We start from the raw sequence: 224,759 nt of genomic DNA, 5'->3' as shown, positions 1-224,759 counted from the left end.
TGTCACCACCAGGCCTGCCTTACAAGAGACCCTGAAGGAAGCACTAAACATGGAAAGGAACAACCGGTACCAGCCATTGCAAAAACATGCCAAAACGTAAAGACCATCGAGGCTAGGAAGAAACTGCATCAACTAATGAGCAAAATAACCAGTTAATATCATAATGGCAGGATCAAGTTCACACATAACAGTATTAACCTTACATGTAAATGGACTAAATGCTCCAATTAAAAGACACAGACTGGCAAACTGGATAAAGAGTCAAGACCCATCAGTTTGCTGTATTCAGGAGACCCATCTCACATGCAGAGACATATATAGACTCAAAATAAAGGGATGGAGGAAGGTCTACCAAGCAAATGGAGAACAAAAAAAAGCAGGGGTTGCAATACTAGTCTCTGATAAAACAGACTTTAAACCATCAAAGATCAAAAGAGACAAAGAAGGCCATTACATAATGGTAAAGGGATCAATTCAACAGGAAGAGCTAACTATCCTAAATATATATGCACCCAATACAGGAGCACCCAGATTCATAAAGCAAGTCCTTAAAGACTTACAAAGAGACTTAGACTCCCATACAATAATAATGGGAGACTTCAACATGCCACTGTCAACATTAGACAGATCAACGAGACAGAAAGTTAACAAGGATATCCAGGAATTGAACTCATCTCTGCAGCAAGCAGACCTAATAGACATCTACAGAACTCTCCACCCCAAATCAACAGAATATACATTCTACTCAGCACCACATCACACTTATTCCAAAATTGACCACATAATTGGAAGTAAAGCACTCCTCAGCAAATGTACAAGAACAGAAATTATAACAAACTGTCTCTCAGACCACAGTGCAATCAAACTAGAACTAGGACTAAGAAACTCAATCAAAACCACTCAACTACATGGAAACTTAATAACCTGCTCCTGAATGACTACTGGGTACATAAAGAAATGAAGGCAGAAATAAAGATGTTCTTTGAAACCAATGAGAACAAAGATACAACATACCAGAATCTCTGGGACACATTTAAAGCAGTGTGTAGAGGGAAATTTATAGCACTAAAGGCACACAAGAGAAAGCTGGAAAGATCTAAAATTGACACTCTAACATCACAATTAAAAGAACTAGAGAAGCAAGAACAAACACATTCAAAAGCTAGCAGAAGGCAAGAAATAACTAAGATCAAAGCAGAACTGAAGGAGATAGAGACACAAAAAACCCTCCAAAAAATCAATGAACCCAGGAGTTGGTTTTTGAAAAGATCAACAAAATTGATAGACCGCTAGCAAGACTAATAAAGAAGAAAAGAGAGAAGAATCAAATAGACGCAATAAAACATGATAAAGGGGATATCACCACTGACCCCACAGAAATACAAACTACCATCAGAGAATACTATAAACACCTCTACGCAAATAAACTAGAAAATCTAGAAGAAATGGATAATTTCCTGGACACTTACACCCTCCCAAGACTAAACCAGGAAGAAGCTGAATTCCTGAATAGACCAATAGCAGGCTCTGAAATTGAGGCAATAATTAATAGCCTACCAATGAAAAAAAGTCCAGGACCAGATGGATTCACAGCTGAATTCTACCAGAGGTACAAGGAGGAGCTGGTACCATTCTTTCTGAAACTATTCCAATCAATAGAAAAAGAGGAAATCCTCCCTAACTCATTTTATGAGGCCAACATCATCCTGATACCAAAGCCTGGCAGAGACACAACAAAAAAAGAGAATTTTAGACCAATATCCCTGATGAACATCGATGCAAAAATCCTCAATAAAATACTGGCAAACCGGATCCAGCAGCACATCAAAAAGCTTATCCACCATGATCAAGTGGGCTTCATCCCTGGGATGCAAGGCTGGTTCAACATACACAAGTCAATAAATGTAATCCAGCATATAAACAGAACCAAAGACAAAAACCACATGATTATCTCAATAGATGCAGAAAAGGCCTTTGACAAAATTCAACAGCCCTTCATGCTAAAAACGCTCAATAAATTCGGTATTGATGGAACGTATCTCAAAATAATAAGAGCTATTTATGACAAACCCACAGCCAATATCATACTGAATGGGCAAAAACTGGAAAAATTCCCTTTGAAAACTGGCACAAGACAGGGATGCCCTCTCTCACCACTTCTGTTCAACATAGTGTTGGAAGTTCTGGCTAGGGCAATCAGGCAAGAGAAAGAAATAAAGGGTATTCAGATAGGAAAACAAGAAGTCAAATTGTCCCTGTTTGCAGATGACATGATTGTGTATTTAGAAAACCCCATTGTCTCAGCCCAAAATCTCCTTAAGCTGATAAGAAACTTCAGCAAAGTCTCAGGATACAAAATTAATGTGCAAAAATCACAAGCATTCTTATACACCAGTAACAGACAAACAGAGAGCCAAATCATGAATGAACTTCCATTCACAATTGCTTCAAAGAGAATGAAATACCTAGGAATCCAACTTACTAGGGATGTAAAGGACCTCTTCAAGGAGAACTACAAACCACTGCTCAGTGAAATCAAAGAGGACACAAACAAATGGAAGAACATACCATGCTCATGGATAGAAAGAATCAATATCGTGAAAATGGCCATACTGCCCAAGGTTATTTATAGATTCAATGCCATCCCCATCAAGCTACCAATGAGACTCTTCACAGAATTGGAAAAAACTGCTTTAAAGTTCATATGGAACCAAAAAAGAGCCCACATTGCCAAGATAATCCTAAGTCAAAAGAACAAAGCTGGAGGCATCACGCTACCTGACTTCAAACTATACTACAAGGCTACAGTAACCAAAACAGCATGGTACTGGTACCAAAACAGAGATATAGACCAATGGAACAGAACAGAGTCCTCAGAAATAATACCACACATCTACAGCCATCTGATCTTTGACAAACCTCAGAAAAACAAGAAATGGGGAAAGGATTCCCTATTTAATAAATGGTGCTGGGAAAATTGGCTAGCCATAAGTAGAAAGCTGAAACTGGATCCTTTCCTTACTCCTTATACGAAAATTAATTCAAGATGGATTAGAGACTTAAATGTTAGACCTAATACCATAAAAACCCTAGAAGAAAACCTAGGTAATACCATTCAGGAGATAGGCATGGGCAAGGACTTCATGTCTAAAACACCAAAAGCAACAGCAACAAAAGCCAAAATTGACAAATGGGATCTAATTAAACTAAAGAGCTTCTGCACAGCAAAAGAAACTACCATCAGAGTGAACAGGCAACCTACAGAATGGGAGAAAATTTTTGCAATCTACTCATCTGACAAAGGGCTAATATCCAGAACCCACAAAGAACTCAAACAAATTTACAAGAAAAAAACAAACAACCCCATCGAAAAGTGGGCAAAGGATATGAACAGACAGTTCTCAAAAGAAGACATTCATACAGCCAACAGACACATGAAAAAATGCTCATCATCACTGGCCATCAGAGAAATGCAAATCAAAACCACAATGAGATACCATCTCACACCAGTTAGAATGGCAATCATTAAAAAGTCAGGAAACAACAGATGCTGGAGAGGATATGGAGAAATAGGAACACTTTTACACTGTTGGTGGGACTGTAAACTAGTTCAACCATTATGGAAAACAGTATGGCGATTCCTCAAGGATTTAGAACTAGAAGTACCATATGACCCAGACATCCCATTACTGGGTATATACCCAAAGGATTATAAATCATGCTGCTATAAAGACACATGCACACGTATGTTTATTGCGGCACTATTCACAATAGCAAAGACTTGGAATCAACCCAAATGTCCATCAGTGACAGACTGGATTAAGAAAACGTGGCACATATACACCATGGAATACTATGTAGCCATAAAAAAGGATGAGTTTGTGTCCTTTGTAGGGATATGGAGGCAGCTGGAAACCATCATTCTCAGCAAACTATCGCAAGAACAGAAAACCAAACACCGCATGCTTTCACTCATAGGTGGGAACTGAACAATGAGATCACTTGGACTCAGGAAGGGGAACATCACACACTGGGGCCTATCACGGGGAGGGGGGAGGGGGGAGGGATTGCATTGGGAGTTATACCTGATGTAAATGACGAGTTGATGGGTGCTGACGAGTTGATGGGTGCAGCACGCCAACATGGCACAAGTATACATATGTAACAAACCTGCACGTTATCCACATGTACCCTAGAACTTAAAGTATAATAAAAAAAAAGAATACTTTCTGAAAGTGTTTATTCATACAAATAAAGACTTGAACCATGAGGTAGGAACACAAATGGGCCACGGAATCACTCGTTCCACAGTATATACCAAGTGCCCTTGAAGTACTGGGCACGGCTCTAGGATCAGGGGCGTATTGGTGAAAGAGAAGCAAGCTGCCTGCTCAGATGGCAGGGAATGGGGGAAAACAGGGAGATAATTTCCTGTCGAGTAGTGTATTTACTGGAAATAGACATTCGACTTGCATGTCCCTTTTCGGAAATGTGCCTGTGTCCCGGGCTGGGTTGGGGCCCCACTGAACTTTGGCTCTGACACAGCTGTTGCCACACTCAGTGGAACTGAAGCCATGCTTGCCTTCACCTGGCATCCCTCACCCCAACTCTCCCCACCACAACACACTTCCCATGCCAGCCTGGGGACTCTCAAAGGTGGCTTCATCATTAGGTTTGTGGCGGGGTCGCACTGAAGTAAGTCTTGGCACTCAGAGGGATGGGAATTGAATGAAGACGTGAGATTACTGGCAGGAGCCCTCTCCATGGAAATCTGTGGGCTCACACGTTTACTAATGTTGCTGCAGCCCTGCACCCACCTTGGCCTTGGGCAGCCATACTCTAGGGCTTTTGTAACCTCTCCATGTCAGGAACTCAAATTAGACCTGGGTTTGGAGGCAGTACCCTCAGCTGGCCTTTGGCGGAAGGTTTTTGTGCAAGGCATTTCCCAAGTGCTGGCAGGATTGTGTCACAGACACAAAGCAAACTTTTGCTGGGCTCCAGGTGACCGCCCACAGTTTATTATAAAGGTGACTGCACACCCTGCAGCCACCAGCACTGCCTGGCTCCAGGTACCTCCTGATCTCAGTATGGCTCTGTCCTGGGTTCTTACAGTCCTGAGCCTCCTACCTCTGCTGGAAGCCCAGATTCCATTGTGTGCCAACCTAGTACCGGTGCCCATCACCAACGCCACCCTGGACCGGGTGAGTGCCCGGGCTAGCCCTGCCCTGAGCACATGGGCAGCTACCTCCCTTCTCTGGGCTTCCCTTTCCCTGCTGGTTGTGGTCTGCCCCCCGCTCCTGGCTCTGCCCTTTTCTCTTCTGGGTCCCTGGGTGAAATTCTCACCAGCCCAGGGGACTCTGGAGGCACCCCCTGACTGCTTCCAAACTCAGAAGCCTCACTGCAGAGTCCTTCACAGAGTACGGTTCTGTGCTGGGGCTGGAGGGGCTGCCTGGGGGACAATGACTGATCTTCGGGGAGAGCTCCTGCATGTCCACTGCCCATCAGGGGCCTCATCTCCCCATTTGCAAAATCAGGGAGAGATCTGCCTGAGTCTCTTCCCGGCTGACAGTCAAAGATTCAGCATCAAGCCGCCATCACCAGCTTCCACCTTGTCCCCAGATCTCTGGCAAGTGGTTTTATATTGCATCGGCCTTTCGAAACGAGGAGTACAATAAGTCGATTCACGAGATCCAAGCAACCTTCTTTTACTTTACCCCCAACAAGACAGAGGACACGATCTTTCTCAGAGAGTACCAGACCCGGTGAGAGCCCCCATTCCAACACACCCCCATCTCAGCTTCTGGCTGGAAGACCCTCTTCCTGGCCTTGGCCTTCCCATGGGTGGAACCGGGAGGGCTGGCTTTAATCTCCACCGGACTCTTGCCCCTGGACTGTGATGGGCGATTGGCCACTTCTCAATAATCTTCCTGTTTTCCTCCTGCCTTCTGTTTGGCTTTAGACAGAACCAGTGCATCTATAATACCAGCTACCTGAATGTCCAGCGGGAAAATGGGACCATCTCCAAATACGGTGAGGGCCAGTCCTCAGGCGGGAGGGTTCACCATGGGAACAGGGCAGGCCAGCATAAGGTGGGGGCTGGATATAGAGCCCTGGAGGCTTTGGGCACAGAGAAATAACCACTAACATTTTTTGAGCTCTTACAACGTCCTCAGAAACAACTCTAACAGGACAGTACGAGAATCAGATGAGGAAACAGAAGAACAGAGACCTCAAATAGTTTCCCGGAGGTCACACAGCTTATAATTAGAACTAGAATTGGAACTCCAGGCTGGCTTCAGACCTGCCTCTCTCTCATGCCCTCTTTAAGATCCTTTGGAAACCAAGGGTGGAAGCCTGTATGTTGGAGAGGTGGTGCCTTCAACTATGTCCCCCATCACCCCAGAGATGGCGCATAGCAGGGAGCTGGTGGAGCTGAACTGACACCATTTAGCAGCCCAAGCCTCCTCTCTGGGCCTCATTTTCCTCATCTGTAAAATGGGGAGAAAGGCCCTGACAGCCATGGTCTGTGTGAGGCTCCTGAGATCCCATGTACAAAACGTGCTTGGCGTGGAGCCGGGCATGCAGCATGGACTGGGCACACGGTGGTCCAAAGAAGCCCCGGGCCTTCACTGATGGGCTGTGTGGTCCTGGACACACCTAGGTACCTCACCTGTAGGACAGGCACCATGTTCTCACCCAGAGGCTCTTTTTCCCTTCCAGAGGGAGGCCAAGAGCATTTCGCTCACCTGCTGATCCTCAGGGACATGAAGACCTTCATGCTGGCTTTCGAAGTGAACGATGAGAAGAATTGGGGGGTGTCTGTCTATGGTAGGCATGCTTCGCAGTCCCAAGCTCATGCCCCACTCAGGCCTCACGCCCCATTCACCCACCCCTGGGGCTCGGCCCCCAGAACCCCAGCCCTCCCTGGCCTCTCGCCCAGACCCCATCATATCCCCAGTCAGTCTCCTTGCTCCCCCTGCAGCTGACAAGCCAGAGACGACCGAGGAGCAACTGGGTGAGTTCTACGAAGCTCTCGACTGCTTGCGCATTCCCAGGTCAGACGTCGTGTACACCGATCAGAAAAAGGTAAACGCAAGGGATTGGGCAGTGCCCGCCTTGTCCATGGCCCAACTTGGGCAGCCCCAGAGGCCCAGAGCGGGAGAGCTGCCAGGCAAGGCTGCACAGCTACGCAGCTCTTCTGCCTTTAGGCAGCTGCCTCACTGTAGGGACAGCTAAGCTCTACCGAGGCCCAGGGGTGGTGGATGAGAGTCCTGGAGGGAGAAGTCCCTGTGAAACCAGGGTGGACCTCAAAGCTAACAGGAGGGAACAGCGTGAGCCAAGGAGTTGGGGGATTGACAACTGGAGAGGATGCAGTGCGGGGAGTTACCACCTACAAAAGCCTCCCAAACCCCAGGCTTTCATCTCACCTCCACTCCCTGCTCATTTTTAATACCCGTGCAGTGGGGAATTGATACCATGGTTTTCAATGTCACCCACACTGCAGCACGGCCACAGTCACCATCCCGATTTTTGCTCCAAATGAGAATTACTGTATCGTGAGCTCCTTAACACTTTTCTTTAAACCTGTTTTCGGAAGACTTGTCTTGGAGTGGCCCGTGCCCTAATATCTGTGAAGTCACAGCGCCGATGAGCTCGTTCCCATTTTTAAAATACATACATGCAGCATTTTCATGACTATTCAAAGAAAAACAATTCCATCCATTTGCCACCAGAAATGACCACCAGTGGTGTGAACTAGTGCCCCAGCCCCAGCCCCAGCCCCAGGATCCTGGGAGAGGGCATATGAACAGAACCACTGCAGTCAGCTCACCTGATGCACAGCCTGGTTCCCGCACTGTCCGGCTAGGGAGCCTCGAATGGGTCCCACGGCCATCCTGAGCCTCAGTTACATCATCTGCATAGTAGTGGCGGTGGTGAGGAATTCAGAAGCTGCAGCATAAGGGCCCGGCAGGTCCTAAGTGCTCAGTAAACGTCTGTGGTTCTTAAGGGTCTGAGCTCCCATTTCAGAGGCAAATAAGCTGAGGCTCAGAGACAGAAACGACCTGCCAAAGATCACCCAGCTTGGAAGTGGCAGTGCCAGGGTTGGAGCCCTGGTTGAACTGGTTCCACAGGCCAGAGCGCATTCTGCCCTCTCCCTGGAAGGCCTCCCATCCTTTCCCTGTCCCTCTGCTTCCCCCTCACCCCAACTGCCCGCTGCCTTCTAGGATAAGTGTGAGCCACTGGAGAGGCAGCACGAGAAGGAGAAGAAACAGGAGGAGGGGGAGAGGCAGCACGAGGAGGAGAAGAAACAGGAGGAGGGGGAATCCTAGAAGGACACAGCCTTGGATCAGGACAGAGACTTGGGGGCCATCCTGCCCCTCCAACCTGACATATGTACCTCAGCTTTTTCCCTCATTTGCATCAATAAAGCTTCTGTGTTTGGAACAGCTAGGTTGTTAGTCACTTCTTCATTCATTCATTCTGAAGCCTGCCCTGAGTTGAACCCTGGCCGGGCACTGGATAAGACACTGTCCCTGGTGGGAAGAGCCTCACATGTGCCAGGATGGATGATGACAGGCACCGAGTGCTGTGGGAACCCGGCACTGTGGGAAGACGCTGGCTTCTGCAGACGTCTGGGAAGGCCTCCTGGAAGGGGCACATGAACCAGTCGAGAAAGGTGAGGAGCATAACACAACCTGCTGCTCCTGTGTACAATGTGTGATGATCAAATCAGGGTCATGAACATTTCATTTCCACCACCTCAAATGTTTACCATTTCTTTGTGTTGGGAACATTCAATATCACACCGTTCCCCATAAATACGTACATTATGTGTCCACTTAAAATAATACAAGCAAACAAATGTGAATTTCTAAACTGAGACTAGGGTAAGGCCTTCCTCCTACTAGCAAGATTGTAATAAAACTTCAACTACTCATTAAAAAAAAAAAAAAAGAAACCCTTTCTGTTTCTGCTGCAAGCAAGGAAATGAGAGGATGCATTCGAGTAACCTTGAGGCACAAGACTCGGAACAGGAGTGGAGGTGTGAAATGGTTTGGCTCTGTGTCCCCACCCCAAATCTCACATGGAATTTTCAGCCCCATGTGTTGGAGGTGGGTCCTGGTGGGAGGTGATTACATCATGGGAGTGGCTTCTAATGGTTTAGCCCCATCCCCTGAGTGCTGTTTCTCAGGAGATCTGGTTGTTGAAAAGTGTGTAGCACCTCCCCCTTCGCTCTCTCTCTCCTGCTGTCTTGTGAAAAAGGGACTTGCTTCCTCTTTGCCTTCCACCATGATTGTAAGTTTCCTGAGGCCTCCCAGCCATGCTTCCTGTTAAGCCTGCAGAACTGTGAGTCAATTAAGCCTCTTTTTAAAATAAACTACCAAGTCTCAGGTATTTCTTTATAGCAATGTGAGAACAGACTAATACAAGGTGGATCAGGTGGGGAGAGTTCAGGCATGTGGTGCCCATCACAAGGACCTTATTCCAGTATTACCATGGCCATGTGGGGAGGCATGTTGGGGGTCAAGGCTGCAGGCAGGAAGGCCTGAGTGAAGGCTGCTGTGGGCATCCATGCAAGAGGTAGTTGCCTGGGCCAGGGAAGGGCTGGGGTGATGCAGAGGGCTTGGGGCCCAGGCCAGAGGGGCTGGGTGTCTCCATGGACATGTCCTCAGGGTGCTCACCTGGGAGACACAGAAGAAGGAGACAACACATAAGGGTGAGGCTGGTCCCTGAAAATCAGCTGACATGTTGCAAATATGGAGCCATGAGGTGGAGCCAAGCTGGAGGCATGGCTCACTCAGTGGTACAAGCCTCGAAGGGCCGGTCTCACCCAGACCTGGGTGATCGTGATTGACAGCCTCTTGTTACATGAGGGAAGCAGCACCCCTCCTGTGGCAGAAAAATTGGGCCTGAGTTGTTTGAGTAATTCCATGTGTGCAGCTGTCTACACCATCCCAGGTGACAGGACCATGAGCCTGAGTCCCTGATGCCCCGGGGTCTAGTCCTGTGTCCTCAGGCACCACTCCCCTTTGTACCTCCTATCCTAACAGCCAAGCTCCACAGGGCCAAGACTATGGCACCCTTTGCTCAGCACTCAAACCACTGCTGTGCCCACAGCACGGAGGCTGGGGACACCGACCTGATGTCCTCAGAGGGCAAGGGGACAGAACAGCCTCCGGGGCCCCACAATGGCCTGGAACTGAAGGCTCAACACCTACAAGAAGTTTTTCCATTTCAGTTTTACTATTAGTGAGACACCATTTTAAACCCTACTGAGGAGGATCTGCTGAAAATTAAAACAGAAATGAGTCGTGGTGGGCAGGGCAGGGAGAAGCAAGGGAGACGAGAAGTGGGGAAGGTAGAAGAAAAAGCCACATGAAGAAGAAACAGGAGGTCAAGAGAAAAAGAATCATGGAGGTACAGGAAGCAAAAAACACACAACAAAGAATGTGGACTTTGGAGTCAAACTAATGAGTTCAAACACAGGCTCTCTCCCAAACCAGTTTGGGCAGATGGCCCAGTGGAACCTCACTCTCATCAGTAAAAGCGGGGCAGAGTGAGGGTCTGGAGGGTTAGCGCATGGACTGTGTGAAGCAGGACATGCCCAGGGCTTAGCACAGGGATCAGGGTCCAGCAGCTGCTCCCTAAATGGCAGCTGCTGTTCGCTATTGAAAGGAGCACTGGAAGTCCGGGCACCGCGGCTCACGCCTGTAATCCCAGCACTTTGGGAGGCTGAGGTGGGCAGATGACCTGAGGTTGGGAGTTCAAGATCAGCCTGACCAACATGGAGAAACCCTGTCTCTACTAAAAATACAAAATTAGCCGGACGTGGTGGTGCATGCCTGTAATCCCAGCTACTCAGGAAGCTGAGGCAAGAGAATCGCTTGAACCCAGGAGGCAGAGGTTGCAGTGAGCTGAGATTCCGCCACTGTACGCCAGCCTGGGCAACCAGAGTGAAACTCCGTCTCAAAAAAATAAAAAAAAAATTAAAAAAAAGAAAGAGAGAGAGAAAGGAGCACTGGAGTGTCCAGGTGCATGCTCTTGTAGACAGCAACTTGCTGTGTGCCTCGCTTACATCTCCGGCCTCAGTCAAAAGGGACTTGGTTAGGTAGCCCCACGTCAAAGCCCTCTGCAGTTGAAAGATTTGTGGTTCTGAGATAGGCAAAGGGGGAAAACTGGAGAAACAGAAGCCACCAGAGGGAGGCAGGCAGAGCACCCAACAGCTCCCCTGGGAAAGGGCTTGTCTGGGCTTCAAATTTTCCACCCCATAAACTTGACTTTAGAAGGCAAAAGTTTAATGACACACAGCAGAGACATGGATGGCTTTGGGTATTTTTTTTTTTTTGTCTTCTTTTCTTTTTTTAAGATCAATATTCATTCTTCATTTGCCCTTGTAACGAAAATAGATTTTTAAATGCCTCAAATATACAAACATCATTGATGCACACACATTCCAGAAATGCAGAGGTATGCGCTGCCACGGGGTGGGGGTGCGGGAGGCGGCCTGGCCTCGTGGCCACAGACCGTGCCCCAGCCCGGGCCTGGCAGGTAGCTGGCCACTGATAAATGCCACTGGGATCCTAGGAGAAGCTGGGGACCATGTGTGAGGTACTGAAGGGGACCGCGGTGGATGGCATCCTGGGCACTTTGTAGCTTGTCTCCACCCCAGCAGGTCTGTGGGAAAGGCCTCTGCTGCCATAGAGAAGCTGGACACGTGTCACCCTGGGGCCCTGACATCCTAAAATGCCCCGCTGACTGCCAGTCACTAGGAGAAAGGTCTCCGGCTGTGCCCTTCCCAGAGATGCTTGCCCCAGAGTGACTGGTCGCAGGTGGGGGACAGGGTTGCTCCAGAAACCGTAGGCCTTTCCTTTCTTGTCTGGCCCCCTAAGGAGGAACCAAGATCAGGAAAACTCCCCTGTTTAAAAAAATATCTGTCCATCTGTATACAAAATACCTATTATTAGCGGGAGGTGGACACATGCAGGACCAGGAGAGACTGCCCGAGGCTCCGCCTGGGCCGAAGGAGGCCTCGCTCACAGCACCTCTGTGAGGGGACTGGTGCTCCTGGGAAGTCGCTTCTCTTGGTGACCGAACTGACACCCCCTCCACTTGGAAAGCACAGGGACTGAGCAGGTGGGGCCCGTGCTGGAGGGAGACCCTCCTGGTGAGGAACCATGCGGGCTTTCTGGGCCTCAGCAGCTCCAGCCCACTCCTGGCCTGGCAGGCCACCTGCTCACCCGCCCACTCATCTGTCTCTGGGCCCCCAGTGAAGTCAGAAGAGGCAGGAGCCCCGCAGGCTGTGAGCCTGGCGCAGGTCGGCCGATAGTGAGCTTCTCATCTGCCTGGTGGTGGAGCGGACGCTCTCAGCAGCCTGCACGGCCCGGCTCAGGGCCTTGTTGAGCTCCTCTAGGTCACCCAGGTCGAGCTGGATGGAGTGCCGGTGTCTCCGGGCTGGTGGGGGAGAGGCTGTGGGGGGCCACTCGGCGGCTGGTTGGGCTGAGGTAGGTCCTGCGGGCGCATAGTACCTGAGGAGAGAAGTGAGTGGGCTCGTTACACACAGGGAGGGCTGGGGACAAGCCAAGGAGCACCGCGTGTGGGGTTAACCCCCTGCTAAATCCCAGCTGGGCCACTGGCTCCGACTCTCTGGGTCTCAATTTCTTTACCTCTAAAATGAGAGTAATGAGCACACATCCAGGGATTTCTTAGAAAGATGAAGGAAGATAACAACACGAGTGTCTGACCCAGAACAGGTGTTCAAGGACAGGAAGTTCAATCTACCTGTTCATGTGATTTACTGCCCATCTAGTACATGCCAGCCAGTGTGCCAGGCTCTGGAGTTACAGTGGGACAAGAAAACATGGACTCCTGCAACTTTCTTGGAGCTGGATGTTGGGAAGGCCAGAATCACTCCAGGCCTGACAGCAAAACCCCCTCATTGGAGAATATCTGGGGGTTCCATTTGCCAAGCATGGGGTGCTGGATAAAGGCAATAATTAATAACAATAATAATAATAGGGATTCTGCAGGAGTGGGAGGGTCTGGCCCCATGTCCTGGGAAGTGGGTAGAAGGGCATCCTTCCTAGCCCAGTCCTACAGGAATGTGAGGTGCTGTTTAAAAGTGCTGCGGGAATGGGCTGAGAAGCCCATTGAGATGAAGCACGGATTTCCCTAAGAGGTGACAATGGCATCCATCAGGGCCACTAAGTTTAGGGTTCAAGGAAACCAGCAGTGGCCAAGAGGGGGGTGTGGCCTCAGCACTGTTGAATAAAGGGTATGTGTGGTAGAGGAGGGAGATAAAGAAGCATGGGCCTAAATCAGGAATAAGTTTAGGAGGATGTAGCAGAGTCATTCATTGGCATCTTGTTTGGCACACTGGAAACTCTGGCTTTATTCCTGAGCCCCCACTTTCTAACTTGCATTATTATACAGTGTGTAAAAACAGATGATCCAAACAGACATCTCTCCAAAGGAGATACTCAAGTGGACAATACATACATGAAAAGATGCACATCCTTAGCCATCAGGAAATGCAAAGTGAAACCACTGTGCACCCCCTAAGCTAGCTAACATCAAAAAGGACAGATAGCAACAAGTGTTGACAAGGATGTGGAGAAAATGGAACCCTCAGCACTGCTGGTGGGAATGCAAACAGTGGTGCCACTGTGGAAAACAGTCTGGCAGTTCCTCCAACAGTTAAACCCAGTGCCTAGCCCAGGGCTGGCATCCTCATCTTTGGTACCCATGTACCAGTTGGTGCCTTTATCTTTATTTTACAGATGAGCAAAGTGGAGCTCAGAGAAGCTAAGTGATGCAGGAGGCAGTAGAATGAGCTGGCCTTAGCAGCTCAGGCCCTGGAGTCCTGCCCCAAATCCCGGTCATTCTGTTGTGCTAGCCATGGGACTCTCTGGACAAGCTAAGTCACTTTGCAAGGCCTCTGTTTTCCCACCTAAAACAACCACAGTTAGCAACCTCTCAGCTTAGAGCCAATGGAAAATTCAGGTAAAAAGCCTGGCACTGCCTAAGTCACTTTGCAAGGCCTCTGTTTTCCCACCTAAAACGACCACAGTTAGCAACCTCTCAGCTTACAGCTGATGGAAAATCCGGGTAAAAAGCCTGGCACTGCCTGGCTCCGGTAAGTGCTCCATGAACGTGAGCTCCTAAGACCCAGGGCCAGACAGCTGGAAGGGGCAGCCATGGGTTCACACCTAGGCCCGACTCTCCTCACGTATCTAATGTGTGCTAACTGGCAAGCAGCAGATGCTGATAAAATAATCTGAACTGAATGAACGGGCTTCTTGGATCCCATAAACAGCAGCCTGCCCTCCCTCCTCTAGGGACTGTCTGGTGTAAGTAACTACAGAGGCTCCTCAAATTACGATGGGGGTATGCCCCTATAAACCCGCTGTAACGTCGAAAAATCATAAATCGAACCATTGTAAAAGTAGGGACTGTCTGGGCTGGGTTTTCACACACCCCACCTCCTGTTAATTTGATGACCAACTTGGCCTGAAAGTTACCCAAAACTCTCCCTAGGGCCAACGCTGAAAAAGTCCCTCTGGGCTGCAAAGCCTCGGCTGCAGGGGCTATGGGGCGGCTGCCCAGCAGGGGGCAGCACAGGCCCACTCCACTTTCCAAACTACACTGGTCTCAACCACCGGCCGTTCAGTCCTGCTGACTAGCAAGCAGCTGAAGAAACTTCAGGGTGTCACCAGCGCAAATTCTAGCAGCATTAGAAGCACCATCATTATTGGCCAACTTCTATGTACTATGGGCTCTCCATGCATTACTTCATTCAATCCTCACCGTAACAACCCATTTCGCGGAGAAGGAAACTGAGGCATAGGTATAACCCACCCATCCTGACTTGGAAACAGCAACCTAGTGAGTTCTGCCCACAGGCCTGAGCCTGGAAGAACGTGGAACGGGGCCTCAGGAGAAGTAAAGACTCCATGGCTACCGTGGGGTCACCAAATTCCGGGCAAAACCTTTCCCGACTAATGAGTTGAAACACTAGCAGGCGCTTTCACCGTGTCTGCTGGAGGTCTCAGCATGCAACATTGGTTCTCATCTTTGCTGGAGCGGAAGATTCCTTAACGACTTGCACAGACTCAGCTGAGAGGGCAGCAAGAAAGCAAATTTACAGACCGGGCGCGGTGGCTCACACTTGTAATGCCAGTGCTTTGGGAGGCCAAGGCGGGCAGATCACCTGAGGCCAGGAGGTCAAGATCAGCCGGCCAACATGGTGAAAACCAGTCTCTACCAAAAATACCAAAAAAATTAGCCGGGTGTGGTGGCGCACTCCTGTAGTCCCAGCTACTTGAGAGGGGGAGGCATGAGAATAGCTTGAATCTCGGAGGTGGGGGTTGTAGTGAGCCGAGATGGCGCCACTGCACTCCAGCCTGGTTGACAAAGCCAGACCCTTCCTCAGAAAATACATACAAATAAAGAATTTTTTAAAGCACACTTATAGGCCTGGTTCCCGAATAGAGGACCAGGGTTGGATGGTGCCTTGCACCCCTGCTCCACCGAACACCAGCCCTCACAGCGACTCAGGCCCTCACTGCCCACACACCCAGGCTTCTGGCAACACAGCCACTGAAGATACCCAGTCCCAATCGACTCATTTCACAGCAGGGGAAGCAGGCAGAGAAGTAGCTGCTGACAGCTGAGACGAGACAGGTTTCCTACTTCTGGGGACTGGGCTTTTGTGCCCTGCACACTCCTATCATGTTGAACTCACTTTTACTCCTTTTTCTTCCTACTAGTGACAACACTGAGCAACAGCAACATTCTCTGTGATGGCGAAGCTACTGTTTGCTCAGCAGTGAGCACGTGCCCACACGGCACCATAAACTCCACATACATCTCATTGGGTTCCTGCCATGTGCCACACTTTATCCTCACGCACAGGATTAAGTACGTGGTTGAGACTCTTCCCCCATTTAACAGATGAGGAAGCTGAGGCTCTGAGAGGAAGTTCGTTTGCCAAGGCCACAGTACTACTAGGGGGTAGATGGGACTCCACCGTAGCTCTGGCCAACTCCAAACCCACGGCACTTCTGTCTTAGCTGCCCTGCCTCTCCTGGCTTGACTGATGTTATACCCAGAATCTGTGCAAAAAGTCCTATAATATATCCGATCAGGACTCCTCAAAGAAGTCCAGGTCATCAAAAACAAGAACGTCTGAGAAACTGTCACAGCTGAGGGGAGCCTAAGGAGGCATGACAATCGCACACCGTGTGGGATCATGGATGGGATTCAGGAATAGAGAAAGGACTTTGGAGGAAAACGGCCTGAAGAAACTATGGACCTCAGTTACCAACAATGTGTGGACATTGCTTCACTGATGTGGCCAGTGTGCCAGATTAACGTAAGATATTCATAATAGGGGAAACTGTGTGCGGGAGTGAGGAGGATCGTGGGAATCTCTCTCGACTATCTGCTCTATTTCCCTATAAATCTAAAACTGTCCTAAAAAATAAAGTCTATATTTTTAAGAACCCCAGTGCTCATCACTTACTTGCTGAGAAAACCCATAAGGAAAATGGAAGATGGTGAGGATTCTCAGTCTCCACAAAGTTATAAGCTCCCAGAGGGCAGGGCCCTCTTGCTAGCCCCCTTCACTGCTGGGTCCCAGGGCCGAGCACTCTCCTTGGTACGTGGGTTTGTTGAGTGACTATTTGAGTGTTGGCTTTGTTGAGTGACTACATGAGTGCTGGGCTCCTACTGAAAGTTATCCACGCAGGGATAAAACACAGGAGGAGTACACTGCATCTCAGCTGCCCCACACAGGTCTGAATGCTAACATATTCAGTGATCTACACAAAGAGGCTGGGAAAGTCAGAATGAAAGGCTCTTACACAGCGGCAGGTGGATAAGGCATGATGGGAACCGAGGAGATGTAGGCAAAGGCCGGAGGGGCTGGTGCTGGGGGCGCTGTCGCCAGATACCACAGTCCGGGGGGCGGGCGTGGCGACGACCCCGCCTGCTTGCTCCTCTGCTTGGGGCTGGGAGTTGAAGGTGCTTTTCTCCTCTTGGTGGCCTTCTCTGCCCCTATCAGGGAGGGAACAGCACAGAGACAGAGTCTGACCACTTGGGCAGATCCAGCCATGGATGGAGGGTCCACCCAGCCCTTCCCCTATGAGAGCTGGACAGGCCCTACCCTGTAAGACTCCATGCTGGGCAGGTCTCTCTTTGGGAAACAAATCCTCTGCCCCGGTTGCTCTGTCCCAGACTGGGAGAACAGCTGCCCCAGTTAAACTCACGCAGGTCTAATAACCCTGGTCAAGGAGAGCTGAGGGCCTGGCTAAGACAAGAAGTAGTGTTTGTCCCTACCAGAGGTGGCTGAGCCTGGACCATCTGCCTCTGGGGGAGAACCAACTCGACCACACAGGGGACACTGAAGGGTATCAGCGGGAGGCGGTCCCAGTGGGTCCCCTGTGGCAGCACCACCTAGAAGAGGAGGAAGAGATGTCAGGGGAGGATTACGTCTAAATCATCAGATCGGGAGCCCCCACACGGGCCTTCTGCAGCACTGAGCTCTCCTCGGGACCCACTGCAGAGGAGACAAGCCGCCTCCGTCTGGGTGATGACACTGACAACAACCATGACAGTGAGAGCAAGCATTTAATGAGCCAGGCCCTCTGCTAAGAGCCTTCTTGCATTATTTTATCAAATCCAACAAGCCACTGGGCTAGCCACTGTCCTCACTCCCCCACTTTACAGATGGGGAAATTAAGGCTCCAAGACGTCAAATAATTGGCCAAGGCCTCAGAGCTGGGAAGCAGTGGTCCTTGGATCCTAAGCCCGGGCTCTCCCAAATGCAGCCCACCCCCCATCCCCCACCCCCAGTGAAACAGACCCATTCTCCACGAGAGAGTGACCCAGAACAGTCCCCCAGGGAATCAGGGGGGTCAGTAGAGGCAAAAGGGAGCAGGCGGAGAGAGGGAGCCATTGTTCTCTTCCCACTCAGATCCCCAATGCCACACCTGGGTGAGTTCCAAGGCTGATGTGTTTCTCTTTCAGGCCTCGGCTAAAACCACCACTCCCTCTGGGAAGCCCTCCCACCCACCCAGGCAGAGTCAGGCAGCCCCCAGCCCCACTCGTGCTCCCTTACCCCAGCTCTGGTCACTCTGCTTTGTCATGTGTTCCTTGGGGACAGGGCCCAGGGCCACATAAGGGTAAGTGATGTGTGAATGAATGAATGAATGCATGAACGGAGAGGCCTGTCAGGACTCTAACACTAGCATAGGCAGAGCATAGCAGTGAAGAGGTGGGACTCTGGAGTCACAAAGACCTGGGTTCAAATCCTGTTTCTACCACTTGTAAGCTGTGTGCCCTTGGGCAAGTTACTTAACCTCTCTGCGCCTTGGTGTCCTTGCCTATAAAATAGATGTAACAGTACTGCAGTACTTAGTTCATAGAACTGCGAGGATTAATGTATGCAAAACCCTTAACATGATACCCTCTATACAGAGGGACTTAATAAATAGCTCATTATCATCAGTTATTATCATCACAATTGCTTGAAAAGTCCTAGAGACCATCTTTTCCAATCCTTTGATTATAGATGTGGTGATTGAGGCACAGAGAAGTCAAGGAACTGGCCTAAAGTCACACAGCAAGTAAGTGGCAGAACTGGGACTGGAACCCATTGCCTGGATTCTCGGACTGCTGCTCTCTCTGCCACTCCTCCCTGTGGGTTTGGGGGAAAGTATGAGGGGTGAAGGGAGGATGGAGGGAAGAATAAGATATAATCACTGATGCCAGGCCCCCTGCTGCCTGGAGCCCACCTATCAGGACCCTTCGGGAACTTCTTAAATCAAGGAGGGTGGCCTCAGGCAGCAGCACCTGGAGCAACAGATGTGATGGCAGGACACCCAGAAAAATCCTGGGTGCTGCTGGTCTGTCCCTATAACCCACTGCTAAGTTCAGGGCAGGCCAGATCTTGTCAAGTACACACTCCCCTGAGGGCAAGACGCTGCAGCCACGGCTGCCTGGGCCAGTTTTCCAGGTACCATTCCTTACCCACATCCTGGGTCCTAATGGGCCGGCAGTGGGGACAGGAGACTGTGCCATTGCCTTTTGGGACCGCCTTAGGGGACTGAACATGGTATTCGTGGCCTGGGGAAAGAAACCAGAACTGTCAGTATCAGCCCTCTGGATGGACGCAAAATTGAGGGGGATTCTGGAATAACGATCTCCTCTTCCTCCAGATGGTTTTAATAGTCTCTGTCTCTCTCTCTCACGTGTGCATACGTTGAGTGTGCACACACACGTGTAAAATATGTACATATGTAAGTATGACACACATACACACATATACATCATCATACATTTTTGTGTCTGTTTACTGTAAGCTTTTTCCAGACTCCTACTCTGTTTCATCTCAGATCCTAGAACCAGCTGACATCCAGTAGCAACCAACACACCCAGGCTAAGTCAGGATTTGAAAGCAGGCCAGGAAGAAATGATAAGCAAAGCAACAATAAGAAATGAACAAGTGATGCTATTCCCTACACCCCGACTTGCTGGTTTGGATCTGAATGTCTCAGGCACCGGGTCAGTGGCATTTTCTCCTCATGCTCTGAGTGGCTGTAACATGGGGATAAACATAGCGCCCATTTCACAGGCTTGTTGGGAGGACTGAATGGGGCCATATCCGTGTCGTGCTCCGCCCAGTGCCTGGCAGCTGTAAAGCACTTGATGTTATTAGAAATCTGGATGGACTGTGGCTTCCTCACTCATCCCTGAATTTCTTCTGGATGACACCTGAAGCCACTGTGGAGAGGTCTCATCATCTCATTTCCCTCCTGTGCTGTTCTGGCTTTGTGTATGTGGCACTGAGGTGATTGCTCTTATTTTCCCAATGCAACAGATGAGGAATCTGAGGGTCAGAGAGGCTCAGAGCCATTTTCTGAGAGACTGACTTCACAGTCTTTGATCTTGACTTCTACACTCTCTTCCTCTCATTGTGTTGGAAGCATTTCTCCAGGTTGAGCTCACTTTTAAGGGTTGAGATTACTTTTAAAGGCTGCACAAAACCTCATCCAATGATATCATCTCTTTCCTTTTGCTAGGAAGTCCACAGAGATTGGGCAGTGAGCTTGGAGGTGCTCCTGCTACTCTCACTTCTAACTCCTTGGCCTCTGTCGACTCCCTCATTACGCTCCATGGAGCAGACATGTGCCTCTGGCCTCTTGCCTTGTCCCCAGAATCTGAGGTCAGCAGCCCTCCCTCCTCTGCAAGGTGTCTGTGAGAGACACTGCCTTTACTATAATTACCTACTGGTTATCATCTTCTCTCCTACACAGTCAGATTCATGAAGGTGAGAACCATATATATATATATTTCAGATGGAGTCTCACTGTCACCCAGGCTGGAGTGCAGTGGCACAATCTCAGCTCACTGCAACCTCTGCCTCCTGGGTTCAAGCGATTCTTGTGCCTCAGCCTCCCAAATAGCTGGGATTACTGGCACGTGCCACCACGCCAGCTAATTTTTTTGTATTTTTAGTAGAAACGGGGTTTCGTCACATTGGCCAGGCTGGTCTTGAACTACTGATCTCAGGTGGTCCTCCCACCTTGGCCTTCCAAAGTGCTGGGATTAGAGGTGCGAGCCACCACGCCCGATCCATATTTTTTTGTTAATGTTAAGCACTTGAAATGCTACCATGTGTCATCTCAAGTCTTTACTCTGTGCCAGGTCCTACTTCCTGAGACACAGGGGCCCTGTGGAAATGAGAACCTGAAGGAAGCCAGGTGCAAATGGCACATCCAATTCAGTGTCCACCCTATACGTTCGGAGCCGGAAAAGAGCAGGTGATCAGAATCTCTAGGATTGACCAGCTGAACAGGCTTCCCAGAACCCAGCATGGGCCCTGGCAAAGGGGAGACATCAGAAAGTGTTTGCTGAATGAATGGATGAATGAATGAATGAACAAGTGCACCGAGATTCATGGAGGCAATGCTTCCCGGTTTTCATCTCACGGAACAAATAGAAAATGATATGTGAATGGCCCACTGGGTATATGGAAAAGGCTTCTCATAACAGAGGAGACCCCCCTGACGCCAGGGGCTGCACCTATCCCGGCCCTCCCTCCTGACCTACCTGTGTACTGGCCCCGGAAGGTGACCCTGTCTGGCCATCCAGCACTGCCCACCCCTCTCTTTCCATCCCGAGCTGCCTGTGGACTGTCCTTGGTGGTCTTGCTCTTCTCAGAGAACAGTGGCGGGGAGGGCAGCTCAGATTCTGAACCTGAGGTGGAAAAAGTGGGACATCAGAGGGGGCAAGGCGGGGGGGGTCACACAGCTCAAGGAGTGTGTATACCATGAGTTTAGGCTCTGGGGCAAATGCCTGGGTTTTAATCCCCAATCTCCCCCTTAGGAGTAACAGCTGGCATTTCCGGAACCCTGCTCCCGTGCCAAGCGCTACTCTGGACGCTGTGTGTGTGCCGTGTTGGGCATCTTCACAGCAATCCCACGAGGTGGACATTGTTATAACTACATGGTGAGCTGTCCCTTTAACTGCTCAGAGCAGGTAAACAACTCGGCCAAGGACAAGTGGAGGGGAGCTCGGTTGATCCCGGCTACTGACTCCAGAGCCCTGATCCTTTAGCACGTCCCCTGCGCTCACTGGGCTTCGGCGCCCTTATCTGTGAAATGTGGATAATATGACCATCTTGCAGTGGAGGTTAAGCAAGATGGCAGCTACAAAGTCCTTACAGACACCCTACACACAGTAGGTGTGCAGGACATTAGAAGTGCACTGTGCTGCATAGCACCGTAATATCCTAAAACAGATGCACAAAAACCCTTCTCCAAGTTTCCTTGAATGCTGTTGCTGTGGTCTCTGACCACTGAGCCAATATACTCAGACTGTGGCCTCCAGAAATCAGCCTTGGCAGGTGGTCACTTACTCAGGGACAGTCGGGGCACCTCCCGAGGCACTGAGGAAGATCGGGCTCGCTGCCTTCCTGCAGGGACAATCTGCTCTTCACCTCTAGGCTCACCAGGCAATCTCTCTGTGGATTTACTAGCAAAAGGAAAGAGAGATGATGTCACTGGATGCGGTTTTGTGCGGCCTTTAAAGGTGATTTGTGAGAAGCTCAACCTGGAGAAATGCTTCTAACACGATGGAAGGAAGAGAGTAAAGAAGTCTGAAGTCAGTTTCACAGAAAATGGCTCTGAGCCTCTCTGACTCTCAGTTTCCTCATCTGTCAAGTGGGGATAATAAGAGCAATTACCTCAGAGGGTTATAAAAAGATAAATGAGAAAATGTTCAGATAAAACCCTTCATCAAGTGCCCTCCCATAGAAACACTCAAAAGAAGCCAGCTGATTTTATGTCATTGTCATAAATGAACCAACACCGAATTAGTAGGTGAGAGGGTAGGCATCCTGGCAATGTGTTCTAACTCTTTGATTGGGTGGTGGGTCCAGGGATATTCATTGTATTATTCTTTAGTATTATTATTATTATTTTGAGACAGTCTCTTTCTGTTGCCTAGGCTGCAGTGAGGTGGCACGATCTCAGCTCACTGCAACCTCCGCCTCCCAGGTTCAAGTAATTCTCCTACCTCAGCCTCCTGAGTAGCTGGGGTTATGGGCACGCACCACCACGCCCGGCTAATTTTTGTATTTTTAGTAGAGATGGGGTTTCACCATGTTGGTCAGGCTGGTCTCGAACTCCTGAACTTGTGATCTGCCCGCCTCGGCCTCCCAAAGTGCTGGGATTACAGGCGTGAGCCACTGCGCCCGGCCTATTCTTTATTATTAACATAAAGGTTTATATTCTTTTGTGCATCAAATACTGCACAGTGAACAAATTCTACAGTGAATGAATGAATGAGTGAGTGAGAGAGGGATGTGGCAGTGCCTGAGTCCATATGTCTGGGGAGAGCCAGAGGCCAGCCAAGACTATCCTCTGTAGCTGCCACCAGGACAGAGGTGAGAGTTTTGAGGTCACCCACCTGCCATAATGGGAGCCCCAGGTGGCTGGGGAGTCCGCTGGTCGGCCGCGGGTCCGGGCGGGGCGGTCAAAGACAGACGCTGGGCATGCTGGGCTGCCCTGGGGTGGCCGGTGCAGGCTGTCCTCCAGCCGCAGACGGAGCCGGGACACCTCTTCTTGCAGCTCACGGATGGCCTGGCTGGGGTTGAAGTGGAGACAGAAACAAAGAACAGAGGCATGAGGAACAGACCTGCAGCCACCCCAGAGTATGCCAGGATGTGGCAGCCTTTGTCCCTTCCCAGCAGGCACACGGTCTAGCTCTGCTGTCAAATGATTCTAGAACTTTCCTGTGCAACACTTTTCTTGCTACACAACTTGACACCTTTCTGAGTTCATGTCCCTGTGCATTCAGTGAACAAAACAGAACCTTTCTTTGAAGTTTTCCCTTCCTAACACACGGAGTCTGAGTAGCTGCTCAAAACACCAGTGACAAATTCTCAAGATGGAGATGAGGATGCAGCATAGAGAGGGCCTTAGCTACAGTTCCGCCATAAAATACCAACCTTCACTCTCTGTCCAGGCCCAGCTCCTCTCCCTACCACCGGGCAAGCCCATCTCTCCAGACCTGGCAGAAGATGCTTGTCCACCGTCTCCCCATACAGACATTGAGCTGCCAGCAGACAAGAAGGAAGCGGGCTTCCTGTCTTATAACCCCTGAGGCCCTGCACCTCGTGGGCACTCAGGAAACAGTACTGCGGTGGATCTGGGCTTTGAGACAGAGCAGAATAAAGCGCTCTGTGTGGAGAGCGGACAGGGTGACACCTTGATGCTTCCTAGCACCACCTGAACCAAGAGGGCTGACTGAGGCAGCTGGAAGCTGTCTGCAAGGCTGTCTGCAAGGCTGAAGTAAATCCTGGTGAAACCCCCGATGTAGTCCAACCTCCAGCCACCAGCATTGAGAGAGTAAATCCTGTTTGCGTTTCTCTGCAATCAGTCCCTGCATCTCCAGGGTCTCGTTTTGTGGGCATTGCTGGCACTGCAGCAGACAATTCCACCCAGACACCCCTCCCCACAAGACCCCCTCAACCACAGAGCAGCGTTAGAGCCTGGGCTCAGCAAGGCCACCCTCCAGGCTGATGCAGCCTCAACATCTATTCCTTGGTCTGGCTTCCGGGGTGGGAATTCCCATCGGGGCCATTCTTGCCTGGTGGCCCCTAGACTTGTGGGTGAGTGTCTCCTGGTGCTGCCTCCAGCAGACATGAGCGCTCAGACGAGTGTGTCAGAAGCAGTGGAGGCCTCTTCCTGGCTGTGCCCCAGCGCGGAGTGTGTGTGTCTGAGGGCAGCAGGTTCCCTTGGTAATCCCCAGGGAGACGCTTGCTGGTGTTTCTGAGGCAAAGCCATGAGGGCAAGGGTGGGCGGTGGCTACAGGAGAGTGACATCTCCCCTCCCCCAGTTAACTCCTGAAAGGGAGAGCTCTGGCTCCCAGTCAGAAGGCACTAAATACTTACAAGGCCAGGGGCGTGAGTCAACCACTTGGGTATCTCAGTCTCCCTGATGGAACGCTTTAGTTTCTTACTGGCACTTAACATTCATCTTTCTCTGCAAAGTTACTCCCCTGCCTCTGCACATGGCATCAGCATCCACCTGACTGGCCAGACAGAAATCTGAGTCACTCTAGACCCTCTCCTTCCCTGAACACCCCTGAAGTTACTCAGTTACCAAGTCTCGTGGGCCCAACTTCCAAAATACCTCTTTCCAAATGAATCCCTTCTTCCCCTCTGTAGGGGCCCTCCCCGAGAACCCAGGTCCCATCATCTCCTCCTGGATGAGGCAGCCTTCTCAGCAGTCTCTTGGCCTCTGTTCTCACCCTGCTGGTGGCCAGAGAACCCTAAAACATAAACCTGCCTAGGCTACGTCCCTGCTTGAAATCCCCTTCCCTGTCCTCTCAGCCTTTGTGCACTCACGGAACATGCAGTGAACGTCTCCCCTTATCCACGGCCTTCAGGCCCTGTAGGATCTCCCATAGGTCTCTCCTATCTACCCCTCTCTTCCTTTACTGCTCAACACCCCACCCCCTCACACTAGAGGATCTGGCCGACTGTTTAGCAACTCCAAGGTGATGGGCACTCTCTCACCTCTAGGCCTTTGCACATGCCATTCCCTCCGCCGAAGATACTCTTCTATCTCTCTTCCTTCTGATGTCTGCTGAGATACCACTTCCTCCCGGAAGCCCTCTCTGAAGCCTCTAACTGGACTAGATGCTCCTTCCCTATGCTCCCACGGTCCTTTAGTCCTCTGCCATCACCATACTTATCACAATGGGGGGGCACCACTGCCTGTTTCTTTGTATGTTCATCTTACAAGATGGTAAGCCTTACGAGGCCTAGGATAGAGTCTAGTCCACTATTGTATTCCCAAGTCCTGGCATACCCTACAGAAACAAGCCTCTAATTCCTCCACTGATGTCAGAGGAGTCTGCAGGGGTAGACTTACTAAACTCAGACAAGGAAGCCAAACGCCAGCAGCTGGATACAACTTTGCATGTAGGCAACATGACAGCCTCATGACTGTTCGAGCCAAAGAAGCCTTGGCTGGGCCACCGCCGAGCAGTCTCCCCAGCGCATCCCGGGACAGACACCCCCTCCAGCAAGGGCATGTGAGGGATCATTGGCCAAAAGCAACTAAGGGGAGATGTGAGAGAACTGACCAAGCGATTTTACCATTTCTGTTCAGCCAAGGAAGTGGAACGTTCTTAGTAGAAAAATGCACACGAACCAGAAAAAAAAAAAAAGAAAAGAAAAACTCAGAAGGCAGTAGCTTCTTGGTCCATACAATCAATGGGCAAATTGCAGAAAAGATACCCCTGGAAAGGACAGGCTTGTCTTGGAAGGGAGATGATAGGGAGAGAGGGGAGAAGTTGCAGCACCAGAAAGGTGAATCCTTAGGTCATTTTCCACTGGCTGGAGAAGTGTCCTCGATGTCTGGATCAATGAGGTCCCACAGAAACGCTGGGAGCTGGGAGCCTGGTCCCACCACCACTACCTGTGTGAGCTGGGCAGGTCTCCACCTCCACCCCCTAACACATCGCATCATGCTCCCATCCGTATGATGAGCTTGAATTCCCAGGATCCAAGTGTCTAACTTACTCTCGCCCTGCCCTGGTGAGCAGGAAGTTGGGGATGGTCTCTGTTGGTCCACGGGGCAGAGGGGCAGTGGCAGTGGCGGGGGTTGGGGGCGGGCTGATTGTCTTGCTGGGAAGGAGCTGTTCAGAAATCCGTTTGTGCCCCTCAAACTCTGAGCCAGGAACCGCTAGGGAGGCAGAGAGAGAACCCAAAGTGAGTTTAAGCAGAGAGAACTTCCAAGCTCACACCTGTGCAGGTGGAATGATGGAAGTGAAGAGACGGTGCCCAGTTCAAGGTCACAAAGGAAGCTCCTGATGAGGCCAGTGACCCACACTGACCTCCAAACCAGATCTAGATTTTGCTGGGAGTGTGGGGTGCTGAGTTAGGCCTGCCCCGCTGTTTCTAACCAGAACCCCTCCTCCCACCCACCATGACACCATCCAAGTCTTCAGGAACTTCCTCTGCAAAGAATTAACCGCTTCTTCACCTGGTTCGCCCAAGACTTGATCACCTTCTCACCGTGTTGTTGTGGGGCTGGCTTCAGAGCCTCCTCTGAAATTACAGTCACCTCTTTCCATGTATGCATGTTTCTGGGGAGAGCATTAATAACTTTTAATGAATCTCCCGAAGGGATGGGTGGCCAAAGGTTAAAAACCACTAATCCAGCCCCTGCATTAAAAGCAATGAATGGCCAGACATGGTGGCTCATGCCTGTAATCCCAGCACTCTAGGAGGCTGAGATGGGAGGATTGCTTGAGCCCAGAAGTTCGAGTCTAGCCTAGGTAATACAGAAAGACCCCATCTTTGCAAAAAAAATTTATATATATAAAAAAATTAGCTGGATGTGGAGGTACATCCCCTTGGACCCAGCTACCTGGGAAGCTGAAGCAGGAGGATCGCTTGAGCCGGGGAGGTCAAGGCTGCAGCGAGCCATGATGGGGCCACTGCACTGCAGCCTGGGTGACAGAGCAAGACCCTGTCTCAAAAACAATAAATAAATAAATAAATAATAAAAGCACTGAAACCCTTGGAATACTACTCAGCAATATATAAAGGAGCTAAATATTAATACACAAAATAATCTAGATAAATCTCCAGAGAATTATGCCGAGTAAAAAGCCAATCCCAAAAGGTTACATAGTATATGATTCTATTTATAGAATATTCTTGAAATGATAAAATTATAGAAATGGAGAACAGATTAGTGCTTACCAGGGGTTAAGGACAGGCTGGGGGCAGGAGGGAAGTGAGTATGCCTATGAAAGGGCAGCATGAGGCTCTTTGTGGTGACGGAACGTTCTGTATCTTGACTGCATCAGTGTCAACATCTGGCTGTGACACTGTACTTTGCAAGATATTATCACTGGGGGAAACTGAGTAAAGGCACATGGGATCTCTGTGTATTATTTCTTATAACTGCATGTGAATCTGCAATTATCTCCAAATAAAAAGTTTAATTAAAGGCCGGGCGTGGTGGTTCACACCTATAATTCTAGCACTTTGGGAGGCTGAGGTGGGCGGATCACTTGAGGTCAGGAGTTCGAGACCAGCCTGGCCAACATGGTGAAACCCTGTCTCTACTAAAAATACAAAAATTAGCTGGACGTGGTGGCACACACCTGTAGTCCCAGCTACTCAGGAGGCTGAGGCTGGAGAATCACTCGAATCTGAGAGGAGGAGGTTGCAGTGAGCTGAGATTGCACCACTACACACCAGCCTGGGGAACATAGTAAGACTCCGTCTCAAAAAAAAAAAAAAAAGTTTAATTAAAAATGTTTTTAAAATAATGAACCAGCTGGGCGTGGTTGCTCATGCCTGTAATCCCAACACTTTGGGAGGCCGAGGCGGGCAGATCACAAAGTCAGGAGTTCAAGACCGGCCTAACACGATGAAACCGCATCTCCACTAAAAATACAAAAATTAGCCAGGCGTGGTGGTGCACACCTGTAATCCCAGCTTCTCAGGACGCTGAGGCAGGAGAATCCCTTGAACCCAGGAGGTGGACGTTGCAGTGAGCAGAGATTGCACCACTGCACTCTAGCCTGGACAACAGAGTGAGACTCTGTCTCAAAAAAAAAAAAAAAAAAAAAAAAAAGATGAACCTTTTAGGTAAAGCTAATCTGAGGTGTCAGGAGTCAGAACAGTGGTTATGTTTGGGGAGCAGGTGGTGACTGAAGGGGCCTTCAGTGGGGTTCTGGGGTTCAGATCATGTTGAGTTTCTTGGTCTCTGTTCACCTTGTAAAACCTCATCAATTTAAGTTCTTTTCAGTGTTTTTTAATTTCAGTAAATAATTCATGTGTATTTCTAAAAGTCAAAAACTGAATCACATACAGATTTTATAGACATGGAAAGTGTTCATAACACAATTTAGTGAAAAAAGGAGGTTGCCAAATATTCACATATAAAATTATCTCATTTTTTTGTTTTTTTGGTGTGTTTTTGGAGACAGAGTTTCACTCTTCTGCTCAGGCTGAAGTGAAGTGGCACAATCTCAGCTCACTGCAACCTTCACCCCTGGGTTCACGCCATTGTCCTGCCTCAGCCTCCTGAGTAGCTGGGATTATAGGTGCCCGCCACCACGCCTGGCTAATTTTTGTTTTAGTGGAGATGGGGTTTTGCCATGTTGGCCAGGCTGGTCTCAAACTCCTGACCTCAGGTGATTCACCCGCCTCAGCCTCCCAAAGTGTTAGGATTACAGGCATGAGCCACCGTGCCTGGCCTCGTTTCTGATTTAAGTATAGTCATGCATCACTTAATGTTGGGTATAAGTTCAGAGAAACACATTTCTAGTCCGTTTCGCCATGTCACAAACATCATAGATTACCCACACCTACTACGTATGTGGGGTAAATGGAATAGCCCATTACTTCCAGGCTACAAACCTCTACAACATTGCCTGCTGAATACTGTAGGTAACTGTAATACAATGGTATTTGTGTATCTAAACATAGAAAAGAGACCATAAAAATATGGTATAAAAGACTTTTTAAATGCTGCATCTGTAAAGGGTCCTTACCATGAATGGAGATCACAGGACTGGAAGCTGTTCTGGGTGAGTCAGTGAGTGAGTGGGGAGTGAATGTGAAGGCCTAGGGCATTACTGTACCCTGCTGTAGATTTTACAAACACCATATTCTTAGGCTAAATTTACATTTATAAAAAAGTTTTTCTTCAATAATTAATGAAGTTTAACTTACAGTAACATTTTTACTTTATAAGTTTTTGAATGGTTTTTAATCTTTTGACTATTTCATAATAACATTTAACTTAAAAATACATTGTAAAGTACAAAAATATTTTCTTGATATCCTTATAAGCTTTTTTCTATTTTTAACTTTTTTTAAAAAAACTTTTCTGTTAGAAACTAAGACACACACATACACACACACACACACGTACTAGCCTAGGCCTACACCGGGGCAGGGTCATCAATATCCCTGTCTTCTACCTCCACGTCTTGTTCTTCAGGGGCAATAATAGCACCGTCATGTGTGATAACAATGCCTTCTTCTGGAATACCTCCCGAAGGACTACCTGAGGCTGTTTAATAGTTAACATTTTTAAAATAAGTAGAAGAAATACACTCTAAAATAATGATAAAAAGTATAGTAAATACATAATCCAATAACAGAGTCATTAGTTATCAAGTATTATGTACTGTACATAATGGTAGGTTTTGTACTGTACTTTTTTTTTTTTTTAAGGCAGAGTCTTGCTCTGTCACCCAGGCTGGTGTGCTGTGGTGGTGCGATCTCGGCTCACTGAAACCTCTGCCTCGGCCTCCCAGGTTCAAGCGATTCCCATGCCTCAGCCTCCTGAGTAGCTGGGATTACAGGTGTTAAGCCACCACACTTGGCTAATTTTTGTATTTTTAATAGAGACAGGGTTTCATCATGTTGGCCACAGGTCACCCTGGCCTTAAGTGATCCTCCCACCTTGGCCTCCCCAAGTGCTGAGATTAAGGCATGAGCCACCATGCCCGGCCTGTACTGTACTTTTTTTTTTGAGACAGAGTCTCACTCTGTTGCCCAGGCTGGAGTGCAATGGTTTGATCTCAGCTCACTGCAACCTCCACCTCCTGGGTTCAAGCAATTCTCCTGCCTCAGCCTCCCGAGTTGCTGGGATTACAGGCATCCACCACCACGCCTGGCTAACTTTTTGTATTTTTAGTAGAGATGGGGTTTCACCATGTTGGCCAGGCTGGTCTCAAACTCCGGACCTCAGGTGATCCGCCCGCCTCGGCCTCCCAAAGTGCTGGGATTACAGGCAGGAGCCGCCGCGCCTGGCCGGTACTGTACTTTGATATGACCAGCAGTGCGGTAGGTTTGTTTCCACCAGCATCGCCGCAAACGTGTGTGAAGCGTTGCCCTGCAATGACTGCAACATCACTACCAAAGGAATTTTTCAGCTCCATGAAAATCTTATGGGACCACTGCCATGCATGCTGTCTGTCACTGAACAAAACGTGTAAATAACACACATTTACGTCGGCACAGAGAACAGCTCACAGGTTCTACACCAAAACATCAGCGCTGATGGTTTCCAGAGTATTTTTTTTCTTTTGTTCCCTTTTGTCCACCTTACCTGTAATTTCAAATTTCAGTACAATGAACCTGGCTAATATGTCATATCCTAAAGGGTTCTGCAAGTTTTTCTAATTGATTTTTCAATCCATGCAGTTCTGTCCAAGCCAGACTCCTGCACTCACCCATCTCAGCTGCCAATGTCCGCTCCAGGCTGAAGTTGGGTGCCCTCTGCCGGAGAGGCCCACTTGGGCTGGAGAGGTGCCTCTGTGCTCGGCTCCGGGGTGTGCTGGGCTCTGTGGCTCTTCTGGGGATCAGAGAACCCCTGGCCTTGGGGTAGGAAGCTCCCTCCCTGGGCACAGATGCAGCGAAGGGCTGGGCTAATGTTCCTGCTGTGCTGGGGGACCGTGGAGGAAGGGACACACGGAGGTCACACAGAGTGAGACACTCAGGCGGCGGCATCTGAGGCTTTCCACATGCTAACCCAATAAGCTCCCACCCTCTGCGACTTTGCATCTCAGGTGGTACAATATTTCCAAGGACACACACACATTGGATGTCCACTTCTTTATAAACTGTACACTGGCCAACCCAATATGCAAAATAATAAATCTCAATTTCTATGCAGAATACATAAAGAGAAATAGGATTTCTAATCCTTCCTTTGCATGCACCCTTGGGTTGCCATGTGGGCCTCCTGAAGGGCCTGCACCCAGCTTTGGAGGCTCCATCCCTCCAACCTTCAACCCTGTCTCCTCCGCCTTCTCCCTTCCCTTTGGGTTCCATGTAGCCACCCTGAGTGCCCTTTGTCCTTGTCTTCTGTTCACCTCACAGTGCCCTCCCTGTAGTTTTTATTCATTCACCCATTCATTTGCTCAACAAAAATGAATTTCCCAGTCTGTCGCTAATTAGTTGTATGAGGATGGACTAGTCACTCCCCTCTCTGAAGCTCTGTTTCCTCTGTCAATAACATAGGAACAAGAAATTGGGGATGAAATGAGTCCCTATGAATGGACAGACCATCCTTTCTTATTCTGGGCCATCACGGGCACTGCGATTCCCAGGCAGTCCCAGGAATGTGGCACTGACAGGACAATGGCGGGATCCCAGGATACCTGATGTGGGAGAGCCGGTGCTCTGGAGTCTGGGTGAGGGGTGAAACTCTGCTTGTTTCTGAGCCAACAAAGCCACTGTCTGTCTCCGGGGATGCCATCCAGGGCTCCTGAAAGAGGCAGTATCCCTTTATGTCTGAGGAATGTGACCAAGGCACACTGGGAAGCCCTTCCCAAATCCTAGCCTGGGCCTCACCTCCCAGAGGCTCACACCCCAGGGATGCTGGCCTGGCTCCCAACAGCCAGGCCGAGGAGTGAGGGCTCTCAGGCCCTCAGGCCTCAGCACAAGAATCTGGCTACCAGCAGGGACTCTGCACCCCAGGAGGACCCTGAGCAAGTCCTGCCTCCCTGAGGAGTGGCAGCCAGAGCCCTTGGGAGAGACACGGCCGTGGACAAGGACTAGCAAGGGGAGAGGGAGAAAGTCATATTTCCAGTGTCTCCTGGCTCAGGCCTGGAATACTATGGTCTTATCTGAGTGGAAATGCTCAGGCCCAAGGCATTGGAAAAACGAAATCATCAAATATGTACATACAGGTCCTACCCACTGGGTTTAACACATGGCACAAAGAACACAGAGCAACACAGGTGCCTGCCCTCGCTGAGTTCATGTCTAGTGCAGAGAATCCTGACCATGGGCTCATTAGGACTAGAGAAGCGTGTGTGTGTGTGTGTGTGTGTGTGTGTGTGTGTGTGTTTGCACGCAAGTGCACAGGCATGCATATATATGCATTATTCTCTGACAGTCACACTTCCACAGTGGTCTGTGACCTTGCAGCAGTGATGTCTGCTCTAAAGGGCATAGAACTAGACTCTTCAGCTGTGATGGGCAGGCTCAGAGAAGTATAAGCAATGGGTTCCAAGCTCTCAGAGGAGGAACAAGAGCTCTGGAAGAGGGACAGGTTTGGGGGGTGACACTGGGCATAAGTCCTGCATGTCAGGTGGGATTTTGGCTGGCAGGGACAGGAGCAGCAGGTATTCCAAGAAGGAATAGCACAAGGAAAGATCCAGAAGCAGAAAGTTGAGAAGACCCAGCAATGACCCTGAGGTTCTAGGCCCATTCCCCCATGCGGAGACTTACCTCCAGGTGGGGCCCACAACCTTGGTGCAAAGGCTTCTGTGGAAGGCGCTCAGAGATGCCGCTTCCCTCCAGGCTGGTCATACTACTTTGGTGGGACGCTGCGGACTTGGTGCCTGGAGGGTGGGGTGGCATGCCAGGGCCTGGAGGGGCTGCCTTAGCCTTGCCCAGGCCTGACATGTGCCCGTCTCTAGCCAGGGATGTCTGGAAACCTGGTGGCTTCACAGATAGCATCTGCTCCGTGGCCTCCCTGGCATGGGAAGAGAAGACCTTCCTTGAGCTCTGCCGGGCAGCCCTGACACAGGGGTTGGCCTGTCCTGGGAGCCAAGCAGCCCAGGGCACAGGCTCTGGAGTCAGACATCCCTGGCTGTCCAGCCTGGTTCTGCCACCTTCTAGCTGTACGACCTAGGGCAAGGCACTTCCCCTCTCTCAACCTCACTTTTCAACTGGAAAATGTGGATGCCAACAAAACCCACCCAACACACCAAAGAGGAAATGCTAAAGCAGCAATTCCCAGACTTAAGGAGTTCGCATACCACCTTCCCTATTTCAGGCATTTCCATAAACTTCCATCTACTCCAAAGATTTTAGATCACTATTCAAAACAGAAGATGTGACAAACAGAAACTAACTTTGAGGATAAATACAAGAAACCTGAATGTTATCATATACTAGATAGATCCATTTGCCTGCCAAAGGCTCTAGGCCTGAGGCCTGCTTATGCGCTCTCACGCTCGCTCTCTCTCTCTCTCTCTCTTTTTCCACAGAAGTTCAAGAGAGGCATTAAAGACACCACAGCACTAACTGAGACTTTCTCCTTGGCATCATTAGAAGGTCAGAGAGAAAAAGAGAATGATATTCTTTTTTCTTGTTTATTTTATTTTATTTTTTGAGACAGGATCTTGCACTGTCACCCAGGCTGGAGTGCAGTGGCCCGATCTCAGCTCACTGCAATCTCCGCCTCCTGGGCTCAAGAGATCCACCTGCTTCAGCCTCCCAAATAGCTAGGGATATAGGCGTGTACCGACATGTCTGGCTAATTTTTGTATTTTTTGTAGAGATGGGGCTTTGCCATTTTGCTCAGTCTAGCCTTGAACTCCTGGGCTCAAGTGATCCACCTGCCTTGGCCTCCCTCAATGCTGCGATTAAAGGCATGAACCACTGTGCCCAGCTGAGAATAATATTCTTTAATACTGCATGTGCCCTACTGAAAATCATGTCCCACACTACCCAAAATCACTTCAAGGGCTATCAGTGGTATACATTGCACACTTGAAGAGGCAGGACAGGCAAGCCATGTCTAAACTGTGAAGTGCTGTCTTATGCACTCTGACAGTGATCACCCCTGTGGTTTTAGGGTGGAACCAAACATTCTGCAGGAAAGGCTCAGTGACTTACTCCAGGGGAGCCCCATGACTTTTCTCAGCCTGCACCAGGTGCTGCTTTGGGAGGACCCTGGTGGCCTCTGCTTTCCCTGGAGCTGCAGCCACCCCATCAACTTCTAGGGAGTCACCTCCCCTCTCCTCCTCCTCCTCCTCCTCTCCTTCTTTCTCCTCCTCCATTCTCATGGCTTCCGGGAGAGATTTCACACTGAGGTACCTGCAAGAGAACACACAGAGGGGCATGATCTCTGCCCAGTGGGGGACAGCCTAGATCCAGCTGCTAGCCAGACACCCCGGTCAGGTCCAGGTGGCACTCACCGCTCCATGAGGCCATGGTACACTTGTTCCATCTGCAGCTCCTTGTGCCTGAGTCGGGCCAGGGGGTCCTGTGGCCTGTCCTCCACCTTACTGTTGCCAGAGCTCACCTCCACATTTATGTGCAATGGGCGGGGGCCAGCGCTGGCGGCGGCAGTGGTGGTAGCAGGCTGGGGTCAGAAAGATGAAAGGACAGAGATTCAGCAGATACTTAAATACCACTTTTAAGCACCTGCCTCCTGCCAGGCTCGCGCTGGGGGCTGAGGGGTAAGAAGCACATTAGACTCACTAAGCCCACCACCCTTTTATGCATGTGTAAACTACAGAGACTGGGCTGTGTGGTCTTCGATACTGGCTGCCATGAATAGAGCACCTACTGTGTGCCAGGCACCATACAGATATCAGGTCACAACAATCCCACCAGTACCTGAGATTATTACAAACCATTTTACAGACAGGTAGCTAAAGCTCAAATGATTTGCCCAAAGTCAACAGAAACCAGAAGCAGAGTTGAGATTTGAATCTAGATTTCCTGCCAGAGTTAACTCTTCTGACCCCCATCCATGCCAGTAGGGCCACCCCAGCCCCCTGCAATACCTTCACTGCAGGAACGCAAGGGTCCTTCAAGATAATGTACTCAGGTTTTCTCCCCATTCTTGTATGTAGTGGCACCTGGTAGAGTTTTCCTACCCTCTAGGCCAGAGCACAGCATAAGATTTTCCCCAAACCATGGGGCCAGCATGACTTCAGCTGTCAGGGATGTCCTACCAGCGTCCCACCCTACCCAGCATGCCAGGCCCTCTTTCCTGCTCCCATCCTCAACAGACAAGTCTTTGCAACACAGGCAACAGGAGTTGGGAGGCATAGAGACCCCACCACTGTCATCTGTGTGAATGCACTATACTCAATTTGCTCATCTGCAAAACGGAGACAGTGATTGCCTCTCAAGGGGTCATGGTGTGGGCCAGAGAGCCTTCTACAAAGCCCCTTTCGTGTAGGGCTCTTGTCTAGGCTTCACCCCATCATCCGTGCAGTACTACAGGCTAGAAACCTGGAGCCATCCGTGTCTTCCTTCCCTCTCACGGCCACTCCAAGTCCACTCAAACATACCTTCCCAACCTCTCTCAAGTCCACACATGCTTCCCCATTTGCCCTGCCACCTCCCCATCCTCAGACTGGCCTACCCACAAGTCATCTTATGTCATCCCCTGCCACAAAATCCAGCAGAGTTGAAGGCCATGCTCTCTATGTGACCCACAAGCCCCTATGTCATGGGGCTCCTGCCTGCCTCTCCAGCCACATCTCAGACTATTTTTCCCTTCTCTTCCCATACTCCAGCCACAGGGCCTTTGTACAGGCTGTTTCCCCCACTGGATAGGTTTTCTCTTTGTCTCTAGTAATTCCTACTTAGCCTCAGGTCTCATTTAAACATGACCTCTTCAGGGAAAGTTTCTCTGACGTCCTCCTCAAACTCAGTCATGTTACTCCTCCTACTCTCACAGAACCCCATAATTCTCCTTCAGTGCACTGATCAAAATTACAACTAAATCACTGGAACCAGTTCAACTCTACAGAAAACTCTGTGAAGGCAGAGGCCACCTTCCCTGCCACCTCCCATCCCACTGAATCCCTACCATGTGTCATGGGTCCTGGCATATGGCACACACTTCATAAATAAGAAATATGTACTGAAGAAATGAATTAATGAAGAAATGAATGCACAAGGGAACAGCCCAATATGGTTGAGCCAAGAGGTACCTCAGGGCAGGAGGTCTTGATGGCTGGCATGGGGGCTTGTCTGGAAGGAGCAGGCAGGTGCGTTGGCTGGTGGAGGCTGGGCAGGGCTGGGGTACTGTCCAGAGCTGAGTCTGACCCGGGCGGCTCAGGCTCTTGCTGGGTCTGGTCTATGTGTTCCTTCAGCTCTTCCAGGCAACTTCCCAGACGGTATATCTCTGCCTCCAGCTCCCTGGAATGCAGAAACATCAGCACCAGGAGCCCAAGATGGTAGCCACATCAGGCAGGTCCAGGAGCAGAGTGTCAGAGCAGAGACTCCAGGGGATGCCCCCTTAGGGTCCATTTAATATCAGCCTTTAGATGATGGTGAGAACTCAAAATAAGCAAGATGAAAGAAGGTTCCACTGGGAATCAGGAGGCCTCAGCCCAAGTTCCCTCTGCCTTCCACAGGCTGTGGGACTTTACAGAAATCCCACCCCCATCTAGCCTCAGTTTCCCCATTAACCAATAAGTGTTTCAAGGCATCTTCTCAGCAAGTGGGTTCAAAGGGACTCAAATCTCAGCTTTTCATCGTGCCACCATTTGGATGTGTATATTAATTAGGATAAGATTTCTCTCTATTCTCTTGTGTACAAATTATAAGGACAAAGTGCCTTCCTCCTGGAGGTGAGGGACCCCAGGGGCCCGTCCCATCTGTCCTTCCAGGCCTTCCACCCCAGCAGGTACCTGCCAGGATCAAATCTTCCAGGTGTCCCCTTGGAGCCAGCAAGCGGCTGGGCAGGGTGTTGCTCCCGGCAGGCCTTCAGGTACTCCTCCTCTAGGGCCGCGTGGGCAGCCTTCAGCCGCTGGAAGCCCTGAAACCAGACCAGGCCAGGAAGACTTCAATGCTCAGCCCCTGTGGGGCCTGTCCCTGCAGACACAGTGGATGAGACAGTTTGCGGGAGGCCATGGGATGCACCTGGGCCCTTGGGTTCATGCAAGATACAGGCTGAGGTTGAGATCTCTGGAGGCTGCCTGCCCTGGAGAGCGGCCGTGGTCCAGCTCTCTGCCATCAGGCTGGCACAACAGAGACACAACTTAGAGCCTTGGCACCAGCTTCAGAGGGCACCAGCCCTTCCTGCATAGACTTACAAGGACCCCAATGTATCACAAACTGTCATAGCTGTCACAGTGTCAAATATACTCTCACCGTATCTCCATAAGGACCCTCTACTTGAGAGACTCTGGATCCTCATTCTTGATTTGCAAAACTGTGGGTTTCAGAAAATTAGCCACTCTTTTCCCAAATCCTTATAGGCTATCAACACAGATAGTGTTATCATCACCATTACATTATTGAGAATATTTACTGAGCATTGAGACTCTGGGCTAAAGCACTTTGCATTTATTTAATCTTCAATATAATCATAATGAGGGGTGATTTATCATCTTCATTTAAAAAGGATGAAACTGAGGCACAGGGATGTCATTTAAGTTGGTGAAGGTCATGGAGTGAGTGAGTTGTAGAGACAGGATGTGGGCCCAGGCCCTCTGGCCCCAGAGCCCATGGTCCTAGCAATTCTGTTAGGCTCCCATAGTAAACATAATCACGGGCAATACATGGCTAAAGCTGCGGCAACTGGGGTTGGTATCACTGTCTTACTACCTTCTGCATCCCACTCAACTCTGAGGACAGACTGAGGCCAAGGACAACCTAGAACCCATTCCCTGGTCACATCTAACCTTCCGACAGCTCTCAACTTCCCTGCGTATGGGGGAATTAGAACAGAGAGCAAAAAAATGAATGGTTTTAGTTTACAAGGTCCTTGGTCATCCACTGCATGATATTACATGATACACATCACGTATTTTGTGATTGGAAAGTGTACGTGACATCTATGTAACCACACAGGAAAATACTCCCGCCATAACATTTTTTTAGAAACTAGGTGTGTTGCATTTGCCTCTCCAGACCTTCTCTCAGCTCCTCTCCCACCCTGCTCTGTGCTTTGAGCATCAGGGCTGTCTACCTGCTGGCTTCTGATTGGGTCTGTCTAGTGGGAGGGACCTATCAGAGATCACAGGGTGGGAAGAGAGAGACTTGAGAGTGGGTACAGCTCCCGGCTAATGCTACTACCTGGGGATTCCCCAGTCTTTGCTGGGTCCCCTGATGCTGTCCACACCTTTGCTGACAGTTCTTTCCTCTGATGCCTACACTCCCAGACTTGAGAGCTGCACCTGTTCCTTACTGGGACCCTGGCTGATGCAGCAAGAATCTAAATTGTATTTATCACTGCAGTTATCTAAAACTCCAAATTCCAAAGGAAATACACCAATAAGGAATCTATAAAGGGTCTCTCCCCCAGCCCCCACTTTTTTTTTAACCTAGTTTCCAAACGTTTGGCAACCATTTTGTAATTTTTTTTAAAGGCAATAAAAAAGAAAAGGCCTTTTTCTGCTTGCTGAGAGGCAGGGTAATTTGTGGAAGGTAGTGCAGGGCAGTGATTATGACCCTGGATTTGAAAGGGAGACAGACCTGGCTCCAGGCTCTGCTACCTACTAGCTGTGTGGTCTTTGAGTAACCCCTCTGAGCTTCAGTTCCATCCTGGTTAAATGATGGTGATAACTGTAACTGCTTCACTGGGTTTTGATGATGATAAAATAAAATAACATACTCTAGGGTTTACCACAGTCCCTGGCACACAACCATCCTTGCTTAATAAGCAGTAACTATTGTGATATAATGATCGTTATCATGGGAAGCTACTCAAGAGCTGTTTGCTCTGAAAGAGACACTGTGTCTGGGATTCTCTTTTCTGTCTTGTAGCAAAGGAGGCTTCAGAGACAGAGCCATGGGAGACAGTGGTTGTCTGGCAGTTCCACGGGTGGCTCCTGAATTGGGCAGTACCTTGAGTTGGTCCTGGGGCATGAGACGTCCTGCCTGTATCAGTCTTTCAAAGGACTCCACCTGGACATTAGGAGGGGAAGGAAATACGCTCCATTAATCCAGTCCTGCAGACTCCCACACCCAGCCACATCCATGCTTTGGTAAGAGGAGCTGGGTCCGTCCTCAGGATGTGGGGTTTCTGCCAAGCATGGAGAGGTGGGTGCTGGGAACAGCTTCTACCACCAGCCCCAGGCATAGCAGCCTTGAGAAAAAATCAAAGTGGAACCTGCAGGAATTTACTGACAACAAAGCAAGTCACTCGTGTGAATCAAGACTAATGCAGGATATTTACTGCAGCATGAACAGTAGGGCGGGGACAAGAAATAGCTTAAATGCCTGTCGGTGGAATAGTATGCAGCCATCAATAAGAGGAAGGTACATGTGTATGTTCTGAGCTATTAATACCTCCAAGACCTATTTTTCAGTGTCAAATCAAGGTACAGGGCAATGTTTATAGTATGCTACCATCTGTATAAAATATGTGACGAATAAAAAGGAAAACGATAAATACATTGCTTATATATGATATACTATCTCTAGAGGAATTCAAGAAACTAAAATATAAATTGCTTCTGGGAAGGAGAACTGGGTGGCTGGAAGACAGGAATGAGAAGTAGATTTTTCTACTACACGTCCTTTGCATCCTTTGAAATTTGAACAATGTGAATTCGTTGCCTACCCAAAAATAAATATTCAAATTTAGGACTTCAAAAAGTCAAGGTACAGTAGCTTATGCAACCATTTCTATAAATGCAAGTGTGTGCACTGAACGTTTTTGCATGGGTTGGAGAAAATATTTATTTTTTGCTCAATATGCCCCCTGTACTGTGCAAAGGTCCTTATCATGGGTGTCTGTTACCTGCTCAAAAAAAGTTTCATTACAAAAAAAGGCAAGGGATGATATATTCAGTTTTAAGAAAGTTCTAGATCAGTGTGAAATATAATATAGAAATGTATATCATGTAATCATATATTGTATAATTTTATAATATATAAAATAGAAATATAGTGTGAGCTACACATTTGAAATTTTCTCATAGCCACATTGAGAATGTAAAAAGAAACAGGTAAAATTAATTTTTATATTTTATTTAGCCCCAAATATCATTTCAACATGTAACCAATACTAAAAAAATAGGGAGATACTTTGTATTTCTAAGTCTCTGAAATCCAGTATGTGTTTTATACATACCACAGCATGTCTCAATTCAGAGCAGCCCATGTCTCAACAGCCACATGTGGCCAGCAGCTTCTGAATTGGATCGTGCAGCACTAGATATGAGGGGTCAGCTAAGGCCCCAGCTCCTGCTCAGTGTGATGATTTGACATTGCTTTATTTTGTGGACAACACATAGGACGAAGAAGAAATGTGTCTCCGGCTACGGAACCAAGAATGGTGGTGGCAAAAGGAAATGAAGCCTGGAATCCCAGCACTTTGGGAGGCTGAGGCGGGCGGATCACCTGAGGTCAGGAGCTTGAGACCAGCCTGGCCAACATGGTGAAATCCCGTCTCTACTAAAAATACAAAAATTAGCCGGGCGTGGTGGCGGGTGCCTGTGATCTTAGCTTCTAGGGAGGCTTGAGGCAGAAGAATTGCTTGGACCAGGGAAGCGGAGGTTGCAGTAAGCCAAGATTGCACCACTGCACTCCAGCCTGGGCGAAAGAGCAAGACACTGTCTCAAAAAAAAAAAAAAAAAGAAAAGAAAAAGAAATGAAGTCCTTGTATGTGCTACTCCAACAAGGATTAACTTTGAAAACATCATGGTAAGTGACAGATGTCAGACACAGGACAAATATTGCATGAATATATTGCTATGAGACGTCCACAATAGGTGAGCCTATAAAAATAGGAGGCAGATGAGCAGCTGCCACAGGCTGGGGGAAGAGGGAACGGGGAGTGGGAGTGACCGCCTAATACAGATGAGGTTTCTTAGTGGCTCATGAAAATGTCTAAAATTGACTGTGGTGACAGTGGCAGAACTGTGAATATACTAAAAACCACTGAAGCATGCATACATTTTAAATGAGTCAACTGTGTGGTATGTGAATTATATTTCAATAAAGCAGGGGAGAGAAGGGGAGATGGGAAGGGAGAGAAGAGGAGGGGAGAGGAGGAGAGAAGAGGAGAGGAGAGGGGAAGGGAGAAGAGGGGAGGGGAAGGGAGAGGAGAGGAGGGAAGGGAAGGGAAGGGAAGGGAAGGGAAGGGAAGAATACAATGGTGGTGCTTCTCTGAAAGAATTTGTTTTATGGGCAGGGTGGTGCATATAACTATTGCATTTCTCTTTTGGCACTGGCAACTAGGAAGCTCAAAGCTAAATGTGTGACTCTAATGTGCTTAGGGTCCAACAGAACATTTTATTTACTCACTTCACATACTTTACTTTTTTCTACCCTTACTTCCTCTCTGCCCCTGTTTCCTCGCTTCTGTTTTCAGAATGTGGCTAAAATGTATGTATTTTCATAAGGTACTTTAAGCCACTTCTGGAGTAAAGCCAATGTACAGTTATAAACAGACCTGCAAACAATTCATGGTTACTTGGACTGCTGGATGAAGATACAAAGACCCTTGAGAAGTAACTGGGAAGTGATTTATTTAATAAAATGAACTAAGAAAATGAGGCAACTTATCCTGAAGAGGAAAAGGTAGAGTAGAGATTGTATTACTCTTCCAGAATCCTGAAAGAGCTCAGAGTTGCCCGGGAGCCAGCCTAGAGACACTTCGAAGCACAACTGGAGGGATTTTGATGAGATGCATTGCCAAAAAGGAGGGTGAAACCTAGCACTGGTGACAAGGAGGAGGCTGGAGCTGTGTGGCCTCTAAAACCAGGGAGGGGCTCATGTTTTGGGGATGGCTGAGTTAACTTGGTGCAGAGGCAGGGGAATGACAAGTGAGACTCCCAGAGCGCTTCTCACCCAAGCAGGCAGAGGTTCTGCGTTCTCCAGGTGAGTTAAGTCTCTCAGGGGCAAAGCTGGGAGTCCACTCACCTTGGCCAGGAACTGCTTGGCCTGAGAAGCCAGTGCCTGGGTCTGCTCTGCTGAGGACTGGTCCTCGGAGATGCCCCGGTTCTCTGGAAGCCACCCCAGGGTGGGCATGCTGGTGAGCGAGGAGGGGCTCAGGTCTCCTCGAGCTGATGGCCACCCTGGAATACACAATTGCTGAAAGCTGGAGCCAAGAACAGTCCTTCCAGGAGCTGAAGGACTGAGGCTGAACGTCAAAGCCACCACCTCCATCATCAAGTTACAGCTCAGTCACCATGTGCTATCTTCACATCAGCCCCAGGAAGTGGGCTGGGTAAAGCATTGTCCCCCATTTACCGGGGAGGACAAGGTGCAGATCTGCCCCAGGTCACACGGCTGGCTGCAGCAGAGCTGTGCTAGGCTTCCGGGTTCCCAGTCAACAGCGTGGCCTCTCACACAGGCCACGCTGTTCCAATCCAGTTCCAATCCAGACGCTTCCCCTCAACAGCTGTATGAACTCAGCCTGTCCTCACCTCTCCAAGCCTTGATCCCCTTGGCTGTCATGGGTGTGACAACAGTGCACACCTCAGCGGGTTATTGTGGGGATGAACTGAGGTCACATGTGTCAAGGCTCAGTGCAGGGCCTGGCTGAGATATGGGCTCCCCAGGGACAATACTCTATGTCTTCAACTCACCCAGGGTCACCAAGATGCCAAGTGGCAGGGCCAGGGCTGCCCCCAGGCTGCTGTGGATCAAAGCAGGACACTTTCCACATCTCTGACCCTTTTGCGTCAAAGTACCCAGGGTGGGGCCTTGCCTCCCTCCTTCCCCTGGCCTGAGGCCAGTGCCATCCCCAGGGTGAACCAAGTCAGCCCCACAGAGCAGAATCCCAGACAGAAGGAGCCTCCAGCCGCGGCTCTTCTCCCGGACTTACCTGAGGCCGCAGAGGCCTGGGGGTCCTCGGCCGGGCCCAGCCACCACTCTGCAGAGCGGGGCTGTGGGATGGTGAAGGACAAGACCTTGGTCCCTTGGGGCACCATTCCTGTGTGGATGCTGTGGCTGGGCTGGGGTGGGTCAGAGAACAGGTTCACCTGTGGAAGCGGGGAGGCACAGCAGAGCCAAGTCAGGGTAGGGGCAAATCCACCTGAAATACCTCATCTTCATTCAGGAGCTCAACACACATGCCCTGTAGTAATAAATACCATCTTTCAGTGCAGCCCCTGGCTGGGCCAAACATAGGTGAAGAACTACGTGCCCTTTCATTTACTCTTAATGGTGGTCCTGAAAGGAAGACAGGGTGGGGACCCCAACAGCCCATTATATAGAAGGAAAAACTGAGACACAGAGAGGTTATTAAGTCACTTACTCAAGATCCCCAGCTGATAAGTCCTTGGATGAGGATTACAACACTGCTCTATCTGACCCCAATACCTACGGTTCTACTATTAACAGTAATTTTTTATTAATAATGTATGTTATAATTATATCATAATATACCATATAATTATTTCTTAACAAATATAAGCATTTCCAATAATTATGTTGATAATAATAGCAACCAATAGCTGTTTGAATAAATGAGTGAACCAGCAAGTGAACAAACTAATCTGCCATTGGTAGCGGATCTCTATCATTTGAGGACAGATTTAAAACATGGCAGCCAGCCCAGCTGGTGAGGGAGCAGTCTGGAGTCAGGCAGGTGACCAAGGAAGACCTCTTGAAGCTCGAAAGCAGAGGGAAACCACGGGCTGTTCAAGAGCTTAGAGCAGAGTTGAGAGGACTATGTTCTGTTTGTGTAAAGAAGGTTTTATTGAACACAGCCATGCCTGTTTGTTTATGTGTTGTCTATGGCTGCTTTCACACTCTGGTGGCAGAGTTGAGTAGTTGTGACAGAGACTATATGCTCCACAAAGCTAAACATTTTCACAATCTGGCCCTTTACAGAGAAAGTTTGCCAACTCTAGCTTAGCATGTGGGCTCTGCAGTCAGAGCCCAGGTTCCCGCCCAGGCTCTACCACAGCACACCTCTGAGTCCTAGTTGGCTTAATAACTTTTCTGCACATGATATAAGTGCTCAATAAATAGCGGCCACCACCCTGACATTCATCACCATCATCATCACCACCACCGTCATCACCACTACCACCACCACCATCACCATCGTCATCACCACCACTGTCATTACCACCACCATCATCACCATCAGCATCATTATAACAATCATCATTATTAGCATCACCATCATTCACCATCACCATCACTATCACCATTATCACCAACACCATCACAATCATCACCACCACCATCACCATTTTTACCATTATCGTCATCATAACTATGACCATTACTACCATCACCATGATCGTCATCGCCATCATCATCTGCACAGCCACCATGGAGACAGGCCCATGGAAAAGCAACACCCCTTAGTGGCACCTGCTCATCATGATGTTGGGGGGTTATCTTAACTGCCCCTGCTGCACCAAGGTCAGGAATGAGCAGTTTAGGGTGGGCCCAGTGGAAGGGGATCCCTGGCCCCCAGGCCAGCAGCCTCTCTTGCTTAAGCTGTATAGGTCCTGGCTGTGGCTGAAAAATCAACTCCAAGTGTGGCATGGTTCCCCCTCCGCCGCCTCCCCCTCTTTCAGGCCCAGCCTCCCCAGATGAGAACAAAGCTGGATTTTAATAATCCCCTCAGCCATCTGCTCAGACTCCCCTGTGGGGGCTTTCCTATCAGCACCCCCCTCCTGAGGTGACCCAAATCCCAGGGGAGGCCCAGCCCTCTGACGTGTTTCCCTCCCCAGACCCCTTTCTCAGCCTCAGGCCCCACCTGGGGAGTGACAGGGAACGGGGATAGGCCAGGGAAACCAGCAGGCCCCTTTGTTTCAGGGACCAAAAAGGAGTTTGAAGCAGAGAAGCCCAAAACCTGAGCAGATGCCCAGGCAGAGCCATGAGGTGGGGAGTGGCGGTGCGGGTGGCAGCTTCAGCTGCTCGGGCCTGGCCCTCCCAGGGCCCATCTCCCTGGACACAGCCAGGTGTCCCGGGTGCTCCCCAAGGCCGGATTCACTCCCTCGGGGGATTCTGTAAAAGGTGAATCAGAATTCTGTGAAGGGAGGACCCGTAAATTTGGGAAACATTGGGTTAAACAAATGAATATTCTCTGCACAGATGGATTTCTCTCAGCCTTTAAAATGCTAATGGGCTTTATGAATAGGGCGGGAGGGGAGGAGGAAGAGAGAGGAAGATGTTTCCCCAACTCATCTGCATACAGAAACCTCCCCTTCCCCCCATCCCCACCCAGGGGGTTCTGGGCCAACTTGTGGCCATCAGAACACACTGAAAAAGGGTGGTTTTACATTATCTCCGTAATTCCTTCTAGGGTAATTTCTGGTCACCTCAGCTCTTCCAGATCTCTCTTCAGCTGAGATGGAGGAACAGGGGCTGGGGGGAGGTGGCAACATGGCAGCAAATGCAGTGAGATCACCATAAACCCTGGCCAGAGGCCAGTGTAGAGAACAGAGCCAACCAGTGACTCCTGACCAGTCCTGGCTCCCTGCCCCACAGCTGGGCTCCCTGGTCCTGCCCCAACCCCAAGGCTCCAGACCCATCCGTGTTCCTGGGCCAGGCCTCCCCGGCTACAGATCCCACAACTACCGAGTCTAGTTCTGCTAGAGCGTGGTGTCACTCGTGGGCTTCAGAGCCAGGCTGCCGAGTTCCAACTCCTGCTCTGGCACCTACTTGTTGAGTGATCTTGGTCAAGTTACTTAACATCTCTGTGCCTCAGCTTCCCCAACTGCAAATTATTTAGGACAGTGGTCCATAAACATCACCTATGACCATTCTTATTTCTATAACGGTCATCAATCCGCCTCATCCCTATGCCTCTCTCCACACCCAGTGCCAGGGCCTGGGTGCCAGGGCTTACCCAGACTTGAGGAAAAGAACATCTGTTCTGGAATCAGGCAGATGTAGGTTTCAATCCCAGCTTTGCCTCTTGCACCAGCTATGGGATGTTGAGCAAACCATTCCACCTGACTGAACCTCAGTGTGTGTGTGGAGGGGCTCAAATAAGATGACCCTGAACCTAGGGTGGGATACCTGTTGCTGCTCAGTGAATGTCAATCTCCTTCCTATGGGTCCCCACCCACTGCTGTCCACCTACCCACCATGCCTAGATGGGGTGTCCAGTGCAACATCCCCAGCGCGGCTCCCTCCCAGGTGGGTCCAGCCCTCCGCCGTGGGTTCTGAGCAGAGTGAAGTGGCTCGGTGGGTCCTTGGGAGGTCTGAGAACTGCCTCTGAACTCGTGGGCTCTGAGCAAAAGGCTGTCCTGGGGTCTCTCCAGCCTTCGGGGTAGAGTGCACAGAGGTCCAGACGGAGTGAGGAAGGCTGGCCAGCTGGAATCTCAGCTCTCCTCAAGCCCCATGGACCCTGAGTGAATCCCCTCCCTGCTCTGGGGCTCTGTTCTCTTCTGCACATTGGAGCTGCAAGCCTGCCTTGTACTACTCCCCCAGGGCAGCTGTGAGATGGGGTTGGGCGGGAGGTGATAGTATCATCCTGCTTCCTTCCGGCAGAGCCCCGAAAGGTGCTCATACTTTGTGAGGCTGAGAGAGGGGTTGGGGGAGGGAGCAGAGCCCTCAGGCCAAGCAATAGCAATCATTTTTCCAGAAAGTGGGAGTGAGTGAGCTGACACAGAACCATTTCCGGCCTCTCCTCCTGTGACACCCTCACACACATGAGCCAGGGGTCTGGGTGCCAGCCAGGACAGGGTGACCACACTTGGGGGGGACCCTGAGTCCCACAGGGTCAAGGGAGCACCCACAAGAGGAGGCACCCCAGCTGCACTACACTGTGTCCACCCCACCTGTGTCACTGTGGCTGACATACAAGAGGCCTAGCAGTAAACATCTTTATAATAATAATATTCCCTAACTCTTACGAAGTGCCTGCCTAGTGCCAGGTAAATGCTTTCTGTATACTGACTCATGCCCTTAAATGAGCGCAGGAGGAAGGGAGGAGGGAGGGTGGAGACGCTCCACGCCTTCAGTTCCCACCACTCCATGACCGTCAGCGGCCCCTACCCCAACGGGAGCCCCAGTTTCCCAATCTGTCAAATGGGGAAGCCGAGTGTTTGGGTCTGATGACCAGTCCCTTTCTCCCCGGACCTGCTTGGAGTCTGCAGCCATGAGAATGCGGTTTCCCCAGAGAGGATGACCTAACAAACCCCCTCCACTCCCTTTCCCGACTGCCCCGTCTCTTCCAACCCTAGATCTGGCTCAGCAGTTCAAAAAGCTGGAAGGAGACTACTTGGCTCCCAGGAGGAAGTCTGATTAGCCCTCTTTTACAGATGTGCCCGATGAGGCCAAGAGGGAAGGGGCCTGCCTGTGCCAGGCAGCAGGTGTGGGGATGCAGGGGGACTCCTGGTCCTAGAACAGGCCCCCTTCCGTTTCCTCACCACAGTGGCCTCCTCCCACCCACCCCGGAAGTGCCTCTCAGCATTGAGAGCAGCAGCTGTGGCGGGGGCGGGGTCCTGGAGCATGACGGGGGTGGGGGGAGGCATTGGGGCATCTGCATCTCTGCACCTCAGCTCTCACCCCTCCTCCACTGCTGCCTGATGAGGCAAGAGGAGGGCACAGCAAAAGCAGGAAGCCACGAGGGGCCACACAGGTCCCACTTCCTGCCTCACTCAGGAAAGAGGAAGGTGGAGAATTCACAGCCTCCTCCTAAGACGGGGTGGGGGCTGGGGTGGTGGGTTTCCCCTCTGCTCTCCTCCTGCCCCATACTCTGCCAGGTGAGGTTGTGGGGAGGGAGAAAGGCAAAGGTGTGATCCAGGAAGATTCAGGCCCAAAGAACAAGCACCAGGGGCTGAGCAGAAATTCCGTGTTACTCTTTTGAGGCTCACAGAGCCCAAGTAACTTCCTCAAGGTCACACAGCTGGTTAGCAATGGAGCCAGGAGTCGAACCCAGGTGGCCTTACTCCCAAGCCCATCTAGAAGGAGAGAGAGTCTCATGAAATTCCTGGGCTCATGGTAGCTCAGGCCTGTAATCCCAGGAGCACTTTGGGAGGCTGAAGCAGAAGGATCACTTGAGCCCAGGAGTTCGAGACCAGCTTGGGCAACAAAGAAAGACCCCGTCTCTACAAAACATAAAAAAAAAAAAAAAATTAGCAGGGCACAGTGATGCATGCCTGTATTCCCAGCTACCAGGGAGGCTGAAGCGAGAGGATCCCTTGAGCCCAGGAGGTTGATATTGCAGTGAGTTATGACCATGCCACTGCACTCCAGCCTGGGTGACAGAGCAAGACCCTGACTCAAAAAAAAAAAAAAAAAAAGAAAGCCCAGGGAGGGCAAGGTCACTGCCCAAGGTCACAGAGGGACCTTGGGGTAGAAGCAAACTGGCGTTCCACTAACTTCAGGGCCTCAGTAGATGGAGGAGGCAGTGGCCTTTCTCTAGAGCTATGGAAAAGTGTCATCTCCTCGGGGACTTGGGCCCATGCCTCCACCCCATCCCAGCCTGGTACCTTGGCCCCGAGGCGTAGCTGGTCGATGGTGTTCTCGGCCTCAGCGTACTTGGTGAGAAGCCTGTGGTAGTCTTCCTGCAGAAAAGGGGGAGCAACACGGTCATATGCCCAGGCACACAATGCACCCCTCCTTGCTGGGAGACCCTGATAGCAAACCATTCAATGGTGGGATCCAAGCTGAGCAATCTTCAGGCTTGTGTACAACACAGACCCACCATGTTCAAGTTCTGGAGCATGAGAGGGCAGTGGGACAACTTTTCTACCTCCGTGACAACGAGTCCAGACTGGGGGCCTCTGGCTGGTTTACCTTGACACATGACCCACATCGCAGATGGCTGCCACGATTCTATTTATCCAAATGCCCTGCCCATCGGTTGGCTCTGTGGGGTGAGGCCCATATCTGTCTTTCCCCTGCTGCGCTGTCGGTGTTTAAGCAGCATGTGCTTAAGAAGTACTTTCTTCAATGGCTAATTGAATGAATCATCCAAGAGTCCCGTGGCAGAAAAACAGAAGGCTTGAAAATCACTGTTCCACCTACTCAGTCACTTGCCTTAAACAAACCCAAAGAGCTTTATAAAAACAAGTCATTGCAGGAAAAAAGGAAAAGCATGTCACCTTTGAAGGATGTGAGGAACTGACTCCTTCTGAAAACGGGTCAGTAACTAAGTAACGAAGGACCATTATGGGTCAGTAACGGTAACAGTAAAAGGACAGAACAGAGCATCTCGCTGACTTTTCCCGTACAAGCAAGAACTTGGTAACCAAGTAGTTGATGAGGGACACTTTTACTTTCTAGCATATTTCCAGCAATTAATGTAGGAGTGAGAGCATTAGCATACTACCACTTTGTCACCCCAAATGAAAGACTAGACCAAGACAATGACCATCAGAGGCTGTCAAAATCACAAACAAGAGACCAGCAGGCATCCTGTGCTTGCTGAAGGAGGCACACAGGCCACCTATGATATGCTCTTGCCAAAACTCCCCACACCCGTGGAGCTCGCGGTCTGGAGGGGAAACATGACTATTTCCCTTGAAACATGATCACTTCAACAGATCATCCTTGAAACATGAGTACAATCACTGGTCTTTTTGAGCAAAGGGCTTAGGTCTATCTCAGGGCTCCAGGTATACCCTCCCTGCACCAGCATGGAGTTCCTAGCCCAGAGCCCAGGCCTCCCTACCCCAGCCAGCCTCTACCCCAGGGCCTCCCCACCCCAGCCAGCCTCCACCTCAGGCCTCTCCACCCCAGCCAGCCTCTACCCCAGGGCTTCCCACCCAAGCCAGCCTCCACCCCAGGCCTCCCCACCCCACCAGCCTCTATCCCAGGACTCCCCACCCCAGCCAGCCTCCACCCCAGCCCTCCCCACCCCACTAGCCTCCATCCCAGGGCTTCCCACCCCAGCCAGGCTCTACCCCAGGCCTCTCCACCCCAGCCAGCCTCTACTCGAGGCCTCCCCACCCCAATTAGCCTCCACCCTAAGCCAACAGGGGCCTTGGTGACACATCCACAGCCATAAGTCCCACTAACCTGGAGCTGATGGACCAGTTCAGTGGCTTGCTCAGGCGTCTGAAATTCTTGGGGTACCCTGGTGATGGGGTGGGCAGGAGGCGTGTCCTTTGCCAAGGCTGCTTCTCCACTGCTCAACAGCACCTCCTGCACAATCTCAGCTGGTGACTTGAAGATGAGGGGCCTGGCAGGGGCCTGAGGCTTCCTGTTGTGGCTTCTGGACTTGGGGGGACGGTAGCTCTCATCTTTGGGGAATCTCACCCGGGGCCCTACCTTGGAGAAGTCAGGGAGTGGGTAGTTCAACTGCCCCCGGCCATACTTGGGGGCATTAGAAGAGGAGCGGCCAGCCAGAGTGGCTCCCTGTTTGGGCAGCGGCCTGCCCTGCCGTGTTGACCTGGGCTGAGGATTCAGGGGGCTGATGGAGCCAATGAATCGGGAAGGGAGTGGCTTAGGTGACGTCTTTGTCTGCTTCCAGATGTGTTCCTTGGGCTGAGGGCAGGAGAATCTGGTCGTTTCTCTCCTCCATCTATCTGTGGCAGGCTGCGGACTCTGGGCTCGGGGAGCTGAGGAGTCCTGGAATTCCATGGGGGTTGCCAGAGCAACGCTGCCTCCAGTTCTGTCATCTGGGTTTAGGAGGTGGTGGCTGGGGCCCTCTAGTAAGGTTTCTGCCAGGGCAGTGGGCTGGGGGCCACCGGTCTCTCCTTCCCAGGTAGAATCAAGGCTGTCACTAGGGTGGTTGAGGCTCACTGTCCCACTGCTCCAGGACCTTGCTGGGCTGAGCTCAACGGATGGGTTGACCTCGGAATGTTCAGAAAGTTTGTCCCCACTGGCTTGTTCGCTAGAAGCCACCCAGCCCCTGGCCTGACCATGCCCAAGAGCCACGGGGCTGGTGTTTCCACGGCCCTCCAAGCTGAGACCAGCCTCATACCCCAACCTTGGGGAGCTCTCTCCAGCCTCCTCAACCTCCAGACTTCTAAGGGTCCCATCTGGCTCCTCTTCAGTCATGTCCAGCTGACGGCCCTGCTGGGGGAGCCAGGCGAGAGGCTCGTGGGAACTTGCTGGGCTGTCCACATCCTCTGCTTCAGCCTCTGGAAAGACAGGCCATTCACTTCTTAGCATATACCAGGTCTGTATCCACCATGTAACTTACCCTGTCACTTCAACTCTCTGGCTTCCATTTCCTCATCACATGGGGATGGAAAGAATCCCAAGGAGCCCCCGACAGAGCCAAGTGCTTGTCTGATACCTGATCTGGTTGTCTCAGAGGTCCTTCAAACTCAAACCCAAACCCGGTCCCTCCAGCGTCTCCCATCTCAGCAGATGGCAACACCATCCCCTCCAGGTGTACAGGCCAGCAGCCTGGGAGGCGTCTTTGCCGTCTCTCTCCTTCTAACCCCCTGAATCCAATCTGTCACCTGGTCCTGCCCCATTACCTCCTATAAAAATCGCAAACTCATCTATGACTCTGAAGTCTACCACCACTACCTTGGCTCGTGTCCCATCCTCTCTTGTCTGGCTAACTGCAGTCAGTAGCCACCTAACCATCTCCTCCGTCCTCACCCACATCCCCCATCTGAAAACTCATCCATGTCTTCCTGTGGAAGAAAAGCAGAACCTTCACTATGGTCCTAAGGTCGCTGCCACCCCGGCCCCATTAGCTCTCCTGATCCATCTCTCTCCATGGCCCCTCAGGCTCCCCCTGCTCCTGCTACGTGCACACCACGCTCCTCCCACCATGGGGGCTACGCATGTGCGCATCCCTCTGCTGGGGGATTCTCTCTCCTCCTTGGCCTAGTTAACTCCTATCTGTCCTTCAGGCTCAACCTCTGCCTCCTCAAGGAAGACTTAGATCTCCCTGACTAGGTCAAGTTCTCCCTTTTACAGGCCCTCACAGGACTGGTTACCTCTATTTTGTAACACTTATCATAGCAGCTGCTTTCCATTTATTTGTGTGGTTGTTTCACTGACATGTGTGTCACCCCCTACACTGCAAGCTCTATGAAGCCAAGGATGCTCTCTGTTTTGTTCACGATTGGATTTGCAGTGCTGGTACCTGACACTATTTGTTGACCGAACAGAAGGAAGGAGAAAAGGAAGGCGAGTGAGGAAGGGAGGGAAGGAAGGAAGGAGGGAGGAAGATAAGGTATATAAAGCTCCCAAGAAGTAGACAGTTACTGTAATTATTACATAGTGAGTACTCAATAAATATATATCCATCCACCCACCCAGCCATCTATCCCACCATGCTTCCTCCCAATATCCATCCATCTACCCACCCATTCACCCATCCATCACCCACCCGTCCATTCTTCCATGCATCTAACCACCATCCATGCAGTCATTGTTTACGGAGCACCCACTCTGCTCTAGACCCCGTGTTGACTTCTGCAATAGGTCCAAAGTTTCATGAGACACAGTTTGGGTACCACCAGGCATAGACTGTCTGTTCAGGCAGATGCACCTTTGTGTCACTCTCTACTCCCCCATGCTCTTTCCCCTACCCTTGACGCCTCTACATCTCTTAACCACTTAACATCTCCTTCCGCAAGTTACTCTTGCTTACAGCAACATACTTGAAACCCAGGGAGGTTACGTAAGTTGCCAAAGATCACCCAGTGGTTCCCTGGACCTGGGACCCAGGCCCCAGTCATGCAGGTGAGTCTGCTTCCACCACTAGGGGTCACGCACTAGGGGTGAAGAGGCCTGGGCTTTGGAGCTAGGGAGCCCTGGGTTCAATCCTGGCTCCTGTGACCCCTCACTGGGGCCACGGGCAAGCTGCTGACCTCTCTGGCAATCCACAGTCAAACTTGAGGCTAGTTCCTCCTACCTGACAGAGGGTGGTGAGGAGGGAACAAGAGAGGGCCAGACCCTGCCCAGCCCTGTGCCTGGCACATAGTAAAGGCACAGGACAGGGTAGCAGCTATTACATCATAGCAGGGGGTTACCATGTGACCCCAGGAAGAGATGCCTCTGCCCTGTCCACCCGGTGCATCTCAGTTGCCATCCCTTGCTGGAAAGAGTGCTCAGAAATGGCTCCTCAGTGGGCAGCAGTGGGCAGTGCTCACTTTGAGCAGATCAGGTGTGTGAAACTTTGAGTAATGGCACAATCCGCTACCAGAGGAGGCTTCTCTACCAACCGCAACAGCCTGCGAGAGTCACAGGACCCTAAAACAGGGGCATCTCGCTCGTAATCTAAGCGCAATCACTACCATGTATCCAGCTCTGACTATTCTCTACGATATGATTCCTCTCATTTTATAGATGGAAAAAGCAAGATTCAGGCAGAAGGAACTTGCTAAGCAAAGCGAGGAATTTAGTCTAAGTTCGTCTGGATGCAACCAGAACATAGTTATTGTAGAAAACAAGAAATGCCAACATTCTCATTGCTAATTGGAATTTTTAAAAACCTTAAAAATACCCAGGCATGACGGCTCCCATCTATAATCCCAGCATTTTGGGAGGCCAAGGTGAGAGGCTCGCATCAGGCCAGGAGTTTGAGACCAGCCTGGCCAACACTGTGAGACTCTGTCTCTACAAAAAATATAAAAATTAGCTGGGTGTGGTGGCATGCACCTGTAGTCCCAGCTCCTCGGGAGGCTGAGTTCTGAGGACTGATTGGGCCCGAAAGGTCGAGCCTGCAGTGAGCCATGATCATGCCACTGCACTCCAGCCTGGGCAACAGAGCAAGACCCTGCTTCAATAAATAAATAAATAAATAAAATAAAATAAAAATTGGACACAACCCCAAGACTAAGTAATTCAAATTACCAGAGCTATGAGCAAATCAAGTGTGCAAAGATACATTAATGACATTCATCACTGCATTATTTATAACAGCAAAATCTAGAAACTACTAAAATGCCCAGCAGTAGGATACTGGCCGATTAACCACGGATACCCATGGAAGTCTAGGAATGACTTGTGGGAGAGGATTTGATGAACTAGGAAAATGTTCATATCTATTAAGTTAACCAAAAAGCAGGTTATAATGAAGTATGTAGAATACTGTTCCATATTCACATTACATTTGCATAATTCCACATATGGAAAACAGTGGTTATCTGGGGATGGAGTGGGACAATGAGTAATTTTAAATTTTACTTAATTTTGCGCCTTATATTTTCTGGTTGTTCTGCAATGAATGGTATTACTTATACAATTTAAGTTTTTAAAATTTTTAAATTATAGACTTTGTAGAATTTAATTGAAAATGTTGAAGCAACCTCCACTCCCTTCCCGCCTGCTAGAACATGTGATGTGGGGGACGGGACACCACCGTAGGGGGAGGGATGTCAGTCTCACCTTCTCCTGAAGTCTCTCCTGACTCACAATCCGGATGCCCATTGGGCTGCAGATGCGGGTCCCACTCCAGAGGCGGCAGGTGCTGCTGGGCCAGGCGGAAGTCCTCCAGGAGCTCGGGGCTGGTGGCATTGGGAAAGAGTCCCTCTTCTCCCCAGCTTTGTGAACCACTATCCACATCCCTCTTGTCCTCAGCCCAGGCCCAGTGCCGCCGCCGGGGACCCTTCCCCAGGCCAGGCTCAACCCAGCAGATCTCAGTCTCCGAGCTGGCCATCGGGGTTGGCCTGAGCTTCACCTGGGCCACTTCATCTTCAGGAGACAGAGCTGCTGCCAGGGGCCCCAGAGTCACCGCTGGCTCCTGTCGGCATCGGCCATCCTGCCTGTGCCCTGTCAGGAACACATTCAAGAAATATCATTAATTCTCCTGATTCCCTCTTTTATTTGGAACAAGAAGTTACCAGCAGAACTCTGGAATTAGCCCCGGTTCAACTCCTGGCTGCGTCCTCCCAAAGCTGTGTGACCTTGGGCAAGTCACTCTGCTTTCATTTTCTTCATCAATAAAGCTGGGATAATAATTCCTTTCTCCCTCCAGGGTTGTTTTTTTGTCTGCTTGTTTTTTTTGAGACAGAGTCTTACTCTGTTGCCCAGGCTGGAGTGCACTGGCACGATCTCAGCTCACTACAACCTTCATCTCCCGGGTTCAAGTGATTCTCCTGCCTCAGCCTCCTGAGTAGCTGGGACTACAAGCGTGCGCCACCACACCCAGCTAATTTTTGTATTTTTTAGTTTCACCATATGGGCCAGGCTGGTCTCGAACTCCTGACCTCGTGATCCACCCGCCTCGGCCTCCTAAAGTGCTGGGATTACAGGCGTGAGCCACCATGCCCGGCCCCCTCCAGGGTTTTATAAACTAGATGAGACACACGATGAGGAGCCCAGCGGCCAGTGCACCGACCAACAGGTGTTGAATGCATCCTAGCTAGTGTTACTGAGTACTGGCTCTTCGTGTGGGCATGGGGCACAGGCCCTGCTCACTGGAGAACTGACGGCCCAGGAGGAAGCAGACGATCACCAGGCAACTACAAATCCAGGTGAGATGTGCCGGAGGAGGCACGGGGGCTGCCCTGACACAGGCCAGGGTAGTCTGGGGATCCCAGGTTAGAAGCTAGTTCCTCTGAGAATCTTCTCTGACCTCACTCGGGTAAGAATTCAGATTGAGAGGTGGGGGAGGATGATGAAAAAAGCATTCCAGGCCAGGTATGATGGCTCACGCCTACAATCCCAGCACTTTGGGAGGCTGAGGTGAGCGGATCACTTGAGTCTAGGAGTTCGAGACCAGCCTGGGCAACATGGCAAAACCTTGTCTCTACAAAAAATTAGCCAGGTGTGATTGTGCACACCTGTAGTCACAAGCTACTCGAGAGGCTGAGGTGGGAGGATCACTTGAGCCCGGGAGGTTGAGGCTGCAGTGAGCCATGACAGCACCACTGCACTCCAGCCTGGGCAACAAAGTGAGATCCTGTCTCAAAAGGAAAAAAAAAAAAAAAAAAAAAAGGTAGCATTCCACTAACCAACATAATTGAAAACAGGTGCTCAAACGAAAAGACATGAAGTCCCAGCACATGCTACAGTATAGATGAACCTCAGAAACATTATGCTAAATGAAAGATGCCAGACACAAAGGCCACATATAGTGTGATTCTATGGATAGGAAATATCCAGGCAAGGTACCTCCTTGGAGAGTGAAAGCAGACGGTATTTGCCAGGGGCTGGGGGAGAGGAGAGTGGGCACTGCTTGCTGGGTATGGGATTTCCTTCGGAAGTGAGAAAAATGCTTTGCAAATAGATGGAGGTGGCAGTTACACAACACTGTGAATATACTAAATGTCACTGAACTGTTCATCTAAAAATGGTTAGTTTTATGTTACGTGAATTTCACCTCAATTTAAAGAAAAAGCCTTCCTAGTGAGGCCACCTGGGGACGGGGAGCAAGCCTACCGGGGCTTTCCTGGACCTGGGAGTGGTTTTCCCCGATGGCTGGGGTATTGAACACAGGGAAAGCCCATCAGAGGTGTGGTTTAAAAGTTCCCCTCGGGCTGCTCTGGGAAAATGAACCAGGGAGGCTGGCCACACAGGGACCTGTCAGGCGGCTGCTGCAGGAACAGGGTAGCCAGAGAAGGGCTCCTCCGCTGCCTTCCCTCAACCCTCTCCTTCTTTCCCTCTTTCCTTCTCCCTCTCGTCTCCTTTTGCCTCTTCCTTCCCACGCTCCCGCTATTTCCCTAAGCGCTTCCTCTATGCCAGCACTGAGCCAGGTCCAGGAAATGCAAAGCTGACCCAGAGTGGGCACGGTCCCCCAGGGAGCTCCCTGCCATGGAGGGTTCAGAGAACTGCCGCCCATCAGCGCAGCGGCCCCCAGGGCGGCTCACACAAAGGCCTTCTTCCACAGATGGGGAAACTGGGGTCCAGAGAGGGGGAGAGGCCTTACCCAAAGCCACACATGGGTCAGGACAAGGCAGGGGCGAAAGTCAGCCTCCTGGCCCACAGTCTGGGCTTTCTCCCCTGCATGCTGTGTCGAAGGGAGTATGACTCCAGGCCTCCCAGGATAGAAGGTCTGTGTTTGTCCCTTTATCCTCGTGAGCACTTGGATCCTGCTTGATTTGTATGGCTGAGAAAAGTCAGCAGGCAACTATTTGTGGACACAAAGTTCCCCAGGGAACAGTTCAGCCCGGGAAAGGCTGACTTCTCAAGGGCTGGAGGAGGGAGGGACAGGGAATACCATTCTTCCCTCCTTGGCTGCAGCTCCTGCTCTGTGGATGGGTGTTCGGGGCTTCTCTCCTCTGTCCCCGCCCAGTCTTCCTCTCTACCCCCAAATGCAGAGCCCCACAATTTCCTCCAGATCACCCTGCGTGTTGTCTTCCAGCCCCACAGTCCCTGCCACATGTGAAGAGCCCACTCGGCGCCAGCCTGGCTAGAAGCTTTACTTTTAAGTTCTCAATCTGCCCTCCCTACAAACATGAGGGTAGAACTTGGCTAAGATCACCCGGCTACTTCCTGCCAGAGCAAGATCTGCAGTTGTCAGTTTCGGCCTAGTGGCCCCCAATATGTTTTTAATCACACAGCCCATCCGTAAAAATAAATGTGCTCGAACACATCATGCTAATATATTACATGTATTAGAAAGAATACTTTCAAAAGTGATTTTCTAAAAAGATGCAATTGAAAATTGGCCAGGCACAGTGGCTCACACCTGTAATCCCAGCACTTTGGGAGGCCGAGGTGGACAGATCACTTGAGCTCAGGAGTTCAAGACCAGCTTGGGCAACACGGCAAAAGCCCATCTCTACTAAAAATAAAAAGGAGGCTGGGTGTGGTGGCTCACGCCTGTAATCCCAGCACTTTGGGAGGCCGAGGCGGGCAGATCACCTGGAGGTCAGGAGTTCGAGACCAGCCTTAACATGGAGAAATCCCATTTCTACTAAAAATACAAAATTAGCCGGGCATGGTGGTGCATGCTTGCAATCCCAGCTACTCGGCAGGCTGAGGCAGGAGAATTGCTTGAACCTGGGAGGCGGAGGTTTCGGTGAGCCGAGATCGTGCCATTGCATTCCAGCCTGGGCAACAAGAGCGAAACTCCATCTCGAAATAAATAAATAAATGAAAATACAAAAGAAAAATAAACACAGGTGACCCTTAATGACACAGTTTGAACTGCACAGTTTGAACTCTACTTACATGTGAATTTTCTTCTGCCTCTGCCACCCCTAAGACAGTGGATCAATCCCCCCTCATTCTTCCTCCTCAACATGAAGATGACAGGATGAAGGCCTTTGTGATGATCCATTTCCACTTAATGAAAGTAAGTAGATTTTCTCTTCCTTAAGATTTTCTTAATAGCATTTTCTTTTCTCTGGCTTACTTTATTGTAAGAAAACAGTACGTAATACATATAACGCAGAAAATATGCATTAATCAACTTTATGTTATCAGCAAAGCTTCTAGTCAACAGCAGGCTATTGATAAAGTTTTGGGGGAGTTAAAAGTTATAAGCAGATTTTTGACTGCATGAGGCACTCCTAACTCCTGTGTTGTTCAAGGATCAACTGTATTTTATTTTATTGAGACAGGGTCTCACTGTTACCCAGGCTGGAGTACAGTGGCGATCAGAGCTCACTGCAGCCTTGACCTCCTGGGCTCAATCGATCCTCCCACCTCAGCCTCCTGAGTAGCTAAGACCACAGGTACGTACCGCCATGCCTGGCTAATTTTTAAATTTTTTTTGTAGAGATGGGGTTTTGCCATGTTGCCTAGGCTGGTTTTGAACTCCTGGGTTTAAGTGATCCTCCTGCCTCAGCCTCCCTATGTCCTGGGATTACAGGCATGAGCCACCCACCCAGCTGGTCAACTATATTTTAAATAGAAGCTCTAATTCTTGCTTCTCATACCTTCTGCAGGGCCTGTACCCTTCTTGGAAATCACTGCCAGGGATCTTAAGCTTCAGTGTGCTTAAGAATCCTCTAAGCAGGCAGTTTCCTGAAACAACCTGCAGAGAGCCTGACTCAGTGGCCCTGGGATAGGGCCCAGGAATCTGCATTTTAAACCAGGGCCTCAGGCAGGGCCTGCCCTTTGAAGTTCACTAGGCCTCCTCGCTTCTGCTGTTATGGCAGGTGGAGGAGGGGCTACAGTTTAGCTGTTGCTTTTCTGGTTCTGAAGCCTCTGCTGAGGAAGGGGCCGGGGGAGGCATGTGGTTTTTGGACTTTTTGAAGGGCTTTTTTTTCTAGCTCTGCCACAGAGCAGCCTGCCCAATCACAGAGGCCTCTGGGTGCACAAAGAGGAACATCCTGTCTTCTGGGATGACTCAGTCATGGCAGAAATCTCACTGTAACCAGGTCAGAGGCGGCTGCAGTGACTGGCTAGAGTTTCACACTTGCCCCCAGCGCCTAAACCAGTGAGCCTTTCCTGAGCGAGGCCTCTGTCTTCCATGTGAGCCATGGCCCTCCGCACCACAAAGCCCCAGAAATGGCCATTCAGCTAGTCAGTCAACAAACACACATTAGTGCCAACTACCTGCCAACTTCAGGTTGGGATGATGCTGTGGTAGAGAAGCAGGCTGGGCATCAGGAGATGGGTGCTAGTCCCGGCTGCTGTTACTCACTGTGTATAGCTGGGCTTGCATTTTCTTCACCGTAAAACAGAGGAAGTACCACCTGCTCTTGCTACTGCAAGGGGATATCACCCTGCTAGGGTGGGTTGGGAGGCAGGGGATGAGACGCAAAGAGCTTTGAATTTGAAGTCCCTGGTTGACTCAGCTCCTGAGGGCAATAGCCTCAGAACTGCTAACTTCTCTCTTCCTCCCTGAGATCACATTTCAAAGTACAAAGATACATACCGAGCACCCTGTGGGTGCAAATTAACTTTTTAAAAAAGCCCTACGACTTCCTACTATATACCAGGGACTACATAAGATGCAAAGAATGTAGAAAAGAGTAAAAGCATTCCAAAATTTTAAACAGTTGGGGGTAGTACAATACAGAAGCGTTATCAAAGGAAGCTTTAAGGTGGGCTTGAGGAACAGTGAGGATTTGGGGGAGAAGATTGGGGAGGGCATTCCAGGCAGAGGGAGCAGCATAGGCAAAGGCACGGAGGTCTGAAAGTATGGCCTGACTTTGAAGGAGAGCTATGGACAGGGGTGCCTGAATGCCAGGTAAAGGCAGAGTTGTTCCAGCCAGCCTTCGTTAGGGCAGCAGGGCTGCTCCTAAAAGGCAGTGAGTGGGGTTTGGTGAAGACCCCAGCCGTGTGAGCTGGGGAGGGCTGTGGAGTTCAGGGTCCCCGCCATCCCTGGAGAAACTGGCCCCACAAGGAAGTAGCAGCCACTGCACCCTCCTTCTGTACATCTTCTTACTCGCAAGCCGCCACTGCCCCTGCTCTCTCAGGGGTCTAATAGACCCCCGAGGTGTCTATCTTCAGTTTCTGGGTGGGATGGTCTCCTCTTCCCCACCACCCACACAGGGCTTCTCCGCCTGCTCAGTCATTCCACAGCCAGGGACCCTTCCCTTTATGGCTCAGTCCCTCAGAACTGCCCAGACTCCCAGGTTCTCCTTTGCCAGCCCAGCCACGCAGCCCGCACTGCCTCCCTCTGCCCTCTGCAACCCCTTCCCATCCAGCCAGGGCTGTCCAGGGTGCCCCCGTGCTTCTACCCCCACCACCACCCTGATACCTCCCAGATGAGGAAACTGAGGCACAGAGGTGTGGCAGGCTTTCAGAAGACCTCATAGTCAGGAACCGCAGAGGATTCAAAGCTGGGGTGTGCAACTCTGAAACCAAGGCTGTAAGATGTGTCAGGGAGATGGGGAAGGAAGACCCCCCCAAATCAGTAACCAGACCTTCCAAAAAGGCTGTGTTGTTGGGCTCAACCATCCCCCCCACCCACCGGTTGGCAGGGCACAGACCTGCTGTTCTCAAGGGCTTCCCACCGGCTATGTGGACACTAGTCCCACAAGGAAGCACCAGCCACTCCCCCTCTGTGTGTCCTCTCCCCACCCCCAGCCCGCTCCAGCAGCACAGGCCGAGGAGAAAGAGAAACGTGCCCTGGCTGTTGACAGCTCTGGTCTTGCCATCCTCGAGAGCTGAGCTGGGTCTGCTGGTCTTCGGACAGTCCTTGGCTCCTCTCCTTGCCCTTACACAGCTGGCATAAGGGGCCACTCCTTCGATTGGGACCACCTCCCTACGCCGTCACTGCCTCCTGGCCTGCTCCCCATCCCTGCATCGTCTCTGAGACCCCTTAGCAACCAAGGACACTAACTCTCCAGGTGCAGACGAGGACACCCCAGGCACAGAGATGGCCTCGCCTGTCCAAGTTCACAAGAGATCAGAATCAGAGCTGGGACTGGAATCTAGCATCCTGAGGCTTGACGAAATCCTCCTTAAAACCACCCTTGCCCTGGAGGCCGGGCTCCCCTGAGCCAAGAGAAAAGCGGTGCAGCTCCAGCAGCTGCAACTTCCTGGCTGGGCTGGTCCGGCTGCCTGGACTGTCCCAGAGAGTCTGTGACTGGCCCGTCCAGAAGGAAGGCGGCCTCCTGGGCCCTCCTCCGTTCCGATCTCTTACCTCTCTCGGGCTCCACCACCGTCCTGCCGACCCAGTTTCAGGGGACCTGTCTGTGAAGTCTTTGTTCCAAACCCAGGGAGCCCCCTGTCTCCATTGCGCCCTGGCCCGCCTCCAGGCCGTTCTGCCAGCCCAAGCTGCTGCTCACAGACCAGCATCGCTCCCCACCTCTCCCCGCCCCTGCGGCGGCTGAGGCCGCCTCGCCTCGGCAGGAAGCGCCCAGCCTGATTTCCTACAAGTGTTTGTCAGAAGGAGGGGGTTTGTCTGCGTGCAGAGCAAGAGCCGGAGGAGCTTAACCCCTTGCAAACCCTCTGCAGTCTGCGCTGCCCAGGAAAGGACTCAGGGAACGAACTCCTGACGTCCTGGGCTTGGGATCATCTCAGCCCAGGCCCTGCAGGTACAGATGGGGAGACTAAAGTACAGAGAAGGTCAGAGGCTTGGCCAAGGTCACACAGCATGCTGTAGCTCCTACCTCCTAGGCCCTCTTCAACCATGGCCTGACCTTAGCCGAGGCTCCTTCTGTCACTAGGCCTCAGGGCCCATCTGCATGGTGAGAGCTCAGACTCAACATTACTCCTGCCCTTCCAGCTATGACTCTAGCAATGTGCAACCTGAATCTCAGGGAGGCCTTGGCGATTCCTGCCATCTCAACCCACTGTCCTGACCCCGAGGTAGTCCTGCAGCCAGAGTGGGATGTTCTGGGCAGCATGGAGGTGTGAAACTGGCAGATCAGGTAAACTTTCCCTGTTGTAAGAACCCTCCAAGGGTTCACCAGATGTTGGGAACAGATCGATCCTGATGGTCAGTCAAGCTGTCTTTTCTCAAGCCCCAGCATCCCATTCCTTCATTCATAGGTACTCACTGAGCTCCTACTGTGTGGCGGGTGCTTTTAAAGGTGCTGGGAATATGGCAGGACCCAAGACAGGCCAGTCCCCTGCTCTCTACTCTAGCAGAGACATGGACAATAAGCAAGCACATGTATAATTTCAAGGAGAGAGCTGTGAACAATGAGACCGAGTGATGATCCGTGTCCTGGGCCAGGTGGCACTGAAGCCTGGGACTCACCCTGGGCCAACAGAGTCGGTCTCTGGGCATCAGAGATTTTAAGTGTCCCAGGTGACTGGCCCTGGTAGAGAACCCATGGGTCCAAGAGTAATGGGTTGGAGGAGAAGGGTTATAGGATCGTCAGGAAAGTCTCTATGAGGAGGTGACATTCAAACAAGGCACTGGAAGGAAGAGGGGGGCAAGAGCAAGCCACAAGAAGGGCTGGGGCAGTGTTCTGGGAGGGCAAATGGAAAGGCCAAGGTGGGGGAGTCAGTGGGCTTTCCCTGAGAACAGCAAGCCCTGTGTACCCGGGACAGAGCGAGTCAAGCAAGAGAGGCAGGATCTTCACAGAAGAGGGGGCACAGGAGCACAAGAGGCTCCCAACACTGGCCCCACCCAGGACCCAGAGACTCAGAGTCAGAAAACAAAAAGAAAAAGGAAAAAAATCAGGCCTCTGTATTGTCCAAAAAGCCCTCCAGGTAATTCTGATAAGCAGTCAGATTTGGGAACCAGCCATGTAGGAGAGAAAAAAATCTTAGAGTCACTGTGGACCTGGGTTCAAATCCCAGCCTCATCTCTTGCTGGCTCTGACCTTTGAAACTTCACCTCTCTAAGCCTCAGTTTCTTCATCTGTAAAAAGGGATAAGAAGAGTAGCCACCCCACCGGGGCTGCTATAAAGATTCACTGAGGAGATGCCTACCAAGGGTACAGCAGGGGACCCAGAACACAGTCATGTATGAGCTTTTTTATTATTGTTACTACAACTATTGCTGTACTTAGGTATAAGTCTCCAGTCTCCTCTAAAGGCTAGATCTTAATACCTTTCCTGAAGCCTGGCACACTGTTTATGGCTGATGAATGCATTCCATGAATGAATGAATGAATGAATGAATGAGTGGACTTTCCCAAGGTCAGCTGGTGAATATCTAGCGTAGCCAGGGCTAGAACCAGGAGCCCTCATCCTAGTAATCGCCCACCCCTCTATCCCCTTCCCTGCCTTTTCCCACATCTGGGTGGCAGGGCTCTCCTTGCAGCCCCCAGCCCCACATGGAGCAGAGCCAAACCCTAATGAGGCCCCTCCCTACCAGCCCTGGCAGCCATGTGTGCCATTGTGTGAGGGGCGGGTTCCCCTGACACCCTGTCACTCACTCACCCTCCCTCCCTGGTCATTAACCCAGGCAGCACTGCTATCAATGCCAGGTGGCTGCCATTGCTGGGCATGGCCTGTGGCCCCTGGATAACCCCAAACCCATCTTAGGCGCAGCCACCTAACACCAAGGAGAACCACCTGCAGTGCAGTCTGTTCCATTTCCTTGCACCCCCAAGCACGACCAACCCTCCTCCCTGCCTTTGCTCATGCACCGCCCCCTCTTAGATCACTGTCCCCACCCACAGGCCAAATTCTAGCAGACCGAAGCAGCATGTCCAAGACTGAGCTCCTACTATTGCCACCCTCCAAACCCACCCCTAGTCAGTTTGACCCATCTTTCACCCAGGTACATACTGAGAATCAGCTGTGACCCTGGATGCTTCCCTTTCCCTTACATCCCGTAACCAATCCATCATCAACTCCCAGTTATTTCATTTCCTAAATTTCACCAGAATCTGTCCCTGTTTCTGCATCCCCATGTGGGTCCCTGGATCGGCCTTACCTGGAAAGCTCTAGGGTCCACTAATCTGTTCCCCGCCCTGCACCGATGCCATCTTCCAAGATAGAAGCTTCCAAACAAGACCGCTCCATGCTTCAGACGCACAGCTAGCTACCATGGCTCTGAGAAAGAAGATGAAACTCCATAGGCTGGCCATTGCTCCAGCCTCTTCTCCTGCCACCCTCTCTGCCCTTGGTCAGCGTGCTCCTGCCACCCAGGCCTCCTTGCTCTTCCTGGGACAGATGTGCCCTGCTCCTCCCCTCATCCAGTCCCACTTCTTTTCCCTGTTAACTTCTAGGCAACCTCCAGATCTCAGCTCCAGCATGCCCTCCTTGGGGACTCCCCATTTGGAACTATATTTTGTATGTGATTATTTGACTAACATCTGTTTCTTGACTCAACTGGGAGCTCTGTGAGGCTCTCATCATCATATCCCCAGGACCCAGCACACAGAACCTGATATATAATAGAAATACAATAAATATATCCTGGATGATCCACCCGACCTAGCTACTTGCCCAAGCCTGACTCATAGCCCTCATAACAACCCAATGAGGCTGATGTGACAACCCCATTTCACAGCTGAGTAAACAGAGGCCCCTAGAGCCCAAGCAGCTTGCCCAAGGTCACAAAGCTGATGAGCTGCAGTAGAGTTTCAAACACACAAAGACCCGGCTTCTAATAACCGAGCTTGGTGCTCACAGCATTGCAGCCCGCAGAGATAATTAATACCTGTGCACAATAAAATCGAGAGTGGAGCTTATTACCAACGAATTGCAATTCACAAAGCCAATGTTCCGATTTTATAGTGAGGCCCTGGTTCCACACAGAGCCTTTTGGTTTCCCAAAATGCTTTCTTCTTTATAGCACTAGATGTTCAAGAACAGAACGTCAAAGTGGGAAGAAAAGGATTATTCCATTGTATAGGTGAGGACACTGAGGCCCAGAGAAGAGAAGAGATTAGTTCCTGGTCACCCAGAAAAGAAACAACAACAAAAACCTCTGACTCCTGGCCGGGCACAGTGGCTCACACCTGTAATCTCAGCACTTTGGGAGGCTGAGGTGGGCGGATCACCTGAGGTCAGGAGCTCAAGACCAGCCTGAGCAACATGGTGAAACCCTGTCTCTACTAAAAATACAAAAATTAGCTGGGCGTGGTGGCAGGTGCCTGTAATCCCAGCTACTTGGGAGGCTGAGGCAGGAGAATTGCTTGAACCTGGGAGGCAAAGGTTGCAGTGAGTCGAGGTTGCACCATTGCACTCCAGCCTGGGCGACAGAGCAAGACTCTGTCTCCAAAACAAAAACAACAAAAAACCTCTGACTCCTACTGCCAGGGCTTGATGACTTTCATCCTTTTACCAGCAACAGGCATGTGCGTGGCTGTGTCTGCAGAACCCTGCCAGCCCTTCCCACGAGCCTGAGGCACAAGAATCACTTGAACCTGGGAGGCGGAGGTTGCAGTGAACCGAGATCATGTCACTGTGCTCCAGCCTGGGCAACAGAGTAAGACTCTGTCAAAAAAAAAAAAAAAAAAAAAAAAAAAAATCCACAGGGAGTCTGAGGGAGAGAGGAGGCAGGTGAGGATTTCCGGAGTGAACCAAGAAGAAATGATGAAATATTCTCTACTTCTAGGAAAGTAGAGACCCAAGTTCCAGCCTGAGTGACCAGGAACAAGCACCTTCCTTTCTCTGAGCTTTGGAACCTGGGGCTTAATGAGATTGTCTCTGAGGTTATCAGAGATTATCTTCTAACACTAAACCTCCTGGATTCTTTATTCCATTTGCCCACTCAGGCAGAAATGCCATGCTGACAGGAGGCTGCAGGGCACAAGTGTTAAGGCACACGGGCTTTGTGGGCAAACAGAGAACTCCATGTTCTCCCTTGGAAGCTGTGTGGCCTTGGGCAAGCTGCTTAACCTCTCTGAATCCCAGATTCCACCTCTGTAACATGGGCCCATAATTATTTTACAGGGTTCTTGGGATGACCAATGAGACTATGTGCCTGCAGTTCTTGGCCCCGGTGCCCAGCTGGCACAGAGTAACTGTTCACAAATAAATGGCCTTGCCTTTTCCGTGAAACGCCCTATGACCTGCTCCCTGCAGGACTGAGTTTAATTTTCCTCATCCACAGCTTCCACAATTATCAACCCCAGCTCTAGTGATGAGTCCTGGACACAAAAAGGGAGAGGCAGTTTTCCCAACTGGAGGGAGGTGCTGACATTTCCCTGTAACCCTATTCCCTGCAACCCTTAAACCAGTTCCAGGGCTCACTGACCCAGCTAGAAACTCCGTCCCCACTCTGAGTAGTTAAGGAGCAGAGCAAACAGGCCCTTCTCAGCCAACTGAGATATGGGTTATGAGGAGGGTGTGGCCATATTGAGGAAAACACATAAATACATTCAAACACATGCTCTTTTCAAAGAGTCAAACAGAAAAAACGTGCATGTGCCAGGAAGGGACTGCTAACAGCAAAACTTTACTGAACACCTATTATGTGTCAAACACCTTATAAAAGCCTTTCCATGGATTCAGATCTCATTATTTAATCATCATACTAATCCAAAGAGGGAGAAATTATGATGCCCATTTTATTTTATAGGTGAGGAAGCTGGTTTGAACCAAGTTGTTTGAATCTGGACTCTGTGTGTGTGTGTGTGTGTGTGTGTGTGTGTGTGTGTGTGTATATATATATATATATTTTTTTTTTTTGAGATGGAGTCTCGCTGTTGCCCAGGCTGGAGTGCAGTGGCGTGATCTCGGCTCATTGCAAGCTCCACCTCCCGGGTCCACGCCATTCTCCTACCTCAGCCTCCCAAGTAGCTGGGACTACAGGGCCTGCCACCATGCCCGGCTAATTTTTTTTTTTTTTTTTTTTGTATTTTTAGTAGAGACAGGGTTTCACCATGTTAACCAGGATGCTCTCGATCTCCTGACCTCGTGTCCGCCTGCCTTGGCCTCCCAAAGTGCTGGGATTACAGGCATGAGCCACTGCGCCCGGCCCCATACAATATAACCTCAATCACTTTGCAACTGAAACTTGCAATAGGTAAAATAGTTGGAAACAATCACAGTGTCCAGTAACAGGTGACCATTGAAAGAAATTGTGATAGTTCCGCTCAAAGGAATAAGCAGCTGTTAACAGTCATGCTAATGAAGAATATCAGATAATGTAAAAATTTTGTTATGTTAAGTGGACAAGCCAGTTATAAAATAACATATATCTAGTTGGAGTCCATTTAAAACAGTAAAATATGGAGGAAGAGGAGGAGGAGGAAAGGAAGGAGACAGGATAGGAAAAAAGGGAGAGAAAGCGAAAGAAAGAGAAGGACATGCTTTAAGATGTTTACAGCAGGCCATGTGCCGTGGCTCATGCCTGTAATCCCAGCACTTTGGGAGGCCGAGGTGGGAGGATCACCTGAGGTCAGGAGTTCGAGACCAGCCTGGCCAACATGGTGAAACCCCGTCTCTACTAAAAATACAAAAATTAGCTGGGTGTGGTGACGTGCACCTGTAATCCCAGCTACTCGGGAGGTTGAGGCAGGAGAATCGCCTGAACCTGGGAGGCAGAGGTTGCAGCGAGCCAAGATCGTGCCACCACACTCCAGCCTGGGAGATAAGAGTGAAACTCTGTCTCAATAAAAAAGAAAAAACAAGTTTACAAAAATTATTACTAGGTTGTAGAATTATAGGCAAGTTTTTTTGATAGGCAACTTTACCATTTTTCCTTTTGTGTATTTTCTAAAAATAACAGTTGCTTTAAAAATAAGAATGAAATGAACATGTACTATTCTTAAAAACAAAACAAATGAATACCACCTCACATCTGTGTGGTGCTTCCTTCTGACCTTGGGCTCCTCCGTCCTCAGTTTCCCCTTCTGTGAAAGGTGAAATGTATGGTTGGGCTCTTTGAGGCCCTTTACATCCTATAACATTCTGTAACCCCCACACCTTCTCCTCCTCTGTTTAAACTCTAATACAGTATGTTGTTTTCTGTAATACAGTCATTATGCAACATGTGGGAACACGTGAAAATCACTAAAAGGAAAAGATGCAATCAGCGCCCAGCCTCAGCCACTTTTTGCATTTGGAGGCATGGCATGTGTTGCTGGATTGGATCCTCATAAATAGGCATTTAACAGATGAAGAAAGGCTCAGAGAGGTTACACAACTTGCCCAAAGTCACACAGCACGTTAAGGCACAGTTGGGTCTGTAACCACAAATAAAGCATTATCCTCCAGACGAATCCTTCGTGGGGGACTGAGTGTGCCTCCTAGACCCCGAGACCTCCCCTCCTCAGTCCTGGTCCTTGGCTGTGGTCCCAAGACCCAGAGGAGACTGACAGCTGGACATCCCACTCTGGCCTTGATCCCAGGCTCCTTCCCCAGAATAAGCTGAGCTGGCTGGGGTGGTTGGGGGGACTTGGGGGGAGAATGCTGGCAAGGACCTAGGGGTTGGTATGGGAGTGGCACTGGGCGCAGAAGGTCTCACTTGGCAATGGAGCTGGAGTTCGCCTGACATTTGGCGAGGAAGCCCAGAGCCAAGACGGAACTGCAAGCTGGGGTGCAGGAGGGAGGAGCGAGTGAGAATGTGAGACTTTGGGGGCAGGAAGCCTGGGTCAACTCTGGTAGATGAGCCTTTGCTGTTTTGTTTCAGAACTTCTTTAATATCCTCAGCTACAGACAAGAGGCTTCTCCTTCCCTCAGGCATGCATGTGTAAATAACAAAATAACATGTTTGTGCACAGGACATGCTCAGAAAATGAAGGGCTTCTGTTAGCCTCCTCCTGGTTCCCCTGGCCAACTGCAGCGCCTCTTCCCTACACCCACCCTGACTTACCCACTAATCCCTTGGCACAACGATAAGTCTTCTTAGGGCACCATCCTGTCAGGTTTTTCCCCTGCTTAATGACCATCCATGGCTCCTGTCACTTTCAGGTTAAAGGCCAGACATTTTGGCCTGGAATTCAGGCTCAAACCCACCTGTTTGCAAGTCAAGGCTGCTGCACTGCATAACTCACACCGTATACTACAAAAGCCATCCCATTAAGGTTTTCTTCCCAAATCCCATACTTCAGGAGAGCTGCAGTGGGGGGCAGGTGGCCTGGCTCCACTGGGCTCTGCCAAAAAGCCCCCACATCCAGGCTGCCAAGCAGAAGCAAGGCTGGCCTTCCATACCCCAACATACTTCACCTGCAGCTCTCTTAAAAACAAAAACAGTAAGAAAAAGCCCTGATTTGTGGTGGTTACTAATTTTGATGGTGTTAAATCCCCTTACTGAAATTGGCCATGCCAATTTCAAGCTGTTGATATCACTGAATGAAGCACTGGGAAGAGACGGACACAATCCGCTCTCCTGAGCTGACACCAGCACACCCTGCACACCCCAAAGTAAGGATGCGCTAACACCACTGAGAAGCTGTGTGACTCTTGTCAAGTGGCTTAACCTCTCTGAACCTCAGGCTTTCTATCTGTACAAGAGGGACAACAATAACGCCCACTTCAACAACATCATGTAACTGATATAATCTAGATGACCAACAACAATGTTTTGAGCACCTACTCTGTGTAGCGCTCTGTACTAGGTAGGCATTAGGGAATAACAAGGGTGACAAAACAGATAAGAGCTCCTGCCCTCCCAAACCACACTTGTTGCAGTAAAACCCCTGGCACAGTGGCTAGAATGTAGCACTCAATAAATATTAGCTATAATATTAGCTAATAATACCAATGGTATTATTGTTATCATTATTCCTTCCTTTCTTTGAGCCTCAGTTTCCTCATTTACTTAGAATGTGGACTGAGCAAAAGCTTTCTATGACGCCACCTCACTCGAGCCTTAAAATGGTGGTAAAGTAGCCGGGCGCGGCGGCTCACGGCTGTAATCCCAGCACTTTGGGAGGCTGAGGTGGGCAGATCACGAGGTCAGGAGATCCAGACCATCTTGGCCAACATGGTGAAACCCTGTCTCTACTAAAAATACAAAAATTAGCCGGGTGTAGTGGCACATGCCTGTAATCGCAGCTACTCGGCAGGCTGACGCAGGAGAATCGCTTGAACCCGGGAGGCAGAGGTTCCCGGGAGCCGAGATCGCACCACTGCACTCCAGCTTGGAGACAGAGCTAGACTCCGTCTTAAAAAAAAAAAAAAAAAAAAAAAATGGTGGTAAAGTGGGCATTACCAACCTCATTTTATGGAAGGGAAAACTGAGGCACTCAGAACTGAAGCCAGGCTGGGGATCTAAACCCAGGTCTTCTTACTTCTGGTCTCCACATCATTCCCACCTTCCAGGACTGAGGAAACATAAAAAGGATCAGGAATGCGACTGGGGATGTGAATGCTTTAAAAATACTCTTCCTTCTCCACGCCCCCACAGGGGGAAACTGAAGTGTCCATGTCGTGCACCAATTTCCAAAACACCCTCTCAGCCTGACGGCCATCAGCTGGGGCCATTCCCGGTCTCTCTGGAAACCCCGATCCCAGCGCCTCTGGCAGAGTCTGCAGGACGGTGGGAGCTGATGAAATCCCCTTGCAAGAAGCAGCCCCAATCACATGTTTTAAATGCAAACCGGCTGGACCTTAGGAGGCAACCGCCCCACATGGGCATCATCTCCCTCCTGCAGAACTGTGAGACGACTGCCCCAAGGAATAAACCCAGAGTACCAAAACACCATAGGTTCCACTCCCCTGTTAGTAAGTAAACCAGACTTAGGCCCCTTCTAATAGATGGGCAGTCATTGTTTTACTAACAAAACAGCCCCCAAATAAAACCCACCAATTCCAAGGAGGCACCTGGAAGTCTTTCGGGAAGTCCCTGTATCTGTCTAACTTTAGTCTTTCATGCTTCAGTTCCAGCCCATTTCTTCTTCTGTTCTAGAGGACAGGAACAATGTCTCTTTTCACTGCAGCCTGTCTCAGCTTCTCTCTGCTCCAACATAGCCCACGTTTGTGATCCCTTCCGACGATCTTAGAAGCAGGTTTTTAAACATAGGTAATGATGGACTCCAATCCGTCATTTCTTTTAACAAAAGCCCGGGAAAGGAGCTTTGGAAGTGTCGTCTAAGGTCACGCAGCAAGCAGATTCTGGCTCTGCCTGTGCCAGCCCCATCACACTGGGGAGAGCCCAGCTCTGCGCCTCCCTGCTGTGCACCCTTGGACCAGTGGCGCCCCGTCTCTGGACCTCATTCTCCTCCGCAGGCGTACCAAGAGGGAACTGGACTTATTTTTGCAGCCCGTTCAGTTCCTACCATTGTCAAGGCTGCCTACCCGACCCTAGCCCTTGCTCTACCTTCCCCCACTGACAAAAAGAGGAAAAGAAACTTGCGTTAGGCGTCCGGGAAGGGCGCGCGGCTCCGAGGGCCGCCAGGCTGCGGCGATTGTTGCTGGGTGAACGAATCTCACACAAATCCCAGATAGAAAAGCCTCACCTCCCCAGTAACCACAGCAACCCGGGCCACGCCTCCAGCCCAAACACAGCCCGAGGCCCCGCCAAGGCCCAGCCCCAAGCTCCCCCGGGACCCCTCCCCTCCCTGCCACCAGCCCCAGCTGGAAAGAGAAAAAGCCAACGCCCCCATTGTGCGGAGGTGGAGACTGAGGCCGGAGGGTGGAGGCTGCGGAACCCCGCGACCGGCAGGGTTTGGACTGGGGCCCGCATCGCCAGTCCAGGGCTACCTCCCATTCCCGGAGCGGTGATGCGTCTCCTTCCCTATGCGCGTGGGGTTTCCACGTGGAAAAGACCGAAAGCAGCACCGTCCCAGTGGAACGGAGCCCACCGGCGCTGTCCACTCTCCCTCCCCATTCTCCTGACGGAAAAACTGAGTCCCAGCGAGGGGCAGGGACCACCCCGGACGACCCGCGAGTCCCTCCCCGCGTCTCACCTGCTGGCGGCCGCCGCGCGCGGGTGGTTTCCTGGAGTTGAGCGGCAAACAAAGGCCTCCAATCCGGGCGCGGGGCGGGGCGGCGGCTCCTTTGCATAATCCCGGAGGCCCGCCCGGGACGGCAGGGGGCGGCCCCGGGGGCGGGGCCTCGGGGAGCGCACCAATCACCGAAAGGAGGCCGCCGCGACCCGCCCCCAGGGACTCAGGCACGGGGAGCGCAAACCCTGCTGCAGGATGAAAATCTCAGACGTGGGAGGCTGCGTGTCCCTGCTGCAATCAGCCCCACCGCAGATCCGGAGATCGAGGCCCGGTCTGCGGACGGTAAGGCATTTATGCAAGATCGCACAGAGTGGCACACACCTGTAATCCCCAGCACTATGGGAGGCCGGGCAGATCACCTGAGGTGAGGAGTTAGACAGCCTGGCCAACATGGTGAGCGCCTCCCCACCCCCAGTCTCTACTAAAAATACAAAAATTAGCTGGGCGTGGTGGCGCACATCTGTAATCCCAGCTATTTGGGAGGCTGAGGCACGAGAATCCCTTGAACTTGGGAGGCGGAGGTTGCAGTGAGCCAAGATTGCATCACTGCACTCCAGCCTGGGCGACAGAGAAAGACTCCATCTAAAAAAAAAAAAAAAGGAAAAACAGATTGCACAGAGCCACAGTGAGGAGGAAATCACAAACTTCCATGGCTGAAGTGGACTGCTTAGTAACGGTAACAAAAAACTTTTCTCGATCACTAATTATGGGCCAGACCTGTTGGAAACTCTTCTGCTGTTCAGTTGTCTCCTATGAGGTACGCAGGTATTATCACCCCCCGGGTATATTCTCTTCCAACCTTCCATCAGGCAAGCATGCAAACCTAGCCCGAAGACGGACAAGAAGTTTTCCAAGGTCCCGCAGTGAGTGCAGCACAGACATCATCCCTTGTCCACCACACACACACCTTGAAGGATGCACGGTGTCCAACTCACCTGGGCTCATTGCCCCAGCTCTGCCACCTGCTGCCAGTGAGCCTCAGGCAAATGGGATTCATACCCACACCTTATGCAGTTGTTGAGAGTAAATAAATAATAATGGCAGGCCCGTAAGAAATAAATCAGTGGTACTAATTTAAACAGCACCTTGACTGATCCTATTAACACAAGAGGCTTAGTAAGTCCTGATGCAAGAAGAGACTTGTTCAAGGTCCCTCCTCCAGCTGCATCCAAAGTTGAATGCTTTGGAGTTTTTCCTCCTGGTAGAAAGCACTTGCCAGTTCCCCAGGTTGCCTGCTACTCCCTAGACACATATTTGGTAGCAAGTTTAGCAGCAGCTTCTACTCACTAAGGGCCTGCTCTGTGCCAGGGGCAAACATTTTAGCTAATCCTTCTGGGCTCTGGCCCTGGAATGTCAGTGTTGCAAGGGCCCAAGGTGTTTTTCCACACAGGTCATGGAAGTGAAGTGTATTCCTGGGTTTGAGCAGCATGGCGGTCCTGACTCTTGAACAGAAGGGGAAACTGAGGCTTGGTGCATTGTGTAACCTGGCCAGCATTCTCCAGCAAGGGAGAAGCAGACCCTGAGACTCCAGTCGTTCCCTCCACCCCCCACTTTGGCATCATGAGTAAAGATGTCAGGGTCACAGGTACATGTGGCCAGGGTGGACCTCTGACAACCCTCTCCCCAGTCTTCCTGTACTTGAAGCCACCTTAGCCCACGACACTGGGTCCTTCAAAAGACACCAGAACAGGTGCAGGAAAGAGCAGACCCAGGCTTCAGGCAGCTGTGGGTCCAAACTTGTCCTTCTTAGCTGTGTGACTTTGGACAACCATCCACTTGCAAAGGAAAGTTTTTAGGTTAAAAGTTCTACTGGGAGGGAAACCCACACAACCAATGGGCTGCAGCCTCAGAGTCAGGCCCAGGAATTCCAGAAGCAACAAGTCCAGAAACCTCATTCTTGTCCTACTCCTTCCAAGTACAGACATGGGGCTGTGAGTAGCAGCTGCTGGGGGTGGCAGTCCCATTGTGTTAGTTTCCTATGGCTACTGTGACAAATTAAAACGGCACAAATTCCTTCTTGTACAGAGGGCAGAAGTCTGAAATGAGTCTCTCTGGGCTCAGGTCCTTCTGGAGGCTTCCTTCTGGAGGCTTTGAGGGGAGAATCCACTGCCTTGCCTTTCTCTGCTTCTAGTGGCTGCCTATATTCCTCAGGTCGTAGTCCCTTCCTTCATCGTCAAAGTACATCTCACTGCAACAACCCGTGCTTCCGTCATCACACCTTGTCCTCTTCTGTTACATCTTTCTCTGCTTCCCATTTATAAGAGTCCGGTGATTACACTGGGCCCACCCCATGTCAAGATGTTAACTTAATCATGTCTGCAAAGTCCCTTTTGCCATATAAAGTAACATTCCAAAGTTCCAGGGATTTGAATCTGGGTATCTTTGGGGGCCATTATTTAGCCTACCAAACCCATTTTACAGATGGGGAACTTGAGGCTCAGAGAGGTAAAATTACTTGCCCATGACCACACAAGCTTTGGAGTTGAATGGCAGGAGATCTGAGGCCTAACAAAGCCCTCCTGCTGCTAGGTGGGGGGTCATTCTCTGCAGAGGGTCCACAGCACCCTGTGGGGGGATGGCAGGGGTGCCTTCTGAAACACCAGCTGCCTCAGGGGAATCCATGGCTCAGGTCTCAGGTCGTCTGCCCAGGCTGGAAAGAGAACAAGGACAGCTAAGAACAGGATCTGGGACAAGAGCATGGAACCAACTGTCCCTAACCCACCTCTGACGGAACTCTGGACATAGGCCTGGACAAAGCAAGATTTCTCAAACTCTTCCATCTTCCAGACAAATACTGAGGACAGAAGGAATGAGTGCTGGGGCCGGGACTGAGGCCATACAGTAGACCATGTCTGCTACCTTTTCCTCCGAGCCCATCCCATATGTTTTGCTCTGACACCCGCTGCCCTTGGCTACTGAAACAGCTCGGCTCACATAGGTAGAGAGCAGGAAGTGATTGGGAATTTATGGCCTCTCCCTGTAGGCTTTGTCCAAAGTCTGACAGGCATGAAAGTCCGGCCCTCTGGCCTTGAGTGGAGACAACTCTAGGCCTAGTGTACGCCCTGGGATCCTCCTGGGATCAGGCTGAAGCTGCCCTCTGCAGACTTTGCTTGAAATCTCACCCTCCCTTGGCTTCCTCCCCTTCCCTGTCCTGCTTCCTGACGTCCTTGCTGGTCCCCCCTGAGGGCACTTCTTGATGATTGCTTGTGTACAAATCCTTATCTCTCAGGCAGCTTCTGGCAGCATCTGGGATTTAAAACATTCATGCACATTGTGCATTCTGCCTCATAATATACTTGTGGGTTTTAATCTAAAAATATTATCTGTAAATACTCAAGTTTTGCCCTCAAGCCTTCAAGTAAGAGGCTCCAAGATGTGAGTGTGGCTCAAGCACCCCTGCACACCCCACCGTGTATCCCAAATGGAGCCATGGGGGCAGGCAGGGTGGTGGTCTGTGGTGCTCTGACTGACCCCACCTGTCCTGTCCACTCCTCTCCCCACATGGAAACCCCAGCCACACAGGTAGACCACACAGCACGCTGGCCTCTAACCTTGTTCAGATTTCTTTATTGAAAAATTAAAGTCATAAGCTCTGTATATAAATACAATGACACTGCTGGTCACCTGCAAGGCCTCTGGGATAGGCTGGGGGTGCAGAGGGAAGCTGGGGCCTTGGGGTCCCCAGGGGCATGGGGAGGGAAATAAATAATAAATACCACGGGGGATAAGGAGCCAGGAGGAATGGGGGTGTGAATGGGGAGGTGCTCGATGCTTATTTGTGGCACTAAAGGTCCTGCAAGACTCCCCCTGGTTGGGGGCCGTGTCCACGAACTCTCAAGTGACTTCACTTTGGACAAAGGCTCAGGCATCTGGGGATGGGCTGGGTCCTAACTGGAGGGGGGACAGTAGTGCCCCCAACCCAACCTGGAGAAACCAGCGCTCTGCCCTTCCTTTTCCTTTCTTCCTGTCTTGCAACCCACTTGTCTTGGGCGCCTACTGTGTACCCAGTACAGCACCAGTTCCTGACCTGACCTTCTATTTGCCTTGCCCTGCTCTCTTCCTCTCCCAGTTCTGGTCCAGTGGGCTGGGATGGAGGGGGGATGTCTTCCTGCTACCCTGGCCGTGCAGCCCCAACCCGGCAAGGAGCTTGATGAAGCCAACGGTGGGAAGGGACTGGAACCAGGGGCTGGGTAGTGGTGGGAGGCCCTCAGGCCTTGGCCTCTAGAGCATCACATTGAACTCAGTGACCAGAAAGTCGATGTAGTCACGGTCCTTGGTCTTGAAGGCCTCGGCGATAATGCGGGCGGCCTCCCGGTGCTCCTTGCCCCGAAGCGTCAGCCCATTCACTTCCAGGATCACGTGGCCCACCTTGAGCTGCCCACAGTTGTGAGCTGAGCCGCCTCTCTGCAGGGAGGAGACACAGGGCATGGGGTGCCCAAGGGTTAGACAGGCCTGGCTTTGACCACCCACTGGGTCAGTCCTAACACTGCCAAGCAGGCAGCTACAATCTGGGTGTCCACTGCTCAGATTAGGAAAATTGAGGCCCAGAAGATCAAAGGTGACATAAGCCTAGGAGTGCTGTGTTACCCATGGGAGTCGCAAAACCCTGGAGATGCTGAGAAAGGGCCTTTCGTGGTTAGGGAGAGATGGCAAGTGGGGCCCCGGGGACATACCTGAATAGTGACAATCCTAGGCAGGGGCTGGCGGGTGTTGGCGCCACCCTCGATGGCAATGCCCAGGGTGGCCGCACTTTTCTTCACACGGACCAGAGTGGACGTGGGCTCCAGGAGTCCAGGCTGTGGGTGTGAGGAAAGACACCACTGAGGCCTTCGCAGTTGGCAGGCCTGGCCAGGGGGCTGGGGTGGGCCGGGCCATGACACCTCCCTGGGTCAGCAGAGCTCCGGCTCCAGCCCTGTGTCGGGAGCCCAGGCATGCCACACGCCAAGCCAAGCACTTGTGTTCTCGGCTCTTTAATCTTCACCAAAATCCCTGAGGCTCGGGAGGTTAAGGAGCTTGCCTAAGGCTGCCTGGTGGCGGCATCAGGACTTTAATCCGGGCCTGACTCTGAAGACTGTCTCAGCCACCTGGCCATGTCAAAACTGAGGGGAGATTAAAGATTCCCAAGACCGGCCGGGCATGGTGGCTCACGCCTGTAATCCCAGCACTTTGGGAGGCCGAGGCGGGCGGATCACGAGGTCAGGAGATCGAGACCATCCTGGCTAACACGGTGAAACCCCGTCTCTACTAAAAATACAAAAAATTAGCGGGGCATGGTGGCGGGCGCCTGTAGTCCCAGCTACTCGGGAGGCTGAGGCAGGAGAATGGCGTGAACCCGGGAGGCGGAGCTTGCAGTGAGTTGAGATGGTGCCACTGTACTCCAGCCTGGGTGACAGAGCGAGACTCCATCTCAAAAGAAAAAAGAAAAAAAAGATTCCCAAGACCAACCTCAGCCTCAGCCCCTAGTGTCAGTGCAAAGACAGAGCTGAAACTGGGCCTCCAGATTCCTAATCCAGTGCTCCACTGGGACATCCAAATCCCTTCAGTGATGGGGAGCTCACTACCTCCCCTTGTGGTCACTTGCCAAGCTGAGGCCAGGTCCCGGGACCTCCCATTCTGTACCTGGGGCCCATGTTCCTCTCGGCCCTCTGCATCCTCCTCCTCCTGGCTCACCGGTTTGTTGGCCCCGTCTGTGGACCTCTCGTTCCGAGGCAGCTCCCTGCTACTCCTGCTCTTGGTGGACGCCGACTGCCTGCCTCGGCCTGGGGCACTGGCCTCTGCCTCGCCAGCATCCACACCACTGTCCTCGCTTAGAGTCTGCCCGCTGTCTGAAAGCTGGGAGAGCGTAGAGGCTGCTGGAGAGGGGAAAAGGAAGACAGAAGCAGCTTATATAGCTGGGGTCAGGGAGGGCTGCCTGGAGGCAGTGATGGAGATGGAGGCTGGAAGGCTTTGGGAATTCCCCAGGTAAAGATGGGGGAAGGAAGGAAGAGATCATGGCGCTGGAGGGCAGGTCCACTCCCTGCCACCCTCTCCACCTACTCAGGACCTGTCCTTTCAACCAGACCTGGCCCGAAGGCTGTGACTTCCAGGACATCTGCCTGGATCTCCCAGTTCTCAGCCACTGGCGTAACGATTAAAACAGAGGTCAGGAGGCAAACCCAGCACACGGATGTGGGTGTTATCTTTGTTTTAAAACTCACATAATGCTATCAATTTTTAATGATGAACCAACACATTCAAATGAGAAGATTTCATGTAAGTAATTTCTAGCTTCCCAAGAATAAAAGAGAAATTCTGCCACACCTGGCCCGTACGCCTGCGCGACCCCTGCCTGAGCCGAGTGGCGGGCACATGCCTTCCAGCCACCAGTCAGCTTCACTATGTGTGTAACAGCCCGGCCCCTGAGTGTGAGACCCTACGTTAAGAACACACACTCTGGAGTCTGGCAGGTCAGCTTTGAATTCCCACTGACCAGCTGTGCACGCCTGGGCAAGTAACAGAGCCTCTCTAAGCCTCCTATGTTCTCCTTCTAATACAGAAATGATGGTGCCTAACCACTGGGGTGACTGTAAAAACTCATAGATCTGATGTATAGAATGGAGCAGTCAAGGGAATAGACTTGTGCTAGCCTGCCTGGCTCCAGGCTGTGGGTTCTTGATCTAGGGTTTCAAACTCAGGGCCCGGCTGTGATACACACAGTGAAGCAGCGTGCGTTGATTGCCCACCACTCGGCTCAGGCAGCGGCCGTGCAGGGGTTCAGGCCAGGGGTGGCGGAATTTCTCTTTTTTTCTTGGTAAGCTAGAAATTACTACTTTCTCTCTCTCTCTCTTTTTTTTTTTTTTTTTTTGTTGTTGTTGTTGAGACAGCTTCTCACTCTGTCGCCCAGGCTGGAGTCCAGGGGTGCAATCTTGGCTTACTGCGACCTCCACCTCCCAGGTTCCAGCGATCCTCCCACCTCAGTCTTCTGAGTAGCTGGGACTATAGGTGCTCACCACCACACCTGGCTAATTATTGTATCTTTAGTAGAAATGGGGCTTTCACCAAGTTGCCCAGGCTCCTGAGGTCGAACTCCTGACCTCAAATGACCTGCCTGTCTCGGCCTCCCAAAGTGCTGGGATTACAGGCATGAGCCACTGCACCCAGCCAGAAATGACTAATTTCTATGTCTCAGTTTGTTCATTCGTAAAATGGGGATAATAATAGTACCAACCTCATAGGGCTACTGGGAGGATTCAATGAGTTAATACCATAGGCAAAGCCCTTTGAACGCTGGCACATACAAAGTGCTTATTGTTAGTGCGGCTGTCAGCTCTTACTATCCCTGTGTGTCCAGCTCAGTGCCAGCTCTAGAGGCAGCAGTGATCCATCGGTGACAGCCCTGGGTCTTCTCACCTTGTCTGCCTGCTCTCCCTCAGCTGCCTGCCCTCACTAAGCCGTGAGCGCCAGGGCCCTGCATTTTGCATCTTGGTCTGTGCAGGCACTCAGGGAACGTCCTATGGGTCCCATGTACCACTGTAGCCACAAGATGGCAGCAAAATCCAACAAAATGCTCCAAACTCACAGGAGGGCCGGCCACAGCTTTCAGGGTGGGGAAGAAGGCTCTGCCCTTCCCTCTACGCCCCAGCCCATGTCCTCTAGCAAACCGGGGCACAGCATCATCTGGTCTCCCCAAGATTCTTCCTGCACCCTGACCCTAGACCTGTCAGGGATCCAGAGACTGCCACTTCAGTTTCCACCTTTCATTTCACCCCAGCATCTACTCCCGGCCAGGCCGCGGGGGACAGGAAGAGAAGCCACCTCTGCCCTCCACGAGTTCAGTCTTCCTGGTGAACGCAGGGTGGCCAGGGTAGGGGGAGCTAGAGAAGGCGCCCCAACCCTCGCAGCAACCTGGCAGGATTGTCACTGTTATCTCCATTTTATGATGCGGAAAGCAAGGTGTAGATGGCAGCTTGTCCACAGTCACACAGCTAGTCAGTGGCAGAGCCGGGATTCAAACTGGCGTCTCCAACTCCCTTCACCACTCTGGCCCTGAGCCCCCTCAACAAGTAGCTGGTCCCACCCTTCACTGTGTCATCAGGTAGACTGACCCGGAGAGGACAGGGACCCCCCAAGGACCACAGAGCTTGGCCTTGCTGTACTCACTGCGCGTCTGCGGCAGTGCCCTCACTTCATTGACGTCTGGCTCGCTGTCGGGGCGGTGGACCTCCACCATGACAAAGTGCTGGTTTGTGCCTGTCTGGTCCGGGTGGCCAGAGGGCGATGGCGGTGGAAGGCAGTCCCCAGCCACTGTGGCCTCTGCAGAGGGGCTTTTCAGGTGCGGGGGTGACTGGACCCGCGGGAAGGGGCCGATGGGGTGTTGGTTGACCAGGGCCAGATGGGCATCCAGCAGCCTCTTGGAGCTGGGGTTGGCAGGGGAAACGGAGGCATAGACGGGGGAGGAGGGCGAGTCCTGGGCAGAGGAGGTCCCTGGGGTGAGTGCGGTGCCCGCCGGCGGGCTACGGTTCTGTGGAGCTGAGAAGACAGTGCCAGAGCAGGAAGGCGTGGAGGAAGGCAGCTGGAGGTCCTCTCTCCCCAGCTTCCCTGGCTGGCCTAGTGGGCGGTCGTTGCCTTGGGCCAGAGGTGGTGGGGGAGGCAGTGGCTTGAAGCTTGACAGCCCCTCGGAGGTGGATCTGACATCATCCTGCCAAAAGACCCAACAGGTAGAGAAGGAGTCAGAACCCATCACGCCTAGAAGAGGGGAGGCCGAGCAGCTGAGTGGTGCCAGGCCCGACTGGAATTCTGTCCCCACTCTAACTGCTCTTGGCCACGCTGCTCTGAATAATGCAACACCTGAGTGGAAAACTTCTCCCCTGCATCTCGGCAGCTGATGAGCGTTGGGATCCTGGCGGGTGTCTCTGGGGACGGCATCATTACCTTTGGGAACTGAAGTTCTTGGCATCAGCCAGAGCTTCTCACAGGGAGCAAGACTTTATTAGAGACAGTATGAAGAGGATGGAAATACAAAGAATGCATTTATTTGGCTTTTCTTTTTAGGAGGTGATCTTGAGTACCAGAGGCAAGAGGTGTGAAAGGACTGTAGAGAGAATGGACAGGAGGAGATGGATACACGGGCTGGGGTGCTGTGTGGCCTCAGGCAAGACACAACACCTCTCTGAGTGCACCTCTGGGAAATGGGGAAAAGCACACCTACCCAGCAGAGGTGGTGTGGTGATGTCAAAAGCCATGTGGATACTGTTAGCACAGTGCCCGTGCCACAGCAAGTGCACGGTGAGGGGCAGCTACGGACACTGTGACTACCATTCCCCTCTGCCTAGGTCAACACCGGACACCTGCACAGCTCCAACAGCCTTTCCGGCACCGTCCTAAAGGCTTTCATTAATTTACTCCAAGCCACATACTTATGGGGTAGGTATGCTATGATCATCATCCACACTTTACCGATTGGGAAACTGAGGCACAGAGCAGCTAACAAACTTGGTCAAAGTCATACTGTGGCCAGTCAGCCTGACGGCCCTGCCTGAAGTCACCAGAGGCAAGCAATCCTGGTGCCTGCTAGAGATGCTAGAACGGTGCGCTCGTGCACAGACCTGTAGCTGGGTGTGAGAGCTCATGGCAGAGGCCTCTGTCTCCTTTGCCACCCTGTGTCCTTTCTCTGTGGCTGTCATGGAGAGGAGAGAGCCTCCAGGGCCTGAGCACACCAGAGAGAGCAGAACCAAAGGGCCAGCCAGGGCCTTACCACGGACACGTCTGGGAGGGCATTGACACTGCTCTGGACAGCCTCGCCGGTTTCCTCCAGGTCCAGAGTGTTCTAGAAACGGACAAGAAAGCAAAGTGAGGAAACCGAAGCTGAGAAGGGAAAACTGGTTTGTTCTCCAGCACACCAAAATCGAGGAAGTCTTAGGACACCTCCATGTGGTTCATGTGAGCCCTGACATACCTCACTTCATTGAAATTCACTTTACCCATTAAAATGAAGGTCAATTTCATTGCTGCTGGTCACTTTGAAGTTAAATTTTCTTTGGGACTTTCTGATCACTTTCAGGCATCCCCTGAACTGCCAGAGATGCTGGGGTGTCTCCAGCCTGGGCTGGGAATTCCTGGATTTGGCCATGAGTGCTGTGCTCCACACAGTCATGCCTCCAAAACCCAAGGCCTCTCTCCACCACTTGCTGATGAATCCCAGGAAGGTGTGAAAATGGCAAGAGAGAAGTGGGTGGGGACAGTCTCTCCCTTTTCTAAATTCTAATGGTTTTCATCCCAAGGTGGTGGTTTAAGGTTTAAACGGACCTTATTTTGCAAAAAACATCTTTTTCTTTCCTCCCTTCCCAATTCACAAGAAGAAACCCAATGGCCCCTTAAGTGACACTGGGCTGCCAAAAGGCCATTTGTGGGCCATCTATGGGGGGCCCATCGGAGCTCCTCTCTGAGCTGGGCTCTCTTGAGGGCTAAGGGAGCCAGTTCTCTCTGTCCCAGAGCCCAGAATGGAGAAGAGCTTCCGCCACTGTGATGATTAGCTTTGCATGTCAACTTGACTGGGCTAAGGGATGCCGAGATAGCTGGTAAAACATTATTTCTGGGTGTGTCTGTGAAGGTGTTTCCAGGAGAGATCAGCATCTGAATGGGTGGACTGGGCAAAACTCACCCTCCCCAATGTGGGTGGGCCTCATCCAATCCACTACGGGCCTGAACAGAACAGAAAGGCAGAGGAAGGGCAAATTTGCGTGCTCTTCTAGAGCTGAGACATCCATCTCCTCCTCCCTCAGACACCGGAGTTCACGGTTACTGGGTCTTTGGACTTGGATTAAAACAAAACCACCAGCTTTCCCAGGCCTCCAACTTGCAGATGGCAGACCCTGGGACTTCTCAACCTCCATCACTGTGTGGGCCAATCCCACACAATAGAGTGTATCTGATTGCCTCTCTTTCTCTGGAGAACGCTGATGGCTACATCAACACTTGGCTGAGGTCTCAACTGCAGTGTTCATCAGTACTGAGCAGTCTCTGAAGCTCCAGGCTGATAAGGGGCTGGGGACACAGAGGAGGTGAGACACCACCCCTGCCACTGGTAGCTCAGAGACAATGGAGGTAAGTCGACAAGCAAACAAACAACAGGGCGACTGCAGAGAGAGCATTCAGTGGGCAAACACAGGCATATAACGCAATCAGGGAAGGGGTTATCAAGGAAGGCTTCCTGGAGGACGGGGCACAACTCAAAGCTAGGTCTTATGAGTAAGCAGAGCAAAGAAGGGAATGATAGGTGTTTCAGACAGAGGAAAGGGTGTAAAGCAGGAATGGAGACAAGAGGTTTGAGAATCCCCGAGCAGCTCCACAGAAGTCAAGCATGGAGCTCTTGGACTTAAGCCTGAGGGCAGTGGGTTGCCATGGAGATGTGGTCAAGTTTGCCTTCTACAAAGATCCCCTTTGCTCCCCAGCCAGGCTGGAACACCATGGACATGTCAGCCTTCACACTGGCTGTTGTCTCTGCCTGCAACTCTTCTGCTTGGCTATCCATCCACGAGCCATGCTGTTGCTCACCTCCTTCAAGACCTAATGCACTTGTCACCTCCTCGATGAGGTGTACCCTTACCACCCCGACTACAATCACAACCTTCCCCTCACCCCACCCCACCTTTCTTTATTTTTCTCCTTCTCATTGAGCACCATCTCCACCCAGCAGCCAGGGAGTCATCCCGGAAACATATGTCAGGTCTCTGCAGCTCAGGACCCCCAAGGCCTCTTCATCTCAGTTGAAGGAAGTTCCAAACCCCACACTCACTGTGCCTACATGACTGGGCCCTTTCCTGCTACTCCTTTGACATCGAGGACTCAATCCTGCCCCAGGGCCTTTGCACCTGCTGCTCTCTCTCTGCACCACACAGTGGTTCATTCCCTCACTTTGTTTAGTTCCTTGGCGAGGGCGGAGCCCTGTCTAAAACAGCACTGCCCCACTGTCTATCCCCTGCTCCTGCTTTGGTTTTCTGTGTAACGCCTATCACCATCTGACTTTATACTCTTTGCATACGGTCTGTCTCTCCCAATAGGATATAAACTCTAAGAAGGGAGGATGTGCAACTACTTGGTCCTCACTCTCTCCTCAGTGTTCAGAACAGTGGCTGCTGGATAAATATTTACTAAGCAAACTGATGAATCCATGAATGAATGGCAGGATGAATGAATCAATCAATCACTCTAGCCATCATTGGAGGAGGCCAGAGCAGGCAGGGAATTGAGGGGGGTGGTGCAGCAGGTCACTGCGGTGAGCAGTAATGAATGTTTGAGTGAGTGTGAAGGCAGCAGGTGGGGACAGAAAGCACTCCTGACGCCACACCCCTAAGACAGAGAGAAGCCAGTCATGCCGCACAGATCCCTATCTCAACCCGCGGGATGCTGGCTTGGGCCTTCCGGGTAGGAGCCCTGCAAACTCAGAGCTCCTCATCTGGTCTCATGATGCCTCAGGGGCAGAGTCAGGCAGGGGCAACTGCCCCCATCTCCCCACAAAGTTGAGGCTTACATGCAAACCTTGGTCCTGACCTGTTAACTGCAGACTGCCCCACAGCAAGCTGCTGCTGACAGTCCCTGTGATGCAAGCATGGTGCGTGGTGGTTGGGGGGATTCTTTCAAAAGGGGGAGGGTGATCAGGCTGCTCTCTCACTCACTGATTAGTGACACTGGTTCTGGCTCTGCTACCTCTGAGGCTTCTTTGAGCTCACACCCAGTTCTGCTGCTTGCAGCTGAGTGATGGCGGGTAAATCCTTCCTCTGTAAAACAGGTTAACAGCAATACCTGCCTTATGCAGCAGATACGTTAACACTTACAAAGCACTCAGAATAGGGCCTGGCACAGTGTACGAGGCAGGTGACTGTTACATGCATCGGGAGATTGGGAGGCCTTGCAATCTGCCCCAGCAAGAGAATGAACTGCGAGACGTGTCCTGGCCCACATGACAACTAGGATGGAAAGGAACAGCAGCCGTCTCACACCACCTCCCTCCTCCAAGACCATAATGAGTCCAATGCTCCCTGGAAGGAGTCCAGCCAGGCGCGTTAAGGTGAACAGTGAGGCAGTGATTGCCATGCAATCACTTCCTCAGGCTCAACATTCATGGCCCTGGCATCAGCAGGAGGCACAGAGAGGGGTCAGAGCCTCAGAGGTATCTACAGCAAAGACAAGGGGAGCCTCTGCCGCCACACTCAGGTGGAGCCACTGCCCCCTGCCCCAGGAATTTGACCTGCAGCTGATCCTGGGGGAAGCCGGGGTTGGGCTCAGATGACAGTCCGTGGTGGGACCAATGCTGTCGGATTCTGCCCTGCTCTGGCGCATCAGGGACTTTGCACATTCAGCTGCGCAGGAAGCTCTTATCAGGCAGCCATGACTTTCCAGGGAAGCTCAGGGAGGGTATGACTTTTTCCCGGAAAGGGTATTAGAGAACTACAAAGGACCTGCTGTGTGCCAGGCCCCGTGCTGGGTGTTTTACTTGTATTACCTCGTTTGATCCTCCCAACGACCTTGTGAGGCAGGTACTAGGATTGTCCCTTGTCACATCAATTACTCCTAAAGTTCAGAGAGGGAAGTGACTTGTCCAAGGTCATCTGACCATTCTACAGAAGGTCTAACCTGGGTCTGGGTCACCCAAAGCCCATGCTGCACTATCCCAACCCCAGAAATGGACAGGACCCTGATGTCATAGGAACCTGAGGCCCCCACGAGCAACCCTCTTGGAAATGAGAGAGAAGCCAGCCATAGCTGGCCCTGGCCTCAGCCTCATTCCCTGCTACTAACTGCATCCTGGGGGCATGGCAGGTGGAGATGGAGGGTTGGGAGAGTGAGGGGTAGACGAGGGATGAATATCCAGCCCTGTTGGGGAGGCCTGAAGTGGAGCAAATGGCAGACGGGCTGGAGCCCAGCCCTCGGAGCCTAGCCCTGCCAGACTCCATCTGCTGAATCCAGACGCTCAGGAGTCCCGAGTCCCCGAGCCATGTTCCTTACGCATCTGAAATAGCTGCAGACAGCCGGCTAAGAACCCAGGGGATGCGTCAGCAGAAACGCCTGCGGAACGGGCTTCCAGAGGAGGCTCAAGGTCAGAGCTCATGCAGGAGCTGGGCCTGTTTACTTTCGCCACCACCCACACACAATCACAGCCACCTGGGCCCCCTCCCCCCGCATCCACTGAGGCCAGAGCCTCAATGAGGGCCTAGACCTGGTGGCTCCATTAATCCTGCCAGATGCGACCCTTCACCCAGTCTACAGCTGAGGTGACTGAAGATCAGAGAGGAAAGGTCACCTGTGCAAGGTCACACAGTAAGGATGGGGCAGAAAGCTGAACTCTATTAAAAAGGCCTGACTCCATATCCCCGACAAAAACCTGCTTCCCATAAGAGCCAAGATGACCTGCTGCCATTGTTCTTCCACCTCCTTCCTCAAACCTGTGGCAGTTCAGGAAATTCCCTTTTTTTCAGAGAAAAGAACCCCTTATTTCCTGAGCTGGCCCAATCAGGGCCCAGATATCACAGACGTGTGGTCTGGGGGAACTGTAAGGGGATGAAATGAGCAGAGGCAACCTTTGCAGTGTGGACTCGGGCCAGTAAGGCTCCCCTGCATGACGTCAAAGCCTGAGGCCACCTGGGCACCCCGGGGCCACCTCAGCAAAATGCAGCATCTCCCTCTCAGCCCTTCTCCTCCCCTCAGCCCAATTCCGGGCTTCTAGGCCTCCTTCCCCTCATTACGATGGGAGGGCTCTTACATAAAGGTGCTATTTCCAGTTCGTTATTCATCATGCCTCTGCACTCTGATGTCAAGCCAACAGGCTCCCCCAACCTCCACCCCAAAATGCATCAGAGACCTGAGGCTGAGTGGTTCTTTCTTCATTCCATATGTAGGGAAACTGAGGCACTGAGTCACAAAGACCTCTGGATGGTCACCAGTGGGGGCCTAGATTTTGCCTGAAGGCGTCGCTGACAGGAAGGGAGATAAAGGCAGAGGGAGAAAGAACTCAGAGGGATAATAACAGAAAAGAGAGAAAACAGAAGATTCAGCAGAAAAGGCAGAGGCGGAGAGCAACGGAGAGAAACTGAGGAAGCAAAGAAAAGAGCAAGGCAAGGCCGGCGGCACGGCTGGAGCTGGGCTGGGAAGAGGAGCTTGTGACCCCAGGAAAGCCTACGGGGGTAGGGAGATGGAAGGATGGGGATGTGAGCCAGGGAGAGCCAGGAAGTCCTGGCATTGCTGGGGGGCAGCGGGGCTCCCCAGAGTGAAGGGGCAGGGGCCAGGGAGCCAGAGATTTGTGGGACAAGACCCTGGAAATGTCAGTCATGCAGGTGGTGACGGGGATCATTGGACCTGCAATCTCTCCAAGCACAGGGTAAGGGTGTAAGTCTGGGGGCTGAAGGGAAAGGTCAGAGGTGCAGAATGGGAGAGAAATGATCCTGAAAGCAGCTAACTGGGCCCCACACTGGCTGGTGTGGCTGAGATCACGGGAACAGCCTCAACACTGGGCCAGCCCTGTGCTTTTCTACCAGCCTGTCTGTTCTGGCTATCATATTTGATCACCGAATCACAACAGTAGGGAGCTCTTTGGGAAGCTTCTGCATGAAGCCCTCCTGAGATGGGGCAGGAGTCACTGCCTCCTTGCAACGAGGCCTGTGCCCTGCTGAACAGACCAGGCTTCCTCCTGCTAAGCTGAAACCTGCTCCGCACCTCCCTCCCTGTGGTCTTAGGAAAAGGACGTCAGTGGAAAGAGAAAGTGACCCAGAATCTCTAGAAGGTTAAGGCAAGCAGAGCCCTCAGGATAAGGCTGGAAACCAGGGCTCGCGGGAGGGAATGCAGGCACCTGAGAACTTGGCTTGGGGAACCATTACATCTTCATTTCCATTAACCTCTAACTGAAAGGCCCTGTTTCCTTTCATTGCTAACAGAGGAAGCAAAGCCTCAGAGGAACTGGCCATGGTCACCCACAGAGAGCACCGTTCTTTCACGTCACATTCCAGCTGCTGCAGATGTCGCAAATTCCCATTTATGCACCTCTTGGCTTCACAGTTACAGCAGTTACTGACCCACTGCTCGACCCTGTTATTGCTGTCCTAAAGTAGCACGTTTTACGATGTGTTTCATATTCTGAAAATTGTATCAGGTATTTCCTCATATAATTTGTCATCCTATGTACTGTATTTTATTTTAAACATTTAAAGCTCTATTCTAAGAAGGGATCCCAGGAAGTCACCAGCCTGCCAGAGGGGTCTATGGCACAGAAATGAGGAAGACCCCAGTCCTAAGTCAGTGCTTTGTCCAAGTCCCCCTTTGATAGCTTGGAAAGTCCTCACTCAGAGGACAGCAGGGGCCAGCCCATGTTCAAACAGGCTCTGACCTCCACGGGCTTGGCTCTGTTCAGTGGAAAGAGCTTTCAGCAACCCCAAGTTGCCACAGGGGAAGGCAGGTGTTCCATAAACCGCTATAGAGACAGCAAAGCACTGGCTGGGAGGAATGGTCCTATTCAGGATCCAGGTAAAGCTGTGGCCAGCCCCAGAGGCTTTAATGCCTCTGGGCAAACTGATGATTCTGGAAGATGCAGGGGGCACATGCTGAGGCCTCCCTGGGATGGAGTGGGCTCTTCTACTCAAGGAGAAGACACCCACTATCCTCGCTGTGCCCTCTCTGGGCACTCAGCAGCTTCCTGGGGTGGGGGATAGGAGGTCATCTGGACAGGAGCAACAGCTTCTCCTGGTCACCTGAATCCACCCTGCACCTCTGGGCTCTCTCCATACAGAGGAGGCAGCTTTAAGAATGCAAACAGATGGCTGGGTGTGGTGGCTCACGCCTGTAATCCTAGCACTTTGAGAGGCCAAGACGGGAGGATCCCTTGAGGTCAGAGGCTCGAGACCAGCTTGGGCAACATAGTGAAACCCTCATCTCTACAAAAAAACGTAAAAATAAGCTGTGCATGGGAACATGTGCACCTGTAGCCTCAGCTACTCAGGAGGCTGAGATGGGAGGACCACTTAAGCCCAGGAGTTCAAGGCTGTAGTGAACTACCCCAACAGAGACCCTATCTCCTTAAAAAAAAAAAAAAATGCAAACAGGATCACATCACATCCTTACTAAAGGTTCTCCACAGTGTCCCATGGTTTTAGGGTTAAACACAAACGCCTCCTGCTCCTGACCCTTGCCCCTCTACCCCTCACTCCTGACACTCCAGCCCTACTGGTCTCCTACCATTCTTCTGAGTGGCCACGTGCCTACCTGCTCAGGGCCCTCCGACATGCCCGGCCAGCTCCTCAGCTGTCTCACCTCATCTATTGCCTGGCTGTAGCCAGCAACTTCAGATCTTAGCTTCAACCTCTCTCCCCCAGTACCCCAGACTGGTTGGGGCCCATGTATGTTCTCACACCACCCTTCAGCCCACTTTATCAGAGCGTGAGTTATGGAGATGATTTGAGTTGAGGTGGCCTCCTCCACTGGACCTGCTCAGCTTCAAGAGGGCAGGCTCAGCACCTGGCAGGCAGGAGATGCTCCACAAAGGCTGCTGCATAGATGAAGGAGTGGCTGAATGCATGAGTGAAGGGATAAATGGAGTTCCTCTCTCATTCCGCTCATGGATGGAGGAGGATTCTCTAAACCATCCAGGTTGGTACCAAGGTCAGGATGCACGAGGAGAAATAAGGCCCTTTGACAATTTTCTACTTGTTTCTGAAAACAAGCTGGCTTGACAGTGAGGGGGTCCCTGTAGCTGCAGGGGCCTGAGACAGGCCTGAGCTTCTCCCAGCTCACTGTGCTGCAGACAAGGAGGGAGGCACAGAGGCCACAGAAGGAGGCCAATGCAGTGAAGTGCTGACAGCAAAACCCACTGCCCCCATTCGCCTTCTTTTGGGGGGACAAGAGAAGGGAAGAAGGACAGTAAGGCCTTCAGGGGCAGGGATCCTGTCCCCAGCATCCTTGGGCAGGTGCTTGGAGCCTCCTTCCAGGCATATAACAGGGCTGGAGCAAAAACTCAAATCCAGGTGGAAAAAGCCTGAGGTCAAGTCCGGGGCAAATCCCAGCTGCTGCCTCCTGACCTCAAGGGCATTTGCTCCATGAGTACAAGGCTGGCCTTTACTTCTCCAATCCCCCTTTCTCTATAATGCTCTGCAGTGCCTGAAATGGTTTGGCTCTATATCCTCACCCAAATCTCATGTTGAATTGTAATCCCCAGTGTTGGGGGAGGAACCTGGTGGGAGGTGATTGGATCATGGGGGCGGATTTCCCTTTTGCTGTTCTCGTGATAGCGAGTGAGATCTCATGTGATCTGGTTGCTTAAAAGTGTGTAGGACTTCCCCCTTCTCTTCCTCCTCCTCCAGCCACGTTAGATGTGCCTGCTTCCCCTTCACTTTCCACCACGATTATAAGTTTCCCAAGGCCTCCTCAGCCATGCTTCCTGTACAGCCTATAGAACTGTGAGTCAATTAAACCCCTTTTCTTCATGAATTTCCCAGTCTCAGGTAGTTCTTACAGCACTGTGAGAACAGATTAATACAGGGCCCCTTTCCAACATTTGGAGTAGAAATAGAATGGGCTGTCCACACTCCACACCCGCATATCCACTCCTGATCTCACTGAATCTTCACAACAACCCACAGACAGCTGGTCTTACCAGCCCACTGTACAGATGCAGAAGCGGAGGCCCCGAAGACACAGGTCACCTGCCCAAGGTGACAAAGCTACTAGTCTGGAGAGCAGAACCCACTAGTGGGATCCCAAAATCTGTGCAATTAAGCCCCTCTGCCACAGGCATGCTGGCACTAGATGAAGAATTCAAGAAATAACAGGCAGGCCTTTCTTCTTTCACTCTGCTCTCCCGGCCAACATCTTTATGGGGGGAAATGATATTGTGTGAAGGCAGCAAAAAATGCTCAGGGCTGGCTCTCTATTAGACAAATGGAAAATCAACACAGTTTGTGAATGGGGGAAAGCTGGATCTGATTTCCTTTGATTGACTGTGTCTGCTTTGAGGGGAAGTGGCTGCAGAATGAGCCACATTTAACCTGGGTTCAATAATCACACAGCATGATCCGAGGAATTCAGGCTACATGGAAACTGGCTCCATTTGGGGCCAGTGTCTGGGGCATATCGGTCATCGATAGCCAGCCAGCTGATGTCACTTTGCCCATGTGAACACTAGAACAAACAACATTTTCCTACAATGTGGGAGGCGAATGTTTAGAAGGCCGCATGGTAGAAGATAATCCTGCAGGCGGCCGGGGAGTGTCTGGGTTCCTTCCAATTTCTGCTCCACACTTACTGGGCCTCCATTTTGCACCAGCTCTCCCTGTTTACCGGGCAAGGGAAACCCATGAAGAGGTTAAAGCAATGTGACAAGTGATTTAGCGGAGGTATGAGAAGTGTGTGAGCTCCATGCAGGAAGGGATTTTGGCCATGTTATGTTTGGATTGTTGTCCACATTTGGGGGTTATTACTCAGCATTACTGCAGCAAAAGCTTACTCATTTGTGGTGTTGCAGACCACAGAGTGGCATTTAGGGGTGAATAAAGATGATTCTTTCAAGCTCTTTCTCTCTCTTGAGGAATGCTGCAGTCCTTGTTCAAATACACACAGAAGACGTGGGAACACAGAGCTGCCATTCCCTGCTGTGCCTCCCCCAAATATTTTCCAGCACCTCCTGATGCGGAGAAGACTCTCAGAATTGGAGGAGCCACGGGGGTCTGCCGTGGTTGTACGGATGGGGAGACTGAGGCCACGAGTGAGTGAGGGCCTTTCTTGAGAGCACACTGCCTGGGAGAGAGACAGTGGAGTACAGGTGTGGGGGTCCAGACTCCTAGGATGGGTTCCAGTGCCCTGTGCGCTCTGCAGGAGGGCTTCCAGGTGGAGGAAGTTTCTGTCCTGTGGCCACATATGTAGCCAACATGGGTGTGCATGGTTAAGGGACTCCCACAGTCCCCACAGGCAGGAAGGGTGGTACCTCCATTGGGTCTGTAAACCACAGCAGCCACTCCTGAGGAGGAAAGGTGAACACAAGGCAGGGCCTCCAATCTGAGGCCTGCTGTGTGTGGGAGTGGGGAGAAGAGGGGTTCCCAGGAGACAACAGGGCAGGGGCTGACCCGGCCACAGGAGGAGTTGGTGCCTCCAGAACCCGTCATCACATCTTTAGCAACTCAGGCTGCATGACCTTCCCAGGCCCTTCTTGGCCCACAGACCTCTGGGTGTGGCTGGTTCCTGGGAATGAACCAGTTCACCTTGGTACAAAACCCGCTCTTACTTATTCTCAATAATCAGGGAGATCCTGTTAAATCGAAGTCAGACCACATCAGTTTCCTGCTCTTACCTGCCAAGGGCTCCCATCTCACCCAGAGTCAAAGTCAAAGCCCTCAGCACATCTGCCCCTGTACTCCCTCTGCTCTGGCCTTATTGGCCGCCTGGAATTCTCTGACACTCCAGGCATACTCTTACCTCAGGGCCTTTGCACGTGCAGCTGCTTCTGTTGGAAATGCTCTTCTCCCAGATGTGGGCACGGCTCTCTCCCTCACCACCTCCACGTCTTGACTCAAGGGTCACTCCTTAACCACCCCACCCCTCTCCAGTCCCCCTTACCTGCTTTATTTTTCTCCCTAGCACTTGTCATCATTTAGCTTACTGTGTATTTCAGTTATCTATATCCTTTGTATTGCCTGGCATTCCGGCTCTCTGCTAAACTCCATCGTGGAAAGGATTTCTTTGGTGTTCACCACTGTAACCCCAGCACCTCAAACTGTACATAGCACACAGCAAGTGCTCAATATTTGTTAACAGAAAGGAAGGACAAGGAGGAGGAAAGGAGGAGAGAGGCAGACAGATGACGAGATGATGCTTAACAGGGAGCTGGTGAGATCCTTCAGGGAAGAATCAGAGCCAGATGGCAGGGATAACAACAGAGCTCAGAGTCGAGCAGGCCTGGGTTCAAATTCAGGCTCCATCACTCACTAGCTGTGCAACCTTGGGCAAGTTGCTTCTCCTCTCTGAGCTTTGGTTTTCTTTGTAAAATGGGGATCACAGCAGTACTCACAACTCCTAGCTCCTGGGATAGTCAAAGAAGATATGAATGGAAAGAACTACCACAGTACCATAAAGAACACCCAACAAATCTCAGCTACTATTGTTATTAATAAAGGCCCAAACTATGGGCTCGGGTCTGTGTGAGTACTAGGGATAGGGACTCAATGGTAACCGCACATGCGGTTGCTGCCCTTAAGAGTCAGCAGTCACAGTGGGTAACTGGGAAACCTGTACAGGTTTTTATTTGTTTGTTTGTTTGTTTTTCTGAGACGGAGTCTTGCTCAGTTGCCCAGGCTGGAGTGTAGTGGCGCGATCTCCACTCACTGCAAGCTCCGCCTCCCAGCTTCACGCCATTCTCCTGCCTCAGCCTCCCGAGTAGCTGGGACTACAGTCGCCCGCCACCACGCCCGGCTAACTTTTTTTTGTATTTTTAGTAGAGACGGGGTTTCACCATGTTAGCCAGGATAGTCTTGATCTCCTGACCTCGTGATCCGCCCACCTCAGCCTCCCAAAGGGCTGGTATTACAGGCATGAGCCACCGTACCCGGCCCTGTACAGGCTTTTATAATAGGACATAATGAGGCAAGAGCTGTGACCAAAGGAAGCCCCGGGGCAAGAGGAGTCTTGGCCTGAAAGTCGCTCCCCTTGGGAGGATCAGGGAAGTCTTCTTGGAAGAGGTAGCTTCTGAGCTGAGGGCTGAAGCACACATAGGAGACAGTCAGGTCATATGAAGTGGGGAGAAGAACATTCCAGACAGAAAGAATGTGGCATATGCAAAGGCCAAGGGGTCTCTCAATATCACGGCACAGAAATTACCATCCTCATTTTACAGATCCTAAAACTGAGCTCAGAGAGGTGGAACCACTTCCTGAGGTCTCACAGCAAGAAAGTGGCAGGGCTGGGATTTGAATGGAGGGGATTCTCACTCCAGAGCCCAGGAAACCTGATGAATTGGTGACCTGGAAATACAGTCAGCACCAATAAGAACCCCTGGTCCCCACCAGGACTGGGTGCAGACATACGGGGGTGGCAGAAAAGGCCACAGCCCCCTACCCCGGCCCCTGGCTAAGGGACTCCCACAGTCCCCACTGGCAGGAAGGACGGTACCTCCATCAGGTCTATAAGCCACAGCAGCCGCTCCTGGGGAGGAAGGATGAGCAAAAGGCAAAAAGAAAAGATACATCAAATAAATATTAGGGAATGGGTGGGTGCAGCAACAACAACAACCCCTTCCCCAAACACACACGTGCACACACACATGCAAAATCCACACATTCTCCAAACCCCTTTTCTATTTACCTTGAATGCTTTGGAGAGGAATACAGGAGAGAGGGGAGGGAAAGACCCTGCCGCCATGACCAGCACCCCTTCATTCTGCCTGCCTCCTTGAAGGAAACAGGGGAGACCCCACTGTTCTGAAGAAATGACATTTGTCCCTGCTGAAGGGCCTTCAGGAGACAGTCATTTACTTTGGGGCGGGGCTGGGATCCCTATTCCCAGATAGAAAGACAAGCTCAGAGAAGGGAAGTGAATTGTGTGAGGTCACACCTGCTAACAAAAGGCGGAGCTTCAAGGAGGGCCCCGTTTGGAAGCCTCTGTTGGAGAAGGCCTGGACTTCAGGGAGGCCCAAGCCCTGTGACATCAGAGAAGCTGAATCTGTGGAAGGTAGCTCTGGGTTGTGCATGTGGAGGGCACCTGGGTGGGATGAAGGTCAGAGGGGCAGTGGCAGTCCCTCAGCCTCGCTCGCACCTTCCAGAGCCTCCAACGGGTCCCCAAGGCCCTGGGTACCATCTCCAGGTAGTTTTCCCCAGCCAGGTGGGGCTGGGTCGGAAAGAACCGAGGCTGCACCTGCCCTCGGGGTGTGGCCAGCACTTCTGGGATGCTGGTGCTAGCAGGTTACTCACCCTGGACCCATGGGCATCCTCTCATTTAATCCTCCCAACAAGCTGGGGGAAGTAGTATCACTGCCCCTCTGCAAAAGAGGAAACCAAGGCACCGCGAGCTCAAGTGCCCTTTCCACGCTGCCTTTCCTGCTTGCACAGTTTTCTCTTCGAATCACCTCCAGGAGCTCATCCTGGTCTAGGTGAGTCCTGATCCTGACATGCATGTGCCACGTGGTGGGCCATGGACTTTCACAGTCACAAATTCTGAGTCGCTCCCACCTCAGAAACTTGGGGAAAACCTTCAGGACCACCCTTTTCATCTGTCCCGAAAAACTCTCTGTATAAAACCATCCTATGGCCTTTCTGAGGTCTGCCTTCCCCAGGATGCCCCAACTTGCAGTGAGAGCCCCCCTGGCAGAGCAGGGCCAACTTCCACAGCTGGGATCTGGACTGGCCCCAGATGGTGCTTCTCAGGTAGGGGAGAGCCCCCAGAGCTGGGACAAGGTCGCTGTGGGCCAGTGCCGAGCTGGGGGCTCCTGACCCCTGCCTAGAGCCCTTGCCAGGCAAGAGAGTCACCCGACTCCTGGCACTCCAGCCAGATTTGCCCTCAGGGCTCCGGGCTGCTGTAGACAGAACCAGCAAGGACCCCAGGCCATTTTATCCATGCAGACACTGAAGACCAGAGAGGCTGGGGCTCAAACCTAGACCTCTTGCCTCCCAGACCGAAACACATCCCACCCCACTCACTGGATATTTCATCTCTGATTCTAAACGGACCATTGCAGAAGCACAGTCTGCAGTTTCCCAGGTTTCAGAGCAGTGGCTCATGGCTGCTGAGGCCTGAACATTATCAAGGCCAATCTCAGTGAAGCCCATCTTAGACAGAAACAGTCATCAGGCCAAGGACCTGCACCCTTAAACCAGATCCTCACCCAAATGCCATATCAAAGTATGTGCTCAGAGCCTGGGGTGAAGGACAGCCTCTTCCCTGCCCCAGAAGTGATCTGCTTGTCCCAGAACATGAAACTGCCTCTGCTGCAGCCATGTCCAGCCCTAGAGGAATGCAGGGCAACTTGTGGGGATATCCCAGGAAGGAAATGAGCACCCTTGGAAATGATGGCAACTCAGGATGGGAAGGATAGAGGTAAAAGAGTATAAAAGAATCACCTTCAGAAACCTAGAACCCCAGGGCTAAAGAAAAGTCACACTAGGAGTTCGAGTTTGCAAAAGAGAGGGGTGCATGCTCCCAGGCCATTTCCTGGTGGCTGCAAGCTCATCCTCGCTCATTAACCACCTGTGTCTGCAACCATGGCCACCACTGCACACTTCTGAGCTTCTACTCTCCCCTTTAACAAGACAGCTAACACTGTATCTGCCTCCAGTCTGAGATTCCTCCAGAAAGAGCTCTCAGTTCAGCATCTGGGAGCAACTGCCTGCTTAAGAAACATTACTCTCCCCACTCCCTTTCCATAGAAGAGTGGTGATGAATGACCTCAAGGTGAGAAACAAGGGCACAGAGGAGAGTATGGGGTCAAGTCCTGACCTCCAGCCCCGACTCTTCCACTGCATGGACCTAGTAACCAGTTGTTTCCCAAGACAGGTAACAAGGCATATCCTCCTGCCCCTTCCTTGCAAAGGCCTCCTGGGATTCATTTGCCTCCAGGCATCCAGGGGGGCAGAACCATACCCTGAGATGGCCAGATGCTTTGCTAGGGGGCTGGTGAGTCTACAAGAAAGTCACACTGGGGCCAGGCACAGTGGCTCACACCTGTAATCCCAGCACTTTCGGAGGCTGAGGTGGGCGGATCTCCTGTTGTCAGCAGTTCAAGACCAGCCTGGCCAACATGGCAAAACCCTGTCTCTACCAAAAAATACAAAAATTAGCTGGTCGTAGTGGTAGGCACCTGTAATCTCAGCTGCTCAAGAGGCTGAAGCAGAAGAATTGCTTGACCTGGGGAGGTGGAGGTTGCAGTGAGCCAAGATTGGGCCCCTGCACTCCAGCCTATGTGACAGAGCAAGACGCCATCTCAGGAAAAAAAAAAAAAAAAAAAGTAAAGCTGGGCTTGGGCTCCAGAGACAAAAGGGTGGCCTCTTGAGGAGAATAAAAATCACAGTCCAAGTTACCATGTCCACTACCATCTACTGAGTGCCCAGCGGGAGTGGGCACCATGCCAGAGGCATTCCCAAGGATTCTAATGATCTTTTTCTATTTGCCTAATTACCTACTTTTTTTTTCACCTTTCTTCCCCAGCTTCCCACACTGCAAGCCCCAGGAGGCAGGGCCACATCTCTCCTGTTCACCTGTTGTCCCCCAGAGCCCATGCCTGGCATGCAGTAGACATTCAACAACTATTAGGTTTTTACAGATGAAGAAACTGAGGCTCAGAGAGGCAAGGCACACAGCTGGTAAGTGGTGGTGCTGGGATTCGAACTCAAGCTGGTCTCACTCCAAAGCCAGCATCTTAACTCTGCCCTGGCTACTAAGCCAGGATCAAGGCAAGGGAAGCTCACCCTGGCCGAGCTGACGGTGGTGGAGGTGCCGTGGCTGCCTGTGGATGAACCCGTGTCACTGTAGGAGACCATGGAGTAGGTGTCCCCAGCCCCGGGGCCTGGGGGCTGCCGCGCCTTCATGGACTCAATCTCACGCCTCAGCACCAGGTGGTCGAAGCGTTCTAGGTCTTGCGGGGAAATGGTGCCTCTCACCTCAGAGAGGAGTGAGAACTGGAGGCAGGGACAAAAGGGGCACTCAGCAGGGAGCGCTACCAGAAGGTGGAACAGGGGACCTGCTACCCCCAAAGGACTGGCATGCAAACTTGACCCTGCCTCCCCTCCTTAACTGTCTGGCTCCCCAGTGCTCTCAAGAGAAAGGCCAAACACTGTCACCTGGACACCGGGCCTAACATCATCTGACGCCTGCTTCCCTGTCACCTTCTCGGCAAGCACACGTGGCTGTGACTCCCTGGACACACTATAACATTTCAAGCCACGAAGCCTCTGACTGTCCGTCCCTTCCACCCAGAATACCCTTTCCAATACTCGTCTCCAAATCCTATTTCCTCTGTTAAGTCTTCCGAAACATAACCCTTCCCAGTGGATTTCACCACCTCTTCCTTTCTACAGTTTCTGGACCTCAAACAGCTTGGAGCAGCGTTCTCAAAGCTGGTGGCACAGCACAGTCACCTGGAGGGCTTGTGAAGATGACTGACGGCTGGCTCCCATCCCCAGATATGAGGTGTTAACCAGCCTAGGATGGGGCCCGAGTGTCCCTTTTAAGAGCAATCCAGGTGATTCTATGCACTCAGCGTTGGAAGCCACTGCGACAGGGCCCCAATCACAGGGCGCTTTAAATGTCTGTTTCCCCCAGGAGTCTGTGAGCTTCCCAGGGGTGGGAGGCTGCCTCAGTCCCAGGTCTCTGCCCAGGGTTCAGTTCAGGCCTGACCCCTTGTAGGTTCTCAGCAAAGGAGAGGGGGCAGGGCAGGATGCAGAGCCCTGGAAATGCTGAAGCCAGTTGGGAGGCACGGTGCAGGTCACCTTGGCATGGGTGTTGAGCAGCTCGAACAGGGCCATGACAAGGGCCTCCACGGAGACGCTGCCGCCACGGTACTCATCCAGGTAGTAGGCCATGGTGGCGCGCTCCTGCTCGTTCAGCAGGTGCCGAGCCTGCTCCTCCAGCAGCACGCGTGTCTGGTTCCCCAGGCTGCTCAGGGTCACCTGGGAGCCGGCTGGGCCCTTGTAAAATCCTGGCTGCAAGACAGAAAGACAGAAGCCCAGGAATTCTGAGCTGTTGTAGAGCCGAGTGGCCATGCCACTCCCCCTCTGCCCTTCCATCCCGTCTAAGTGTGGTGTCTCATTTGTTACTCTCACTCATAACCCCCAGTACCTTGCCTTGATAGTACTATCTTTCTTAATTAGAATTTGTTTTGTCTTTACACCTCCTTCGCTGAGTATAACCTGCATGAGGGCAGGGACCTGGTCTGCTCTGTTCACTGCCATCAACCCTGGTGCCGGGGTGGTGCCCAGAACCTAGCAGACAGTCATAGATAAGTGGGATGGGGGGTGGGCAGATAAGGGGCTGCCCAATCAGAATGAGGAAGTGTAAGCCACTCGGCACCCTCTGGCTGGCCAGACCTCCTCACTCAGGGAGCTGTGAGGAAGCAGAGGATACCCCTTAGAGGATGCCCTACCTTGTTTATTCCTTCTGTTGTGAGATCGCCAAGAAACCTGTGGGGAAAGACACACGTCTCCAGTTGTGCATCTGAGCAGATCAAATGGGCATGGGCAAGGGACAGGGTGACTCGGGGCAGGAAGAGCAAAGCTTCGAGAGAACCATACATCATGGCCGCCACTCGCTGCCAGTTCAGTCTAGGGGCTATTCAGGGGTAAATGAAACTCTGGACAGACTGGCAGCTTCCAGTCTCCCAATCAGCAGTGTGGACGGCACCTCCAAAACCACCCAGGGTGGGCTCTTGAGTCGTTGCCAACCCCGCAGGACCAGGCAGGTAACACAAGGAGTGGAGGGAAGAAATAGTGATTGACTGGCAACCTCAGGGTCAGGCCAACCCTCAGGAGCTTAGGGGCCAGTGAACTGGAGATCCCAGATGCAACTCGCAGGTGCGGCTCAGCTCCAGCCCATGTGGGCTCAGGCTGCCAGACTTCCTGATTTTAAGAAGCATCCAGAAATCCAGTTTTTTTTATAGAAAACCTGGTGTCTTTATAGATGTTGGCAGGTAACTTTAAAAATGTTTAATACTAATCAGGTGAAAGGAAGGGAAGGGGGAGACACACACACACACACACAGAGAGACAGAGAGAGAGAGAGAGAGATGATCTGTGGTGTATTTGGCCAGGGGGCCACCGGGCTAAGATTTCTGATGAAGATCAAAAGGTGGCACATTACACTGTTGGCAACTATGCAGACACCTGGCAACTGGATCTTAGTTTATGACTTTAAGACCCTCTCACCCAGATTTCTTCATGGGATCCAGCCTGGTGGCCTCTGGCCAAATACACCCCAAAGCATCTCTCTCTTTCCCTCTCCCTCCCTTTCACCTGCACAGATAGATATGGGATGAGGGCAGGGTTATGGTCCCCACTTTTTAGATGAAGCAGTTAAGGTCTGAAGAATGAGTTAAGTAATTTGCCTGGGGACAAATAAAGAATGAGACAATTGGATGTGTATTTCAGCTTTCTGTGGGGAAACTGAGGCCAAGAGAGGAGAGGGATGTGCCCAGGTCATGCCCTGACAGTGGAGGGCCCTGGTGTGGGGACTGCAGGCTGAGAGGAGAGCCAGGGTGGTGGAGGGATGGGAAGTGGCTATCACTGGCTTTCAGAAATGGCCTGGGGTCTGGAGATCGGAGCGAGCAGAGTGGCCAGACCCTGCCGAGTTTGCCATGGTCTCCCCGATCCGGGAACTGGCGATCCACTTGGTCTCGTCCACAGTGGTGCGGGCGTGGGGCAGCCTCCCGACGTCCTTCACTGTCAGGATGAGGTGCCGAGATGACTTAAGCAGCCTGACCGCCTCGTCGTGTAGGATGTTGAGAAAGCTCCACCCATTCACTTCCAGAATCTGGTCCCCAACCTGCCAAGACCACCACACAACACAGTCACCTGGGCTGTTTGCAGGATTCACGCTAGGGACTTCACAGCCCAGATCCCAGTTCTCCTCTGGGCCAGCCTGCCAAGGAGGTCATCCAGGATCAGAGAGGATATGCGGATGCCTGAGGGTCACACAGCAAGTCAACAGCAGTGCTGGCCTTCTGATCCTGACCCAGAGTCCATGCTCTTGTCATTAAAAGGGGGCACATCCCCATGACTCAGCAATGGCTTTGAGGGGTGGGTGGGTCTACGATGACATTCCCAAGGGTCCCCTTACTAGAAACAACAGTCATCTCAGGGCCAAGGTGGGGGTGAAGCTGGGGTAGGATGAGGCAAGCCATGAAGGCGGACATCCGTAATTTCCCTCCTACATTTTTACATTGTTGAGGTTTTTACCTCAACCACGCATTCTTATATTACCTTAAAATGTAAACAACACTTTAATCTACTAAAAGAAAGAGCAATAAATGAGAAAACTAGCTTTCTGTTAAAGCAGTACATATGGCTTAGATTCTTACAAGAAGCAGCTTTATTTTGTAATTAAAAAAAATATTTCTGGCAGGTACAGTGGCTCATGCCTGTAATCCCAGAGCTTTAGAAGAATGAGGTGGGAGGACTGCTTAAGCCCAGTAGTTGCAGACCAGCCTGGGCAATAGTGAGACTATTTTTATTATTAAAAATAATAATAATAGCGAGGCACAGTGGTGTGTGCCTGTAGTCCTTAGCTACTCGGGAGTCTGAGGCAGGAGGATCGCTTGAGTCCAGGAGTTCGAGGCTGCTGTGAACTTTGATTGCACCACCATACTCCAGCCTGGACAACTGAGCAAGATCCTCTCTCTTAAAAAAATTACTTTTAATGAAGGAATTTAAAAATAGAGGCAAAAATAAAACTAACCTTCCAATAAAAACAAATATGTGACAAAAATAGAAGGGGCTGAAAGGGAAGATGCTGCAGGGTATGATGGGACCGCACCTTTAAACTCGGGGTTCCTTTCAGAAATGGGTCAACTGATGTCCAAGGATGGGAAAGGGCTGCCCAGGGTCACGTGCTACTGAGGCCTTGAAGGGCAGCCTCGTAATGCTGGTTATTTTTGGCTGTTTTTCCTTCTCCCCAGTTTCCCGGCCTGCTGAGAGCACATAATCAACTCCCCTAGGTTTAGCCAGCATTTTTCAAAGATTTGGAAAAGGTAAGACAAATGCGAGCTTGGGAGAAAAGATGGGATGACAAAACTGAGTATCAAAACCCTGCTCCTCAGTTCCCTGCCTTTTCTTGAATGCCTCACCCCAGTTGGGAGTTTCCAGTATAGAAAGTGGTTACAAAGACAGACTTGACCTCTCCCCTCTGCACCGGCTTTGACATGCTCAGGGGAGGCTTGCTGCCTCTGCCTCCGTGACCCTAACAGAGTGGGGTCTGTGCTGCATTTCAAGCATTCACTACCATTTACTGCATGCCTACTGTGCGCTGGGATGCTTGCACTGAGCAGGATAACCTGTTCCTGTTCCATTTAGCTCACGATCAAGGGTGAGCTCAGCTTTGTGTGATGACTGAGTTTCCCCTCAGCCTCTCCACACTGTCTCCCCAGGGCCCAGCACACAGTAGGAATTCAATTAAAAAGATCATCAGATGAGGCCGGGCATTGCGGCTCATGCCTGTAATTCCAGCACTTTGGGAGGCTGAGGTGGGCAGATCACTTGAGGTCAGGAGTTCGAGACCAGCCTGGCCAACATGGCAAAATGCCGTCTCTACTAAAAGTACAAAAATTAGCCCAGCGAGGTGGTGCGCCTGTAGTCCCAGCTGCTCGGGAGGCTGAGGCAGGAGGATCGCTTGAACCTCGGAGGCAGAGACCGCAGTGAGCCGACATTGTGCCACTGCACTCCAGCCTGGCTGGGTGACAGAGCAAGACTCTGTCTTAAAAAAAAAAAAAATCAGATTAATAAAAAGACACACATTTCCGTCCATTCCAACTCTAGGACCATCTCTGCTCCAGCTCAGAGATGTACATTACACCAGCCTTCTTTGTCTCTTTATGTGTTTTCTCCTTATCACCAACATCCTATACAGTAGGTATCATGGCTCTCCATTTCACTAGAGAGGAAACTGAGGCTCAGAAAGGTTAAGCACATAGTTTGTGGTCACAGTGCTACTGAAAAGGAGTGCGGATTTGCACACCCAGGTCAGGCCAGCCCCAAGGCCCCTCTGCTTTCTACTACGGGGCTGCTGCCCGGAGCGCTGTTTGGGGACCATGTGATATCGCTTCAAATCCAGCATGTCCAAAGCTACTGCGCTGTCATCCTTTCCCTGCCTGTAGCAGCCAGATCTGAAAACTTCATCCCATCATCAACTCTGCCTTTACTCCCCTGAGCAGATCCTTCAGCAAACCCTGTCCTCCACCCCCATCAGCCCCCTGACCTGGGTTCCTACCTGCTCCCTCCCACGTTCCCGAGCTGGCATCCTCCTCACTGTGCATTTACATCTAAACTGGCCACAGACATAGTACCAGATTAATTTCCTTTTTTTTTTTTTCTTGGAGACTCAGTCTCCCTCTGTTGCCAGGCTGGAGTGCAGTGGCGTAATCTCGGCTCACTGCAACCTCCACCTCCTGGGTTCAAGCAATTCTCCTGCCTCAGCTTCCTGAGTAGCTGGGACTACAGGCGCACACCACGCCCAGCTAACTTTTTGTATTTTAGCAGAGACGGGGGTTTGCCATGTTGCCCAGACTGGTCTCAAACTCCTGAGCTCAGGCGATCCACCTGGTTTGGCCTCCCAAAGTGCTGGGATTACAGGCGTGAACCACTGCGCCCCACCAGTGTCAGATTAATTTCATCAACTTTTTGTTTTAATGACATCTCTCCCTGCTTAAATACCTCCCATGACCCCTCACAATCTAGGAGGAAGCAAAGCAAAGCACTATGATTAAGGGTTTCAAAGACAATCAGACCTGGGTTCAAATCCTAACTCTACCATAAGGCCCCACAAAACTCACAATAGCTTTTGTGCCTCACTTTTGTTGGGAGTAAAAAGGGAGTCCTAGCCCAGGATTGTCCTTCTCCAAATATCTATAGTCAGCAGCATCTCAATGCCACAAGCTTTCACAATGTCCCCAGCAATATCTGCAATTCTCTTTCTCCCTTTCTATGTCTCTGAGCTCCCTGGTTGAGAAGCCAGGGCCCTTGAGAACTTAGGCAACCCCGGTTGGTCTCCCCGTAAAGAGCTTGAGACAAGACCCAACACCTGGCTCAGGGCTTGGTACCCAGCAGGCACTCAGTCAGTGCTTATGCATGCAGGTGTGGATACTCCCCATCCCTATCTCACCTCTGCAGCTCCCTCCTCCCCTCTCTCTCCCAGCTGGCTTTCTCTGATGCTAAGAGGCAGAGCTGTGCAGCTCTCCTAGGTACTCAGGCCTCACTGAGAGTGAGAAACTCGTTCCTGCTGGGCTCGCTGGCACCCAACTTGCTAAACCACCTCCCCATGTGGCAGCTCCACCTCTCATATCTGCCAGGCAGGAATCTTCTCCACTTCCACCTGCTGCTCTGAGCTGGAGCTGGCTGCACTCTTCATCGCGGAAGTGCTTTGTTTCCTTAAGTATCCCGCTCAATAGCTTTCGCTTTCATTGCGCTAAGGGAATCAATTTTAATCTTTCCTTTAACATACTTTATTTCATCCCTGCAGTTTAATTAAAGGAACTGGCATCCAAGAGACCAGCTATGTAAGGGCATCCTTCTGTATGTAAGCCTCTTCCTATGGGTCCAGGCCAGGAGGGCAGTGAGGGGAGGTGACAACTCAATTCCATGAGCATCGACCTGGCCTTCTATGAGGCTGGGGGAAGATCGCCGGATAAAATATAGCATGCCCAGTTAAACTTGAATTTCAGATAAACAAATGCTTTAAAAATATATGTATGTCCCAAATATTGCATAGGGCCTATATATACTAAAAACATTTTATTCATTGTTTATCTGCACTCGAATTTAAATGAGCATCCTGTATTTTTATTACTGAAAATCTAGCCACCCTGCGGTGGAGTTATCAGTCACCTCTGGGGCCTGTGGCTCTTAAGGGGGCTGATTTAGTGTTGTGGCTTCCAAACTTAGGTCACTTCCCTCACCCTGAGCCTGGCACCTGGCACTTATGCAACCTGAGTCCCGGGAATTACAGCATCCCACTTACTTCAGCCTCATCCTAGGCGTTAATAAGCGTGAAATCCCAGGTTGGCTGTGCTAGTCATATTGTCCTCATGCCCGTTAAGTAAATACCTCCCTACCAGATTTGAAGAGGCAGCACGGATTCCTGTGCAATCCGGCTAGGGAACGGCTGTTAAATGGGAGTCACACTTGGGAAACCCTGATGTACTGGGGCATGTAAGCCCATCTTCCCAATCTCTTTTCAATCGTCTCCTGTCTCTTCTTCCTCCAGAGCCTGTGTTCAAACCAAAATGCTAGGTGGGACCGGCTTCAGGGTCTCCATGGGGCCCTCCACAGCATCTGAGTTGGTTTTGAGTGGCTCCCATTTCTGTGTGTCCAGCTCTCTCCCTTTTCCTCTACTTGTTGGAAAGCTTCCCCAGGTCTAGGAGCCCTATCAGAAGAGCAGTCTACATGCTCACTGTGATGTAGAGTCCACAAACCATTTTCAACCAAGTCTGGTGTCTTCCCTGCTGCTAGTGTCCTAGTGTCACCCCATGTGGCCAGTGGAGTGTGGAGTCCCATCCCTACACTGCAGCCTCTAGTTTTAAAGCCAGGCAACCATGACATAGCAGCTGAGTGGTCCCACACAGCTCTCAAGTACAACCTGAGTCTCAGTTTTGTCATCTGTAAGATGGGCATGATACTACCACCAGTTCCCAGGTAGCTGTGAGAATCAAATGGGACCACCCTGCACAGAGCCTGAGACACGTGAGGCTCTCCATGGCTTCTCATGCGCTTCTCTTCCAAATGGAGGAGACAGGTTCAGAAATGTTGAGCGACTTGCTCAAGGTCACTGGTCGTACTGGAAGTAAACAAATGAACCAGCCTTTGAGCCCAATCTTCTCATCTTCTTCCTACCACCCTATGCCACCTTCATCCCAGCACAGCACTGGCGTGTGGGAGATACTTAGGAAACGGTGAACAGATGGGGGAACCTGGCCTTCCTCCTCTCTTGGTCTCACTTCTGTTTGCTTCCCCTTTCCCTTTGGTTGGTGTGATGTGAATTTGGAGGCAGCATGTTTAAAGATCTTACTCTCACTCTTTCCCAAAGAAAACTAAGAGCTCTGTTTGTTTGTTCATTGCAATGTGGCTTTTTCCTACCCACCGAAGCCAACTCAGAGTTAGACGGCACAGGAAAATAAAACAGAAAATACAGGCAAAGATGCTGTATCCATCGGGGCCTTCCAAGGCGTCTCTTATAGATGCAGAGACCAAGGCCCAGAAAGCACAGGGACATGTCTAGGGCCACAAAACGAGGCAACGGCAAAGCCCAGACCCTGGGACAAACCGTGGAAACACTCACATCCCTCCACCAGAGCTCACTGGGACAGGACGTGCTGGAAATAGGAGAGACAGGTGCCAAGTGTGATCGAGTGTCTAATATTGCTCAGCTTGCTTGCAGGGCACTGATGAGGAGGACACGGAAGGATAAATGAATAAAGGCAGCTTTATTTTATTTGTCACCATGGGCATCCTATTTGTCACCACTGATGGAGGAGTGAAGGGTGGACCACGGAATGCCCTTCATTTTAAGGCAGAGGAAAGACTCCTCCATCATCCACAGCCCACTGAGCGACTGGCTCATGTTCAGACGCTCTGAGAAGAGCACGGTGGGGCTTCGATAAGGACAGGATACTGATTTCCCTGAAATTGGCCAACCACCAGGAAGCAGAGAATTCACTTCCCTTAGGTCTGGGGCAGGCGCAGGAGCCCCCAGGAGGAGAGGAGGCCCTTGGAACAGCAGAAACACTCAGTAGACCTCGCTGAGTTAACAGTCCCCTCTTAGTCTCTAAGAGACCTGAGGAAAATAATTTCATTGTTCTAAGCCTTCCTTCCCAAAATGGGAACAAGACCACTAACAGCTAGTGTGTTGCGCAAAGTACGCCAGCGGCCATCTGGTGTGTGTTTCTGAGCACAGACCCAGGAGTCTCTGACTAATTCTACACTCTGCCACTTACTCACTGTGTGACCTTGGGTAATTGACTTCACTTCTCTGTGCCTCAGTTACCTCCTCTGGAAAATGGAGATAACATCAGTACCTGGTTGATAAATGAGTTAATACATTCCCCAGTGTATTGCCAACACTTAAAACACGGTCTGGCACATAATAGGTGCTCAATAAATATTTACCGAATGAACAAGTATGAAGCACATAAACAAGTAGCTAACATACAGCAACTGCATGGGTCTCCACGGGGTCACAATGCAATAAATGCATTTTTGAAAGTCATGCTTATCTCTGAATTCACCAATTGATCACTCACCAACCAAATCAAGCAATTCTACCTCTAGAGTGTCTCTCAGTGCCACCCCCTACCTTTCCACCTACCTTCCCCAGGGCCCTGCCTTTGGCTTCCACTGACCCACACACGTTGACCACACCCATGAAGCTCATATCGTTAACCCCATTTTACAGATGAGGAAGCTGAGGACAGGAAGTAGAGTAACAAGAGCTGGGATCTGGCCTTCATTCTACCAGCCAGCAAGGCCCCTGCACAAACCAATACCACCCTCTCCTTTAAGAAAAGTTAACCTGCCCTTCTTGTACTTCTTACCCCTCCCAGCCTGGGCTTTAAGCCATGCACTCAGTAGGTGCTGTATTCATGCCCGATGAAGGGAACTGGCAGGAAGAACCTGTGGCGGAATGGCAATAGCTTCAAGCTCCCTCGCCAGAAGTTGTTAGGAGAGAAGCCTGCCAACAACCTGATCCCCAGGCTGAGCTGGGAGACGGGAATCCATCCTCCCAGGCCGCGTGCACCTGCACCAGCCACGCTGGGAAGGCCTGAAAGAAGCCGATTTCAGATTGCCTTCAGCACCCTCCCAAGCCTGTGTTAAAACGGATCTTGTGGCTTCGAGGGAGGACCCTGTTGACTGCAGCATTATCACAAGGAAAATTCAAATTCTATTAAAGAGTTTTATTGCAATTATGAATCTTTAATAGTTTTCCATGTCAGGTATAAAACTTTAATGGGCTGTTTTTTTTTCTTTCATTACAAGTGAGCAATGCAGTTTTAATGAGACATTAGTTTTTCCCAACAGTTCAGAAGTCAGTAAACCTTGTCCATATTTTGAAAAAGAAAATAAAAAGATGCAGGTAATCACGAAGAAGGTTCCTGGAGCAAGCTCGGTATGGGCTGGGTCTGGGTGAGCTCTGCACCCAACCCTCTCTGGTTTAGAGCTCTCACAAGGCAGAACCTAACCAGAAACCCTGTGGATGGACCCGGCAAGGCTAAGGCACACTGACTCCCAATATGGTCCATGCTTCCTTCTAGTTCCCTCTTCTGACACTGGCAGATCCGTTGTCAGTACCTGCTTACTGTATTCACCACACAGGCAGCTTCAATGAAGGCCTGCTCTAGCCCAGCCATCAATCAAAACTGAGGCCAGAAAGGGAAAAGAACTTGCCCAAGGTCAAACCCGAGTTCTTCCCACAGGAAAATCTGGCTTCCAAAGTAAACTTAGAGGAACTACAGAGGTGAAACACAGAAAGAATAACAACTACCAACCTCCAAGTGCCTCACTTAGGCCAGCTATCTTGTACAGTTTAGCTCTGAACTTAATAGGCACCACCTGAGACATGGAAGGGTCCGTGTTTCATAGATGACAGCAGTGAGGCTCAGAGAGGTGAAGTTACTAGCCCAAGGACACCCAGCAAGGAAGTAGCAGAGCAGGATTTGAAGCCAAACCAATTGCTATTCTGAGACCCAGACCTGCAGTAATGGAAATGTTCTATAACTAGGTTGTCCAAGAGATTAGCAACTACTATTTAAATTTATAATAAAATTAAAAATTCACTCCCCCAGTCACACAAGTTCCATTTCACTAGCCACATGTGTCTAATGGCGACCATCCTGAACAAGCCTAAACACAGCCCCAGATCAAACCCCTGACCTTCTCCAATTCTTTCCTCCAAGCCTGGTCCTTCTCCAGGGCTCCTCATCTCATTGCTCAATCCTAAAATTCCAAACCCACTGGATCCATCATCAGCCCAATGGATTTTACCTTCCCTTCCAAAAGAACCCTCCACCTTCACTAACTCCACTCGGATCCCAGCCATCCTCGTCTCTCACCTGGATCATTACCGCAGCCTCCTAAGTGGCCTCCCTGCTTCCACTCTCACCACCCTGCCCAATACTTTCCTTATGCAGAAGACAGATTCATTTAAACTGCAAATCTGATCTTGTCACACCCTCCTTTAAAATTCCCCAGTAGCTTCCAAGCTCCTCTACCTAGCCTGAAAGGGGCCTTAGCTTCCCAACCCATCTCACACCTCCCTCCCCCACTGCTTTTTTTCCAATCCATCCATGCTTGCCATCTCTCAGTTCACTCAACAGATGGAGCCCTTTCCCCACTCCAGACCTCGGCACACGCTGTTCCTCTGCCCAAAACATATTTCCCTTCATTCCTCACCTGGATAACGCCTACTGAACGTTCAGGTCTTGGCTCAAATGACACCTCCTCCAAGAAGCCTTCTCCAACTCCAAGGCAGGTATCACTAATCCCCCTCGCCCAGAGCACCCTGCAGCACTCCCCACAGTTTGAGATCGTGCTAGACTACAGGCAGAGAGTTCAAAGTCAGTGTGCTGCACCCCTCTTGAATGGCACATGGGAAGCACCTGACAAATACTTGACGGAATCCATGAATGAATGAATAAACAATTAAATCAATGGATGAGCAGGCGTACAAACCAGCTAGTCCCCTCCCCATTCTGGTTCCTGCAGACAGGCCAGAGACATTTTCCATTTATGTAAAGGTTGCATTTGACAAGGCCAGGGCATGTAGGGAGGCTGGGTACATGCAGTCCAGCTCTATAGGCTGCAGCAGGGAAGGAGCATTTGATTTTTACGATCAAAGGGAAGACAGAGAAGTAAAAACACAAATCGGTTTTGTTTTTGCTGGAATCACACTCTGGGAAATGGTGTACATTTAATCCAGCCCCTCATTCTGGAAGAAAGAAAATTAGGGTGAGAGGTAGAGGAGGGGTGTCACAGGTCCAAGGCTCCCTGGGCAGCTGGGGCAAAGCTGGCCCAGAACCCAGTCTACCACCTGCTTCAAGCTGCTCTGCAGACCTGCAAGAATCAAGTTCTTAAGCTCAGGTCCACAGCCTTCACAGACACAAACAGTGACCAGTTGGAAGATAGGATGGAAGGAAGGGGAAACCTCATTTATAGTAGCAACAGAAGAGAAAAAACTACCAAGGAATAAACTTAACAAGAAATGTACAACACCTATATGAAGAAAACTTCACACACTCCTAAAACACTCTAAATGACTCAACAAATAAAATATCCCCTTTTCTTGGAAAGGGTTCGGCATTATCCAGACATTGGCTCTCTCTCAGCTCACTTACGTACTTAACATTATCCCAACAAAAACATCAACGAGCTTTTGTTAGAAAAGTCAGTAAAAATTCATGGGGAAAAATAAAATTGCACAGGGAAGAGCCTTCGATGCATACTGCTAAGAGGAGGAAGCCAGTCTGAAAAAGCTACACACTGCATGGTTCCAACTATGTGATATTCTGAAACAGGCAAACTGATAGAGACACTGTAAAGATTAGTGGTTGCCTGAGGCTGAGGGAAGGATGAGAAGAAGAGCACAGATGATTTTTAGAGGGGTGACACTCTTCTGTATGACACTATACTGTTTAATACATGACACTATGTATCAATCAAAATCCACGGAACTGTGAACTCTTACATAAAGTATGGACTAATAAAAATATTATCGATATTGAAGGCCGGGCGCGGTGGCTCAAGCCTGTAATCCCAGCACTTTGGGAGGCCGAGGCGGGTGGATCACGAGGTCAGGAGATCGAGACTATCCTGGCTAACATGGTGAAACCCCGTCTCTACTAAAAATACAAAAAACTAGCCGGGCGTGGTGGCGGGCGCCTGTAGTCTCAGCGACTTGGGAGGCTGAGGCGGGAGAATGGCGTGAACCCGGGAGGCGGAGCTTGCAGTGAGCCGAGATCACGCCACTGCACTCCAGCCTGGGAGACACAGCGAGACTCTGTCTCAAAAAAAAAAAAAAAAAAAAAAAAAAAAAAAAAAAAAAATATTATCGATATTGGCTTATCAACTATAACAAATGTACCTCTTGTACACTAACACGAAATGTTAATAATAGGGGAGAATGTATGTGGGAAGGGTTGGGGCAGAGGAGGTATAATGGGAACTCTGTAGTTCCCACTCAATTTTTCTGTAAACCTAAAACTGCTCTAAAAAAATAAATCTATTGGTCAGGCGCAATGGCTCACGCCTGTAATCCCAGCACCTTGCGGGGCCAAAGTGGGTGGATCACCTGAGATCAGGAGTTCAAGACCAGCATGGCCAACACGGTGAAACCCCGTCTCTACCAAAAATACAAAAATTAGCCGGGCATGGTGGTAGGCGCCTGTAATCCCAGCTACTTGGGAGGTGGAGGCAATGGCTTGAACCTGGGAGGCAGAGGCTGTAGTGAGCCAAGACTGCGCCACTGCACTGCAGCCTGGGCGACAGGGTGAGACTCCATCTCAAAACTAATAAACAAATTAAATAAATCTATTAATTTTAAAACATAAAATAATTTTATTATTTAAATATAATAAAAAATAAAAAAAACTTTTTGTTATTTAAAAATAAAAACAATTGTTTTAAAATCTAAAAGTATAAAATGCAAGAATGGCTATGAAAAACCCTGATACAGAAAAGCTACTAGAGAAGCTACCAGGCACTAAAGCCTGCTCTAAATCCTCCGTAATTACACCAGTGTAGCACTGACTCATGAGTAGACAGACAGACGGCGAAACAGACTAGAAATAGGCCCAAGGACACACAAAATTTTAGTGTACGATAAAGGTGGCACTACAAATCACTGTGACAAAGACAGACCTTTTTTTTTTTTTTTTTTTTTTTTGAGACGGAGTCTCGCTCTGTCACCCAGGCTGGAGTGCTGTGGCCGGATCTCAGCTCACTGCAAGCTCCGCCTCCCGGGTTCACGCCATTCTCCTGCCTCAGCCTCCTGAGTAGCTGGGACTACAGGCGCCCGCCACCTCACCCGGCTAGTTTTTTTGTATTTTTTAGTAGAGACAGGGTTTCACCGTGTTAGCCAGGATGGTCTCGATCTCCTGACCTCGTGATCCGCCCGTCTCGGCCTCCCAAAGTGCTGGGATTACAGGCTTGAGCCACCGCGCCCGGCCAAGACAGACTTTTTAATACACAGTAGTAGGATAAATGGGTAGCTATTTAGAAAAAGATAAAATATATCATACCCTCCATAAGACTAAATGCCAAACAGATCAGAGGTCTAAAGGAAAAATGTATTTATAGGCATTAAGAGAAAAAATAGGTAAGTTCATCTATACCTTGGGCATAAGGAAACATGTAACCTGACTCAAATTCAACAAAAGAAAGGATTAATTAGATATAAAATATATAAAACTTTTGTATTAAAAACTCTATAAGCAAAGTCAAAAGAAAATGACAACCAGCATGTTATGGGCTGAATGTTTGTGTTCCCCCAAAACTCCTACCCTAACCCTGAATCTGATCGTATTTGAAGATAGGGAGGTAAATACAGTTACCGTCTAATCCAATGGTGGGGTCCTAATCCAATAGGGTTGGTGCCCTTTTAAGAAGATGAAGAGACACCTGAGTCCTTTCTGGGCCCTGTGAGGACATGGTAAGAAGGCAAGCCATGAAGATAGCCCCTACCAGGAACTGAACTGGCCAACACCTTGACCCTGGCCTTCCCAGCCTACAAAAGTCCTATTGTTTAAGCCACCTTGTCTTTGGTATTTCAGTCAGCCTAAGCTGACTAAGACACATGGAGAGAACACTTGCAGTATATACCACAGATAAAGAGCCAGTTAGCTCTAATATTTAAGGAATTCTTAAGTTTTAGGGGAAAAAAGATCCAAAATCCTGAGAGCAAAAGGATAATAAAAGACATGAACAAGTTACAAAAAGACATTATAAATGGCCATTAAATATATGAAAAGATGTTCAACTTCACCCATAATAAGAAAATTGCACAGCCTGGGGAATATGGTGAAACCCCATCTCTACAAAAAATACAAAAAATTAGCCAGGTGTGATGGTGCATGCCTGTAGTCGCAGTTACTTGGGAGGCTGAAATGAGAGCATCACTCTAGCCTGGGAGGCGAAGGTTGCAGTGAGCCGAGATCATGCCATTGCACTCCAGTCTGGGTGACAGATTGAGATCCTGTCTCAAAAAAGAAAAAAAAAATTGCAAAATAAAGCTACATCAAGATACCATTTCTCACCTATCAGACTGAGAAAAAAATTTAAAACTTTACAGTGACTGTCAGCTATGGAAAAACAGGCACACTTTTACATAGCTGGTGGGAATTCAGGATGGTCCAACACTTAACAGAATCCTACTTTTTTTTTTCGAGACGGAGTCTCGCTCTGTTGCACAGGCTGGAGTGCAGGAGTATGATCTCGACTCAATGCAAGCTCTGCCTCCTGGGTTCACACCATTCTCCTGCCTTAGCCTCCTGAGTAGCGGGGACTACAGGTGCCCGCCACCACGCCCGGCTAATTTTTTGTATTTTTTAGGAGAGACGAGGTTTCACTGTGTTATCCAGGATGGTCTCGATCTCCTGACCTCGTGATCCACCTGCTTCGGCCTCCCAAAGTGCTGGGATTACAGGCATGAGCCATTGCGCCCAGTCAACAGAATCCCACTTTCAAAAATTTACCCTGAAGATATAGTTCCCAAAGTAATAAAATACATATGCACACAGTTACTCACTGAAGCACTGTTTGTGATTGTAAAACACTGAAAATAGCCTAAATGTCCATACAGAGGAGGACGGTTGGATGAAGTATGGTATAGCCACACAGCAGAGTACACATGGCTGTCAAAAAGAATGACAAAGACCTCTGTGCACTGACATAACATTTCCAGGATATTGTGCAATTAAGTGCAAAAGAATATCTATAGCATGCTATCTTTTATAGAAGAAAGAAAGCTTATAGATATAAATCTACTTATTTTTGCAAAAAGAAACAAGAGGAATAAACCAAAAACTTATTTGGGTGCCTTTAACGAGTGGGTGAAAATGGGTAGAAGAGACGTGGGGAGTCATACTCTGAGTGCACCTTTTTGTATAGTTTTGATGCTTTAGCACTCAGAAAGTAAAATTAAATCAATAAAGACAAGGGGAAACCCTATTCGATGCCAGCAAAAACAAATGAACCTCGTTCATATGAATAACATAATTCAGCTGAAGCAGGAAGCAAAATAACTAACCAAAGTAACAGAGTACTTTGACTATAAACCCTCAGTTTAAGGACAAAATAAACTGCAAACAAATCAGAAGCCCTACTTCACATGGCAATTCTGAAACTACTTTTGTGTCTTGTAAAATTGGGCAAATGGGTAAACATTTAAGGTAGGATCTTGATGTCTCACTGTTGAAGAAATGGGAGAAGCTAGGAAGAACTACGTAATGTTGCCTAGAAGAGGAGGTATCAGTATGAGTGAACTCATGTTTTAGACAAATACTGAAATATCTATATTTCATGTATATCTCTATGTACACACATACATACAGATATATGTATGTACACACATGTATACAGATATATGTGTACACACATGTATGAATATGAGTGTGTATTATATGTATACAGTTGACCCTTGAACAATATGGGTTTAAGCTGTGTAGGTACACTCACATGCAGATTCTTAAATATATTGGAATCTTTGGAGATTTGTGACAATTTGGAAAAACAGATGAGCCATGTAGCCTAGAAATACTGAGAAAATTAAGAAAAAGGTATGTTATGAATGCATAAAATACATGTAGATAGTCTACTTTATCATTTACCATCATAAAATATACACAAATCTATTATATTTATTTATTTATTTATTGAGACCTCTGGAGTCTCTCTGCCGCCTAGGCTCCAGTGCAGTGGTCTGATCTCAGCTCATTACAACCTCCATCTCCTCAGTTCAAGCGATTCTCCTGCCTCAGCCTCCCAACTAGCTGGGATTACAGGCATGCACCAACATGCCTGGCTAATTTTTGTATTTTTAGTAGAGACAGGGTTTTACCATGTCGGCCAGGCTGGTCTTGAACTCCTGACCTCAAGTGATCCGCCCACTTTGGCTTCCCAAAGTGCTGGGATTACAGGCCTGAGCCACCGCACCCAGCCACAAATCTATTATTTTTTAAAGTCAAAAAGAAATTTTTTTTGAGATTTAGTCTCACAATGTTGCCCAGGCTCAGTGCAGTGATGCAATCTTGGCTCACTGCAACCTCTGCCTCCTGGGTTCAAGTGATTCTTCTGCCTTAGCATCTCGAGTAGCGGGGACTACAGGCGTGCACCACCATACCCAGCTAATTTTTTTGTATTTTTAGTAGAGATGGGGTTTCACCATGTTGGCCAGGCTGGTCTCAAACTGAGATTACAGGTGCCAATCACCCCGCCCGACCTAAAAAATTAAGATTTATCAAAACTCACATACACAAACACTTGCAGATAATACATGGCACCATTCCCAGTCAAGAGAAATATAAACAAACAAAAAGCTGCGGTATTAAATCATAACTGCATAAAATTTACAGAAGTACACATGGTAGTACTGTAATAATCTCATAGCCACCTTCTGTTACTAGTTCAGTGTGCTCAAGTTTTGAAAGTATCAGCTTAAAACGCCATGTGCTGCTCATCATCTCTGCATGAGCAGTCTGTCTCTACAGTAAATTGCATATCATAGTAAAAAGTGGTCTCTTGTGGCTCTCCTATATTTTTCAACATATCTTGTGCACTACCATAAAGCTTGAATAACATAGGACCCCCTAGGAAGTGCCACTAGTGATGCTGGAAGTGCTCCCAAGAAGCAGAGAAAGTCATAATATTATAAGAAAAAGTTGCATTGCTTAATATGTGCCACAGATTGAGGTCTGCAGCTATACTCGACCACCATTTCAGACAGATGATTCATCTTGTAAACAGACGATGTAAACTTATGGAATCAATACATTCAGTAAGTCACTATAAATGTATTTTCTCTTCCTTATGATTGTCTTCATAACATTTTCTTTTTCTAGCTTTATTGTAAGAATATGGTATATAAATATATAACATACAAAATATGTGTTAATTGACTATTGGTAAGGCTTCAGGTCAATAGTAGACTATCAATAGTTAAGTTTTTGGAGAATCAAAAGTTATATGTGAATTTCAACTGTGTGGGAAGGTTGGCACCTCTAAGCCCTGCATTGTTTAAGGGGTGACTGTGCATACAAATGCAGGCATGTATATTTCCTAGCTTTGTCCACTAAAAGGTCTGTTAGTCATGACACCTCAGTAGCAATAAACTCATCTAGCCCCCAGACCTTGATATCTAAATGCCATTCCCCACTGCGAGAAATCATGGCCTAGTGGAGAATGGCTGGTTTCAAGGCTGGGCAGGAAAAGTACAAGATGAGCCTGAACCATCTTCTTGAGCCAGAAAGTAAGGAAATTCTCTAAGAATGACAGATGCATGTCAAATGGACACAGAAGCCAGGCTGAAGGTTCTGCCATACCCAAATCTGGGACACTCTAAGTATCAAAGTAAATAATGCCAATAATAAATAACAAAGTAAGAAAGCATGAATCCATATTTATACTTATAAATAAATAAATCACAGGATAAAGCTCCTCTATACAGTAAAACACCAAGTGAGGTTTTAAAAATTTTGCAAAACAACTGAATCAGGCAAAACTAGTAGGTAAATTTTGACACAGAACAGAATATTTACAGTCTCAAAATATCACCTGAAAATATGTTATTTATTATAAAAGGAAAAACAGTACAGAAACCTGGCAGACATTACTTACCCAAGTGATCAGGGTTACCCTCACTAATAACGGGACAAACTAACATCACAGGACCCACCAAGGACCTGACATCACAGCTAGCATGATCCTGCCAAAATGCATAACCTAATCCAATCATAGGAACCATAAGACATCCCAAATAGAGAAACATTCTACAAAATAATGAGCCAGAATGTTTCAAAAATATCAATGTCATAGGAAGATAAAGAAAGGCTGAGGAACTGTTCCAAATTAAATGAAACTAAACAATCATAAAAACAAAATGCAACACGTGATCCTGGGTTGGCTCCTGGACTGGGAGCAGAAAGAACTGCTACAAGAGGACATTACTGGGACAAATGGCAAACGTTGGGGCGATGCAGATTGGATAATGGCACTGTACTGATGCTAAATTTCCTGATTGTGATCATTGTTCTGTTATTATGTTAAATGAATGTCCTTGTTCTTAAAGAAAAAAAATACTGAAGTATTTAGGAATAAAGAGGCATGAGCTAGATAACTCCAGTGCTTTAGAAGGAAGAAGAGAAAAATAGCAAGATAAAGCAAATGTGGCTAAACATGAAAAACTAGTGAATAGGGGTGAAGGGCTGATATGGCTTGGATATTTGTTCCCTACAAATCTCATGTGATCCCCAATGTTGCAGGTGGGCCCTAGTGGGAAACATCTGGGTCATGGGAGTGGATCCCTCATGAATGCCTTTGTGCCCTCCCCATGGTAATGAGTTACCAGGAGATCTAGCTCTCAAAAAGAGTCTGGGACCTCTCTGCTCTCTCTCTTGCTCCCTCTGTTACCATGTGACAAGCCTGCTCTCCTTTGCCTTCCGCCATGAGTGGAAGCGTCCTGAGGTCCTAAAGCAGATGCTAGCACAGCCTGCAGAACAGTGAGCCAAACAAAACTCTCTTCTTTATAGATTACCCAGGCTCGGGTATTCCTTTAGAGCAACGCCAAACACACAAATACAAGGGTATACGGGAGTTCTTTGCAGTATTCTTGAAATTATTTCAAAATAAAATGATTTAAACAAAAGCAAAAAACAAAAACAAAAAAATTCTAGGTTCAGTCCTTTGTGGGGTGTATCAGATATCAGAATCTAGAGTGCATTTCCATTTCTGTGCTTCATAAAGAAGGAAATTGACCTGCTTTTCCAAATACATGGGAATCTCCCAACTCCTACCAAGAAGAAAGCAGTACCACTGAGGCCAGCACCAGACAATGGAAGAATATTAGACAAGAGCCAAGTGTCTCCCAAGGGCAAGAGCTATAGTAAGTGTTGGTAATATTGTACACATCATATGAGTATCCTACACTGCTGGACCAATCACCACAAACTCAGTGGTTTAAAGCAACATAAAGTTATTATCTTACAGTTCTGGGGTCAGAAGTCTAATATAGATCTCACTGGGCTAAAATCAAGATGTCAGCAGGACAGAGCTCCTTTTTGGAGAGTCTGGGGGACAATCCAATTCCTTGCCCTTTCCAAGTTACTAGAGGCCTCCTACCTTCCTACGTTGGTAGCCCCTTCTTCCATCTTCAAAGCCAGCATCCTCGGGCCAACAAGGCCTTCTCATAGAGCCACCTCTCTGGTTCCCTCCTTCTGCTTCCCATCTCTACCTCAACAATCCTTGTGATGACACAGGACCCACCAGGATAATCCAGGATCATCTCCCTACCTCAAGGCCAGCTGAATAGGAGCTTTTATTCCCTCTGCCATATAGCCCAACATAGTCACAGGTTCTGAGGATTTGGATGTAGACATTTTGGAGGATCCATTATTGCGCCTACCATATTTGTGGTAACAAAAACATGGTGGACATTCATGAATAGCCAAATAGAACAGAACACCAAAAGGTCCCTGTACTAGTCCATTTTCACACTGCTGATAAGGGCATACCCAAGACTGTGTAATTTATAAAGAAAAACAGGTTTAATGGACTCACAGTTCCACGTGACTAGGTAGGCCTCAAATCATGGAGGAAGGTGAAGGGTAACGTTTTACATGGCAGCAGGCAAGAGAGAAAATGAGAGCCAAGCAAAAGGGGAAACCCCTTATAAAATCATGAGATCTCATGAGACTTATTCACTACCACAACAGTATGCGGGGAAACCGCCCCGATTCAATTATCTCTCACTGGGTCCCTCCCATAGCACGTGGGAATTATGGGAGTACAATTCAAGATAAGAGGTAGGTAGAGACACAGCCAATCCATATCAACCCCCCTACCCCATCTAGATGAGGAAGGGTTAGTGGGGCATCCGGCACTTCACCAGCTGAAGCACAACTTGGTTGAAACTTGCTAAGAAGCATTTGACAAAATGGTGCAAAAACTTTTGCAATTTTACTTCTAGGAATTAATTCCAACCAAATAACCATGGTTATACAGAATTTAAATCTACAAAAAGAATTTAGACTCCCTCCAAAAAGTCTGTGAATTAGTGTTAATCAAATACTGCATGGTATATCCATATAGTAATTATTATACTGCCATTAAAAATGATGTCATATAATATTTAGTCAGATATAATTATTTTTTCCAATTAAACTTAGAAAAATTGCAAAACCAATAACATAATGACATAGTACAAATAGTCAAACAGTAAAAAGGGGGGTATATACAAACTGTAAAAATCTCCCCCACAAAACCCCTTTCTCTTAAAAACACATCTCCATTCCTGAAATCTAAAGTCCCAGGATAAGTTTCTTGGACATTTTCTCAGGGATTCTCTTCACATACACAAGTATGGACAAATAAATATATTCCTCTTTTTAGAAACGCAAAAATGGGATCACATAACCACACTCTGTAACATGCTTTTTTAAAGTTAATATTTTGCAAAGGTCTTTCTCACATGAAGGATCTGAATGCTATATTTATATATATATAATATATATATAAATGTTATATATATATAATATATATATAAATGTTATATATATATAAATATATATAAATGTTATATATAAATATATATTTTGCTATATTTATATATTATATATATAAATGTTATATATAAAAATATATAATTTCAAATATATATAATTTTAAAATATATATAATTTTAAATATATATATTTTAAATATATATACAATTTTAAATATATATAATTTTAAAAATATCTATAAATGCTATATATATATATATTTAAGCACACCTCTGCTGGCAGGATAAATGCTAAAGTGTTATGGAAAGTGGGGGAAAGAAAACAGTCTGATCCCAGTTTTGCTGAAATATTTGTATCCATATTATATTCCATGTAGGCATAATACACTGAAAGGTTATAGAACAAAACTGGCACTAGTTTTCCCTAAGTGTAGGGTTTTCTCTGTTTTCTACAGTGAACATGCTTTACTTTTGAATTCAGGTTTTCTAATGTTATTATTATTATTAGACAGAATGTCACTGTGTCACCCAGGCTGGAGTGCAGTGGTGTGATCTTGGCTCACTGCAACCTCCATTTCTTGGGTTCAAGCGATTCTTGTGCCTCAGCCTTCCAAGTAGCTGGGATCACAGGCGTGCACCACCACGCCCAGCTAATTTTTGTATTTTTAGTAGAGATGGAGTTTCACCATGTTGCCTAGGCTGGTCTCAAACTCAGGGTATCTGCCCACTTTGGCCACCCAAAGTTCGGGATTACAGGCATGAGCCACTGCACCTGGGCTCTAATGTTATCTTAATGTTGCCTATCTAATATGGTCTTCAACTCTGTTCAAGGGACTGAGAAGAAATATGCCAAACTGTTCATATGAGCTGCCTCCAAGTAATCAATTCCAGGCAATTTTAATTTCAAGCTCTTTATTCATTTTCTGCACTTCTCCAAATTGTATACAAAGACCATACTGTCAAGTGTAAAAAGAAAAAAATCCACAACTAAATGAAAAAATTTGTGGGGAGACAAGCCATAACACAGGCCACCATCATCTCCCCCGCCTTCTCTAACATCTCCCTCGATGTTTGGGGGTCTGGGGGAGAGTGGGTCTAGGCCCTCGGCAGACATGCCATGCCACGCTGGAGAAGAATCTCCTTTATCTCACCCAGTCCGTTCCATGCCTCTTAGTAATTTGGGATAAATCATTTCTGCCCCACACTGGGCTCTGAAGTCTGCTGGCATAGATAGGCTTGGAGGCGGTTTAATCTCCTCTGGAAAGGTCCTCTGAGGTTTCTCTCATTTGTTGCTCCTTTTAAAACCTGATTTCAATTAGAAACAGCTAAATGCCTGACTTCAAGGGAATGGTTAGGTAAATTATAATTTAGCCCCAAGATGGAATACGATTATGCAACTATTATAAGTTGTACCCATAAGTATTTACGTGGGAAAATGCAGATGAGAATGTGAAATGCAAAACAATGTATATGATAGAAAGCAGGTCAAAGAATACAGAGAAGAGAATGACAGAAACTACACCAAGATGCCAACAGATGGAAACAACCCAAACATCCATCAACTCATGAATGGATAAACGAAATGCGGTATCACCACATAACAGAACACTATTGTCATAAGAAGGAATGTCCTGGTAGATGCTACAACATTATGCTAAGTAAAAGGCGGCAGACACAAAGCCACATATTCTATGATTCATTGATATGAAATGCCCAAAACAGGCATATCTAGAGAGACAGAAAGCAGATTAGTAGCAGTTTTCAGGGAGTGAAGACAGGGAGGAATGGGATGTGATGACTTCATGGGTACAGAGAGTGTTTCAGGGGTGATAAAAATGTTCTGAAATTATATAGCAGTGATGGTTGCCCAACCCTGTGAATATCCTAAAAACCACTGATTTGCACACTTTAAAAGGGTGAATTTGATAGCATATGAATTGTATCTCGAAAACCAAACGATGGTAATAAAGGCTGGCTTTAGAAGGCAGGATGTCTGGGTCCTACTTTCTGCATGTGTTTGTGTGTGTATTATGTATTGAACTTACTACTTTAGTAGCTGGAAAAATAAAACTAAAAACAAAGGGTTTGGCTCAAACCCTTTGAGGTTTTTGGGCCAAAAGCTCTAGTGCACAGCACCACCCAGTTCCCTGGACATCCCAAACTTTGAAAGCTCTGGCCTCCTCCCATCTGCCTTAACCTACAGCTCCTTGACTTTGGAATGAATACCCTCACTCACTCCTAGTGCCACGTGCATCCCTAGGTGCATCTAGCCAGCAGGGAGCTCTTGGAAAAGTTGTTGGAGCATGTCTCCTCCCCTACGCCTTCCCCCTGCCTCCCCACCTCTCCTCTCTGTCAGCCCCTCAGTCCCCCTCAGCCCGCCTGCCCGTCCCTGACCCCCATGCCTCTGTGTCTGTGCTCCTGCTAATTCTTCCTGGAAGAGCTCTTCCTTCATTTCTCTGCCTGGCATAATCTTCCACATTCAACACCCTGACCAGACAGCACTCTTCACAAGGGCAAAAATCATGTGTTTTCTGGCTCATGCTTGCATGTCAGGCACATAGAGAGGCTCAGCAAGAACCTGCTAACCAAGCGAAGCCAGCTCAAGATCCGCTTCCTCTCTGCAGCCACAACCAGCCCCCCTCACCTGGACTGACTGCTTCCACCTGAGGTCCCCGCACAGGAAGGACCGTGCAGTGGCCACAGGGACTCGGAAGCAGCCTGCCTGGCTCCACCACGCCCTAGCTGTGTCATCTTGGGTAAATCATTTAACCTCTCTGAGCCTCACATCGGTAAACAAGGGATAAGCACCCTTACCATAAGGTTGCTGTGAGGGTAAAAGGACTGATATATACCAAGTGCCCAGAATACTGCCTGTACATCGTAGATGTTATTGTTATCCAATTATCAGGTAGTACTCCTATTAAAAGCATGGTGCTTCTTACTTTATTACAGTTTGCTACTTCCTCCTCTCTCTTCCTCGCTAGACTGTCAGTAATTTGAAAGCAGGACCCCGTACGTTGTCCATGGACCAACTGTGCTGTGTCCTCCACTAAAACTCATGCCGTATTAAGAGATCGGATCCTTAAAAGGTGATTAGGCCACAAGGACTCCACCTTTCCACCTTTCTTTCTTTCTCTCTCTCTCTCTGTCACTCACTTTCTCTCTCACACACTTTCTCTCTCTCTCTCTCCCCCAGCCTTCAGAACTGTGGAGCTAATAAATTTATATGCATTTTAAACTGCCCAATCTCAGGCACTCTGTTATAGCTGCTAAGATGACAGGAGTACTATCAAAAAAAGCTAGGAGCCTGTGAGAAACGCAAACTCTCAGGCTCCATCCCAAATCCACTGAGGCAGAATGTACTTTTCCAAAAATGGCCACAGCAATATTCCGAGTTTCATGTGCCCCCGAGGGCCCTGTCACTCCGTCGTAAAGAGTAGGTCAAATTGTGTTCCCCCCAAAATACGTCCCAGTTCTAAGCCCCAGTACCTGTGAATGTGGCCTAATTTGGAAATGGGGTCTTTGCAGGTGTTTTTAAGTTAAGGCTCTCAAAGAGAGATCATCTTGGATTTAGGGAGGAGTCTAAATTCAATGACTTCTGTCCGTGTAAGAGAATGGAGAGGGAGATTTGAGCCGCAAAGAGACCTGCAGGGAAGCCCACATGAAGATGGGGCAGAGACTGGAGTGACACCGCCACGAGCCAAAGACCACCAGGAACCAGCAAAAACTGGAAGAGCGGTTGGAGGGATGAGTGCGATCCTGCTGCCACCTTGATTTTGGACTTCTGGCCCCCATAACTGAATACACTCCTGTTGTTTTAAGCCACCCAGTGTGTGGTCATTTGGTATAGCAGCTCTAGGACACTCACATAGGAAGAAGGCCCTAGTCCCCCCTCCCCCTTGAACCTGCATGGATTTGTGACAGCTTTAAGCAAGACAGCCCAGCTGAGGGATACTCTATGCCTTCTGAAACTGGGCCACCAAACGAATACAGCCTCTACCCACCTCTCTCCCAGCACCCATCCCCTGGAAAGCCCCCCTAAGCCACCATGCTTAGAGGCAGCCCAAACTAGCACTGCGGAAAGATGACAGGGAGAGGCCCATGCAGGAAGCACTGGGGCCTCCAGCCCATAGCCAACATCAACTTCCAGGCACAGGAGGAAACAGGCTTCCAGATGATTCCAGCACCCACATATTGGGTGTTCCAGCTGTGGCTGCAGACATCACAGAGCAGAGACATGCCACCCCTGCTGTGCCTTGTCACTTCCTCACCCACAGTACCTGGGAGCATAACTCGTGGTTACTGTACATCCCTAAGTCTGCGGTGGTCATGCAGCCACAAGAACCACATTTGCTGAATCATAATTGGCACTGGAAAAGGTCCCTTGGGAATCTGTATGCATGGTCAAGTGCCCAAAGCACTGCCCCATATAGTTATCTACCTCTCCCAAAGCCCTTCACATGTGTTCTATCCCACAGCAGAGGCTGAAGAAATGCTCACTGGTAATCATTTCCCTTATGAAAGAGGGGACCGTGCTGACCTCAGATTCAGGAAACCACATGTCCCCACGAGCAGGCATTTAATTCGGCATGACCACATGTAAAGTCAGAAGGGCAACCAATGACATTCCCAGAACCAGTCAGCTCTTCAAGCCCCTACCCCATCCCAGGACCCTTGCTCAGCCACTTGGGAATGAGATGACAAGGAAAGCCCACAGCCATCCCCAGCTAGCAGCCTCTCTCTAGTGGACAGAACGGTTCACAGGGACCCTGAGCACACGAACAAATAATCTCAGCTTTTCCTGTGGCCAAGCTGCAAGTGAGCTCTGCTCTAATGGGCCTGCCCAGGGAAATTAAGTCTTTTTGGCAGCAATCACCACCCTAGCAAGGGCCGCTGTAAAGACCAGGCCGGAGGACTAAGCATCTTGAACTTCTGCAATTGATTAAACACTCATTCAGAGAGGCCATTTCAAAAATCCAACTAAGAGAATATTGTAAGGAAGGATTGAGAAGGTGGCACAGCCGGAAGTAGGTGGGGGGCAGGGGCTACAGCAATCACTCAGCCTGTGGCAGGTTCTTGGGAAATAAATCACCTTCCGGCTCCTTGGGAAAGACGTTCATCATCAGTGTCAATTCATCAGCTATCTGAGCATCGCAGATGTAACTGCAGATCAGTCTTGCCACAAGCAAATTGCTTAGACAATTATAGCTACCTTTTTCTTTTTTTTTCCTTTGGTTATCACGTGCCAGGCACTGGGCTAGGGGCTTTATGTGCAATAGCTCATGTTGTCTTGACAATATAGTACGTAGGATATAGGTGGTACTATTAGTAGTAGTATTATCAGAATCTGGAATCTGCAGCAGCCTGGGAAGCACGGCTCCTTTACAGTCTCTACGAAGGGAAGCAAGAGCTAACTCTGAGGCTTAGGAGTTGTGGACCCCCGCCCAGGAGGGAGAGGTGGCCACTGCACCTCAGGGATAGGCAGTCCGAAGGGCATGGCTCATTAGAAAAAACCCACTCCAGCAAAAGGTGCTGGTCAGGAGGCAAAGCCCAGTTATCTGAGCTGGACCTCAGCAAGGACAAGGAAATTGTCATCCCAGCTTCTGCTGAAAAAGCCTGGGGATTTTCGAGGCCCCAAAACCACCAGGCACTGGAGAGGCTGCTGCTCTGCCATGAGTCCTCGAAAGCAGGGGCTGTGTGGGGCCAGCGCTGGAGTGCCAGAGAGGGACAGGCAGATCAGCCTCGAGTTTATTCCACCCCAGAGGGACAATGCAAGACTGTCCCCTAGCCTGGGAGGCAGGCCCCACTGTGCAACTGCCCTGACCTACTGTTAGAGGACAGAGCCAAGCCTGCAACCTTGGCCAGCCCCTTCCTGGAAAGTGGCCTTGGGCAAATCACTTCCACCTTCTGAGCCTCAAGCAAGACTCATGCGATTACCTTACAGGGTTATACTGAAAATCAGAAATAATGTTTAAAGCGAATTAAAAAAAAATACTTTTATCTGCATCAAGTGCTTGCTAGAGATTCTCTGGCTACATCTTCACCACGTTCCAAGAGGTATTATTACCCCAGCTTTATAAATGAGGAAACCGAGTCTCAGGGTGATAAAGTGACAAGACAGGTTTTACATACCATGCAACACCACCGGGGAATGTCATCACCACCCCTAGCACACAGTGTCAGAAGTAGCTGCTATTGTCATTATTACTAGTTTTCCCCAAAAAAACTGCTTTTTGCTGAGATACAGCTTTAGTCATACATTCTTAATTAAATAATTTTAAAAAGTTAAGCTATGCCCATGCTCTCATGTGGGAATGACAGACATTGAATCATCTGGGCCACAGGTCCCTCTTTTCTGCCCCATGGCAGACACAGCACTAAGTGACTCTCAGCATTAGCTAACTATCCCTTCTTGCAGAGCCCGGCTGCAACCGCATAGGTGCAAACATGTGTACAGGTATACTAAAGAAATGGCATGGGCATGCAAGAGATCGATGACTTGTTGCCCTTGGGAATGGGAAAAGCACTGGATTTGGGGTCAGAGAAACATGGGCAAAACCCTCCCAAGGTAAAATAGAAAGTCCTTTGCCAGTCCGAGGCACTATGACTTTGTGCTCAGCTATCCCTGTTGGCATCAGCACAGAGGTGAGGCACGTGGCCCTGGGGAGCCCTGCCTTTGAATCGCAGCTTCTCTGCCAACTAAAAATATGTTTTGGGGCAAGCTGCTTAATCTCATTGAGTCTCGGGTTCTTTATCAGTGAAATGGGCATGATGAAACTCAGGAGATCCTCCTGGGGCTGCCAAGAGGACGGAGCAAGATGACTCCGAGGAATCGCCTGGACAGGGCTGGGCCCGCAGCGAATCATCCATAAATAGTTGCTTTTGTGGCATTGTTATTACGGAGACATCAGAAATATCACTGTGTGTGTGTGGGGGGGTGTGCGCATGAACACACACACCACACACACAGGAAAACCCCAAGTAAAGACCATTCGCTCCTCCCTCATTTTCACAAAGCAGTAAATTCAAGCTGCCTACAGGGGAAGGCTCTGCCCTGCGTCCCTCCCCCAGTCTGCCAGAGAACCACTTCACAAAGAGATGACCTGTCTAAGTTCTGTAAAAGCCTCTGGGGTTCACCAGAGAAGGTGTGAGGAGAGGGAAGAGATGAGAATGGGACTTCTGTGACTAAGTGCTAGACGTACTTGGGTTTGAATCCCAGCTCTTTTTCCTATTAACTGTGTGACCTTGGGCAAGTTACTTAACTTCTCTGGGCTTCGGCTGCCCATCTCCAAAATAGGGATAATACCAGAGCCTCCTTGCAGGGATGCTGGGAGGATTAAATGACTCACTACAGGCACAGCACTCACTAAGCACCATGGCGGGACAGTGGGCGGACTCCCAAAATGCTAGCAATTGCTGTTGTTATTCCTGCAATGTTAGAAATAACTAGAAGACTGCTCTGCCCGAATGACTTATTTCTGTCATTACTATTTCCTCAGCAACATAGGAAAGGTAAAGAATAAAAATTAAAATTAAAAAATGTATCATTACTGTTTCCTGTTATCACCACTACCTGCATGCTGCTGTATCTTCTGCCATTTTCACCATGCTTTTACTTAAACACATCCTGAATGGCCAGAAGAATCCTCCAGGTTCCAAATCTAAAAGCAGAGTGTGCAGAAACATCGGGGCAGGTGTCGCCAACATGCTGACGGCAGAGAACCGGGCAGAAGTGGGGAGAGCTGGCTGCCTGGCTGCCAAGGGGTGTCAGCCTGAGTTTCCATCATGCAAATTCAGGGCTATGGGGCTAACAAGGGAGGTTCCAGAGCCAGATCCCCATCCCGGCTCCATCACCTCCTTGTTGTGTGACCTTGGGCAAGTGTTGCCCTCTCTGAGCTTCAGTTTACTCATCTTTCAGTGAAGGACGGTATGGCGCCTACCACGGAGACTGTTTAGGGATTCATTATGGTGGAACATAAAAAGTGCTCAGCAGGGTGCCCAGCCTAGAATAATCACTCAGTGGATACTGGCTGCCACCATTTCTCTCACCAGCACAACACCTGGAGCACCAGGATTCTTTGCTGCCTTCTGTCTCCCACTCCCACCCTCCCCATTCAACGTAATTTGCAGGCAGAGTGACGCAGACACAAATCTAGGTGCTGGTGCTCGCTCTGTCCATGGGTTGCCAGCATCTGGTGCCCACCAAAGTGCCTGCAGTGCTCCAACAATAGGAAAGACTCACTGGGCCCTGGGGCACCCAGGGAGGGACAGGGCCACCCCGTCTGCCACCATCAAACAGCCCTCTCCAAACTCCGCTGCTCAAGGAAAATGAAAACACAAACATGCTCAGGAGACATTTTGTAGTTTCTCCTTCCTGCATTTTCTTCTCTGACAGCAGAAGGGACAACGTTATAGATTTGGAATCACAATAGGAAAAAATGATAACACCAGGCCCGCAAAAAGACACGTTTGCTACATTTCTGTGCTTCTACTTTTGAGGAGGCCCATCTCAATACTCTAAAATGGCAACAACTTAGTCAAAGTCTTATAAATTAGAGATGTCAGGTTTTGAAGAAGAAGGGAAGCAACTCTCTAAGAACTTGATGGTTGAATCATAAAAGGAACAGAACAAACGAGAAGGATCCCAAGTCACTGTGTACAGCCGGTCAGACCAAAAGAGATCTGGAAGGACATGCCACCTGCTGACAGCTGTCACATCCCTGGTAAATTGTTTCTCTTTTATACAACTGGCAAGTATTATTTTTGCAATTGGAAAACACAGTAAAGATTTTTAAAAAATATGTATTCCGCTCTGCTAAGGGTGACTGCCAGAATCCGCCACTGTAAACTTACTATTTTCCCTGTATAATTATGAAGTACAGTGATAGAGATATTTTGCAACCACACACAGAAAATCCCTTTCTGCTTAAACTCATGCCCATCTTTTTATTTATTTATTTATTTATTTATTTATTTATTTATTTATTTGAGATGCAGTCTGGCTTTGCTGCCTGGGCTGGAGTGCAGTGGCACCATCTCGGCTCACTGCAACCTCTGCCTCCCGGGTTCAAGCGATCCTCCTGCCTCAACCTCCCGAGTAGCTGGGATTACAGGCACCTGCCACCATGCCTGGCTAATTTTTGTATTTTTAGTAGAGACAGGGGTTCACCATGTTGGCCAGGCTGGTTTCAAACTCCTGACCTCAAGTGATCCACCTGCCTCAGCCTCCCAAACTGCTGGGATTACAGGCGTGAGCCCCCACGCCTGGCCAACTCATGCCTACTTTTTAGCATCTACTTGTGACTCTTGCCCACAGAAATGATTACCAAAACGTAATGTTCTAAGGGTGATTTTCTATTCCCATGTTCCTTTTACATTTATTAATGGGAAAGGAAAATTTCCATTCTTCCTTAAGGAAGAATTGTCTCTTCTCCCTCATTTATCTATTTATTCAGTTAATTACGTAATGACATTAGCATGGCCTCATGGATGCTTATTTTATTCTCCTTTGCCTATAGGGAGTGCTTTCAGGTTGGCTTCTGTGTGCATTTGATATGCTTATTTGTTTGTTTACTTTATAGCATGTCTTTACTTTCTGGCACCAGAAATCCCAGGTTCACCTTGTCTGTTTTCCCTGCCCTAGACCTGGAATCCACCACTCCTACAAAGAGCCTGGTTCCTTTTATTTGAAGAACAGTATTTAGAAACCAAGATCCAGGTGCTAGGTGTACCCATTTTTATTAGGGTATCCCAGTCTACAGTTCCTTCTCAATGGATAGAGGAACGATAAATTCGTATAGTGACTCATGCATGCACACATATCTGTATCTGCATCTATTTCTGTATCTGTTCATCTCCGTGTATATACACAACACAGTATTTTTTCCTTTTGGTAAATGAGTCCACACTGATAGGGCTGATTCGAATCCCAGTGTCAAAGGGTTCATTCTATCTTTCCCTTTTCCTTACTTGTAACTTTTCCCAGAGTAAGAAATGACCTAAAACATAGTTACATACTTTCTCAATTCTAGGTGAAACAAAGTCATTTCAGAATTCCTAATCCATATACTTTTTTTTTTTTTTTTTTTTTTTTTGAGACAGAGTCTTGCTCTGTCACCCAGGCTGGAGTGCAGTGATGCGATCTCAGCTCACTGCAACCTCCACCTCCCACGTTCAAGCGATTCTCCTGCCTCAGCCTCCGAGTAGCTGACACTACAGATGTGTGCCACCACACCCAGCTAATTTTTTTGTATTTTTAGTAGAGACAGGGTCTCCTCATGTGGACCAGGCTGGTCTTAAACTCCCAACCTCAAGTGATTCACCCACCTCAGCCTCCCAAAGTGCTGGGATTACAGATGTAAGCCACCACACCTGGCCCCTAACCCATATACTTTTGAGGGGGGAAAAAATTCCCAACTTAAGTACAGTGTTTGTATATGACTCTTCTTGGTTTCTGTCTTATAAGATCAGTTGAACCAATGTTTCCCAGCTACTTAGGTCAGTTCCTTTCTTCTCTATCCCCTTGCAGTGTGGTTATGGAAATCATTTGTAACAGTTCTGCTGTCTTCATTCATCTCAGTCTGCATTCTATCTTCCTCCCCCTGCCCCACACGTGCGCCCTCCCATACACATCCTGGTTGAGTTTTACAAATTTATATACAGTCACACTGTGATATACAGCTCAATGAATTTGACAAATGCAGAGTTATGCGTCCACCACTGCAATCCCAACACAAAAGTTTCCTGGATCTTTTGCCCATTTGGAGATTTTTGTTTTAGAGTTTTTTACACATTCTCAATACAGACAGTCTCTGACTTACGACGGGTCAACTTACGATTTTTCAATGTCATGCATTCAATAGAAACCATACTTCAAGTACCCATACGACCATTCTGTTTTTCACTTTTAATATAGTATTCAATAAATTATATGGGACATTCAATACTTCATTATGAAATAGGCTTTGTGTTACATGATTTTTCCCAACTCTAGACTAATGTAAGTGTTCTGATTTAAGGCAGGCTAGGCTCAGAGGTGTTGTCTGATAGATTAGGTATACTAAATGCATTTTTGATTTACAATATTTTCAACTTACTATAGGTTTATTGAGACATAACACCATCACAAGTTGAGGAGCATCTTTTCAAGTTCTTTGTTAGAAATGTGACTGGAAAATATTTTTTCTTTTTTTTTTTTCTTTTTGAGACAGCGTCGTGCTCTGTTGCCCCAGCTGGAATGCAGTGGCATGATCATAGCTCACTGGAGCCTTGACCTCCTGGGCTCAAGGTATCCTCTCACCTCACCCTTCCTAGTACCTGGGACTACAGGCATGCACCACCATATGTGGCTAATTGTTTTGTATTTTTTGTACAGAAAGAGTTTTGTCATGTTGCCCAGGCTAGTCTTGAACTCCTGGGCTCAAGCAATCTGCCTCCAAAAGTGCTGGGATTACAGGCATGAGCCACGATGCCTGGCTGGAAAATATTTTCATTCTGTGGCTTGTCTTTGTATTCTCTTCAAAGTATCTTTTCAGGCATGATGGTGCATGCCTATAGTCCCGGTTACTTGAGAGGCTGAAGTGGATCACCTGAGCTTTGGAAGTAGAGGCTGCAGTGAGCCAAGATCTAACCAGGGCACTCCAGCCTGGGCAACGGGAGTGAGACCCTGTCTCAAAAAAAAAAAAAAAAAAAAAGTATATTTTGCAGAGCAAGAATTTTTCATTTTAATAAAGTCTATTTTGTCAATCTTTTCTTTTATTGGCCATGTTTTGTCTAACCGAAGGTCACATAGATTTTATATTATATATTCCTCTAACACTATTATAATCTTGCATCTCACATTTTAGTCTACGATTTATGTTGAGTTTTCAAATAAAGTGTGAGATTGAGGTTCATTTGTCTGCACATAGACAGCCAATTGTTCTAGCACCACCTGCTGAAAGGACTACCCTTTCTCCAGTGAATTGCCTTTGCACTTTTGCCAAAAATCACTTGGGTATATTTGTGTGGGTTTATTTCTGGACTCTATTCTGTTCCACTGATCTATGTACCCAGTCTTTCATTAACACTGCCCTATCTTCTTTTTTTTTTTTTTGAGACAGAGTCTCGCTCTGTCACCCAGGCTGGAGTGCAGTGGCCAGATCTCAGCTCACTGCAAGCTCCGCCTCCCGGGTTTACACCATTCTCCTGCCTCAGCCTCCGAGTAGCTGGGATTACAGGCGCCCGCCACCTCGCCCGGCTAGTTTTTTTTTGTATTTTTTAGTAGAGACGGGGTTTCACCGTGTTAGCCAGGATGGTCTCGATCTCCTGACCTTGTGATCCACCCGTCTCGGCCTCCCAAAGTGCTGGGATTACAGGCTTGAGCCACCGTGCCCGGCCTGCCCTATCTTCTTTACTGTAGCTTTACAGTAAGTCTGGAAGTCAGGTACAGAGTCCTCCAATTTGTTATTTCAGAATTGTTTTGGCTCCTCTGGTTTCTCTGTATTTCCATAAAAAAAATTAGAAACAGCTTGTAAATATCTTTTAAAAAATAAAATTAAATTAAAAAAAAAAAGCTTCCTGGGATTGGAATTGGAATTGTGTTGAATCTAGATCAAATTAGAAGATTTAACATCTTCATACTATTCAGTCTTCCAATCAATGAACACAGATCTCTCCATTTATTTAGTTTTTTTTTTCTGTTCTGTAATTGTCAGCATGCAGAAACTACACATATCTTGTTAGCTATGTATACCAAGTATTTTCAGCACTATTATAAATGGTATTGTTTTTATTAGCTTTGGATTCCAGTTGTTCATTGCCAGAGGTAGAATTGATTTTTGTATGTTGACTTTCGTATATTTTGACTTTGCTAAACTCATTTATTAGTTCTGGGAGGTTTATTGCAGAGTCTTTGAAATTTTCTATGCAGATGGTCAGAGTTTTATTTCTTCTTTTTGGATCTGTATGCCTTTTATTTCTTTTTATTGACTTATTGCACTGACTACAACGTCTAGTATGATACTGAGTAGAACAGTTGAGAGAAAAATTTTGCCTTATTTCTATCTTAAAGGAAAGCATTAATTTTTCATCATGAAATATGTTAGCTGTGGGTTTTCTGTGGACACTCTTCATCAGATTTGATTCCTAATTTGTTCAGAGAGTATCATGAAGGGATGCTGAATTTTTTTAAAGTATTTTTCTGATCATATGGCTTTTCTCTTTAAATCTGTTAATTATACTGATTTTCAAATGTTGAAATAGCCTTGCATTCCTTGTATAAAACTCTTGGTTGTGATAAATTATCCCTTATAGAGATTGCTGGATTTGATTTGCTAATGTTTTGTGGAGGATATTTCCATTTGTGTTCATGAAAGATAGTGGTCTGGGTTTCCTTTTCTTATAATGTATCTAGTCTTAGTATTATATAATGCTGGTTTCATAAAATGAGTTGGGAAGTCATTCATGAAAGTGTCTGGGCTTGAGTTTTTTTTGGGGGGAGATGATTTTAACTATAAACTCCATTTTTTGGACATATAGTATATAGGATATCTATAGGTTATCTATTTTTCTTTCTGGAAAAATAGTTAGTAGTTTGTGTCTTTCAAGAAATTGGTCCATTCATCCAAGCTGTGGAATTGAAAGGCAGAGAGTTGCTTGTAAGGTGCCCTTATTATGTGAGATTTCTTTTAACTGTCAGGAATTACATAAATATTAAGACATTATTTTTGTCACCTTCATTAGGACTGCCATAAAATCAGGCATAATCACAGAATGAAATACATTTAAAGGATCCTTATTAAACAAATATTATATAGTAACTGATGTAGTTCGGATGTTAGTCCCCTCCGAATCTCATGTTGAAATGTGACCCCCAATGTTGGAGGTGGGGCCTACTGGGAGATGTTTGGGTCACAGGGGTGGACCCTTAATGAAGGGCTTGGTGCACTCCTAGAGGTAATGAGTGAGCTCTCGCTCTATTAGTTCATGTGAGAGCTGGTTGTTTAAAAAAGCCTGGGACCTCTCTTACTCCCTCGCTCACCTTGTGACACACCTGCTCCCGTTTCACCATCTGCCATGAGTAAAAGCTTCCTGAGGCCTCACCAGAAGCAGATGCCAGCACCATGCTCTTTGTACAGCCTGCAGAACTGTGAGCCAAGATAAACCTCTTTTCTCTATAAGTTACCCAGCCTCAGGTCTTCCTTTATAGCAACGCAAAACAAACACAGTAACCATACCCCTTCCTCCATGGACAAACAGGAAGCAGGTGTGGGAAGTCTGTCAGGCTTGCTCTCGCCTCCCAGCAGAAGCATCAGGACGGAATGAGCAGACAAAGCCAAACCGCCTCACCGCAACGGGGGTCTATGCTGGGGGCCCAGAGCTCTGGGCCCTTCTGTCAGCCAGTCCTTTCCTTCCTTCTGGCCCTCAGCATCCCCATGTGTAAAATGGAGGGTTGGCAGCTGAGATCTGTGAGTGTAGACTGATTCCCGCCATCTGCCTTCCATCAGGGAAGAGCTGAAGATGGCACCTAATGTCCAGAGAGTACCTGTGACAAGCAAACCTCACTGTGGGCCAGGCTGCTACTCAGCTTCCTTTAGCCCAAAGGCAAGCATCTCTGAGAGACAACCACTCACAACCCAGACGACTGGGAAAACCACTCACTCTTCTTAAACAAATATGACTGCTCTGTTCTGTGTTCAGGCCAGGATGCAAAGGAAGTAGTGCTCAAGATAGGAGCTTTGGAGTCAGAGACACCTGGCTCAGGGCCTGCCTTCTCCACAGTCACTTCTTCAAGACGAGAATAATTTCCCAGATACCTACTATGTGCCAGGTGCTGTCTTGGGCAGGAGATATGAGGTGCAAACAACATTCATTCTTTACCTCATGTAGCCATGATCTGGGAGAAGAGACATTCATTAAACAAGTGCTCCCAATTTATAGATGGGTTAAGAGTTTAGGCCGGGCGCGGTGGCTCAAGCCTGTAATCCCAGCACTTTGGGAGGCCGAGACGGGCGGATCACGAGGTCAGGAGATCGAGACCATCCTGGCTAACACGGTGAAACCCCGTCTCTACTAAAAAATACAAAAAACTAGCCGGGCGAGGTGGCGGGTGCCTGTAGTCCCAGCTACTCGGGAGGCTGAGGCAGGAGAATGGCGTAAACCCGGGAGGCGGAGCTTGCAGTGAGCTGAGATCCGGCCACTGCACTCCAGCCTGGACCACAAAGCGAGACTCCGTCTCAAAAAAAAAAAAAAAAAAAAAAAAAAAAAAAAAAAAAAAAAGAGTTTCAGCCAGGCACGGTGGCTCACAACTGTAATCCCAGCACTTTGGGAGGCCGAGGCGGGCGGATCACTTGAGGTCTCGAGTTTGAGACCAGCCTGGCCAACATGGTGAAATCCTGTTTCTACTAAAAATACAAAAAAAAAAAGAAAAAAAAAAAGATTAGTTGGGCGTGGTAGCAGGCACCTGTGATCCCAGCTACTCAGGAGGCTGAGGCAGGAGAATTGCTTGAACGTGGGAGGCGGAGGTTGCGGTGAACCAAGACCACACCACTGCACTCCAGCCTGGGCAACAGAGTGAGATTTCACGTAAATAAAGAGTTCCTACCTCCTAGAGCTGGGTAGAGAGAGATGACACATAGAGATCACCTGCTGCTTGATGCGCACTTAGCATAGGGGTGCTGTCCAGAGACTCAGTACAGAGAGGGTGGGTGGGGAGAACAGACCCTGGCAGAAGCCAGTACATGGAGGGAGCAGCCCCAGCTCTGTTGGCTTCACCAATGAAGTCGACATGGTCAGGCTCCCGGCAAAGCCCAGCACCCGTGGTAGACCTGTAGGGCAGCAGGTCATCCTCACAGTCACTGAAACACTGTTTCTGCACCAGACACTCGATGGGTCTGCATAGCAGTGACCCCAAGAATGGGACATTCATGGGAACAGAGATCCTGTTCCAAGGAGCCTCATCCAGGATGGCAGCTGGCCCCCATGAGCAGAAATGAAATGTGCTCCCACCCCTAGGGAAACTCAGGTGTGGAGGCCGTGGGGCAGGCAAGATCCGGGAACCACACTGGGCTTGGGAAGCTTGGTGTTTTCTAAGAAGACTCAAAGTCCTTTATTTCCTCTCCTTGCAGCCTTTTGATATTTGATTAAGTTAGGGTTCTAGGAAGGTGGCAGAGCAAAGCGTATGACCTTTGGAGGGCCTTAAAAGGCCAGGTACTAGATCCCTGTGTAATCCCCGGGAAGCTACTGCACCTCTCTGAGCCTCAGTTGTTCATGTATTAAATGATGTTATTAACGTCCGCCACAGGGCTACCGGGAGGATGAAATAAAAGTGTATTTAACGTGTTGAGTACAGTGCCTGATTCATAATAACTGGTTAATAAATGGCAACTGCTATCACTATGATTAACTTCAAATGCCAGTCAATCTCAGTTGTCCTTAAAGGAACAAAGGAGGTTTTGTGGTCCATTCTTTGGTGGGGTTTGAAGCTGGGGGGCAGGTGCAAAGGAATAAGAGAGATCGGGGGTGTTAGCCCCCACTGCGGGGGGTGGGAAGGTGCCAAGTTCCATGGGGCCTCCCCAGGGCAAATGCTGGGAACCTGCCTGACCCCCCAAGTGTTTCTCCACTTAGGGCAGTACCATCCTGACACCCCCCCAACCCCAGACTCAAACCAGGCCCTCAGGAGCTAAGTGGGCTGAGCAGCTGGAAGCAAAGCGAAAGGCACATTTTCTCTTAAGGGAAGCTCTGCACAGCAGCAAGGAGCCCTATTTACAAATAAAGCCTTTTCTTGGCTCCACTGCCCACGTAGCCAAGCCCCTTTCTTCCATTTCAATATGCCTAATTCCACTGAAAGTGCATTGGCAATAAACAGAATTAATCAGTCCTGGATGCCCAAGTGAGTGTAGGCAGGTGTTAGCATATCCAAGGGGCCTTGGAGGGGAAAGTACAATGAACGGCAGGAACATGAAATGCTTTACTGTGGAGGGGATTGAAGATAGAAAGTACTTTACTGAAGGCAGGCATTTTATGAGCAAATAAAGCCTTTGATTGCCTGCAACTGAGAAGCAAACGAAAGTGAGTGGAAACTTCTACGGAATATTTTTTCTCTGCCTTGTTTCCGAATGGAAATCGCTTTATTGTTGCTGTTTTTAAGATTATAAAGGAATACTTGCTCCATTCAGACGTCGCCTAAGGACATAAAGAAAAAAGTGGAAATCATCCCTTATCTTACCACCTGAGATAACCACTGTTGACACTGTGGTGTGTGTCCGGCATAGATGTTTTTCTATGCATATTTTTGCATTCATATAGAATACAGATGAAATCCTGTTAGCTATGTGGTTTTGCAGCCCGTGTTTCCCACTTAGTAACAGCCCACAGACATCCTTCCACATTAATAACTGCAGATCTTGATCATCGTCTTTTCACAGCTGCACAGTCTGGGGTGAATTACATCTCCTGTGCGATCGGGCTATTTCCTCAGCAGCATCACCAGACATCTTCTCCCCACCTGGCTTTCCACGTTCAGCCACACGGGCCTTCGTCTGCACACTGGAACACTTATTTCCACTTCGGGGACTTGGCATTTGCTGTTCTTTCTGCTGGAATTCTCACTTCCTCTTTCACATAATTAGTTTTGTTCTCTTTTAAATTTCAACCGAAATGCTTCCTCCTCCAGGAAGCCTTCCCAGGTATCCAAAGACCAGGGTTGGTCTTCCTAGGCATACACTCAATTGGTTCCATGTGCTTTGCCATCTTGGTATTATAAAAATTGTAACTAAATATACAGTTGTGTAATTTGTTTTTATTTTTCTTACTAGAATATAAGCTGAGGAGGTCAGAGACTGTGTCCGTCTTGCTCAGCTCAGAAGCTGCAAAGTACAGTGTTAGTTTATAGCAGTCACAAGTATATATACTCACAGACAAAATGGGAAGAGGAAAAGCAAGAGACAACCACAGACACTAGCCTATATGGAATGTCCACATCCTTCCACACAAAAGGGGGATATATCAGCTGGTTACTGGTTTTGGCATCTCTTTGTGAACATGAAAACTATAGGTGAAACAGACAGGAGTACATTCCTGGTGTCTGGGCACCCTCTTTGTGCTGGCTGCCAGGAAGCTCAGAGCCAAGTCTGTGTCCTGCCTGTAGCTGGGTCTGCAGCCCCACAGAGCAGGGTGTTCTGGAACATCACTCATCGAGGCTTCATCTCTTTCCCTGTCCCCCATTTTCCTTCTCCCCAATATCCTCTACTCATTCAAAATGTTTACTCTATGTAAAGAGAACTCTCTGCAACTTTTCAGGCCAGGGAAATGTACAGATCTAGGGAAGTCCTCAGAGCTCACCTCGCCCAAGTGTCCAAGCAGGGAGACTGAGGCCCAGGGAGGGGAAGGACATGCCCACCTTCACACAGCTGGTCAGTGGAGGCCCCGGGGCTCCTGTCCTTCCCTGCACAAGGCAACCCCAGGCTCTGTCAGGTCTTGGTTTAAATAACAGCTCTGGTAACAGAAAGAATTTGATCTTGGGCAACTCAGTTTAAGTCTATAAGTCTTGGTTTCTTCAGCTGTAAACCGAGGACTGGGAGGCACTATACCATAGTAGTTAAGAACGTGGACTTGGGGTTTGCTGGCGTGAGTTAAAATCTCAGCTCTAGCGCTTAGCTGGGTGGCCTTGGACAAGTTGCTTAACATTGCTCCTAAATCTATTATCTATAAATTGGCAAGAAGAACATTCTTTTTTAAAATATATCATTGCAAAAATTATGTGATAATGAATAAGAAGTATTCAGCGCAGTATGTGACACAGCAACTCCTCAATGAAAGGGTAACATGATAATAAAAGACGTCACCCACCAGTAATCAGAGAGAGAGGGCGAGATGCTCAGTGCTCTCAGGCCAAGACCTACCATGTCGTCTCTCTGGAAGGCTCCCTCTCTCCCTTTCTCTTAACGTGGTTTTAATCAGAGGGTACTCACCGCTCACAAGGTATGTAAACTGTTCATACATTTATGTCACCAAGGACACTATGGCACCACACAACATCCTCTCAAGGACGGACCAGAGGAAAACTGTTCTGAGGCCTCAGAAGGAAGAATAACTAGGGTTTTCAAACACAGCTGGTCTGTTTTCCTCTTACAGACACCACTGACCTGCTTCACTCTCTGTGTTGGCTGCCAGGAAGCTCAGAGCCAAGTCTGCGTCCTGCCTGTAGCTGGGCCTGAAGCCCCATGCAGCAGGCGTTCTGGGGAATCCCTCAACCGGCTTCATCTCTTTTCCTCTGCCCCCATTTTCCTTCTCCCCAGTCTCCTCCACTTCTTCAAAAGCTTTACTCTGTGTTTAGAAACTGCCTCTAATCTTTAAGTTTTTGGGGAAAATAAATGGCAGTTAAACTTCATAAAGACTAAAAGCAACGTGGTATGCTGGATTAGACTGGATCCTGGAACAGAAAAAAGACATGAGTGGAGAAACTGTGAATAACGCCTGTAGTTTGTTTAACAATATTATACGGATGTTAGTTTCTCAGTCTTGACAAATATACCACGGCTATACATGATGTAAACATTAGAGGAAGCTGGGTGAAGGATAAACAGGAACTCTCGGCAACTTTTCACTACGTCTAAAATTATTCCAACATAAATTTATTAAGCAAAAATTCCATACAGAATATAATCAGATTATTTCCCCCTGGAGTCCCAACAAAGCATCACTCCTACCTGCTAAAAGCAAAGCAAGCACCTAGATCCAACACGTTTCACAATCAACTAGACCCGGCCGACACTGTTGGAACATCTCCTACCTATCTGGCTGGCACAGGTCTAGAACCAGACTCCTCATTCCTGGATGGAAATCCTGGCTTTCCCTCTCACAGGCTGTGCAACTCTCCGAGTCTCACCTACTGAGCCTGTAAAATGGTGCTCACCAAAGGGTAAATGTTTGAGGGGATGGATACCCCATTTTCCACGATGTGATTATTACACACTCATGCCTGTATCTAAACATCTCTGTATCCCACAAATGTACACACCTACTATGTACCTGCAAAAATAAAAAATAAAATGGTGCTCACAACAGAACCTACTTTCACGGGAGTATCATGAGGTTAAACAAGTTAACAACGTAAGGCACTTGGAAGAGCACCTGGGAAAGAAGACACATGCTCCATGTAAATTACCATGTCTATAACAGTGATGATAATGATGTTTGTCTGAGTCAATCCGGGCTGCTATAACAAAGTACCATAGACCGGGTGGCTTACAAGCAACAGGAATTTACATCTCACAGTTTTGGAGGCTGGAGTCCAAGATCAAGACGCCAGCAGGTTTGGTGTCTGGTGAGGACCCACTTCCTGGTTCACAGACTGTGCCTTCTTGCTGTATCCTTACATGGCGGAAGGGGCGAAGCAGCTCTTGGAGCCTCTTTTATAAGGGCACTAATCCCATTCATGGGGCTCCGCCCTCATGATCTAATCACCTCCCAAAGGCCCCACCTCCTAATACTATCAGCTTGTGGGTAAGGATTTCAATGCATGAATTTTGGAGGAACACAATCTATGGCAATGTTTACTATAATAATTAATAAGAATTCCTCATTTGAGCTTGCAATAACCCTGAGAAAGGAATGTTACCTATTATTATTATATAGTAATGGGAAGCAAGGTTAAACAAGTTAATGATGTAAAGCACTTGGAAGAGTAACTGGGAAAGGGGAGACAAGGTAGATGTTAATGATTATGTCCACAATGATGATGATGATGATGATGATGTCTGTTGTCCCTTTGAGCTGCTATAATAAAGTACCATAGACTGGGTAGTTTATAAACAACAGAAATTTATGTCTCGCAGTTTTGGAGGCTGGGAAGTTCCAGATCAAGATGCCGGCAGGTTCAGTGTCTGGTGAGGGCTTACTTAGTATTATACAGGAAAGGGAAGCCCAGACAGGTGGAGGGACTCTCCAGGGTCACACAGCTACGTAAGCAAAAGCAACAAAACTGGGACTTGAACCCAGTCTTCCCTACTGCAAACCCAGAGCTCTTCCCACAATGCCTGTTTCCTAAGAGAACCTGACGGACATATCGTCTCTGTACTCTAGCCTGTCTGCCATGACGTGACTTGGTGGCCACATATGACCTTTTCTTCTTGTCTATGTGGAAAATGAAAACTCCTGATACCAGGGCACGCAAGGAAGGCCCTTTGTTACAAAGACACAACCTCATCATGTGCTTCGTTCCCCCGGCTTTGCACACAGACTAGGCATCCATCTAGTCAGTCACCAACAGTCAGACACGCGTGGTCCTTCGGCCAGCCACTCCCATCCTTCCCCTTCACCCATCCCTCTCTCTCACACTCCCCATGGCCTGGCTCAAAGGCCACCTGTGCCATGGTCACCACTCCACATCGCTGCTGCTGTGGCATCCCTGGCATCAGGATTTAGCCCAAACACATGGTACTCTTTAATTTGGTGATTAGTGTCCTGGGTCCAGCGTTCTGAGCAGAGTCTTGTCTCTCTGAGCGAGTTCCCAGGCTGCCCTGCAGGGTGCTAAGTGAGGGCTTTGAAATTCAGAGGGCCTAAGTTCAAAGTCTGCTCTGCAACCCACCAGTTGTGTGGCCTTGGACAGGTCAGTTTAACCTCTGTATGTCTCAGTTTCCCCAACTGGAAAATGTGGGTAGTAATACCCTACCCCCTCAGGGTAGGGTGAGGAGCCAACTAGATGGCATGTGTAAAGTGGATCGCAGACACTGGGCACACAGTTAGCCCTCTTTAAAATGGGAGCTAGTAATATCATTGTGATAACTGCTGGTTGTCCGGATTGAATGCCAGGCCTGAGGCTGCCCAGGGCATCCCCAACCCAGCCCATCACTTTCTCTCCTCTTCCCTCTCCACATGTCCTAACAAACCCTGAAGTCAAGGCCATCACAGGCCAACAGCAGTGTTTGCAAAACAGCAGCACAACAAGTTTGGGCTGGCCTGCTGCCCACACCGCGTAGGCGGCCACCCTGCTGCTGCTGTGAGCTGTGAATTTAGAGGTAGAGCAGCCAAGGAGGGCTCCCCAGCTGGGACCAGTCCTCAAGGTGGGGTGCTGATTGCTCTGCTGGAGATCTATTTAAAATCAGCAGCAAACAGCTCCAAGCACAGAGCTTTCCCTCCCTCGGGCCCTCCCCTCACCTTGAGCCCGCTGCCTTCTGCTTCAGAGCCTGGGTCCACGCCAGTGATGTAAATGCCAAGGCCGTACTCAGCTCCCCCACGGATCGTGAGGCCGAGGGACCGGCCGTCCCCCAGCACCAGGTTCACCTGTCAGAGGGAGAGGAGAACATTAGAGGGACTGGGGGACTCATACCTTCAGGCTGCAGAGCCCCCTCTCGTACTCTGAAGAGCACATCTTATCCGGCTGGCAAGGAGGCCCAGGCCAAGGCCTGGAAGATACCCTAGAACATTCCAGTTCCTGCCCCAGCTCTGCCTCTGACTTGATGGGTGACCTTGAGGAAGCCCCTCACCCCTCCTTGGTCACAGTTCCAAGTGCAGTGGGGGGAAGGTGCTGAGAGAGGTGGCCTCCGGGATCCCCTCAGGGCCAACACCCGAGACTACTTAGACATTTCTCTCATGTTCTTCACGCCACAGTGGCCATGTTCACCTGAGGCTTCAGTCAGGGGGTGACTGTTTGCGCCCTGGGGTCTCAATGAGGCTCCATCTTCCCTCCTTAGGATCAAGGTTCAGGCCAGGCTCAGGGCAGCCACCACCCTGCTTCCCCAGAGGTCTCCTGTCACCCCAGGGGTCTTCTGTCACCCCAGAGATCTCCTGCCACCTCAAGGGTCTCCTGTTACCTCAGGGGTCTCCTGCCTCCCCAGGGGGCTCCTGTCACCCCAGGGGTCTCCTGCCTCCCCAGGGGTCTCCTGTCACCTCAAGGGTCTCCTGTCATCTCAGGGGTCTCCCACCTCCCCAGGGGTCTCCCATCACCTCAGGGGTCTCCTGTCACCCCAGGGGTCTCCTGTCACCTAGGGGGTCTATTTCTCCTGACATCTGCTGTCTCCCCGGGGATCTTCTGCTCGGCCATCCATCCTGAGGGACCATGATGGTCCCTGGCTCTACATACATAGGGTGTACCCACTAAATGCAGTCCCAGTGCTGGGGCTTGGAGATGAGACAGACACAGTCCTGCTCGTGAGGGGCCTGCAGTCTAGTGGTACAGTCGACAGGCCTTCAAGGTACAATGTGAGCAGCGTGTGACAAAGCTGCTCAAGGGTCACGTGGGTGCAGAGAAGGGGCAATGGTCCTGACTGGCATGGGGGGTGCTTCCTGGAGAAAGTGGCGTCTCTGATAAGATGGGAGGGTGAGCGAGAGTCAGCCAGTGGGGGAAGGGGAAATGGAACATTCCAGGGACATGGGACAGCTCATGTCAGTGCTCAGGAGAGCAAGCTCCATCTGGGAGGAGGTGAGTCGCAGTGGCCAGAGCAGGTGCTGGAGGACAGGGTGGGGCTCATGAGCACAGCGGGCTGGCTGCGGGCAGATTCTAGAACGGTTCCTAATCCATGAGGGAAGCTGCAGGAACGTGCAGGTTAAGTGTGTCTTGGGTATGAAAGGAGAATTCATGGAAAAGAAGGCAGGAGACCAGAATAGCTGAAACCTAGCCCAGAGACAAGACACACAGTGACAGGTAAGCGATCCAAAGAGAGCACAATGTGACTGCCCACGGGACAGGGAGTGGTGGGGGAACCTTCGGGCACCAGGAAAGAGCACATTTCATTAGGGAAAGCCATCCAAACCAGATTTCTATTTTGGAAGTTATTCATCTAAGAGTTATCAAGTGTTCTGTGCCCTTTAAATGTGTTATCTCATTGAATTTTTCAACCACCTTGAGAAGAGGTGGTGAAGAAGATACTCAAGTCCCAACTTCCCAGGGGAGGGCACAGCTGTGTGACCTTGAGCAAGTTACTTAACCTCTCTGTGCCTCAGCCTCCTCACCTGAAAATGAGGATGACAATAATTTATCCGCCTGTCTTATAAGGTTACCATGAAGAAGATCAAATTAAGAGACAAGTGAGAGCATGTGGCTACTCTCTGACCCCTAGTAGATGCTCAATAAGTATTAGTTACTGTTGGTTGTGTTGCACACATGACAAGTCCTGTTAGGAAACAGTCGCAGCCACTGTAGCTATTGCTGCCACTGTAACAAATCACCACAGTCACAGCCTAAGAGCAACACAGATTTGTTATCTGACAGTTCGGGAGGTTGCAAGTGTAAAGTGTGCCAAAAGGACCACACTCCTCCTAGAGGCTCCAGAGGAGAACCCATTTCCTTGCCTCTTCCAGCTTCTAGGGGCCACCTGCATTCCTTGGTTCACAGCCCCATCCTCTATCTTCAAGGTTGGCAGCACGGCATCTTCCAATCAGTTGCTCTCTGCTTTTACCATCACATCTCCCTTTCTCTGACCTCCTGATTCCATCTTACAAGGACCCTTGTGATGATACGGGGCCCACCCAGACAATCCCCCACGTCAAGACCATCACTTACTCACATCTGCAGCATACCCTTTTGCTATATAAGGTCCTACTCACAAGTTCCAGAGAGGAGGAGGTAGACATCTTCAGACTTGGGGATACTCCTATAAACCTTTTTCAGGCAAATCTTGGTCTCAGAGTCTATTCCCAGCAGCCCAGCCAAAGGCAGAGCTCCTCAGAAATGTGACCACTGAGCCTTAAAGGCTGGGGCAGGGTAGGGGGGCAGCCAGGGACAGAAGAGGGAAGATGTCATTCCAGAAGCAATGGCATGTGCTAAGCCCACACACAGGACAGTGCGCAGCCCCCTGGAGTCACCACACAGGTCCTGTACGGCCAGAGTGTGGCAGGAGAATGGGGAAAATGGTTGAGATTCGCCTCACTGGTGAGGGTGCCACAGGCCAGGCTAAGACGCTGGGCTATGAGCAGGACAGTGACAGGCTCCAATGTGGACTGCAGGAAGACTCCCAGAAACAGGGGACAGGAGAGGGGCGACTTTCTAGAGATCTCCCATGAGAAGTGGTGTGTCTTATGATGGTGGTGATGTAGGAGGAAGGTGGGGTTCAGATCAGGGACCGAACAGAGAGGCTGGCTGAGGACACAGTAGGCAGCTCCTGCCTTGATCCCCGCTCCTGCCACACCTGGCAGAGCCCCTTCCTCCATGCTGCACCTTAAGGACTTGGAACAAGCCAGGCCGGCTTGGGGTCTACACACCCAGGATCTAGCCCAGCTCCTTGGGTGACCTGCAGTCAGTCCCCGCCCATCCCAGCCCACCGCCACGCCCACCCCGGGGCCCTTCCAGCTCCAGGACAAGAAGATCCCGGTAGGGAGAGAGCTGAGAGGAGCTTGGGCGTCTTTGCAGCGAAGCCCAGGAACACGCAGATGGCAGCCTGTGTCTGCAGCAGCCCACTCTGAACACTAAGGATGAAAACAGGCCGGGCACGGTGGCTCAAGCCTGTAATCCCAGCACTTTGGGAGGCCGAGACGGGCGGATCACGAGGTCAGGAGATCGAGACCATCCTGGCTAACACAGTGAAACCCCGTCTCTACTAAAAAATACAAAAAACTAGCCGGGCGAGGTGGCGGGCGCCTGTAGTCCCAGCTACTCGGGAGGCTGAGGCAGGAGAATGGCGTAAACCCGGGAGGCGGAGCTTGCAGTGAGCCGAGATCCGGCCACTGCGCTCCAGCCTGGGCGACAGAGCAAGACTCTGTCTCAAAAAAAAAAAAAAAAAAAAAAGGATGAAAACAAACCTCCCCACCTCTCTGCCACCTCCCCATAAATTCTTTACATCGGAATAAAATGAGTGTTTATCACGGAACTGTAAGAACAGTTCTATCAAGCACAGGGTAATCTGCCCTCAATCACCTGCTGAAAATTCAACCAGCATTTGGCATGAGTCGGAGTTCATCTATGGGAAAGCAAACAACGCTGTGAGAGGTGGCCTGGCCCAGTGAAAAGAACACTACTGCTAATAATATTAATAGAACAATAACTCACGAACTTGGTCACTAAATGTACTGAGTGTTTCCTATGTCCCAGACACAGAGCTCAGCACTTTACATGCATTACCTCATTGAATGCTCATTCCTCCTCTATGGGTTTGTTGTTATACCCACTTCCCAGATGAGGAAACTGAGGCTCAACTCTGAGGGGTGAAATGATGGGGCTAAGATTCACAGACTCAGCCGCTTGGCCTGCCTGCAGTGCCTGGGCATTTAACCAATGCACCACACTGCCTCTCATGGGCCCGAGTTCAAGTCCTGGTTCTGCCCCTCACTCTTGGGCACCCTTGGGATAAGCCCTGTTGCTTCTCGGATCTTCAGTTGCCCAGTCTATAAAATGAGAATTGTGCAACCTGCCTGGAGCCAGCACTGCCTGTGGCCAAGCCAGCAGCCCTCCCTCTTCCTGCCTTGCATGGAGCCTCAACTATGTCCAGGAGGCAACTGGAGCAGCTCCAGGAGATGACACCAGTCTAGGCTACCCATTCTCCTCTACCAGGGACTGGAATGGATGTAGGTAGTTCTGGGCCAGTTTTGGCCAAGAGGATGTCTGCTATGGGATTCTGGGTAAGACTCTCCACTCTGAAAAGACAGGAACACAGGAAGAGAAGGCCCTCCTGCTCCCTCCACCCACTCTGCTTTGGGCACAGTTGTGAGAGACTGTGATGGCAGGAGCAGTGGCTGCCATCTTGCAGCTGTGAAGCAATGAGCCCAAGGCAAGAGTCAACAACAGGAGGAAGGAGGGACTCACTCCCTGGCAAACCAGAGCTGGGGCTGCCCAGCCCTACACTTCAGAAGAGAACAGTGAACACCGGAATGTGTGTGCTCCTGTAATACAGGCTTTCTGTGATCCGCAGCCAAAAGCACCCCTAACTGATAGCACCATCCAGGGCTGTTGTGAGGATGAGGTTGCATGGGCTCCCCACTTCCACCCTTGCTCCTGCCATGTATCCTCCATCCAGTAGCCTGGACAGTCTGGCTGGAACCTCATACGCACCAGGTCCCTCCTCTGCTCAAAGCTGCGCCATGGCATCCAACTCACTCAGAGCAAAGTCCCCAGACTCCGCCTGGTTGCCCGTGCCTGCTGCCTCGCTCCTCTGTAATCCCGTAGGTCTCGCTGCTGCTCCTCAAGAGGCCCTGTTCATCTGCCTGAGGGCTCCAGCCGCCTCAGACAGGATGGATCCATGTACGATCACTTCCTCGTCAGCTTGAGACCCTTTCTTTTGTCACCTTCTTAGTTAGGCCTTCCCTGCCCCTTCTCTAACACTGCCCGACGCATACACCACCCTCCCATGCCCTTTCCTTGCTTGGTTCTCCCTCATTTTACAATAGACTGTATATTGTTTCTTTTAATGCCCCTCACGGTCCCCCCACAACACACTAGAGTGTCAGCCCTTGACGGTGGCCAAGGTGTTGTCTATTCTTTGTCTGTTCACTGCTGTATCCCCAGTATGCACAGCAGGCCCATTATAGGTACTCGGTACATATTTTGGGGGAAAAGACTAGTACCTAGTCGGCATTCAGTAACTGATGGTTGTTGCTGGAATTCATTACCATGACCAGGCACTGTGCTCTGTGCGTATGAGCCTTGATTACTAATCCTTGAAACAGCCTCACATGGCTGGCGTGACCATCCTCCAATCATGGATGGGGAAGCTTAAGTGACTCATCCAAGGTTAAGTGGCTTGTCCAAGGTCACACAGTCAGGAAGTTTGAAAAACAAGCTTCAAACCCAGTGCTGCTGAGCCCAAAGCCCCTGCTCCTTGTATTCTAGGGTTGTAGCAGCCTGAGCCGAAGGGCAGGTCCCATCTTGTTTCTGTGGCTGCTGGAGACATATGAGCTTGGTGGAGCGGCTGCTTCTGCTGCAGCTCGGTCTAACTGCTCACTGCAGAGTAGGGGGCCGTGGGACAGGGACACTGCAGTGGAATAAGACTTAGGAGGTTCTCAATAAAGCTCGTGGGCAAATGACCAGGAAGGGGTGAGAGAGGCATCTGAGTTCTACAAATAGCTGTTCCTGCCCGCATCATTCCCCCGAGCAGATTCCAGATGCTGCGCAAGATGACTGGTGCTGTGGGGCAGGCAGGCTCTGCTGTCTCTCCTTGGGGGAGCTGAGCCAGCATTGTGGCTGTGCGAGGGCCGGACCCAAAGAGCCAGAGCCAGGGGACACTGAAGGGACCAGGCATAAGCCTGAGATGTGAGCCTCACCTGTCCCAGCCACTCTCTAGCTGTATGAGCTGGGATAATTCATGCAGGCTCTCCAGACCTCCATTTTCTTATCTGGAAAACGGGAGGAATGACACTATCTGTAAGTGTTTTATAGGACTGGCCTACCAGTCAAATGATTCTACAAAACCACCGTGAAATCTGAAAACTGCAGTGAAGAGATAAACGCCTGGGAAGCTGTGCTTCCATCACTCTGGATACTGGTTCATCACCACATTAACAGCTCCATCTCTTTCAGATGCAGGTCGCCTTCTGAAAGCCCATCTGTGAGTTTCTGCTGGATGCTCTGCAAGGGCCCCATGACACGTTCACAGTCAGAACCCAAGAACAGGTGATCAGTCCTGCAGCTCACACTGGATAGTCAAGCCTGTAGGAGGCACAGAGGAGAAGGGAAGGCACCTGCCTCGGAGGAGGGTCTAGAAACAGTGTGCTTATTCCCTCCACCCCAAAGACTCCACGGCAACACACTCGCTCTCCCATCCTGATGCAGCCTCCGGCTCTAGGTCTTCTTTCCTTCTCTCCTGCCACCCCTAGTCCTGTAAGCTGATTCAAACTATCCTTCATTTCAAGCCATTTCAAAGAAATGAGTTCACCCCACTCAACTCAGGAAAACTCTCATCCTGAATATGCACACAGGAGGGAATGCTAGCAGAGTACTGGAACCTTCCCCCAAGGTTCATTTTCCACCTTTGAAGTTCATCTTGACTAAAACAAGAAACATCATTACTGGCTCCAGAAGTTCTTTGTGTTTTTACTTAGCCACTCTCACCTCTCTTGAAAACGAGTTTTGCACACCTTTTTCATGGTCTTGCTAAAGGTCTTTGCATACCTGAAATTGATTTTGCCCTTCTTCCCTCACCAGCTAAGAGAATGCCCAGCAAGTCTCCGTTGTCTGCAGAAAAAAAAGTGTCCCCCACCCACACACATTCCCAGCCCAGCATCTCAGCCTGCAGGAGCTAACTCCATTCTACTTCTCCAACCTTGTTTCACAGCCAAAGGAATCACTTAGGACCCTTCTTGCTCTCTCTAACCTCTGGATATTGTCATGCTGTTCCCTCCGTCTGGGTCACCCTTCCCTTCCACTGCCACATGTCCAAACCTAAAATGCTGCCTCCTCCAGGAAGCCTTCCCCGATTTCTCTGGTGTGCAGAACCTCCCTTCTCTGCACACCACAGCACTCTCCTTGTCCCTTTCAGAGGGCATGTATCACATTTATACCTTATGTAATGTGCCAGAACAAGTCCTGTTCCACAAACCTGCCTCCTCACACTGGGGACGTGAAATAGGGGAATGGTTAGGAACAAGAACTTAAAAAGAGGCAGAACTGACCTTGCCCCTGAACACCACCCTGTCCCTGCTGTGACCTTCAGCACTGTCAGCACATTGCTAAGGCATCACATAAAGGCCCAAAGTGAAGACAGATCAGGAAGAAACTCATGCTGCCTGACACCCACGAGGACAGCTACTAACAAAACAACAGAACAACAGGTGCTGGCCAGGATGTGGAGGAAGAGGAACCCTGGTGCACTGTTGGTGGGAATGTAACATGGTACAGACAATAGGGAAAGTAGTAGGGTGGTTCCTCCAAAAATTAAAAACACAACTACCAGATGCTCCAGCAATTCCACTTTGGGGTATATATATCCAAAAAAATTAAAAGCAAGAGGCAGAACCAAGGTTTGAACCTAGGCAGCCTGGCACCCAAGGTCTTACCATCCCTGCCACACTGACACTATCCTACTTAGTCCCCCATGACAAATCAATTCTAATTTATGAGAGCTATAGAGGCTGCGGGTTAGAACAAAATGGGAAGCCATACAGTGAGCGCTCTGCACCCTGCCCCGTTCACTTCTGAGGATTTGACAGTGACTTAAGAGCGGCCACGCCTGACTCCCTGAGCACTACATCTGTTCTTCCCTCTGCACTTTGTCTTCAGCCTCACAGGACAGGTCTCATACCACAACACAGAGAAGGACACTCCTGAAAAGGGCTATAAAACTATAACCAGCTCCAGGGGACGGCATAAGGATTTTCAGGGGTAACTTGGCTACATGTGTGATTTTTATGTCACTATTGCCCCAAGAACCCACTTTCTGAGAGGTGTATGGTTATGAGTCCAAGACTCCGGTCGCGGCTTTTTGGACTATCAGAAGATGGGACCAGGCTGCTGGAGAGAAGAGAATCAGACTCCACCAGGTACCTTCCCCAGGATCCAGCAGCCAGGAATCCAGAAACATCAGCCCACGCCCCTTCCCAATAAGGAAATGGGGTTTCCACGCTGCGTCAGGAAGAGGAGGAACATGGAGGAGGGTAGATGCACCAGTCTGGGGCTGTGGAATCTGGGACGGCCTTTCTCTGGGATGGTTCAGGGTGTCTCCTGCCTCCTTCGGTATCTGGGTCCTCCCTGGAGTATGATTCATGCAGCCTCCACCTCTGCATTATTTTATTCTTGAGACAGGAGCTCACTCTATCGCTCAGGCTAGAGTACAATGGGGCAATTACAGCTCAGTGGACCTCCTGCACTCAGATGATCCTCCTATCGCAGCCTCCCAAGTAGCTGGGACCAAAGACACATGCCATCACACCCTGTTAGTTTTTTTTTTTTTTTAATTACTTGTGGAGACAGGGTCTCACTATGTTGCCCAGGCTGATCTCGAACTCCTGGGCTCAAGCAATCCTCCTGCCTCCGCCTCCCAAAGAGCTGGGATCACAGGTGTGAGCCACTGTGCCCAGCCCCACATTCTTATATCAGTTACTGTAAGACTCCCAGAGGCACCTTACCTAATCCCCACACTCCCATCTGCCCAATACTTGCAGACGCTGGCCTCAGTCTTACTTCAGGGCCTTTGCACGTGCTGTCCTTGCTGCTTGGGATTTTCAGTCCCCGAATGGCACGCTGCAGCTCCTTCTCTCTCTCTAGGTCTCAGCTCAGAAGCCATCTCCTCAGAGAAGTCCTTCCTGACCGCCTCATCCAAAACAGCCCCTCCCTCCCTCGCACTCTCCTGCCCGGCTCCTGGTTTCACTTCCTCTCATCAGTTTGCACTGTCTCACTTATCTTATCTTGCTCACTGGTGCTCATTTCGGGATTATTGTCTCACTCTTCCCACCACCTCCAAACGCTAGATGCTTCCCAAGAGCAGGGCCCCAGCACCCTTGGCCACTGCTTTATTCTCGCCTCCCATAACATTGTCAGGCACCCAGGTGCTCAGCAAACACTGGGAGACTTGCTGGCTGGGTCATGGTTGCCACAGTGCTGAGCCTCAGGTTCCTCATCTGTAAAACGGGGATGGCGACACCTGCCCCCAGTGTGGCTGCGAGGAGGACTCAGGAAGACACCGTGAGCACAGGGCTGGGCACGCAAGGGCTCTCCATCAATGATAAGCTCCACTCGCCCCATGCCCTGCACAGGAAAGGGACTGAGAAAAAGAAAAAGCGAGTTCTGTGCCCAACACTAGACAGCTGCCCTTGACCATGACTCAATACCACTGGCAGCATTCTCTCAAGATTGTCAGAGAACAAGTTCCCTGGTGGGGAGGGGGTACAAGCCCACCCAGCCCCGGCAACCTCGATGCGGCTCGGGCTGCTGCGGCGCATACCAACAAGCTACCTGCTGCCGCTCACCTCCAATAGAAGCTGCTGTGATCTCTGCTGCGTCCTGCATATTGACGTTTGAGCAAAGAACACAAAACACATTAAATAAATGTTACAGTCTTATCGACAGGAAAAGGAGAGCTGAGAAAGAGTCTCCAGAGGGAAGGCGCTTGGCCCAGAGCCCCAAGCCACGTAGCCTCCTGGCAGTCAGTGTCAAGCTCCTACACACCAGGGAGCTGCCTGCAGGAGCTTCGTTCTTGGTTCCAGGAGTAACCAAGGGGTGCAATGCAAACAACAGCCAAAGAGAAGGGTAGGACATCAGGGACCATTTCAGCCTTCCTGTGTTTCAAGAAACAGTCCAGGTCTGGGGGAAGGAGAGCTCCACACGGGATGTCTATTGGTATCCCTGCCCCCTTCTGCAAGTTAGAACACCCCGCAGTGCTTTGGGCAACCACCCCTCTCCCACTGGCTACAGTCTCGGTGGTCTTGTCAATCAAAGTCCCCAGACATCCCTGCCAGCCCGTGAGGTACTCCCTCATTAAGAATCTTCAGGGGAAGGACACTGAGAACGGAATGTTGGACATCCCCCTCCTGCAGGCTGCACCCTGAGATTCTCGGCTTCAACTCTGGGACTGCCCCTATCCTTCCAGTACACCCCTGCTCTGTAAAATGGCCAGAGCTGGTTTCTGTGACTTACGCCCAAGATCCACACTGCACAAGATTCCCTGTGGAGCAGCACTCCTGGCCACAGTCCTGGCAGCTATGTGTGGCCATGCACCTGGGTCTAGGCCAGTGGGAAGTTTGGTCATCTTGAAATTAAAGAGACGCCTCTCTTCCCCTTTCCTGGGAACTAGAAAGGGGACTTAATGTGGCCCAGCTTCAACCACGGGAAGGGGCAACACCCTGGGGGATGGAAGATGGAGGGAGTCTGGGTCCCAGGATAAGTCCTGGAGCAGAACTGTCCCCCAGATGAGACTGTTCCTCTATTCTGTTACATGACAGAGAAAAAAACTCTCATTTAAATAACAGTATTCAGCCGGGCATGGTGGTGCACACCTGTAATCCCAGCTACTCGGGAGGATGAGGCATAAGAATTGCTTGAACCCTGGAGGCAGAGGTTGCATCGAGCCAAGATTGTGCGACTGCATTCCAGCCTGGGCGACAGAGTGAGACTCTGTCTCCAAGTAAATAAATAAACCAATCAATCAATAAATCCCAGTATTTGAGCGCTTTTATTGTGGCAGCTTAGCCTGTATCATAACATACACTACACAGGCCAAAAAGAAAACCGAAGAAAAACTACCACCCTTCGGTATGGACTCTGAGGGAAGACAGAGCCTGGACAGAACCAGCCTCTTCTTGCAGCCTCCAAGCAGCTTTGCTCTTCTGGGTTTGGAGGGAGAATACGGCGTCTGAGAGGCTGGCCTCCTTTCCCCACCCCACTCACCTTTTTCTCATCCCCTCCTTGCAGGAGGTGCAGGGTGCTCCTCCGGTCACCCTCCTGCTGCCTCAGGGCACCGCCGTGGGGCTGGGGCAGGCCCGAGGGCGGGGAGATGCTGCGGCCCTGCGGGTCCACCCAGGTGTAGATGTGGTTGGTGACGTAGCCCCCAGGGATGCGCCCTGCTGAGTACACAGACAGCACCAGTTTCTTGGAGCCCTTCAGAGCCTAGGGAGAGAGGGACACACAGGTTAGAGGAAGGGAGTTGCCGGGGGTGTGGAGGAACACCCTCCCCTGGTCCAGACCTTGGTTTTTCTCAGGAGCCCCACGTGGAAGGAGAGGCCAGCCCCGAAGTCCCTTTCCTTCTCTAGCCCTCGATTTTGTCCTATGAAAACAAGAACATCTGTCCCACCTCTATCCTGAAGTGGTCCAAATACAAGAAATATGATATATTAGGAGACCTCTGCAGAGGAGTTGGCATCGCAGGCCTGAGACTGCTATCCTCATGAGGGCTTGTTTGCAAGGCTGGCCTTTGGCTGGCATCTGGGAACTTGGATTTGGGGAGTGTCCCACCATTCCCTAAATGAGAAATGTGGCTCATGTGCTTAGACGGTGTGTAAACAGTATGGTTTATGCTTAACCTGCTTTCCTCCTGGGAGTCTGGAAGTTGGGGACAAGCAGACAGGGTCTATGTCACCAGCCCCCAGTAAAAACTGTGAGTGCTCTCTAACGAGCTCCCCTGATAGGCAACATTCCACAGCCTTGTCACCATTCGATGCTGGAGGAATTAGTGTGTTCTGTGGAACTCACAGGGAGGGGACCCGTGGAAGCCTGTGCCTGGTCTCCTCTGGACTCTGCCCAACACACCTTTTCCCCGTGCTCATTTTGCTCTGTATCCTTTGGATGTAGTAAACCCTAGCCACAGGTACAACCATAAGCTGAATCCTGTTAGCCTTTCTAGAGAATCACTGAACCCGGGTGTCATCTTGGGGACCCTGATAAAATACCAAGCGAGAGGGTCGACAAATAAAAGCAATGGTAATAGCAATGCTTAACATTTATAAAGGGCTTGTATGTGTGGGCCACTCTGCACTGCACCTGATATGCATTATCTCAGGAAATCCTAATGAAATCCAATGGGGGAGGGCGATCGCAGAGGGGAAGGGGGATCTCATTTGTCAGATGAAGAAATGGAGGGAAACTGCCTGCCCACACAGTGAGTAAGAAGTTCCTTTCTCAGCTGGGCATGGTGGCTCACGCCTGTAATCCCAGCACTTCGGGAGGCCGAGGCAGGCAGATCACCTGAGACCAGGAGTTCAAAACCACCCTGGCCAACATGGCAAAATCCTGTCTCTACTAAAAATACAAAAGTTAACTGGGCGTGGTGGCGGGCACCTATAATCCCAGCTACTCGGCAGGCTGAGGCAAGAGAACCGCTTGAACCCGGGTGGTGGAGGTTGCAGTGAGCCGAGATCGCGCCACTGCACTCCAGCCTGGGTGACAGAGCAAGACTCCATGTAAAAAAAAAAAAAAAAAAATTGATAAAAAAAAAAAGAAGTTCCTTTTTTATAGCAACTAATTCTGAGTGTGGAACACCACCTTTATTGTACATTTCCCAGTCTCCAGATGGAACCACCGTGAGGAGAGGTAAGCCCAAACTCTACAGCCTGGGGTGGAATCTGAGGTCTGCCATATTGCTTTACCACAAGGCGCCTGCAGCTGAGATGAAGACATTGACCCAAGGAGACACTCACTAAGCACTAGGATTAATAATAAACACAGCGGCCGGGCGCGGTGGCTCAAGCCTGTAATCCCAGCACTTTGGGAGGCCGAGACGGGCGGATCACTAGGTCAGGAGATCGAGACCATCCTGGCGAACACGGTGAAACCCCGTCTCTACTAAAAAATACAAAAAAAAAAAACTAGCCGGGCGAGGCGGCGGGCGCCTGTAGTCCCAGCTACTCGGGAGGCTGAGGCAGGAGAATGGCGTAAACCCGGGGGGCGGAGCTTGCAGTGAGCTGAGATCCGGCCACTGCACTCCAGCCCGGGCGACAGAGCCAGACTCCGTCTCAAAAAAAAAAAAAAAAAATAATAATAATAATAATAATAATAATAAACACAGCCTGTGTTAGGGATTGGATGTGTTTCCCTCCAGATCCATATGCCGAAGCCCTATCCTCAATGTGATGGTACTTTGGAGATGAGGCCTTTGGGGGTAACTGGACTTAGATGACGCCATGATGGTGGGAACCTCACGATGCGATCAGTAGCTTTGTGGGAAGAGAGAGAGAGTTCTGGTCTGTCTTCCATGTGGGGACTCAATGAGAAGATGGAAGTTTTCAACTCTGAAAGTGGGCCCTCACCAGAACCTGAGAACAATGACGCCCTGATCACAGACTTCTGGACTCCAGAACTGTGAGAAATTAAATGTCTATTGCTAAAGCCACCCAGTCTATGGTATTTTGTTATGGCAGCACCATCTGGCTGTTTGAATAAATGACAGAATTTTGAATAAATGACACACACTGAAATTTTATGCTGCCATTGAAATCCTATTTACAAAGGTTGTAATGCCATGGAAATGTGATATATTTTAATGTTAAGTGGGGTTAAAAGGCTATAAATCATGTCTTACAGTATGAAGTCAGTTATGTTAAGAGAAAAATCATACGGGAAAAACAAAATGAAACAAAACTGAGAAGTAATGTGCCAAGATGCTAGCAGTGCTTCTCTCTGGGTGGGAGGATTATGGGTGATTATTATTTTGCTCTTCCTGTTTCTCAATATTTTCCAAATGTTCCACAATGAGGTCACATTGCTTTCAATATTGGAGAAAAAAAAAATAACATGCCTAAGAAGAGGGGTGGACGCTTAGCTCTCTGTGTCCCCCAAGCTTTGCCCCAATTTGCACATACAGCTCTACCGACTCCCCAGCACTCTCAACAGACAAACCAGACCCTGGGCTGAGCTTTCACAGACAGGAGGGAGCCCTGGCTAGGCAAGGCCTGCAGGAAGAGGCAACTCTCTGACATTTGAGCCTCTCTCAGCATAGGAAGGGTGAGCCAAGAGGCACCCAGGCCCTCAATTCTACAGCTAAATGCCAGTCCCCAGTGGAGGGATAACGAGGATGGCGTCTCTCCAAAATTCGGCTTTTAAAAAAGATTTTTGTGAAGATGAGCAGGGTAAGATTTACAGTATTCTTTTAGCATTCCCCAGAGCTCCCCTGGCGGAACAGTCGGGAAAATGAAATCCCTGCTAAGGTGAAGAGGCGGGATGGAGAAAGCCTGAGACCAAGTGGGCTTCTCCCAGAGCACAGTGGAAAGTGGTTCAGGGCACAGGAGGCGTCAGCAGAAGCCTCTGAGGCCACCACATCTTCCATGGCCCCTGTCTTCCTAACCCCTCTTTCCTCTTCCTCTCGTCTCTGCCCCCTGCTCCCTCTTCCATGAGGGCACAGCTCCCTGCTCCAGTGCTGTTCCACCTGGCCTGCCTCCTTCTCTGCTCCTTCCTAGACAGACTGCAACACTACACCACAGCATTCATTCAACAAGGGCTGACCAAATGCCTACGGTGTGCCAAGCCTAGAGGAAACAAAGTGGGTCTATCCTCATAACAGGCTGCAGCCTGGTGAGAAACAAGGCATTACCCAGCATACATCAGGTCCTCATGACACCTACGCCTGGTGAGGAACAAGGCACTGTCTGGCACACAGTAGGTCCTCATGACACTTGAGCCTCGTGAGAGACAAGGCATTGCCTGGTACACCATAGGTTTTCATGACACACGCCTCGTGAGAGACAAGGTATCGCGTGGCACACAGTAGGTCCTTTTGACACTTGGGCCTGGTGACAAAGCCATAGCATTGTCCTGCACACAGTAGGTCCTCATGAAACTTGTACGTAGTGAAGAGCAGAGCATAGCCAGGTCCATAGAAGGTCTTCACGACACATGCCTGGTGAGAGACAAGGCATCATCTGGTGCACAGTAGGTCCTCAATGATGCTTGCAGCCTGGTGAGAGATTAAGTATCATCCGGCACACAGTAGGTCCTGAAAAAACACTGCCCGATTAAGAAGGTAAATATTGCCCCCAAAAGAAACCATTAACACCCACAGGCATCCTCCTGCACCCATATCTAGTCTGGAAGGTTATGCTCGGGTCAGGAGGAGTGCAAGTGGAAAAATCACACGTGGACTGTGGAAACAGAGAAAATGGGATTCCAGTCGCACTTCCACGGCTTGCCAGTGGAGAGTCCTTGGGCCAGCTGCATCCCCTTGCAAAGCAGCACATGTGAACTGCAGAGAAGGACAATGCTCACCTCCCAGGGCAGCACGGGTTAAATGAGGCAATGTGCATAAAGTTCAGAGCCTTCTTGGCCACACAGTAGGAGCTCAGCAAATGACAGAGCCCACTCCCCTCTCCCCTAGCATGTCTGCATGGAGATCAAAAACCATGAGGTAGCAAAACATTGACCAAGGAGTTTAAAAAAAAAAAAAGTGAAGGAAAGAATAAAGAACAATGCGCAGAGCATCATTTGTATTCTTTATCGCCGGCAACAGTAGAATCCTCTTGGTCAGTTCTATAAATAGGCCAGCAGCAACCTTGAGAACAGAGAGGAGGTTAATGCCCTTGATGAGAACACCATGGAGAGCCAGCATCGGAGAGGGCCTAGGCCAAGTCACTGAGTCTCCCACAGGCTGCCCACCCCTGGTATTTTACAGAAGGGGACCCTGAAGCCCCAAGATGGGAAGGGACACATAAGGTTCAGGAGTACAAGAGGCACAGCCCAGGACGCGGGAGGCCAGTCCTGGGCCTCCTTCCCCTCTGCGCCTCAGTTTCCCTATCACAGGACTATGAGATTAGAAACTCAGCCAGACACTCAAGCGTAGACCATTCATCTACCTCTGATAATGACTATTCTTTGGGGATAAATATGGGCTTTTTGTGGGTCTTGGAGAGCAAGAATATCATCATCCTCTACTGCTTTTTTATATTTCTGGCAAAACTGATGATAAACAAGATTCCTGAGAGAAGCTTTCAACATCTACGCAGGCTCTTGGGATATGGCCTTGGTGCAGTGGCCATCAGAATCCTGCAGGAACAGCTCCATCCATTGCTATTTAATGACACTAAAATGTGTGTGGGTCATGCAGGAAAGGGGAAGGGGACGATCTCTGCTCCTACTGCCTTCTTGTCTCCATTTCTACAAACCATTGCTTGCTTATTTTAAAGGGCATCATTAAACAGGAGAGTTATTTCCTAACAAAGCTGGTAATGCTTTCTCCCCTGTAGCCACTCTACCAGCCTTTCAAACTCACCCACCATTGCTACCTTGATCCCTGAGGCTCAGGCCACCTGGGGGATTGCGAGGTCCTCACCCACAGTTAGGTGCACCAGACCATTCATTTTACTTCTCTCACCAAAGCAGCCTACAGAGCACACAGCCTTAGGCAGCAGAGCTTGAGCCTGTAAGACAGACCCAGCAGGTCCCTGTTGTGCCACCAGCTTGGTGGGTGTCCTAGGGTTACTTCTCCCCTTGCTAGGCCTTGGTTTTGCCCTCTGGCAATGAGCAGGTTGGACCTGTTTGCTAAGATCCTGTCCCAAGTTAAACTTCTATGTCTTTCTGATTCAGGGCTATATTTAGAAGGAAAGACTGTATTTGCTCTCATAGTGGTCACAGGTCATTAAAGTAGAGAGATCAGGGGCTCTGGGACACCCAGGGATAGACTCCAGGCAGGCTGAGGATTGCGCCTACCAGGCACCTGACTTCTGGACCTGGAAAACTGTCCTCAGTTTCTCCCATTCCAGCAGTGAGCACTTGAACTGTGCTGGTTGGTGTTACTACCACGTCACTGAACCAGATCCGGAGCCTGGGGGCTCTGAGGTTCCACAGGGTTTAAGGAAACATCAGAAGGACAATTGGAGCATCTCAATTATGGCAGGATGGACACTCCAACTCAGCACTATCAGCAGCAGCAGGAGACTTTGAAAGGACTTGAAGGCCAGAGGGCTGCCCCTCCAACGAAGCCATGGCTGTGTCCTTGCTCTTTGTAGGAAGCTGCCTGCAGGTGGTAAGTCACATCCAACACATCCATCTGCACGTTGTTGACTCTCCATCAACCACACCCCTCTCTAGCCAAGACAGCTCCGCAGGATCCACCAGTCTTCCTGAATCAATGGCCTATTAGCTGTGCCACCTCACACAAGTTACCAAACCTCTCTGTTCTCCTGTTTTCTCTCCTGCAAAATGAAGATCACCATTCTCCTTTCTCTTTACTTAGAGGAGCCCTATTAGCACAATGCCTATCACTGAGGAATTCAATGAGCTACGGCTGAAAAGGAAAATTGCGAGATCCGAGGAGAGCCCACCGCATGCAGGGATGGTCATTAGAGTGCTGTGTTCCCATGCTCGTTATCACGTGTTTACTGGTGAAACTTGACCCTGGGGCGTTCCACCAACTCAGATCATAGAGAAATCTCGATCTGACCCAGCAGTTGGCACGACTAAGATACTATCCATCACTAGATGACTATTCCGGCAGCACGCTATGATTATGGAAATGTAAATTACATGTGTATGTCTTCAAACTTAATAACTTGCTACTTGGATTAATGCTCTCAGGAGGCAAATTTGCCTCACTCAGCTCTTTGGAGCCAACTCTGAAACCCCAAATTCATGGACCAGGCTGACATGATTCTCTGCTTAACAGAGGAGTGAGAAAGAGACTGAAGAGGGTCACAGTGTAGGGGGACTAATGGGATGTGTTAGCACGGCAGACACGCATATGCTTCTGTGTTCAAAACCATGCACCAAAGGCAAGCATGGGGTGGACCTCAAGGTCACAAGACTATCAGATCACTGTGCTGAGGAGCATGTGCAACAGAGGTGTTCCAGAAAAGTCTCAAGCAAGGACATGTAATGATGAGTCACTCAGCTTATTTCAGGGTGCAGACCTCAAAGGGCAAGGTTTTCTCTTTTCAGAAACAGAGACTTAACCACAGGAAGGAGAGCTGGTCTAAGACCCAGGTTAGTGACCCAGAAGGGAGGAAAAAATGACGCATGCCTGCTCTTCCCAGCCCCACCTTGCCTAGCTGGGGCTTTGTGTGTTCAGACACACTGGACAACGGTGTTGGCTCTGCAGATGACTTGCTGTGTGACACTGAGCAAATTACCTAAATTCTCTGTGCCTGTTTCTACACTTAAAAAGCAATTGCTGGTCGGGCGCAATAGCTCATGCCTGTAATCCCAGCACTTTGGGAGGCCAAGGTGGGCAGATCACCTGAAGTCAGGAGTTCAAGACCAGCCTGGCCAACATGGTGAAACCCCATCACTACTAAAAATACAAAAACTTAGCCAGGCATGGTGGCGGGTGCCTGTAATCCCAGCTACTCAGGAGGCTGAGACAGAAGAACTGCTTGACCCCAGGAGGTAGACGTTGCCGTGAGCCAAGATTGCACCACTACACTCCAGCCTGAGCTAGAGCAAGACTCCGTCTCTAAATAAATAAATAAATAAATACTAATTGTTGCCTGGGCACAGCAGCTCAGGCCTGCAATCCCAGCACTCTGTGGGACAGAGGCAGGAGTTCAAGAGTACTTGAGGCCAGGAGTTCAAGAGCAGCCTGGACAACATGGTGAGACCCCACCTCTACAAAAAAATTTAAAATTATCCAGGTATAATGGTGTGCATCTGTAGTCCTAGCTACTCAGGAGGCTGAGGTGGGAGGTTTGCTTGAGCCCAAGAGATCGAGACTACAGTGAGCTATGATTGGGCCACTGCACTCCAGCCTGGGCAATATGGTGAGATTCTATTTCAAAATAATAATAAAATTAAAAGCAACTGTTGTAAAGATTTAAGACACTGTAAACTGCGAATACAGTACCTAGCACACGGTAGGTACTAAACGCATGCCAATTCCCTTCCTGAGTCTGCCAGCTCCTTCTCCCAAACACAGGCCCCAGGAATTCTCTAAACCTCGAATCGATATGGACACAAACACGTGTCCCCCAACTTTCCTCTTTTTAAGAAACATCCTTCTTCAATCCACATTTCCTCACATCTGCTCTGCCTTCAACATTCAGTTCCTTTCCCACGACCTCCAGAAAGGCTTCCCAGATTGTGGCTGACTCTTTCCTCCAAGAGCATCCAGCACGCTTCTGTGATTGTGCTGCCATCTATACCACAGGCTCTGAGTCACATTTGTGGTCTTGTCTTTAAGACTACAAGACAAGTTCCTTGAGGCACATTACATGGTCTGTTTCCTTTAGAACCTCTCCCTGCTCCTTCTCATTCGTTTAGCCAACCGTCCATTCATTCGTTCATTGAACAAGATATTTAATATTCTACATGCCAGATAGCCCCCAGAAATCTGTTCAAATTAGGACACAGAAAGACCAGTTCTCTTTCAGATCAGTAGTCAGGCAGACCACACTTAATGTGAGCATAGACACCTTAGATACACATGAAAGTTGGAGAGACAAGTGAAGAAAGCGTGGTTAAGAGCCACAGCCCTGGAGTTAGGCTGTAGGAATTCCATCCTAGCTCTGCCACCTGCCAACAGTAACCTTGGGCAAGTTACTTAACGGATCTGTGCCCCAGCTTCCCAGGCAAAAAAAAAAGAGAGATAACAGAGGTACTATCTCACAGGTAGTTCTGATGATTAAATTAGTTAATATATACATATATAAAGTGTTTAGCACCTGGAACATAGGTAAGAGATACCAAAAAAAAAAAAAAAAAAAAAAAGGTATTATTCCTGTAAAGAACTCAGTACCTAGAACCCAGAGTGGAAGTCTCAACCCACCACCCTGGTAATGACTGGTATGTGTTGATGTCTGTCCTTCCTGACTTGCTCTTGTACTTTATAAACACATATATATACGTATACGAGCTTATCATCAGATTACATAAATCAACTCACAACTGAACATTTTCTGCTCCATATTTTTTTCCGCTAAAAATGTATTTTGAAGATCTTTTCTTACCAGTTCAATGGCATAAAGCTCACCTTTTCCCACACTCCATCCCATTCCCCGGAAGGGACTCATCACTACCGAATTCTCATTCTTCTATCAATGGACATTTAGGCTTTTTCTCATTTTTTGCTAGCAACATCACCTGCGATGAACATCCTTGTATGTGCCATCTTGGAGTATACATGCATCTAATTCCCTAAACTAGAGAAAGATGGAATTCCTGAAGCCATAGGCAGTGCGTCTTTATTCATGGACAATCAATCACATTTCTTTGCCAGGGTGTCCCCTGGGGCATGCCTTATCCCTGTTGTAGTTCCTGTATCTACCTGCAGGGGGAAGCACTACACCATCTGGGCCTACAGAGGACCTGAATTCCCCTGACAATGTGGATGGGGCTAGGTGGAGGCTTTGCAATGTCCTTCTCCCAAGGCAGTGCTCACTCTGGTGCAGAGATCCACCCTCCATCGTAGTTTCTTCCACAGGTTCCAAAAAGCTCCCAGTTTAGGCGAATCTTGGCTCTATCTTCCAATCATCTGGGGGCTAAACCTTGGCCCCTAAAACATTGCAAAGCACCAAAATGAAAAGGGTAACCTGGTGGTGTCTTAGGGTGCGGACTCCCTCAGAGGGTTTTCCCTGAAGGTACAGTTGCTAGAAAGCCATTCTCAAACAGTGTTCAACCCCTTCCTAGCTATGAGACTTCAGACAAGTCACTTAACCTCTCTGGCCTCAGCGTTCCCACCTATTAAAAGGGGCCATAACACCTATGCTCACGGAGTTGTCATGTAAACTGAATGAGGACCAATCAGAAAATGTGCACAAAGCATCTTGCACTGGGCAGGGCGCACAGGAGGTGTTCGGCAAATAGTGGGTAGCATTAGTAACAGCAAAATTACAGCGATGATGTGATGTTTTATTCTTCCCACTGCACAGATGAGGAAAGCGATTCTAGGTGGTGAAGTGTCTATGCACGGTCACAGAGGACAAAAGGCAGGGCTTGGATCTGGATCCTGAACTTTCCATATTCATGCCCCTGTCCCTGCTTCTCTCCACTGCCCTCTCACCAGCAGTTTAAGGGGGTTCACACCCCCTTAAACACCAGGCCAATCCTACACCTTGGCCCAAGACAGACAGGGGAGGGTTTTTAAAAAGGACGTGGGCCTCACAGGATGTAAACAAGAGAAAGTCCTTTAGGGTCTTGAACCCGGAGCAGGTGCTGGGTCCAGCCACATGGACTGAAAAGTCCCTTCCCATTTAGCCCTGCTTTGAGGGAGGACAGAAATTGGTGATGCGGACTCTGCCCCAGTAGCATATTTTAATGTCATGAGAAAGTAAAACCCTAATTAGCACTCTGTCTTCCAAGCTCCTTCCATCTGCACCATTTTTATCTGTGTTAATTACCTCTTACAGGGACCACTAACTGCAACAGCTTCCCAGCCTCCTCTCTCAGCCCAGTCACTGCAGAACAACCAGAGGATCCTTACAAAACGTAAGTGGACTCTGGCCCTTTCCTGCCCCAAACTCTCCCCATTGCTTCTGCTATAAAACTCTCCACAGTGCATCTTGGGCCTGTGTGCCTGGCCCTGGTGCCTGGCCAGCCTCATCTCCTGCCCTGCCACCTGAGCTTTCTTACAGGATCAAGTACTCCAAGCTTTTTTCCACTTCAGGCCTTTGCACGTGATGCTCTGTCCCTGAAAGTACATATCTCCACATACTTACTTATGCAAATGATTATTTTATTATCTACACCCTTCTCAGTTGACCAGGAAGGCAAGAAATTGTTCTGGCTTGATCAGAGATGTTTCAATAAGTAAAAAACATAGGACATGGTAAGAGATTCCACATAAAGAGACAGTGAAGAAATGAAAGATGCTTTCTTCTTGCAATTGAACACCAATAAAGAAATTTACCTCTCCTGAAGTTACCAATGATTTCTCTAGTAGAGTGGAAATAATCCATTAATTTCTCCTTTTGCCTTGGTTGCCAGAGGGCTCAGAATTCAATTTCAATATACTGTTCCTATCAAAGGCACCACACACACACACAACACACACACACACACACACACGCACGCACTTTCCAAGATCACTTCTGATTCCTCTACCTTTTTAATGAAGTGTTTTTCAGGTTAACTCACTCAATTACTTTTGACTTAAGTAAGAATCTTAATTATAAATGCGTTAGCAAATAAGCAAATGAGATACGTAAAGTTTAAAGAGGGTGTTAAACTACACCATTCACATGGTAGATGCTCAATAAAACCACTTCCAAGTGAATAAACACTAAAATCTAAGCACATTTCTAGAATTAGATACCTTTTCTATGCAGCTGGAGATGGAGATCCTTTTTACAGATGCCTGGGCAATATTCTGCTTTCTCCTCTCACCTCTCTCCCTCCACTCTATAGAAAGGCTCTGAAGCTACTGAGTTTGGTCTAAGAACACATGTCATTTGTAAACATTCTCCTAAATGAAAGTCCAAAAATTGTTATTCTTATATTATCTTGGAATGATGACATAACTGGGCAGTGGTTTGGTAAGAATTCTGTTTCTCAAAGAACTGTAGCTTCACAGTAGCATCCTCAACATCTGTGTGCTCATCAGGGAGCCAGGACCTGTGATACAGCCATGCCACGACATGGCCCATCTGCTCCGGCTCTGTGCAGCCACCTCGCTTCCTTGAACTGCTGCATCCCAGGGTAAATCGAGTGGACCACAGAGCATTGGTGTGAACCCATCCAAGACCCCACCCCTGAAATGCAGCTCAACATAAGGATCATTAAACAACATGACAACATATGTCAAAATAGAAATGCAAGGAAGCAGGTGATTCGACAACTGAGGAAATGTGAATACACAAGGATAAAGGCCAGGGGAAATGGCAGAGAAATGCACGATGTCCAGTTAGAAGGATGGGCACGTGGGTGTCTTCTCCCCTTTTCTGGTTTTCTTTAATGCTATTTAAATATGCCTTTAATTTGGGCCTCACGAAGTAGGTTTTTAAAAACCTACGGCTGGATAGGAGAGTATTTAAGGAAAGAAGAACAGTTAAAGAAAAAGTTTTTTTAAAAAAGATATAAAAACCAACTGTTCATTCCTTCCACCCTCTTTTCTTTAAGAGTTTGACCTTCTCCAAGGGTTCAGTGTGAGGATGCAGAAGGAAACCTTTGCTCCCATGCTGGGAACGCCGGGATCTCAGAGGCTGGAAGAAAGACCAGACATTTTAAAGTCCCTGCTCTCCACTGTCATTGCTTCTAAATGTCTGGGTGAGTTAAGGCTGTGTGAAAAGAAAAAACATAAACCTTCAAAGAGAGGGATAAAATCTTGACCTTGGGGATAATGCTACAAGAAATTTGCAAGAAAGTGACAGATAGGCTGTCCACCGCTTTGCAAAACAACTCATGAGGACAGAACAAATTCCAGAAAGATATTGATTCCTTTTTAATGCAATTCTTCAATTATCCTCAAAGCCTGGCTTTTAGTCTGTTATAATTTAAGTAAATTGCTTTATAAATGTTCTTTTAAGTTTTGTCTGTTTATTCTTTTTTTTCTTTAAGGAAAACAAGATCCTCAGAGTCATAAATATATTCAGTCAAGATGAACCCCAATGGGTTTGCAATGGAGCATTCTGTTGTCTGGGATAGATGTCTGAAGCAAAGAGATCCATCAGGAATATCTGTTTATATCCATATCATTTTCTCAGTTCATGAATAGCTACGTTAATGGGATTTAGTCTCCTCCCAGACTCTTGATATCCCTGAGCCTCATCACTTTCTGACAATTCTCAGTTGAAAAGGTGATGGGCTTCCAATTTAATTCAAGCTCAGATAAAACATCTGAATTCAAGATGAATGAATCAACCATTTCCTAAAAACCTACTCAGCCGATGTCTGAAAAATAATGATAGATTTGATGACACTGAAATGTAAAACTCTTGTGATAAATGGGCATAGGATATCAATCAGTTATGCACGAAATATATACGTGTAAATACAAGAACACACACACAATAAACATGTAAAAGAGTTTAACTTCACTGCAATGTGGGACTGAATGAGGGGATGTAATGGAGGCAGGTCGGAGCCGCTGCCATCACCATGACCTGTGGTAACCAGTGAGAGCTCCCCGCCAGAAGAGTATGAAATAGCAGAGCACACCTCGGTTAATGGACAGCACCGGGATGACGGGCTTTCTGCTGCCACCCGCAAGCAGAGGGACTCGGAGATCATGCAGCAGAAGCAGAAAAAGGCAAACGAGAAGAAGCAGGAACCCAAGTAGCTTTGTGCTTCGTGTCCAACCCTCTTGCCCTTCCCCTGAGTGCCTGGAGCCAGTCCCACCACGCCCATGTCTCCTCCTGCAGGGCCCACACGTCCCAGCCCTGATGGCTTCCCTTTGCCCTGAGTCTACAGCAAGTCCCTTTCATGCTTCCTTCCCTCATGAGGTGGCCTCTCTCCTCCTGGGTCACTCCCAGGGGCGACAAGGTTACCCCTTCCCAGTGTTTTTTATTCCTGTGGCACTCACCCCAAAGTATTAAAAGTAGCTTTGTAATTTGAAAAAAACAAAAAAGAGTTTAACTTCACTATTTAAGTTATGTAAATTAAAACAAGATACCCTTTTTGTCTACCAGACTGGCAAAAATGGAAAAGAAATACAATACCCGGTGTTGGCATGGCTGGAGAAAAATGAAGAGCGTCAGGTGCTGTTAAACGCTGGTGGGATGGAATATACAAAACAAATTCCTTCCCAGGGGCAGTCTGGCAACAGTTAATCAGAAGCTTTAAAATTGCGCCTCTCCCCTGAGCCAATGCCACCTCTAGAAAGACAGCCCAAGGAATTATTAGAAATGTGCCTAAAGATGAATGTGCAAGGATGTTCAAAGCAGCAATATGGATAATATTAAAAAACAAACTGTCTAACAAGAAGAAATTAGTTAAATAAATCATGTACCTCTTGACTACGATATATTATGCAATCATTAAAAATCACACGGTAGAAACATTTATCAAGGTGGCAACACAGTCGTCATGCATCGCTTGGTGTAACGAGTAGGCTAGATAATGACACGCAGCATGGCAACTTTGAGGAGAATTCCCAATATAAATGCATACACAGATGCACACAGAGTACTCTAATTGTCAACAAGTGATTATTTCTGGGTAGGTGAGTGGGTACAATTATTACTGATTTGGGGAGCATCTTTTGGTGTTTTTCCGAAGTTTTCAAGTTTTAAAAATTAAGTCCAGGCTCAGCGTGGTGGCTCACACCTGTAGTCCCAGAACTTTGGGAGGCAGAGGCGGGTGGACTGCTTGAGCCCAGGAGCTCAAGACCCATCTGCGCAACACGGTGAAATCCCATCTCTACAAAAGAAAAAAAAAAAAAAAATACACACACACAAAAATATACATACACACCATGCTGGGCATGGTGGAGCAAGCCTGTAGTCCCAGCGACTCGGGAGGCTGAGGCAGGAGAATTTGCTTGAGCTTGGAAAGTTAAGGCTGCAGTGAGCCAGGATCACACCAGAGCACTCCAGCCTGGGTGACAGAGCAAGGCCCGTCTCAAAAAAAAGAAAAACAATTAAGTCCATATATGTTAGGTAATTAAAATAAAGAGGCCGGGCACAGTGGCTCACGCCTATAATCCCAGTGTTTTGAGAGGCCGAGGTAGGAGAATTGCTTGAGCCCAGGAGTTTGAGACCAGCCTGGGCAACATAGTGAGACCTCATCTCTACCAAAAATAAACACAATTAGCCAGGTGTGGTGGTGTACACCTGTAATCCCAGTTACTTGGAAGGCTGAGGCAAGCAGATCACTTGAGCCCAGTCCAAAGCTGCAGTGAGCTATTGTCGCACCACTGCACTCCAGCCTGGCCAAAAGAATAAGACCCTATCTCTTAAAAAAAAAAAAAAAAAAAAAAAAAAGGCCGAGCATGGTGGCTCACGCCTGTAATCCCAGCACTTTGGGAGGCCGAGACGGGCGGATCACGAGGTCAGGAGATCGAGACCATCCTGGCTAACACGGTGAAACACCGTCTCTACTAAAAATACAAAAAAAAAAAAAACAAAAAACCTAGCCAGGCGTGGTGGTGGGCACCTGTAGTCCCAGCTACTCGGGAGGCTGAGGCAGGAGAATGGCGTAAACCCGAGAGGCAGAGCTTGCAGTGAGCCAAGATCGCGCCACTGTACTCCAGCCTGGGCAGCAGAGCAAGACTCCGTCTCAAAAAAAAAAAAAAAAAAAAAAAAAAAAGGGAGAAGTGGGGAAGAAACACATTTTAAGAGCCTAGACAAATTCCTCTATTCCACATTTCCTATGACCAAACAAAATGCCCCTTTAACTTGTCCAGTCTGTGACAGCAGAGTTGATGACCACCAGCCTTTGACATGAGGCCCAGGAGAGACCCTGCTCTCATCCTTGAAGTGTGCTGATCTGGCAGTGTGGACGAATTCAGAGACTCCGCCATTCAATGAGATAATTTCACAAGTCACCAGTTTATTCTAATGGGGGTTGAACTGAAGTCACAGTTATCTATCAGGGAATTTCCACACACAACGTACAAAATAAACACATGACAAAAGTCAAGGCATGGTAAGAGAGATAAGAGAGAAGAAAAAGAAAAAAAAAATAAAAGGAAAAAGTGCCCAATGCCACCTCTGTCCCTGAAATCTAGTCAATAAAATGCATACAGTGTGCCCAGGAGAGAACAGAGCGGCCGCAACCTAGGTTTTCTCATCAAATAGCTACAAAGCCATTTCCACAAGGAAAAAACTCAGGGAGGAAACGCATATTTACTGAACTCCTGCTCTTGCTAGCACCTTGCTGGGCTGTATGCCTTGCTTCTCTGTTAGCAGCCAGCCGAGAGCCCTGGCAATGAGCATGCACTTTAGAGGCTGGAATACCTGGATTCAAATCCTAGTCCCACCACCCCTGACCGTGTGCCCGTGACGGGTTACCTCCTCTTCCAATTCTCAGAGTCCTCTCCCGGGGGTATGGTGAAGTGTCAGTGGGGGATTTATGTGAAACCCACACAGAGCTTGTGATGTCACAGAAGATTCCCAACGGTGGTGATATTTTTTAGTGCACTAAGTACTGTAAGCATCTTGTGTGTGTTATCTGTTTTGTACCTTCTACATTGCCAGGAAGAGCAGCATCTGGTAGGAAAACAGATCCCAACACAGGAGTTTGAACAGGGTAAATGATCATCAAATGTTCAGACCAACAGATGCACCCAGTGCTTTAATACATTATCTGCATAACCATCAGTATCCCCATTTTAGAGATGAGGAAACCTGAACAGAGAAGGTAAGTAACTTGTCTGCTATTTTACGATTATTCCCATCACAATGTCATTGAAGAGGAATCTGAGAATCAGAGAGGTTAGGCAGCTGGTTCAAGGCCCCACAGCTAGAAAGTGGTAGAGCCAGGCTTGGAAACCCAGGGCTTCGGAGCTCAGGCTGGAGCACTGCGGGGCATCCCTTCTCTCTGCTGTTGCGGCAAAGACGCAATCCCTCAAGTCAACACCACCTAGGTGTAAATCCTAGCTCTGCCACTTTCCACCTTTGGGATGGCCGCCAAGTGACAAACGCTTGGCGATTTTGGAAAACAAAGTGATGAGAATGATACCTACCTTGAACTTCACAGGGTGATTATGAGGCTTAAGTGAGTTTCTACACATCCACTGAAAACAGTGTCTGGCTCATTCTAAGCCCTCTATCCAAGGTTATTATCATACAATAAGCAACAAAGAAAACACCAAGAAATGCATTATCTGTGTCATGACAGAGGTGAGAAAGGCCATGACACTGGGGGGGTTCAGGAGGGAAGAGCAGGCTCCTGGGGATAGGGACAGTGGCAGAGGTGAGCAGGCAGGTCCTCTGGAGAGGATGTACTGAGGCTGCAGCTAACAGGATCAGTGGGTGTCAATAGTTGGAGAGAATCAAAGCCTTACTTCAGAGGAGGGTATGTTGCTTACTTGGCCACAAGTGGACACAACTTGGGGAACAGGACTGTCTGCAGGTAAAGATCAGAGCACGGGGAGCCCGAACACGAGGTTGAGGAGTTTGGCGTCTGCCCTGCAGCCTCCCAGCTCAAGAGCAGGGTTGTAGGCAGGGCACAGCTTGATGAAATACATATTTAGAGAGTGCACTCTGTCACCAGGATGGACATCAGACCGGTGGGCAGATGAGCAAGACAGGAGACAGACAGGCTGGCCAGGAGGCTACTGCAGTTCGGCAGTCCTGGTGGCGATGGTGTGATAGGGAAGAAAGAGGTGTGGTCTAAGAAGTGCTGGAGAGAAGTAAAGCCTGGAGAGCCCAGCCTCCCTGGGGCTGGTGCAATCTTCAAGTGGGAGAAAGTGGGGAACAAGAGCAGGGGAAATATCCATGATTTAAGGGCGAGAGAAAGCACCATGAGTAGGCAATTAAAAAATAGATAAATACACTAAAAGGAGGCACAGATCCTGTGCAGAGACAACAAGGCTAGACGATGGGTAGCAATGCAGACATCTGGGGAAAGAAGAATTTGAGGAAAAGCTGTACATGTATGTGGACCTGCGAAGCAGACTTAAAAATGTCAGGATTGGAAGGACTTGCAGGAGGAGAGGGGCTCAAGAGTCGGGGAAAATTTGGGAGAAATGTATGGTTCACTAAAGAGAAAGAGGAGGGAGGCAGAAGGAAAGAGATGAAGAAAAGGAAAAGGGTACACTGGGTCCAAACACTACAAAGGATGCCGCTCCTCCGTCTAGGGACAGGAGGATGGACGTGGCAGAAGGAAAATCCCTCCCTTGACTTTCAAAGTTTTCCTATCCACATGGGAGGTTCATTTCTGAAAGCTGGACCACGTTTCTTTTCTTAATCAGAAACCTCTTAACGCGACTTAGTACACCTTTTCAGATGTAGTTAAATAAATTACAGGGTTGTTTTTTTTTTTTAAGTGCAGACGCCCATGTTATCAAATCACCAATTTCACCTGCATTAATTGCTTTAATGGGCTCTAAAAACAGCCACCTCCTCTCCCACCTCATCAGGGTCTCTGGGGAGGCCATCAGGGAAGGTTGCTGGGAAACAAAGTTATGGATGCAGCTGATCCAGGGGACAATGCTGTCACACTCTGGGTCATGCAACTGTCTGGTATGCCACCCACATTGTTATAAGGCCTCACAGATAATCAGAAGGGATGGTGGGGGGGACACATAATTCTATTCAACCACTGGGCTTTATTACTGCTATAAAGCAAAAATGCCAATGCCAAAAGCCAGATAGGAGCAATTACATTTTTAAAGAAACTCTGTCAATGTGGGGATATTGACTACATTTAGTAAATGACTCTGCAATTCAAACAGCTACAGTGGATCACATGGGCCCTGAGTCCAGTATTTTCTTCCAATGGCACCTAAAAAAATCCAACCAACCAACCAAACAAACAAATACAAAACTAAGCAGGCATAACAGAAGACTTCCAAAGATAAGCGAAGGCTGTCCATACCATTTTTCATTACAATGCTTGCAGCAGGACCTCCCCTGCCATATTTTCCAGACTGTTGATGTTCAACAGCAACAATGCCATGTTTGTGAGGAATATGGGCCAGGTTTGGTGGTAGGAGAGCTGAGTAACAGAAAGGCAAAGGGACCGGCCCAAGGTCACAGCCGAGTTACATTGTCAGATGAACCCAGGTCCATCTCCAAAACCCAACTCTAACCTCTTGGGTACATACCTCCCTTCCTCAGATTCTCTAGTATATCCGTTGACCGTGCACAAGTGGAATCTTGCAGCAAAATAGTTAAGTATGGGGACAGGAAAGTTCACCTCTCTGGTCAAGTCTTTACGGGGATAAACAGTGTTGGGGATGGAGGAATCCTAAAGGAAGACAGTGTTTCCCAAACCTTAGCATGGTTAAGGCTTGGCTGGGCAGTTTGTTAATTCTTAAGCAAGCTAACATTGTAAATTACCACTTCTAAGGCTCTAACACCCGGGTATTTGGCAATACCCTTTTTAATATCATTTTACTCTGTTCTTCCCTGCAGCCGACAGCTTTAGAATCCAGGAAAGAGGACATTTGGGGGCTTGTTTATGGAAGGCTGATATATTTGCTTTGCATTCAGAGTTGAGAGGATGCTGATATTAGGAAACTCAGGTGGAGAGAAAAAAAATCATGACGAAACTGGCTGCTAACTGAAGCAAAGCCACAGCCAATTTAGCAAAAGGAATACAAATTCTCAAACGGGGAAGGAGGCAAAGGTGCTGCGACTGAAAAGGAAGAAAAAATAAATCCATTTATGCATGCTCAGAGAATAAAGCAGCTTTTAAGCATACGTGTGGTTACTGGAAACTTGGCCTTCACCCAAAATGCTGGGCTACTAGAAACCTGAACAGTTTTCTTTTTTGTTTTTTGTTTTTTTAAAAAAAGAAAGAAAGAAAGAAAGAAAGAAAGAAAGAAAGAAAGAAAGAAAGAAAGAAAGAGAGAGAGAAAGAAAGAAAGAAAGAAAAAGAAAGAAAGAAACCCAAAAGCCAGAAGATATACCTCACCCAAAATTGGTTCATTGATTGCTTCAGAATGCATAAATGATTCTATTTTGGAATCAAAGACACAATCAGGCTGCTGAAATAACCCACTTCTGGGAATGTGGTTTGAAAATTAAGAGCAAAGTGACAAATGAACTAGCTGAAAGGGTCCCGTAGAGTGGCTCTGGGCTTCAGGGGATGAGAAAAGTCGTTGAGTATCCAGGCACAGACCACATTTTTTTTAAAGGCCTTACACTCGAATAGCAGAGGGTTCCGAATGTTGCTACACCTAGTAGTCATTTGATCCCCACAGCCACCTGGGAAGGAGGCAGGTGGGAGGTAGTTATGCCCATTTCACAGCTCCGAAGACTGAGGTTCACAGATGTCACATGAACTGCCCATGGCCACACAGCCAGCTTGGGGGTAAAGCACACACTAGAGCCTGTGGCTTTTTTCAGTGTTTCTGTCTAGCACCCACAACGCTGGCATACACAGACTTCCTTCAGATCTCACTCTCAGGAGCTGGGGAATTCTGAACTCACTGGTGCTGGATTAGGAGCAAGATCATTCCATTCGTTCAGCAAATACTCATTTATTTATTAAAGCACCTACTGTGTGCCGGGAGCTGGGGAGGCGTGAATGAGCAAGGCAGATCAAATCTTGGTTATCCTGGAGCAAACTTGTAACGGGGGAGGCAGACCATAAACAGACATAAAGAAATGTCCTTTTAGTAGTGACAAATGGGCTGCAGGACACTAAAGCCAGGTAAAAGGATACAGGAGTGGGCAGGTGGGTGTACTACTTCAGAGAGGGTGACAGCGATGCAGAAGCATGAGAATGTCACAGCACTTTAAATGCTGGGTGACCTGTGGCCATGGATGGGTCTGTATCCCCCAAGGACAGAGGGCATGTCCTGTTCATCTCTGATGTCCAAGTATCAGCCACAGGCCTGTGTGTGGTAAGCACTGCTCAGAGAATGCATGGATGCACGTCTCTACCCGACGATGGAACAGGCTGAAATACACCACTCTCCCTTGATATGTAGGTCTCAGACAGCACCCCCCACCCCCCACCACCAACTTAGTAAAGTGAAGTCTCTGGTTGGTTCTTAAAAGGCCCTCAAATGTCAAGTACAAAACGTGACATCTGCCATGCTTTCTAATAAGGGGACTGGCTGGCACTGTCTTCCAGGAGGCTGACTACAAAACCCTTGGGCTGGGGTCCAGGCAGGGAGGCCACTTGCTCCTAAACCCAGTGGGGACCTTGAGCTCCCCAGTTCCATCTCCTTAAGCATGACCCTCCTCGCCTGCCTGCTCCCCTGGGGAAGGTGAAAGGGAACAGGAGGGATAAAGCACCCAGCACATAGTAGGTACTCGTTAATGTCAGTCTCCCCTGTTCCCAACAGGCTTCCAATAAAGTAAAGTTATAGTGCAAGTGCAATGCAAACTACATACTCTAGGTGACAATGATGTGTCAATGTAGGTTCATCAATTGTTGATAATGGGGGGGAGGTTAGCATGTATCCACTATGTGGGAAATTTCTGTATCTTCTGCTCAATTTTGCTGTGAACCTAAAACTGCTTTAATAAATAGTCTATTGGAAAATAAATAACCACAAGTGCACTGGCCCCATGACGCTGCTTGCTGCAGCTGACACCAGGAATGCACGGAAAAAGAATGGAGAGAGAGTGATTCCCATTCTCTGCACCCTTTCCGCTTGCCAGGCTTTAAAAGTAAAAGGCCAATGTCAGCAGCACAAAAATCTTAAAAATCACCCCTACCCTGGGGCACAATTAGAAGTCTGTGTGAGTTCAGAGTTAGTATCAGATTCTTCCTCAGGAGTTTAAAAAAGAAGAAGTCAGTTCTGAAAGATTTGTATTTCAGCCTCCAGATACCTCCGGCCATTTAATGTCATTCTTTCTAATCAAGATTCTCTCGTCCTGGCTGAGGATTAGTCTGGGGTCCCTGAAAAGGGTAAACCAAAGGCTTCCCTTCCAGGTCATAAAACAACCTTGCTAGAAATCACCAGTTGGAGCCTAATCCCTTATGAACGCCTGCTTCGGTGCAAAGCCCTTTGCAGGATGGAGGGGGGATTATGATTCTGAGAAGACTGTACATGTGCTTCAAGCTTGAGCAGACAGGCACATGAGCGAGGGGCTGCAGGCACTGACAGGTGCAGGCAGGCTGTGTACCGTGGGTGCGGCTGAAGGCAGGCAGAGTTGGGAAGCAGCAACATACACACAATCCAATCGGTCGGGGGGTTAAAGGATCACACTTATCTTTGCAGCTCCATCCAAATGATGAATCGATGGCAAGTAATAAACAATGCTGGGTTTGTCAGCAGAGGGGAACGACAGGAAAACAAGACACTAGTGCTGGTGTGGTTCTATATCTCTTTCATGTCCAGATTCAAGTCAGGAGGCAAGAATTTTCTATAAAAATACCGATTTTTTTTTAAGGGCATTCTCTTCCACCCTACAAAATGCTTCTTTGATTTAAAGAGTAAATAACCAGAGGAAAGAGGATTTTGTCCTATCTAGGCATCATAATTTTCTAAAACCTTGAGCCTCAGCTTGAGCCAACTAAATATACAAGACTAAATTAAAGAAATGGACCCACTCAATGTACTGCATCACACTCTGGATATGCAGCAGCCACAAATCTACTCAGTAATGGGCTTATTAATAAGTGAGCTTTTCCACATGTCATTGCTGGCAGGATTCATAGGACCCAAGAGTGAAAGCAGGGCCAGAGGAAAGTCTGTGCACGCCATGGTGCCATGGTTTCCAAACGACACAGGAACGAGACCAGGGGGAGAAGCTACATTTCAGACACAAAGTTGGAAGTGGTAATAATTTGTAATGGCTTCAGCTAACCATGCACAATGGGAAAAGGACAATTGTGTCATTTAGAACGTGCTGGACCAGATATAATGTCTTATATGAATATGGACAGATTCTTTCCAGGTTATTATGCAAAGGGAGAGAGGGTGCGATCGCTCTAATTAAATGAAAGTACCGGCAACAGTTTTTAACTTCTGGAATATTTCAATTCTAATATGCTCCTTGAATTCTAATATGCTCCTTGAATTTACCCATAGGGGTGCTGAGGCCATAAGGAAGCACCTACTGTGCAATTTTTATTGAGATGAAACACACACATATGTGTACATATCTCAGCAGTACCCGGATACCCTGTGTTCTGCTACCCACGTAACCAGGAGATTCAGAAGGCAAGTGAGCAAGTGAATTTGATTTTGAATGCTCCCAGGGCAGCGCTGTTTGTGCCAGAATCCTACTGTTTCCTCATTTGCTCCGGAATAGCACCAGGGTTGGTGTTCATGGGTCAAGAGACAGCAGTCCAGCTCTCGTCAGTACAGTGTATAACCCATCAATTTCCTGATTTAGTAGGATGCTACGCGAGAGTGCCAAGATCCTCATCTCCCAATCCTTAGCCAACTTTCCTTATTCTGCCTTAAATGAAAGCCATTTCAAAAGAACAAGAAAACATCAGATTAGACATTCTAAATGCCTTCTGTGTACCAAGCAAATCGCAGACTGTCTGAGCTGGAAGGGATCTTGGACAGCTCCCGGCCCATCCACCCTGGAATGCAGAGAGGGTCGGTGACTTGCCCAAGGTCACATAGGAAATATGCAGCAGGGCCTAAGGCAGCATCCCTGGTCTGTGGACTCTTTGGCCAATTTATCAAGCACATTTGGCTGAAAACCTTTGAAAGGGTCTACTTTTTAATTATTATTAGTTTGGCTCCTGTTCATTCAAGATATTATTTCAAAACTCAAACATTTCAACATAATTGCAAATAGTACATGACTTGCCTTATCTGGACCTGTCACTGCTGATTCCTCAAGTGGGTTTCAAGAGAGGGGTGGAAGCCCCAATGAATATAGTATCAAATCCTCACTGAACTGCTTCAGGTAACAATAGATGCTTGATTTATCAGAAAGAGAAGTGGAAAAAACTGCTTGACCCACTCTTTAAAAAGCTGCAATGCTCCTTTATTCATAAACTCTTAGGTAACTTGATTCCTAAAATTTAATTTAATTTAATTTTTATTACACACGCACACACTGAATCTCTCTGTCTGGGAAGCTCAGAGGATCTGCTCCCCCTCAAACCACCTTCCATTGCAGGAAAAAAATAAAGATTGTTAAGACTGAAAACACATCTTCTACTAAATGCAGTGTGGTATCCTAGAACAAAATAAGGACATAGGTAGAAAAATCGGTGAAATTTGAACGAAGTGTGAAGTCCAGTTAACAGTAATATACCTTTACCATAAATCCCTGACATGGTGACTCGCAGCACTGCAGTTTACAAAGAACGGCTCTCCATGGAGAAATGCTGGTTAAGGGCAGTCTGTGCCTAGTAGAAAAGCTGGGGCCTCTTCTGGCTCTCAGTTAACAGGCTTTTCGCTCTTAATTTTGTGGAAATGTGTCAACAGTTCTCCAGGTGTTCTTTTAAACTGTCCCTGAAAGTACACGAGGAGTGCCATGGCCTCAGGAACTAAGTTCCGCCTCCTCCGTTTTAAATTCCACCCACCAAAGAAAAGGCTGTCCTCTTTTTCCCCTGGGGTTAATGTAACACAAAGCAGCCATCACTTTGCCCGTTGCTTCTGAAGGGTCCAAAGGGGTCCATGCCAGGCAGGTTATGTATCCCGCCACGGCTAGAAGAGGGGTGACCCTGGGGCAAGAGCTCATTTTGCCAATGTAGCCACTTCTGTTGGGAAAATGATAGTAAAGAGACAGAGCCACTCAGCTCACACAGGCTCCTGCGCCACAGGCTCCCACACTTCAAGGACAGCTCTGCTCCTATCAACCTCTCCCTTGCTGGCAAGGGTTTATTCTCAGGCTTCAAAAACTATGACATGGAGAGTTTAGGTTTTACTCTGGAAGCAGCAAGAGTAAATAAACGAGCTAAAGGCTGGTGCTGCTCTGAGTCACAGTTTAACAGCACCATGGTGTTGAGGGAGGTTCAGAGAGAAGATCTGGAGCAGGATCAATGAAATGGTGGTGGGGGAGGGCGGGGGTGGCAGGCCGGGAGCACTGCAGGTAAACTGAAACTCACAGCCAAGCAGCTTGACCCTTATGGCATGGCTGAGTCTGGGGTGCAAATGGAAGGGACACTCTGCGTTTTCAATGCCCAAGGTAACTGACAGTCTTTCCAAAGCCTATCACCTTATCACCTTGTGACCGTTAAGTTACCCAAGTCTTTTTAAATTGCCACTAAAATTGAATCCACATTTATAAATGATCATTTACATCAAGTATCTTTAGTGCATAAATTTATCATCTGGGAACTCCAGACCTTTTAAGGTCAAGGCTAATGGACTACTTCTTTATAAATACATGGAATGCTAAACAAAGGGAAAAGATTGATAGAGGGGGAAGAGGAATTGTTGCATGGAAACTCACAAGGAGCTTTGCCCACTGCACCCTGGAACAGTATAAACCGATCGGCCTTTTTCCAGAAGCTGCAAAGAAGTTTCAGAAAGCCTCAAGGGCTTCCTTCAAAGGGGTTCATGGGCTGGGAAGCAAATGAAGGAAGCCAACATCAGGTGCACAGCCAGGGAGATGGCTCAAGACTCACCTGGACACAGGTCACTGAACGGCACTCAGGAGGAAGTAGCCATGGGCCTCTGCTGCCTAGGAGTTTCCCAGGAGCCAGCAGGCCCTCAGCTGGAGTTCAAAAGACCTGTGCTGGTGGGGAGCCGGGGGGGGGGGGGGGGGGGGGGGGGGGGGGGCGCGTGTTTTACAGAACAGTCCAACCCCCTGAGAAGCATTTCTCTGGAGAAGCAGAGCATGTGTCATTGTCCCTTTTCCCCCAAACTCTTCACTTCTTGTACACAAACGAGGTGGGGGAAGGGGAAAGGGGGAAAAATGCCTGCAAAGGATCCATGAATCCACCCTGGACCCAACACTATCCATCATACTCCAGCTGGTTTTCAGTAGCCCTGGGCTGTGAGATCAGTGAGCACACACACTCCTTTAAAAAGCATGATTAAATCCCTGGAAGCTTGTTGTCAAGAGGTTATATTTCTCAATTAACAGATGGCAGAGAGGACAAATACTCTCAGGGGCTGGGGAATTTATTTTTGACATTCAGGCAGGAGTCTCATTTCCAAAAAGGTTAGGGACCGCTTATTTGGTCCAGTGGCCCGATTTTCCAAGTGGAGAATAAGAGGTCCTGAGAGGGCAAATGACTTGCTTCAGGATACACAGCCTGTTCCAAAAACAGCGGCGTCAAGCCAGGGCACTGTGGATCACACAGACGGCCTCCTCGGGCCACTTAAGAGCTAACAAACTTTCTTTCAGGGAAAAAAACACCCACAGAATGGCAGCAGCAAAGGCCACCTAATGATGCCAAGCAGAGATTTTATCTCTTTTATTGCTCATAAGAATCCACAGCCCTTTTCACACATCGTAACCATACATTTGCTCAAGTATTTGACACTATCGCCTACACTAGCCTTTAAGCCTCACGAAGGCAAGGGTCATGTCTGTTTGTGCAAAACTACGTTCCCAATGCCTGACAGCTATTTGCTCTGTAAGCTATACATTCCTGTTTTAAAGTTTAAAAAAAAAAAAAAAAAAAAAAAAGGCCCAGAAAGGCCAAGTGATTCGCCTAAGGACACACAGCACGGAGTTACTGAAAAAGCTGTGCCACTCTGTCCATACTCTGCCCCAGACTCCTCTCCAAACCACAGCACTACCTTGACGGCCTCCGCGTGGGTCACCCGGGCCAGGGATTTGTCGTTGACTCGCAGAATCTGGTCCCCGACCCGCAGTCCTTCCTTCTCAGCTAGAGAGCCTGGTTCCACCAGAGACACGTAGATGCCCACGCCGTGCTCCGAGCCCCCACGGATGCTGAAGCCCAAGCCCTCGTGGGCCTTGGCACGCCGCAAACTCACCAGGCGCACCTCCCCGGGCCCCGCGCCGTCGGGGCCGCCCCAGGCGGGCTGCCTGTAGGGGGTGGTGGCGGGCAGGTAGAGGCCCTCGGCTGTGTATTGGTCGAAGAGCAGCTGGTCGGAGCGCGGGATGACCAGACGAAGCATGGGCAGCAGGCGCCGCTTGACCGGGCTGTCCAGCAGCACGCGCAGGGTGCGCACCAGGTCGAAGACGTTGCGGCGCGCGTGGTAAGCGTTCAGGCAATGCGTGAACTGCTCCCGCTCCGCCTCGCTCAGCAGCGCGGTCAGCGCCTGGTGCAGCTGGCGCACGTTGGCAGAGAGCAGTCGCAGCCCCGAGCCCCCGCCGCCGCCCGCCCCGGCCGCCGACCCCAGCGAGCCGGTGGAGGACGAGCTCACCGACAGGCCGTCCAGCGGCGCGTTCATCTCCACGCCAAAGCCCGGCCGGGCTCTGGGCGCGCGGGGTGTGGGGGGTGCCGCTGTCCTCGCGGGTACTGGCGCGACAGCTGGATCTCCGGGAGCACGGAGACGACGGCTGGAGCCTGGGTTTGTGGAGCACAGGTACAGTGGCTGGATCCCAGGAAGTCGCGGAGACCGCTGCTAGAGTCCCGGAGGCGCGAAGACGGCGGGGGTCGCGAACCTGGAATCCAGGGGACGCGGAGACGTCGGCGAGTTCCTGAAAGACACAAGAGTTGGCTGCTGGAGCCCAGAGGTGGCGGAGACTGCGGCTGGAGTCCGGGGGGCGCGGAGTGAGCAGCTACATTCCGGAGGGCACGGAGACGACGGGTGGCCGGAGACCGGAGGCGCCGCAAAGCTGACCTGACCGCCCCGTCACACCATGCCCGGGGCTCCCCCAGCCGGGCTGCCCGTTCCTCTAGGGCTGGGGGACCCCAAAGTCAGAAGTTGGGACGGAGGGCGCTCTAGTCCCAGAGCAGTCCGGGGAGTCGCAGTCGGTGAAGCCGCGCGGGCGTCCGGCAAGGGGTGCGGGGCATGCCCGGGGCAGCCCCGGGATGCAGCCGCCCGGGGAGCCTCCGCGCCCCTGCGCCGCGCGGCCGCGAGCCTGGACTTTGCGAACTGTTGAGCCGCCCGGGCCGAGTCTTCCAGCGAGTTCCGACGCCGTCGCGTTGCCAGCCCGGCCCGGGCCCCGCCCCCTCGCCCCTCCTCCTGCCCGCCCCCTCCCCCCGGGCTCCTCAGGAAATGACGTCCCGCCCGGTGCGCCTGGCCGTTGCCTGGAGACGGGGTGAAACAGTCCAGCCCCAGGGAAGAAAGGGGTGAACGCGGGGGTAGGGATGGAAGGAGCTCCCGCGTCCCCTACCCCACCTGCAGAGCCGGGAGCGGGGCTCAGAAACAGCGCTTTTCGGCGTTCGCAGCGAGTGCCGGCCCCAGGATCGCTTTGGAGCGATTAGCCAGCTAGCTAATTCACAATTCGGGGGTGAAATCGTCAAGTTTTTTGTTTGTTTGATTTTTGCTTCCAAAATACTGGGCACTTCAGTCTCAGTTTTCTTCCTTACAGTGTGTGGCGCTCCCCTCCTGAACGCGCCCTGACATGACAAGTTCAAGGGTTTACGTGGACGGTCGTTGGCCACCTACTGTGTGCAAGAGACGAATACAAGCAGAGACTGCTGTCTGCCGGAGCCAACTCCGTGGCAGGGATGGATCAGACTGGACCCCTTCCCAGTCTCCATTGCGAGGGAAAAGCCACTTTCAGAAATATTATATAAAATGTACACCCCACGCTCGCACACACACATACTAATGAGCGCATATAAAACTGGTGAAATCTGAGTAAGGTGGGTGGATTGTATCAATGTCAATGTCCTGGTTGCCATCGTGTCAGCATGGGGGGAAACTGGGTGAAGGGCCCATGGGCTGTGTGTGTATTATTTCTTACAACTGCATTTGGATCTACAATCTCAAAATAGAAATTAAAAATATACATATTTGAAGTGGCTTGAAGAAAAACTCTTCTATGCTCTCCCATCCCTAGGCAAAATGGGAAGATACACTCAGGTGTGCCCTGGAGTCTATCATCACCCACCCAATCCCCCAAATAAGATCTAAGTAAAAGCCCTGTGCTTTTATTCTAAGGGGGAGCTTCATAGTGCTACACACACACACACACACACACACACACACACCCCTACCTCACACACATCCCTTCCAACCTGAGCTGCCTCTCCTAAGCTACTCTCCTATGTATTTTTCCTAAATCTCTTCCAGGATTTCCATTGCAGAGCCAGCTGACTTCTATCCAGTGTAGGGCAAGATGGAGGATTACCTGGAGGATTTGGTTTGTGGTGGACCCAGAAGGATAGATCATTCATTTATTCATTCGTTTATTTATTTATTTATTTGGTTGCTCTTCATTCCACGTTTTTGAATCATCTGCTCTGTGCTGGGTCATGTGCTAGGTGCTGGAGACCCAGGGGAGAAAGATAAAATAAATAGAGTTAAAAACCAGTGTGATAAGTGTTGTGATGGCCGAGGGAGCCAGGTTTAGGAGAAGAGAATATGGTAAGGACTTTACTGCAGAAGCGACACCTGAATGAAGAACCTGTAAGGAGAATGCACTTTCTCCTCTAGACAATGGGGAAGAGTGGAAGGGTTTTCAACACCAATGACTTAATGCATTGAGGCTAGGAATGGAAGCTGTATTTTCCCTGAAGATTTTCAATTCTTTACTTCCCTAAAGTAGACCTAGGTTAAATTAATGCCCAATAAACATATTTAACAGCATGTCTGAGGAAGATTTTTTTAAAATAGCCAATTAGGCTATCTTTGGACATCTGTCTTACAGCTGTAAGTTTAGTAGTTAATAGTGTGTATCCTCATTCCTCCTTTGTAACTGACGTTGAAGCCTTTCATGCAACTAGACCAAGGTGTTTAAGAAAAAAAATCAATCTTCTCCACCCCAGAAATGTATCAATGACTTACCTCAAAATGTCACCAAGCAAGGCTTAATTGTATGCAGTTCAGGTTTCCTGCTAATGTATCTCATGCTCAGCTTTCACTTAGTTTGTGTTTTAATTACAATTACTGTGATTGGCTTGATAAATGCATCCCAGGAGCTAAGCTCCCCAGTCCCAACATTTTATTTCTGTGCAAAGGATGTTTTCGAGGAGGTGTTTTGCTTTAGGCAGCAGAAACCAGGCTGCATGCAGTTGTAGTAGAAAAAGAAACACTTTTTCTGCAAACGTCAGAGACCATCTGAGATGCTGTGCTATTGTTTAATTTCATAGAGGATGATTTGGGAGGGCAGATGATAGAAAAAGAAATCGTTGGAGCTTCTTCCATCCATCTTGCATAACCACCTTCGAATCAGTTTGCACTGTGTCCCCTCAGGCAAGAGGCAGTGTATGACTGTGCTCAAACCTCCAGAATCCTATTTCATGTACGAAGATGTTTGTCATTCAGAAATGAGCTCCTTGAAATGCTTCGGCTTCTGAGGGCTGCACTGCAAGACCTGGGAGAAAAACCTGAGTACACAACTTGGCCTTGGTTGCATACTGCCCTCTTCAGAGGGAAAATATTATTCTCCCAGGCATGCAGCAGGCTTCCGTTTGCTTTCTTCACCAAAGCCACTTTTAATTGTTCATTAATGCTCCCCACTCTGGCCAGTGAATGCCCTTCCCTTAGGAATGTTCCTGGAAACTTGAACACACTGGAGCAGTTGAAAAGACAGAAGGAAGAAGAGTAAATTGTGTTGGGCATTTTTCTTTTTTCTTTTTTTTTTTTCTAGGCGGCCTCATTCTGTCACCCAGGCTGGAGTGCAGGGCATGATCATGGTTCACTGTAGCCTCCACCACCAGGCACAGGATCCTCCCACCTCAGCCTCCTGGTTAGCTGGCACTGCCATGCCTGGCTAATTTTTTGCATTTTTCATTGAGACAGGATTTCACCATGTTGCCCAGCTGGTCTTGAACTCCTGGGGTTAAGCAATCCATCTGCCTCGGCCTCCCAGAGTACTAGAATTACAGATGTGAGTCACCACGGCAGGCCTGTGGTTTAGTTCCTATGTGTTGGTTTTAACCAAGAAGTTGAGCTGCACTCTGGATACCAGGCAGAAAACCATTATTCCAGTCTCAGAGCTTCCCTTTAACTAGTTGTGTGACCCCCCAGCAAGTGGCTTCACCTTTCATCTGTAAAATAAGGCTCCCAAACATCCTGCCTCCCCAGAAGACAACTGCAACCTGTATGTTTCATGCTCTGTGCAGCAAATGAAAACATGTTGCAACTCATAGAGTAACACTGAGTTGTTAGTTATTTTCCCTCTTTGTTACGGCAATCTTAAAATGCCTTTTGCTATTAAATATTTCGTAGTCATTGGAAGTGTGTTTCCTTTTATCCGCTGGAATGTACCTTTAAAAGCAATGGAGATGAATTTGAGATGCCTTTGCTATGGGACATACAGAAAAATAAAGCTAATGTTTATTGAGTGTCAAACTGTTTTAAACACTTGTATTTTAACTCATGCTATCCTCCCACTACTCTGTAAGGGAGATACCATCATCGTCACCACCATCATCATGATGCTCCTGGTGAAACAGACAGGACATTGAGACATAGGGAAGTAACCATACCCAAGTTTACAAAAGTAGTGAATGGAAGCGTTGGGATTTGAACCCAAACAGTCTGGCCACAGAGCTCCTACTTTGAACCCCTATGCGGTGCGATCCCCCTAATGTTTGGCTCAGAAATGCTGAACTGTCTCAGTATCTCTGCTGGGGCTGGCATGAGGACCACATTTTCCCATGGATGGGAATGATACGAGGGTCACTTTTTCTCTAGAAAATTTGGTTGGGAATATCAAAGGTTAAAAACAAGCCACATGCAAACGATTCCTGTTTCATAAGGTGACATTTTGTGGTGGAAGGAATGAACAGGGGTTTAGTCAAGAAGGTGTCATTGGGAGAGACGGAGAGGATCTGGGGACCCCCCAGGGTTCTCAGCCTGATTGCAGGAGGAAGAAGAGGCTCAAGGTTATCTAATGCTGGCTGTCCTGAGGAACCTTTCCCAGCTCTGGGATCCCTGGAGAAAGGATGTTAGCAACTGGAGTTATCACTTACGCTCCAGGACCACAACCTTCCTCTTCCCTGCAATGTCAGTGGGAATGATATCAGCAACGAAAAGAGAAGCAGTTGCCTCTACGAGTAGTAGATAATGCAGACAATATTGATGGAAGTGCAGGGAGATAAAAGAGAGGCGAGAAAAAGAGAAAGCACAAAAATATCAGGAAAAGAGGAGAGATACTGGTATTTATCTTGGCCTAAGTGTAATCTCCTGAGTCTGTCTCATCATTATGGAGAATTGTATTATGTTTGTGCAAGAAAGGGAGTTAGAGCACAGAGCTGGTCTCCAGGTTCAAATCCCATCTCTGTTATTCACAACCTTTGTGACCTTGGGCAAATCACAGAGGGCTTTTTTGTACCTGAGTTCCCTTACCTCTAAAACAAGGACAGTGGTGCTGTCATCAGTGTTATTGCAAAAATTGATTGTGCTCTTATATGGAAAGTGTTTTTCAATATGCCTTGCACATACCAGGTGCTCCTACAATGCTTGACACATTTCTCAAAGCTCTTACCACACAGGAGCACCTCAAGGGCGAGGCCACGGCTCCTTTATCTCTCTGTGTCCACTGTTCAGCCTAAGGATGAGCACACAGTACATCCTGAGTAACTATTTGCTGAATGGTTCCTTAGACTCCTCCCTCTCCCACTCTTGCATTACGTATGGGACACTTAGGGGCCAGAGAAGATTGCTGTCTTGCCCATAGCCCTGCCAGTAGCCAGTGGTGCCTGTCCCAGGCTTTTTCCTCAAGGAAAATGTGTTAAGTGATTCCTGAGGGCTAAGCACTTTACAGACATTGTTTCTCTTAATCCCCAGAATCCTGTGAAAAGAATACTATTATTACCTCCACTGTACAGATGAGGAAACTTGAGTGTCCAAGCTATGAGTTTGTTTCTCCAAAGTCTGTGCTCTCAATGCATCTTATAGTAAGACAGGTGGAATTGGTGCCAATTTCTCTTATACAGCTTTGGGGAAAATAGCAGACTATTATGATAGCAAAAATAAATTGCAGGGAGCTGGAAATTTTGTGGGCTGGAAAGAGGCAGAGTAGTGGAAGCGACCTTATCAGGCATGCTGTGCTGTAATCCGATTGCTACGAAGTCTGTTAAGAGCATCTTAAATCAGGGGATTAGGTATTGGTTGCACTGGGACACTCACTCCAACACCAGCTCTGTTCTGATTAGAGAAGCCCCTAGCAAAATCATCCTTGCCATGTACACATCAGCATGGTTCGCTGGGGCATCCATTCATGCATTCACTCCATTCATTTATTCAGTTGGCACTTAGGTCCCTCTGCTCTGCCAGACTACACTCTGGGGATTCAGCAGGAGCAAGACTGCCATGGTCCCTGCCCTCCTGGAGCTGACAGTCAGGAGCTGTCTCATTGTGTGTGTCAAATGTGATGATGGATGGCCGGATGCAATCGTTGTGAGGTGTGAGGTGAGGGTCCCAGGCAAGGCTTCCCAGCTGGCATCCTCTTTTCTGAGCCTCAGCCTGCAACCCATTTCAGCATCAGAGCACCATGGTCAGTACTGCAGAGGGACTTGTTTAAATAATCCCTGCTTACTAACCTTGGAGGAATCACATCATCTCCCTGAGCCTCAGTTTTTTTGTCTATTTAAAAAAAAAAAAAAAAAAAGCTTGGCCAGGTGTGGTGGCTCATCCCTGTAATCCCAGCACTTTGGGAGGCCAAGACTGGTAGATCACCTGAGATTGGGAGTTCAAGACCAGCCTGACCAACATAGAGAAACCCCATCTCTACTAAAAATACAAAAATTAACCAGGTATAGTGGTATGTGCCTGTAATCCCAGCTACTCAACAGGCTGAGGCAGGAGAACCACTTGAACCAGGGAGTCGGAGGTTGCAGTGAGCCGAGATCACACCACTGCACTCCAGCCTGGTGACAGAGTGAGACTACTCCATCTCCCCTCCCAAAAAAAGAGCTTAAAGGGGGTGGCTGAAAGGGTAATGAAGAGAACACATGTAAAGTACATGCACAGTGGCTGGGAACTGCGCAATGGAAACATGGAAACGGTGGAAACATGGAACAACGGGCAGCTCTGGGCTGGTTATAAGAAGTACAATACTTTGAGCAAATCGCTCTTTTGCTTTACCTATCTGTATAGCTCCCATCAAATATTTTTTAAATAGTGAGATGTCTCACTTTCCATGGAATTGCCTCATTTTCTCACTGATCCTTCAGGAAGGTTTTTGCTTTGTTTTGTTTTTAACTTTAGTCTTCAGGGCAGTGTGAAAATGTAATTGGCCAGATGTGGTGGCTCACACCTGTAATCCCAGCACTTTGGGAGGCCAAGGCGGGCGGATCACCTGAGATCAAGAGTTCAAGACCAGCCTGACCAACATGGAGAAACCCCATCTCTACTAAAAATACAAAAATTAGCCAGGTATAGTGGCATGTGCCTGTAATCCCAGCTACTCAGGAGGCTGAGGCAGGAGAATCACTGAACCAGGGCTCAGACCCTCCGTATAGTGTTGGTCAAGCTCATTCTCTCCAACCTCAGTCTTCCCATTTGTACAATGAGGGGATTGGAGGTGGTGGTCTGCAGGCCTCTCTTGCTCTAAGGATTATGTTTTTGTTTATAACAGAGGAGGAGGTAGGGGAAAGGAGGAAGAGGAGGACAGGGATAGGGGGGTATGAAACGTTTTCTGGGAGTTCTGGGCTGATACAAATTGAGACTTCTGTCCCTGGCTCCAAAGCTGACTGATGACTCTTCCTTTGACTGGTTTGTGGCTCTTAATGTCTCTTTGTCTCTGGGTTTCAAATAGCAGCTAATGGTCCTAGCTGCCTTTCAGCCAGTTTTGTGAGTTTTGCTTTTGACTTTGACCATCTTCAAAGACACTTGACAGACATTGTTATTACATTTACAGGGCCCGGCGTGCCCAACTACTTGGCAAATTGTGTCAAAGAACCTATAACTGTTACAGAAGAATGCTTTCTGTCTGCATTCTTCTTTATTCTTTGGAAATATGATATTCTCATTGACCTTCTCTGAAGGTCACAGTAAATGATGTTTCAACATCCTAAAATTATACTCTTTTTTTTCAAAGCCAGGTGGAACCTTAAAAATCTATTCAACTTTTTCATTCAATAAACAGTTTATCAAGTGCCTACTATGTGCCAGGTACTGTGTGTGGGCTGAAAGAGCTGAACTCTAGTCATTGTTCTCATGGCTCTCATTCAATTGGTAGTAACATATAAAGAATACTGGCTGTGTGCTGTAATATAGTATATTAGTAACTGATTGCTGTGTAACAAATTGTTACTCACTTGATTGCCTAAACAATATGCATTTATTACATCACAGTTTCCATGAGTTAGGAGTCAGGGCATGGGTTAGTCGGTTCCTCTGTTCCTCTGCTCAGGATCTCACAGGGCTGCAATCAAGGTGTTGGCAGGGCTCTGTTCTCATTTGAAATCTTCATTTGGAGAGCTTCTACTTCCAAGCTCATGCAGTCGATGGCAGAGTCCATCTCTCTGACAGTGTGACTGAGGGCCCACCTTTTTCCTGGCTGTTGGCTGGAAGCCACTCTCTATTCTGAGAAGTTACTAACAATTTTTAGCAATGTGGTCCATAAATGTTAGTTGACTTCTTGAAAGCCACAAGGGGTCTCTGTCTCTAGGCTGCTAAGATAATGACTTATGCAACATACTGTAATCATGGGAACAACATCCCATCGTCTTTGCCACATAAAGTAACCTAAGCAAGGGAGGGCCATCCCATCACATTTACCGTATTCTATGGGTTAGAAGCCTGCCTGCCTACATGGAAGTGGAGGAGAATATACATGGCTGTGACTCACTGGGAGATTGGGGGGGTCCCCTTATGGTGTGTCTATCACACCAGAAATGTCCAAGTATAACAAGTGCCCAGAGGAAGAAGCAACAGATTCTTCCAGATGAGGTCAAAAAGACTTTCTGAAAGAGGGAACACTTGAAGGAGGACACCTGAGTAAAGGGTCACCAGGTGGGCAAAATGGGAAGGATACTCTAGGCAGAGGAACAGCGTGAATAATGACACGGAAGCAAGAAAGAATGCAGTATGTTCAGGAAATGAAGGAAGTCTGGCATAACTGAATGTAGCAAGTACATGGCCAGAGATTTGGCTGGAGAGGAAGTGGAGTATGACAGACATGGAATGCTGGGCTAAGCAATGTTGACCTTATTCTAAGAGCAACGGAGAACCATCAGTTGGCAGGTGCAGATTCTGATTTTTCCTGGAGGAGTATCAGGCACCTTCTCTAACAGCTCTGAAAGATTTATAGATGCACTTGTACTCCATAAAGATTCACAGTGACAGTAGCACTTCTTCAAGAGTATGATAGACATCAGAGCTTGCTAAAAATATGTCTGAGCCACCACAGCGTACCAAACCACAGACTGTTTATGTGGGAAGAGGCTGTCAAAATCCATATAGGCCAATGACTGCCTTTTCTCCTCACTGCAGTTTGAGGCAGTTTGGCAGATGTGGCAGGCATCAGAGTCAGACTGCCGGGGGTTCAAATCCTGGTTCTGCCACTTGCCGGCTTGAAAGACCTTGAATGACTGACCCCTCTGCTTCTGTTTCCTCAGCCATTCAATGAAGGTAACAGAGGATGCAATGAAGAGGAAATGCAGTTATATATGCCAAGCACTCATTTGGCATAGAGTGTGTGTGTTAGTTTGCTAGGGCTGTGTATTAGTCCGTTCTTGCACTGCTATAAAGAAATGTCTGAGACTGGGTGATTTATAAAGAAAAGAGATTTAATTGGCTCTTGGTTTTGCAGGCTGTACAAGAAGCATACTGGCTTCCGCTTCTGGGGAGGCCTCGGGAAATTTACAATCATAGTGGAAGGCAAAGGGACAGCAGGCACATCTTACATGGCTGAAGCAGGAGGGAGAGAGAGGGGGAAGGTGCTACACACTTTTTATTATTATTATTTTTTGAGATGGAGTCTCGCTCTGTACCCCAGGCTGGAGTGCAGTGGCGCGATCTTGACTCACTGCAACCTCCTTCTCCTGGGTTCAAGCAATTCTCCTGCCTCAGTCTCCTGAGTAGCTGGGACTGTAGGAGCATGCCATCATGCCCGGCTAATTTTTTGTATATTTTAGTAGAGACAGGGTTTCACCATGTTGCCCAGGCTGGTTGCGAACTTCTGAGCTCAGGCAATCTACCGGCCTCTGGTCTCCCAAAGTGCTGGGATTACAGGCATAAGCCACCGCGCCCGGCCAGTGCTACATACTTTTAAACACCCAGATCTCACGAGAACTCTATCACCAGAACAGCACCAAAGGGATGGTACTAAACCATCTGTGAAGGATCCACCCGGATGATCCAATCACCTCCCACCAGGCCCCACCTCCAACATTGGAGATTACAGTTGAACATGAGATTTGGGTGGGGACACAGATCCAAACCATATCAGGCTGCCGTAACAAAATAACACAGACTGGGTGACTTAACAGACATTTATTTTCTCACAAATCTAGAGGCTTGAAGTCCAAGATCAAGGTGTCAACAGGGTTGGTTTCTTCTGAGTCCTCTCTCCTTGGCGTGTAGACAGCCTTCTCCCTGTGTCTTTACATGGTCTTTTGCCTGTTTATGTGCCCATGTCTGTGTCCAAATTTTCTCTTCTTATAAGTCATATTGGATTAAGGATCACCCTAAAACATCATAACTACCTCTTTAAAGGCCTTGTCTCCAAATATAGTTATATTCTGAGGTCCTCGGGGCTAGGACTTCCACGTATGAATATGAGGTAAGGGAGGACCTAATTCAGCCCATAGTAGTATGTATATTCCCAGCTAATGTTAAATACTTCCTCCTCCCATCCAATTGGTGAAAATCTTTATGTCCCAATTCCAAGCATGACTTCTCAGGTTCTCCTATCTCTATTCTATGAGAACTAATTTGTGTCATCAAAAACCTTCCAGAAGGACGTGTATTTGTTCCTTGCTCTGTAAATGACAAAACAAAAACAAAAACAGCAACAACAGCCCTAGTGCTATCTAACACTGTTGGAATGTGCCTAACAAGTCACTTGAATAACCTTTCTTTAATTTAATCCAATGGCAGTAATTTTCTGGAACACACCATTGCAAGGGAGCAGTATGATCTCCAGGGCTTTTTGTTGTCTAATTAAAAGCCACTGTAGCAAGAACAAGATTGCAGTTGCCTTTCAGAATCACATTGTTCTGATTTTGGAGTTGGAGAAAATGAAGATTTTTTCACTGGACTGTGAGGAGGTTAGGAAGGGTGGCCGGCCCAGGGAGACTGTGGAAGCTTTTGCTCGTCATGTGGCAAAGGCTTTGTGCCATTGTTTTTGCTTGTCAGAAAAAGCCAAGGTCAATCCACTGTCTGGGAGTCCTCTTTCCTTATAGGTGATGGACAGCGGAAGGCTGACCACAGGCTAAGATGCTCATTGGCTGAGGAATTTCATGGGGTGGGGGTGGCTGCTGATCCATTTGCAAAATTAACTCATTCATCAGCACTGTCTCACTGAACATTTATTAGGTGCTAATGGTGGGCATAAAAGTAAAAATAATTGACATTTATAAATATATATAGATTACAGGTTCCTAATGTGGGGCTCATGGCTTCAGAGCACCTGTAACGTCTGAGCAATTGTGCACCAATCTGTGCATGTGTGCATATGAATGTTTCATTTTTCTAAATTCTGTGGTCCGTGACCAAAAACAATAAGATCTCCTAATTCTAAATAATACTTGCTTCAATTTATTGAGAGCTTACTTTATCAGATACATTATGTTCCTTTTTTCATTTAAGACTCATGTCAATTCTCCAAGATTTCTGTATCATCCCCATTCAACAGATGAGGAAACTGAGGCTGGGAGGCTAAGCTTTTAAAAGGCAAAGCTTGGGTTTCATCCATTCATCCAACAAACTTTTATTGAAGATCCCTGCTCTAGAGGGAGAGTTAGACCACCGCAATACAATGAGACGGGTGCTCCAATAGAGGAAGGCAGATGGGGCATAGAGGGAGCACCTGATCCAACGTGGAGGTTGGAAGTCAGGAAAGCTTCCTGGAGGAGTGAAGGCCTGCACCGAGTCTTAAGGAGAAGGCAGGTGAAAGAGTTGGGAAGGGGACTCCAGAAGTGAAGACTCATTTGCATCTGGGAATGTGCCAATTCAAGAAGGGGGAGAAACGCAGAAACACAGATCTGACCAAGGTCTTTTTTTTTTCTCTTTCTTTTTCTTTTTTTTCCCCCAGAAACCTCATTCAACCAGTAAACCTCAGAAACAATATTCAGCCTCACTTGTGATCAGAGAGTTGCAAGTTAAAACAACATTGAGACACCATTTCGCACATACCAGATTGGCAAAATCAAAATAACTGACATTACCAAGTATTGGCAAGGTTGTGGTGCAAAAGGAATGTGCTTACAGGGCTGGTGGGAGTATAAATTGGCACAACCACTGTGGAGAGCTGCTTGGCAGTATCTAGTAGGCTTGAAAAAAATGCCAACTCTAGACCTGGCAGCTCCATATCTTGGTATATTTCCTGGAGGAAACTCTTACACATTTGTACCAGACATGTGTCCGTTGGTTTCTGCTATGTAACAAACCATCCCAAAATGCAGTGTCTTAACCATCACCGGTTTAGCTCACACTTCTGTGAGTCAGCTGGGCTCTTTCATGGGTCTGCGGTCAGTTGGGGGCTCAGCTGGTAGCTGAATGATCTAGGAGGTCCTTACTTACTTGCCTGTCAGTTCACTGGCAATTGGCTAGGGCTATAGGAGCAACTGGCCCACACATCCCTTGTCATCCAATTCCATGTCACAATTAACACCTTTGCCTGTGAGATAGGAGATGCCTCGAATAAATGGGAGTTGGAATCACACTTTCTGCAGGATGAACTGATTACATGAATTAGAAAAATGCAGCCTTTGATTGCTTTTCTTTTCTTTGTCACAGCTTTATGCTTTATTGGAGTATTATTCATGTACCATACAATTTACTCACTTAAGGTGTATAATTCTATGGTTTTTTTGTTATATTCTCAGTTGTTCAATCAATTTTAGAACATTTTCATCACCCCAAAAAGAAGTCCCATACCCTCTAGTCATCATTCTCCATAATCAATCTCCCAGCCCTAAAATGCCACTTGCTTACTGTCTCTAGAGATTTGCTTATTCTGGGCATTTCATACAAATGGAGTCATTCAATATGTGGCCTTTTGTGACTGGCTTGTTTTTTGTTTGTTTTTGTTTGTTTTTGTTTTTGTTTGTTTTGTTTTCTTTTGTTTGTTTTGAGATGGAGTCTTGCTTTGTAGCCCAGGCTGGAGGGCAGTGGCATAATCTCTGCTCACTGTAAACTCTGCCTCCCAGATTCAAGCCATTCTCCTGCCTCAGCCTCCCATGTAGCTAGGATTACAGGCACCTGCCACCACATCTGCTAATTTTTGAATTTTTTATTAGAGATTGCGTTTCACCACATTGGCCAGGCTGGTCTCGAACTCCTGACCTTAAGTGATCCCTAAGTGCTGGGATTACAGGCATGAGCCACCGAGCCCGGTCTTTCCTTTTTTTTTTTCTTTTTTTTCTGAGACAGGGTCTCGCTCTCTCACTCAGGCTGGAGCACAGTGGCGCCATTATAGCTCACTATAATCTCTACCTTCTGGGCTCCAGCAGTCCTCCCACCTCAGCCTCTTGAGTAGCTGGGACTACATGTGTGCACCACCACATTCAACTAATTGTTTTACTCTTGGTAGAGCCAAGGTCTCACTAGGTTGGCCAGATTGGTCTTGAATTCCTGGGCTCAAGCAATCCTCCTGTCTTGGCCTCCCCAAGTGCTGGGATTACAGGTATGAGCCACTACACCTGGCTATGACTGGCCTCTTTCACTTAGCACAATGTCTTCAAGGTTCATCCATGCTGTAGTATGTATCAGAACCTGATTGCTTTTCATGGCTGAATAATATTCCATCATATGTCTTTGCCACATTTTGTTTATTCATCAGTTGATGGACATTTGGGTTGTTTCCACCTTTTGGATACTATGAATAATGCTTTGGATACTATGAATAATACTATGAATATTTATGTATAAGTTCTTGTGCAGACAGAGGTTTTCATTCCTTTTAGTTATATACCTTGAAGTAGAACTGCTGAACTGTTTAACCATTGTTAACCATAGATACCTCTATGGTTAACCATTTGAAGAACTGCTAGACTGTTTTCCAAAAAGGCTGCAATAGAGTTTATAGCCTTCAAGAGTTAACCTTTTGAGGCCTTTCAATCTAACACCTGCTTGTGTTACTTTTAGTTTCTTCTTTGTTGTTATTGATGATTTCATTCCTTTGTCAGCTTTCTACCAACCAGCATTCAGATGTGACGTGGCTTCAGGCCCAGAAAACTCACAGTTTGGGGGCAGCTCTGTCTATTCCACCTTTTGGACTCTGAGGCTCTGACGAGATTGATGACCGGCAGCTCCCTTGCCTGCACACTTTCGCTGGCTTATGGGGAATCTTTCTGTTCCCAGTTCCATTTCGTTCCTGTTCCTTCTACTGTAGAACCTTCCTTAGCTCCGCCCTCTCCTCCATCCAGCCAGGGGAGGGGGGTTCCTGGGGGTCATCCAACCAACTCTCCATTTCTTGCTGGGGACTCTGAGGCAAGATAGGGTGATTGTGGTGTTCTAGGTTAGAAAATAAGTTGATGGCAGAATTTGACAGAATTCCAAGTTTCTCTTTTTTACTTCTTATAGAAGTAAAGTGTGCTTATTGTGTAAAAATTTGAAAATAGATGCAAAAAGAATAAAAACACATTTTTTTGGAAAAAGATCACCCCTAAATCCCCCCACTATAGAAAATAAGTGCAAACATTTTGGGTGTATAGCTTTTATTTATGCAATTATCCATTCATTTATTCAGTGTGATATTGTGATTTACCATAAGAAATATATTTTTTGGTCTTTGACCCCAATTCCTGACACAGAGCTGCTAATTCCTTGGAATTTCCTGCATGATAGAAGTGTATTTTGTTCTAATGAGGCAACTCTTGGTAGGTTCCTGAATGGAGGTGGTCACCAGAAAGATGAAGCCATGATTAGAAGCTCAGAACTTTCAGCCTCATACTGCCTACCTGTATCCCTCAGGAAGGGAAAAGGAGCTGGAGACTGAATTAATAATCTACCATGTGATAAAACCTCCAAAAACATCCCTGAGCTATGGGGTCCAGAGAGCTTCCAGGTTGCTGAACACATGAAGGTTCTGGAAGGGTGGCAAGCCCACAGAAGACGTGGAAGCTCTACACCCCTTCTCTGCATACCTTGACTTGTGTACCTCTTCCTCTGCTGTCCGTCTGTATCCTTTGTAACATCCTGTATAATAGACTGGTAAGTATACGTAAATGTTTCCCTCAATTCTGTGAGCTGCTCTGGCAAAGATCAAAACTGAGAAGAAGGTTGTAGGAACCTCCGATTTACAGCTGGTTGGTCAGAAGTGCAGATGATGACATGGACTTGTGATTGGTGTCTGAAGTGGGTGGCAGTCTTGTAGGATTGCTCCCTTAACTTGCGGGGTCTGTGCTAACTCCAGGTAGATAGTGTCAGAATTTAATTGTACCGAAGGACACCCAGCTGGTGTTGGAGAATCTGTCTGTGTGGGAAAAAACTCACATATCTGGGGCCACAGAAGTGTTAACTGAATATAAAGAAAAATTCATTTTTCCTATGCACATTCAGTGAAGGTTTATTGGGTGTCTACCAATTGCTAAGTACTTTATCAAACCCTGGAGACTTTTTTTTATATGTAGGTATATAAATATATACATCTTTCCCTATAAAAATGGAATCATCATTATATATATTATATATCATTTGAATTTCTCTACCATACCAACAACATGTGGTCAATCTTTTTCTATGGCAATGCAAATAAATCTACATCATTCTTAATGACCATATAGAATGTTCCATGATTTCTTTAAGCAATCCTCTGTTATTGGACACCTCAATATTTTAACTTTCTCTTATTGTCAACACAGCTATAATCAACAATCTTTTGTCTTCTTAACCCTTCAGATAAATTCATAGAGACATAACAGCTGGCCAAAAGTAGATTCTTTTTTAGAGATAACCTCTTTTTTTTTTTGTTGCCAACACCCATCAAATAGACTTCGTAGGTAGAGTCTCCCATCAGGAGTATATAAGAGTGCCTATTACCCACTCCTCGTGAACATTCTGCTAAGCCCTGGGGAACTTATTCTTTTTATTCTTTTCCAATTTGAAAAGCAAAAAAATTGGTTGTATGTGTTTCCTAGGGCTACTGTAACAAAGTACCACAAACTGTGTGCTGAAAAGAACAGAAATGTATTCACAGTTCTGGAGGCTAGAATTCTAAACTCAAGATATCAGCAGGGCCACCCTGCCTCTGAAACTTGCAGGGAAACCATTCTTTGTGTCTTTCTGGCTTCAGGTGTCTTCCTAGCTTCTGGTGGCTTGCTGGCAATCTTTGGTGTGCCTTGGCTTGCAGCTGCATTACTCCAATCTCTGCCTTCATTGACATTCAGCTTTCTCCCTGAGTGTCTCTGTCTTCACGTGGAGAGCTTCTTATTAGATACCCATTGGCCAGGCATGGTGGCTCACGCCCGTAATCCCAGCACTTTGGGAGGCAGAGGCAGGCAGATAACCCAAGGTCAGGAGTTCGAGACCAGCCTGGCGAACATGGTGAAACCCTGTCTCTACTAAAAATACAAAAATTAGCTGGGTGTGGTGGCACATACCTATAATCCCAGCTACTTGGGAGGCTGAGGCAAGAGAATCGTTTGAACCTGGGAGGCGGAGGTTGCGGTGAGTGGAGATCATTCCACTGCACTACAGCCTGGGCGACAAGAGTGAAACTCCATCTCAAAAAAACAAAAAACAAAAAACAAAACAAAACACACACACACAAAACACGACACCCATTATGTTGGATTAGGGGCCAGTTCTACTTCAGTATGACCTCATCTTAACTAACTGCATCTGCAATGACTTTATTTCCATATTTCCAAATAAGGTTACACCTAAGATACTGGGGGTAGCCTTTGCTTAGGATTGGTCTTTCCTTCCTGCAGTTAACTCTTAGTGTTCCCTCACTGTTCTTTGTTGACTTTTCATTCCTCTAGTGCTCATGAAAACAATTTCCTATATTAAATTCTCTTTTTGTTGGCAGAGGAAGACGCAGTTCAATCCATAATATTGGTAATGCATGACTTTAATATTTGTTTTATGTCCCAGCCACTCAGGAGGCTGAGGTGGGAGGATCATTTGAGCCCAGGACTTTGAGGCTAGCCTGGTAACATAGTGAGACCTTGACTCTTTAAAAAAAAGTGTTTTTTTCACACACCGGGACCTGTTGTGGAGTGGGGGGAAGGGGGAGGGATAGCATCAGGAGATATACCTAATGTAAATGACGAGTTAACCGGTGCAGCACACCAACAAAGCGCATGTATACATATGTAACAAACCTGCACGTTGTGCACATGTACCCTAGAACTTAAAGTATAATAAAAATAAACAAAAAATAAATAAAATAAATAAATAAATAAAAAAGTTGTTTGATTCCTGAAAAAAATTGAGCATTTTTCCATTTATACCTTTGTCCATTTTTCTACAACAATCTTTGTCTTTATTTACTTACAAGAACTCTTTCCAAAATAAAAATATTCACAACTAAACCCTAGGCTCTTTTCCTCTTTTACTCAATCTCAAACACAGCAAAATGTGTCCAGACTTTGGAGTATCTGTAAAATTGTCAGAGTATGGCTTGCCCTGGGTGCCGCTCTCTGCCTACTGGCATGTGGAGAGAATCCTCTCCTTATGGCCCCAGCTGGGGAATGTGACATTTGTGACTTCTGTATTAATCAAAATAGGCTAGATTATGCCACATTAAAAAAAAATGACCCCAGAAATCTTGGTGGGTCACAGCACAAATATTTATTTCTCACTCAGACCACATGTTCGTTGCAGGTTGGCTAAGATTCTGCCCTGCACCATTACTCCAAGACCCAGGCTCCTATTGGAGCTCCCATCTGGGACATTAGCATCAGGAAAACAGAAACTACACTGTGACTTTAACAGAGAGAATTTAATATAGGAAATTGTTTTCATGAGCACTACAGGAATGAAAAGTCAACAGAGAAGAGTGAGGGAACACTAAGAGTTAACTGCAGGAATGAAAGACCAGTCCTAGGCAAAGGTCACCCCTAGATACGGGGGAATAAAGGGAATAAATTGGGATTATCAGAGCCTAGCAACTTAGAGGCAGGGCTGGCCACACAGAGCTGGTACCCAGATCTCAGAAGAGGGGGAGCTGCTCAACTGGTACAGGTACCTCACAGGAGGTGAAATAAAGCTGGCTTTGGAAGGGCTGGAAACTGGAACCAACTACTAGTGCCAGGAGGAAGGGCTGTTGCTATGGAGACACTGACAGGATCAGCAGGCAAACAGGAGTGAGCAAGACCCTTCTCCCCTCTCCTTTGCTTGCAGCCTCTCCCCATACTCACTAATGGCAAAACCAAAAGGAACATCAGACAAAAGAGCCTCAGCATGGCAGAGTAGAATATAGAAGAGTGGACAGGGTTAGCCATATGACAGAGGGAAGGGGAGTGTGATAAACCAGGCACTATTCGGCAAGTGTCCATCAGAAGTGACACCACCCACATCCCCTTGGCCAGAATAAATTAGGAGGCTAAGCCCTGTTGTCATTAGGCAAGAGAGTATTATCCTCCTCCATAAAGGGGCCTCCAATATTATGAATGGTAAATACAGAACAGTCTACCACGATTTCTATTCAGCCCCCAGATTCAAACAGGCTTTCACCTCATGAACATCTATCTGGTCAGCTGTAGTTGGAGCTTCCTCTTGTGGCCAGTGCCTGGTCAAAAGTACTGTAAGGTTTTGTTGCTCAAGGTATGGCCCAACAGCAGCCGCCTTACCTGGAATCTCTTGAGAAATGCAGATTCTCAACCCCACTCCAGATCTGCTGAATCAGAACCTGCATTTGAACAAGTCCACAGGTGATTTGTGTGCACTCAAGTTTGAAAAGCTCTTCTCTCTTGAACCTGAACCAAAAGGAGAGTATGCCTTGCACATAAGCCTGGGTAGGGTTTTTTTTTGTTTGTTTTTTTGTTTTTTTCAACCACCTGTATCAGCAGCCTTGAATGACACTCAGTCTCTCTTAGATTCTGGAGTTAACTTGAGAGCCCATCTTAGTTTCCTACATTAATGAGAATTTTCTTTTTCTCTTTTTTTCTGCCTAGTCGTAAGGATTTAGTGAAAAGTTGGGAGGGACCACATTGGGAGTTGCTAGTCATTTGCCACTTTTTTGCAATTTCTCAACTTCCAAGTCCATAGCTTTAACTTGCCTGTTCCCTGGTTTGTAACTTCACTTGAATGCCAGGCTCAGGTTTGTAACTTCACTTTGAAGAGGCTCAGGGTTGTGTTAATTCCCTAGGACTGCTGCAACAAATTACCACAAACTCGGCCACTTAACACAGCAGAGATTTATTCTCTCACACTTCTGAAGGCTGGAAGTCCAAAACCAGGTGTCAGCAAGAGAATGCTTCCTCTGAAGGCTCTAGGGAAGAATCCTTCCTTGTGTCTTCCTAGCTGGTGGCTCCTGGCAATCCTTGGCTTCTCTTGGCTTGTAGTTGCATCCCTCTCATCTCTGCATCAATCTTTACATAGTCATCTTCCCTGTCTCTCTGTGTGTGTCCTGTCCTCTTCTTATGAGGACACCAGTGATTGGATTTATGACCCACCCTAAATCCAGGGTGATTTCCTCTCTAGGTCTTAAATTAATTATATATGCAAACACTCTATTTCCAAAAAAGGCCATCTTCTGAGGTTCCAGATGAACATAGATTCTGGGGGTCCCTATTCAACTGGCTACAAGGTTGAATGCATGTAAGTCCTAGGTCCTATTCAACCTGCTACCAGGGTGAAAGCATGTTGTCACTGGGGCTTACTCCAAGACCCAAACCCCAATGTTGATGCCATGGTTCCATCATAGGGATGCCCCTGAGTACCCTGACCTCTCGCCATAATTCTATGTGAGACATGGCAGTGACAAGAGCCAAATGTTTCCCCTGCAGCTGGGATTGCACTAACCACAAATTCCAATGCTGTAAAATAAGTCAGAGCAAATCTCTTTGCCTTTGTAGCATGCAAATCCATGGATGTCTGCAGCAATCAACTGTACAAAAGCAATTATTTTTAAACAGTCCTTTCAATTTTCCATATGCTATGGACTGTCCTCAACTCAGCAGCTTTAGGCAACTTTACAGTAGCAAGGCAGTTGAGGCCAGTCATTTGAGCATTAGGGTGAACTTCTCCCTTCCTCAGGGCTACACCCAGGGTGACACAGTTATTTGCAGACAGAAGGTCCAAACCATGTGGTCCCACCAGACTGTGAGCTCTCGGAGAGCAGAGACTGTGACTTATTCTGTTTTGTACATGCAGAACAGTTTCCAGGACACAGCAGTTACTCCATCCTGTTTGGTCAGGTTTCCCATAAATGAACCCTGAGATGAAGATTCGCCAGCACGTGGTTTATTACAGAAGTGTTCCCAGGGAAATCCGCAAAGGAATAGGGGAAGCAGACAGGAAAGAACGGGGAGACCAGTCAGCAGGGCCAGAGCTGGAGGCAGAGTCAAGTGAGCGGGCTACAGTGTGAAATGTAAGGAGGTTTTTGCCTGAACCTGAGTGTTAAGCGTCTCCTTCAGTTTTGTGCCTGGGTTGCCTTACTTGCCTCTCCCTGCCTAGTCCCAGCCCTTTGGTCATGGATGTGATTTCAGACAAAATCTCTCACAGGGCAGCTTCAGCCTGATCCTGGGGGAAACCTGGACTGTAAGTTATGCCTTAGACTTTTCCTGTTAGGGGCTAAAGGCCTGGGGCTTTCTGATTCCTGTACTCCCTGTTCACTGGTTAAGGGCACCTTGAGAATCAGGAGAATGTAAATTCCTAAGAACAGACCTCCTAAAAAGAGCCAAGGTGCTGGCTGTTGGAAGGGAAAGTGCACCTAAGGAGGGGGACGTGGGGCACATGATCGGTAGGAAGGGATCTGGGTGAGCATCGATAATATGTCTCACCAATGTTTGTCGAACGAATGAGTGAATGAAGGAAGAAGTATATAAGTGAATGAACAACTGAATGAATTGAACAATTGAACAAAGGAAGGAATGCACTAAAAGTTGAGAGCATTAAAGTCTCGTCTTTGACCAACTTTGGGCTCCCACCCCACCCAGCTTGCATGTGGATGCTGGGTGACAAGCATGGTGGTGGATGTCCTCATAGCAAAGTTCATCTCTCCTTCACCAGGAAGTTTCCCATCACTAGTGGATACATAGAACGTCCAGCGACATGATCCAAATGCTGGTAAGCCTAATAGCCAAAAAGAGAGCAGAGCAGAATGTCCTTCTTTTCCCTGGAAGCATCCCCTAAGAGACAGCAGGGAAATGAAGAAGAAAGTCACTGGCTTATTAGTGACCTGGCTGACAGGCTCTTGTTCTCCCAATCCCTTCATCCTATCCATTAACCAGAGCTCCCCAAAGCAGCCCAGTATATGGTGTCACTGCTTAAATCCCATCACATCTCCCTGCTGACTCTCATTACATTCCAAAATATTTATGCATTTGATGACTCAGAATAATCATCTCTGTCCTAAGACTCTGAGACTGGCAGTAAGAGCAGCAGAGAATTCTTATCTTGCCTGGCTTTCCTGCTACCAAGAGAGATATGGTGCTAACACCAGTCATGGGGACAACATAAAACACTCAACACTGCTCAGCGTGGCCCCTCTCACCCCAGAGGACTTTCCTTGTTCACACTCTCATTTTCTGTTGGGGGAATCATCATTGTCCTAGGAACCCAAGCTTAACACTCAGAGTCAGGCCAGGCTCATACCTGTAATCTCAACACTTTGAGAGGCTGAGGCAGGAGGATCACTTGAGATCAGGAGTTCAAGACCAGCCTGGGCAAAATACCAAGACCCTGTTTCTATCATATTAAAAATATAACATGTTTAAAAAGCTCAGAGTCATCTATTCATTAACTCACTTACTGAGCACTAACTTTGGGTGAAGCCTGGTGCTGAGTCCTAATCCTTTAGCTGTTTAATAGATGACCTTACATGAATATCTGTACAGTTGCAAGCATAGAAGCTCCAAGGAGATGCTTGTTAGATGAACAAATGGGTAGACAGAGCTCTGGATGGATGAATGGGTGGATGGATGAATAGATGATTGGATAGACAGATGAATGGATCTGTATGAATGTATGGGTGGATGGATAGAAAGATGGATGGATGGATAAATAGATGAATGGATAGATAGATAAATGAATCTGTGGGAAGATGAATGGATGAGTTTGGTGGAATCTATCAGTTATGTTTCCTTGGTATCCTTTCTCCCTCTTCTGGGAATAGAATCCTTCTTTTCTAAAGAGTACACATTTCCTGTGACAATGTGGGGCTGAACTTGACCTCTCACACTCTCCACCCTGGCCATGTGTCCTAGGCCTAGCTAATCCGGCTATCCGAAACCTCTGGCCACAGAAATTAGTTTTAATCCAGGACATGCAAGCCAGACCAGAGTTCTCCCTGGGACTTTTTGGCTGGTGCCAGCAGTAGACAACCTCTCTTGCCTGGGTTGCTAAACTGCTAAGAGACTTGTTTAAGGCTACTGGAGGCTCTTTTACCTGCCACAAGGAGAAAGCCTAAATGAGGACGGGAAGATGAGAGGTGGGAGAAGGAAAAAAGAAAATGAGAGAAAGGGGAGGAGGGAAAGGTGGAAGAGGAGGAGAAAGAAGATGAGAAATAGGAGGAGTACTAGAAACAGTCAGAGACATAATTTAAGCCCCCATTGTGGGGAGTCAGTTGAACTCTTGGACTTCCCAGGTACATAATTCAATTTTTCCTTTCTCTGACTTAAGATAGCTTGAGTTGTATTTCTGTTACTTATAACCAAGAGAATCTTATCAGTGCAGAGTGAGGAGTAAATAAATGAGTGAATGCATGATCAAATGAATGAATGAGTTCCATAAATATCAAACTAGCCGATGTTTTTTCCTCCCTTAAGAGCTAGACCTGCAAATATAAGGATTTAATGAGATGTTCCTGGTTTCTACTGGGGCCTGCCTGATTGCTTCCGTTATGTCTGGTGTTGACTCTAACTCTTGAAATGTAAATGAAAAATGAAAAGGAAAAAACAGCCAACTAAAAATAATAAATTTCTGGAGCTGACATTCAACTGTGGCTGCAGATGCCAAGCTGAGAGTTATGAAAGAACGACTGAAACAAAAATCAATAAAATTTAAAATTCTCCCGAAGGCTTCTTCTCCACCTTCCCATCCCCATTCAAGCTGAAGTAGCGGGAGCAGGTGGGCACGCAAATCTGACTACACACATACATATTCCCCCTCCCTTCTCCATCTGCTAGAGCTTTGCCTTCATCAGAACTTTCCAACAGCTTTTCAATGATTGACAACAAGCGCCGCCTGGGGGTTCATAGAAGTCTTCCCAGATGAGGTGATGCCTGAGCTGCATCTTGTAGACTGGGAAAGACCCAGGTACAGAAAGGTGAAAAGGACTCTCTGGATGTGGAATCAGTGTAAGTAAAGTCACCAAACAGTTGCGGGCAAATATAGGCATTGGGAATGGTCATAGCTGAGGTTGAAGAAGTTGCAGAGGTCAATTATAAAATTCCTTGTAGGCTGGGTACAGTGGCTCATGCCTGTAATCCCAGTGCTTTTGGAGGCTGCGATGGGAGGATTGCTTGAAGCCAGGAGTTAGAGACCAGCCTGGGCAACAAAGAAAGACCTCATCTCTACAAAAAAAATATAAAAATTAGTTGGGGGTGGGGGAGGGGTGGCTGGGCGCAGTGGCTCACACCTATAATCCCAGTACTTTCGGAGGCTGAGGCAGGTGGATCACTTGAGGCCAGGAATTCAAGATCAGTATGGCCAATATGGCAAAAGCCCATCTCTATTAAAAATACAAAAAATTAGCCAGGCATGATGGCAAGTGCCTGTAATCCCAGGTACTTGGGAGGCTGAGGCATGAGAATTACTTGAACCCAGGAGGCAGAAGTGCAGTGAGTCGAGATTACACCACTGCCCTCCAGCCTAAGCAACAGAGTGAGAATCAGTCTCAAAACAAAAAAAAGAAAGAAAAAGAAAAAATCAGCTGCTGGTGGTGGTGTATACCTGTAGTCCCAGCTACTGAGGAGGCTGAGGCAGGAGAATTGCTTCAGCCTAGGAGTTCAAGGTTACAGTGAATTACGATTGCACCACTGCACTCCAGCTTAAATAACAGAGTGAGGCCTTGTCTCAAAAAAAAAAAAAGAAAAATAAATAAAAATAAAATAAAAGTATTTGTAAATCCAGAATTTGTGCGTTTCTCTAACTGTCCTCCGTGGAACATCTATAAGGGGCTCTACAATGGGCTTTTAAGCAACACCAGTCACAGAACCCCACTGCAAACCCACTTAGGAGAGGATCTGTTGGGGTGGGGTCACAGCTCTGAATTTGCATTAAATGCACCAAGGTGATTCAGATGCTCCTCAAGGTTTACAGAATGCTCCTATAATGAAATAGAGATTTCTTTTCCCAGCATAACAAGAAGGGTGGGGCTAGACAGTTCTGAGTTACTGTTGGCTGCTCAAGGAAGTCCTCAAAAAAAAGAGTCCTTCTAGCTTACTGTTCCACCAAGTTTAATGCATGACTTTCAACTTCCTGGTGTCAAGATGACTTCTTCTCCAAGTATAAATTTGTGTGTCAGACAGAAAGAAAGACGGACGCACAAAAGGTGCTTTGTTCTGGTTGAGTCCATCCCTTCTTATCGGGAAAACCATAGCCTCCCAGAAAGCCCCAGACTGTAGATTTCTGCTTACATCTCACTGCCCCAAGTAAAATTGGAAATATATTAGAAAATGAAAAAGGAGAGATTGGATATAAGGTGAATAGAAAGGAGGTGATGTAGGGAGCTATGAATGGCGGGCCACGGGAGTATTTCAATCATCCCCACTGCTGATAGAAGTTTGACAAGGCGCAAGGCAGAGGCAGAGGGAGCAGTGGGGAGGCTGCTGCAGCCCATCAGGGAAAGATGACAATGACCTGCGGACGATGACCTGTGGACGATGACCTGCACAGGGTAGTGGCTGTGCTGATGGATTCAGGACATACTTTGCAGGTCAAACTCACAAGACTTGATGGATTGTACAAGAACAGAATGAGGGAGGGAGAATAATGGGAAAAGATGCACAGTGAAGAAAAGGAGGAAGGGGGACCTTAAGGATGTCTGTAAGATTCTGGCTTCAGTCCCTGGGAATATGATGGCATTCATAAGTGAGCTTGTAGCTAGAGAGAGAGAAGCAGCTGGAATTGCTGTGTTGTCTAGAAATACGAAATCTTAGCATCTCATGTTGGAGCTCCAACTACAGGGGTGAATGTGACAGTCAAGAAGGGTAAGGTGGCCAGGAGTGGAAGCTCACGCCTGCAATCCCAGCACTTCGGGAGGCCGAGGCAGGTGGATCACCTGAGGTCTGGAGTTCGAGGCCAGCCTGACCAACATGGAGAAACCCTGTCTTTACTAAAAATACAAAATTAGCCAGGCGTGGTGGCACATGCCTGTAATTCCAGCTACTTGGGAAGCTGAAGCAGGAGAATCACTTGAACCCGGGAGGCGGAGGTTGCGGTGAGTCGAGATTGCACCACTGCACTCCAGCCTGGGTAACAAGAGCGAAACTCTGTCTCAAAAAAAAAAAAAAAAAGAAAAGAAAAGAAAAGAAAGGAAAAAAGAAATGTAAGGTAAGACAAGCAATGGACCACAGAGCTCTGTGTGCCCCACACCACAGCTGCTCAGGTCACCAGACAGATGAAAGTAGAACCATTTCAAATTTTCCTTGAAAGCTTTCACCTGCCAGAAGTAGAAATAGAATGCTCCAGTTTCCAAAGCCCACTCTCTCCCTGGTCCAGGGAGCCACCAAGTTGTTTACTACCACCCTCTCCCTAGAAAACCATCTAAGATCTTCTCCTCTGGACTGAAAAAAACAATTAATAACAATAGCTAACACTGATTGAGTGCTGACTCGGAGCAATGTATTGAGTATTTGCATATCACATCTCATTTAATTCACACAACTGATCTCATAGCTCCATTTTACAAATGAGGAAGCCCAGACTTGGGAAACACAGCCCGTCAAGGCCAAAACCAGTAGGCAAACCCAGGAGTGACTCCAAAGTTCTAAATCTCAACCACTATGTGACACCAATTCCTAGCTTCTAGCATTTTCTGCCCTGAGTTTCAATTATTTACATCCTTGTTTTATATCCCCTATTTAACTGCAGCCCTCTGAGATTATACTATTTTAGAACTTTTCTTAATAACTGTTGAATAGGCTGGGTGCCATGGCTCACGCCTGTAATTCCAACACTTTGGGAGGCCAAGGCAAACAGATTGCTTGGCTCCAGGAGTTTGAGACCAGCCTGGGCAACATGGTGAGAACCTGTCTCTACAAAAAAATGTACAAGTTAGCCAAGTGTGGTAGTGGCACGCACCTGTAGTCGCGCTCAGGAGACTGAGGTGGGAGAATCACCTGAGCCCAGGAGGTTGAGGCTGCAGTGAGCCATGACCACATTACTACACTCCAGCCTGGGCAACTGAGTGAGACCCTGCTTAAAAAAAAATATACCATTGAATAAAAGAATTAATTCAGGCCCCAAATTATAGCCCTAGGTTTAAGCATCAACATGTTCCTTGACTGTCATGAATCCTTTCACATTTGATCAACCTTAATACACCCTTTAGGACTAGACTTAGTTCTTTTCAGTGTGTAGATATTTGTGAAAATTCTGTTGGTGGTGATCTTGATTTCAGAGATGACAAAAGAACAAATGTCAATTGTTAATGAACTGCAAGTACCATGATGAGAAACCAGTGTCCAAGTGGCTGCTGCTGATTTGATTGTAAGAATTTTTGTTCTTCATCTGTAATCCCAGCACTTTGGGAGGTCAAGGCAGAAAAATTACTTGGGGCCAAAGATTTAAGAATAGCCTGAGTAACATAGTGAGGCCTTATCTCCACAAAAAAAAAAAAAAAAAAAAAAAAAAAAATTGAAAAGAAAATGCTGGGCATGATGGCTCAGTCCTGTAATCCCAGCACTTTAGGAGGCCGAGGCGGGAGGATTGTTTAAGCTCAGGAGATCGAGACCAGCCTAGGCAACATATCAAGACCTCATCTCTACTAAAAATCAAAAAATTAGCTGGGCATTGTGGCAGGCACCTGTGTTCCCAGCTACTCAGGAGGCTGAGGCAGAAGGATTGCTTGAGTCTGGGAGGCAGAGGTTGCAGTGAGCCAAGATCTCGCCACTGCACTCCAGTCTGAGTGACAGAGTAAGACACTGTCTCAAAAAAAAAAAAATTATTTATGGCAATAAAATTACTTCTCTTAAACAAGATAAAGCAGTTGAATAAATACAAGTAGACTCCTGCTTCTAATGACAGTGTTAGGGACATTAATAAGCCTCTGAGACTAAGTCCTTGCACTATCCGGGCAGAGATGGACCAGTGGGAAGCAGACCCTCTTTCTGTTTATGGAAGTCGGGGGGAGGGAGAGATAAGGAAACTGAAGTGTAGACTTTGTAGGAGGCTTCCATGGAGCACATCCTACTTGTTCAGGTGACACTGTAAGCCTCAAACCACTGGCTTTCCCCAGGCCTCTAGGATAACCCAGGCAGATGTCTGGACCATGAAGAGTGATGAACATCTGACACCAACCACATCCATCCTGAGGGAAGATGTCTGAAGGCAAGAATAGGAAATTAAGTGGATTAAGGGACTAGGGCCACCATTTCTTTCTTTTTGAATACATATTGCAGAAAGGTTTCTTTCTTTCTTTAGAGAGCTGAGTTCTCTGTCCTATTTGCACAGATGGTTAGCCTGCGGGGAAAAAAGAAAATTGGAATAAGCTTTCTTTTCTGCCCTGAATTCCTTCAGCAGACCCACAGACCAGCCTCTGGATTCATATGAATTAAACTCTGGTTTGCTCTTCAGGATACCCTTGTTATATTAATTTAGGGAGCATAATAAATCTGGAGTGAAATATGTTTGCTGCAAATGCTAATTCGCTCAATGAGCATATCAATTAGATCTTTGAGGCATAGAAATTATGGCTGTTAAAGATCTCAAAGGTCATTCTTAGCCCTCTCCAAACTAAAAAGGCAAGTGATTATCTGCTGAAGGTGTTGGCTGTAGAGGAGTTAAGGTACAAATATTTAACACCAATGAAGTGTCAGGTACCGTGCAGGGGACTGAAAATTCTGGAGTCCCAGAAATTTATCTATAGATCCAAGGTTATTTGCTGACAATAATAATAATAACAACAAGTACAATAATGTCAATAACAACAATGATAGCTTCTATTTATTGAGCAATTGTCATATCCTAGATGCTATACTAAGGGCTTTACATATATTAACTTATTTAATTCTTGCAACAACTCTATAAGGTAGTAGGTACTATCATTATTCTCATTTTGTAGGGGAGGAAATTGAATCATAGAGGATTTAAATAACTTTCTACTTCTGGCTAAACTGAAAGAATAGGGATTGTATTTACTCTCCCTCCCAAAACAACTGAAAAACCAAACAACAGTTCCCAAGACATTGGACATGAGTCAACAAAGGACACTGATCCTTGAGAGATGGGAAACAAATAAGGCGAGTCTCATGATCATCCCGGCATAATTCCTGGGGAAAGTTTTCAGTCCTCACTGCTGACCGGGAGGGGGGCAGGGGAAATGCAGGAAGAGCCCAGCATACCCCTTGAGTTGAGGATACAGAACAGGGTGTCCGAGGAAGCCAAGGCAGCCAGAGTTTGTAGGGCAGAGTACCAGAAAGAAGAGAGCTTAACAGAGAACTCTGGAACTCTGCAGGTCAGTCACAATTATTCAGATTACTGATCCGTGCATAGGGAAAACACCTGAGGCCAGGGAAAGAACCACCTTTAGAGGGAACATTGCTCGGAGTTCACACAGAACTAGGAATAGTGCCTGTTCCCAACAGCCAGAGTGGAAAATGCTCCTAATTTATTAGGCTAAAGGATCACTATGGGTCCTGTGATACCAATAAGGGCATTATTAGTGGGAAAAATTAACACTAGACTAAACGCTGCTCATGCCTAACAAAACTTAAAAGGAAGCCCTGAACTGATCAAACATCCCCCCAAAACAGCTCAAAAATATATCTGAGAAATATAAAGTGTGACCTGGCCAGATAAAATGTTTAAGTGGATGAGCCAAACATGTAAAAAGTTAAGAAAAAAGATATACATTCTATAATTTTTGTTTATAAGTACACTGTCTTAGTTCATTTGGGCTGCTATTACAAAATACCATACTCTAGGTAGTTTATAAACAACAGAAATGTATTTCTCACAGATCTGGAGACAGGGAAGTCCAAGATCAAAGCATCAGCAGATTCAGAGTCTGGTAAGGACCTGCTTTCTGGTTCACAGATGGCACTTTCTTGCTGTGTCTTCACATGGTGGAAAGGGCTAGCTAGCTCTCTGGGGTCACTTTTATAAGGGCACCAATCCCATTCATGGGGGCTCTGTCCCATAACCTAATTACCTCCCAAAATTCTCACCTCCAAATATTACCACCTTGGGAATGAGTATTTCAACATATGAATTCTAGGGGGATAAACATTCAGGCATAGCATATATGAAATTAAAATGATCTCTATTTATTTATTTTATTTATTTATTAAATTTATTTTTTATGGACAACAATGTTCAGCCCTCAGCAAGATAAAATTTAAAATGTCAAGCATTCAATTGAAAAAATGGCCACACATGTAAAAGCAGGAAAAGAATGAGAAAAATCAATCAAACCTGACCCAGAAATGACATAGGTGATAGAATTAGTGACTAAGGATTTTAAAATGGTCATTATAATTCTATTCCACATGTTCTACAAGATAGAGGAAAAAATGAACATATTAAGTAGATATACAAAAGATTTCTTAAAAAAAAAAAACAAAAGTTCTAAAGATGAAAACTATATCAGAGATAAGAGAACATCAAATGAGACTCATGGCAGATCAGGCAGCAGAGAAGATTAATGAACTTAATGAAATAGCAATAGAAACTATCCAAAATTAAACACAGAAAAAAAAAAATCCTTTTGGCCAGGCACAGTGGCTCATACCTGTAATCCCAGCACTTTGGGAGGCCTAGGTGAGCGAACCACGAGGTCAGGAGTTCAAGACCAGCCTGGCCAACATGGTGAACTCCCGTCTCTACTAAAAATACAAAAAATTACCTGGGCATAGTGGTGGGCACCTGTAATCCCAGCTACTTGGGAGGCTGAGGCAGGAGAATCACTTGAACCCGGGAGGCAGAGCTTGCAGGGAGCAGAGATCGCACCACTGCATTCCAGACTGGGCAACAGAGTGAGACTCCGTCTCAAAACAAAACGAAACAAAACAAACAAACAAACAAAAACCTTTTAAATATGAACAGATCATTAGAGAACTGTGGAATAATTTTAAGTGGCAAAATATACATGAAATTCTAAAATCACAGTAAGATACCACTTCATACCCACTAGGATGGCTATAAAGTATTACTTAGGAGGAATCTGTAGCATTAATACCTATATTAGAAAAGAAGAACTGTCTCAAAAAACATTACAAGAAAATAAAGCTATAGACCAATATGCCTCAGAAACATGGATGCAAAAATTTTAAATAAAATTTTAGTAAACTGAATCCATTCATATAAAAAAATTATAAATAGATCATGACAAAGTGGTAAAAATGGTAAATAGATAATGACTAATCTCACAGGAATGCAAGATTAGTTTAACATTAAAAAATCAATCAGTGCACTTCACCAAATTAATAAACTAAAAAAGAAAACCATGTGACCATCTCAATGGACACAGAAAAACTATTTGACAAAATCTAACGTTCTTTTCTTTCTTTCTTTCTTTTTTTTTTTTTCAGAGATGGGATCTCATTATGTTGGCCAGCCTGGTCTCAAACTCCCGGGCTTAAGCGATCCTCTCACCTCAGCCTCCCAAGGTCCTAGGATTACAGGCATGAGCTACCACCTAAAATCCATTTCAGCCTAACATCCATTTCTGTTTAAAAAAAAAAAACCCTCAGGAAATTAGGAATAAGTGAGAATATCCTCGTATGAGTCTGTTGCCACGCTGCTGTGAAGAAATACCTGAGACTGGGTAATTTATAAAGAAAAGAGGTTAAATTGACTCACAATTTCGCATGGCTAGGGAGGCCTCAGGAAACTTACAATCATGGCTGAAGGCACCTCTTCACAGGGTGGCAGGACAGAGAATGAGTACCAGCAGGGGAAATGCCAGACACTAATAAAACCATCAGATCTCAAGAGAACCCACTGACTGTCAAGAGAACAGCATGGGGGAAACTGTCCCCATGATTCAATTACCTCCCACTGGGTCCCTCCCATGACACAAAGGGATTATGGAGATTACAATTCAAGATGAGATTTGGGTAGGGACACAGCCAAATCATATCAGTTCTCAACCAGAAAAAAAGGGCATCTATTTAAAAATCTTCAGCAAGTTAAAACTGAAATCAGTAACATTTACAGATTTCTCAGACAGCAGCTTTAGAAGAGGGTGAACTTGTTTTAAACTAGATTTCTTTTTGTTTGTGTGATTTATGGATTTTGTTTATTCAGTTTCCCGCCCCTGCAAGCACAGAAAGCTGAAAACTAATTTGATTCAATTTTCCCAGATGCAATCTCATGTGTATTTTATGTTAGGTTTTAAAGTTTTAGAATTTTAACCAAATTCGGCACAAAGTGACTATGTTATATACCCCCTGCACAAATATGCATTAGTCTGATATTTTTCTTTATTGTAAACAATTTAGACCTCCGTGTGTCTAATAAAATTCCATCTAGATTAAAAAAATACCTTCAGCAAATATTGTACTCATTGATGAAAATATAGGACTGGGTATGATGGTGCACACCTGTAATCCCAGACACTCAGAGCCGTGAATTGCTTGAGCCCAAGAGTTCCATGCTCCAGTGAGGCATGATTGAGCCACTGCACTTCAGTCTGGGCAACAGAGGGAAGGGAAGGGACGGGACGGGTCGGGATGGGACGGGACGGGAAGGGAAGGGAGGGGAAGGGAGGGGAGGGGAGGGGAGGGAAGGGGAGGGAAGGGAAGGGAAGGGAGGGGAGGGGAGGGGAGGGGAGGGGAGGGGAGGGGAGGGAGGGGAGGGGAGGGGAGGGAAGGGAAGGGAAGGGAAGGGAGGGGAGGGGAGGGGAGGGGAGGGGGGGAGAAGGAGGGGAGAAGGAGGGAGGGAGGGAGGGAAAGGATAGGAAAGGAAAAGAAAGGAAAGGAAAATAAAGGAAAGGAAAAGAAAGGAAAGGAAAGGAAGAAAGAAAGGAGGGAGGGAAGGAAGGAAGGAAGGAAAGAAGGAAGGAAGGAAGGAAGGAGGAAAGGAAGGAAGGAAGGAAACATTTTTTTTCTGATAATACTACAAATAAGACCAGGAAGTCTCTTCATGTCTACCCAACATTGTTCTAGCCGGTGCAATAAGGCTAAAAATAATAATGGGGGGGGGGTCAGATTGGAAAGGAAGAATTGAAACTGTCTTTACGGACAAATATCATAATTGTTTCAGTAGAAAATTCCATGGATTTTTAACTAAAAAAGTTTTTTCTGCCAAAAAGCTGTAAAACTAATGAGTTTACCAACGTTGCAGAATACAAGATCAATATACAAAACTCAATGGTATTTCTACATATTAGCAATCAACTGTGAGAAACTGATTTTTTTTTTTTTTTTTTTTTTTTGTGGTAGAGACATGTTACCCAGGCTGGTCTTGATCTCCTCGACTCAAGCAACCTGTCCACCTTGGCCTCTCAAAATGCTGAGATTATAGGTGCAAGCCACTGAGCCTGGCCAAATTTTTTTTTTTTTTTTTTTTTTTTTTGGTATTTTTGCAGAGACAGGGTCTCACCATGTTTCCCAGGCTGGTATTAAATTCCTAGGCTCAAGTGATCCACCTGCCTTGGCCTCCCAAAGTGCTGAGATTGAATGTGGCTGAGATTGAATTGCACTGCACCCAGCTCAAGAAATTGAATTTTTAAAATTACCATTACAATATCGTAAAATATGAAATAAAGACAAACCTGACAAAAAAAAATGTATAAGATTCATACAATGTAAGCTAAGCATTGCCAAGAGAAACTAAAGACCTGAAAAAAATAAAGCTGTACTATGTTCATGGATCAGAAGACTCCATATTAACATGCCAATTTTCCTCAAAATTGAACTGCAGGTTCAATTCAACCCCAGTCAAAAATCTCATATTTGCTTTTTTTTTAATTGATAGGTTTACTCTAAAATTCATATGGAAATGCAAAGTACCTAGAAGAGCAAAACAACTTTCTAAATAAAGAACAAAGTTAGAGAACTTACACCACCTGACTTCAACATTTACAAAGCTATAGTAATCAGAACAGAGTGACACTGATCTAAAGACAGACAAATCAATGAAACAGAAAGCCCAGAAACTGGCACCTATATACGGTTAATTGATTTTTGACAAAAGTGTAGAGGCACTTTGGTAGAGAAAGGGTCATCTTTTCAGCTAATGTTCCTGGAGCTATTTTATATATATATATATATTTTCTCACAGGAATGCAAAGTTCATATATATATGAAAAGTGATGAAATTCAATCCATATGTCATATAGTATACCAAAATTAACTCAAAGTGAACTATAGACCTAAATATAAAACCTAAAACTATATAATTTCTGGAAGAATACATAGGAGAAAATTTTTGTTTCTTACTGTATCGGATTGAGTAGTGTACTCCCCAAAATCATATTCTTCTCAGAACTTCAGAATGTGACTTTATCTGACATAGGGCCATTGCAGATGTAATTAGTTAAATTAAGATGAAATCATACTGGAGTAGAATGGGCGCTTAATCCAATATGGCTGATGTCCTTATAAGAAGAGAAACAAGACACACAGGGAGAATGCCATGTGAATATAGAGTCAGAGATTGGAGTAATGGGTGTATAAGCCAAGAAATGCCAAGGATTGCAGATAACTACCAGGAGCTAGGGGAGAGTTATGGAGCAGTTTCTCCTTTAGAGCCTCCAGAACCATGAAATAATTAATTTCTGTTGTTTTAAGCCACCTGATTTATGGTTCTTTGTTACAGAGAACCTAAGAAATTAATGTACTTACCTTGGGCTAGGAAAAGATTTCTTAACTGTAACACCAAATGCACGATTCTTTTAAAAAATGATAAATTGGTGTTCATGAAAAGTTAGAATTTCTGTCTGTTGAAAGACATTCTTAAAGCATGAAAAGGTACACCACAGACTGGGAGAAAATATTTGCAAATCACAAATCTGATAAAGGACCTATAGTCAGAATATATAAAGAACTCTCAAAAAGAAAATTAAAACTCAATTGTTTAAAATGAATGAAGGATTTGAACAACTACTTCACTAAAGAAGAAATACAGATGGCAAATGTGAACATGAAAATCTACTCAACCTCATCAGCCATTAAGGAAATGCAAATTAAAACTAAAATATGGGATGTCACTACACCCCTACTACAATGTCTAAAATTAAAAATACTGATTGCTATGGTTTGAATGTGTCCTCTCCGAAACTCAGGTGTGAAAACGTAATGGCCAACATGGTAGTATTAGGAGGTGGGGTCATTGAGAGGTGATTAGGCTGTGAACTCCTCCCTTGTGGGTGGGATTATGACTCTTATCAAAGAAACTTCCTGTAGTGTTCAGCTCACTTGCCCTTCTGCTTTCTGCCACGTGAGGATACAGCGTTCCACCCCTCCAGAGGACATAGCCCTCACCAGACAAGTGAACCTGCTGGCATCTTGATCTTGGACTCCTCAGCTTCCAGAACTGTGATAAATTAAGGTTCTGTTCTTAATAAATTACCCAGTCTCAGGTATTGTGTTTTTGCAGCACAATATGAAATAAGACACTGAGACACAATATGAAATAAGACTATATTGCTATGGTCTGAACGTTGTGTCCCCCCAAAAATTCCTATGTTGAAAACTGGTTCACCAATGAGTGATATGAGGAGGTGGGGCCTTTGGAATGTGATTAGATCATGAGGGCTCTACCCTCACAAACAGGATCAGTGTCCTTATAAAAAAGGCCTGAGATGCCGGGCCCAGTGGCTCACACCTGTAATCCTAACACTTTGGGAGGCCGAGGCAGGTGGATCACCTGAGGTCAGGAGTTCGAGACCAGCCTGGCCAACATGGTGAAACCCTGTCTCTACTAAAAATAGAAAAATGAACTGGGCGTGGTGACACGTGCCTGTAATCCCAGCTACCTGGGAGGCTGAGGTAGGAGAATCGCTGGAACCCAGGAGGCAGAGGTTGCAGCGAGCTGAGATCGCGCCGTTGCACTCCAGAGTGGGCAACAGAGCAAGATGCCATCTCTAAATAAATAAATAAATAAATAAATAAATAAATAAATAAGAGTCCCCAGAGACCTAGCTATCCCCTTCTACTAGGTGAGGACAGAGCTAGAAGGTGCTGTCTATGAACCAGAATGAAGACCCTCACCAGACATTGAATCTGCTGGTGCCTTGATCTTGAGAAGTTTCTCACAGTTCTGGAGAAATAAGTCACCCTGTTTGTGGTATTTTGCTACAACAGCCCCAACAGACTAAGAGACATCAAGAGATCAAGAGGTGGTGAGGATGTGGTGGAATGGGAACTCCTATGTGGCTGGAAAACAGTTTGGCAGATCTTAAAAAGTTAAACATACACATACAGTATAACCCAACCATTCCACTTCTAGACCTTTCCCCAAGAGAAATGAAAGCATACAACCATTTATATATGAAGGTCCATAGAAGCAGTATTTGTAGTCATCAACAACTGGATATAGCCCAGATATCAATCAACAGGTGAATGGATAAACAAATCATGGTACCTCTACATAACAGAATATTACTCAGCCATAAAAAGGAATGCATTTTTTTTTTTTTGAGACAGGGTCTCACTCTGTTGCCCAGACTGGAGTGCAGTGGCACAATCTTGGCTCACTGAGACCTCGGCCCCCCAGGCTCAAGCGATTCTCCTGACTCAGCCTCCTGAGTAGCTGGGATTACAGGTGTGCACCAACTTGCCTGGTTAATTTTTTTTGTATTTTTAGTAGAGACAGGGTTTCACCATGTTAGCTAGGCTGGTCTTGAACTTCTGACCTCAAGTGATCTGCCCGCCTCGGCCTCCCAAAATGCTGGGATTACAGGCGTGAGCCACTGCACCCGGCCAGGAATGCACTATTGACACATCTAACAACATGAATGCATCTCAAAATAAATTATGTTGCTGTGTGAAAGAAGCCAGTCTAAAAAGAGCACATCCTATATAATTTCACTCACATAAATTTCTAGGAAATGCAGACTAATCGATTGTGACAGAAAACAGATCAGTGGTTTTCTGGAGATAAGGGTAACAGGGGGTGAAGCATGAGGAAACTTTTAGAGGTGATGGATGTGCTCATTATCTTAGTTGCGATGATTTCACACATGCTAACATGTCAAACTTATAATATTGTATACATTGAACATGTGTAGTTTACGTCAATCTTACCTCAAAAAACCTGTTGCAGAAATAAAAAGTTTTGGCTGGGCATGGTGGCTCATGCATGTAATCCCAGCACTGTGGGAGGCTGAGACAAGAGGATTGCTCGAAGAGGCCAGGTGCAGTGGCTTAAGCCTGTAATCCCGGCACTTAGGGAGTCCGAGGTGGGCAGATCACAAGGTCAGGAGTTTGAGACCAGCCTAGCCAACATAGTGAAACCCTGTCTTTACTAAAAATACAAAAAATTAGCCAGGCGTAGTGGCGGGTGCCTGTAATCCCAGCTATTCGGGAGGCTGAGGCAGGAGAATCGCTTGAACCCGGGAGGTGGAGGTTGCAGTGAGCCAAGGTCATGCCACTGCACTCCAGCCCAGGTAACAGTGTGAAACTCTGTCTCAAAAAAAAAAAAAAAAAAAAAAGAGGATTGCTTGAGCCCATGGGTTCAAGACCAGCCTGCGCAACACCATGAGTCCCAGTGTCTACAAAATTTTTTAAAGAAATTAGCTAGGCGTGGTGGTGAATATCTGTAGCTATTTGGAGGCTGAGGTAGGACGATTGCTTGAGCCCAGGAGTCTGAGGCTGCAGTGAGCTAGGATTGTGCCACTACCCTTCAGCCTGGGTGACAGAGTAAGGCCTTGGGAAAAAAAAAAAAAAAAAAAGTTTGAAAAACAGACAGACAAAACGAGTTCCCCAAGGTCATATATCTAATAAATAGCAGTCTGCCTCCACATGCTAAACACTCAAGTACTACTTTATCATGCAAGGTACATATTATCATTCCCATTTTATAGATGAAAGAGTGAGAATCCAGGGGATGATGTGACCTCTCCAATGTCGCTATTAAGTGACAGAGCTGAAATTTATAGCCATGTCTCTTTTGCTCCAAATCCAGTGTTCTTTCTGTCACAGGCACTAAGATCTTATTGTTTATTTGAATACTTTGGACACCATGCACACAGCCTCTGCTCTCCCAAGGGGGTCTGGCTGCCTCCTCCTCCTCCAGAAATAAAGCCTATTCTGGACTCCCTGTCCTCACCCATACATTATTACTCAGCTGCTTACCTTCTATACCTGATGACATGGGAACAAATCAATTTGTAAATGCCTAGAAGAGAACAGGACTCTCAGTAATTGCCAATGCATCTTTGTGAAAGCAAGAGCTTGCTGAGCACTTGGAATGCGTCCCCGGCCTGTTTTAAAGAAATAGGCACTTCGAATGGAGACTAATAGACCAGCGTGCAGGCAGCACTGAACAGTTTCAGAGCCCTTTCTTCTCTCTCATCTCTTTACGACGACTCAGTAAGCTCGGTGTTTTCACACCCTTCCCCTACATTTTTCTTTTTTCAGATGAAGCAACTGATGCTGATTATGAGGCTTGAAAAAAACTAAATAGCTGAGCCTGCATTCAAACTCATCTGTTTTGGAGGAGGGAGGTTGTTTTGAATTCTGATCTTATTTAGGTCATGGCAGAAGGAACATCTGACCACTTGGTTCAAAATGAACATGAACTTTATACAGTCAGCGTTGTTGAAGAAAAAAACAAAACGAAACACCTGGGTTTCGCGAGGGAGTGGTTTCTATCATAAGAGGGTCCGAGCAGAGGTCAGATGGCTGCTAACAAGAATTATGCAAAGGAGGCCGGGTGTGGTGGCTCACACCTGTAATCCCAGTACTTTGGGAGGCTGAGGCAGGTAGATCGCCTGAGGTCAGGAGTTCGAGACCAGCCTGGCCAACATGGTGAAACCCCGTCTCTACTAGAAATACAAAAATTAGCCAGGCATCGCGGCAGGAGCCTGTAATCCCAGCTACTAGGGAGGCTGAGACAGGAGAATCACTTGAACCTGGGAGGCGGAGTTTGCAGTGAGCCAAGATCACACCATTGCACTCCAGCCTGGGCAACAGAGCAAGACTCCATCTCAAAAAAAAAAAAAAAAAAAAAAAAGAATTATGCAAAGGAGACCCCTACACGAGGTAGAAGCTGGGCATGACAACTTCTGAGGTTCACTCCAGATCTAAAGGTCTTTGAATAACAGGGGTGCTAGGTTCACTTTTTTTTTTTTTTAAAGATGGAGTCTCACTCTATTGCCCAGGCTGAAGTGCAGTGGCACAATCTCGGCTCACTGCAACCTCCACCTCCCGGGTTCAAGCGATTCTCCCGTCTCAGCCTCCTGAGTAGCTGGGATTACAGGTGCCCACCACCACGTCTGACTAACTTTTTGTATTTTTAGTAGAGATGGGGTTTCACCATTTTGGCCAGGCTGGTCTCCAACTCCTGACCTCAAGCAATCCACCCGCCTTGGCCTCCCAAAGTGCAGTTCACTCTTTAATATGATTTGGACGTTTGTCCTCTCCAAATCTCACAATGAAATGTGATTCCCAATGTTAGAGGTGAGGCCTGGTGGGAGGTGATTGGATCATGGAGGCAGATCCATGCAAAGAAGGCCTCCTTTGCATAATTCTTGTTAGCAGCCATCTGACCTCTGCTAGGACCCTCTTATGATAGAAACCACTCCCTCACGAAACCCAGGTGTTTTGTTTTGTTTTTTTCCTTCAACAACGCTGACTATATAAAGTTCATGCTCATATTGAACAAAGTGGTCAGATGTTCCTTCTGCTATAACCTAAATAAATGATTTGGCACCATCCCCTTAGTGATAAGTGAGTTCTCACTCAGTACACGGGAGATCTGGTTGTTTATTAATAAAATCTGGGGCCTCCCCCACCTTCCTCTCTTTCTCTTACTGTCACCATGTGACATGCTTGCTTTCCCTTGTCTTCTGCCATGATTGGAAGCCTTCTGAGGCCCTCACCAGAAGCAGACGGCGGCACTATGCTTCATATAGAGCCTGCAGAGCCATGAGCCAATGAAACTTCTTTTTGGAGGCTGCAGTGAGCTGAGATTGCACCACTGCACTCCAGCCTGGGTGACAAAGCAAGACTCTGTCTCAAAAAAAAAAAAAAAAAATCAAACGTCTTTTCTCTAGAAATTACCAAGTCTCAGGTATTCGTTTATAGCAATGGAAGAACAGCCTAATACACGCTTAGAGCACTGGTGCTGTTAAGTGTGAGGTTGGGCTGAAAAATGATCTCTGCCTTGTCCCCTCTCCTGACTAATTCAGCATTTCTCAGCCACTGGGCTGTATTTACATGTGTGGTGCAAACCTCTGATCATTATGCAAAATTGTTTTTGCTGCAGCAAAGAAAAATGGCAGTCTATGTTGTCCACTGGATAGAACGTTGAGATGCAGAGCAAAGCACGGCACAGCTCTCCCTCTACACCAAGGACACGTTTTACATAAGTCTGAATTTTGTGAACTATACACAGAATGATATAAACCATATTAATTAAGCATTCATTTTGTGTGCAAAATTTGAAATAATGCAAATTCTCCTAAATTTAAAAAAAGAGGCCGGGCACGGTGGCTCACGCCTGTAATCCCAGCACTTTGGGAGGCTGAGGCGGGTGGATCACCTGACATCAGGAGTTCGAGACCATATGGTGAAAACCCTGTCTCTACTAAAAATACAAAAACTAGCTGGATGTGGTGGTGGACACCTGTAATCCCAGCTACTTGGGAGACTGAGGCAGGAGATTTACTTGAACCCGGGAGGTGGAGGCTGCCGTGAGCCAAGATGGCACCACTGCACTACAGCCTGGGTGACAGAGGGAGACTCTGTAAAAAAAAAAAAAAAAAAAAAAAGGCACTGTGAAAAGAATCACTTCTAAACTAGCTGGAAAGGGGCTGAAATGACTTGCACACTGGTTTTATGCTATCGACTCGTGGCTGTGCCTCTGAGCAGGTAAACTGAAGTACCCACTTTCCCTGGTCAGGGTCTGTCTTGAATCATGTGATGTCTTCAAAACCTTGTATTGCCCTGTTAAGAGATAAGGAGCAAAGGAAAATTAAACCAATGAGGCACATGGGAAAACATGGCCTCTAGAGCAGTGCAGTCCAATAGAAATATGTGAACTACATACATAATTCTTTCTCTTTCTTTTTCTGTCTTTCTTTCTCTTTCTTTCTTTCTTTTTCTTTCTTTCTTTTTCTTTCTTTCTCTTTCTTTCTTTCTCTCTCTCTCTTTCTTTCTTTCTTTCCCTTCCTTCCTTCCCTCTCTCCCTCCCTCCCTCCCTCCCTCCCTCCTTCCTTCCTTCCTTCCTTCCTTCCTTCCTTCCTTCCTTCCTTCCTTCCTTCCTTCCTTTCTCTCTCTTTCTTTCTTTCTTTCTTTCTTTCTTTCTTTCTTTCTTTCTTTCTTTCTTTCTTTCTTTCTTTCTTTCTTTCTTTCTTTCTTTCTTTCCCTTCCTTCCTTCCTTCCTTCCTTCCTTCCTTCCTTCCTTCCTTCCTTCCTTCCTTCCTTCCTTCCTTCCTTCCTTCCTTTCTTTCTTTCTTTCTTTCTTTCTTTCTTTCTTTCTTTCTTTCTTTCTTTCTTTCTTTCCTTTTGAGATAGTGTCTCACTTTGTCACCTGGGCTAGAGTGCAATGGCACAATCATGGCTCACTGCAGCCTCGAACCCCTGGGCTCAATCAATCTTCCCACCTCAGCCCCCCAAGTAGCTGGGACTACAGATGCATTCCATCATGCTTAACTAATTTTTTTTTTTTTTGTAGAGACGGGGTCTCACTATGTTTCCCAGGCTAGTCTTGAACTCCTGGGCTCAAGCCGTCTGCCCACCATCTGCCCACTGCAGCCTCCCAAAGTGCTGGGTGTAAGCCACTGTGCCCAGCTTAATTCTACATTTTCTAATAACTGCAGTTAAAGAAGTAAAAAGAAACAGGTGAAATTAATTTTAATATTTTTTATTTAACCTAAAATACCCAACAAGTTATTTCAATGTGTAATCAATAGAAAAAATATTTTTGAGATTTTTACATTCTTTATTTTAAGCTAACTTTTCAAAATCTTGTGTGTATTTTACACTCACAGCACATCTCATTTCTGACCAGCTAGGATTCAAGCACTCAATGGCCACATGTGGCTCATAGCTACAGTATTGGACAGCACAAGTCTAGAGTATCAAGGGACACGATCACAGTAAAGAAGTTACTTGTGTAATCCCAGCACTTTGGAGGCTGAGGTGGGTGGATCACTTGAGGCAAGGAGTTCGAGACCAGCCTGGCCAACATGGTGAAACCCCATCTCTACTAAAAACACAAAAATTAGCCAGGCATGGTGGTATGCACCTGTAATCCCAGCTACTCAGGAGGCTGAGGTGGGAGAATTGCTTGAACCTGAGAGGTAGAGGTTGCAATGAGGTGAGATCGTACCATTGCACTCCAGCCTGGGCAACAGAACGAGACTCCGTCTCAAAACAAACAAACAAACAAACAAAAAACAAGAAGAAGAAGAAGAAATTTACTTGTGAGGGCTTAGTTGAGGGAATGGCTTCTTCCCAGGAAACAGTATAATACCTGCCTCCTATAATGATGCTCTAGAATGGTGTCCCATCTTCGCAGCCATCAGACCATAATTATTGCTCCCTTTATCTTTTTTTAAGTCTTTTAATTCCCCAACCTCTGTAAAACTCAAGTATTCAAAGGCATCTTTTCACTCAAGAAGGCTGAGACTGTACATATTTGGACAAGCCATAATATTGAATAGTTAACTAGTTTTTACAATAAACTCCCCATTTTTAGAATATTGATATACAGGATAAACAAAGAGGATAAAATGAGACAGCCAATGTGAAAGTATTCCAGGTCATTTTTATTCTTTATCATCATCTTGGAAAGATATGAGTGATATAAGTTGATTATTGTTATGAATGGTTAGAATTCTATTTCTTGGCTATATAGCTATGTGTATGTCTGTGTATGATTTTATTTATTTATCTATTATTTATTTTGTTGAGACAAGGTCTCACACTGTTGCCCAGGCAGAAGGGCAGTGGCAGATCATAGCTCACTGTAACCTCAAACTCCTGGGCTTAAGCAATCCTCCTGCCTCAGCCTCCTGAGTACCTCGGACTACAGGTGCTTGCCACCATGCCTGGAAATTATTTTTTATTTTTGTGGAGATGCGGTCTTGCTGTGTTGCCCAGGCTGGTCTGGAACTCCTAGACTCAAGCGATTCTTTTGCCTGAGCCTCCCAAAGCTCTAGAATTACAGGCATGAACCACTGTGCTTGGCCCGTGTATGACTTTAAATTTCATCCTATCTTCAAAGCAGGTATCTGAACTTAAAGCAAGCAAAACAAACCTCAACAAACAAACAAATGAAAATAAACTACATGTATTTGTTGAACCTCCAGCAAACCAAATCCAAATACTTTTTAAAGTTTACCTGAAAACTAAATGAATCCCAAGCAAAACAACAAAACAAGCCAAAAGACTTGTTATTTCTAACTAGTCTGGCATTTTTTGGTCCATCCTCTTTGGTGCCTGACCACAGTTTCAGATCCCAGCCCAGATCCTCTATAGTCATCACAGGATTTCTCTAAAACACAAAAAACATAACTTTTGGGGCAGGAAGAAAGAAGATGCAGAGAGGCACCAGACAAACAATCATTGTGTGTTTCCTTATGATGTCAATGCAAAGACAATGAGGCTTGAATGTTTATTTTGCAGAATGTATGAAAGGGAATCATTTACAATGAACTTCCAAGCTGCCAGGACAGGGCAGTCTATCCCCCATCAAGCATCACAACATGCCCAGGTACTCTGATTGAGAACTTGCTTAAACAAAATTGCCCTGAGAATCCATTCGGGAACCTGTTCCACTGTGTCCTGCTTGGAATCAGATTTTTTTCCCCTCATTTGAATGATAGTTTACTATTATGTACCTGGGGAAACATTTGAGGCTACTGAATGTGGATGTCACACAATATTTCACTCAATGTAGTTTAATGAAGGGCAACCAGAATTACTGTGCTTAACCTCCTTTGCTTAAACAATCAATGGTTCATCCCCTGTGCCGTAGTGGGAATTTTCATGTGCTTTGGAATGGAGCAGACATGGTTCGTATGCTAGTTTTGTTTCTTACACTGTGCCTTAGATTTCCATCAGTAAAATAAGGAGAATTATGGCTACCCAATGAGAGAGAAAATGAGATCATATAAGTAACTTCTTGGCATATAGAAGGTGCTCAATAAAATACTTTTCCTTCCCACTTGGCAAGCCAGGATTCATCTTCCAAACTGATCTTTTCAGTAATTGCTGGGTCCTTTCCAAATTGGACAGCAGATGATGAACTTGTTGACTCAGCTTTATTACAACTCCAGAAACGCTTCCCACGGGTTGCCAGCCAATAATCAATCCACCATCAGATCATAAAAATCTTTCATTTTTACGAAGGTATTTTCTGCTCTTGTCCTTAAGTCAGTGGTAAGATACTATCATCTCCTGTGACTACAATGTCAGTTTGTTCTGAGAGGCAGAACAATCAATCAGGAAATAATGAGGAATTAATGAGAGCTGTATGTGAAGTTGTGTATGTATTACTGATTAGCTCCTTGGCATAAACATTTTAAAAATGAAATAGTTGATTAACAGAGCCTGCGCATTTTAAAGGCTTTTAGAACACATTGTAAATTTGAGCTCAGGGATGTGCCACCGGAAGTGTATGGGAATATCCCTTTCCCTACAACTTCATTAAATCTAACCATTGCCATTTCTCTTTATTTTTACTAATATGAAGTGTGAAATGGCATGATGTCTAATTTGTAATGCTTTATTAGACATTTTTCCATATGTTTATTGGCCATTAATGTTTATCCTTTTTTGTTCATGTATTTAGCCTATTGCTCTTTGGAGGTTAATTTTTTTTCTTATTGCTTAATAAAAGATCATTGTAGTATAGATGCATTAACTCTTTTTTTTTTTTTTTAAGATGGAGTGTTGCTCTGTAGCCCAGGCTGGAGTGCAGTGGTGCGATCTCAGCTCACTGCAACCTCCGCCTCCCAGGTTCAAGCGATTCTCCTGCCTCAGCCTCCTGAGTAGCTGGGACTACAGGCACATGCCACCACGCTTGGCTAATTTTTGTGTTTTTAGTAGAGATGGGGTTTCACCATGTTGGCCAGGCTCATCTTGAACTCCTGACCTCAGGTGATCTGCTCGCCTCGGCCTCCCAAAGTGCTGGGATTACAAGTGTGAGCCATCGCGCCCAGCTGATGCATTAACTCTTGATTACATATATAACAACTGTTTGAGTTTTTGTTTGTTTGTTTTATCCAGTATATTATTTCACTTTTAAAGTTTATTATTCTGTTTTTTAGAAATTGCCTAAAAAATAATGAGCAACCATTTGTCCTATCCAATATAGAGTTACTGAATGCCAACCATGCACCAGGCTCTGTGCCAGGCATTGGCATTAGAAGAGGAAAAAAGCTCAAATCACTGCCCTCTAAGAGATCATAGTCCAGTGAGGATAGCGAAGAACCGTCATCAAAACCAGTGCTATCAACACAGTGCAATTGTTGTGATAGTGAAGAGAAGTACCGGGGGCTGTAAGAGTAGAGTAAGGGTATCCTAACCTAGTTCAGAGAGGATGACAGGAATGAGGGAAGGTTTAGACAGGGCAAGAAGGGCATCCTAGGAACACGAAAGAGTGTAGGAAGAGGAAAGATCCCAAGGCATCGAAGAGGCCCAATCTTTTCAAATATTCCAAATAGTTCAGTGACTAAAGTACATGATATAATGGGTTGGGGGAGCCTCATTCAAGGGGAGAGATTTGACAGTAATGAAGATGGACACGTAGTCAGGAAACAGATCATCAAGGTCCCCAGTTGTCAGCATAATGAGACTGAATGTCATCCTGAGAACCAAGAGTTGCTACCAGGGGTTCTGGGCTCGGAAGGGACCGGGTCAGAGTTAGGTATAATGTAAAGGCATAGACTAAAAGCGAGAGTCCAGTTAGCTGGGTAAATGAACAAGCCAGGAAGAAAACTTGGTTTCTACTGGGGCAGGCTACTCAATTTTCTCTGGG

The 224,759-nt window shown here is 48.1% G+C and overlaps 3 protein-coding genes across 23 annotated transcripts; 1 reads left to right on the top strand and 2 right to left on the bottom strand.

Annotated features, from left to right (window-relative positions):
- Positions 1–4,887: 4,887 nt before the first annotated feature.
- Positions 4,888–8,959, top strand: ORM1 (orosomucoid 1). 2 transcript variants are annotated; one of them, XM_015117008.3, is made up of 6 exons: positions 4,888–5,201; positions 5,620–5,762; positions 5,960–6,030; positions 6,721–6,828; positions 6,983–7,086; positions 8,226–8,449. In XM_015117008.3, exons 1-6 carry the CDS (start codon positions 5,088–5,090, stop codon positions 8,328–8,330), a joined length of 645 nt encoding a protein of 214 aa, XP_014972494.1. In that variant the 5' UTR covers positions 4,888–5,087; the 3' UTR covers positions 8,331–8,449. The 2 variants fall into 2 exon arrangements, with proteins under 2 accessions (XP_014972494.1, XP_028690755.1); XM_028834922.2 differs by lacking the exon at positions 8,226–8,449 and adding an exon at positions 8,488–8,959 and having other exon boundaries at positions 4,903–5,201.
- Positions 8,960–11,322: 2,363 nt separating this feature from the next.
- Positions 11,323–72,231, bottom strand: AKNA (AT-hook transcription factor). 7 transcript variants are annotated; one of them, XM_077968226.1, is made up of 23 exons: positions 72,088–72,231; positions 64,218–64,336; positions 54,425–54,808; positions 50,144–51,210; positions 48,613–48,687; positions 43,032–43,188; positions 42,125–42,279; positions 39,101–39,160; positions 36,940–37,067; positions 36,238–36,445; positions 34,483–34,649; positions 34,181–34,381; positions 32,786–33,032; positions 31,711–31,817; positions 30,781–30,992; positions 26,096–26,258; positions 22,972–23,148; positions 21,920–22,035; positions 21,112–21,258; positions 19,030–19,125; positions 17,338–17,454; positions 16,863–17,055; positions 11,323–12,527 (listed from the first exon to the last, which is right to left on the bottom strand). In XM_077968226.1, the coding sequence occupies exons 3-23, from the start codon at positions 54,693–54,695 to the stop codon at positions 12,275–12,277; spliced, it is 4,317 nt and encodes a 1,438-aa protein (XP_077824352.1). In that variant the 5' UTR covers positions 54,696–54,808; positions 64,218–64,336; positions 72,088–72,231; the 3' UTR covers positions 11,323–12,274. The 7 variants fall into 7 exon arrangements, with proteins under 7 accessions (XP_077824352.1, XP_077824354.1, XP_028690754.2 ...); XM_077968228.1 differs by lacking the exon at positions 72,088–72,231 and adding an exon at positions 70,396–70,501; XM_028834921.2 differs by lacking the exon at positions 64,218–64,336.
- A 3,442-nt stretch (positions 72,232–75,673) lies between these two features.
- On the bottom strand, positions 75,674–183,560 carry WHRN (whirlin). Of its 14 annotated transcripts, none has more exons than XM_028834915.2 (14): positions 179,943–180,306; positions 178,932–179,799; positions 152,747–152,965; positions 141,658–141,783; positions 100,394–100,596; positions 99,203–99,239; positions 98,550–98,762; positions 97,530–97,739; positions 94,243–94,275; positions 81,860–81,931; positions 80,266–80,803; positions 77,797–77,978; positions 76,800–76,922; positions 75,674–76,530 (listed from the first exon to the last, which is right to left on the bottom strand). In XM_028834915.2, the coding sequence occupies exons 2-14, from the start codon at positions 179,547–179,549 to the stop codon at positions 76,348–76,350; spliced, it is 2,757 nt and encodes a 918-aa protein (XP_028690748.2). In that variant the 5' UTR covers positions 179,550–179,799; positions 179,943–180,306; the 3' UTR covers positions 75,674–76,347. The 14 variants fall into 14 exon arrangements, with proteins under 14 accessions (XP_028690748.2, XP_077824360.1, XP_028690749.2 ...); XM_077968234.1 differs by having other exon boundaries at positions 179,130–179,799; positions 179,943–180,281; XM_028834916.2 differs by having other exon boundaries at positions 77,797–77,975; positions 178,932–183,560.
- Positions 183,561–224,759: the final 41,199 nt, after the last annotated feature.

Source organism: Macaca mulatta, chromosome 15, assembly GCF_049350105.2.
Source record: "Macaca mulatta isolate MMU2019108-1 chromosome 15, T2T-MMU8v2.0, whole genome shotgun sequence".
Classification (NCBI taxonomy): domain Eukaryota; kingdom Metazoa; phylum Chordata; class Mammalia; order Primates; family Cercopithecidae; genus Macaca; species Macaca mulatta.
Note: the sequence above shows the minus strand (reverse complement) of the source record. Positions and strands in the feature narration are given on the sequence as shown.

Coding starts and splice junctions, on each gene's coding strand:
- ORM1 (XM_015117008.3), top strand. CDS start 5,088: ATGGCTCTGTCCTGGGTTCTTACAGTCCTGAGCCTCCTACCTCTGCTG. Junction 5,202..5,619: donor CCAACGCCACCCTGGACCGG/GTGAGTGCCCGG, acceptor CCTTGTCCCCAG/ATCTCTGGCAAGTGGTTTTA. Junction 6,031..6,720: donor TGGGACCATCTCCAAATACG/GTGAGGGCCAGT, acceptor TTTCCCTTCCAG/AGGGAGGCCAAGAGCATTTC.
- AKNA (XM_028834921.2), bottom strand. CDS start 72,184: ATGCAAAGGAGCCGCCGCCCCGCCCCGCGCCCGGATTGGAGGCCTTTG. Junction 51,211..54,424: donor AGGAGAGACTTCAGGAGAAG/GTGAGACTGACA, acceptor CTGTCTTTCCAG/AGGCTGAAGCAGAGGATGTG. Junction 12,528..16,862: donor CCTTATCCACCTGCCGCTGT/GTAAGAGCCTTT, acceptor TTCTCTCCTCAG/GTACTATGCGCCCGCAGGAC.
- WHRN (XM_028834915.2), bottom strand. CDS start 179,549: ATGAACGCGCCGCTGGACGGCCTGTCGGTGAGCTCGTCCTCCACCGGC. Junction 141,784..152,746: donor AAGGAGGGGATGAGAAAAAG/GTGAGTGGGGTG, acceptor TCCCTCTGACAG/GTGAACCTGGTGCTGGGGGA. Junction 100,597..141,657: donor CAGAAGGCAGCGGGCTCAAG/GTGAGGGGAGGG, acceptor TGGTCTTGGCAG/GTTGGGGACCAGATTCTGGA.